Below are 288358 nucleotides of genomic sequence, written 5' to 3'. Positions count from 1 at the left end.
AACCCTGAGGATGGTCCCAGTATGATCCCCACTGGCGTCTATGGCCCCCCCCCTCAGGGATTCCTTTTTCTTATAATTGGCCGCGCCTCCTCCACCTTGGGTGACCTTATTGTCCACCCCTCTCTTGTAGACAATGATTATACAGGAGAAATTAGAATAATGGCATCCGCTCTTAATAACTCCATCACTATTCAGAAAGGACAAAGCCTTGCCCAAGCACTCCCGCTCCCCCTGCAAACCCAATATTCAACAGTTACACAAAGGAGGGGAGCTTCCAACTCAGGATCTTCAGATGTTTTTTGGGCTCAAACCATTTCACAGGAACGCCCTACACTTAAATTAACCATTCAGGGCCGGATCTTTTCTGGCATACTAGATACTGGGGCGGACTCCACAGTCCTCTCCAAAGAAAGTTGGCCGCCCTCCTGGCCTCTTCAGCCCTCTATGACCCACCTACAAGGAATAGGACAATCTCAAAATGCCCTACAAAGTTCTCAATGGCTCCCCTGGAAAGATGAGGAAGGAAATGTAGGTACTGTTCGACCCTATGTAGTCCCTGGCCTCCCTGTTAACCTCTGGGGAAGAGACATTCTCTCCCAAATGGGAGTCATTATGTTCAGCCCTAATTTTACAGTAACCAGCCAGATGCTTGCTCAAGGATTTCTCCCTGGACAAGGCCTTGGAAAAGAAAAGCAAGGTCAACCGCTCCCTTTGCAAATTACAGGAAAAACAGGGCGCTCAGGATTAGGGTTTGAAAACCATTTTTTATAAGGGCCACTGGTCCCCCTGCACTACAGGCGGAAAAAATATCATGGAAAGATGACCATCCCGTCTGGATTGACCAGTGGCCCCTTCCTAAGGCTAAATTGGATGCAGCCTTTAGATTAGTGCAGGAACAATTAGATGCAGGACACATCGAACCTTCTGTGTCCCCCTGGAACACCCCCATTTTTGTCATCCGAAAACGCTCAGGTAAATGGCGACTTTTACATGACCTCAGAGCGGTTAATAAAACTATGATCCCCATGGGGGCAATGCAACCTGGTCTTCCCTTGCCTGTAGCCATCCCTGAAGGTTTTACCAAGGTAGTTATTGACCTCAAAGATTGTTTTTTCTCAATCCCTCTCCATCCCGCTGACTGTAAACACTTTGCCTTTAGCCTGCCCATCACCAATTGCCGTGGCCCATTCCCACGCTTTCAATGGAAAGTCTTACCCCAGGGCATGACCAATAGCCCTACACTCTGCCAAAAGTACGTAGCCCAGACTATTGACCCCTTTAGGATACAATATCCCTCACTCTATATCATCCATTATATGGATGATATCCTCCTTGCGGGACCTACGGAAAAAGAATTGGTAACTATCTCTCAGAAACTTATAGAGGCACTAGAAAAAAGAGGACTCCGGATCTCCCTGGAAAAAGTTCAGACCTGACCCCCCCAGTTATTTCTTGGATTTGAACTTTTTACTAACAAAATCTTGACCCAGAAAGCCCATATTCATATTGATCATTTGAATTCCCTCAATGATTTTCAGAAATTACTAGGAGACATCAATTGGCTCCGACCCTATTTAAAACTAACAACAGGGGAATTAAAGCCATTATTTGACATCTTAAAGGGAGACCCAGAGCCCACCTCCCCACGCTCCTTGACACCAGAAGCCCACTCAGCCCTGATGCTAGTCGAGCAAGCCATAAAAAACCAACACATAGGATATTATAGCCCTGAAAAGCCTCTCTGGCTTTTGCTCTTTCCCACAAATCTCTCTCCCACTGGCCTGCTTTGGCAAAATCATCCACTTTTCTGGATACACATGCCAGCCACACCCACCAAAATTCTCCCATTATACCCACACCTCACCACTGACCTCCTTAAAGGAGGAAGCGAAGCTGCAGTAAGACTCTTTGGCAAATAACCTGATCGCATCATTTGCCCATACACAGCATCACAAATAAATTGGCTCCTATTAAACGATGATGACTGGGCTGTGAGCTGTATCTCATTCCCGGGGGTCATAGACAATCACTACCCCCCTGACAAACTTATTCAGTTCCTGCAAATAACACCTGTAGTCTTCCCCAAAATAACTAAAAGGACACCCCTCAAGGCGGCCCATCTCATCTTCACAGATGGCTCAGCATCTGGGAAAGCCGCAGTGAGCGTAAATGGGAAGATCACCTCCCTCACCTTCCCATACACCTCAGCACAACTTGTAGAGCTTGCTGCGATCATCTGGGCTTTTGAGGCAGTCCCTGATCCTTTAAATCTGTACACAGATAGTGCCTACGTTGCCCACTCGGTACCCCTTTTAGAAACTGTCCCTTATATACGACCATCTACCAATGCCTCCCCTCTCTTTGCCAAGTTACAGTTGCTCATACTTTCCAGAAGTCAACCCTTTTTCATTGGTCATATTCGTGCCCATTCTGACCTCCCAGGCCCCCTGACAGAAGGGAACGTACAAGTGGACTGGGCAACTCAAGACCCATTTTTAGGAAAAGGAACAGGTTTCTGTGGGGTAGCTTATGAGCCTGTGTTGCTGTGTCCCCTAGAGGCTGCCACGCGGGCCCACAAGCTGCACCACCTAAACTCACAGACACTCGGGCTTAAATTTGGCATAACCAGGGAACAAGCAAGACAAATTGTCAAACAGTGCCCAGGGTGTCTTGTCCTGCTCCCAGAGCCACACCTCGGCGTCAATCCCCGGGGGTTGGTTCCTGGTGAAGTCTGGCAGATGGATGTCACCCACTATGCAACTTTTGGAAAGCTTAAGTACATCCATGTTTCTATCGACACCTTCAGTGGGTTTATTTTTGCCACCCCCCAGAGTGGTGAAGCTACCCGCCATGTTATTAACCATGTTCTGGCCACCTTGGCTACACTCCCCAACCCTAAGATCATTAAAACAGACAATGGCCCCGGATATGCAAGCGTCTCCTTCCATAACTTCTGTCAGAGTTTAGGTATCAAACATATTACAGGAATTCCTTATAACCCTCAAGGACAGGGCATTGTAGAAAGAGCCCACCAAACGCTCAAAAACATGATTACTAAATTACAGAAAGGGTCAGAGACACTCTACCCCAAGATTAATAATGCTAAAACCATTCTTAACCATGCCCTCTTTGTCCTCAATTTCCTCTCCCTTGATGCTAATGCCAAATCTGCAGCAGATCGCCTTTGGCACCCCACTACTAAACACAACTATGCACAGGCTATGTGGAGAGATCCCATCTCCAACAAATGGCAAGGACCTGACCCCGTCCTTATCTGGGGTAAAGGACATGCCTGTATTTATGATTCATCAGCTCAAAATGCTAGATGGCTACCCGAGCGTCTAGTAAAATTACATAATCCACCCAGGGAACCCCCTGAGGAATCTCCCTCTGTGCTCTTTTATAGATAAAAGATCCAGCATGAAGGCACTCGTCCTATGCCTGCTCCTTCCGCTGTCCTGCTCATACCAACTGCTTAATTACACCTGGTCAGTCGAAGACGCTCAAGGATTCCGCATCTGGAGTACCTCGAAAGTTGACTCCATGACACCCTGGCTTCTCCTGTACCCAGATCTTTGTCGATTATCCGAATGGAACAGTGGATGGGACGCAGTATGGGGGTCCGATGATTGCATGACAGGCTGTGGCTCTCAAGATAGAAAGGAGAGGCTTGGGACCCTCTCCTTTTATGTTTGCCCGGGATACCATCGCTCATCAGCCCCACAATGCGGTAGAACGGGGGACTTCTATTGTAAAGAATGGGATTGTGAAACGACAGGAACTGGGTACTGGATCACGAACTCAAAATCAGATTTCATTTCCATAACTACCAACTATACTACCCGCATTTGTAACTCATATAGATGTGACCCCCTGTCCCTCCCCTCTTGCAAAAAGAATCAATGGTGTAACCCCCTAAAAATCCAGTTCACGACAGAAGGTAAAAGGGCGTCTGGATGGGGGAAAGGATACACCTGGGGACTCAGATTGTACAAGGAAGGATATGATGAGGGTCTAATATTTACCATAAAGCTCACTCAAACCATCCCCATACCCCCCCAACCGGTGGCCATTGGGCCTAATGCTAACATCTATAATACCAGACCCTTGGACCAACCTACTCCCAGCACCCCTGTCTCCCTCGACACCGTCCCTTATAGACCCACCCTCCCTGCTAGCGATCCCTCTACTGCCCATATCATACTTACTCTCATTAATGCCTCTGTGCAAGCTTTGACCCAGATACAGAATTCTTCATTGGAAGAATGCTGGATCTGCTATTCCTCTTCCCCGCCCTTCTATGAAGGTATTGCTCAATTCGGGAACATCACACACTCCAACAGAACAGATGATCTCAGATGGGGCACTGGGGAATCCCAAGGCCTCACTCTTGCAAAAATCTCCGGTCAGGGAAATTGTCTCCTTGGCCCACAAATGCTCCCCCCTCTTCAGCTAGACACAGTATGTAACCAAAGTACCCTTATTAATACTTCCTATAGATATGCTGTAGCCCCTCTTAATACTTATCTTGCCTGCTCGTCAGGACTAACCACCTTTGTGGACACCAAACAATTCCTTGATAAAAAGGACTATTGTGTCCTTGTCTCCCTTTTTCCTCACCTAACTGTCCACTACCCGGAGGAATTCCTCCAATTTTGGGAACATGGAAGGGGTACCCTTATCAGAGACAAAAGAGAACCCCTGACAGCAGTCACACTCGCGGTCCTGATTGGACTTGGGCTTGTTGGTTCTGGTACAGGTATTGCCTCCTTAGTCTCCTCCAATGCACAGTACACCCAGCTTAGCGCCGCTATTGATAAGGATCTCTCAGAACTTCAAGCAGGGTTAGAACACCTAAAAGATTCTGTTGCCTCTTTAGCTGAAGTAGCATTACAAAATAGACGTGGTCTTGATTTGTTATTTTTACAACAGTGGGGACTCTGCGTGGCACTAAAGGAAGAATGTTGTTTTTATAAGGATAAACTTGGCCTGGTAGAAGACAGTCTGCAAAGGGTTAAGGATAGCCTGGAAAAAAGAAAAAGGGAGAGAGAGAAAGGTGAGGCATGGTATAAAAATTGGTTTTCCACATCCCCCTGGCTCTCTACTCTGCTCCCAAGCCTTCTAGGCCCGTTAATTGGCTTCCTAATTCTAATTTCTTTTGGACCATGGGCCTTCAGGAGACTGACTAACTTTATCAAATCCCAAATTGACTCAGCCCTTGGAAAACCAGTTTCGGTCTTATACCACCAATTGAAAAGCCAAGGGTCCTGTGAGGACCTCCAAATGGAACCCTTGAGGTTCGCTGCTCTTACACCTTGCCCACCTTGGTATGCATGCATCTGCTCAAGGAAAGGCACCCCCTAAGGGCTGCAGTGATACCCAATGACAGGATTTAGTGCGACTCCACGACTTGGGAACATCAGATCCTACAGGAGATAACAACGACCTTGCTAAGGTCCCCTCCTGGTCATGGATACCAAGCATGAAAAACAAGTGGCACAGCCTAAGACAGGGATCCTGCCCATAAATTTAATACAAAAAAGGGGGGACATGCTAGGGGCCAAGAAGCCCCCACAAAAAGAGCAAACAAATTCCAGACATGCCAGGGGCCAAGAAGCCCCCATAAAAAGAGCAAACAAATCCCAGACATACCAGGAGCCAAGAAGCCCCATGTCAGATAAGATAAAACGAGCAAACAAAATTCCAGGTGTACCAAGGGCCAAGATAAAGGAAAGTCACCCTCCATTATCAAGAACAAACTGACCACAGACTATCCCTTCTCTCAGGCCAAGGCATAACAACTCCACCCCTAAGCTAATCCCCTTGTTCCTTCTCTACAAAATATAAGCATGTACCTTTTTCAAATAAACTCAGACCTTATCCACCATCCTTGGGTCTCACTCTCCTTATTCTCACCCATTCCATTTCAGGCTGGGTCCTCCTCGACACCCCACTTTTCTGTCCCGCGGGTTGGGGCAGAACTATGCCCAAAGAGCAATAAAATTGATCATGCCCTTTGACCCAGCAATACCAACACTAGGCCTTATTCTGAATAAATCATGAAAAATGGGGAAAATCGCATGTTCATGAGAAGTAGTCTGTTTTTGCAATGGCAAAGAACTGAAAATTGAGGGGATGCCTATTATTTGAAGAATGGTGAACAAGCTGCAATGATATGTAATATCGTTGTTCCATAAGAAACCATACATAGTTGGTGTGGAGAAGCATGGAAGGAATTACACAAACTGATGCTAAGTGAAAGGAGCAGAACCAAGTGAACCATGTGAACAACAATAATGTGTGTTGATCAACTATGATGGATGCAGCTCTTCCCAGCTGTTCAGAGATCTAGGACAACCCTGGGAAAGCTGTTATGGACAATGCCATCCAAAAAACAAAACAAAATAAAAGCAAAAAGTGACAGAATATAAATGAACACTATGTTCACTTTTTAAAAATGTCTCTTGTTTTCCTTCTTGTCCCATGGTTTTCTTTCTTTTCCATTAGTCCTAATTTCTCATACAAAAATGAATTGTACATGTACAATGCTCACTAAACTATTTGCTGCTGAGGGGAAAAGAACGAGAAGGGAGTGTGGAAGAAAACTGTAAGTTAAAAATATGCAAATGGATGACTGCTGATAAACTTTCATAATGCAATTGGGAAAATAAAATATGAATCAAAAATAATACTACTGGTACTGTACACAATAATTCGCTTGGTTCTGCTCATTTCATTCTTCATTATTTCTTGAAAGCCTTTCAATGCTTTTCTGAAATCACTGAGTTAATCATTTATTATATATCACCACTTCTTCAGTCATTCTTCAATTGATGGGCATCCCTTTTTTTCCAGTTCTTTGCCACCACAAATAAGATTCTTATAAACATTTTAGAACACAGACCTTCTATATTAAAGCTATCAATAAACATTCGAAAAGATGCTCTAAATCACTACTGATTAGAGAAATGCAAATTGAAACAATTCTGAGGTACTACCTTACACCAGTGAGATTGACAGAAAAGGAAAAAAACAATATAGAAAGATTAATGGATTGTTAGTGGAGTTGTGATCAGTTATGAACTAATCCAACCATCTAGAGAGCAATTTGGAACTATTCCCAAAGGGTTATAAAATATACATAAATATATATAAAATAATATACATAAATATATATATATATATATATATATATATATATATATATATATATATATACCCTTTGATCCAGCAATACCACAGATCATAAAAAGGGCAAAGGGCCCACATGTTTAAAAATATTTATAGCAGTTACTTTTGTGTGGTAAAGAATTGAAAACTGAGGGAATGTCTAATAATTGGGAAATGATTGCATAAGTTGTGGTATATGAATATAATGGAATATTATTGTTCTATAAGAAATGAAGAACATGTGGAAAAATCTGGAAAGACTTAAATGAACTGATGATGAGTAAAGTGAGGAGATCAAGAACATTACATATAGTAAAAACAATATTATGAGATGATCAACTATAATAGACTTACCTCTTCTCAGCAATACAACGAGCCAAGAGAATAGAAATCAAAACTCATATTGGAAAATGCTATCTGGAGCCTGAATGCAAATTGAAGTGTGCTTCAATTTTGGTTTTTTTTGTTTTGTATTTTTTTTATTGGGGGGGTTCTTTTTATTTTGATTCTTCTTTCAAAACATGACTAATGTGAAAAGTTGATATTCTATTTTTCCAATTATATGTTATGAAAATTTTTCAGCATTCATCTACCTGCATATTTATTACTTAACATCTTCCAAAAGTGAATGTTGAAAATTATGTCAATATGTAATTGAAAAAAAATAGTATTAAGTGGGAGGAAAAAAGAACATGGAGATTCTTTTCCTTTTGGAAATAAACCATGTAATGGTATTTCTGGGTCAAAGGGTATAGTTAGTTTAATAATTCTTTGTACATAATTGAGATTGCTCTTCAAAATGATCTGAGTATTTCACAATTCCACCAACAATAAATTAGTGTCCCTTTTTTATATCCCTTCCAACATTTATCACTTTCCCTGCTATCTCAAAGTTGTTTTATTTTGAATTTCTCTAATCAATAAAGATTTAGAGCAATTTTACATGACTATAAACACAATGCAATATTATTTTTGCTGTAAGAAATTAAAGGAATAGATTCAGAGATATCTGGGAATTGATTTGATTTTATGCAAAATGAAGTGAACAGAACCAGCAGAAAAAATTTATTCAATGACTTCAACATTATAAAAACAACTTAGGAATTCTTATCAGTGCAATGATCAACCATGATTCCAGAGAATTAATGATAAAAACATATTTACCCTTCTTGGTTGAGAGGTAATAAGATGTAAAAAAATGAGATATTTTTAGACATGGGAATACACATTTATTTTTCTTGACAATTTATTTGGTACAATTAACTTTTTAAATTTAGAGGGAGGAGGGGTGGAGTCAAGATGGCATCAGGAGTACAGCCTTTCTTAGGCACTCTCTCCAAATACTTCAGAAACCTTAAAATTATGACACTAACTAAATTTTTGAAAGACAGAACTCACAGAAAGATCCAGTAAGGCAATTCTCCAGCTCAAGGTAACCTGGAAAATATTGGGAAGGCTCTGCTCCATGGGTTTGGAGGGATAGCAGAGGTTGCTTGGGAGTGCCAGCTCTAGGCAGCAGAAGCAGTTTCCTGACCCACACCTCAGGGAACACCAAGCACAACTTGGAAGATCAGCAGGGAAACCTCTGCCAGAGTGAGCATGAAGCCCAGGCCCTCAGCAGGGCTGTGGCACTTAGCACAGCCCAGATTCCAGGAAACAGAAGCAGACCCATGGAGCCACCCAGCAGGAGCTTCCCAGCAGCTGTGCCCTGAGTGCTCAGCTCACAGAAGGTAAGGGAGTAGAGGGAGACTGCTGAGGTCTTTCCTCTGTCCCTGGGACAGGACTCTGGAGATTTAATCATATTCAGACCCTGGTCAAAGTCTGGGCCCCCCATAGGGCAGGGAACCCCCCCACACACAGCCCTGGAGCAGAGGGGTGTGCTAGTGGTCATTCAACAGACCAGGAGAGCAGTCAGAGACCCACATACTGAGGTCCTTGCAGGGATGTTCCAATAATACTCAAAAGCTCAGGAAGCATCCCAAAACCAGGCATAGCCTGGGCAAATGAGTAAACATTAAAAAAATGAACCTCACCATAGACAATTACTTTGGTCCCATGGAGGATCAAAATACTCAATCTGAAGATGAGAAAGTCCAAGTTTTTTCAGCTAAAGACTCCAAGAAACATAGAAGTTGGGCTCAGACTATGACAGAGCTCAAAAACAATTTTGAAAATCAAATAAGGGAGATAGAAGAAAAATTGGGAAAAGAAATGAGATGCAGGAAAAACATGAAAACACAGTCAGGAGCTTAATCAAGGAGATCCAAAAAAATGCTGAAGAAAATATGTTAAAAACCAGCTTAGGTCAAATGGATATAAGTTCAAAAAGTTATTTAAGATAAGAATGCTTTACCCTTTCATCCAGCAATACCACTACTGGGTCTATATCCTGAAGAGATGATGAAAAAGGATAAAAACATCACTTGTACAAAAATATTCAGAACAGCCCAGTTTGTAGTGGCAAAGAATTGGAAATCAAGTAAATGGTCTTCAATTGGGGAATGGCTTAGAAAACTGTGGTATATGTATGTCATAGAACACTATTATTCTATTAGAAAGCAGGAGGGATGGGAATTCAGGGAGGCCTGGAGGGATTTGCATAAACTGATGCTGAATGAGATGAGCAGAACCAAAAAAACTGTACACCCTAACAGCAACATGGGGGTGGTGTTCAACTTTGATGGACTTGCTCATTCCATCAGTGCAACAACCAGGGACAATTTGGGGCTGTCTGCAATGGAATACCATCTGTACCCAGATGAAAAACCATGGAGTTTGAACAAATTTCAAGGACTATTCCCTTTAATTTAGAAAAAAAACAGATAACTTATTGTCTGATATTGTTATCTCTTATACTTTTTGTTTCTTCCTTAAAGGTGTGATTTCTCTCTCATCACACTTAATTCAGATCAATGTACAACATGGAAACAAAATAAAGACTGACAGATTGCTTTCTGTGGTGGGGGGGGAGTAAAATTGGGAGAAAAATTTTAAAACTCAAAACTCAAATAAAATCTTTAAAATTTTTTTCAAAAGATAAAAATGCTTTACAAAAAGCAGAATTGGTCAGATGGGAAAGGAGATATGAAAGTTCTCTGAGGAAAACAAATCCTTCAGATGCAGAATGGAGCTAAAGGAAGCTGATGACTTTGCAAGAAATCAAGACACACCTCAGCACCAAAAGAATAAAAAAACTAGAAGAAAATGTGAAATATCCTACTGAAAAAACAACTGATCTGGAAAACAGATCCAGAAAAAGATAATTTTAAAATTATTGTGCTACCTGAAAGTCATGATCAGGAAAAGAGCCTTGACCTCATTATTAAAGAATTTCTACAGGAAAATTTCCCTGATATCCTAGAAGCAGAAGGTAAAACTAGAAATTGAGACAATCTACCGATCTCCCCTGGAAAGAAATTCCCCTCCCAAAACAACCCCTAAGAATATTATAATCAAGTTCCAGAACTCCCAAGTCAAAGATAAAATATTACAAGCAGCCAAAAGGACACAATTCAAATATCATGAAGCTGCAGTCAGGATTACCCAAGACTTAGTAGCATTTACATTAAGGGCTCATAGGGCTTGAAATATAATATTCCAGAAGGCAAAAGAGCTTAGAATGCAACCAAGAATCAATTACCCAGCTAAACTGAACATCCTCTTCCAAGGGAAAAGATGGACTTCAATGAAACAGGGGAATTTCAAATGTTCCTGTTGAAACAGCCAGAGCTGAACAGAAAGTTTAATCTCCAAGTACAGGACTCAGGTGGTTGAGAAGGGTAAATTATGAGAGACTTAATGATGATGAACTGCATATATTTCTATATGGAAGATGATATTGATAATACCCATATAAACCTTTTCATTTAATAGAGTAGGTAGAAGGAGTTTTATAGTTGAGACACAGGAGAGAGTTGAGTTTGAAGATATAATATATGATTAAAATGGAGTCAATGGGTGAAAGGGAAATGTACTGGGAGTAAGAGAAAGGAGAGGTAGAATAGGCTAAGATATTTCATATAAAAGATACTTCATGTAGCCTTTGCAATTGTATGGAGTGGGGCAAGAAAGGGGGGAATGAGGGACCCTTCATTCTCATTAGAAATGGCTCAGGGAAGAAACAGCATACACACTCAATAGGCTATAGACATCTAGAAGAAAAAGGAGAGAAGGGGGACAGGGGACGGGAGGGGGGATGTGGAGGAGAGGGTCGATCATAGGAGATGATATTCAGATATAATACATTTTCTTTTTGTTACTTTCTGTAAGGTAGTAGGATTGGGTGGCCTGTCCAGGCCCACAGGTCTGGGTGGTTGCTGGGTCTCTGGGGTGGAATATAGGCTTGGGGCCTCTTGGCTCCAGGGCTGGTGCTCTGTATGCTGCACCACTCGGCTGTCCTACAGCACATTTTTGAAGAGGGACAGAGTGAAAGGAGAGGGAAAATATAATTGATGGTAGTGGGGAGGAATGGATGAAGAAAATTACAATATGGAAGTAACTTCTATGATGGACTTATGATAAAGAATGTGATCTACCTGAGACAGAGCTGATGGTTGTGAAATGCAGAATGAAACACATTTTTTTCTCTTTCTTTTACTTTATTTCTCATGAGGGCTTATATTTTTTGGGGGGAGGTGGTATTATGTTTACTCTTAAACAAGAATATTTTAGTAATGTGTAAATAAATTAAAGAAAAATAAAGTAGTTTCAAAACTTGGGAAAAAATAAATTTAGAGGGAGGAGGGGGCAGAGGGAGAGAGAGGGAGAGAGAGGGAGAGAGAAAGGGAGAGAGGGGAGAGAGAGAAAGAGAGAGAGAGAGAGAGAGAGAGAGAGAGAGTTGACTTCTTAGGTCACTTTCAAGTATGAAAAACATATGAGTCTAGTTTGGAGATGTTTATCAACAGATGAATTATCTTGGTCACTGTAAATCATTAAACTTGCAGGTTGCACCATCTATATTGATGGACAAAATACCAACACCCATAAAATTATAAGTATTCTAAAGTTTGGAAGTATTAATGAATTTCCTTAATATATTGATAAGTAAAAAGATAGAAAAATAGAACAAGACAGATATATATATATATATATATATAGATAGATAGATAGATAGATAGATAGATAGATAGATAGATAGATGACACTTATAGATAGGTGATAGACAGAAATTGAGGAATAGAATAAAAACAAGGAAAAACAACTAACAGGAAGAAGAAAAAGAAGGAAAGACAAATAAATGCAAACTGTATTTGTAACTTTGGTAAGAAATAAAAGCTTTTCATAATTATCAAATTATCAGGCAAACTGAGATCCTGAAAATGAAGGTGGGGGGAGAAAAACAGTCACATTATACAACATATCTATATGTTTATACAACATATCTATCTGGGGGTGTATATACAGACATAGTGCAGCTAGATGGCTATTTTGAATAGAGCATTGGCCTTGGAGTCAGGAGGACGGGAGTTTGAATACAGTCTCAGACACTTGATACTCAGTAGCTGAGAGACCTTGGGCAAGTCACTTAATACCATTGCCTTGCAAAAACTAAAACTAAAAATAAAAAAGAAGTATATTGAAAAATGAGATTAAGATAAATGATTTTTCCATTTATTAAAAGGAAGTTAGAAAAATGATCATGTAAGACTTTTCCAACTTGACAGACTATATGGAGGAGGGGGACTTAATTGAACACTTGGAATTGGAATTCACGAATACCCTATCTTAAGACGTATTTAAGAGCATCTTTAAAATCAGTGTTACATATCTGTCATCTTTCATTTACACTGGAATGATATGATAAAGTTTTTCCACATATTCAAATAGCATCTTCTGATATGGAACCATAACATTTTTGCCCTCAGAAGCATTTTAAGAGCTGATTTAATGACTTCTCCAAAATTAAAATCACTCTAGAATCAAAGCCCATCTTTGGTGGTTTCCCAGGGCAAGCAATCAGACAAGCAGCAGGTATTTATTGAATACCTAAATGGGTGGCAAAATGCTTGATACTGGATACCTACTCCTCAAAAGCTTCAGTCTAATGCAATATATATATATATATATATATAATATGCATGTATTATATGTCATAAAACATAATTATTCCATAATTATCACTAATAAATTATAGGTATATATTTTATATATTACATATCAGGTAAATATCTAATAAAAATAATACATAGCATTTTGGGAGAAAAAGCAATAGCAGATGAGATCATTAATAGATTCACTTAATTGGTGCTTTTACTACATCTTATACAAAGAGGGGGACCTCTAAGTGGAATATAAGGAGAGTTTGCACTCCAGGCATGTAGGACAGCCAGTGCAACTGCAATGAGATGGCAGATAGAGTGTTCTATATGAGGAACAGAGAAATGACAAGTTAGACAAGATTACAGGATAGCATAAGGGAAGAAATGTCCAATGAAGCTGGAAAGAGTTGCAGTGACCAAGCCATTGGAAATTTTAAATTTCAAGTTTATTTTGTAGAAGTTAGAAGTATAATTGTATACCATAACAGCAACATGGGGTTGATGATCAATCTTAATGGACTTTCCCATTCCATCAGTGTAAAAATCAGAGAGAATTTTGGGGTATCTGTGATGGAGAATACCATCTGTATCCAGAGAAAGAATTACCTTTAATTTTTAAAAAAATCATTATCTTATTATGTCATTTTGCTACCTCTTATATTTTATTTTTTTCCTTAAGGATATGATTTCTCTCTCAACATATTCAACTTAGATCAATGTATAGCATAGAAACAATGTAAAGACTAACAGACTGCCTTCTGTTGGGGGTGAATGGAGGGAAGCAAGATTAGGGAAAAAATGTAAAATTCAAAAATAAATAAATTAATTAATAATTTTTAAAAAAGAAGTTTAGAATCATATTGAAGAATTTGTGTTTTCCATTTTAGCTTAGAACTCAAGTTCCTTAGTTCATCAATCCCATTTATCATGTAGATGTCTCAGAAGCAGAAAAAATTAAAAACAAAAAGATGTGAGGTAATGATATAAGTTAAGTGGGGAAGTCAAGAGTGAATTATCAAAAAATTTTTCATAGTGAATATATTTTCCATTCTCAAGAAGAACCTATTTTTCTTGGATTTTTTTGTTTTGCAGTATTGTCCTTCAAGTAGCATATTAAAGAAATAGATTTAATAGGATTTACAGTGTGTTTATTAGTAAAGAATCACATCCTGCAAATCTAATCTAAAAAAAATTGTGATCAAAATGTAAAACTTTACCTAATAAAAAATATGAAATTAATAAGAACTTTTTAAGTTAAAAATCAAGGATGGCATGTTACCTTACCTCTCAAAAAACAGTCTCTACAATTTTGTGACTTCTTAGAAAGTCCAAAATTCTCAAGTGGTTTGCAGTCATCTTTATTTTAAATCTAATGGATCTCTTGTTTGCTTAGGAGAGAAAGATAGGATTCAACCAATGAGTACTTATGCTTTCTGAGTCTAACCTATATTGTGAATTATAACTTCCTTTATATAAGGGAAAATTGCTAACATTGAGAGATACAAATTTTAGAGCATTTTATGGAATACCAAAAGTGACTTTTGATTAAGAATTAATAAGATCAGGGCAGCTAGATGGTGTAGTAGATAGAGCACTGGCCTTGGAGTCAGGAACATCTGAGTTCAAATCCGACCTCAGACACTTAGGAGTTACTTAGTTGTGTGACCTTGCGCAAATCACTTAAGCCTTAAATAAATAAAAATTTTAAAAAAGAATTAATAAGATCTTTTTAGAGGTGACTAATTTGCTCAATTGAATTCACTTAAAAGTAATCATCATGATTGATGTCCACTTTGACACCCCTCTATTAACAACTTGAGTCCTAGCCAGTTCTATCAGATAAGCTATAAATAAGAAAAGTCACATCATCTTAGACATAATAATATAATATAAAGATTAAACTACTACCAAATTTTTCTCTATGTCATCTCCTATCAGAGGAGAGGTGAAGAATTTGCCAGAATGGGTTCACTAAGAAAAAGTTATCCTAGACTAAGCTTATTTCATTTTTTTTTTTGACAAAGTTACAATGTCCTAGTGGATAAGATAGAGAAATGTGTTAGAGATATGTTTAGTGAATTCTAAATATGTTAACTAAGAAAAAATCTCTTCTCATCAGGAACAATAAATATAAGAACTTCACCATTATAAATTAATAGACCATTCAAAGGGAACTGTTCTCTGAATAATCATAATGATGAATCTTACACCCAGAGAACAGATATAGAAATGTAATTACCTCCTTTCAGAAGAGATGACAGAACATAGCTGCAGATGGTTTTGTAAAACAGTCAGATATGGTCACTCCCTCAGTTGGTTTTGTCTAATTATTCATCTTTGTTTTGCAAAATGATGTGGTATTGAATGGCATATAAAGAAATGACTATGGTGTAAGAACAAAAGAAATCAATAAAACTTATTTTTAAATTAAACTTAAAATGTATTGGGGTTTAAATGGACTTAAAGCTTAATATAAATCAATTGGAGATTGTTGTTACCAAAGTAAAATCTGATCTTAGGTAATATAAATAGTATTGTGTCTAGAACAAGGGGAGAATATATGCCATACAGTGGTACAAGTATATCAGATGAAATTTGTAGTATTGTGAGGAGCTCTGGATACCACATCTAAAGAGGGAGATCTAGTCCTTTCCTGTAATAGAGATGAGGAACTTGAAAGAAGATTATGCCTTACCTAAATATATGAAGGTTGGGTCAGACACAGTATTCAACTCCAAGTTCTTTAAACCAGAGTCAAAGAAAAAAGCCATTTTTTATATATCTGAAGGGCTATCATGTGGGGGGAAAAAGATTAGAATTATTTTGTATGATTAAAAAAACAGAACTAGTAAATAAAGAAATGTCAAAATATACAGGAAAAAAAACAAAAAAGGAAATCAGAAGACACAAGTTTAAATTCTTACTCTGCCCTTTATACCTATGTTACCTTGGGCAATTAAGTTTACCACTCTGAACTTCATTTCTTCAATTACAAAATTAAGGGTTAGATTAGTGAATCTTCATTGTCCCTCTCAACTTAAAATCCTATCACAAGATGGATGAGTTAGCCTTTAAAAGTCGTTAATTCCTCAGAACATGAGTAGGTGTTCTCTATCTCCCATTAGTCAATAATTAGGGAATTTAGGGTATGGCTTCCACAGGTGAATGAGTCATGACAGAACTCCCTTACTGAATACTGAACTAAAAGAAATGAAGAATTTAAATGAAGATATTTAAAAAGAAGAGACTCTTGATTTTGGCTGCAATGCTCAAGATGACAAGATGGGATATCAGTTGGTGCTGAAGTTTCTACTGTGGTCAAGGCAATCCCCTGGATGTAGTAAATATTGCTAACAGACTTAATCAGGCAAACTCCTGGTACTCCTGATTACCTTTACCTCTATCTTTGTGCTTCCCTTCATTTAACAGATTTGTGATAGCACTTATATCTATCAGAGCTATTGCAATTACAGTAGTGGCCAGAAGTGGCTGTTAGCAAGATGGCATCATCAGATGCTGGGGCAGGAGCAGGTAAGAAAATGCCAAAGGAAGGTGCAAGTAATTAATTAGCAGAGTTATGAAGATTGTTTATATTTTACTGCAGCTTAACTACCAATCTCCCAGCATATTTTAATGACAGTTTGATAGACTTATTACCTATAGCACAGTCAAAAAGACCCCTTGTTATTTCTTACATGAAATTCTATCTCCTATCTCCATGCCAGGGATGGATTTCCTTCTTAATTCTGTTTCTTAGAAACCATAGCTTCATTCAAAGTTCAGTCTAAGGGCCACTTCCTGATGAGGCCTTTTTTTATAATTCCCTAGGTGCCAGTGTATTTATGTATGCATGTAAACTCTGATTTTCTTTAAAAAACAATAACATTTTTGAAGGCAGGGAACTACTTCAGTGGGTACTTAATGGATATTTATTCTTTGATTTGTTGATTGGTTGATTCAAATTGGCAAGAGTCACTAAAATACTATATCTTAGTGTTCTGGGAGGATTTGACCCTCGATTAAGTCACTAAACTTTTCTGTGACCCAATTCTTAATCAAAAATCTACTACATACCACCTAGCTATTCACCAGAAACATTCTGCAAATTCATAAGCTGGTGCTCATAAAGTACATTGATGGTGAGGGACAGAGAATTCTATAAAACAGCATTTTTAATAACAAAGGTTTGTTATTATTTGACATAGTACTTATATCCAAAACAGTGAAAATTCTGCATAAAATTATAATTAGTTCCATGTGAGGGAATAATGAATTAGTTCTGCTCATAAATAAAAATATGCTGATAAATTGTACTCAATGTCAGCATTTTAGAGTAGCCGGACCTCTAATCAGCATTGTGATAAATTAGTCATGGGAATGGAGTCTGTTTTTTTTGTAATTTTGTAGTTATGCCATTTCTGACATACTTTGTCTCTGTCATCCAGGTAATATGATTTACTTCTTAACTACATTTCTGGGTGAAGTTAGAATAAACAGGAATTAAGTTGGCAAATTCATCTTTTCTCAAGTTAAAGTACTGCAGTCAATGTTACAAAGGTTGGGAGCAGGATAAGGGCAAACTTGGTAAAGTGTGTTTTCTCTTTTTTTCTTTCCTGTTCTAGTTTACAAAATGTTGTTTTGGGACTACTATCAATTAAATTCATTCATTCTCCATACATATATATTGTTCCCACTGTATTTTGAATACTTTGCTAAGTCCTGGAGGAGCTATGAAATTCAGATAAAATAATCCCTGCCATCATGGAGCTATCAGTCTTGTAAGGGAATAGCATACTAAAAGTAATAACAAATAGTATTACACGGTAAGTACAATAGAGAGATAGAAAACACAGTAATGTGTGGTAGCTTTACTGACTTTGGGATATGGGGAAACCCTCCTAGAGAAAGTGACATTTCACTTGGATTGTGAAAGATAAGGTGAATTGATTTAACAGACAAAATAAGCTTCTGGGTAAATGGAACAGCATAAACAAAGGCATAAAGGCATTACAGTAGTCAGTTAAAGGAACTGGGTTCAAATCTAGCCCTAGAGTAGGAAGAGACCTCAAAGGCCATTCAGTTTAAACCCCTGTTTTACAAATGAAGAAACTGAAGCCCAAGGAAGTTAAGAGATTTGTATGAGATTATGCTAATATAAGTGTGAAAAATGGGATTTAAACTTGTCCTTTAACTGTTGCCTCCTTCTAAAGTGATGAGTGGAAAAAACAAGAATCCTGTATATAAATTTTATAATCATCACCATTTTTCATAATCCTGACATATTCATGAAAGTTTACTTCTAAAAACTGAGTTCAAAGCAAGTTGGGATAGATTTAAGTTATGGAAATTCCATTTTTATAGGCATTTTAATTAAAGTTCCATTATATGACCCTTTGGGAGAGGCATAGTCACACCAAAAACATAAATTCTGGAAAAAGTGCTAATGAAGAACACCTGTGATTTACCAAAATAAGACTTATAGACAAGCATTAAAAAAAAATTTACTATATGAGGAAAAGGAAAGTACGATGAATTCTCAAATACCTTATTTCCGACTATGACTCTGTGCCAACTTTATGCTTCAGATACTATAATCACTACATAATTAGATACAGTAATGAGAATACACACAGTAAAAGTAAATACTATTTAAATGCTCTATTTAGGCAGCTGTGATAGAAGGTAGAACTGGGAGTCAGACTCTGAGGAAATCACTTAACCTCAGTCTTATGAAAAGTTTCCTTATCTGTAAAATGGGGATAATAATAGTCTTATTTCCCACAGCTGTCATGATCATCAAATGTGATAATATATGTAAAGTGTTTTGCAAACCTTAAAACTATATGTTTATTGTTATGATTTAATAGCATAACCATTATCTCAATGGTGTTTCAATGAAGATTGTAACCCATCCACCCTGAAATCCTATACAATTCTTGTTCTCATCTTTCCAAAACTCTTCTGTAAAGGATCCATTCACCACATTGTGAGGCTTTTCAACTAGGTCTCCTTAATATTTTTATGATTACGATATGGTCCTCCAAAACTTCATGAGTTTTATTCCTCACTTATCCTTTGGTTCCTTGGTTCTTGTCCTTTGTTATCAAAGAAGACCAAAATGGCATCACTATATCTGAGAAAAATTATAGTGTGTCTGATTGTGGTTGATCAGACAAATATGAGCTCAGAATACTCTACCACAGGTTGGGTACAAATAGTCTATTTGAACACCTGGGATCCTTACTCTAAACTTTCCTATGTTATGTTTCCTTAGAGCTACTTCAATTCTGCCTTGCTTATAGAGTGCAGCACTCTCACTGATGAGGGCATGCCATACTGGGAGGTCCTGTGCCAGTGTCTCCCATGCAGTACAATCAATTCTAAAGTTCTTAAGAAAGTGTCTTGGTATCCTTCTTCTGACCCCCTTGTGAATGCTTGCCCTGTGTGAGTTCTACATAAAATAGTCTTTTTGCCAAGTGCAGCTCTGAGTTTCCAACATTGTGTCCATCCCATTGTAGTTGCACTCTCTCAAAATAGAAGCAATTCAGTTTTCTGTCATGGCTAGGTTTTACAGGCATACAGCAATGAGGTCAGCAAAACAGCTCTGTAGACCTTCAGTTTGATAGTCTAATACCTCTTCTCTCCCATACTTTCTTTTGGAGCCTCCCAAATACTGAGCTAGCTCTGGCAATATGCCTCTCAATCTCATTGTCAATGTATATGCACTTCCTTGGAAAGGACACTGCCGAGTTAAGTGAACTTGTCCACAGTACTCAAAACTTCTCCATTTGCTGTAACTGATGGTTCCACATATGGATGGTGTGGTGTTGGCTGATGGAATATTTGTGTTTTCTTGGGGTTAATTGTTAAACCAAAATTAACTGAAGAATCTATCCATATTTACTGATCTCAGCTTCAGAGGCTGCACTGAATGCACAATCATCTGGAACACTCCCTCCACTTTGATCTTGGCTTGTAAGCTTTTATGCTATTGAAAAATTTATCATTACTGTAGTAGCTTCATCTTCAATTTTTAACATGACATCATGCTAAAAAGCATAGGAGCAAGGACATATCCTTGTTTCACTCTATTGGTGAATGGGAAAATTGGAGAGCATAGTCCACTATCCAGAGCTTCCCCACTAACCCAGGAAGGCAGGCTGTTATGAAATTGGTGTACAATATTGTGACAAACTTCTCTGGGCAAACAATTTTTGACATAATTTTTCATAAGCACTTATGACTGATCAAATGCCTTGGTCAAATGTACAAATGTTGTATACAGACCTCTGATCTGTTCCTGGTATTTTTCTTTCTTTCTTTCTTTCTTTCTTTCTTTCTTTCTTTCTTTCTTTCTTTCTTTCTTTCTTTCTTTCTTTCTTTTTTTCTTTCTTTCTGGTTATTTAGCAAGGCAAATGGGGTTAAGTGGCTTGCCCAAGGCCACACAGCTAGGTAATTATTAAGTGTCTGAGGCCGGATTTGAAGTCAGGTACTCCTGATTCTAGGGCTGGTGCTCTATCCACTGCACCATCTAGCCACCCCCCCTGTTCTCGCATTTTTCCTGGTGTTGTGGGGAAGCAAACACTATACCGATTGTTCTTTAACCCTTTCTGAAACCACACTGGCTCTCAGGAAGATGACCATCTTTCAGGTGAAGGATTAGCTATTGAGAAAGACTCTGGCAAGAATGACTAAAAAAGAAACACCACTGTGATTGACACAAGACAATCTATACCTTTGCCTTTATAAGGATGAACAATGGAGGCATCCTTAAATTCTTGGGGAATAACCTTTTCATGTCATAACCTGGAAAATTTCAATCAACTTTTGGATGAGCAAAGGACCCCCCACCTTATAGATCTAAGCTGTAATAGCATCAGCACCAGGTGTTTTGGCATTTGAAGGAGCCTAATGACATTCAAAAATCTCTTTCTTCAGTTGGAACTTCAAATAGGGACTGACTAGCTTCTGCATTGATTGATGATGGTCTCTTAAGAACACTATGGATGAATTCAGTTCATCTTTCTAGGATCATGGCTCTATTGTTAATCAATGTGGATCCATCAGCTCTGAGTAGTTTAGATGTACCATAGGTGTTTGGCCAATAAATAGCCTTTAGGCATCATGTTGTACTTCTGATGGGCAGATCATTGATGGTAGTTACATTAAATGATCTCCAAATTAATACTATTAAATACTTAAATACTGTTTTGTTTTTAAATCCCAATCACCTAGCTTAGTGCCTAGCATAAAGTATGCATTTAACTGATGCTTGTCAGTTAATTAGTTGACATTCTAAGTATGTTGTTACATATTTATACTTGCTATATGTCTTACCATTTTCCTTTTGATCATTACAATCAGTCAGTATCAAAGATATATATCAAAGATATATAGAAAATATTATATTACTCATTTGTAGCAAGTGACAGATTGGATCATCCAGATGATTTTGTTCAGCTACCTTACCTAGTGTCCACATCAAGTGAGACAAACAAAACAAATAGGTAAAAATGTATGCTTCCCAAACAGACCCTCAGAGTTAGAAAAGCATTAATTTAAATGAAAATCAATTATCCAACTCACTATCATTTAGACTCTTCTTAAAGATCTTTGATAAGATCTCTACTACCTCTCAAAATATCCCCATTCAACTTGTGCACAAATCTAAATGGCTAGTAAAATATTTCTTGTATCTAGACTAAAGCAACCTTTTTCATTTCAACATATAGGCTCTAGTTCTGTTTCTCAGACTAGACAGAACTCATCTAATCCCTCTTTAAGGTGTTTATAAATATATGAAGTCTACCATATTTCTTTAATGCCTTTTGATTTCCAGGTTCAACATCTCCAAATCCATCAATCAATTCTAATCTGGCATCAACTCCAGTTCTCTTATTATCCTAACAATCCTGGCACACTGCACATTTATCTAAATCTTTATCATGGGATAATAGCTTTAGAGCTAAAAAAATTTTTAGAGACTGCTGATTCCAACTTCTTTATTTTACAGATGAGGTAATTTAGAGATTATGGGACATTTTCAGTATATTACTGAAATCAAGTCTATCACTTGGCCATGCTGCCTTTCTTACCAAGATGCAATATGCCAAACTACATAGAGTACTCAAAATCTGGTCTTCCTAGAGCACAATAAAATAACACTAATACTACATTTATTTTGGACAAAATTTATATTTCTATTAAAGCAGCCTAGAAGAACATTCCCAGTATCTGACTACATCACTTTCCAAACTACCTTTTGTGTAGCCAATGATCAGTCCTCAAAATATAAAAAAAAGAAAATGTCAGGTTTTTGGGGTAGATCAAATAAAGAATATGCAAAAATGAACTAAAACCACACACAATTCCTCTGTAGTAGACTTCAGTGGACAGAATACCTATTGATGAGATCACAACACTAAGGGGCAGAAGGAACAATAACTCTTTTTTAAAAATATTACATTGTTATAAATTTAACTAGATAACTAGTTTAAAAAGTAAGTCAAAGAAATAAAATAAGATTCAGTATTTAAAAGAAAAAGAAAATCTAACTCAATTTGTGCTATCTTTAATAGATCAACAAATTCTGCCTCAGATTTTTTTTGAGCGGAAAAAAATTGTACTTCAGCTTGTGTTTAGATACCATCAGCTCTCTCTGGGATAGATCTCATTTTTTTATCATAAGTCCATCAGAGAAGTTGTGTCAATATTTTTTCCCTCAGTTGCTATTGCTAACTATATTTCCTTCCATTCTATTCCTCCCCACTTCCATTTATTCTATTCTCTCTCCCCTTTCCCTTTATCCCTCCTCAAAAGTGTGTTGAGGGGCAATCAGATGGTGTAGCAGACAGAGCACCAGTTTTGGAATCAAGAGAACCCAAGCCCTGGTCTCAGACATCCAAAATCACCCAGCTGTATGACCCCAGGCAACCTACCCAATGCCACACTCTTGCCAAAAAAAAAAGTTTGTTGTATCTGACTGCCCTCTCCTATGGTCCTCTCTTTCTTCTATCATCTACACCTCTCTCTCCCCTCCCCCTGACTCCTTCATTCCATCCCTTTCCTCTCCTTTTTCCTCTAAGGTAGGATAGATTCCTATATCCTATTGAGTGTTTATGTGGTTTCCTCTCTGAGCCATTTCCAATGAGAATGAAGGCTCACTCATTTCCCCCACCTTCACCCTTTCAGTCCATTTCAAAATTTTTTTGTTGACTCGTTAATGTGAAATATCTTAGCCCATTCTACCTTTCCTTTCTCTTTCTTCCAGGACATTCTTTTTTTGCTCTTTGCCTCCATCTTCATTTTCAGCTTTCTCCTGTGCCTTGTCTATATTATGCTCTTTCTGATTGCTCTAATAAATTAGAAGGTTCATATGAATTATTAGTGTAATCTTCCTAAGCAGGAACACAGGCAGCTTGACATCATAAAATCCATCATAAGTATAAATGTAAATTTGAAAAATGATAAAATACTAGCAAAAAAGTGAATGTTGAAAACTCTGTGTATAATTGGAAAAAATAAAATGTTATTAAGATAAAAATAAAACAAAACAACAAGAAATGATGAGCAGGCAGATTTCAGAAAATCCAGACAAACTTTACGTGAACTGATATTGTGTGAAGTAGCCAGAACCAGGAGAACACTGTATATAATAATAACAATAATGTGTGATGATCAACTATGATTGACTTAGCTCTTCTCAGAAATACAATCATCCAAGAAAATTCTGAAAGACTCATGATAGAAAATGCTATCCACATCCAGAGTCTGATTGTAGATTAAAGCATTCTATCCTCATCTTATCTTTGTTGTTTTGTCCTTTTGTTTTGCTTCCTTCACAACATGACTAATGAGAAGATATATTTTGTATTATTGCACAACTATAACCTTTATCAAGTTTCTTGCCGTCTTGGAGAGGGGTGAGGGGTAGGGGGAGAGAAGAAGAAAATTTTGGAACCTAAAATCTTAGAAAGAAATAAATGCTAGAAATTGTCTTTATATGTAATTTGAAAAATGCCAAATGAAATGTTTTAAAAGACTATTGTAAATAAAAGACTATTGTAATAGTCCAGATGAGTGACAGAATGGGACTTAGAATTGAAAGGGATTTTAGGAATCCGGCTCTAAATTTATAATCTTATGTCTCTAAATCACATAGTTCAAACTTCTTCATGATATATAAAGCAGAAAGTGTAAAGTTCTAACCATAGTATGTGAGAGACACAAAATAAATTAAGGTTCTTTGATGCCAAAGTGTTTCTTTCCACACTACTTGAGTAATTACAGTGAGGATAATATAATGAAGATGGAAGCTGATATAAGCTCATTAAAGAGCAGTGATTCAAATAGGAAAGACCATAAGTCTTTCATTTAGAAGACCTAAATTCAGATCCCAGTTCTAATTTGTATTTTTGAATAAATCATTTGTTTCCCCATCACAAAATTTATAAACTGTAAAGCATTATACAAATGAGAGTTGTTAAAATTCTCTTAAGACACCTAGATGGTACAGTGAATAGAGTACCAGTCCTGAAGTCAGGGAGACTTCAGTTCAAATGTGGATTCAGGCAATCACTTGCTGTATGACTCTGATTGAGTCAATTTGACCTCTGTTTGCCTCAGCTTCCTCACCTGTCAAATAAGGATAATAATAGTATATACTTCCTACAATTATCTGAGGATTAAATGAGATAGTTGTCAAAAACTTGGCATAATACTTGATACACTGTAAATGCTATATAAATGTTAGCTCTAGTAACAGTAGTAGTAGTAGTAGTAGTAGTAGTAGTAGTAGTAGTAGTAGTAGTATCTTTGACATCTCCCCCAAATAATTCAATTAAGTATAATTGAATAGAAATACTAATCTCATAGGTATTGCTTTTTAACAGGAAATAATGCCTAGTGGACTCAGACAAATGAATCTCTAAAATTTAATATTAGAGGCAAAAGAAACAATTTTGTAGGGTGTATATGAACACTGGAGTGGAATTCATTCAGGGTTATTAGACATATAATCTATTGGTTGCTGTTACTCTATTCTTACAGTCCTTACAAAGTTCATCAACCTCCTCCATATTGAGAACACAAACTACTTCATTCTGACTCTATACCTCTGGTTTCTCAGGTTTCTACCTAAGAGGCCCTCTATTACCCACAGATACATATATTTCAATGCTTTAGTCTGAAAATCTCAGGAGCAAAATATAATTAATAAAGTTTTAACTACCTTTTAAAGTAGGACAGTGGATCTGTGCTGGCTACTGCTGCTGGATTGCTTTGCAGTCTATTGCATTTTGTAATTTAATAGTCCTGAAGTTAAGCTTCAGTATGAATTAATCTGATGGGGAAAAAAATCAAGTACTCAAAAAAAGGATGGAAAAGAAATAACTCAGCAGCTTTTGTAACTTACCTGTTATATAAAGAATTCAAACCTTAGAGCTTATTGTGCCTCTGTTCCAGTCCAAGTTCAGTAAAATAACTCATTTTCAGTGCATTTTTAATGGATGGTTAGTGTAGGTGATCCCTAGGTACATATATCTTTATTTAAAATTTGCTCTAATGTATGTAAACAATAAAGAAACAAGATAGGTAAAGAGAAACAAGGAGATGTCATTGGTTAGTGTTAGCAGGATGAGAAAATTCTCTGAATTTAAGAATTATGGATTGCCTTTTAATAGAAATTCAAAAAGAAGTAATAGGGACAAAACTTAGTTTCACATGCAGTGTCAGTGCACCAAGATTGGTCTCAGGGGATTATATAATCTGAAATCTGAATTACTAGAAATTAGCACAAGGGATTATAGGACATGTTGTATAAATCCTTCATTTTATAGATGAGAACACAAGGATCATATAGGTTAGGGAATTTTCTCAATATCACTTAATATGAGACAGATTATACAGTCAAGTTGGTAGGTCAATTGTTCACCATTACCAGGAATTAAGGTAGCAATAGTGAATGAGTCTTTAAAATGCCCAGTAAGTCTACAAAAGCAATAACTATGGTCAAGCACAGACCTTTCTGGAACTCATGTTAGTATTTTCTAGGAGGGTTATGGCAGTTGCTATTTCAATAAGGGTCTGGAGACTTTTGCTGCCTCTTGAGACTACTAATTCAGGTCTGTAAGATCTATGCCAGTGTAGCCAGATTTAAAAGTCGCCTTGATAATTTCTGAACAGGTTTCTATTACAGTAGGGGAAGAACTGGAAAAGAGTATGAGAATTTATTATCCTTCTTTTTCTCTTCTCTAGTGTTTTATGCTATTTAAGTTCATGTCCAAGTAGGAAGATTAGAGAGGGGAGTCTGGGGTGGTTGAGGAGATGTTTGGAAAGCATCATATGGAAGGAACACTTTAGCTTTCAACATACAGTGAATTCACATCTTAATCAGTGATTGGGTTCCAAAGTTAGTGCATAAGGTAAAATATAATAGACAAAATTACCCTTGAAAATCCCTTGTCACCATAAAAGTAAAGTATCTTATCCTTAAATAATCAGAAAAAGGCTAGGATATCTTTAAATGGAAGTTCTTTATAACAGAAAGCTGATGGATCTGAGATGGCTGTTATGGAAATGACAGTTAAAATTTTATTTTCATTACCCTCAGTCTAAGCTGATCAATAGAGTAACTTGATTAGGGAAGAGGTGGAAACTAGGACTTCTAGTCAAAAGAAAACAAAAACAGGTGAAGTCTTAGCTTTACAAAAACTGAGGATTAGGGGGAAGATGTTTTTCGAAAATGTGGTTCCTGAAGATAATGTATTGTTTCATTTTATTATTGTTATTGTTATAGATATTTTCCCAGGACCTAATGCAATGGTTGACACATGGAAGATTCTTATGATTTTTAAAAAGAAAAATTTGGTTGATTGAGTCAAATCCTTATCATCCCTCCTTTAGACTTTGAAATAACCTCCTTAGCACATGTTTCTAGACTCTACCCTTTACTATTACCTATAGGATAAAACACAAACTCCTCAGTCTGGACTTTAAAAGCATTCATAATTTATCTGAAGGATATTTGAGGATGATCACCAAATAATTTATTTTTTATAACCATGAGATGATAGAGGACAAATGATTGTCAAATTCACATAACACAGCAGATATCAGGAATGCTAAGAAATCATTAACTAATTAAACAAAATAAAGGTGTAGACATGATGAAGAAGAGATTCTAAATTCTCACTCAAGGATGGGAAATATTCACTTTATGGAAAGGATCTGAGAATAGAAATTGAGTGAGAGTACAGCAGTTTGTTTTTCTATCTCCTTCTTAAGCAGAGAGGTGGCACAGTGACTAGAATTCTGAGTACAGAATCAGGAAGACCTGGGTTCAAATCCAACCTCACTCACTTACTAGCTGTGAGACCCCTCAGACAAAGCACTTAATCTCAGTTTCCTTAATTATAATTATATAATAATATAATATAATAAATAAAACAATATAATGTATAATATATATAATCTTATTATTTTTCCTTAATTATAAAGATGATTATAGAATCTACCTTGAAGACTTGTGAACCTAAAAGAAAATTTGTGAAAAGAACTAAGCACTATAAATATCTATTCCCTTTCCTAACTCTTGCACATACATTTATTGAATGGAATGGTCGATAAAATTGCCACAATTGAAATTGTGTTTATTCATTCTGTTTCTCTGTTTCTCTCTATCTTTTGTTTATGTCTCTTCATCTGTGTATGTATGTATCTTTTTTCCCCTCAAAGAGTTAAATTCAAGTAAATTAAACATCTTCATGATTCAACTAGAAGAGAGAACTTTAGAAACAGAGGAAAGAAAAGTTGCCTTTTCATCAATTAACACAGTTATGTCTCTTTATATGCAGAGATAAATAGAGAGACAGATAGACAGAGAGATTGTGATATTGTCTTACCTAAAGTACTAGGAGAAAAATACCCACAATTTTGTTATATGCTCATATATATATATGAAATATCTACATTTTTGTTCTAATACTTTATGTATATTATATACATGTATATACATATACACTATATATCTATATTTATATATATAAAACATATGCATTAAATACATATATATAACATATGCATTATATAATTATATATATATATATATATATATATATACACACACAGCAATATATAAAATAATACACCTGTTCACATATTCTTGTGGTACTTGAAATAAAAGAACACCAGCTACTAATACCCTAAAATGGATGCTTCAGTAGAGGTCTGAGGAAGTAATCTAGAATGCCATATAAATATCCTGAATTGTGACTTATTTTGGACATTATGACTACATGAGTCTGTGAAAATAAGAAGTTATAATTTCTTGTTTTTAAAAGGTGATGATTGAAAAAAAATTTTTGTTTATTTAAGGCAGTGGGGTTAAGAAACTTGCCCTAGGTCTCACACAACTAGGCAATTATTAAGTGTCTGAAACTGGATTTGAACACCCTGACTCCAGGGCTGGTGCTCTATCCAGTGTGCCACCTAGCCACCTCTCAAGAAGTGATGTTAATATAAGCTTGGAGTGACACTACACTTGATTTATACATTTATTCATTTATTTATTTTTTAATTTTTAGTTTTTGCAAGGCAATGGAGTTAAGTGGCTTGCCCAAGGCCACACAAGTGTCTGAGGCTGGATTTGAACTCAGATACTCTTGACTCCAGGGCTGGTGCTCTATCCACTGTGCAACCTAGCCACCCCTACACTTGATTTATAATGTGGACAAAGGATAATTTTCATTAAAACTAAAAAGTAATAATTATTAAATATTTAAGCTCTCCTCACCTTGTAATAATAATATGAAAATTACCCTCCTACAGAGAGCTTCATGAATTTCTAAATTTGCAATTTTACGAAGCTTAAAAATCAGTCAAATTGATATTTTCAATCATTATAAAAATGAAGTATCCTTCTGGGGATCAGAATGTCATTTTTAAAAAAAATTTTAAATCTCCATCAAGAAAATTTTAGTACAAACTCTCAAAACCAAAGCTTTAATACTGATTAGAGCCCAACTGTGTGTCCATGGAACTATCATTAAGGGTACAAAAGCAAAAACAAAGTCAAACAATTATATTTTTGCTTTATATCCTTCCCATGCATGTCAGAGATCCATCAGGGAGAATCTCAAAGGCACTCTGGTGTCTCAGTTTAATTCTTGTGGATTCATATTATAGCAATCACCCCACCCCTTCAAATCCTATGGCAACTCAAACGTCAGTGATTTCTTACTCAAGATAAAAAAGCAAAGGGAATAGGATAATTTTTCTCAAAAGTAGATGAAAGATATATAATGGATTGTATTCAACAAATGACAATGATGATTTAAAAATGGTTTCATATTTTTAAAATATTTTTTCCAAAGAACTCTGTAAGTTAATTAGCATAAATACGATTATCCTCATTTTATAAATGAGTAAATTATTAAAAGAGAAAATTAACTAACTAGCCTAAATACAAGAAATATTTATTGAGCCCCTATCATTTTTAAACATTACGTTAATCAATGGGGATACAAAAATGTCCTCAAGGAGGTTCCATTCTACTAAAAGGGATAGAATATTGATAGAGGATTAGATAGTTTGCTAGCTGGAGATAGACAGACAGACAGACAGACAGATAGATAGATAGATAGATAGATAGATAGATAGATAGATAGATAGATATAGATAGTAGATGGATAAATGGATGGATAATAGAAGGATGGATGGATGGAAGGTAGATAAATATGCAAGAAAATTTAATAAGAAGGAAAATCAAGAAAGGAAAGAACATTATTAACAGAGAGGAAAGTTGTGTATGTGCGTGTGTGTGTGTGTGTGTGTGTGTGTGTGTGTGTGTGTGTGGCCTATGTTTTGAGGCTTAAAGAATTTAGGAAGTCTAAGAAGCAAGTGAAGAGGAAGGAAATCTGATATATTGCAATATATTACAAGGAAATGGAAACAGAGTTCAGGAACCACTAGTATGACAATTAGAATGAAAGGACAATGAAATTAAAACAAAATCTGGAAAAGTAAGGGGTGCTAAATTATGAATGCTTTCAAATTCCAGGCCAAGGAGTCTGTATTTTATCCTAAAGGTAATAGAAAAGGGTAGAGTCTGGAAACACGTTCATTAATGAGGTTATTTTTCAAAGTCTAAATTAGTAGGGATGATGAAGACCCGAATAAATCAATTAAATTTTTCTTTTTAAAAATATGTAATAAGAATCTACCATGTGTCAACCAATTTATTAAGTCCTAGGAAATAACTTTAACAACAACAACAACAATAAAATGATACAATACATTATCTCCAGGAACTTACAGTCCATTGATGGAAACAACATGTACAACAATCACTTTGCAATTACTTATAAAATTACTGCAGACAGTGTAACTAAGGTGGGCTAGCCATGCAGTTAGAATAATAAATGCATGCATGCCAAAAAAGAGTATTCCATGCAGAACTCATACAGAGAAGTGCTCACAAAAAGTTCAGAAAAAGTGATATTGGACCCCAAAGATCTTTCTAGAACTCTAGAACTGATTGTGTAGCAATGTGAGACACTAGCCCAGCATGGAATGTCTTCAACAAAGAGGGCGTTGTACTCTTGGAACAAGACAAAATTGAAGCAACTCAGAGATACTTAAGTTCAAAGTAAGTATTCCAGGGGTTTACATGGACTATTTGTGCCTGACCCTGTGGTAGAGAATTCTAAGCTCCTATTGGTCTGATCAGTCACATTTGGACATGTAATTAGTCACAATATGACTAATATAGAAATACATTAAATATGTCATTTTCATCTTCTTCGATAACAAAGGACAAGAATCAACATATATAAAATACATACAGAACAAATATAAAATAAATACAAGGTAGTTAAATATAAGATGGCTAGAAATAGAGGAAAATGATAATGGAAGAAAGAAGAACATCTTCAAGTAGCAAGTGAGTCTTAAAGGAAATAAAGATTCTAAGAAGTGAGGAAGGAAAGGAAGAAATATATTCTAGGCTTGGAAGATGACCAGTAGATTGATAAATTGATAGATAGATGGTTGGATAGAAACAAGATAGAGAGATATAGTTAAGTTATGACAACAAATCTACTAGATTAGCAAAGCTTTCAAACATACACATACAAACACACATACACACAGTCTGTGGTAACTGACACAATTCTTTTTTCATGAAGCCATCATGGTTTTGTAAAATCAAAATTACTATAATTTCTTTATAAATCCTTCCTAGAATTTTTCCAGGAATTGGATCTATCTATCTATCTATCTATCTATCTATCTATCTATCTATCTATCTATCTATCTATTTCCACCCATAACTTAAAAGGTGGTTGGGATAGTAAGGTGCTCTTCCAAAAGAGTCCCTGGCTCTGGACTGAAACAGTTCAGATTTATATTGGAATGACATAACCCAAAGTGGAGGGAATTCAAGGCATTTTTCCTCATATTCTTTGGCTTAATGTCTCCCCCATGGATTTTCAGGGTATGACTCAGGTCTAGAATCTCTTCACAAGGCATGAGCAGAATTCCTTCAAAAAATTTTATTCAAGGGGCGGCTAGGTGGCATAGTGGATAAAGTACCAGCCCTGGAGTCAGGAGTACCTGGGTTCAAATCTGGTCTCAGACACTTAATAATTACCTAGCTGTGTGGCCTTGGGCAAGCCACTTAACCCCGTTTGCCTTGAAAAAAATCTTAAAATAATTTTTATTCAGTTTTAGATAACAGGCATAGGGCAATTGGGAAGCTAGGTGGCACAGTAGATAGAGCACTGTCCTTGGAGTCAGAAGGAAGAAAGTTTGAATTCAGCCTCAGACACTTGCCACTTAAGTAGCTGTGTGACCTTGGGTAAGTCACTGAACCCTGATTGCCTTGCATCCAAGGCCATTTCTATTGTCCTAATTTATTTCTGGCCACTGGATCCAGATGGCTCTGGAGGAAAAAAGTGAGACTGGGGCCTTAGCACAACCTCCCCTCACTCAAATCCAATTCATGTTCTTGTCATGATATCTCTTCCTTGATGTCATGATCTTTTTTGAGAATGAAGGACAAGAATCATCACCAATAGGGCAGTTATTTATTTTCTCTACCACACAAGAAATACTTTAAAAATAAAACACTCAAGCACTCATTAAAACATATATATATATATGTATATATATATATGTATATATTTCATTACCTGTATAAAATGAACTTAGGATATAGGAAAACAGTGGAAACTTGTGGAACAAGTAAAGGAACCCAAGTACAAAAATATTTATAGCAGTTTTTTTCATAGTGGCAAAGAACAGAAAGTAATGGAATGCCCATCATATGGGGATTGGCTGAACAAATTATAGTATATAAATGTGATACTTTAGGAAAAGATGATGGAAATCTGTCAGAGAAATATGAGAAAATTCATATGAACTGATGCAAAGGGATTTAAGAACAAATGAAAAACAAAGTGAAGAACAATTTCTACAATAACAATACTACTGCAAAAACAAATAGCTTTGAAAAACTTGGGAACTTCAAGCATGATGGATGCAGTTCCTTCCAATAGTTCAGTTACCAAGGACAGCCCTAAGAGACCTGTTATGAAAAATGTCATCCACATCTAAAGAAAAACCTTGGAATCTGAATGCAGAACAAAGCATACTATGCTCACTTTTTAAAAATTTCTTTTATGTTGTTTCTAGTTCTTTCATCCCCCCCTTAGATCTTATTCTGCTTTCACAATATGCCAAATATAGAAATACACTAAATATGATTGCACATATACAACCATATCAGATTGTTTGCTGCCATGAGGAGGGAGAAGGGAAAGTAGGGTGATAGAAAAATGTAGAAGTCAAAAGCTTACAAAAGGATGAATATTGAAAACTATCTTTGCATGTAATTGGAAAAAATAAAAAGCTTTGTGAAAAAAAAAATAACTTGGGAACTCAATACAATGACCAACCACTCATTCCTTTAAGGTTCTGCTCTATTGCCATCTCCTCCATGACATAGCCAATCACTTTTTGAATCACACATAGCATTTCATTTGTTCATTTCTTATGCACTTAGAATTATAGTCACAGCTTTGTAATAATAATAATAATAATAATCATGATAATGATAAAAATAGTTAATATAAATATGCACACACACATACATATTCAGTGCCTACTGTATACCTGACCTTTTGAAAATATTTTTGCATTTGATCTTAACAGCCAAAGTAGGAAATAAGTGCTATTGTTATCTCCCTTTTAACAGAAGACATTGAGACAAACAGGCTAAGTGACATGCCCAAGGTCATATAGCTAGTAAGTGTCTGGAGACTGGATTTGAACTCATGCCTTCCTGATTGTGTCCCTTAGCTGCTCCCTTTAAAAGCTGAGAGAGACCATTCAGTCCAAGAATTTCACAGATAGGATTCCTGCCCATGAAATAAGAAAGGTTAAGAACCCTTGATTCAGTACAACCCCTCATTTTACAGATTGGAAGGCTATTACAATAGTCCAAATGAGGTGATGGGGGCCAAAATTTAGATAGCAGTGTAGATTTTGGATTCAGAGATATGTAAATAAAACCAATAAAACTTCATACCTCAACAGAGATTATAAAACTTTCATGAGGGAGAAGGGGGAAAGAGATAAAGATGACAATTGAAGACAAAGGAGGTTATGTAACCTGCACAAATTGATACAGATGAGAGGCCCTGATTCTAGAGAGAGTGTTTTCTTAATCTTATTTCTCCATTCTCTGATATAATAGAAGCCTAGATACAGAAAACAGAAAAACAATGATCTTGTCCCTAACTGGGAATTTATTATTCTGTTCTTTACGACAGGTAGATGGCACCGTGGGTACAGCACCGGCCTAAAGTCAAGATCTGAGTTCAAATCTGACCTCAGACACTAGTTGTGGGATCTTGGGCAAGTCACTTTACCCTGATGACTTCACTTTCAGGGCTATTTCCAGTTGTTTTACTCACATCTGGTCACTGGACCCAGATGACTCTGGAGAAATAATTAAGCTGGTAACTTTGCACAGCACCCCTCACCTGAATGCAATTCACATGCATGTCATGATCTTCTTCACAAACAAAGGATGATGTTTCATTATTCTGTTCATATTTGGGTTTCTCAATAATGCAAAATCACTGGAAGTACAGTATATCCTCTATCAGACTGGATACCACCATGGAACTTCCAAGTGTGCTCATTTAACTCTGATGCTGATCACTCCACTTTCCATCCTGCTTTAGGAAAGAGATATTGGTAAATGAAGAACTAGACTTTCTGGGTAGTTTCCACTAGTCTCGACCACAGGAAGAGAAAGGAGAACATATTCTAATGTAAGGGTAAGAAATGATTGAATAAGTCTTTCATGCCCACCTCATTTAAAATAATAAAATGCCTTTTATACTTTTATCGAATCAATGTTTTAAAACTAGATGTGAAAAGACTATGATCAATTTGGAAGGATCAAAATGCTTCCAGTAATTATATAAAATATAATGATGATGCACAGGAAGACTATGAGGCTTAGCTGAAGTTAGTTAGGTCTTATAAATCTTTTTTTATAACAGTTTCTATCACCATGTATTTTAAATATAAATGAATAGGAGCAATATGAGAGGGTCTTGAATTTTTATTCATATTAAAAAGAAATCTTCATACTTGTAAAAGTAAAGCATCTCTGATTTGCAGTTTAGAATGTAATTTTTTAAAGAGTTTATTTATTTTGAGTTTTACAATTTTTGCCCCATTTTTGTTCCCCCCCACACACAGAAGGCATTCTGTTAGTGTTTACATTGGTTCCATGTTATACATTGATCTCAGTTGAATGTGATGACAGAGAAATAATATCTTTAAGGAAGAAAAATAAAGTATGAGATAGTAAAAATTACATAATAATATAATGGCTTTTTTTCTAATTTGATGGTAATAATCTTTGGTCTTTGTTCAAAGTCCATAATTCTTTCTCTGGAAATGGATGGTATTCTCCATTGCAGATAGCTCATAATTGTTCCTGCTTGTTGCACTGAAGGGATGAGCAACTCTATCAGGGTTATTCATCACCCCCATGTTGCTGTTAGGGTGTACAATGTTTTTCTAGTTCTACTCATCTGGCTCAGCATCAGTTCATGCAAATCATGCCAGGCTTCCCTGAATTCCCAGCCCTCCTGGTTTCTAATAGAACAATAGTGTTCCATGACATACATATACCACAGTTTGTTAAGCCATTCCCCAAATGAAGAACATTCACTTAATTTCCAATTTTTTTCCACCACAAACAGGGCTGCTATAAATATTTTTGTACAAGTGATGTTTTTACCCATTTTTTTTTAATCATCTCTTCAGGGTATAGACCCAGTAGTGGTATTGCTGGGCCAAAGGGTATGTACATTTTTGTTGCCCTTTGGGCATAATCCCAAATTTCTCTCCAGAAAGTTTGGATGAGTTCACAGCTCCACCAACAATGTATTAGTGTCCCAGACTTTCCACATCCCTTCCAACATTGATCATTGTCCTTTTTGGTCATATTGGCCAGTCTGAGAGGTGTAAGGTGGTATCTCAGAGATGCTTTAATTTGAATTTCTCTAGTAAGTAATGCTTTGGAGCAATTTTTCATATGACTATGGATTGCTTTGATTTCTTCAGCTGTAAATTGCTTTTGCATATCCTTTAGGTCTTATAAATCTTAAAACAAAAAAAAGTTAATTTGGAAATTGTGTATTCCAACACAAGTTGGACATGTGATAGAATAGTTCCAGCCAAGCTCCTGAGAAAGAAACATTTTGAGGAATAAAAAGAACAAGTCTTTGTATTCTTCAGTTTTAAAATCCTATAAGAGGCCCATAAGAGAACTTGATATTCAAGGAAAACTTCATGAGTATCTCTCAATTGGGAGAAAAGAACTCTTGGCAGTAAGTAGATATGAGTTATCATACACACACACACACACACACACACACACACACACACACACACACACACACAAACATGTAAGGTCAACTAGGAATGCTGATCCAGGAGATAGAAAGATCTGAGTTCAAGCTTGGCATTTACTAGCTGTGTGATCCTGGGTAAGTCACTTAACCCTGTTTGCCTCAGTTTTTCTCATCTGTAATATGAGCTGGAAAAGAAAATGACAAAATATTCCAGTATTTTTTCTAAGAAAACTTCAAAAGGGTCATGAATAGTTGGATATGAATGAAAAGACTAAACAATAAAAACTTACAAATATTGTGCAAACATATGTATATGCTAGCTATTTGAATTAATGGTATAGATGGTACAGTGGATTAAGTACTGGAATTGGATTCAGTTAAGATTGACAAATTCTTTCTCAGTTTCTTCATGTGTAAAATTGGGATGATATCTACTTCACAGAGTTGAGCTATTATATATATATGTGTATATATATATATACATATATATATATATATATGTTACTTTGCAAATCTTAAAGCACTAAATAATTGTTAGCTATTATTATAAAAGGGTTTCATTGAGTGTCTTAAATGAATTGGTGGTACAAAGGTAACATAATCCAGATTCACTTCATTTCAAGAGAAAAACTTTGTGCTCCTGAGGAAAAAAAGCCCAACACAGAAGTTAAATTAAAAAAAAACATTAAATGGAATGTTTTTTTTTAAGTTTTCCCACAATTTTTTGTTTGCCTTTTTCTTTTTGGGAAAGAGGTAGAGGGAAAGACAATTTGGGACTTATATAGAAATTCCTGAAATTCTTTATTCTTTTATCAGCTCTGTTGCTCAAGGGGAAATCTGAACAAAAGCATCATATGTCTTTAATAATGAAGCAAAAGACTGAAACTTAAATCTGTTGAGCAGCTAAGAAACCCAATTGCATGCACAAAATACCAAGAGAGTTTGTTTTAACCAGAGCTTCAGTATATTCAAGGGTTAGCTTCTTTTCAATTGAAGTCTGCAAAGAAAAATTGAAGAAACTTTTAAAGGAGCACTCTATATGGTCTGAATCTAAAAGAGAATTCTTAAAAAGTAAATACCCTCTTAAAATGCAGGTAATAGAACTCTAGCATTTTCCATTTTTGAAAATTTCAAACTCCAGAGAATTTATTTAAAAGAATCAAAATTATCTCCAATATCTCAAAAGGAAAACCAAAATTATTCACTAAAATATGACTGGTAAGGATTTCCTGCAGAACAGTCTTCCTTCTGTAATTTCAAATTATAAACCTGCATTACAAATGGAAAAATTACAAAGTAAAGAGTTAGTAAATTAGTTATTAAAGATTTTGCTGTTCTCCATGCTTTCTGTTATATTAGACAGCACATTATTTATCTTAGCAGATAGAACAATGATTAAGGACACTATTATAAAAATTACATGCATTAAGGATAACAACAACTATATTCATCACATCAAGTAAACATTTAAGGCTCCATCTTCATAAATTTTTCTGGAGTTTCAATACAATATTGCATTACCTTTAGGTTTGTCACACTTTAAGGTTTAAGATTAAAGTCTTAGGAGAGAATGCAAGGCCCAGCAATACAGATTTAGAACTCCTATGAACCAATTTAGACTGATGACCTTTTGACATTTAAAGAATTCCTGAGGAATATTATTGAGGAAGGGGTGAGGTAGAGAAAACATTTCCATAATAACAACTTCTATTTATATAAAACTTTAAGATTTACAAATCATTTTATGTACATTATCTTATTTGATCATTATTATTATCTACACTATACTAATAAGGAAACTGAATTTCCCTAATATTTCATAACATTAATAAGTGTTTGAGGTGCCTTATGAATTTTTTATGACAATTCCAACATTATATCCACTTTGCTATGCTTATCCTAGTATTTGCTCAAAGAAGGCAGAAAAAATTGTAATTAAAAACAAACAAACAAACAAACACATACTGGACTGTAAATCAAGTTACAATTTTCATTGCCAATTCCAGCATCAGCATCTGTGGGTTTGTCGGTCTTGATCATGAATCTGGATAATACAGTCATGGTCAAAACATCTCTCAAAATAATGATGTCAAGAAACTGATATCATATTAGGGAAGGCCTTAAGATTTCTAAGAACAAGGGCAGCTAGGTGATGCAGTGGACAGAGCACCGGCCCTGGATTCAGGATCAGATACTTAATAATTATCTAGCTGTGACCTTGAACAAGTCACTTAATCTCATTGCTTTGCAAAAAAAAAAGATTGCTAAAACCATGGCAGTTATTGATATTTATGATATGGCATTGGGAAGTACAAGGAAAGAAAAGAACATCAATAATAAGAAACTCCGGAGAAGAGAATAAAAGAGAAAACTACCTGATTCTCATTAATTAAATATAGCTCTGTTTTTTGTGAACCATGCACTTACTTTCAGGCAGAAAACTAGTTAAAATGAATATTTTCACCTACTTTATTTAAATAATGATAAAATGGATCTTATAAATATATAATAGAGTATTTTTTGAGAGAGAAAGTAAACCAAAAAGAAGAAAACTATTTAGCTATTGGGGTAGGATGATCAGAACCAAAAAAAAAAGATGACCTGTGTCATCCCAAATCAGTTAGAAATAGAGAACTACTATTTATTTTCTTCCTTAATTCACTGACAGGGTAACATATTTCAAGCTCTTTTCCCTTTCTTTAAACTGTTCCCCTGAAAGAGGGTAAATGTCTTTCCCCTTATTTGAGTACAAGCTGAAGGTATGCTCAGAAACTTTTTATATCTGAACTAAAGATTCAAAAGAATGCTTTGTCCATAATCCATTTCATTTTATTCTATGCATTGCAAAGTGCCATAACCAAGAAGTGATCATGTATAAGTGCTGAATAAAGAGAGATGAGTAAATTAACCTCAAAGGCCTGGTGACAAAAGCTAAAATATATTTTATAGACTCCAAATTTTAGTATTTTATCTTTATGAAAAGGGGAAGTGGTTGAGTATATCAATTCAGTCACCTCATCTCACAAAAGTAAGTGATGAGATTCCTTAATAAGTTGAAAATGAATCTCAACCAATCACATAAGATTGAGTGGGAAATGGCCTTGTATGAACTGGAGTGAAGTTGACAGGCAGACCAGTCCAATAGACTAAGGAATTGGTCTTGTGCATTTGCTATAAAGTAAAGTAAAGTAAAGTAAAGTAAAGTAAAGTAAAGTAAAGTAAAGTAAAGTAATATATTCCCAGGGGTTAATTCAAATATCTAGATGGTTGAGTTTTTTCCTCTTTGCCTATGTAGGAGCACATATTCCCCCCAAGAGAGTATCACATGTAATAAAAGAGACATTGGTAGTATTTTCACATAGCTCTATAAGAGAGTTTTAAGTTTGCATAGAATCACTAATCCTCAACAAATGAGGATTAATTTCAGAACAATCTTACAACACTATGCAGCAAAAATAGGAGATTAATCTCACTGGGAGATAGTAAAAAGGAATACTTAGAAAAAGTTATATGACTGTACTTATAAAATGGCAGGTTCCAAATTATTAAGCTGAGAGAAAAGCATACAGGAAGGAGGGGGGATTGATGAGTTGTGATGCCACAGAGCATAAATTTGGCTCAGATCTATAGCAGAATAGTGATAAGGAACATACTTGGATACACATTCTGTCTCTATCAAGATCAGAACACTATATAATTTCTTAAGTTGACTTAATTTTAATGTCTTGTTTCAAAGGTTGAAGAAACCAGTAAAGCAAATTTCTATTGCAGATCTAATCCTTTACAAAAAGAAGAAATGACTTTCTGAATAGAAATGATAGGAACTTTGGAAGCAAGTGGTATCTACACCTCAAAATTGGTGACTTCGAAAGGAGAGGAATGCCAGATAGAAAATAGATTTGAGGGATCAGACTCATATTCTTATTTTAAAAACAGATCTAGATATATGAGCTAGATAAAATAACAATTAGATGATTTCAGAACTGACTGAATGGCCAAATTCAAAGAATAACTATTAAAGGTTTAATAGCTATTTAATAGTTTATTTTGAGAAGATGTCTCCATGCAAAATACTCTGGACACCTTAGTTTTGTACTGTTTAACACTTTAATCAATGACTTGCTCATCACATTTGCAGATGACACAAAGTTGACAGGGCTAGTGAATACAGTAGATGACAGGGTCAGGATTTAAAAAAATTCTTGACAGGTTTGAACATTGGGTTGAATTTAATAAGCCAAAATTCAGTAGAGATAAAAGTAAGTTTTATATTTGGGTTTTTAAAATGTACAATTTGGAAGAAGAATATCTAAGATAACTTTTTTTTTCCTGAGAAACATCTGGGAGTTTTACTGGAATGCAAGCTCAATATGAACTGACAATTTGATGTGGCAATCCGAAAAGCTAATATGATTTCAGACTGCATTAAGAAAGGCAGTGATCCAATGGGGAATTGGCAGTCTCATAGTACATAAAGGATATCCATTGTTCTAGCATTGCTGCCTTGAAAAATATGGAAGTAGAGAGTGATAATATCTATTTATAGTAATTATAATCTTTTATTACAAGTTATCAAAGAGAGCCATGGCTTCTAGAAATAGGAAAGTATTGTGATAACTTCATAATCAGCCTTGGCCAGAAAGATCTAGAGTATTCTGTTCAATGATGACTGACTGACTGAATGAATGAATGAACAAATGAATTTTAAAAAATATATATTAAGCATGTGCCAAACACTGTTCTAAAGTACTAAAGGCCTAAAAGGATTTAGATTACATAGATAGGTAAGATAAGAGAGCCAAGGGACTGCACTGAATAAGAGCAGTTGATAAGGAGATCCTCTGGAGATCCTCAAGAAAGAGTAGTATGGCAGATGACAGAGTTTAACAGTCCTTCACCTCTTTGGAGAATCACAATTTAGGAAGGACATTGAAAATCTGCAGAGTATTCAGAGGTGGGAAACCAAATAAATAAAAAGCATTGAGTTTATGCTATCTTTGAATAAGTTTAAGAAAGTAGGAATGTTTAGACTCAAGAAGTTAGAAATAAGGGGTGACATTATAACTATTTTAAAATATTTGAATGTTGGTATGAGGGAATGGAATCAGATTTCTTCTATTAGTCACAGAGAGAGGAATCAATAACAATTAATGTTTGATGTCAGGAAAAACTTTCTAATAAGAAACAGAAATAGTTGTAGAATAAACTGTCTTAGTAAGAAGATGGAGAATTTTTATTCTCAAAAATAGAGGTTTCCCCCCATTAAATAAGGGTTAGATGATTACATATGGGTCACATGGTAATGGGAAACCCTTTTATGGGAAATGGGTTGAATTATACCAGCTGTGGCAATTCCAATTCACTTCTGTAATTCTGATTATGTGATTTTTAAAATGTGAGCACATTAACAGAAAAATTGTACCAAGAAAGATGCAGCTCCTCTCAGCAATTCAGAGCTAGGACAGTCCTGGGATACCTGTTATAGACAATGCTATAGACATCCAGTTGAAGAAAAACAAAACAAAATAGTATTAAAAAAATACAGACTCTGAATGAACACTATATTCCCATTTTAAAATTTTCTCATGTTTTTCCTTCTATCTCATCGCTTTCTTTCTTTTCCCTTAGTGCTAATTCCTCGTACAGAAAATGACTAATCTGTAATCATATTAAACATGAATGTATACTACCGTTTACCAGATTGTTTGCCCCTGAGAGGAGGGGAGTGGGAAGGGAGGGTGAAAGGAAACTATGTAATTTATAAATATGCATATGCATATGGATGAGTGTTGAAAAACTTTCACAGCACAAAACTGGAAAATAAAATAAAATATCTGAAAAAAATAAAATAAAATGTATGTGCAATGAAGAATAAAGGTTAAAACATACCTGCAAAAATGTATAATGCACTGAAATTCAGAACAAGATGAATTTGTAAAAGAAAACATTCACTATTCACCATGGATCAGCAAAAGAGAGACAAAGACTAAGACTAAACCATGTGTTCATAGACAAATGGCAACCATATTGGGAAAATAAGGAAAAGGCAACAGTATGATTCTGCTACTTCTATAATGCCTCAGCTCCAACCTATACACTTCAAGTATTTCTTCTTCCTCTTTTCTTCAATGACAGTGAGAGAGAGAGAGAAAAAGAGAGAGAGAAAGACAGAGAGAGAGAGGAAGGGGCAGGGTAGAGATTTAAAAAATATTCCTAGGGATTTATGTTTGATGCTGTACTTTTTGATATATAATATTTAAATAAATTTATTATTTGATATTTAAATAAATGACTTGGATCAGGGTACATGTACTAAATTTGCAGATATTGCAAATAAGGGATAAATAACATGGGTAACAGGATTCAAAGAGATTTCAACAGAATAGAACAATGAATTGAGAGTAGCAAAATTCACAATTTACTTTTACAAATACTGAATTCTTTGAACAAATTTATATATTAGATACGTGACAAAAAATTATTGTTTCTGCCTTCCAAGAGATTGTACTCTACTAAGAAAATATAACATGTACATATATAACTGAATGGGAAGTAAATACAAAGTCATTTCATTGAGGAGAGAGCAATAACAATTGAGAAAGATCAGAAAAGTCTTGTGTTTCAAGAATAACAAAGTAGTCAGTGTGATTACATTGCAAAGTACATAAAGGGGTAAAATGGAAGAAATTAGAAAGGTAGATTATAAAAAGCTTTGAAAGGATTTGAAGGGCTTTGAAAGTCAAACAGAGGATTTAAACTAGAGTTTATTGAATAGGTAAGGGGGTTATAGTCAACAAACATTTTTAGTGCCTACTATGTGCCAGGCATTTTGTCAGGTTCTATACAGGTCAAATCTGAGTCTTAGGAAGATCAGTTTGACAGCTGAGTGATTCGGAGTGGGGCAAAACTGTGGTAAGGGAGATCAAATAGCAATCTGGGTATACGGTAATTTATAGCCTACACTAGAGTGGTGGCAGGATTAGAGGAAAGAAAGGGGCGATAAAGAGGTGTTAAGGTAAAATTGACAGGATTTGACTAGTAACAAAAAGAAGGGGGACAGAGTAAGGAATCAAGCATAATATCTATCTTTAGTCCATTATCATAGAAAGATGGTGATACCCTCAACAGTAAAAATGAGGTGAGAAAGAGGGGAGTTTTGGGGGGAAAATGAGTTCCAATTTTAACATGATGAGGTTAAGATATCTATGGAACATACAGTATAAGATTTCTAAAAGGTAAGTAGAGATGCAAGTCTAAGGGTCAGGAAAAAGATTAGAACTGGAAAAGTTAAATAGACCTGATAGTAATATGACTAAAGATGATTTATGATGAGGTTACCAAGTGAAATAATATATATAGAGAAGGAATTGTACAGACACTTGGGATATCCCTCCATCCCCACCCTCCTTTCACTCCTCCTTCACACACACACACACACACACACACACACACACACACACACACACACACTCACACTCACAAACACATAAACACATGCTGACAAACACAAATGCACACCCATGAACCCACAGAGTTAGCATGTATGATCTGGTTGAAGATCCAGCAAAGAAGATAAAGGAGATAAATTTCTCAATCCTTCTGTATACTGGAGATGTTGTTAGCAACTGATGAAGTGATAACGCTGAAGATGGATGTCACTTCACTGAAGTATCATGTTAGAAGAAAAGAAGAAAGAGAAAAAAACTGTGATTGACAGCATGGTTAAAGTTATGTGCTGGATGTCCCTAGTACTTTTATCAAGATCCATATCTCTCTATATATCTATATATCCATCATCCATCCATCCATCCATCTATCCATCCATCCATCCATCCATCCACTCACAGCTATGTGAACTGACTTTTCTTAGAACTTCTATAACCCAAAACTTTTTTTCCCACTTACTAGTATTTTTACATGGAAACATTCACTTTTATAAGATTTTGGGTTTCAAATTTCTTCCCTTCCTCCTTTCCTCTCCTTATATCTTTCCAAGAAAGCAAGCAATCTGCTATAGGTTATAAATCATATATTTCCATAATATTTCCATATTAGTCATGTTGTGACTGAGGAACCAGAACAAAAGGATAACATTATGAGGAAGAAAAAAAAACCAAAAGAAGATAGAAATAGCATGCCTCAATCTGCATTCAGACTATAATTCTTTCTTTGGGTATTGACAGTATTTTCTATCAGAAGTTTTTTGTAATTGCATTATCATATTGCTGAGAAAAGCTAAGTCTATCATAGTTGATCATCTCATAATAATGCTGCTATTGTATACAATGTTCTCCTAGTTATGTTCACTTTTCTCAGTATCAATTCATGTAATCAATTCATGTTTTTCTGAAATCTGCCTGTTCATCGTTTCTTATGGAATAATAGTAGTCCATTAATTCATAAAACACATTATGTTCAGTCATTTCTAAATTAATGGCCAGTTGGGTGGCACAATCTAGCAATAGAGCACTGGCTCTGGAATCAAGAGGCTCTGAGGTTAAAGATGACCTCAGACTCAACAATTACTAGTTCTTTGACTGTGGGTCATTTAATGCTCTCATCTAGGCCACTGGGTTCAGATAGCTCTGGAGGAGAAAGTTGAGACTGGTGACTTAGCATATCTACTTCCTGAAATCTAATTATGTACACATTATAGCATCACCTCCCTGATGTTATGGTATTCTTTGAGAACAAAAGAAAAAACAGAACAATGGACAACCTTTAATTTCCAGTTTTCTGCCACCACAAAAAGAGCTATAAATATTTGTATACATGTTAGTCCTTTTGCATTTTATATGACCTTTTTGGAATACAGAACTAATAGTGAAATGTCTGGATAAAAGGGTATACACAATTTTCAAGTCCTTTGGGTATAGTTTCAAATTGTGTTCCCGAATGGTTAGTTTAGTTCACAATTCCATTAACAATTCATTTATCTTCCAATTTTTCTACATCTCATCCAATATTTATAATTTCCCTTTTTTCTGTTATATTAACCCTTCTAATAGATATGAGGTGATATCTCAGATTTATTTTATTTCCATTCCTCTAATCAATAGTGTTTTGGAGTATTTTTTTAATTGACTTTGGATAGTTTTAATTTGTCTGAAAACTAACCATTCATATCCTTTAACCATTTAGTAATTGGGGAATGATTTGTATTCTTATAAATCTGATTCAGTTCTCTATATATTTGAGAAATGAGGCCTTTATCAGATAATTCTGGTTGTAAAAAATGTTTCTCAGATTTTTGCTTTCCTTATAATCTTGCTTGCTTTGGCTTCATAAGTATAAAACCTTTTAAATATAATAATCAAAATTATTCAGTTTGTATTTCATAATGTTCTCTATCTCGTTTGGTCATAAATTCTTCACCATAGTTCTGATAGATATGCTTTCCTAATTTGCTTATGGGATCACCTTTTTTGTCTAAATCATATCCCCATTTTGACCTTTTGTTGATATAGGGTATAGCAGCTCTTTTTGTGGTAGCAAGAATTGGAACGTGATTGTTGCCCATCAATTGAAGAATGGCTGAAAAAGTTATAGCAAATGAATGAAATTCATGGTATACAGAATGTGAAATGCAATTAGGGAATACTAGAAGGGAATGCTTTCAAAAAATCTGGGAAGATTTTATTTCTGATACAAAGTCAAATGAGGAAAACCATGAGAACAATTTATACAATAAAAACAAAACTGTAAAGATAAACAGCTTTGAAAGATTGGGAATTTTGATTGACAAAATGAATAACCCCAGAAAACTCATGATGAAGCATGCCACTCATCTCTAGATAGAGTACAGATTCACATCCATCCATACACACACAAAAAACTATACATGTTGGTTAACAGGTTATGGGTTTTGTTTTGTTTTTTGTTTTCTCAGTGGTGGTGGTGGTGGAGGGATTTAGATAAAAAAGAAATCAGAGCTGAAAATAAAATAAAATTGACTAAAAACTGAAACTTATGTTACAGACTAGGCTCTAACACAAATTCATGTGTGATTTTTAAAAGGTCACCTTCTTTATACTTCATTTGCCTCATCTGTAATATTGCCAAAATTGCACAATTTTGTAAACTCTACAATTTAAAGGAAAAGTTGGAGTACTCAGCTCATATGGTTATTGTGAGGATCTGATTAAATAATCTGAGCAATGTACTTTTCAAACCTGAAAGTACTGTATATATGTCATTATTATTTTATTTTCAAATTTTATGTAACATTGATATCATAAATATCCATTTCAGTAAAAATATGATAATTAGCTATTGTTTCAATATTTCTTTGAAGAAATACCATTTCTTCAATTCATTTGGATATTGTCCATTGAAGGTCTTTGAATTCCTCTTGGGCTATATATGTTTCAGAGGTAAACCATTTAGGTAAACTACTTTACATTTGACAAAAATCATCTTTACAGAGAAATCCAATTCATCACCTCTTATTATAACTATTCTGCCATTCATCACATTAATAAATTAAATAAATTCATGTTTGACCCAGACTAGGTACTTAATAACAGTTTCTTGATTAAGCACATACAAAGCAGCTTTATAAGGTAGTAACAATTGTGGGGATAAAGATAAGTCACATGTCAACACTATGGTCCCAGAGATTGAGGTTAAGAGTGAATGCGTAACAAAGCCAAGATGCAGAGTAAAGACAGGAAATTACAGCTCTCCCACTAACCTCTCCTAATATCTTTAAATAATGACTCTAAACAAATTCTAGAGTGATAGAACCTACAAAAAGACAAAGTGAAAGAATTTTCCAGCCAGATTAAGAGAGGAGCAGAGTGCAGCCTGAGCCCTGCCAATACAAAAATGTTCCAGAATCCAGTAGCTGTCCTAGGGACCTAATGAATCAGCAATGGAAGCTGTTTCTGGAGCTCTCAGCTCACAGATGGTAAGGGAGTAAAAAAGAGATTTACAGGGTTCTCTCTGTGGATTCTATTGCTTTGCCCATACCCTGATCTTGTAGTCCTGGATTGGAGTGCCCAAAAGAAGAAGAGGAGGAAGAAAATAGAGTTTACTACCACAGGGAAGCAGAAGACTGCTCACAGTTGAAAGGCAATTCAGATCAGATCAGGGCACAGGTCAAGAGAGTAGCAAAAATCTCTGAACTGAAAATTGGCCTCTTCTGGCCAAAATAGCAGAAAGAAGACAGGAACAGTTCTAAATTCTCCTGATCTTTCCCCATCTATGATATGAAACAAACCTTTTAACAGAAATCTGATCCAAAAAACCCAGAAAGAAAAGCTAAGAGAAAGAACATCTATCTGAGGATTCATTTTCTTCTGTCTTGGGTGGGTCAGGGTGCAGAGGGAGGATCAGCAGTAGATGAGTGTGATTAGTGGCATGGTTGGAGCCCAGGAAGACTGAGGGCCTGAGAGCCAGACCTCCTTGATCAGCAGGGCTAGAGCCTGGTAGACCAGGGGAGCTTGGGTCAACTAGGGAGCAGAGGCATTGATATTGGAGATTACTGACAGGGTTGGGGGAAGAGTTCCAGTGCAGGAGAGCAGCAGACATCATTCCTGGGCTCCTCTGCTCTGAGGAAGTCCAAGTCCAAGCCTCAATTGCAGCTGAGGTGTCTTCCCAAAACAAACACAATTACAGACTACTGCCCCAGGCACAGGTCTGTGAGCAAAAGAACCAGCCCAGCTGACAATAGGGAGAGGGATAACTTCAACCCAGGATAAAGCCACCATTTATTGAAGACAAAAGTATTTAAAGGCTTCAATCACTACCTCCAGGCTAAGGGAGTAGGCCTCATTCAAGTTCAGACACTCCATAGGAAGCAACCAGAACCTCCTACTGGCCAGCAAGAGGTATTGCATTCAGTGAGTAAAGCCTCTAGGGATACCAACACCAAACCTCTGTGAAACAACCCTTCTCCAACTCAAGGTCTTAGTAAAATGAAGAAAGTTTAGTAGAAAAGTAGATCCATAGAAAAATTCTTGGAAGAAAAAGACCCTGATGCAGAGAGACCTAGAACCTCTGAGGAGACTATAATCTGGTCTCCAGCACAGAAAGACTTCCTTGAATAAATAAAGAAAGAGTTTAAAAATCAATTGGAAAATTTAGGAAAAGAAACCCAAGAGAAGATTAACACCTTGCAACAAGAAAACAAATCATTGGAAAATACAATTGGACAAATACCAAATGAGAATAATTCTATCAGATCCTCAATTGGACAAATGCAAAAAAAAAATAATTCTCTCAAAACCTCAATTGGTCAAATCAAAAACTCTTTCAAAAACAGAAATGACCAATTGGAAAAGGAGTTGCAAAAGGTAAATGAAGAAAACTCCTCTCTAAAAAAAGAATGAAGTCTGTGGAAATTAATGCCTTCATGAGACAGCAAGAGCCTGATAAACAAAACCAAAAGAAGAAATAGAAGAAAATCTAAAATACATTATCAGCCAAACCACTGACTTCAAAAATAGATCAAGGAGGGACAAACTGTGAATTATTGGACTTACTGAAAACACTGAAGAGAAAAAAAGGCTGGACTTAATATTACAGGATCTAGCGATGGAAAATTGCCCTGATATCATGGACACAGAGGGCAAGAAGTTATTGAAAGAATACATCGATCCCCTCCAGAAAGAGATCCTAAAATGAAAACACCAAGGAATATTGTGGCCAAATTCCAGAAGGATCAGATAAAATAAAAAATCCTGCAAGCAACTAGAAAGAAATAATTTAAATACCAAGGAGTCACAGTAAGGATTATGCAGGACTGGGCTGAATCAACATTAAAGTATCAAAGGGACTGGAAGGAGATATTCCAAAGAGCAAGGGAGCTTGGAATTCAGCCACAAATCCACTATCCCACAAAGCTGAGCCTTTTTTTCATGGGGAAAATGTGGACATTTAACTAAATGGAAGAATTCCAAAAATTCCTGATGAAAAGACCAGTGCTAAATAGAACATTTAGACATCAAATAGGAGGTTCAAGAGACACATGAAAAGGTTAAAAAAAAGTGGGGGGGGGTAAAGAAAAAACTGCTATACAATAAGTTGAAACTGGCTATATTCCAGCATGGGAAAAATAACTCTTGAGAATTGTAACTCTAACAGAGAGAATATACCTAGCCAGAAGTGATGGACACTCATGACGTTTTCCATGAAACTGCTATCCAATGTGATAAAACTGGCTATTACCCTACTTGGGAGAAAGACTCTAATAACTCTCAAGAATGGTAACTCTATTAGATATAATGTATTTAGCTAGAAGTGATGGATACTCAGAATTTTCTATGACTCAAATAGATTGATTTAAAAATACCTCTTCCTCAAAAAGGGGGACAGGAAGGAGATGGGAAGAGGGAGGGGATTGAATGGGGAAAATCTCATTATATTAAGAGGTACAAAATACCTATAGTAATAGAAGGGAGGAAGTGAGGAGATGAGAAACACCTGAACCTTCTTCTCATAAGACTTGTCTTAAAGTTAACTTACACATGTACTCAAGTTAAATTTTAAAAAATCTAACATTTCAAGGGGAGGGGGTGGAAAAAGGGAGGGGGACAAAAAAGGTGAATTAACAGAAAGAAGGGAAGGGAAAAGGGAAAAAGGGAAAGGGGAAAGAAAGGGGAGGGGTGGATACAGGAGGGCAAACACACTGAGGGCAGAGGTATTCAGAAACAAAATCTTTGGGAATATGGATAAAGTGGGGGGAAAGGGGGAAAACACAAACAGAGGGAAGATAGCATGGAGGGCAATAAAGAATTAGCTAACTTTGATTGTGAAAGGGACGAACTCTCCCTTAAAAATGTAAGCGAATAGCAGAGTGGATTGAAAACCAGAATCCTACTATATGTTGCTTAAAAGGAACTCATTTGAAGCAGAGAGAGAGATACATATAGAGTAAAGGTAAAAGTTTGGAGCAAAATATATTTTGCTTCAGCTGAAGTGAAAAAACCAGGGGTAGCAATCCTTATCTCAGACAAAGCAGGTGCAAAAATCGATAGCATTAAAAGAAATAAGGAAGGAAACTATATCCGCCTAAAAGGTACCATAGACAAAAAAGTGATTTCATTACTGAATACATATATATACACCCAATGGGATAGCATTCCAATTCTTAGAGGAGAAGCTGAAAGAACTACAGGAAGACATAGACAGCAAAACTCTACTAGAGGGAGACCTCAACCTCCTGTTCTCAGATCTAGATAAATCAAATCATACAATAAACAAGAAAGAAGTCCAGGAGGTAAATAGACTGTTAGAAAAACTAGATATGATAGACTTATGGAGGAAATTGAATGGGGATAGAAAGGAATATACTTTTTTATCTGCAGTACATGGAACTTATACAAAAATTGATCATACACTATGGCATAACAACCTAATGATCAACTACAGAAAGGCAAAAAAAATGAATACATCTTTCTCAAATCACAATGCAATAAAAGTCATATGCAATATTGGGGCACAGAGATATAGACCTAGAACCAAATGGAAACCGAATAACGTCATTTTAAAGAATGAGTGGATCAAACAACAAATAACAGAAAGAATTAATTATTTTATCATAGATGATGACAATAATGAAACAGCATACCAAAACCTATGGGATTCACTTAAAGCAGCTGTCAGGGGACATATATCTTTAAATGCTTACATGTATAAATTTGAGAAAGAGGAAATCAATGAACTAAATATGCAACTAAAAAATTAGAGAAAGAACAAATTAAAAATCCTCAACTAAATAATAAATTAGAAATTCTAAGAATTAAAGGAGAAATTAATAAAAAGCAAAAGCAAAAATACTATTGATTTAATAAATAAAGTCAAAAGTTGGTTTTATGAAAAAACAATAAAACTGATAAAACTAATTAATTCGATTAAGAAAGAAGAAAACCAAATTGCTAGTATCATAAATGAAAATGGTGAATGCACGACCAATGAGGAGGAAATTAAAGTAATAATTTGGAATTATTTTGTCCAACTCTAGGCAATAAATTTGACAATGTAAATGAAATGGATCAATATTTACAAAAATATAAATTTACCAGGTTAAATGAAGAGGAGATTAAATACCTAAACAACATTATCTCAGAAAAAGAAATTCAACAAGCCATGATTGGACTCCCTAAGAAAAAATCTCCAGGGCCTGATGGATTCACAAGTGAATTCTACCAAATATTTAAGGAACAATTGGTTCCAATTCTACATAAACTCTTTGGAAAACTAGGGGAAGACGGAACATTGCCTAACTCTTTCTATGAAACCAATATGGTGCTGATTCCTAAACCAGGAAGAGTTAAAACAGAGAAAGAAAATTATAGAACTATCTCCCTGATGAATATTGATTCAAAAATCTTAAATACAATCTAAGCAAAACGGTTACAACAAGTTATCACTAGGACAATACATTTTGACCACATAAGATTTATCCCAGGAATGCAGGATTGGTTCAATATTAGGAAAACTGTTAGTATAATCAATTATATCAACAACAAACCAAGCAGAAATTATGTGATCATATCAATAGATGCTGAAAATCTTTTGGCAAAATATAGCACCCATTCCTACTATAAACACTAGAGAATGTAGGAATAAATATGTAGGAATAAACGGACTGTTTCTTAGAATAATAAGCAGTATCTATCTGAAACCATCAACAAGCATTATATTCAATAGGGAGAAGCTAGAGGCATTCCCAATAAGATCAGGGGTGAAACAAGGATGCCCATTATCACCACTACTATTCAATATCATATTAGAAATGTTAGCTTCAGCAATTAGAGAAGAAAAAGAAATTGAAGGAATTAGAACTGGGAAGGAAGGAACAAAACTCTCGCTTGTTGCAGATGACATGATGGTATACCTAGAGAATACCAAGAAATCATTCAAAAACCTCCTGGAACCAATTAGCAATTTTAGCAAAGTTGCAGGATATAAAATAAACCCTCCCAAATCCTCAACTTTTCTATATTATGACTAAGAAGATACAGCAGGAAGAGCTAGAAAGAGAAATCTCATTCAAAGTAGCCTCAGACAATATAAAATACCTGGGAGTCTATTTGCCAAGGAAGACTCTGAAACTTTTTGAAAACAATTACAAAACACTTCTCACACAATGAAAAAAAGTACAAAAGAAGGGGGCTTAGCCCTACTTGATCTAAAATTATAATATAAAGCATAAGTCAGCAAAACTGTCTGGTATTGGCTAAGAAATAGAGTGGTGGACCAATGGAATAGACTAGGTGCAATAGCAGGAAGCAATTATAGTAATCTGCTGTTTGATAACCACAAAGAGTCCAGCTATTGGGATTAAAAACTCTCTCTTTGATAAAAACTGCTGGGAAAATTGGAAGTTAGTATGGAAGAAACTTAGATTTGACCAACACCTCATACCCTATACAAAGATAAGATCCAAATGGATACAGGATTTAGACATAAAAAACAAAACTATAAGTAAATTAAAAGATAAAGGACTAGTTTACTTGTCAGATCTATGGAAAGGGGAGCAGTTTATGACCAAGGAAGAGATAAAGAATATCACTAAAAACAAGCTACATGATTTTGATTAAATTAAATTAAAAAGCATTTGCACAGACAAAACCACTATAACCAAGGTCAAAAGAAATGTAGTAAACTGGGAAACAACACTTACAACTAATGTTTCTGACAAAGGACTTGTCTCTAAAATATTCAGAGGATTGAGTCATATTTTTTAAAAAACAGCCATTCCCAAATTGACAAATGGTCAAAGGATATGCAAAGGCAATTGACAAATGAGGAGATCAAAGCAATCCATAGTCATATGAAAAGTTGCTCTAAATCATACTTATTAGAGAAATACAAATAAAAGCTTCTCTGAGGTACCACCTCATATTTCTCAGACTGGCCAATATGACCAGAAAGGATAATGATCATTGTTGGAAAGGTTGTGGGAAATGTGGGACACTATTACATTGTTGGTGGAGCTGTGAACTCATCAAACCTTTCTGGAGAGAAATTTAGAACTACACCCAATGGGCAACAAAAATGTGAATACCCTTTGATGCAGCAATACTACTATTGGGTCTATACCCTGAAGAGATAATGAAAAAGGGTAAAAATATCACTTGTACAAAAATATTCATAGCAGCCCTGCTTGTGGTGGCAAAGAACTGGAAATCAAGTAAATATCCTTCAACTGGGGGATGGTTTAGCAAACTTTAGTATATGTATGTCATGGAACACTATTGTTCTATTAGAAACCAGGAGGGCTGGGAATTCAGGGAAGCCTGGCATGATTTGCATGAACTGATGCAGAGTGAGAAGAGCAGAACCAGAAAAACACTGTACATCCTAACAGCAACATGAGTCAATGATCAACCTTGATGGACTCGCTCATTCCATCAGTGCAACAATTGGACAATTTGGGGCTCTCTGCAATGGAGAATACCATCTGTATCCAGAGAAACAACTGTGGAGTTTGAACAAAGACCAAGGACTGTTACCTTAAATTTAGGGAAAAAACCTGATATCTTATTGTCTCATCTTGCTATCTCTTATACTTTATGCTTCTTCCTTATGGATATTATTTCTATCTCATCACACTCAATTTGGATCAATGTATACCATGGAAATAATGTAAAGACTGGCAAATTGCCTTCTGTGTAGGGTGGGGGGAGGTAATTAAAATTAGGGGAAAATTTGTAAAACTCAAAATAAAATCTTTAATTTATAATGAAAAGAAAATTTGCATATACCTAAAAGCATCTCTGAAAACAACTGCAAAAAAGCCCAGATGCCTGTGAAAGAACATCTCCCTGCCTACACCCCCCCCCAAGCAGAATTCCACATTAACAAAAAGATAAATGCAACTGATAGGAGGCTGTGAAAGTGAGCAAATAGCAGAAGAAAAAGTATTTGATCATAGAAGTTGTTATGGTGATAGGGGAGATTAAAACACAAACTCAGAAGAAGATAATGAAGTCAAAGCTTCTATATCCAAAGCCTCCAAGAAAAATATGAATTGATTTTGGAGCATGGAAGAGCTGAAAAGGAATTTGAAAATCAAGTATGATAAAAATAAATAAATAAAAATAAATAGAAAAAAATGAGAATGATGTGGGAAAATCATGAAAAACAAGTCAGCAGTTTGATGAAGGAGGCAAAAAAATTTTGAAGAAAATAACTTCTTAAAATCCAGACTGGGTCAAGTGGAAAAAGTGGTATAAAAAGTTGATGAAGAGAAGAAGGTCTTAAATGTGAGAATAGACCAAATGGAAAAGGAAGCATAAAAATTCATTGAAGAAAATACGTCCTTAGACTATAGAATGGAGCAAATGAGAAGTCAAGAAACAATTAAAACAAAACAAAAAGAATGAAAAACCAGACGACAATGTTAAATGTCTCATTGGAAAGACAATTGACCTGGGAAATAGATCCAGGCAAGATAATTTAAAAATTGTACTACCTGAAAGACATTGGTCAAAAAAAAGAGTCTGAATATCATCTTGAAAGAAATCATCAAGGAAAACTGTCCTTATATTCCAGTACCAGTGGGTCAAAATAAAAATTGAAAGAAACCACAGATCCTGAAAGAAATCCCCAAAAGGAAACTGTCAGAAATATTGTAGTCAAATTTCAGAGGACCCAGATAAAGAAAATATTTTAAGCAACTAGAAAGAAACAATTAAATTATCATGGGGTCATAATTAGCATCCCACAGGATTTAGCTGTTTCTATAGTAAAGAATTGTAGAATTTAGAATATGCTATTCCTGAAGACAAAGGAGCCTGGATTACCTACCACCAACTATAAAGCAAAATTGAGCATGCGCCTTCAAGGGAAAAGATGGATTTTTAATGAATTATCATTTTAATTGTATTACCTCAGCCTACTCATTAGCAATTGTCCAGTTATTTAGATCTGATTTTATTTGGGTGAAAAAATGTTTTATAATTGTTTATATAGTTTCTGAGTTTGTTTTGGCAGGAAGACCCACAAGTTGCCTACAGTTAAATGGAATTTCTCTTTCAATCTCTTACTGCTGTATCTTATTAGTAATATATAGAAATGCTGAGGATTTATGTGGGTTTATTTTATATCCTGTGATTTTGCCAAATTTGCTAATTACATCCAGTAGTTTTTAAAATAATTTTCTAGAATTCTCTACAATCCTGATTTATTCAATTTCTTTGTTTTCTCTTATTGCTAAATTGTATTTCAATAGATATGCTATTAGAAATTCAATAACATTGTAATACAATATTAAATAAAAGTGGGGATAATGGGCATCCTTGTCTTACCCCCTTATCTTAAAGGAATGTTTCTAGTTTATCCTCATTACATATAATGCTTGTTGATGATTTTAGATAAGATGTAACTTTTCACTTCAATAAACATTCCATTTATTCCTATGCTTTCTAGTGTATAGGAATGTATTTCGTCAAAACCTTTTTCAGCATCTAAGGCAATAATCATGATTTGTTAGGTTTGTTATTAATATGGTCAATTATGCTGATGTTTTCCTAATACTGAACCAACCCTGTATTCTTGATAGAAATCTTGCTTCACCAGTGCATTATCCTAGTGATATCTTGCTGTAATTGCTTTGCTAATATTTTTATTTAAAATTTTTGCATTCATATACATTTGGAAAATTGGTCTATAATTTTCTTTCTGTTTTGACTCTTCCTGATTTAGATATCAGCACTATGTTGGTGACATAGAAGGAATTTGGCAGAATTCTTTCCTCACTTTTTTGCAAAGTTTATTTAGAATTGGAACTAATTATTCCTTGAATGTTTGGAACAATTCAGTTGTGAATTCATCTGGCCCTGGAGATTTTTTTCCCCCTTTCTTTTTTTTGAGATGGGGTTATTTAAGTATTTAATTTTTCTCAATTAACCTGGGCAGTTTATAGTTTTGTAGCTATTCAACCATTTCACTTAGATTGTCAAATTTACTGGCATAGTGTTGGGCAAAATAGATCTGAATTATTGCTTTAATTTCCTCTTTATTGGTAGTGTATTCATCTTTTTCACATTTGATACTGCTAATTTGGATTTCTTCTTTTCATTAATTAAATTAACTAAAACTTTATCTATTTTAATGGCTTTTTTCATAAAACCAACTCTGTTTCATCCATCAGTTCATTTTCTTACTTTTGATCTTATTAATTTTACCATTAATTTTCAGAATTTCTAATTAAATAAAATTTAATTGGGGATTTTTTTCTCTCTTTTTAGTTGCATGTCAAGTTCATTGACCTTCTCTTTCTCAATTTTATTTATGTAAGCATTTAGAGATATAGCTCCTCTGATAATTGCTTTGACTTCATTCAAAAATTTTTGGTATGTTGTCCATTGTCATCATCTTGGATGAAGATACTAATTATTCCTATGATTTGTTGTTTGATCCACTCATTCTTTAAAATTAGGCTATTTAATTTTCAATTAATTTTGAATCAATCTCAACATGGTCCTTTATTGCTGATGATTTTTATTGCATCATGACCTAAAAAGGACCTTTTTAAGATTTCTGCCTTTCTGCATTTGACTATGAGATTAGGTATCATGTACTACTGAAAAAAAAAGGTATATTCCTTTCTAAACCCATTCAATTTTCCCTAGAAGTCTATAATATCTAAGTTTTCTAACATTCTATTCATCTCCTTAACTTCCTTCTTATCTTTTATGGTTAAATTTACCTAATATTTTTATTATTATATTTTTCTAATTCTGAGAGGGAGGTTGAGTTCCGCCACCTGTAAAAGTAGAGTTTTGCCATCTATAACTTCCTGTTACTCATTTGGTTGCTCTTCTAAGAATTTGGATTTTGTACTGTTTGGTGTATACATGTTTAATGTTGAAATTACTTTGTTGTCTATGGTACCTTTCAGAAGGAGGCAGTTTCCTCTTTTAATGAAATCTACTTTTGCAATTGCCTTTCTGATAAGGATTTCTGGGGTGGCTAGGTGGCGCAGTAGAGAAAGCACGGGCCCTGGAGCTCAGAGTACCTGGGTTCAAATCTGGTCTCAGACACTTAATAATTTACCTGTGTGGCTTTGGGCAAGCCACTTAACCCCATTTGCCTTGCAAAAAAAAAAAAAACTAATAAAAAAACAAAAAAAGGATTTCTAACCCTGCTTTTTTCACTTCTGCTGAAGCATAGTATATTTCACTCTAGCTACTTACTTTTACCCTGCTTCAAATTTTCCTATAAGTAGCATATTGTAGGATTCGGGTTTTTAATCCACTTTGCTATCCGCTTGTTTTATGGGAGAGTTCATCCCATTCACATTCAGTTATAATTACTCTATTTTATCCCCATGCGGTCATATCCCCTCTTTGTATTCCCCCCTTCATATTATTCCTCCTCCCCAGTGTTTCGTTTCTGAATATCAATATCTCCCCTTCTATCAGTCACCCTCCCTTTTCTTTCCCCTTTCTTCCTTCCCTTCCTTCTATCAGTTCCTCCTTTCCTTTCTCCCCTCTCCCTCCATACTTGAAAGGTAAATTTCTATATCCAACTGAGTGTGTATTAATCCCTCTAATAAAATCTGATGAGAGTAAGATTCAGGTAGTTCTCACCACTCCTTTATTTCCCTGTATTACAATAGGTTCTTCCTACTTTGTCATGTGATGTAATTAATTCTATTCTTCTTCCTGTCTCTTTACATCCCCCTCTCCTCTTTTTAATGCCGTAATTTTTTTTTTAAATCATCCCATCAATGTCATGGGCATACTGTGAATACCTTCAGCCAAAGTTTATCTTCTCTAATAAGAGCTACAATTCTGAAGAGTTATGAGAATCTTTTTCCCAGGTAGGGATGTATTCAGTTTAATCTTCTTGGATAGCAGTATTTTTCTTTTCCTGTTTACTTTTTCAGGTATCTCTTGAGTCTCCTGTTTGATTATCAAATTTTCTGTTTAGTTCTTATCTTTTCATCAGGAAAGTTTAAAAGTTATCTAATTTGTTAAATGTCCATCTTTTCCCCTGAAAGAGATGCTTCAGTTTTGCTGGATAGTTGATTCTCCATTGTAAACCAAGGCTCTCTTGATCTTCAGAATTCAAATTCCAGGCCCTTTGATCCCTTAATGTTGATGCAGCCAGGTCCTGTGTAATCCTGGCTATATTAACTCTATATTTGAATTGCTTCTTTCTTACTGCTTCCAGGATTTTCTCCATCTGATAATTTTGGAATTTGGTAACAATATTCCTTGGCATTTTTATTTTGGAATCCCTTTCAGGAATGGATTTCTTCAATGACTATTTTGTCTTTTGGTTCCAGGATATCAGGGCAATTTTCCTTGACTATTTCCAGAAGAATGCTATCCAGGCTTTTTTTCCCCTTAGTCATGGCTTTTGGGTAATTGATATCATTCTTAAATTTCCTCCTAGATCTATTTTCTAGGTCAGTTGTTTTACAAATGAGGTATTTTACATTTTATTCTATTTTCTTTTTCAAAATTTTAAGTTTCTTGGTGTCTTAAGAAGTCATTAGCTCCCATTAGTCCCAATCTAGCTTTCAGGGAGGTATTTTCTTAATTTAGCATTTGCACCTCCTTTTCCAGTTGGTCAATTCTATTTTAAAAGGAATTGTTATCTTTTCTCCATTTGTCCAATTGTGCTTTTGAGGGATCTATTTTTTTTTGCATTAGTTCAATTGCATTTTTAAAGGATTTGCTTTCTTGTCATTTTTTGTCACAAGATGCTAATTTTTTCTTATATTCCTTTTCCCAATTTTTCCATTACATTTTTAAACTCTCAGTTCTTCTAAGAAGTCCTTTGGATTGAGACAAATTCATATCCTACTCTGAAGCTTCACATACAGCAACCCTTCTATTGCTTTTTCTGAGCTAGTATACTTATCTCCAAGGTATCTTTCAAGAGACCATTTTTTTCTCTGATTTTTCTTATTCATTTTGGGATTTTTACATATCCCAAGGGGAAGGGACTAGTTCAAAGACCTTAGGTGTTGAGAAACCCAGAGGCAAGCCTGGGGCTGCTTGAGGCTAGGTCTGAGTTATCTGCACTGGCAAACCACTCTGGAAGGGCTGGAAAACCAGATCTGGATAGTCATCACTGGGGAAGTTAGCAATCCACAGCATGTCCCTTTGGGAAAGGTATGAACACCTGGGGCAGATTTCTGTACTAAGGAATGCCACGCCCCCCCCCCCCCAAGTTTGAATGTTGTTTCATGACTCAAATCGTCCAGACCAGACATGCTGACTGAATGGATGTCCTGAGCAGAGGCTGGAGTTGCCACAGGTTGCCTAATGCAAAGGCTTCTGCTCCCTTAGCAGAGGTTCTCAGGTGAGTCCCCTACCTCATCTGGCTACTGACACACTGGGACTCTAATATTTGCCCTGGGCACACCCACACTCCTTCATGACAGACCTTATTGGAAAATGTTCCACTCTGTTCTGTTGTGTAATTGGTCAATTCAAAATCTGTTTAAGAGGCTTGATTCATGTTGGTTCTGAAGGAAAGCTAGGAGAGTTTAAAACAGTGCCATCTTGGTTAGAAGTGCATTACTTCAGTATCTTTAACAAGAAAACCCATGGTCAGATATGACTGGTAAATGACTCAACAGCACTAAATATTTGTGAATTGATAAAGTTTTAGAGTTGCCCAGGAGCTTACTCATGGACACAAGGAGTATGTATATACACACACATACACACACACAAGTTATAGGTGTGACTATATATGTACATATACATTGACAATGTTGATATACTTTTTAAAAGTTCATATGTTAATTACCCTCTGTAAAGGAAAAATCTCTTCAGACATAATTTTCTTTTATCACTGGCACCTTGGCTGCATTCTTTCAGGAACTCTATTTACTCAATGACTCACAGATGCTGACAACAAATTTATTTGAATATTTATTGGGTAGAAGAATGGCAACATAGAGGATAAATTCAAACTGTTAAATAGCTTTAATGCTATAGTAAGAGGAAATGGCTTTAAGATGGCTTGTAATGTGTATTATGTGTGATAATGCTTTTTAAACAATCCCACATTAGCAACACAAGAGCGAAAAGCTGGTAAGGTTTTGATCTCTTAATAAATGGCAAATAAGGTATGATTAAAGGTTAATAGGTTAGAACACAGGAGTTATGTTTCTGCAGTCTACAGAAAAACAAATATGCCCTGGGAATAGAAACCTCTATTTAAATGTTGACTTTTGTGATTGTTTGGAAACAATTTGATGAGAAATCTTCAAGAATACATATTCAGAGTCAGAAGTAGTCAGAGGGTTGGATATTTTTGCTGAATAAACACCAAGATGGAGTGCATGACCATAATGGCTTCAAATTTATACAAAAACAAACTTAGTATGCTTCCAACATAAACATCCTTTCTATTATAAAGAATATGCATATTTGTAATCTAATTGAACAATAACTTTCTCTTATGATGCCGTTAAGAGAATTTTTAATGTAAATTCCTTGCAACATCATTGGAGGTTCTCATGTTCCCAGAAATGAGAATATCTACACATATTATGAATCTCTTCTGTATGTTTACAGATGAGCAAATAGCCATTTGCTACTTTATAATTCAATAAAAATTATATTAAACTGATATCCTAAGTGTGACAAAATAATCTGACAAGATGGAAATTTTTTTTTCATTTGTCAGGAAGATCACATTCAATTTGAATATGAATGGTCTAGAAAAATATTAATTCAAAGGTTAATTTCATGAAGTGAGAATTCTGGTGAAAGGTGGACTCGAGTTTATAATTATCTTCCTAAGTCTGAATTTCCTTCTATTGTAATATCCTCTTTGTCAGTAAGATATTAGGAACTGAGTAGAAGGTAATAAAAGCCTAAGGAAGCGAGGATGGTAAAAGAGACAGCATTTGGTCAGAGATATGAAATAGGCCAACTTTGATATAATCAGATATGCTGAATGGATAATTAAAATAGCATTTATTAATCATTTACTATGCCAAGCACTGGGGTTATGAATACAAAAGATGATCTGTCCTTGGCCTTAAGGAGTTTTCATTCCAAAAGTTGGACTGATAAATAGAAAGAGGTTTTTTTTTAGTCTGAGAAGTCAAAGGGATGGAGAATTGAGATTTAGAAGAGTTAATGAATCCACATAACCTTTTTTGGCATGAAAGGTATCAATTTTATGTTGAAAGTGGGAGAATGGCAAAAGGAAAGCTGCAGGGGGGAGCCTTTCATATCTTAATATGAAGCATAGTTAGGGTTGGCTAGCCCTAGTGGGATATGTGGCACACTCAATATTTTTATTATACATTTTAAAGAATACATTTGCTTTAAAATAATTATATATGCAATGACAATTATGGAAATATATCTAACCTATACATGTATAACTTAGATTGCTCTCTGTTAGGGAGAGGGGAGAGGGAAAGTAAGGAGGGAGAAAAATGTGAAATTCAAAACTTTAAAAAAAAGGTTGCTGAAAACTATCTTTTTGTAGATGGTTGGAAAAATAAATTTAAAAAATAATTGTGCAAGTTTTGCATTACTACACATTTAAAGTTTACATCAAATTACTTCCTTTCTAAATGACAGGGATTGAGGAGGGGGGAAAGGAAGAGAATTTGGAACTCAAAAGTTTTTTTTTTTCAGATGTTTTGCAAGGCAAATGGGGCTAAGTGGCTTGCCGAAGGCCACACAGCTAGGTAGTTATTAAGTGTCTGAGGCTGGATTTGAACTCAGGTACTCCTGACTCCAGGGCCAGTGCACTGCACCACCTAGCTGCCCCAGAACTCAAAAGTTTTCAAAGCAAATGTTAAAAATTGTTTCTACATGTAATTGGGGAAAAATAAAAAAAAATGATTAATAAAAATATATAAATTATCTGCCAACACTTTCCTTGGTATTATTTAAAAAAATAGACTCTCTGGTCTATCTAGAGTATCACACAACACTAGGTACACTTCTGATGTGTGACATATGTTGCTTTTGATTGCAAAAGGAGTCTGATGGAATCAGAAAAACATATATATGAACAAATGTTCCCTCATTCTTACTGAAAGTTGAGCTGACTATGGGTTAAGAGTTATTTCTAAGAACTTGAGAAGAGGTTATATTATATCAATTTATGCTAGAATAAAGATAGATATATTAATTTTATTGGAAAACAATAGAGGAAAATTTTTAAAAATCTAAAACTTTTAATATTTGAGATGTATGGGAAAGAAATCTAGACTGCCAAAATTTTTTAAGTGTCATGAAAAGGTATTCTTGAAAAAAAAATTTACATTTAATTCAATGTTAAATAATAATTGTTATAAATTACCAGGTTTTCTGAATAGCGGTAACAACTTGGTTTTCTGAACAAATATAGTTGATCAAACATATATTATTCATTTTTAAATAAGCAATCTTTTTGGAGGTGTAATCTCTAGCATTAACATGCTCATGAGCATTCTTTTATTTCATAAAAACAAAGGATAATGAATTGTCTTTTGGACCATTGACCTTTTCTATAAGAATATAAAACAAAGAAACTCCAGTTTTGAAAGCATGAATTGGAATAAGATGTTATTTTTGATAAAGGCAATGCTACCAAGGCTATTTATTACAAATGGCTATTTGTGGCAAAATAAGCAAAAGAAAAGCATTATTAAAGGCTGAAAAAGTAAGAGTATGCCATTATCTCTTGTCCTTTTTGGAATGAAGAGCTTTTTACCAGATGATTTTAGATGCAAAAAACATTCAGAAAAAAAGTATATGGATATCTAACATCACAATGTTTTGTAAAGGTTTTTAGCAGAGAAAGATAATCACAGCATTCTTATTTTAAAGCCTTAATATTTTGTTTATTTGCATAAATTTTTGTTGTTCCTATTTAGCAGTATACAATTATTTTACATTACTTTGTGGCACCCTATAATGTAAACCAGTAAAATTTAAAGATTATGTTCCCCAAATTAATCAATGTAATGGAAATATAGCATGAAAATACACCGACAATTTTGACCTTGACATAAAAGATCATATTTCTCAAACTAAGAATTTCATCATAATAACAATTCAAAATAACAATTCTATATTCCATATTAAAATGCTACTATGACATGAGGATGGCCTGGCAATACAAAACTAGATAATAGAAACTGGAATACTTAACAATGTAATGGTGTGATGTGTCTTCATCTTTAACATAGCCTGAAGATTAGGACAGTGCTAGAATATTCATAAAGCCCTTTTAATGGGAAATGTAGCACAAAAGTCTTTCCATCTCATGTTTCCCAACATGCAAAATTATCACCCAGTTATCATTTCCTCCTTCAAATACATTCAAATTATTATTCTAGTAAGGGTTAAAAAGAAATTAGAGTTAGAAATCCAAAATAAAGCTTATATTTTCATATATAATCATTTACTTTCAATAGGAAAGTCTATTATATAGAAGATAATTAATGTAAAAGTTTTTGTTAGTAGAAAACAAATTATACTATGCATCTTTTCCATTTAAAAATAAGAATTGCAATAGAGCTGCTATAAATTCTATGTGATTCAGGTCAAAAGAAAAACCCAAAACAAATGTGATTAAAATGTGATATGTAAGAAAACTATAGACACACAGAAGATGGCATAGAAGGATTGAAATCTGCACCATAGGTCACGCGGGCCATTTCTGAAATACTGAATTTGGAATTCCAATTCTGAGGTACTAAAGAGGCAGTGATCTTTTTTTTTAATGAAGTATGAATTAAACATTTTTAAAGGAGTATTATTTGCTATCAGAAAATTAATCCAATGAATCACCCTAAATACTATTATATAAAGCAGAAAAAGTTAAAGTCATTTTCAAAGATTATTGATTTTATAACAGTCTGATTATATTGGGTACAAGAGCTAGTTAACAAAATTCTATTTGCTAGGAGCTTATGCAACTGGTGGAAATAAATTATGTGATCATTCCCTGCAATGAATAAATTTAGATATCGAGTATGTTAAAATGTGTTATAAATTAATTCCCCAAATAAAAAAGACAAATCTGATTGAAATTACTTGGATTTACTAAGGGTAAAATATATCTTTTGAAATATAATTATTATAAGGGGCCTGGGAAAAGTGAGAAGATAAAAGAATGAATTAGAGTAAATAAAATAAAAATGTTATGCTACAATCAAGAGACTATACAAATAAAGTCTATATGTAATCATTTGAAAAATTCCTTAACTTATAAAATCACCATGAAACTTTTCATTCACTGCATTCTTTGCCAAATATAAAAGAAACCTAAAGAAGACTGCTATTTGTTCAATTATTTTAGGTCATTTGTTCAATTTAAAAAAAAATTCTGCTTATTCATTACATTAAGAAAAGATAATGGCAGGTAATGATTAAATCAAATCTCAAATAAAAAGGATGGAAGTATATTTTACTTTGATAAAATGTAAAATATAAAGAGAATACTAGCCACTTCGAGATATGAAATAATAACATTAGAAATGGAAAGATAATTTTTCTCTATATTTGTCATTTATATGGCCCTGAAAAAGTACCATAAAAGAAAATGTGATATTCATGTGCATATTAAAAAAAATCAATTCTCAATATTTTTTTAAACCCTACAAAATAAAATCTCTCTGATGCTAAATACAGCAACCAAAAACAAGGATCTGCATCCTCTTCAGGAAAATTCTTTCTTCTTCAGGTCTGTATATCCATATTTTGAAGCACAAGACCCACTCTGTTTGGAATGTATACCTAGTTTTTTAAAGAAGAGAAAAAAAGTCATTATATTCTTGTCAGTACATTTCATAAAAACCATTAAATGTGTGGGATTTATACTACAGACTTCAAGAAAAAAGTTTGATGGCATGATTGAAATGCCTTTTTTCCCCTATGGCAATTAAGCCTTATGAATCATATTTAAAATCTTAGAATCAGTACTATACTGTATATAGTATCTTTCAAGTCTTTGTCCTAATCTTAATGACAGCATTTTAAAACTATGACCACTAGAGGGCTCTATATGATTTATAACTGTCATAGTTAAGAGTTCTGAGAACATGAAGTTCTGTTAAGTCAGTAAAGCACTGACTTAACAGTGATTCAAGTAGGAGCTTTTACTGTTACTTTTGAACACTATTGTATTACAATTATACTGTGATTTAAAGCTTGCCTACAGCATATGATGGCATTTTGTTCCAGTAAACAGAATTAATGTGTCAAAGCAACGTTTTGCAAACCACTTTTGCACCTAGAGAGCATTCCTTATGAAAATGTTTGTTATTTAGCACGTTTCTCCCCCTATGAAGAGTAGAGCTTAATGAACACAACCAAAGGAATCCTAAGAGAAATACATATTTAATTCCAGGTGGTATGCCTTAAATCATTTTTCTAATTAGTCAAAAAACATCTATTGCATGGGATTCACCTTATAAACAGGAAATTTTAGTCAGCATTTCATATGAAATTCTCTAGCAATCTTTGCTAAAATAATATTCATGCAATACGTGATTTTGTTGTTGTTCAGGTGTGTCTCCATTTGGTGTTTTTTTAAGTTTTTGTAAGGCAATGGCGTTTAGTGGCTTGCCCAAGGCCACTAGGTAATTATTAAGTGTCTGAGGCCGGATTTGAACTCAGGTACTCCTGACTCCAGGGCTGGTGCTCTATCCACTGCACAACCCAGCCACCCCCTTTGGTATTTTCTTGAAAGATACTAGAGTGGTTTGTCACTTCCTTTTCCAGATCAATTTACAGATGGAGAAACTGAGGCAAATGGGGTAAATTGGCTTGCCCAGGGACACAGAACTAGTAGATATGTGAAGCTGCATTTGAATTTAGGTGATCCTGATTTATGGTTCAGCACTCAATCTGGTGAATTACTTAGCTAACAAGTGCTTAATGGACCTTTACACTAATTCTTTATTCCTATTATTTTTTGTTGAACCTGTGTTTTCATTGGTTTTCTCAGTCTGTCAATGCAGATTAGCAACAGTTCAGCAATTTGAAGACTCTCAGAGAATTGCCTGGGGGCACTAAGAGACTATGTTCAACCTAGAATCATAGTAGCCAGTATGTCTCAAGAGGCAGGACATAAGCAAAGGTCTTCCAGAGGTAAATTCTATCCAATCAATGCACTATTCTCTATTTATCTATTGAAAATATTGTATATAAAAATACAAACTCCAAAGCTTACTAAGGACTAGCAGAAAGCTGACTTCACTATTATAAATGTTAAAACATTGTCTTGCCCTAATATTTTTTATTTTCTTAATATTCTCCTAATTTCAGCATATGAGAGCTAGACTGAAGGCATAAAAGTCCTTCAACATCTGGAATCAGAAGGTAAGATAAAAAGCATACACAGAATTAGAAAAAAAAATAAAAAGGAAAATAAGAGCTACTAAAATGACCAATTGATTCCAAAGAATTGATGATGAAGAATGCTAACCATTCTGGATAGAGGTGATAGAATCAAGATGCAGAAAAGGGAACATATAGGCAATAATGAAATTTGTTCTGTTTGACTAGATGTACTTCTTTGCTTTTAATTTTTTCAGGAGAGGCAATGTGAGTGAGGCAAATAGGGATAAATTATCAGCAACAAAATTAGAAAGTTAAAAGAATGAAGAGTTATTGAGACATCTTTCTTTAAAAATAGAAATAAAAGAATATTAGAAAAGGCAGAAAGCAGTACTTACAAGCAAGCCAGATGAATTTATTCTATATTTTTAAAAATTGCAAGGTGTATATAATAAAGACTACACCTTAATGCATAATCTTCTTTTCTGCCATGAATTTAGAAATACTTATTTTATCTGATGTTCTTTTAAGTTTGGAAAATGCATTTAAAAAAAGAAAAGGTCCATTAATTGATGTTTTAAGAAAAGAGAAGAAAATAGCTAATTTTCACTCAATGACACTGTGACATATAGTCGCATAACTGAATCATTTCCCTTAAAGTTTTTGCCATACAGATCTCCCAACTAACTCAGAAATGGGCAATAGAAAATGTAGCTGATTTCAATACCTTGTATTATTAGTACTAAAATAAAGAGGTTCCAAACTTGTACATTTGAGGAATATATATATATATATATATATATATATATATATATATATATATATATATATATATATATATTGCATTTTAAATTGTTATATAACAATTGTTACCAAACTTTTAATTCAAGTCAAACATCCAAAAAAAGTTATCAAAATTTGAAAACTTTTTTAAAAACACCAGTGGCAACTATCTGGAGCCATGACAAAGTTGAAAATGAGTCATTCAAGAAAGCTAGAAATTATAATCTGGTTTTTAGTAAATCAAATTTAATGAAACTCTCTACATTTCTGCCAAATTTTATTCTGGTAATTATTTTGGAAGAAAAAAAGGATTAGGATTTTCTATGTGAACTGTTCTAATTTTTACTGTTTCTAATTTTATGCCATAAATATATATATATATATATATATATATATATATACACATATATATTAGAATATTAAAGGATTAAGAACAAGAAACAATCTGAATATATTTTATAGTATTTGATTAATTATTTTTTATTTTTAAAGGATCTTAAAATTATTCTTCCATGACAGGCTGGGTTTTTAAAAAAGCAGATTTTTTAAAAAATTTTATTTATTTAAGGCAATGGGATTAAGAGTGATTTGCCCAAGGTCACCCAGTTAGGAAATTATTAAGTGTCTGTTGCCAAAATTGAACTCAGTTTCTCCTGACTCCAGAGATGATCTATCTATTCTGCCACCTAGTTGCCCCCTAAACATGTAGAACTTTTAACATTAAATTACAAAAATTAGACAACAAAGCCAAGCAGCTTATCAACAAGATAATAGTACTGTAGCCTCCTTGAATCTTTAAATGTAAAATGCAAAATTGTAAAATTTTATGTAAATGTAAAAATGCAAAATTAACTGACCAAGTGATTACTGGCAATTGTTTCAAATAGGAAAGCAATTAATGATAATCCCATTTTTTGACCATATTTTGATTATACAGTACTTACCTTATTCACTACAGCAATGCAGAAATTATCTATACTTAGGGAAATTTTGTACTCATTTATCTATGTTTCCATTTTCATAAGGGATTTTACATTTCTAAATTGTAATTTTGCTCTTATGTATGCTAGGTTCAATTCAAGCAGGAAAGGAGAATTCTCCCTAGTACACTGATTGCCAATATAATACTGTTACTGCATTTCAGCTACTGAAACTCAAATGAGTATGCTAGAAAGTACTGCCACATTTTGTCCAAGATTAAGAAGCAGTTCTGCATCACCTCTTCTAACTTTCTGTAGGACATTCTGATCACAGCTAATATGATCTCTCAGTGAGAGTATATAACATAAATTAGATCCTCTGGCTTAATATTTTTTACCAATGAATAAAAACAATATAGAGCTTTTATCTACTCATGCTGCAGCATGGGAGGATATTTTAAGAATTCTGTATTTTAAGAAATCTGTAAGCTTTGTTTGTTGCTATCTTTAAAAGTACAGATTTGAAACTCACCCAGCAGATCTTATGGGTTATTGAACTTGCAAACTTAGCAAATATATATTAGTTAGAATGGCCATAAATATCACAGAAGTAGAAAGATATATTTGGTCTTTTTCACTGCTGTTTCATTCACACAGTAGAATTATTTTAAAAAAGGCTTGGCTTCAGGAGGGAAAAGTCCTTGCTTAAGTCTGATAAAAAGTGTGAAGTTGTTATGTTCAAGCAACATAATTGGGTCCATAGCATAGCTAAAACTGTATAATGATGAATTTCATCATTACAGGTTCATATATAGGATTCAGCTATCTTGTATCTGAGAGGAAATGTTATTTCTGAGTCATATTGCTCTTTCTAGCTGTTCCTTGAGAAAATCTGGCAAGAAGTAATTGTACTTAATTGAACTTGAGTATTTTCTTGGTTTGTTTGTACTCTCTTATTTAAACCCTATTACCTGTGATCTTCCCATCTGCAATATGAATAATTAAATGAATAATTTCCTACATAACACATATTCACAAATGGAGCAATGCTTTGTCCTATGAAGTAGTATCCCTCTTACTACAACACAATCCAGTTCCATATATATGTATATACTTTCTGATTATGAATATATGCTTTAAGATCACACAATTATCCAAAATTGCTGGACTGGTATAATAAAATTCTCATTGTTTCTAATGCCTGTGAATAGCCTTTCCCACCTGACAAAACAGTTGTAATATGCTACTATAGTGTGTGTATGTGTGTGTATAATACATATATTTATAGTATATAGATACTATGTATACATATACATGTATATATGTACACACATGTATGTATGTATATATATGTATATATGTGTGTGTGTGTGTGTGTGTGTGTGTGTGTATGTACATGTGGAATTGCTTCTGTGAGTAATTCTAACCTACTCACTAATCTTATCTACTTGTGAAGTGACCAATCTTTTCTTCCTAGCTCTGTCTCCTGGCCACTGGACCTAGATGGTTCTGGAGGAGAAACTGAGGAGGTGACTTTGAATAGCATACTCTCTCACTCAAATACAATTCATGTGCCTCTCATCTCCCTGATTCCAGGATCTTATTTGAGAACAGTACCTCCATCTCTAAATTCGGATGGTAATTTGGTCCCAGTTTTACTGAACAACATATACCTAATAAATTCTTATTGAATGAATGATTTTATCATTTGATTTTCATCCAGTGCTGTCACAACTAATATCTGCCTCTGATTCCAAAAGATACACTCCAAGATCTGGACCTCTGTTTTAGGAGTCTTGGAAAAGTATACTCTCCAGATCATTAGCCTAGTTTTCAATCAGAGAATGACAGTCATCATCAAGGAAATCAACACTTGTAGAAACTATCAGCAGCTGTAGTTTCTTAAGATCCAGAAAACAACGTTCTGATTACCAGTCTTCAGCACTGTCAGATGGTTAAATATCAGAAATGAATTAACATTAATGAAATATTACCATCTGTTTTGTCATTGAACCTTAAGTTGAGACTTTTACATTTTACTGGCAACTGAATCCTCCTATAATTTGTCTTCCCCATTAGAGTGTGAGTTCCTTGAGAGGTTTTTTCTTGCTTTTCCATGTATCCCTAGCACATAAAATATTTTAAACATAGTAAGTGTTTAATAAATACATTTTTGTTTATTAATTCAATGAATTTGCTATTCTTCTTGTTAAATTCGAACACAGTTAAAGTATTTTATAAGATTTCATAAGATTTAAATCTAAAAGGGAAAAGAATTAGGTTATTTAAAAAGAAAAAAGTTCAAAGCACTCTAATTTGGCTGTCAACTTAAGAAACCTAGGGTCTTAATCAGAAGTCAACAGATCCCAAAAGGTCTTTGTATAAATTTTAAGGGGGGGGGTGGTCTCCAAACTTGGATTTTTCTAAGTCTGTAAATGTAAAGACTTTACGTGAGAGTTCCAATTACTAGTAGTTATTCATATGTTGTATATTTTTTTTTACCTTTAGTGGGAATCCTGTGCTTTTATTTTATAGCATCAACTGTAATTATAGGCTATCTGGTTCAAAATTTCTTTCTTTTGAGGTTTGAGGATTGAAGAAGTTTCAGGAAAATGACTATTTTGTCATCTTACAGGACATATTCTATTTTTACTTTTCTAGAATGCAATTTCCAAAAGTTTCTGTCATGTCAGGATCTGACAATGAGAAATGGAAATACAGGTTGTTTCATTTTTGTTTTTGTTCTTTTGGTCCCTATCAGAGCTTTTTAAATTCTTTTGATTGCTATAACACAAATACATTCCCCTGAATTCAATTTTATTCATAATTAATAATCTTGGTTTTGTTACTGCCTATGCAGGATTACTTTTCTCTGAAATATAAAAAGAAACAAATTTGAAGGAGCTGTCAGATACTATGAGATAGCATTACTAATGCTAGGGAGTAAGGTGACTTAGAGAATGGAGTGGAGGAGTTGGGAGAGTATCAGAATGACACAAATTTTCATAATTATTTCAATTAATTCCTGATGAGAATCCTTAGTCCCATGTCCTTCAGTAAGGTGAATTAGATTTAAGAAACTGTAAGGGCTCATGTAAATTAAATTCTTACCAATTGTAAGACTGATACACTATTATTAACTATGGAAGTGAAATAACTCCATAAACCAAGACTTGTCATAAAGACAAGCAGATACTTTCTCACTAAGTATCTGTGCTCTTCTTGATTCAAATAAAGATGGATCATATCAATTAAAAGGAGCAGAAAATCCTGAGATATGGATTTGAGTAAATGAAACTGAAAATTATAGCAAATGCAGAAATTTCCTAAATGTCTAATTTTATCACATATGTTTATTATAGTTGTCAAAGTGGTTTCCAAATCACAAAACATTTGAGATACTTACCCCATGGAAAAAGGCGATTCTGGGAAATTATGGAGCAACATAGAAGACAAAACGTCTATGCAGACACTTAAAAATTTGTTTATACAACTAAACATTTTGAACAATTACACCTTTTACAAAGAATATTAGTAGTAGAATAAACATTTTCATAGGGGATTACTATTTTTATTACATGAAACATAATTCAAATATGTTTAAAGCAAGATCACAAGAAATGATTTATGATTGAGTGACAAGGACAGCCACACAAAATAGAACTTACTCACATATTATTTTCTAGGTCCTTCATATTAAAGAAATATCATGCCAAAACTGGACTAAATTTTTAATTTGTTTATTATTTGAGGCAATGGGGTTAAGTGACTTGCCCAAGGTCACACAACTAGTCAATTATTAAGTGTCTGAGGTCGGATTTGAATTCATGTTCTCCTGACTCCAGGGCCAGTGCTCTACACACTGCTCCACCTAGCTGCCCCCTAAAATTTTAGTTTGCTAAATGTAAAATATATAGTTTTGGATTGTTAACCAATATCACCATCGCCTTAAAGATTCAAGAACCTTCAAAAGACAAGAAGAATTTTTAAAAAAATGATACTTACCAAAAGGGAACAGGGACAACCATTATGTTCAAAAGACTCAGAAATGAAATCTATATTATGGTCAAGTCTCTGATGTCCTCCAAATTTCTTTTCATCAGTATCCAGAACAATTTTGAATTTATAATGTATTAAGGAATTTAAATTAATTTTATCTTAATAAAATTTCAAAAACATTACTAAAATACATACTTTAGTGGGTATTTTCTCCTTTCTTTGGAGGCAGTATGCCATTAGTGGATATTGAATTGAAAGCAAGAATTTAACTCAAAACCACTTCTGAAATTAGTTAAGTAACCATGTACAAGTATCAGTCTCATTTTTCATACACACACACACACACACACACACACAGAAAAGGTAAAATATCAATGATAGATTTCTTACAAGGCTGATATAAATGACATAATGAATAAAATAAAATAATATACATAAAGTATTTTGTAAATTTTTTATCAGTCCACTTTTATTGTTTTTTTTTAAAGTTTTTGCAAGGCAAATGTGATTAAGTGGCTTGCCCAAGGCCATATAGCTAGGTAATTATTAAGTGTCTGAGGCTGAATTTGAACTCAGGTACTCCTGACTCCGGGGTCACTGCTCTATCCACTTCGCCACCTAGCTACCCCCAACTATTATTCTTAATAATAATAATCTGAATTGTACTGAGTTGGAAGATAAAAACAAAACATTCTCTTGACCTCAAGGAGTTTATATTCTTTCACCTTCTGGTATTACTATTTCAGAATCTGTTATAATGTGATTTCCCAAAAAAATCATTATCTATATTTTCCATACACACTTTTGGTAACAGGTACTACTGGTACTCATTTATCATATTCAAAATTGCTAAGAATAGTACTCAAACATAAGAATAACAAATTAAAACGGCTATTTCCTGCATCTTATTTTTCAAAGTATCTATAAGAAAAATGTTTTTATTTTTTCAATACAAATGAAAATAACTAAACAGTGTAGAAAGAGGTAGATTTGAAGTTAGGGAACAAGTCTGCATCTTGGTTTTTCTGTGCAACCATATCCACGTAATAAATGTTCTGGATCTCAGTTTCTTAATTTGTAAAATGAGGGATTGTTTAAGATGATTTATGAGGCCCTCTCTGGCTCTAAATATATAAACATGACATCAGGGAGATGATGTCATGACAAGCATGTGAATTGGATGAGTGAGGGAGTACTGAGGTAAGCCACCAGCCTCACTTCCTCCTTCAGAGCCATCTGGGTCCAGTAGTCAGATATGAATCTAGAGATAGCCATGAATAATGAGGCAATCAGGATTAAGTGACTTGCCCAAGGTCACACAGCTAGTAAATGAATTTGGATTTGTCAACTTCTCCTGTCTTCAGGGCCATTGGTCTACCCAGACAGTGACCTAAAAAAAGCCTCTCCCTTTTATATCTACCTCTCACTCAAATCATCATGTCATTTCTATCTCCATAATACCTCTCTCAGAACTTTTTCTTTGTTGTGTCTCAACAAATAAAATAACCTCATTATCTGATCTCTCTCTTAATCCAATCCATCCTCCATAGAGTTACCAAAGTAATTTGTCCTAAAGACCATGTCATCCATGTCATCTTTCCCTCTTCCTCCATGACATGAAACAAAAAAGATTAAGAATCACGGCTGTGTATAAAAAGGGACAAAAAGTATTAGGAATAATTTTTTGGGGGAAAGTAAGATAAATAAGAGTAAAAAAGGAAAGAAATGGAAGAAAGATGAGGCAATCAAAAGAAGAGCTGGCTAGATTGGACAAACAAGCACAAGAAAATAAATTTATTTTATACCCACTCCCCACCCAATCCACTTTCTTCTGGAAGGATATGAATCTCTATTACTGTGAAATGCCGTCTATTGCTCCAATAAATCAATCAACACATTTATTAAGAAAATACTTTGGATAAGGAACCCAGAAATACAAAGATAAAAATCAGATGGTTCCTGATATCAAACAACATGAATGTATGTTTATTCAAAACAGATTTATATAGACCCTCTAGTGCTAAGTTAGCAGAGTAAGGAAGGAACCCTGTTGGAGAACTTCCAAATTCCCCTGCAATTTGAAAACTGTCTCAAAACTGATATAGGAATTGGAAAGTAGCAGCAGCAAAGGTCTTTCTCATTAGAGTAACATCTAAAAAAAACAAAATCTGGGAAGAGCAAAATCTGAGAGCAGCAGTAGCCAACCTCAAAGCAGAGGAGCAGTAGTAAGGTTCCAAGTCTGAGGTAATCTGTGAGTGTGGCCCAGCCTTCTAGACACTGCAAGTTCCCATTCTAGGGGTACAAGCCCAGCACAGTCCACCAGCCTTGCCTTCCCCCATTTTTAACCAGTAGTGAGGTCCCACCCCTAGGGACAGTCAGCAGTGAGACCAAGGCCCTAAGTCCAACTAAAAGCAAGATCACTCACCCCCAAGTCTGTCATCTGTTTCTATAGAAATACAGCAGCAAAGTCCCACCCCAGAGCCAAGGCAGCAGCTAGGCACAGAAGCTCAACTGAAGCAAGGGTCAGTGCTTAAACTGGAGTTTAAATAAATAAAAATACCAAATTACAAAACAATAAGCAAAAAACAAATAATAACGACCACAGAAAGTTACTACAGTGACAGAGAGGCACAAACTTAGAAGAGTGTGTGTCAAAATGGCATCATGTTAAATCTCAAAAATATACTTTGTTTTCAGGTCCAAAAGAAATACAGAAAGAGATTAGAAAGGATTTTACAAGGTCAATTAGAGAAATAGAAGAAAAATTGAGAAAAGAAAAAGGAGTAATACGAGAGAGACATAAGAGTACAAGGAATAGTTTATCTGTAGAACTACAGATGAGAAGAATTTAGGACCAAAGAATATATATAAAGCCTTACAAAATATAAAATTGCAAGTATGTAAAATTTAAAAGTTTTTGCAGAAACAAAATCAATGTGACCAAAATTATAAGGCAAAATTTTGTAATAATTATCTCTGATGAAGGCCGTACTTAGCAAATACGCGCGCGCGCGCGCACACACACACACACATGCAGAGAACTGAATAAAATTTATAAAAATACAAGTCATTTTCCAATTAAGAAATGGTCAAAGGATAAAAGAAGAAATAAGAGATATTGATAGTCATGGGAGAAAATTCTATAAATTACTATTGATTAGAGAAATGCAAATTAAAACAATTCTAAGATAACACCTCACAATTATCAGATTGATTAATATAACAAAAAAGGAAAATAATAAGTGTTGGAAGGAATTATGGAAAAAATGGGATACTAGTGAACTGTTTATGAACTTGTGAGCTGATCCAAACATTCTGGAGAGCAATTTGGAACTATGCCTAAAGGACTGTTAGACTGTGATAACCTTTAATCTAGCAATACTGCTGATCTGTATCCCAAAGACATTCTGCAAAAGAAAGGAAAGGAAGGAAAGGACTTATTTGTACAAAAATATTTATAATAGATCTTGTAGTAACTAAGAATTGAAGGTGCCTGTTAATTGAGCAATGGGTAAACAAACTGTGGGATATGATTGAAATGGAATGTTATTGTGCTATATGAAATAAAAATCAGAATGACTTCAGTAAAATCCTACATATTCGAAAATATTTGTGGTAGCTCTTTTTTGTAGTGGTAAAGAATTGGAAATTGAGGAGATGCCCATCAATTTGGTAAAGGCTGGATAAGATGTGGTATTTGAATGTTATGGAGTACTATTCTTGTATAAGAAACCATCAGACTCTAGAGAAGCATGGAAAGAATTACATGAACTTGCTGAGTGAAGGGAACAGAACCAAGAGAACACTTTACATTAACAACAACATGGTGAGTTGATCAACTATGATGGCTGCAGCTCCTCTAAAAAATTTAGAAGGCTAGGACAACCCTGAAAGACCTGTCATGGATAACATTTCATACAAATTCAGCTGGAAAAAAAAAATCACAGAATCTGAATGAAACACTATACTATGTTCACTTTTTCAAAATTTCTCTTACATTTTTCCTTCCTATTTCCTGGTTTTCTTTCTTTTCCCTTAGTCCTAATTCCTCATACACTAAATGTATATGTACATTGTTCACTAGACTGTTTCCTGCTTGGGGGGGGGTGAGAAGAGAGGGTGGAAGAAAGCTGTGTAATTTATAAATAGGGAAGTGGATGAATCTTGTAAAACTTTCATGACTAGTAATTAGAAAAATAAAATATCAATAAAAATGATATGATATGAATTGATGCTACATATAGTGAGAACTACAATATTGTATAATAAAGAATTGTGAATGTCTTATTTGATCTCAACAACATAAAATAATCCCAAAGGGTTCATGATGAAGCATACCATCTGCTTTCAAAGAAAAAATATTTCTGTCTGACACAGACTAAAGCATGATATTTTTCTCCTTCCTTTCTTTTATATTTGAGTCTTCTTGAACAAAATTACTAATATGGAAATATTTCACATGATTTGCACATCTATAATCTATATCAGATTATTTACCATTTCAGGCAGGGGGGAGGAGAAGGAAGGAGGGAATATAATCTGGAACTCAAAAAACTTAAGCTTAAAATTACTTTAACATGTAATTGAGGGAAAACATAAAGTAAAAAACCGTATGTATATATAAGAAATAGAAAGTAAATTAGAGAAACTGGGATATCAGCAAAAGTATCATGTGAGAGGTGATACTTGTGGAGAACTGGATAGTGATGAAAAAATATTGGTCTTAAATTTTAACTTGTTTATTTTAGGTAAAACAGGAAAAGGGAAAATTAGAGATGTTTCTTAATATTTATTTACAAAGAAAAGAGATTAAATTAAGTGACATCAACTTGGATATATTTTTTTAAGTGCTATGATTTACATTTTTTAAAATTTAGAAGACTTCAAAGCATTCATTACATCTATTAGCAGGTTTGTAGCAGTATTCAATGATATATGTCCTTAAATAGGAATGATGAAAATGTCATATTCTGCAAGAGGCTTGAACAAATAAGATTAAAGGGAAGAGAAGACAAGAAGGCTCTTAAATTCAGTAAAACCTGGATTTCAAAGCAAGCAATAATAATATTTTTGAATGTTATTTTTTAAAACTATATGCAGACAAATTTTCAATATTCATCATTTTGTAAGCTTTTGAGTTCCACATTTTTCTACCTCCCTTCCTTCCCTCCCCTTCCCCCTCCCCATAACAGTGAACAATGAGCAATCTGATATAAATTATACATGTACAATCATATTTAACATATTAGTCAATAAAAATGTTGGTTAAAACAAAATGTCTCTTAATAAATCTTAAAAATGACTTCTGTTATTGGGTTCTGTTCTGATTTTTGAGGTGATGAAAGCAATTTACTCTTTTCCTACTTCTTTGGAGGGATATTAGATAGAAAATTAGATAGAAAACCAGTTCTATGGTGGTAAATTTTCCTTCTTTTTTTTTTTTTAAAAGAACAGCACTACTGCATTCTCCTTTAACACCACCATCATTTCAAGAAGAATCAATGGGGGGGGGGTATCTGAATGTATCCATCATTAAATTCCAGAGGGAGGATCATGTGCTTGGTTCTTTTGTGTCTTATGCCTTTTACATGTAGTCAACCAAAATCAATCAAGAAAATGATTGGCTGAAAAGTAAGCTTGGTCAGCATTTTAAGATGATTAAATACCTAACAAGAGAAGTCAGATTAACTGACACCATTTTAATGACAGGAGAATGGGACATGATGAATTTCTTAGGATGAGATGTTCTTTCCTATATGGTCAGAAGGAAATGGATACTCTAAGTTAACAGAATATCATGACAGCCTAGGAAAAATATCTAGATTTAAGTTATCCCATTATCATGTAAGTAAAAGGACAGGGAAGAAAGGCATTTGGATCTGTTTGTATTTAAATCTAAGAGAGCCAAGAAGACTCAGCAACTCAGAAGATCTTAGAGGATGGATACTTTGAGCTTAAATTCAAGTATCAAGGAAATAAAGAACTCAACCAATCAAAAAGCATTTATTAAGTGCTTATTATTAAGTGGTAATAACTCTGCCAAGATTAGGAATATAAAGAAAAGAATAAAAATAGAAACTGACTTCAAGGTAACATACTTATAAACAGGGTAATTCCACATGTAGACAGAGTAGATGGGAAAATAGAGGGGATGGCATGAGAAGCTAAGAGGACCAGAAAAGTTCTCTTACATGGCAATCAGGAATTATTAGAGACAAAGGTGAGGACATGAAGCATTGGAAAGAGGAAGGACAAAGAAAAGTCATGGAAATGAGAGATAGAATGGTATGTTTGAGGGAAAGTAAGTAGGTCAATAAAAAAAAACAGGGTAGTTAATTTATGAAGAAAGTTTCAAATAGATTAAATTACATTTGATCCCAGAAGGAACATGGAGTCTTTTGAAAAATACACTAAATTAACTCATTACAGTTGGGGATATATGTGGTAGGAAAATCACTTTGGCATTGACTTGTAAGATGATTTGGAATGGGAAATACAGGAAGACTAATTAGAAGGTGATTAAAATAACACAGGAAATAAATGATGAGGGCCCATGCTAGGATGAATGGAAAGAAGGAGATGAATATGAGAGATGATGTGGCAGTAGATAGAATTTGCAAACTGATGAGATAGATGTGGTAAGGGAGAGTGAAGAATCCAGGATGTCACTGAAGGGAAAGGGATTCTGAATCCAACAGTGATATGGACATATGAAGGAGGATTTTTTGGGAAGGACAATGATTCTGTTTTGAATCTGCTAAGGTTGAGGTGCCTATGAGCACTTAATTCAAAATGTCTACAGTATTGGAGTTAAGGAAAGAAACTATAGGTAGACATAAAAATCAGGAAGCCATTATCATACAGAATAACTGAACCCATAGAAATTGCTGAGAATATCAAGTGAGATAATATAAAGGAAAAAAGAGGGAGATTCAGAACAGAGTCTAATTAAACATTCATTCAGTTCCAAGACATGGATGAGCATCCAGCAATTGTGACTCAGGGTGGTCAGAGGTAGGAGTTGAATCAAGTGAGCAGTGTCATAAAAAAACTAGAGAAGGTATTCATTTTTCTTCCATCTTTAAAATCCCTCAGCAGATCCTAGCACTTAACTTTTTTTGGAAAAATTCCAATGAAACTATTCTCAAGTTGCAAATTGTTTCTTAATTGTTTTAGCTAATGACTGTCAATAGTAATCCTTTTTGATCATTTCTCAACCATATAACACTATTGACCACCTTCTCCTCCTGGTTCTCTTTTCTGCTGGAAACAGGGAAAGAATGTATAGATAGGAAAGAGACTGAAAATTAGAGAAGGGAAGGGAGATGATACTGAGGGCAATTTTATGGAAAAGACTGGGAAGATAAGGATTAAGGGTATTCATAGGAAGAGTTAGCCAACTCTTCATCAGCAATTAGATTAAAAAAAGGAAATGTGAAATGAAAAAAGAACTTTTAAGCAAATGACCTTATTATGTGAGTTAAAGGCAAGACTCCTAAGTTGAGAGAATGTGGGAAGACTTAAAGAGTAAAGAGACTAGCAGGTAACTTTAAAAAATTAGTGAAAGGTGAAAAACCTGGGTATTGAAAGATAGAATCCCTGGACTTCTTTCAAGATGGAGAGTGTGCACAAGGAAACTGATAGAATTCAGGATATACAGTAAAGGCTGAATCCTTCTTGCATTTTGTTTGCTGTTCATGACAATAAACAAGGGTAATTCAGACATATAAAATGAAGTGACAGATTTTCTTGAGGTGGTGTATAGCTATAACCTATGGTTTTGTGGATTCTCAATGGTAATAAATAAAATTTAAGTTAGATAACTCTAACAGCGTTGCACAGACTTTTACTTTGATCAGCTCAAATCTGTCCAACAATGACATGCGCTCTCTCTCTTAAGTCTTTAAATGAGAATTTAATGATTAAAATACTTACAACTCAAGATTAATATACTTTGGATGAAAGTAAACTTTTTGGGGAAAAGATAAAAACAGAATAATGCAAAAAAATTGTTAAGTAAAAGATTCAGTGATTTCACTATTTATTTTTTGTGTTACTATCTTTAAAGGTAAGAAAAGAAGAGATCTTTTTGGTGGTGACAAAGTATTGGAAATTGAGAGTGCCCATTAATTAGGAAATAGGTAAACAAGTTAGAGTGCATGAATGTGATAGAATACTATAGTGCTATGAAAAATAATGAAGGGGATAGTTTCAAAGAAACCTGGGAAGACTTGTATGAACTGATGCAAAGTGAAGTGAGAGGAACCAGAAGAGGAATTTCTATAGTATTGTAAAGACAATTTTGAAAGACTTAAAAATTCTGATCAATACACTGATCTACCACAATTCAAGAGTACTCATGATGAAACATTCTACCCACTTCCAAATGGGGACATGATGAACTTAAGAGATCAATGGATAAGACCAATGTGGGAATTTGTTTTGATTGATTATACATATTTGTAACTGCTTTTGCTGCTTTCTCAATGTTTCAGGAAAAGGAAGAAATAGGAGAAAGAAAGTATGTACGTGAAATTTTTTAAAAAAACAGAATTTTTTAAAAAAGAAAAGGAAATGTTCAAAAACTTGGGAGTATTATATATGTAATATATAAGTGAAATTCAGGCAAGGAATCTTTGGAGAGAATATGGTTCAATAAAATCCTTTCTTTTTTATGCTGTTGAAGGATGAAGGATTAAATTGAGAACTTCTTTATCAGCCAACATGGTCAAAGCAGAAGGAACTTCCCAAACTCACTGAATTGAAGCATGATTGATCAAGGCATGTCCAGGGCAGGGACTGCTGGGGAACCTTCCTAGTAAACATGTTTTGGGGTCCATACCTGGAACTTGGCCCATCCCTGGATATCTCAAGTAACCCCAAGTATCTCTACTTGGAGAAAGTGACTGAAAGTGTTTTGGCCAAAACTCCCCAGGATCACAGAGTTCAGTCTTATAACCCCCTGAATCTGTGGGAACACTTACTTGCGAAGGTGGGCTTGGGATGTTAACGGTTTAGGAGAAGACACTCTGCTGAATGGACTTACCCAATTAAGACCCTGGAGACTGTGTTGTGACTCAATTTCCTCTAGTTGCTGGAGTCTCCTCAGTTTGGTAATGCTTTCTCTTTTATCTCTTATCTTTCCTTTTTCCATATTTATGCTGATGTTTTTCTGTCATGTATGCAGATATGTAATTGCATATTTTTTGTATTATAAGTATATTAATGTTGAGTTATAAGTATTTTAATCATTAAATTCTCATTTAAAGACTTAAGAGAGAGAGCATGTCATTGTTGGGCAGATTTGAGCTGATCAAAGTAAAAGTCTGTGCAGCGCTGTTAGAGTTATCTAACTTAAATTTTATTTATTACCATTGAGAATCCACAAAGCTGTAGGTTATAGCTATACACCACCTCAAGAAAAGCTGTCACTTCATTTTATATGTCTAAATTACCCTTGTTTATTGTCATGAACAACAAACAGAACTATAAGCAATGACTTAACTTCTGATAAATTGCTGTATATTTTATGAATGTTAGGGGAATGTCTCCCTTAGGCACAAAAGTATTCTTTCATTATAGTCAAGAAAGACCTTGTTTCATTTACAAAGGATTAAAATACAAGTCCTGATTCAGACTGCAATAAACTCAGATTCCTGTTGACTTCATGTCATGGCAACACATTTTTAGAACAGGTATAATAAAGGAAAGTCAAAGAACCAATGACAGCTAAAAACTGATAACAGCAAATGAAGATGATGTAAGTATATACTACAGAAACTAATGAATTAAATTGTTTGTATGCATGCATACATGAGTGTAAATGAGTAGCTATTTGGTATGTTAAAGGTTACATGCCACTAAAGGAGAACAAATCACAAATGATAAGAGATTTGTAATGGAATTTTGTTTTGAAAAATGAGGAAACCAAGCTTTAATTTCTGATTATCTGATTCAGGGGTTTTAGTTTGGATCAGATGGTTACAAAATTTTAACTGTTCAATATAAACCACTTCATTTATGTTCCTCAATTATCAGAGAAACAAAGAAATCTTTACTGATTCAAATTTTACTGAATCTGTACACACATTCAAAAGAATTTTCAGATCCTCGATTCAAACAATTATATTGTTAACTTGATGACAGTACTAAATTTCAAAAACAATAATTTATATGAGGCTATTTATAATGTCTCATTTTCTGGCTATTCCTTAAAGAAGATAAGAATAACTCCAATAATTAACAAAACAGAGCATTATACAATTGTTCTACAATGAGTATCTTCCTTTTCCACAACCTTGCTATAAACACTATACATTCTTTGTGAATTCAGATTAGATTTATCTGACCTTGTTTCATACAAATAACAGATACACAGCATTCATCTAAGTCAAAGAAAAAGTAAAACAGAGGAAAAAAGATGGAATAAATAAATAAACGGAATACTGGAATACTATTACTATCAGAAAATCATTGCCTATTCCAGGATATCACAACAAAGCAGAATCAGAAAAATCTTAGGTTTATAGAATCTATTTGGTTTCTTTCCCATTATATTTTTTAATATATTTACTTTAATCATCTCCTCCTTTGGTGGCCTTGTTTCCTTTTCCTTTCTGGTTATCTTAGTTGCCAAAGAAATTCTCATCACTGTTGATAAAATATTTTATCATTATTTAATAGTCAGTTGGATAGCAACTATAGATTTTTCAAGGGAAAATGCTATATGAATCTAGGAAAAAAAAAAACCAGTGTAACCAGGCATTTCTCAATGCTCTGGGTGAGATAAAATATCTTTAATATTTTTCTACTTAAGGTTTTTGGTTTTAATTTCATTTGTGCTTAAAACTTTTTTTTTATTTAAATAATAGTATCAGGTGCCAGATTTGGAATTTTCTTCTTTTTATTAGAAGAGTGTTCTTGCTGTTATATAACAAGAATAACTTCTTACTAATGAAATATTCAAACATTTTCATGCTGCCTATCTAAGCTTGTCACTAGAGCTTAGCTGGATGATTATAAACTCAGGAAAAAGTATTTTAAATAAATCTCAAATGAAGAGAATTAAAAACTGACACAAACCAAAGAAGGAATTTCACTGCATCATAAATTCAAAGAATTTTTCTTGTTAATTCCAGTCTGTTACTTATCTATCATCTCTTAAACAGTATTTAGTAATGAAAGACTACCTAGGAAGATTGTGTTTGCCAGTGGCTTTTGCTCAGATTTATTAATGACTATATAAAGTATGCTTGTTAATCTTCTCAAAACGTTGGAAGGTTAATTTTTAAGCAGACAAATTTAAATTTGATCTACTGTAACTCACAGTGGGTATAATATAGTACCCTCATTTCTTTCCTCTGGGCACCACCTGATTGACTTTTTTACCTTTTTCTTTCCCCATATATATATTAAATCTTTGGAGTTAAAATTCAGATAATTTTGAGATTACTAACTTAAAACTTTTGTCCACAGTTAACTTCTAGTCAGATTCATGAAGTGGAACTCTCAAAATTTTCTAAATTTATCTCCAAAGATTTAAAATAATTAAATCAGAATTTGAGAACTTTTACATATAAGATGATGGCATATTTGATAGATGCATAAACATCTTTCAGAGGCATCCAAGACAGAATTATTATGGAAATAGATGATTAATCTTGAAATTGTAATTGTTTCAAAATTTATGTAACTTAGATCTCCTAAAACTAGTGCTTTAAAATTGGAAAAATGAAATTGGGAAAAAATAAAACCATGACTTACTAATATCAAAACTTTTGTTGAAATCATTCAATGTCGATTTCCAGCCAAGATGGCGGAGAGAAGACAGGCACAGTTCTAAAGTCTCCTGATCTTTCTCCATCTATCAAATGAAACAAACCTCTGAACCACAAAACCCAAAAAGAAAAGCCAGGAGAAAGAACATCTACCTCAGGATTTGTCTCCAGCAACAGCATTGGATGAATTCAGGAGGTTGAGTTTGGGCTCACAGGGTGGATCAGCCCCGATCAACCAGATTAACAGCTGAATTGGAGCCAGGAGTCTAAGGGCCCAAGAGTGGACCTGTTGGATCAGCAGTGGGGCTAGAAGGCAGGGGCTTGAGTCATCTAGGGAGTAGAGGTGCTGGCACTGGTGCTGTCCCTTGGGAACTTGTGGATAGGGCTGGGGCGAGAGTTCTGGCGCAGGAGAGTTGCGGACACTATCCCTGGGCTACTCTGGTCTGAGGAACTCAAAGTCCACACCTCCATTACAGCTCAGACCTCTTCCTGGAACAAATGCAGACTACTTTTGCCTGGGGCCCAGGTGTGTGAGCAGAAGATCCAGCCCAGCTGAGGAATGACCTCAGGCCAGGGTAAAGCCCACCATTGATTGAAGGCAAAAGAATTCAATAGCTCCAACACCTCCCCTTCAAGCAAAGGGAAAAGGCCTCAATCACAGTCACAGACAATCCAGAGAAAGCAACCAGCACCTCCTATTGGCCAGCCAGAGAAATTGCATTCAGTGAGTAAATATTTTAGCAATCTGAAGCCCCTGTGAACCAGCCCCTCTCGAACTCAAGGTCTTAGCAAAATGAAGAAGGGTCAGCGGAAAAGTGGATGCATAGAAAAATTCTTGGAAGGGAAAAATCCTAACTCAGAAAGACCTAGAACCTCTGAGGAGAATACGATCTGGTCCTCTGCACAAAAAGACTTCCTTGAAGAAATAAAGAAGGAACATAAAAATTTGGGAGCGATAATTAATATCTTGCAAAAAGAAAAAAAAAACCTTAGAAAATACAATTGGACAAATACAAAAGGAGAATAAATCTCTCAGATCCTCAATTGGACAAATACAAAATGAGAATAAATCTCTCATATCATGAACTGGACAAATACAAAAAAGAAAATAATTCTCTCAAAACCTCAATTGGTCAAATGGAAAGCTCTTTCAAAAGTAGAATTGACCAATTTGAAAAGGAGTTGCAAAAGGTTAATGAAGAAAACTACTCCCCGCCAAAAAAAGAATGGAGTCTACAGAAACTAATGACTCCAAGAGACAGCAAGAGTCAGTTAAACAAAATAAAAAAATAGAAAAAACAGAAGAAAATGTAAAAAACCTCATCAACAAAACCACTCGAGGAGGGGCAACCTGAAAATTATAGGACTTCCTGAAAACACTGAAGAGACAAAACGCCTGTACTTAATATTACAGGATCTAGAACTGGAGGGCAAAGTAGTTATTGAAAGAGTACAACCCTATCTCAGAAAAAGAAATTCAACAAGCCATCAATGAACTCCCTAAAAAAAATCTTCAGGGCCTGATGGTTTCACAAGTAAATTCTATCAAACATTTAAGGAACAATTGGTTCCAATTGTATATAAACTCTTTGGAAAAATAGGGAAAGATGGAGCTCTGCCTAACTCTTTCTATAAAACCAATATGGTGCAGTTACCTAAACCAGGAAGAGTTAAAACAGAGAAAGAAAATTATAGATCTATTTCCCTGATGAATATAGATGCAAAAATCTTAAATAAAAGCTTAGCAAAATGATTACAACAAGTTATTACTAGGATAATACATTATGATCAAGTAGGATTTATTCCAGGAATGCAGGGTTGGTTCAATATTAGGAAAGCTGTTAGTATACTCAATTATATCAACAACAAACCTATCAGAAATCACATGATCATATCAATACATGCTGAAAAAGCTTTTGACAAAATATACCATCCATTCCTATTATAAACACTAGAGAGTATAGGAATAAATGGAGTGTTCCTTAAAATAATTAGCAGTATCTGTCTGAAATCATCAACAAGCATTATATTCAATGGGGAGAGGCTAGAGGCATTCCCAATAAGATCAGGGTGAAACAAGGGTGCCCATTATCACCACTGCTATTCAATCTTGTATTACAAATGTTAGCGTCAGCAGTTGGAGAAGAAAAAGAAATTGAAGGAATTAGAATTGGGAAGGAAGAGACAAAACTCTCACTCTTTGCAGATGACATGATGGTCTACCTAGAGAATCCAATGAAATCATTGAAAAAACTACTGGAAACAATTAGCAATTTTAGCAAAGTTGCAGGTTATAAAATAAACCTTCATAAATCCTCAACTTTTTTTTTATATATGTCTAGGAAGATACAGCAGGAAGAGCTAGAAAGAAAAATCCCATTCAAAGTAACCTCAGACAATATAAAATACCTGGGAGTCTATTTGCCAAGACAGACAGAATCTTTTTGAAAACAATTATAAAGCACTTGTCACACAAATTAAATCAGATTTAAATAACTGGGCAAATATAAACTGCTCATGGATAGGTAGAACTAATATAATAAAAATGACAATTCTACCAAAACTAAACTGTTTAGTGCCCTACCAATCAAAATTCCAAAAAATTACTTTAACGAGTTAGAAAAAATTGTAAGTAAATTCATATGGAGAAATAAAAAGTTAAGAATTGCCAGTAGCTTAATGAAAAAAAGTGCAAAAGAAGGTGGCTTAGCCCTACCTGATCTAAAATTATATTATAAAGCATCAGTCATCAAAACTGTTTGGTACTGGCCAAGAAATTGAATGGTGGACCAGTGGAATAGACTAGGTGTAAAAGTAGGAGAGGATTATAGTAATCTGCTGTTTGATAAACCCAAAGGGTCCAGCCATTGGGACAAAAACTCCCTCTTTGATAAAAACTGCTGGATAATTGGAAGTTAGTATTTAAGAAACTTAGATTAGACCAACACCTAACACCCTTTACCAAGATAAGATCCAAATGGTTAAAGGACTTAGACATAAAAAACAATACTATAAGCAAATTAGAGGATCAAAGACTAGTTTACCTGTCAGATCTAGGGAAAGGGGAGCAGTTTATGAATAAGAAAGAGTTGCAGAACAATCACCAAAAATCACTTAGATGATTTCGATTACATTAATTTAAAAAGCTTTTGCACAGATAAAACCACTGTAACCAAGATCAAAAGAAATGTAGTAAATTGGGAATCTTTACAACTAATGTTTCTGACAAAGGACTTATTTCTAAAATATACAGTCATGTTTTTAAAACAAAAAGCCATTCCCCAATTGAAAAAATGGTCAAAGGATATGCAAAGGCAATTTACAGAGGAGGAGATCAAAGCAATTCATAGCCATATGAAAAAATGCTCTAAATCATTAATTATTAGGGAAATACAAATTAAAGCTTCTCTGAGGTACCACCTCACACCTCTCAGACTGGCCAATATGGACAAGAAAGGACAATGATCATTGTTGGAAGGGTTGTGGGAAATCTGGGACACTATTACACTGTTGCTGGAGCTGTGAACTCCTCCAACCCTTCTGGAGAGCTATTTAGAACTACACCCAAAGGGCAACAAAAATGTGCATACTCTTTGACCCAGCAATACCACTCCTGGGTCTATATTCTGAAGAGATGATGAAAAAAGGTAAAAACATTATTTGTACAAAAATATTTATAGCAGCCCTGTTTGTGGTGGCAAAGAATTGGAAATCAAATAAATGTCCTTCAACTGGGGAATGGCTTAGCAAACTGTGGTATATGTATGTCATGGAACACTATTGTTCTATTAGAAACCAGGAGGGATGGGATTTCTGGGAAGCCTGGAGGGATTTGCATAAACTGATGCTGAGTGAAATGAGCAGAACCAGAAAAACACTGTACACCCTAACAGCAACATGGGAGTGATGATCAACTCTGAAGGACTTGCTCATTCCATCAGTGCAACAATCGGGAACAATTTTGGGCTGTCTGCAAAGGAGAGTGCCATCTGTATCCAGGTAAGTAGCTGTGGAGTTTGAACACAGTTCAAGGACTATTCCCTTTAATTTAGAAAAAAAACAGATATCCTATTGTCTGATCTTGTTACCTCTTAGACTTCTTGTCTCTTCTCTAAGGATATAATTTCTCTCTCATCACACCCAATTTGGATCAAGGTACAACATGGAAACAAAGTAAAGACTGACAGATTGCTTTCTGTTGGGGGGGGTAGGGGGAGGGAAGTAATATTTGGGGGAAAATTGTAAAACTCAATATATTTAATAAAAATTAATTTAAAAAAGAAATCATTCAATGTAAAGCACCTAAGATGACTCGATTTTTTGAATGAAATTTTTACATATTTTGATACCATGTGAATATCATCATATAATACATTTCTACTTAATTGTAACCAGCAACCATATAAGAGCTGATGAGGTCACTGAGAATGTGTAGAGAGAAAGGCACAGAGCCTTAGAAAATACAATCATCAGATTTAGCTATGAAAATGAGTCACCAAAAGACTCATGAACATGAACTCATGGAATCTAAGACTAGGGACATGTTTATTCATTTAATAGGCAGTTGCAGTGGGTAAGAGAACAGAGCCTTGGGTCAAAAACACCAGAGTTCAAATTTGACCAGAGACCCTTACCAGTTATATGATCCCAAGCAAGTTATTTAATTTGTACCTGAATAAAATTGGAGAAGGAAATGGCAAATCATGCCAATATCCTTGCCATGAAAATCCCATAAACAGTGAATCCATGGGGTCATGAATAGTTATATCTGAACAACAGTGAAAATTCACTTAATTGTTTAAGATAAACCCTCAGAGACAGCGGCCCAGGTCCCAGCTCAGCTAGCCAGCATGAAGGGTGCAAGCCTGAGTTCCATAGACCATTGGGACAACAGAAAGGACTGAGTTGGGAACAAATCACTGCATAGGCAGAGCCTATAAAGAAGGATACAAACCTCTGTGTAGGCAATGTCTTGGGCTGTATAAGTGAAAAGTGAAGGAACAGATGCCAGCCCCAGACCAAAAAGTTCATAGACTTCAAGGAGGATTTTCAGTGAAGGTCTGCTTCTCTTGGGAGAGTAAAATCCAGCTAGGAGAGAGAAAAGTCAGTGGGAGGTTTATAGCCACAGTGCAGTCCAAGTCCCATTGGCTAGACAACTCAGGACTATAGACCCCCAGGATCAGAATTCAACTAGCAAATGAGAAAAATAAAAGTGCATTATTCATAGAAAGCTATTACTCAGACAGAGATGATCAAACTGCCATCTAGGAAAAAGAAAGCAGTGACAAATTACATATGTGGAAAGTCTCAATAGAGTTTATGAATTGGACACAAATCCAAAACCTCATGGAAAAGCTAAAGAAAGATTTTAAAAAACAAAGAAGAGTGGAAGAAGAAAAATGGAAGAAAAATGAAAGCTATGCTGGAAAATTATGAAAAATTAAACAAAGAAATCATCTACTCTAAAAGTAAATACAAACAATTGGAAAAAGAATGTAACTCATCAAAAAAGCAAACTGACCAAATGGAAAAGGAATGCAATTCATCTGAAAAATCAAATAGACCATCTGGAAACGGAAAAAAACTTATGAAAAATTAACCAATTGGAAAAAGAAAACAATTAATTTAAAAGTAAAATTAACCAATTGGAAAAGGAACACAAAAACTAATTGAAGAAAATGGGACCATAAAAAATTCCACATGTTCCAAATTATTCATAGAAGTTACAATACTGTATACATTAACAACAACATTGTGAGTTGATCAACTAGGACGGATGCAGCTCCTCTCAGCAGTTCAAAGAGCTACAACGCTTGGATACTGGCTATGAAGAATGTTATCCCCAACCAGATAAACAAAACAAAACAAAATTTTAAAAAAGCTACAGAATCTGAATGAATAAATACTACATTCACTTTTAAAAAATTTATCTTAAGTAATTCTTTGCTATCTCATGGTTTTTTCCCCCCTTCAATCCTAATTCCTCATACCAAAAATGACTAATCTGTAAATTTCTTAAATACAAATGTGTATGTACAATATTCATCTGACTGCTACTGAGGGGACAGGAGTGGGAAGGGAGGATGGAAGGAAATTATATAACTCTAAAATGTGCATATGTATGTAAGATGAATTTTGAAAATAGTTATCGAGAATTCTGCATATAGAAGAATTATATTTAGCAATCAGAGAGATAGATGATTATCAACAATACTTAGACTCACAGAATCACTCATTTTATAGTTTGAAAGTTTCCTAATCTTCTTATTTTATAAATGAAAAAATTAAGTACCAGAGAAGTTAACTGCTTGCTCAAGATAGCACATTCAGAAATATAACTAGAACTCAGGGAGTCTGACTTTCCATCAAGGAACTTTTCTTACCTTAGAAGTAGTCATATTTATTATAAATAATTATATGATGAACATATTTTTTGTAAGAAAAAGGATATCTCCCTGGTGATGTTGTTCCCACTCTATAATCAGAAAAACTCTTTTGTGGATGGAAATTAAAGAGAAAAAGGAGATTTGCTCGCTCAAAAACAATGATCTTATTTTCTTCATTTTTTTCACTCACAAAGGCCTAAAAAATTAAAAACATATATTACATTTCAATAATATCTAAATGCCCCTATAATTGAAATATTTAGAAATAAAAGGAAAAGTTATTATAATTGTCTTACTTCAACAAACTTTTAGATTTTACTAGAATACTATTATCTACAGTATTTTTTAGTGCTCTTACAATTTTGACATAAAAAAATCCCCAAAATAAACGTGAAAGCATGTTTAAAAAAAAGGTTCAGAAATGATTCACTTGTCTTTTTTGTGACAAAAATGGCAATAAGAAGGAAATAAACTTTACACAATTGTCTTGTTTATATTTTATTCATTTTAAAAAATATGTGCTATACATCCATATCAAGAGAGGAAAGAATGTCTTTATATTTCCCACTGAAGGCTTTTAATGGTGGATTTTGTTTTTTATTCAGATGCTCAGAATGAGTATTCTTTTTTTATCTTTATGTCACACCAAGACTTTGCCTTCCTCAATAATTATTTGTTATATATAAATTGAAACCTGAATCCATTATATTCATTTAGATTTGCAAATTTTAAAAGTTATAAAAAACTCAAATTCAAGATAAATGTTCATACTTTAAGTTTCCAAATGGTATTTTTACATTTTGATTTTATCAGGGGATTTTTCTCTTTCCTGCCTTATGGATCAAATTGCCAGTTTTTTCATAATTTAGAATGAATAAGGATTTAAAGTAACTTCTAATAAGGTTTTTGGTGTTCAGCAATGCTTCTGTAGAAAAGAAGCTTTATATTTCCAAGGAAAAATGCATTTCTAATTCGCATATTGAGACAATGTTGTTGGATATAGAAAATTTTTAGTCTATATTTGAAAGACACAAACTAAAGTAAAAGTAACAAAACAACAGTCTCAATTTTGCCTTAATAAAGATAATGACTATTTTCACCATTTACAAGTATTGATTATATATGTTCAATTTTTAACTGAAAATTGGCAATCTAGTTCCAATCTAAGTCATGAAAAACACAAACTAGGGATCAGGAATGATGACTACTATTGAAGTAACAATTTGGCAAGCAGGCAAAACGAAAGGCAAATAGAACATTTGTTTAATGATCATAATTCTATAGAGAAATAGTTTTAAAAAATTAAGGTATTTTCACAACAATTTCAACCATGGCTTTTATTTGAGGTTTCTGTTTCTTATTTTAAACAATTTTTAAGAAAATTACTACTTTGGGGGCAGCTATGTGACACACTGGATAGAGCACCAGCCCTGGGATCAGAAAATTTGAGTTCAAATCCTAGCACAGACACTTAACAATTCCCTAGGTATTTGACCTTGGGAAAAAGTCACTTAACCCTACTGCTTAAATCAATAAAAAAGGAAAATTATTAAAAAATCATGTAACAATAGAGACAAAAATGTCTACGATTCACAATATTCTCAGGAAAGAATTTAGTGATATGTTTCGACAACCAGATTCATGCTTCTGACACTATACAATGCATACAGTTCTATTTAAATTTAAAATTAATACTTTTCTTAAAAAAATCCATTGGTGAAGGGGCAACTAGGTGGCACAGTGGATACAGCACCAGTACTGGAGTCAGGAGGAACTGAGTCTAAATCCGGCTTCAGACACTTAATAATTACCTATGTGACCTTGAGTATGTCACTTAACACCATTGTCTTACAAAAAACAAAAACAAAATTCATTGGTGACTAAAGCATAGTATTCTCTATACAGAACTTACCTGAGGTGCTGAAAGCCAACCAAATCTTTCTTCCAATTTATTCATATCTTTGTCAAAATTATTGAGGAATTTATAGCGAAGTAGTTCATCATCAGTCAAATGAAACTGCCTCCGAGCATAATGATAGCTCTCATTATTTCCTTTTCTTGGGAAGTCCAACCATTCTGGATGGCCAAATTCATTACCTGTAAAAAAAACAAGCATTAGCAAAACTAAGCTAGAAAGGCAAATGCTATAAGGTAAATAGCTCTATGAGGATATTAAGTTCAACTATATAAAAAGATTTTAAAATTTCAGTAAATGCTATAATTAAGCTTAGATATATGAATTTTACAAAATTGGCTGCAATAATTGGCTAACAGTTATTCTGCATAAAGTAAATCAAAAATATAATTTTAAAAGCATTTCGCCCCCATTATCTCCCTCAGATCTATTTCATTCCTTCACTTTTTGATTTCAGATTTGGTACTTAGGAATTTTTGGAAGTAGGAACTAGACAAATTGCATTTCTTATATCAACAAAAACTCCCATTTATTGAAAAAAAATTCTTGTTCCATTCTAAGACTCAAACTTAAGCCTTGTTAACTTTGCTCTAACTTTTCCATTTATCTTTCTTTTATTACCTCAATAATCAAAGCACCTCTTCAAAAATCAACTTCCATCACTTGCTTCAGTTATATGAATCAATTATGTAACTTTATAAAGATATAAAATGATATTATATAAAAGTTTCCCACTAAAGAATTCCAAAGTATAAAAATTCTAAAGAATGAAACAAATAAATGAGAAACCTCTGTCAATACATAGCTTTTAGGAATATATTTACTTCTCAAAATGTCCACACTTTAAGCAAACACTGCTCTAACAATTAGAGAAAAAAAAATCAAACCTGTTATTATACTAAGAGTATAAATTGTTTAAATTGAAGATAGGCTTATTGAAAAAGCAGTAGGATGAAAAATAGTTTCCTTAGATCCTATAGCTGTGGTTACAATGCAGTGATTTCAAGAACAGAAACCGTTTTCTTAATACAATTTAGCAAAAGAACTATCCTTTCTCACCACAGAGGACCCACAGCTGACTCTGGTGGTACAGCAGGGGATGCTGAAGTGGTTGCATATCCCAACTCCAGAAGTCAATTTAAGCTAAATAAATATTCCTACCAATTTAACTCAAAGTGTATAACTACTACTGGCACACTGACTTACTTATGGACACATTGATAAACCTTGAGAATTGTAGCATCTCTACTTAGAGAGAATTCTTTTAAATTCACTCTTGCTAAAAATTCTTTTCTATGCATGAAGGAGTTAATTAATATCTAGGGCTACAAAAAAAGTACATTTTCAAAAAGGTTTAGCAAAGACATGCCCTTTTGGTTCTGGAAGGACATAATTGGGCTTAGTATAATATACTTCCTGAGACATCTCTGGTAGAAATTTGCAGAAATCTGTCATTAATTATTATTACATTGCAGTACACTGCTTTTTATATAAATGGGCAACTAGGTGGTATAGTGGATGGGGCACTGACCTTGGAGACAGGAGGACCAGAGTTCAAATCCAGTCTCAGACTTTTGATTCTTACTAGCTGTGCGACCCTGGGAAAGTCACTTAACCCTGACTGTCTCACATCCAGGGCCATCTACAGTTGTCCTGATTGATATCTGGTCACTGGACCCAGATGGCTTTGGAGGAGGAAGGGAGGCTGGTGTCTTTGCACAGCCCTATACTCACTCAAATACACTCAAATACCTCCCTGATATCATGGTCTTCTTCAAAAATGAAGGACTAACATTATATAAATGGGCAAATAATAAACTTAATGTCTATTCAATTTTGAATAAAAATTCAGTGATCTGTCTTAAATACTTCTCAAAGCTAGATAAGCCATTTTAGTGAGAATCAGGGGATACAGGGAATATGAGAAAAAATGCAACTCCAAAATATATCAGAACAAAATATGAAAGGAAATGATATGCAATAGGTTCATATCTCCAGGAGAACAAATCACCACATTATTAGTTTATATGATCTATTATTAATTTATATGATCCATAAATTCTTCACATTTACATTTTAAATATAAATTTCATTTCATTATTTTAAAGTTATGTTCTAAATCACTCATAAATATCTACTAAAATATTCTGTGAGGCAGCTAGGTGGTGCAGTAGATAGAACACTTGCCCTGGAGTCAGGAGGACCTGAGTTCAAATCTGACCTCAGACCATTAATAACTACTTAGCTGTATGACCCTGGGCAAGTCATTTAAACCCACTGCCAAAAAAAAAAAGAATTAAAAAAATATTCTGTGTAGGGGCAACTAGGTGGTACAGTAGATGGAGCACCAGTCAAGTAGTTAGGAGGTCCTGAGTTCAAGTCTAATCTAGGACACTTCATAATTGCCTAATTGTGTAACCCTTGAGCAAGTCACTTTAACACCATAGCTTTAAACAAATAAAATTTCTAAGAAAAAGAATACTCTGTGTGTACGCATGGCCTATATGTAATAAATACACTATCAAGAAACTAATACATTTCCAAAATCCATGCAATCTTTAAAAATGGTTTAACATTTTAGAGGATCAAGAATTTTGTTAAACATGAAGCTATTTGCTTCTGGCCAAGATGGCAGAGGGAAGACAGGCAGAGTTCTATAGTCTCATGATTTTTCCCCATCTATGATATGAAACAAACATGAAGCTATTTTGGGTTATTACTTAATTTTTAGCTGACTGCTTTTCTTTCCAACAGATTATATGACTACTTTCCTACAGATAGAGTTAAAAAGTATTGCAAAAATAAAGCAAACAATGGGAAAAGCCTATGTTATTTTATGCCCTGAAGTTTCTCTGCTGATTCTATCTTAATGAAAATGAAATGAAAACAAGTCTTTAAAATAATAATTCTTTTTTCAATCTTGAATTAAGTGAGGAATAGTTTCCTGGAAAGAGGTAACAGTTCGCTGCACTCGGCTCTTGTTAGACCTTATCTGTATTATGAGGTACAGTTCTGGGTACCTGGCAAAAGAAGGACACTGAAAAATTAGAGTAGGACAAGGGGAGGAGCCTTGCTTCCATGTCATATGAAAAATCAACGGAAAGGGTTGGGAGTGTTTAGCATGGACAAGAGAAGCTGACATCACAATAGTTGAGTTCAAATTACTTGGAGATCTGTAAGGAGGAAAAAGGATAAGGCTGCTTCTTTTTGGCTGAAAGGCAGAAATGTTAGCAAAGGATGGAAATTTCAAAGAAGCAAGATTTGATGTCAGGAAAAATTTCCTAATGATTAGAATTATCTAAAATTATAATAGAGTTACTTTAAGAAATGATAAATTATGTTACACTTTATAGTTATGTCTTCATAGTATTTCCTCCTAACATAACCTAATAAAACAACTGGTACTGTCAGTTCATTTTACAGATACTGAAAAGGAAGTCCATAAGTAACTACTTACACAAAATCATGGCTAATCCTGTGTTATCAGAAATTAAACCCATTGTTCACTTCTCTTTCCATTTAGCATAAAAGGACAGGCTGAATCTGAAACATATATACATTGAAAAGCACCTTTTTTTTAAGGTGGTCCCAATCATGTGACTTCGGTCTTTTTTTAATTCTAATTCTCTTAAAAAAATGAATTGATAGCTTGTTACTAAACTTTAGTATCCTTTAGTATTCTTACAAGAAGGGGAGGGAAGAAGGAGGAAGCATATTTTAATAAAATCACAGAAAATTTTGAAATGAGAATAATTTTAGATATTGAACAAACAGCATTGAGTTAGAGACAAATAAGAACTACATTATACATATAAATAACTATGGAAAAAATGATTTCCAGAAAACAAAGTAAAATACATATTCATACGTGTACATATGCATGCATGTGCATACATATACTTGTATATGTATGTGCATACATACACATACATATATAAGTATTGTAACCACTGAGTCTCAAGCCAAAATTGGAGAGAAGTCTTTTGGTGAGAAGAGTGTATTCTAGCAATAAAATAGGATAAAAATTATATTAAGTACAAAGAAAAAAAATCATAAATTTGAATGTGAATAGGATGAACTCTCCCATAAAATGGGACCAGATAGCAGAGTGGAATAAAAAAACAGAATCTTACAATGTGCTGCTTACAAGAAATGCATTTGAATCAGAGAGTAAAGGTAAAGGGGTGAAGAAGAATATGTTATGCTTCTGCTGAAGTGAATACTCAAAACCTTGCAAAATAAATGATTGATAGAAACTACTCTTGTATATAATTGGAAAAAATAAAATAGTTATAGAATGGAAAATAAATGAACAAATATTTTCTAAAACATTAGAATAAAGTAAAAAAATCATAACAATCAATGGAAAATGTAATAATGACAAAATAAATGAACAACATGGGATTGAAAAGTTGTTCTTGGTTCCTAGGTTGGAAGTTTTCAAGACAGTATGTAGATTTCTTGCTTAGATTGTCTATGTAAAGCTCTATTAGAAGTTAAACAATTTTTGAAATGAAATATTTATTCAGGAAGAAAAGGAAGGAAGGAAACAACATAAACTGTTAGGGACTGTTGTGTGTGGGAGTGCTGTGAACCTTCATCACCAGGTGCCTTTGAACAACAGAGCTTTGTTTTACAAAGTGCCATGGGAATGGGAGTGTATTAAGGGCTTGAGAAGGATATTTAAGCCCTGGTATTTGGTTCATAAACAGAGATCTTGGAGACCTTGGTGCACAAAGGGAGAACTTGTCTTCCTTGTCTTCTGCCCCTCCAGCAGTGCTCACCTGGGGAAAAGATAAGGGAGTCCAAAAAGGGACTCAACAATAAATGATAATTCAATGTATAAAACTGAAAGAATTGAAAATGGTATCATTAGATATAGTAGTATAGGATTCTACTTAAATGTCACTATGAATAATATTAAATTAAAAAAATTATGTTCCTTTAAGCAAGTTTTAAACATTTATTTCCTCTATGCAAATATATATTGTGATCTTCAACTTAAAAAAAGGATAGAATTTTTACATGAACACTTGAAATAAATCTGAGAGGCATTTCAAGGAAAACAAAAAGGATGTGAATTCTGAAATTAAAAGAAAAGATGGGCTTACTAATACTAGCTTATATTATCATAATATTAAGGAGTCACACAGAGGGGATATCTACAATAAATAAACATTCATTAGCAACTATTTGCCTTTTCTTCTACATATAAAAAACAGCAACATGTAAATAACATGTGCTTTCCTATATCTAAGTCTTTTCCAAACCTGTGAAACCAAGAAAACTGACATTTTTTATTAAGTGCCTATCAGTGCTAGGCACTGTGTTTAATTCAGTTGATACAAAAAAACCCTCATTAAACAGTCCCTGCCCTCAGGAGCTCACAAGTTAATGGGAGATATTACATAAAAAAGAAACTAAAAAGAGAAGGGGAGGGGTACAGTTTAGTGGGGCAGAATGAAGGTCTGTAACCAGGAAGGGCAATTACCTTAGGAATTGAGAGTTTCAGAGTTGATTTCATCTTTAATAGATGCAAATAGAAAGAATTCAGTTTATTAATATAAAATAAGCATTTATAAAGTACAACTATGTGCCAGACACTGTACTAGCAATTGGGAATGCAAAAAAAGAAGCAAAAAGGTAGTCTTGGCCCTCAAGGTGCTTACAATTTAATGGGAGGGAGAATATGGGAACAAATATATCTATATCTCTCTATCTCTCTATCTCTCTATCTATATATATTCATAATATATACATACACACACACACACACACACACACACACACACACACACATATATATATATATATATGTAATAGATATATATCTCAAGTTATACATAGGATAAATAATTTCACAATGATTTCAAATGCCAAACAGAACATTTTATATTTGCTTCTGGAGGCAACAGGAAGTCACTCAAATTTCTTGAGTAGGAGGGTAGTGCTGGCATGAACTGACTGACAACTTAAGAAAATCACTTTAGTAGTAGATGAAAGGAGGATAGATTGAAGTGGGGAAAGACTTGAGACCAACTCAAAAAAAGGCGAAAGCAATAGTACATACAGGGATGAGGGATCTTTAAGGACAGAAGGATCAAGTGAAAGTCTTTTCAGGGGAATATCTGTAGGCAGTAGGAAGTCAGTAGATAAGGAGAGATTAAGTGGTGATGATGAGGGGGAGGGTGGAGATGGGATGGAGTGGGATCACTTCAACAAGTTGAGGGGTTAGCATTAGTAAAGTTACCTTGGGGGTAAAGAAAGAGAAAGTGGAAGAAGGCATCCAAATTATATGAGATGAGAAAGAGGGAAGAAGAAGAAGCTTAAGACAAATGGTCTCATTTTTTTTTTCTGTAAAATATGAGGCAAGGTTCTCAGATGAGAGAGTGGGGAGAGGGGGAGCCTTGGGAGGTTTGGGAAGGATGAAAAGATTTGGAAGTCTTTGTGGAGAGTGAGATAGTGATTGATGAGGAAAGTATAATACCTTTGCCTAAGAACAGTGAAGGCCAAATTAAGGTTATATATCATTTATAATAAATCCAGACAGAATAGTTACATGATTTTTTCCTCCTCTGTTTACAGCATATATATGTGCACATAGAGGTAATGAAGAATGGGAGTCATTCAATATTGAAAGTTGGCTGCCTGGTGATATTAGGGGGCAAGAGATTCAAGAGAGACTGATAGGATAAAGTTGAGTTTGTTGAACAAGAAGTCAAGATGGGGAGAATAGGACAATGGGGAAGAATAGGCTAGTGTATGGAGATAGCTTAGGAGAAAACTGAGAGGTCAAGCAATTTGATCTTATGATATAGGTAAGGATAATTCAGAATTCTAGATCATGGATGTAACATATTTGTGGATGATGGCAAGATCATAAGTATGGTAATTTTTATGTGTGCCTGAGATAGCTCATGCAAGGAGAGGACAATGAGGAATTGAATAATTAGGGTATTTGAGACAGAATCAACAGTATGCTGAATTCACTTAGTTTGAGGGCAGAAATTAGCTATATTAAAAAAGGGCTGAAGGGAGGGTTGAGGAGGGTGTAGCTACTAGGATTTTGTTTCATTGGTACATATTAATAAAATGGAACTCAATGGAAGAGAGGTTAGAGGAAAGCAGAGAACTTGAAAGTGTCAATGGGAAGCAAAGAATAAATTCCAACTCTCCATGCTTGGCCAGCTAGCCAGGAAGAATGAGTGTAAGGGCAGACCTTATAAGAAAGGGTAGTCAAGGAAGTTATGTTATCAGAAGAAAGTCAAATTTTAGTAAGACCTTGTAGACTGCTGAATGATTGGCTTCTGGAGATCATTTAATAAGGGAAAGCTGATCAGATCAAAATGATTAGATAAATTACCTAAAAGTCCCAGTAGTAGAGCATTAGGGAGACTATTTCCAATAGTTATTGTGAGTAACTTATGGTGTTGGTCTTCACAGGGTGTGGAGGGGAGCCCTTAGGTAATCCATTACAAAGGGGGGAATGACCCCAGTCAATCACAAAACTGGGAGGGTTCTCCTAATCTCATTCCAAAAATGACAAACTAGATTAGAAGAAACTAGTCCTCAGGAGCAACCTAGTCTTGACCTTCTCCTTTGCATGTGCTCAAAGAGATCTATCTGTTCTTGCTCATTAATATAATGAGCAGGGTTGGGAAATATATAGGAACCAATGTATTAATTAGATTTGTGACCCCAGCCTATGGATAGCAATGAAGGGGCAGGAACAAAGTCTTTCAAAGTGCATAAAAGAGCTTGTATGTTGAGATCCACCCCCCCATGAGAGAGGTGTGCCATTTTGTTAAGAAATCTTAATAAAAACCATTTTAATTATTCTTGAGTCATTTATAACACTTATATTCCACACACCATAATTTTCAAACACTCTTAGATATAGGGAAATAATTAGGTATGGATGGAGAAGGTCACTGGTTAGGCTTTAAAGCTACATAATATTAAAATAAAACAACAAAAGTATAGCAGCATTCTTATACCTTCATTTGGTAAATAAGGAAACTAAGACTTCAATGATTAGCATAGTGCTTGGCATAAAATAGCCACTTAATTACTGTTGCTGTTGTTCATTCTAAAAGAGGATAGTGACACCCTGAACTTGGATTTCTCTTCTAGAGCCTAGGTTCAGTGGCCAAATATGGATCAGGACAATTCTAGAAGGACTTGAAGGCAAGATAATCAAGATCAAATGATTTACTCAGGGTCATACAGTTAATAAGTATTAAGTATCTGAAGTCAAATTCTAACTCAGGTCCTCCTGACTCCAGTAGATTAAGTAACCTAGTGAAAGAGCATTTGACCCTGAAGAGGTTTTTTTTACATGAGAATATAGTGAAATGAATTATTCATGGTAAGCCTTCATCTTCCTCTACCCTTTCTCTAGGTAATCTCAATAACTCCCATGGGTTTAACTATCATTTCAATGCAAATGACTCATTGCTCTATTCTGAGCTTATCCAAAAGCATCAGTTGCCTATGTAATCTTTCTTTTTTTACTGTATAAGTATTTTATTTGTTTTCCAATTGAATACAATAGTAGTTTCTACCTAATATTTTTAATAAGGCTTTGAATTTTACAATTCCCATTCCCCCTCCCCCTCCAGGACATATTTTAAACTTAGCATGAGTAACTTGTCCAAAGAGATTGTTATTTTTCAAAATCAAATTGTCCTAGTTATGAACTGTGTTCTTTACAGAAGTAAAGTTCTCTGGGATTGTCACCAACGTTTGGGCAGTTTCACAGGATGGTGAAATTTTGCCTGCTTTTTGGTTTCCAGTTAAAGTGGATATCAGGGATTATTTTTAGATCTAAGGGAGATATCTTGTTGGTAAGAGAGTTCAGTAGTTAGATCTTTAGTGTTTTTTCTTTGATAAAAATGTAAAGGAATATTTTCCTGGCATCTTTTCTCATGTCCAGTGTCTGTTATATGTTATTTGTTTAGTGCTTTTTTTTTTTTTTGGTGTATGGCTTTTGTGTAAAGTTATAGCTGATAATGTTGAAATTTTGGGACAATCTAAATCTAAATTTAAATCTAAGATCAGAGATCTAGTAGAGAGATTTTTCAGCTTTTTTTTTACATGACCAAACATTACAATTCTAGTCAAAGGTGGCAAAAACTGACAAGTGACAATCCTCAGTTGAGTTGGCCTAGGTGGGATTATTTGAAAGGACTAAAGTAAATTATCTTAAAATGAAATTAACTGTAAAAAGTAACAAAATATCTAAGAAGGAATGGGAACTGGTTTGGCAAAATGGTAGAGAGAGAATATACATCTGAAGTGGCCTCACTCAGAGCTCTTTCAGGAAAATTTCTCCTTTAAACACAGACCCTCTGATAAGACAGCAGATGCAAAATGCTTATTTTCTGCTCCAGTTTCCAATTCTCCTCTAGTCTTGGTTTCAGCCTCTCCCCCTAGAGCCAGGAGAGCAGGGAGACCTAAATCTCTTTCTTTCCTCAAAGCTTGTAATACAGTTTCCCTGGCTCCAGAAAAAAAACAAAACAAAACCTGAAACCTGAACTTGTTGAGATCCATCCTTTCAAGGTAGTAAAACAACCATGTCCTCAAGTCATTCAATCTATGGACGGAGAAGGAAATATGGTAGTTCTGAGGGAAAGCCAGAAGAGCTTAAAACAGTGCCTGACTTCTCTGGATCATCTTGGATAGAAGTCAGAAAACCACTCCTAACCCTTCAAGGTTGATCTTAGAGAGTCCTAAGGGGATAGTTTACAGGCAACCATTTTGTTTCTAGAACAAAAGGGGTTGCTATGAATATTTGTTTCATATATATATATATATATATATATATATATATATACATATATATATATGTGTGTGTATGTATATATCTATATATATATATATATATATATCATATATATATAAAACAAGATTATTTTAATTTACTTATAACATATTTGTTGGGAACATGTTAAATAATTTTTGATAACTTGCACTTTTTTATTTTGAAAAACTACTTTTTTTCCTTAGAAATCCTAGATGATAATTTGTTAGGACCTAGGAAACCCCATATTCCTCAAAAAAAACTCTCTAAAGATGCAACATAGGAAACATGACATAGAAAACAAGAATAGCTATAAATTCCTCCATTCAAATGAGGGCTACACAAAAGACTGCAAAGTCTAGGGAAGAAATGAATAGAGACAAGTAGAAAGCAAAATAATAATAAACTTTGTCCTATACCAGGCAATAAGGCCAGAGCATCCATTGTGAGGCCACTAAGAGCCCCAGTAGGAGCAAGAGGCTGTAATTCCTGTAAAAGCTGGGATCTGGTTTTCTCCATTGAAGATAAATTTCAGAAGTTTGCCCTAAACACAATTCCCTAATCCAAAACTGAACTTGGACATATGAGTAAACAAATAAAAAAACAAAAAAGTACTAAACAAAATGAAGAAAATAACTTGGACAGAGATAAGCCCAAGGGGTAATGTCTCTGAAAAAAAAATCTTGGCTACAAGTACCTTAAAAGTAACTAGAGGAAATGAAACAAGATGTACAAAGGAGAACAGCTATCTAGAAATGAACAGTAAGGAGAATTAATACCTTAAGAAAAATGGAAGTAAACATAAATTATACAGTATAGGCCCTGGAGTCAGGAAGACCTGAGTTCAAATCTAGTCTTATAAACTTAATAATTACCTAGCTGTGTGACCTTGGGCAAGTAACTTAACCCCATTACCTTGCAAAACCCTAAAAAAATTATAATGAATCAAAAGGAAGTTAATGAATCCATTAGAATCCAAAATAAAATTAAAAAATTCAGAAAATTAAAAAAAGAAAGAAAAGAGAATGTAAAAACTTATTAACATATTATCTCAAGAAATTATGAATTAAAATCATTCAAAATGCTGAGATACAAAGGGGAAAGTGATTTTTTTTTGGGGGGGAGACATGAAGGAGGAGAAAGGAGAAACTATCAAAAAAAACAGAAAATGAAAAAATACCAAGCTGCTATTGTTAGACAAATCTCACAAGATTTGATAGCTGATTCAGTTGAAGAAATTTTGGGAAAAATCCAAATCAACCCCCCCCCAATTAAAAAACAAAATAGAAATTCTGAAAATCTAAGAAAAGCAATCTGGGAAGACTTATATGAAATGATACAGGGTGAAGGGAGTAGAAGTAGACAAATAATTTATATAACATTATAGAGATAAGAAACTCAACAAACTCAAACACAAATTTCACAAGACTAATGAAAAATGTTATTGACCTCTAGATAAAGAGGTGAAATGAATCAGTACTCATTGATTTCCTTCATTAAACCAGTTGCAAATCATTCTATATAATTACAATGCTCTCTCAACTGAATTGCTTTCTTTTCTACAACAAATATGAGACTTTTTATAGTTTATTGCAGAAACTATTTTATAGTTTCAAGTATTTTGATAAAGCTTAATTATATAATTTTTTTCTAATCTATCTATGAAGTAATTTAAAAAAAAGAATTAGGGTTATTTTGGCCATCTATTCTTGAATAGGCTTCTTTTTCAAGATTTTAATTAAAGATCTACTCACTTAGCCTAAGTTTGTAGACTAGTCTCTTCCTTTTTTGAAAATCATGGTATTATTTGGTCTTCTCTACCAAGAATTTTCCACTATTACTAAGAGTGACAGCACAGTAATCATCACAGGATTCTTTCACTCTTCGCAGAACAGGTTATTTGAATTTGAGTCAGGCTACTTGAATTTATCAAAGACTCTTGAATTTATCAAGTTTTTTCACTCTACTCAAAACACTGTCAGTCATTTTTGTTCTCTCCTTTTCATGGAAACTCTTATTTACTTTGCATGCACCAAAAAAAAATTGATTTGAAATGTTTTAAGTTTTCATTGCCTTATTTTCCTAAAGCATCTGTATTATAATACAATGTGGATCTTGTTTTCCTTGCCACCCTCAATTTTATCAGCTTTAAAATTTCTCATACTGTTGGAGAAATATTTGTCTAGCCTCTCATATTAAGGAAGTATTAGCTTGTCTCATATTTTCTGAGGACCTCTGACTCCCTCTCCATAGTTCAATTTAACCCATTTCTCAATTGTAAATTCACCAAGAAAACAGAAGGCAATTTCAGCCCTTCCTTCCTACCCCTACTTCCTGACTCCAATCATGGACTCCCTCCTCAGGGTCTAAGCCCAAGGCATAAAACATTTAGCCTTAAGAAACTCAGATTTCTTTGATGCTGTAATGATTTTTTTAATCAATCTGTTTTCTTTTTTTAACTCCACTCCAGGTTCTGAATCTTGAGTTCTTTATAGGAAACAAGTGAATCCTCCTAGTAGGAGATCAAATGATTCCATCCCAAGTTTCCACCATATCCATCCTCAAAAACCTGTTTTTCCTTGTTAGTGATATGAACCCTAAAACTGTAAACCTTAAAGATTAAGAGTTAAAATAAAATGACAAAAAATACAGGTTAGAAATGAAATTTTGTTCTCTGAGATTTACCAGAAACATATAGGTAGCGACCATTATGGTAATGACCTCCAGAAGTTGAGAGAGATCTTATAAAGCAACAAGAATAGACAAAAGGGAGCAACCAGGTGGCACAGTGAATAGAGCACCAGTCTTGGAGTCAGGAAAATACAGTCTCAGACACTTAATAATTGCTTAGCTGGATGACTGCAAGTCACTTACCCCATTCCCTAGCAAAAAAAAAAAAATAGACAAAAGATTAAACCACCCTGGAGGCCATGCTATTAAGCTGCTCATCCTTATACAGTGCTATCTTCTCTAAGGGAGGAGGTTTTCTTTCCTGAATTGAAGTTCAAGAAGAGCTGACAAGTTGTCCAGCATCCTAATCATTGTCTTCCAAAGTTTGTACTGACTTACCAGCAAAGATGACTGACTATAACATGAACATTAACAGTTAAAAAAAAGTTGATTTCCATACTACTGGAGATAGAAGTTCAGCAGAGATGTGGATAACTGAATTACCTTATTAATACTGCCTCTATGCAAGGATTTATATCTGTTTCTAAAAATCATTAGTCAATTTTTCTTTCTATCTATATGACCTGAATTACCTTAAAAGCAAAACATTTCCTTTTCTGCTACCAATGATCCTCATTCACATGCTATTATATTTTTAATCTACTGGATTCCATATTTAATTTTTAAGAATGTATTCTAAATATACAGTGCTTATCTTTCCCCTTACCATTTAATCTATTTTTAATATAAAGGCATACTTATTCAAAACCATATTCTATTTATGCATTTCATTCTACTAAATTTCAACAAAATTGATTTCCTTTCTTGAATTAGAAACTTTCATCTTGTTCACTGCCTAGTTTCTGTGAAATTTTGTAAAGTTCACTATGTTGTTTTCCCATATTTCCTCCAAACATAACAAAGTTATATTTTTGAAGTACAAATCATATCACTTCAAATAAACTCTAGTAGTTCTCTATTATCTTTGTTATGAAAAACAAGGACTTTTGTTTGATATTTAAAATTCTTTATAACCTACTTTGCAGCTAGATAGTGAATTTCTTAAAAGGAGATGGTAGTTACTTAATGTTTTGTAATGTTTTGTTTTGTAAAAACAAAAGAGGGTTGTCATGAAGTTAAAAGGAAAGAAGGGAAGGAAAGGAAACTTAGGCTAATACAGATCCAGTTGTATGAAGTTAGAACCGTGTTAGTGCAGCAGCATGGAGCTGGATAACATGGCTCCAGCTTGGATAGAAGGAAAAGAGAAGATCCAAGGAGATCATCTGAGCATGAAGCTGGAAAAAAGAGCAAGCCTGGGCAGCATTGTGCTCAAATACATTTCTGTGGTGGATAGGACAAGAGTGGTGCTTGAGGAGTGGTTTAAATCCTGGATCTAGGTATTCTCCAATGTGCATGGCACAGAGAGGGTCTCCAAGAAGTGACTAAAACAGCATTCACTGAGCTTGAGGAGCTTTCATTAGTAAAAGGCATACTCCTGCCCTAAATTTCAAAGGGTGTGACCAAAGGATTACAACATTTCTCTGTGCCCTGAGTTCCCCTGCATGAGGTCTTTTCTGATCCATCCCAAGCTACTAGTGCCTGTCCTGCAAAAGTGTATTTATTTTGTCTATATTTATATTTGTACATGTCTCTGACTACACAATACAAAATCATTGAAAGCAAGGGACTATTTTTCTTTTGTCTTTTCTTTGTCTTACTTTTTCGTAATACTTATATGATTGATAAAAGTGATATCTTGGAAACATATGTGAGGAAAACAAGACAGGAAATTATGGCCATCAGGTCAACAAAAATCTGCGTATGTCCCATGAGAATCACCAACTTCTATAATTGTCCTCCTCTTCCTATGTATGGCATGCATAAATCTGTGAAGGATCACAGAGAGAAAACATGCAAGGGCAAAATGCAGATCTTTCTTTTTTCAGTCTTCTGGTTAATAGTACTAACAAGGGATGGTCAGACCAAATGCTGATATCACAGGTGAAAAGGCAGCTTTCTCATTGCTGAGATTCTTTTTTAGCAGAACTGTAAGTAATCCTTAATAATTTTTAGACTTAATTTTGTAGGCGTTTAAAGTAATTTTTATATTTTTCCATAAAGTAGCAAAAAAAAAAGATTTCAAGTATTATACTTTAGTCATTGCAACTGCATTATTTAAGCTTTTAAATTATATAGCCATAACTACTGCTGAACCTAGGTTAATACTCAGAACAGAATCAATGTGAATCTAGATTTACAAAAGAAAAATTAAAATAAAATCCTCATTAAAAAATATTCACCAAAGGATTTCCTTTAAATAACATATTCTCTTGCTACTAATAAAATGACTCAATATTTAAAAACATACATACATACATACATATATATGAATGGTCAAAGAATATGAACATATAGTTTTCAGTTGAACAGAAACTACTTATAACCATGCAAAAAGTGTTCTAAATCACCAGAGAAATACAAATTAAAATAACTCAAAGGTACCACCTCAAACCTGATACAGCTGATATGACAGAAAAGGAAAATGATAAATGTTGGAGTGTGTGAAAACCATGCCCAAAGGACAAATCAAACTGCGCATAGCTTCTGATACAGCAATACCTCTAACTACATCTGTATTCTAAAGATATTACAAAAAAGGGAAAAGGATCCACAAGAACAAAATTATTTATAGCAATTTTTTTGTGGGGGGGCAAAACCTGGAAATTGAGGGGTTACCTGCCAATTGGGGAATAGTTGAACAAACTGTATATTAACTAATGGAATATTAAAGTTTGAAAAGAAATGATGAGTAGTCAGATTCCAGATACCTTGGGAAGACTTACATGAACTGATGATTAGCGCAGTCAACAGAACAAGAAGAACATTGTACACAGTAACAGGAACATTGTATTATGATTAACTATGAGCAAGAGCTCTTCTCAGCAATACTTTGATGAAAGATTTGTGATTCTAAAACATTTGTGATAGAAAATGTCAACCATATACAGAGAAAGAACTATGGAGTCTGAAAGCAGGTCAAAATAAACTACTTTCACTTTTTAAAAAATTTGTTTCCCCAGGGCGGTTAGGTGGCACAGTGGATAGAGTACCGGCCCTGGCGTCAGGAGTACCTGGGTTCAAATCTGACCTTAGACACTTAATAATTACCTAGCTGTGTGGCCTTGGGCAAGCCACTTAAGCCCATTGCCTTGCAAAAAAAACTAAAAAATTTTGTTTCCCTTTCTTGTGGTGTGCTCCTTTTGTTCTAGTTCTTCTTTAACAACATGACTAAGGGGGCAGAACCAAGATGGCGACAGGAGAGGACCATCTCTTAGTTGCTCTGGAGCAAAACTTATAAACCTCTAACTACTCTAACTACATTTTCGAGAGACAGAACCCACAGAGGGATCCAATGAGGCAATTCTCCAACCCAAGGTAACCTGGAAAAGAGCGGAAAGGCTCGGCTCCATGGGGTTGGAGGGGAGGCAGAAAAGTGGGGTGACCCGCCAGAGCGAAAGAACTTCAGCCTCCCAGAGGCAGCCCCAGGGCGCTGGGAGCCGAGGCTCACAGCAGCGGGTGAGTTTCCTGAACTACGCCCCAGGGAGTACCAACCAAAACTTGGGGGAACAGCGGAGGACCTCTGCCAGAGCGAGCCCGTGAAGCCCAGCCCTCAGGGCACACAGCCAGCAGTGTGGCCAGGGCAGCCCAGTTCCAGGAACCAGAAGCAGGCAGAGCTGGTAAGCAGGAGCCCCCAGGACATGAACCCTGAGCCTAGGGAGGGACTGGAGAGAGACTACCAAGAGCTCTGTCCTCTGTCCCTGGAACAGGACTCTGGGGCTCTGACCACATTCACATCCTGATCGCAGTCTAGGCCCCCCCACAGAAGAGCAGGGCCCCCCCAAAAACCTCAGCCCCCTAGCAAAGGGGTATGCTTGTGGTCATTCACATACCAGGAGGGAAGAGAGAGCCTCACACATAGAGATCCTTGTGGGGGTGTCCCGCTAATACTCAGAAGCCCAAGAAGCACCCCCAAACCAGGCATAGGCTGGGGAAATGAGTAAGCAGAGAAAAAAGAGGACCACCATTGAGAAATACTTTGCCTGTGATCCTAAGAATGATCAAAACACTCAATCTGATATGAGGAAATACAAGCACCCGCATCTAAAGACTCCAAGAAAAACAGAAATTGGGCTCACGCCATGACTAAGCTACAAAAAGACTTTGAAAATCAAGTGAGGGAGATAGAGGAAAAATTGGGGAAAGAGAAAGATGCAGGAAAAACATGAAAATGAAGTCAGTAGCTTAGTAAAGGAGATCCAAAAAAAGGCTGAAGAAAATAACATGTTAAAAACCAGCATAGGTCAAATGGATAAAACAGTTCAAAAAGTTATCGAGGAGAATACTTTAAAAAGCAGAATTGGCCAGATGGAAAAGGAGATAAGAAAGAGCTCTGAGGAAAACAAATCCTTCAGACAAAGAATAGAACTCAGGGAGATTACTGATTTTACAAGAAATCAGGACTCAAAACTTCAAAACCAAAAGAATGAAAAATTAGAAGAAAATGTGAAACATCTTAGTGGAAAAAAACAACAGATATGGAAAACAGATTTAGGAAAGATAATTTAAAAATTATTGGAATACCTGAAAGTCAGGAACAGGAAAAGAGCCTTGACATCATTTTCAAAGAATTATTACAGGAAAAATTGCCCTGATATCCTAGAAGCTGAGGGCAAAATAGAAATGGAGAGAATCCACTGATCTCACCTGGAAAGAGATCCAAAAAAAACAACCCCCAGGAATATTATAGCCAAGTTCCAGAACTCCCAAGTCAAAGAGAAAATATTACAAGCAGCCAGAAGGACACAATTCTAATATTGTGGAGCTGCAGTCAGGATCACACAGGACTTAGCAGCAACTACATTAAAGGCTCTTAGAGCTTGGAATATAATATTCTAGAAGGCAAAAGAGCTTAGAATGCAACCGAGAATCAACTACCCAGCAAAACTGAACATCCTCTTCCAGGGAAAAAAAGATGGACTTTCAATGAACCAAAGGAATTTCAAATGTTCCTGTTGGAATGGCCAGAGCTGAACAGAAGGTTTGATCTTCAAGTACAGGACTCATGTGAAGCATAGAGTGGAGGAGAAGAGGAAAATATGAGGGACTTAATGATGATGAACTACATGTATTCCTGTATAGAAAAATGATACTGATAATACTGATATGAACCTTCTCATTTAATAGAGCAGGTAGAAGGAGCTTTTATAGATGAAGCACAGGAGAAAACTGAATTTGAAGATATATTGTGGTGTAAAAATGGAGTCAATAGATAAAAGGGAAATGTAATGAGAGAAAGAAAAAGGAGAGGAGGAATAGGCTATGATATTTCATATAATAAGATTTTTTTATTACAATGAGCTATTGCAATGATATAGAAGGGGGGGAAGGCAAGGGGAAATGAGGAAATCTTTGCTGTCATCAGAAGTGGCTGGGAGAGGAAACAGCATATATACTCATTGGGGTATAGACATCTGTAGTAAGAAGGAGAGAAAGGGGACGGGGGAAGGGGGGGAATGTGAGTGATGGAGGAGAGAATGAACCATGGGGGGAAAGTGGTCAGATATAAAACATCTTTTTCACTGCTTGCAAGGGGCTGGGATTGGATGGCCCGCCCAGGACCATAGGGCTAGGTAGATGCTGTATAAGGGGTGGTATGTGGGCTTGGGGCCGCTTGGCCCCAGGGCTGGGGATCTGTCTGCTGCGCCAGTCAACTACCCTACAGCAGAGACAGAGTGAAAGGAGAGAGAAAATATAGTTCATGGCAGCAGAGAAATATGAATGGAGGGAGTTGTATCAACAATGGCAATGGTGGAAAAATACAGATGCAATTTTATGATGGACTTATCCTAAAGAATGTGATCCACCCATGACAGAGCTGGTGGTGTTGGAACACAGACTGAAGCATATTATTATTATTATTATTATCATTATTATTATTATTTTCTGGGGGGTGTTTCAGGGCAAATGGGACTGGGTGACCTGCCTGGGGTCTCATGGCTGGGTGATTGTTGGGTGTTTGAGGGTGGATTTGGACCTGGGTGCTCCTGGCTTAAGGGCCAGTGATCTGTCTGCCACCCAGCCGCCCCTACCATTATTATTGTTATTATTATTATTATTATTACTACTACTACTATTTTATTTTGGGTCTTTTTATTTTTTGGTTTTTGTAGGGCAATGGGGTTGGGTTGGCTTGCATGCAGTCACACAGCTTGGTGATTGTTGGGAGTCTAGGGATGGATTTGGGCTTAGGTGCTCCTGGCTCCACTGTCCACTGAGCCACCTGGCCATACCTACAATTATTATTAGTATTATTATTTTTTATTTTAATTTTAATTTTTTCTCTACCCTTTATTTTATCGTTTATGCGGGTCTATATTTTCTTGGGTGGAGGGGTTATTATGGTTACTCTTAAACAAGAATATTTTAGTAATGCATAAAAAAGCATTATTTGTACAAAATAAGAATAAATAAATAAAAAAGAAAAAACCCAAAATGACTAATAAGGAAATATCCTTATGTATGTATAATCCGTATTAGACTCCTTGTTGTCTTAAAGGGGGGGGGGAAGGAAAGTGGGGAAGAGAAAATTTTATAAAAATGAATGCTGAAAACTATCTCTACATATAATTAGAAAAAAGAATAAAATAGGGGCCAAGCCAAAATGGCCTCTCTTAGGTACTCTCTATAATATTTCAAAAATCATAAAATAAGGGCTCTAACTAAATTTTCAAGAGATACATAATATGGAAAATAGTGGAAAGACTCCACTCTATGGGGTTAGAGGGGTGGCTGCCAGAGGGAAGGAACTTCAGACTCCTAAAGAGGCAGCCCCAGGGTGCCTGTGAGCCATGGCTCACCACAGCAGGGGCAGTTTCCTGACCTATACCCCAGGAATCACCAGGCACAATTTGGAAGATCAGCTGGGGGGGGGGTGTCCTGGGCCCCACCCCTCAGGGCACTCAGCATGGCCATGCTCAGATCAAGGAATAGGTAGCAGGTGGAGCCATAGGCAGGAGCCTCCAGGCAACTGAGCCCTGAGTACTTAGCATACCCAAGTTAGGAGAGTAAAGAGAGACTGCTGAGGTCTATCCTCTATACCTGGAAGAGGACTCTGGGGCTCTGACCACATTCAGATCCTGTCTACAGTCTAGACCCCCCATAGAACAGCAGCCCCCCCCACCTCAGCCCCATGGCAGAGGGGTGCACTTGTGGTCATTCATAGACCAGCAGGGAAGTCAGAGCTTCACATACAGAGATCCTGGTCGGGGGGAGGTTCCCAATGATACTCAAAACCTCAGAAAGCACCCCAAAACCAGGCACAGGCTAGGGAAATGAAAAAACAGAGAAAAAGGAGAACACCATTGAGAAATACTTTGCCTGTGATCCCAAGGATAAAAATATTCAATCTGAAGATGTGGAAGTACAAAATCCCCCATCTAAAGACTGCAAGAAAAAAAGGAAATTGGGCTCAGGCTATGAAAAAGCTCAAAAAAGATTTTGAAAGTCAAGTGAGGGAGATACAAGAAAAATTGGGAAAAGAAATGAGAGAGATGCAGGAAAAACATGAAAAACAAGTCAGCAGCTTAGTTAAGGAGATACAAAAAAAAATGCTGATGAAAATAACATGTTAAAAACAAACATAGGTAAAATGGATAAAACAGTTCAAAAAGTTATTGAAGAGAAGAATGCTTTAAAAAGCAGAACTGGCCAGAAGGAAAAAGAGATAAGAAAGCTCTCTGAGGAATACAAATCCTTCAGACGTAGAATGGAACTGAAGGAAGCTGCTTACTTTAGGAGAAGTCAAGATATAATACTTCAACATCAAAAGAATGAACAAATAGAAGAAAACCTGAAACATCTCATTGAAAAAACAACTGATCTGGAAAACAGTTTCAGGAAAGATAATTTAAAAATTATTGGGATACCTGAAAGTCACAATCAGGAAAAGACACTTGACATAATTTTTAAAGAATTTCTACAGAAAAATTGCCCAGATATCCTAGAAACAGAGGACAGAATAGAAACAGAGAGAATCTATGGATCTTCCCCAGAAAGAAATCCAAAAAAAAACCCCAACCCCCAGGAATATTATAGTCAAGTTTCATAACTCCCAAGTCAAAGAGAAAATATTACAAGCAGCCAGAAGGACACAATTCAAATATCATTGTAGTAACTACATTAAAGGCTCTTAGGGCTTGGAATATAATATTCCAGAAGGCAAAAGAGCTTGGAATACAACCGAGAATCAACTACCCAGCCAACCTGAACATCCTCTTCCAGGGAAAAAGATGGACTTTCAATGAACTAAGGGAATTTCAAATGTTCCTGTTGGAATGGCTAGAACTGAACAGGAAGTTTTACCGTCAAATACAGGACTCAGGTGAAACATAGAGAGTGGAAGAGAAGGGTAAAATATGAGGGACTTAATGTGAATGAACTGCCTGTATTCTGCATCGAAAAATGATATTGATAATAATCATAAGAAACTTCTCTTTTAATACAGCAGGTAGAAGGAGCTTTTATAGATGAAGCACAGGAGAGAACAGAATCTGAAGATATATTGTAAAAATAGAGTTAATGGCTAAAAGGGAAATATAATGGGAGTAAGAGAAAGGAGAGGTGGAACAGGCTAAGATATTTCATATAATAATGTTTTTTTTTATTACAATGAGCTATTGCAATGATATGGAAGGGGGGAATGTGAGAGGTAGCTCAGAGAGGAAACAGCATATATATTTAATGGGGTATAGACATCTAGAGTAAGAAGGAGAGAAGGGGGACAGGGGAAGGAGGGGGATGTGAGTGATGGAGGAGAAGGTGGACCATGGGGGAGAGCAGTCACATATAACACATTTTCTTTTTGACTTCTTGTAAGGGGCTGAGATTGATTGGCCTGTCTGGGACCACAGGGTTGGGTAGTTGCTAGGCCTAAGGGGTGGTTTGTGGGCTCTGGGCCTTTTGGCCCCAGGGCTGGTGATCAATCTGCTATGCCACTCAGCTACCCCACAGCACATTTAAGAAGAGGAACAGAGTGAAAGGAGAGAGAAAATAAAGTGTATGATAGTGGGGAAGTATGAATGCAGGGAGTTGGAATCAGCAATGGCAATGGTGGAAAAATGTGGAAGTAGCTTTTGTGATGCATTTATCATAAAGAATGTGATCCATCTGTGACACAGCTGGTGGTGTTGGAACACAGACTGGAAGTACATTTATTATTATTATTATTATTATTATTATTATTATTGTTATTATTTTGGGGGTGTACAAGGCAGATGGGGTTGGGTGGCTTGCCCAGGGCCATACAGCTGGGTGATTGTTGGGTGTCTGAGGTTGGATTTGTATCTGGTTGCTCCTGACTCCAGGGACAGTGCTCTGTTCACTGTGCCAACCAGCTACCTCTACTATATTTGGGGGGGGGGTATTGTTTACTCTTAAAAAGAATACTTTAGTAATGGATAAAAAACATCATTGTACAAAAATAAAAATAAATAAAATATCTTAAAAAAATACAATACTATTAAGATAAAAAAAATATTTTTATATGGTCCTCAGAACAACCCTGCAAGTTAGGTGCTATTTTTAGCATCTCTATTTTATAGTTGAGGACACTGAAGCAAAGAGAAGTTGAGCAATTTGTTGAAGGTCACACAACTAGTAAGTACCTTAATTCAGAAGTTAACTCAAATTGTCTTGACTGTAAGCCCATCAGTCTTAGCTTTATGTTGCCTAGTTGCCTTTTATGATATTATATACTATTTCTGAAATGTTTACAATAGCTCTGTGTACAAAAATACAGTCAGTTTTAGTAAAAGTTCCAGGCATTGCTAAGACACATTTATATTCTTTTACTTTCTGACAAATTATCTGATGCCCTTATGGTCTGTGAACTTAGAGCTCTCACAGTCACTTGTTCCTAAGTTCTACACTCACTGGCATGACCTTAACTGTTCCATGTATTGTCCAAATTATCTAATTTGCAAAAGAAGCTTGAATTTCCTAAACAGGGATCTTAGACACAGACCCAGGTCAGAGTCTCAGGGTAATGAGGGGCAGCACAGTTCAGAAGAATAATACTCAGACCTTTCTTTAGATCATAACTACCTTGGAAAAACTTAAAATTGTAAGTACCTAAAATTAGCTCTGAAAATAGCGGAATGAAAAACCTGAAGCTTGGTTCATTAAACCCTCTATTGCAGGAGCAGAGTTTAATTTTAACATAAAATTAAAAATCAAGAGGTAGGCTGACAAATGAGCAAACAATAACAACAACAACAACAAAAAGAATGAGTACAGAAAATGTCAAACTTCAAACTCAAGAGAGGACAATAATGTCAAAAAGTTTTCATGAAGGGGCGGCTAAGTAGCATAGTGGATAGAGCACTGGCCCTGGAGCCAGGGGTACCTGAGTTCAAATCTGACTTCAGACACTTAATAATTACCTAGCTGTGTGGCCTTGGGCAAGCCACTTAAACCCCATTGCCTTGCAAAAAAAAAAAGTTTACATGAGAATCCTCAAATGAAAATGTGAATTGATGTCAGTTTCAAAGAATACCTGGAAGACCACAATAAGAATTTTAAAAATCAAATAAGTTATCAATTGCTCATAATTGATAGGTGAAACCAATATAATAAAATTGACAATTCTAAGTTCATTTCCTTAGGCAGTGTCAAACCAATTAAACTACCAAAAATATTTTATATTGCTAGAAAACTAATAATTCACCTAAAAGAATAAAGATCAAGAGGATTAAGGGAATTAGTAGGGGGGAATGTAATGGAAGTTGACCTAGACACACCAGATCTCACATTGTATTATAAAGCATTATCCACCAAAACAACCTAATACTGGTTTTGAAGATCAATGGAATAGATTATCTACACCATATACAGATGTAAAAAACAAAACAAAACAAAAAATCCCAAAACATCATAGCAATCAAGAGTTTGTCAAACCCAAAGATTCAAGATTTGGAGACAATAATTCATTATTTGATAAAACTGCTGGAAAAACTGGGTAGAAAATTGAATATGGATTAGTATCTTATACCATATATCAAGATGAGTTCAATTAGACATAAACAGTAATATCATAAGCAAATTTATAACTAACAAAACCAATGCAATCAAGATTAGAAGGAAAACAGAAAGCCACCCAAATTTATTTAATATCAAGTATTTCTAGTAAAGATCTCATTTCTTAAATATATACCAAAATGAGTCAAACTTTCAAAAATACAAATCATTCCCTAATTCACAAATATAAAAAGGACATAAACAGGCAGTTTCAAAGAAAGAAATCAAATCTTTTTATAAAAAAAATGTTCTAAATCCCTTTTTTTCTTTTTCAGGTTTTTGCAAGGGAATGGGGTTAAGTACTTTCCCCAAGGTCACACAGCTAGGTAATTATTAAATGTCTGAGACTGGATTTGAACTCAGGTACTCCTGACTCCACGGCCAGTGCTCTATCCACTGTGGTACCAAGATGCCCCCTCTAACTCACTTTTGAATAGAGAAATACAAATTACTAACTCTGAGGAACTACTTCATAGCTATCAGATTGGTTAAAATGACAGAAAAAGAAAATAATAAACATTAAAGGGAATATTGGAAAATTGAAGTTGTATACAGATTCAACCATTTAAAAGAGCAATTTGGAACTATGGCCAAAGGGCAATCCAACTGGGTATACACATTTATCCAACAAACCACTGCTGGGACGATATTCCAAAGAGATTAAAAGAAAAAAGGGAGGAGGGGGGAATGTGTTAAAAATATTTGTAGTGGTTCTTTTTCTAATAGGAAAGAATTGTAAATTGAGAGCATGTCCATCAATTAGGAAATGACTGAACAAATCATATTATATGATTGTCATGAAATATCATTGTGCTTTAAAAAATAACAAGTAGGATGGTTTCAGAAAAAAACCTGAAAAGATTTACATAAACTGATGCAAAGTGAAAGGAGCAGAAACAGGAGAACATTCATACATAATAGCAATATTATAAGATGATCAACAGTGAATGACTTACTATTCTCAGGAATATAGTAATCTAAAATCATTTCAAAGAACTCATGATGAACTCACCAGAGAATTAAAGCATACTGTTTTTCTCTCTTCATTTTTGTCATAATTTTTTTGTTTTATTTCTTTCACACTATGACTAATATAGAAATATGTATAACATGACAGAACATTACTTCCTGTAGAAGAGAGGGAGGGAATTTGGAATTCTAATTTTTTTAAGTGTTAAAATTGTTTTTACATTTAATTCTGGAAAAAAGCAAATAAAAAATAAATTGAGTTAAAATTTATGTTTGCCTCTATCAACTTTTTCTGTTTTCAAGTTATATTTTTTTCTTTCTTCTCTTGCAACTACAGAACTATGATTCTTCAGCCTTAAAGGTGGATCTATGTCCACCAGATCTCTTTCCCTCATACCTTTAATGAGTTACCTCATTAAATAAGTTCCTACTGTGTTCCTAGAACCATAATCCCATTCAATGAATGAATGAATGAGTGAAAAAGTATGCTGATACTTCATTTAGACTTAAGACAAAGTAATAACTGAAAAATGAGGAAATATAACAAATAGTTAATGGTAAGGTCAGAGTAACTGGAAATAAAACACATAATTCACATTATTGGGCAAATATATTCTAACAAGCTTCTTAAAAATCAATCCTTAAACATAGCACCATATCATTATTGAAAGAGCAGAAGCCCAGGTAAATGAGGTCACATTAGAGTACCCTGACTTCTAGGTATTGTTCCTTATATGGATATATGGAGTTTCTTTACTAAGGACTTCTGGAGGGGCATTTGAGTAGAGATTAGAAAGAAAATAGGTGTTCTAAGTAACAGAGATGAATAGAAGTGTCCCTAATCTCTGTAAAGCATTTGACATCATATAACAACCTTTCCTTCTGGATATTTTCTCCTCTACAGCTTTTCATTACACTTCACTCCCTTTGTTTTCTTTTTACATGTCTAACATGTTTTACAATCTCTTGCTACACTGTCATCTGTGATCCTACTCCCCTTTCCCATCTACCATACCCCAAAGCTTTGGGCCTCTCTTCTCTTTTCACTCTACTTTTTCTTAGACAAATGCTGAGAGGAATCAAGAAAGGGAATGAATACTCCTACTGATTAAAAACATTGAGATGTTTGAGGTATTAATTGCTATTATTTCCCAAGGAATAAGGCAGAATTCACAACCTGACTCTAAAACCTGATAGGATGGTATTTATTAAGATATAATTTGACAGTAACTTTAGATAAGATCAGAAAATTTTGATGATATTCAATTAGGTCAGGGAAAAAAATTGGATAATTTGTTTTGCCTATACACTGAAATTTTGAGAACATCAAAAGCTTTAGATAACAAAGAATTGCTTGATTAGTAGAAAGCAGAAAACATGGCAGAAATCTTGAATTCTTTAGAGGAAATACACCATAAAAATAAGAATAAGAAAACATTATCTTGTCAACAGGGAGGGGGAGAAACTTGACTGTGTAATGCTTTTCCAGATCTTTCAATTTACGTTTCTTTTTTTTTTTTTCATTTTAAGAACTCTGAAGGGCGGCTAGGTGGTGCAGTGGATAAAGCACTAGCCTTGGAGTCAGGAGTATCTGGGTTCAAATCTGGTCTCAGACACTTAATAATTACCTAGCTGTGTGGCCTTGGGCAAGCCACTTAACCCCGTTTGCCTTGAAAAAACCTAAAAGAAAAAAAAAAGACCTGAAGCCTACAAAATACATCTTTGGCTAAACCACTTAACTAGTTTAATTCCATTTTTCATCTGTAAAATGGAGATAATAATAGCACTGATCTCCTAGGGAGACTGTGAGGATCAAGAGGAATAATAACTAGAAAGAATTTAGCACAAAGTCTAGAACTTAGCATGAGTTACATTAAAAGTTAGCTACCATAATTTATTATTGTTATTGTTATTATTACATTGTTGGCCTCAATGAAAATCTATCTCTTTCTGGCTCTTAATATTCTTGTTCTGCAATGCAATCTTCTTATTTTTTTTTTAAAAACTAAACTACAAAAAGACAAAGCAAACTTAAGCTGCTTTGAAAAACACAGGGAAGATGACAGAGGATATAATCCTGTTGTAATTTGCACATCTAGACAGTTGTGTTCAATTATTGGGAGTCATATGTATAGAATGCTATAGATAAATGAAAGCATGTCAAGAAGACAATAAGCATAGTAAACAACTTATAATCATGCCATATGAAGCAGATATGGAGAAGTTGCTATGTTTAGTCTGGAGGTGAGGACATGATAGGTGTCTTCAAATATTTGAGGGATTATTTCCTCAAAGAGGCTTCTTATTTGTTCTGTATGGCCTCTGAAGGTAGAACTAGAAGTATGGTATACATTTCAGTAAGAAGATTTACAAGGAGGTTTAGAGTGATATAACATTTTCTTTTCTTTTTTTTTTTCTTTTGGTCATTTTATTTCTACTTTCCGTGGCATGAAGATACAATAAATAAAATTCTTTTATGGCAATATTGAAAAGTTACATTGCTTATTTATGAATTCTTTTTTTTTAAAGATTTTAATTATTTTGAGTTTTACAATTCTTACCCCAATCTTACTTCCCTCCTCCCAGCCCCCCACAGAAAGCAATTTATCAGTCTCTACATTGTTTCCATGCTGTACATTGATCCAAATTGAGTGTGATGAGAGAGAAATTATATCCTTAAGGAAGAAACATGTTGCCATTAGGGTATACAGTGTTTTTCTGGTTCTGCTCATCTCGCTCACCATCAGTTCATGCAAATCCCTCCAGGCTTCCCGGAATTCCCATCGCTTCTGGTTTCTATAGCACAATAGTGTTCTATGACATACATATACCAGTTTGCTAAGCCATTCCCCAATTGAAGGACATTTATTTGATTTCCAATTCTTTGCCACCACAAACAGGGCTGCTATGAATATTTTTGTACAAGTGATGTTTTTACCCTTTTTCATCATCTCTTCGGGGTACAGACCCAGTAGAGGTATTGCTGGATCAAAGGGTATGGCACATTTTTGTTGCCCTTTGGGCAAAGTGCAAGAAAGGTTGGATGAGTTCACAGCTCCACCAACAATGTAATAGTGTCCCAGATTTCCTACAACGCTTTCCTACAACACTGATCATTATCCTTTCTGGTCATATTAGCCAGTCTGAGAGGTGTGAGGTGGTACCTCAGAGAACCTTTAATTTGCATTTCTTTAATAAGTAATGATTTAGAGAAATTTTTCATATGACTATGGATTGCTTTGAACTCCTCATCTGTAAATTGCCTTTGCATATCCTTTGACCATTTGTCAACTGGGGAATGGCTTTTTTTTAAAAAAATATGACTCAGTTCTCTGTATAATTTAGAAATAAGTCCTTTGTCAGACACATTAGTTGTAAAGATTGTTTCCCAGTCTACTAGATTTCTTTTGATATTGGTTACAGTGGTTTTGTCTGTGCAAAAGCTTTTTAATTTAATGTAATCAAAATCATCTAGTTTGTTTTTAGTGATGTTCTCCAACTCTTCCTTAGTCATAAACTGCTCCTCTTTCCATAGATCTGACAGGTAAACTAGTCCTTGATCTTCTAATTTCCTTATAGTATTGTTTTTTTATGTCTAAATCCTGTATCCATTTGGATCTTATTTTGGTATATGGTGTGAGGTATTGGTCTAATCTAAGTTTCTTCCATACTAAATTCGAATTTTCCCAGCAGGTTTTATCAAAGAGAGAGTTTTATCCCAATAGCTGATTACTATAATCATTTCCTGCTATTGCACCTAGTCTATTCCACTGGTCCACTACTTTATTTCTTAGCCAATATCAGACAGTTTTGATGACTGATGTTTTAAAATATAATTTTAGATTGGGTAGGGCTAAGCCCCCTTCTTTTGCACTTTTTTTTCATTAAGTCCCTGGAAATTCTTGACTTTTTATTTCTCCAAATGAATTTACTTACAACTTTTTCTAACTCATTAAAGTGATTTTTTGGAATTTTGTTTGGTAGGACACTAAACAAGTAGTTTAGTTTTGGTAGAACTGTCATTTTTATTATATTAGCTCTACCTTTTCATGAGCAGTTGATATTTGCCCAGTTATTTAAATCTGACTCAATTTGAGTGAGAAGTGTTTTATAGTTGTTTTCAAAAAGTTTCTGAGTCTGCATTGGTAAATAGACTCCCAGGTATTTTATATTGCCTGAAGTTATTTTGAATGAGATTTTGATATATCATTTTCTAACTGTTCAATTTCAACCTACCTATCTGTAGAAATCAAAACACCTAGAATATTTTCACTTGACATTTTTAATACATGTTCAATGATATAAATAAATGACAGAAATCGATAAATAAAAATTCCTTTTGGTCACTCTAAAATGAGTCATTTATTGTACTTCTCAACTCCATCACCCTCACAATAAGCTAGCAGGTAGGTTGGTTCTTGCTAGTTTAACCGACTATTTGTTGGAATGGAAGTGGGAAAATGACTCAGGGCTTCATATATGAAATTCTTACATAAAAATCTCTTAGTTTCAAAGTACATTAAAAATTTAGAAAAGTTCTGAATTGATATTAGTTTTACCTTTTAATTTAATTTATGCACAGTATATATGAAGAGACTCACTTCTACTTTTTATTTATTAATCGAGGAAATACTTAATGTTTATTTTTGCATGCTCAATTTTGTACATAGCTGGAATTTCATGGAACTTGAATTACAACTATAGTTCTTAACACTCACTTAATGTTAGTGAACTATATTGAACCTCAAGTGAAACAAAAAAGATAAACTTGGAGTTTGCTTGAAAAATGCTACAATAAGGCCATTTGCTTTTTATTGAACACCAAAGATACATGTTTTCTACCACATATGCTTAGTTCATACAAATCATTTTTATCACTACTTAGGGGTATGAACATTTGTTCTCTTACCAAACTTAAATTAAAAACATGCCCAGGAGACATTGCTTACCTCTGGGTTTTCCTGGGAAGAAACAAAAAGCTTTTCACTCCATCATTCATTCATTAATTTTAAAAAGTATTTATCAATTGCCTATTATGTGTAGGGCACCGTACCAGAGAACTATAAGAATAAAAACAAGACTCTTCTTTCAAAGTCTTCTTTGACAATCTCAATAAATACTAATCCTTTTCATTTATGAGCAAACATTACACAATTGAACAGTTTCTTTCCCTCAGGGAACTAATGCTAATGAAATTACTGGAAGTTCAAATAAAATATATTTAATTTTATTGTGGAAGGTCATTCTGACAAGAGTCACTTTATCAGATGTGTTTCTGAAAAATTTTTTACACTTTTTTTAAAAGTAAATTACTTAATACCATGTAAACCCTGAATAAACACTCAACTACTCTGGACCAATTTAATTATCTCAATGAAGGCACTGAAGTAAATGAACTTGTTTCAATTTTATCCTTTTCCCAAATGAAGGCAAAGTATTTTGTGAAAGATCTACTTTTTGTCAAATTACATCATACACTTGGTCTACAACAAATTCTCCAAATTAAGAGGACTGAGAAACATTAATTTTAGAATACTTATTTCAATATATTTTTCATTGGCTTCTCCTGTAATGAATATTATTAGGACAATCACAAAAGTATTTTTTCCAAATTGGCAACCTACCTTCCTTAAAAAACAACAACAAAAATCAAGGACAACAAAATAATGCAAACAGAATTTCTTTAAATACTTTATAATGACAATAATGCTTTTTATATTATTTCTTTCATAAACTATGTCATATATAATTATAAAATGAACTTTAAATTTCATCCAACCTGATACTATGAAAATGGTATATATGCATACTTTTATTTAGGTTATTGAAAAGTTTCAATATATTCACCTGGAATTCATATTTAAGATAAGACACACTTACCCATAAAATTCAGATAGCCTTCTCCTCCAAGTGCATGAGTAATGAGACGAATCATTTTGTGAAGCTGTATTCCACGATCAATAACTAGAGTAAGAGGGGATAGTACACTCATATTCGTATACATTTCTGCATCCATCAGCCAGAAAGCCAGGGTTTTATCACCAACCAGAGCCTACAGCAATAAAAAATGGGGGTATAAATAAAATATAAAATGTATCACAAACAATTATGCATTGAACCAAATTTATAAATAGATATTGCCTTCCTTAGGGTGAATAGGTTAGTTGAGGAAAAATGAATTTCTTACTCTGCAAATATTTTCTTGGAAGAATGTGCACTAAATGAACCACTTTTGTAATATTTATTTTCAAGGCAATGATTAATGTCATAAAAAGCCTGAAGAATATTAAATGATGAATCATTCTATCTAAAATGAATCTATCAAAAAAATTAAAAAAAAATAAAATGAATCTATCATTCCTACAAAATGTGTGCAGATAATTAGAAAAATGGGGGCAAGTTAGGTGGTGCAGTGGATAAAGCACCAGCCCTGGAGTCGGGAGTACCTGGGTTCAAATCCGGCCTCAGACACTTAATAATTACCTAGCTGTGTGGCCTTGGGCAAGCCACTTAACCCCAATGCCTTGCAAAAAAAAAAAAAAAACTAAAAAAAAAAAGGAAAAAGGCCAAGCTTTCTGAAATCACAATTCAGAGTTAAGAACAACTTTATATTATCTGTTAATATGGTGGAAAAGTGATTTATATGATTAAAATTATTTTAACTGTTTTAGAATGCATCATGACTTTTTTGTGGGGGGGGGAGTAAGTTTGCTTTCTAATTATGTTGTTTATGAACAATGAATAAGTTCTAAAAGTTCAGATTTATATACTGTTTTATAGTCTACAAAATGTTTTGTTCACAATGATAGTGTGAATCAAGTAACCTTAGAATTCTCTATCAATTCCATTTTACAGGAGAGGAAATAAACTCATAGCAAGAAAAGTGACCAATACAGTTTAAAGAGAACTGCATTTGGAATTCCAAGATCTAACACTGATACTTCCAAGATACACAACTTTGGATAAACTAATTAATTCTTCTGGACCTGAGCTTATTTATTTGCAAAAGTCAGGAGTTGGACTAGATTATTTCTAAAGTTCTTTCCAACTCTAACATTCTGTGATCCTTTGCCTCAAGGTTACATTACTTGTAAGCCTTTGAACACAGAATACCAGAGTTAAAGTCCTTAATGATATGACAGAGGAAATCCAGAAGTATCCCCAGAAGCAGAGAAAAAAAATGGTAATATTCCATATTTATCATAGTAACTATTTAAATAAAACACATGAATATTATTAAAAATAAACACAGTGAGTAAACACTGAAGCTTGGTGTTAGGAAGGTCTGAGTTAAATTCTGGTCTCAGATATTTAGTAGCCATATGGCAAGACACTTCTCTTAACTTCACTGTCCTCATCTATAAAAATACAAATACCTCCCTTCCATCAATCTAATGAAATAATAATTGTAAAGTATTTATCACTTCTTCTCACACATAGCAAGCATTATATCAAGTGAGTTACCATTGTTGTTGTTGTTACTACTATTGAGGAAGCAAGCAAAATAGCTACTGTAATTCTAAGGTTGGGCAAAATATTGATCAAATAGACTGATATTAGACAGGATACACACACACACACACACACACACACACACACATATGTATTTGAGTTAGCAGGGAATTTTCTATAAAATATCAAGTCAGTTTGGGTTCCAGATTAGGGAATGAGTATGAATCAGGAAATAATGTTTCAGTAACATCCTAACCTATTTCCTGTGCAACATCAATTTACTTGACCATTTCTCTATGTTCTGGGGATAGTATGCCAGAGTTTGGGGGTTAATTTTTATACCAATTATTCTTACTTTAGTAAATATACCACATACCATAGTAAAAGGTTATTAAGTGTGGCTGACTAATTGACAATCAACTGAAAATCATGAGGAGAACATAATTGAATAGAGGACCAAGTCAAAAGCATTAGAACAATAGTCTCAATATCTCAATCTCATCAGGGAACCTATAGAAAATGGGGGGGGGGGGGACCTTTAACAGCCTAGATCTGGCAGTGCAACTTGTCAGTCAGAGTTGAATAAGAGAGAAACCCTCTCCCCTTGAATTTATATTAAGCATATACTCTTAGATTACATCATGTTCAAATCAAGAGAGGTAACAGTACCTTGGTACTCATTCTTGGCCATAGTATTTCTGTAGAATGATGGGCTTCATATAAAGTATTCAGAGGAGGTTTACAGGAGAATGAAGTAATTGGAGCAGGCCAGTACAGCCACATTCCAACAAATCAGCAGGATTCCTTGGGGGTAACCTAGTCAGTAGACTTAACTGAACAAATAGAAGTGACACCCAAAGCTCCCAGATGATAAAAGGGATCAGACAACTGGCAGAACAAAGAACACTTCACTGGCACTGATGCAGGAGCTATCTGGGTCATAGACTCATATCAGAGCTCCAGGGTGAGAAGGATCACTAGCACAGTAGAGTGTGTGGCCAAGGGGAGAGGGTATACTGGTTATAGAACCAGTTGATTGTGGTCAATCAAAGACCAGAGCAGAGACTTAGTCAGTGAACACAACTCTTCTTGGAAAACTTACAGTTTTGGCCCAGAATTAGCTCTGATAATAACATCATCAAAACATGAAGTTTGTAGAATCGAGCTAGTGGTGCAGTGGATAGAGAACCAGCCCTGGAGTCAGGAGGACCTGATCGTGTATCTAGTCTCAGGAACATAATAATTATCTAACTGTGTGACCTTGGGCATGTCACATAACCCCACTGCTATACAAAAAAAAAACCCAAACAAACAAACAAACCTAAAATTGCCTCCAACAAAACCTGAAGTTTGGGATGGTGCCCCTCTCCATAGGGAAGAGACCAACTATAACATAAAATCAAAAATCAAGAAATAGCCTGAAAAAAAAAATGAGCAACAACCAAAATAAATGAAAAAAAAACCAAACCTGACCACAGAAAGTCACTATGGTGACAGTAAATACCAAACACAAACTGAGAAGAAGGCAAAAAAATCAAAACTGCTATAGTCAAAGTGTCAAAGAAAAATATTAATTGGTGAATAGAGCACCGGCCTTGGAGTCAGGAGTATCTGGAGTCAGGAGCATCCAGCCTCAGACACTTAAAAATTACCTAGCTGTGTGGCCTTGGGTAAGCCACTTAACCCCATTGTCTTGAAAAAAATCTAAAAAAAATATTAATTGGTCTCAGACCCCAAAAGAATGGCCGGAAGAAGTAAAAATGCATTTAAAAATTCAAATAAGAGAAGAAAATAAAAACTGGGAAAAGAAATTAAAGTGATTCAAGAAAATAATGAAAAAGAACTAACAGTCACATAAAGGAAGTACAAAAATACATTTAAAATATAACGTATTTTAAAAAATTGAATGGGTCAAAGGGAAAAAGATATACAAAAATTCACTGAAGAAAAGATTTCCTTAGAAAAAATAATTGGGTAAGTAGAAGTTAATGGCTAAATGACATATTAAAAAATAAATATAAAATCTAAAGAATGAAAAATAAAGCAGAGACTGAATTATTTCATTGGAAGTATTTCAAGTAATCATATGGAAGATGATTAGAATTCTTAGAAACAGTGGTCTGAGGTTGCAGAGAGAAAAACTTGGTTTAAAAATCTTTCTCTGAACATATATATGCGTGTGTGTGTGTGTGTGTGTGTGTATATACACACACACACTTAACTATCTAGCTAGCAACAATCATTAATTCCTTTGAGATATATATATATATATATTTATATATATATATATATATATATATATATATATATATATAGGCAAGGCAATGAGGTTAAATTACCTGCCAAAGGTCACACAACTAGGTAATTATTAAGTGTCTGAGGCCACATTTGAATTCAGGTTCCCAAGACTCTAGGGCCAGTGCTCTATACACTGCACCAAATAGCTACCCCTTCTTTTGAGATTCTTGGCCTTTTGTGTTTCAGATGAATTTTGCTACTTTCTTATTCTAGTTCCTTAATCCATCCGCAGCTTGATTGATACAGAAGAAATAAGTTAACTTAAATAGTATGGGCAATATCAGAGGAGAGAAAGGTGAATATGGGAGAGAGTTTTAAATCTTAGAAGGCTGACTCCAATTATAATTTCTTAAAAACATTCTGAATTTATTTTGAATTTTTTTAATCTTTCTGGTTGGATTTGCTATATAATATACAGAAAGACTAATGATTTCTCTAATGATTAATGAACATATTTTATATTTTGATGTTTCACTGAAGCTATTATTGTAATTATTTTAATTAACTCCTTAAAATTATCTAAATAGATCAACAGATCATCTGTGAAAAGTTGGAATTTTGCATAATTTTATTTCCTATTTATGATTATTCATTGGATTTATTTTTCCTCTTTTCCAGATATAATTTGAACTTCTAGCACTACAATTAAAAAATAGTGATAACAGTGAGGGTATATATTTATTTAAATAATTAATTTAATTTATAATTTTTATAATTCATTTTTATAATTATTATATAATATACTATGAAATGATACAACACAATATAATATGTAATATAACACAATATAACAATATAATAACATAATATATTCATAACATAATTTATAGTATAATGTATTTTTATAATTAATAGTTAATTTAATTTAAATTATTATTTAAATTATTTTAATTTAATTACATTATTTAAATTTATTTTATTTATTTGGTTTATTTAAATCTTTTCATGACCCCTGAACCTATTGGAAAGAGCTGTACTTTAATCTTATTACACACAATGTTGGCTCTTGGTTTTAAATACATATTATTAATCATAATAACAAAAACAGCCACTTTATTCCTATTATTTTTACCAAAAATATTTTTAGGGTTTCGCTGTATTTATTGATGTAATTTTTAAAAAGCATTTTAATATTAATAAAGTCTATTGTGTTTTATTAACTAATTCTATCAGTTCTGATAAAATTAACCAAACTTGACATTCCTATATAATTCTAATTTGATTACAGTACACAGGTTTTTGACTGTGCTGTAGGTAAATAATATTTTTAATTAATTAAGGATACAAATTGCTGCTATTGTAGAAGAAGCTATTATTGTAATTATTTTTAATTAATTGTAATTATTTAGTGTAATTAATTAAGTGTAATTATTATTGTAATTAATTAATTGTAATCATTTTTAATTAACTCCTTAAAATTCTCTAAATAGATCAACATATCATCTGTAAAAAGTTGGAATTTTACATAATTTTATTTCCTATTTATGATTACTCATTGGATTTATTTTTCTTCTTTTCCTGATGTAATTTGCACTTCTAGCACAATTAAAAAAATAGTTATGACAGTGAGGGTATTTTAAAAATTTATTTAATTTAAAATTTTTATAATTAATTTTTATAATCAATTTAATAATATAATACATGACAACAATATTATGTTTATAACATAATATATAATTTAATCATTTATAATATAATATTTATAAATAATAATTAGATCATATTATTTAAATAGTTTTAATTTAATTATTTAAATTTAGTTTATTTAAAACTTTTCATGACCCCTGAACCTATTGGAAAGATCTGTACTTTAATCTTATTACACAAAATGTTGGCTCTTGGTTTTAAATACATATTATTTATCACATTAAGTAAAAAAGGCCACTTTATTCCTATATTTTTACCCAAAATATTTTTTAGGGTTTTGCTGTATTTATTGATGTAATCTTTTAAAAGCATTTTATTATTAATAAAGTCTATTGTGTTTTATTAATTAATTCTATCAGTTCTGATAAAATTAACCAAACTTGACATTCCTATATAATTCTAATTTGATTACAGTACACACTTTTTTGAATGTGCTGTAGGTAAATAATATTTTTAATTAATTAAGGACAAAAGTTGCTGTTTTCACAATGTTGTCTTTCTATGGTTTAAACATTAAAATTATATTCGAATCAAAGAAAGAATTTGGTAAGATCTCTACTATTCTTATTTTTGAACAAGTTAACATAATATTGAAATTAATTATTTTTTTAATATCTGAATTTATTTGTAACTATAATTGCTCCTGTGTCTATTTCCTTGGGGGCTCATTTATGGCTTGGGTACTTAATTTCTCTCTTTTTATTTATATGGGGATTCGCTACTTAGGGAGATAGTCATCGATTTCATGTAATAGGCTGCAATAGAATTGAAAGAAATAATTTCTAAAGTTTTAAAATTTCTTATTCATTTGTTTTGAATTCTTCATTTCTAATCATGGATATTTACACTTCAGTTTTAACTTTTTTGGGGGGTAAAAATCAGACCAGATAATGGGATATATTAATTTTTAAGCTAGTACTTCTGTTATGCAATTTTTAAAAAATGATAATTTCTTCTTTGATATTAACAATTTCTATTAGTGCCATTTTATTGCTTTCTGTGTTTTTTCATTAAATTATATATCCATTTTATTGATCTGTTCTTTCTCTTTTGTTGAACAAAGAGTTTAGTATTTCCTAATGATTTCTTTGGCTGCATTCCCCAAATTTTGGTGTGTAGTCTTAGTTTGAATTCATTGTTTCTTTTACCTTTTTTTTTTAATTGGCAAACTCTTTTTAACTGAAAAACAACATCACATTTTAAGACAGTATTAATAGATTTTTAAAATAAATGATTATAGGATATTAAGTCAGGCATAAAAAGTCTCACTTTGATCAGTAAATATCTTTGAATTGCTACAACATAGTTCCTGCTGTTTGGCACTGAAATATCATTGCAATTTCTATAAATCTATCACATATGATTCCTAAATTTTCCAACTGAATGACACCTTAGCAGGGAATTATGCACAACGAAGTGGTAATGTTATTTTATTTTTAAATTTTATTATTTTTTAAATTATACAAATATTTTATTTGTTTTCCAATTATATACAAAATAGTAGTTTCTTCCAATTATTTTTTGCAAGGTTTTGGATTTTACAATTTTCCTCCTTCCCTTCCCCCCTACCCAACAGAAGGCAATCTGATATAATCTTTACATTAGTTTCCATGATATGCATAGAACAAAATTGAATGTGTTGAGAGAAAAAACATGCCTAAGGAAGAAGGAAAATATTAGAGATAGTCAAATTATTATAAGACAACTTTTTCCAAATTGAAGATAATAACCTTCGGTAATCATTTAAACTCTATAGTTCCTTCCTGGATATAGATAATATTCTCTAACACAGATTCCCTAAAATTGTCCCTGATCACTGCACTGATGGAGTGAGCATGTCCACCAAGGTTGATCAACATCCCATGTTGTTAAGGTGTACAATATTCTTCTGGTTCTCTTCATTTCTTCAGCATTAATTCATGCAAGTTTTTCCTGGTTTCTCTTAAATCCCATCTTTCCAATTTGTTCAGTCATTCCCCAACTGATGGATTTTCCCTCAATTTCCAATTCTTTGCCATCACAAACACAGTTGCTATGAATATGAATATTTTTGTACATATGGGGTTTTTATCCTTTTTCATAATCTCTTCAGGATACAGACCAGTAATGGTATTGCTGGATCAAAGGGTATGCACATTTTTTATTGCCCTTTGGGCACAATTCCTAATTTCTCTCCAGAGAGATTGGACCATTTCACAGCTCCACCAAAAATTTATTAGTGGATTTGCAAACTCTTTAGTCTGTTACTTAATTTGATTTTTACTTCTTTCTTTATTGGTCCTTTATTGAATATGATTACTGTCATTTTTCATTTGGTAAAGGATGTACTCACTATTTCTGCTATTCTACATTTGCTTGAGAAATTTTCATGATGGTCGATTTTTATAAAGGTGTCATATAAATTCTTAGATTTATTTATACATAGGTATCTCAATACTTATTAACTTCAGAACTTGTCAAAGCCAATACTCATCACATTTTGACAAGAAAAAACGTTTTAGCACTCACCCCTTGCTCAGGACTCCTGCCACTTAATACTTACATGAGTTACAAGGCTACCCCACAAGAGAAACTGCTTCATCATGTGTCATTTGGCCACCCCACAAGAAAAACTGCTTCATCATGTGTCATTTGATCACCACTACTCAGCACCCTTCTCTCAGAATTAAACAAGCAGTCAACCCATTGGTCTCAAGGTAGTTCATGCAAGTGCAGAACCCCAGACTAAGCCCACTTGCTTATTTTTTGGGACTAGATTGGTTCAGAGTGAATAGTAACTGCTTCTGTTTTTGCCAGAAACCCTGAGGGACTCCTCTCAGATGTTTTTTTTAAATTATGAAAGAGAAATTATTCTTTGCTTCCTTTCTTATTTACCTGCCTTAATCACTAAGCACCTACAAGATACTGCTCTCCTAGTTAAAGTTTTTTGACTATAAAAAGGCCAGTCTTTATTTCATTTTTTAACTTACCCTTCCTGTCATTCCTCACACTATTCTGAGTTTTCTCCTGTTTTGTCTGCCTTAGATGAAAGTGTGGTTCAAATACCTGCTCCTTCAGTCCTACTTATATAATCTTGTTGAACATCTTAATAATCTAAGATAACATATGCCATATCCTTATTCCTCCACTATTCTCCAAATGTATCCATTTTTCCTTACCTCTTCTTTCTTCTCTTAAGTTAATCAAAACATAATAAACTATTTCCAGACCACCTAGTTTTATTTAAATCTTTTCATGACCCCTATTACCATTAGGTTTCTTTTTTCCCCCTTTTTTTCCCCCACAAGGCAATGGGGTTAAGTGCCTTGCCCAAGGCCACAATTATTGTCTGAGGCTGTATGAACTCAGGTACTCCTGACTCCAGGGCTGGTGCTCTATCCACTGTGCCACCTAGCTGACCCTACCATTAGGTTTCTGAGGGACATCCGTTTCTTCTCTCATTATTAGAATGTGAACACTTTCTCTTTGTATTTTGTAAATAATTTGTAAATAATTCTAAGAGTTTCTATAGTAGTTTAGTTCTCATTTTTGATAGTCTAAGTTGTTGTTTCAGTATTAATTCCTTCATCTGGAGATTTTTCCTTGCTTTCTTTCAGACCATGGTATTTCCTGTTTTAATAGTTCAATTCTGATCACTCATGTCCTCAGTACCTCTACATGGTTTTTAAGATTTCATTCATGAATACTTCTATCCTTACCCTACTTTTTTCACCTTTTTCTTTATTTTTTTAAAGAAAAAGGGACTCTTGAACTGAGGAATGTTGGCTAGGAAATAAACCAATCACAAGGTTATTTTGAGAACAGAATTCTATGACTGGAACTTGTTACACAAATCCCAGTGAATGAAAGCTAAACTGACTTAATCTAGGACTATGTAATTTAGAGTTGGAAAAGTTCTTAGAGATCAATTAGTCCAAATGGATCACTTTAAAAAGAAATGAAAATAACAAAAATCAAAATTGCATTTTAGTATGTTTGGTAAATGAGACTACTAAGAATGCTAGTTAATTTTAATACTATGCTAATCAAGAAGGATCTTTTGAGACAAAATTGTGAAGTCAAATTCCGACTAAAAGAGTTTTAATAATTAATAAATAATAGTTTAACCATGTAACATTGGAATATATATACCAGTACAACTTTTGTCAAAACTTAAGTATACCATACCGCAGGATTGTTGGTAAGGAAATAGAATACATAAATGAGAAAGGAGATAAGTTCTAAAAACTACAAAAAACAAAGTAATCTTATACCTTCACATTTAGGTAATTAAACTGCATAAACATAGTTCAATCATAGCTAAATTTCTTAAAGAAGAATACAGTTGAATAATGGATTTATATGCATCATTAACAAATATTTGTTTTACCTGATCATGACTCTCTGCATATGCAATACACTTTTCAAGATAACGTCTGTTTATGAGGGTATGCACAATGTTTCCCATATTCCAGTCTTCATCTTTAAATTCTTTTAGTATCTAGTTAAATCAAAATAAAAAATATTTTAACTAAAGTGAATGTCTTATGATACATCTTTCTGTACCACTATTATCGTTAACTTCATTTAAGAAAAAAAGTTAAGTATTTAAGTATGGATCAGGCACTATATTTTGAGGAATACAAAAAGAAAAATAAAAGTCTCTGTACTTAAAAGCCATCCTAATATGTACTTAAATATAAATATGAGGTAAATTATACAGAGAACATTTATTTGTGAAGATTTCACTCAGTTCAGCAGATAAGTGAACTGAAACTTGAAGGAAAATATAAATATAAACCAAGAATTATAAGAGTAAAGATAAAGAGTGAGGGTACTGTTGCAAAGAATGTACAGGAGGAGATAGTCTATTTAGAACTCTGATTAATCAGAAGATCTGGAAGTCTGATTTGGCTAGAATGTGGAACAGATGGAGAAAAGGAACATGAGGAAAAATTGAAGATACATTGAGAAGGGTCATAAATACCGGGCTCTTTTTTTATTTTATTCTGGATACAACAGGAAACATCTGAATGCATTTAATTGAGGAAATGATCGCTATGCAATAATGTTCCAATCTATGCCTTAGAAAGATTGCATTTTCTGGTGTGTAAGGACTATTTGGAGTTAGTCAAGAACAGAGAGAGATCAATTTAGAGTGAATTACAATGCCTCATTCAGAGGGTGATGAAGACATGAATAAGGATAGTTACTTAGAGAAAAGGAGAGGAATGATATGAAACAAAATCAAATTGACAAGATTTGACATTTCATTGTAATATGGGGAAGAGAAGAACTGAAGATAATTGTGAATATATGAAAGCAAATGATTGAGAAGATGGTTGTCAACAAAGACAATTATTTGCAGACAGATTTAAAATGAAAGATAAGCTGCCCTTTGGACATGTTGAGCTTGATAGATTTATAAAGAGATCTAACTGGTGGCAGAGAAAAGGAATACAGGAGAGAGAAAAGGACTAGATACATAATTTGTGACTCATTTACAGATAAGATGATTGAATATTAAAGGGTCAATGAAATCACCCAGCTTACTGAGAAGAGAGTCTAGGATTGAGGACATGAAAACAATCATGGTATAGCATAAGAACATAAATGGTGATATACTTACCAAAAGAGTCTACAAGGGAGTTAAGGAGGATGAGAGCTGGTAAAAACATCCTTTTACCTATTAACAGCTCTTTACTATTAACAGATTACAGGTAACTTTGAAGAGAGAAGTTTCAGTTGAGTGTTAGGGAGACAAAGTCATGTTTCAAGGACATAAGAAATGAGGAGGTTAGAAAGTTAAGTCAATGGATGATCTTAAATCATTTCTTTCTAGGGAAAGAAGATAATTCCTTTAGGGGGTTGTAGGGTTAAATGAAGAATTTTTAAGGATTGATGACTACTGATCAAGTTGTATAAAGCAAGGAAGTGACCAATAAAAATGAATTATCAACTATGAAAGAAGAAGTGCATTATTATTGGGTCACCCTCTTAGCAGAGATGATATTGGGGGATATTCAAAAGGGTTAGCCATGAAAAGGAACAGAGACATTCCTTGTTTTGATACTAGACCAAAGGAGGAGAGGATGAAAGGAAGATATTTAAGGGTTGTGAAGGATGTAGAACAGGAACATAAGGGAACTTTTAACCCAAATCCATTGATTTTCTCAGTGAAACAGGAGGCAGCATGATCATCTAAGACAGTTGGCGAGGGTGTAAGAAGGAAAGCATCATAAGGAACTTGAGAAGAGAGAACAGAGTTTGGAATAGTGGCTGGGGGAAGTATGAGAGAGCTGGTTAAGGAAAAATAAAAAGATTGCCTTGTTACAGTGAACAGATAAAAATAAATATATCACTCTGCAGTGAATTCAGTTAAGAGTTGTAAGATTGTTTCTATAGACAAACATCTATTAAAAGCTTAATTTTTGTGAGGTGCTGTGATAAGTGTTAACACAAATATAAGCAAAATGACAGATCCTTTCCTCCAGAAAGTTACATTCTATTGGGGGAGGAAAATATATAAAAGAAAGAAAGAAACTGATAAATGAAGGAGAGGAGCAATAGAAGAAAAAGTGCTGAGTAAAGTCAGTAGAGTAAATGAGATATGGATGGCCATGATGCCTCCTTTAAAATATGTTCTGAGAGGAGTCATTCAGAGAAAGAAGCTATAGGGGTAGAAGGTTATTCCTACCTGTGAATTTGAAGCTTTTGGGATAAAGAGTTTGCTGGGAAATGGAAGACAAAATCTGGAGGAGGAACATTCATTAGTGCCAGAAGATGGAATGAATGAAATGATGGGACTAAGGTTGAATGGCATTGATGAACAATATAATGAGTGTTCTGGAGCATAAAATGTAACTGAATGACATATCAGCATAAATACTATGAAGGAACAATCAAACAATCAATCAATATTTATAAAATATGTAAGTCATTTTACTAAGTGATGGTTATATAGTTAGAACCAAAAGGAGGCAAAAGATAGTCCTTGTCTATCAAAAATGGAAAGGGTGAACTAAACACCAATGAGAAGAAAGATAAAGAGATAATTTAGAGCTATTTTGTTGAACTGTATGCCAATAAACTTGATAACCTGAGTGAAATGGAGAATATTTACAAAACTACAAACTGGTCAGATTGACAGAAGTGGAAATAAAATACTTAAATAACATGATTTCAGAAAAAGGATTTGAATCAAAAAAAGATTAAAAAAAATTGAATCAATAAACTCCCTAAGAAGAAGTCTCCAGGTCCAGATGGATATATAAGTGAATTCTACCCATTTATATATAGATAGTTTTAAAAAATTGGAAAAGAAGGATTCTGCCAAATTTCTTTTCTGACACCATATGGTGTTGATATCTAAACCAGGAAGAAGAAAAAAAGACAAAGAAAATTATAAACCAATATCCCTGTTGAACACTGATACAAAAATCTTAAATAAAATTTGAACAAAGAGATTACAGCAAGTCAAGAGGAGGATAATATATCATGATCGGGTAAGATTTATACCAGGTGGCAGAGATACTTCGATATTAGGAAAACACTCAACATAACTGAACATATCGATAGCACAATCAACAGAAATCCTATGATTATCTCCATAGATGTTGGAAAAATCCTTTGATAAATCACAATGAAACAGGGGAATTTCAAATGTTCCTGTTGGAATGGCCAGAGCTGAACAGAAGGTTTGATATTCAAATACTGGACTCAGGTGAAGCATAGAGAGTGGAGGAGAAGGGGAAAATATGAGGGACTTAATGATGATGAACTACATGTATTCCTACATAGAAAAATGATACTGAAAATATTCATATGAACCTTCTCATTTAATAGAGCAGGTAGAAGGAGCTTTTATCAATGAAGCACAGGAGAGAGCTGAATTTGAAGATATAATATATTGTAAAAATGGAGTCAATGGCTAAAAGGGACATGTAATGGGAGAAAGAAAAAAGAGAGGCGGAATAGGCTAAGATATTGCATATGAGACTTTTTTTAATTATAATGAGCTATTGCAATGATATGGAAGGGGAGAAAGCAAGGGAGAATAAGGGAATCTTTACTCTCATCAGAGGTGACTAAGGAGAGGAACAGCATATATACTCAATGGGGTAAAGACATCTAGAGTAAGAAGGAGAGAAGGAGGACAGGGGGAAGGGAGGGATGTGAGTGATGGAGGAGAGGATGGACCATGGGGGGAGAGTGGTCAGATATAACACATTTTCTTTTTCCACTGCTTGCAAGGGGCTGGGATTGGATGGCCTGTCCAGTACCATAGGGCCGGGTGGATGCTGGGCCTAAGGGGTGGTATGTGGACTTGGGGCCTCTTGACCCCAGGGCCAGATATCTGTCTGCTGAACTAAGCTATCCTACAGCACATTTAAGAAGAGAGACAGAGTGAAACGAGAGAGAAAATATAGTATATGGTAGTGGGGAAGTATGAATGCAGGGAGTTGCAATCAGCAATGACAAGGGTGGAAAAATATGGAAGCAGTTTTTGTGATGGATTTATCATAAAGAATGTAATCCACCCGTGACAGAGCTGGAGGTGTTGGAACACAGACTGTAGCACATTTATTATCATTATTATTATGTTGGAACACAGACTGTAGCACATTTATTATCATTGTTGTTGTTGTTGTTATTATTATTATTATTAATATTATTAATATTACTGGGGGGGGGGGGGGTTGCAGGGCAAATGAAGCTGGGTGGCTTGCCTGGGACCAAACAGCTGGGTCTGAGGCTGGATTTGGACCTGGGTGCTCCTGGCTCCAGGGTCGGTGCTCTGTCCACTGCACCACCTGTCCACCCCTACTAACATTATTATTATTATTATTATTATTATTACCATTTTATTTTATTTTGGGTATTTTTGTTTTTGTTTTTGCAGGGCAATGGAGTTGGGATGGCTTGCCCAGGGTCACACAACTGGGTGATTGTTGGATGTCTGGGGCCAGATTTGGCTTTGGGTGCACCTGGCTCCAGGGCTGGTGCTCTATCCACTGCGCCACCTGGCTGCACCTATCAATATTATTATTATTATTGTTATTATTATTAATTTTAATTTCTTTCTCTATTTTATTGCTCAGGTCTATATTTTTGGGGGTAGGGGGTGTTATGTTTACACTTAAACAACAATATTTTAGTAATGTATAAAAAACATCATTTGCACAAAAATAAGAATAAACAAATAAATAAACACACAAACAAATAAATAAATAAATGAAGGGGAAAAAGAAAAATAATTATAAGGTTATAGGTCATTCCCCAATTGACAAATGATCAAAGGACATGAACAGATAATTTTCAAATGAAGAAATTAAAGCTATATATAATCATATGAAAAAATGCTTCAAATCATTATTAATTAGAGAAATGCAAATTAAAACAACTATGAGGTATCACTACCCACCAATCAGATTGGCTAAGATGAGAAAAAGTAAAAATGGTCAGTGTTGGAGAGGTTGTGGGAGGATTGGGACATTGATGGAGTTGTGAAAGTATCCAACTATTCTGGAGAGCAATATGCAACCATGCCCAAAGAGCAATAAAACTGATTATACCCTTTGACGCAGCAATTCCAAAACTAGGCCTATATCCAGAAGAAATCATTAAAAATGGGGAAAGTATCACATTTCCAAAGTATTCATAGCAATTCTTTTTTTTTAAATTTTATTTATTTAAGGCAACAGACTTAAGTGGCTTGCCCAAGGTCACACAGCCAGGCAATTATTAAGAAGTGAGGCTGTATCTGAAATCAAGTCCTCCAGGCTCCAGGATTAGTGCTCTATCCACTGTGCCACATAGCTGCACCTCATAGCAGTTCTTTTACTAGTGGCAAGTAATTGGAAATTGAGGGGATGCCCACCAATTGGGGAATGGTTAAACAAGTTATGGTATATGAATGTTATGAAATGCTATTGTTCTGACCATAAATGATCAAATTCTAGAGAAGCATGGAATGAATTAAGAGGATCTGATGCTGAGTGAAGAGAGCAGAAACAAAAGAACATTCTACACATTAACAATAACCTTGTGAGTTGATCAACATGGAAGGATGCAGCTTACTCAGCAGTTCAGAGAGCTAGGACTATCCTATTAGACCGACTACTGATGATACTATTCAATCCAAAGAAAGAAAAACAAAACAAAACAAAAAACCTTTCATTTACTTGGTAACACTACATTCACTTTGTAAAAATTTCTCCTATTTCTTTCTTTCCTTTAATCCTAATTCCCTCATGCCAAAACTGACTAATCTGTAAGCATATTTAACACAAATGTGTATGTACAATATTCACCTGACTGCCACTGAGGGCAGGGGATAGTGAAAGAAACTTATTTAACTTAAAAATATACATATGCATATAGATGAATGTTAAAAAATGTTTGTAACACTTATCTGGAAAAAATATCAATTAAAAAAAAGAGTCTTTGTCCTCAAGGATCTCCCAATCTAATGAAGAAGATAACAAGTAAACAAATATATACAAAGCAAGCTATGTACCAGGACAAATAGGAAATAATTAAAAGAGGTAATATATTAAAAAAAGAGAGGCAGGAAAAGATATCTTAGTAAAGAAAATCATAGAAGACAGTAAATAGAGCTGAGGAGAGTGTATATTCATATCTTGGGGAAGAGGCAGAGAAAATACTCAGAGATGAGAGACAGTTTTCAATAATTGGGTCATCCAGAAGACCAGAGTCACGGGATAAAAAAAGTAGAGGGTAGAGAATAAGTGCAAGAAGAATGGAAAGGAAGGAAGGTGACAGATTGTGAAGGGCTTATACAAGTTTTAAGAATGCTAGACAGAATTTTTTATTTGATTGAGGAGGTGAGAGTCTATGGAATGTATTGAGTAGAGGGTATCAAATTTGGACCCGTACTTTTGGAAATCACTTTAGTGATTTGAAGAGGTGAAAGATTTGGAGAGGTGAAAGATTTGGAGAGGCTGATAGCTTTACCAAAAGACTGTTACAATGGATCTGGTATGAGTTTGGGTGAGGGCCTGCACTACAATGATGGCAAAATCAGAAGAGAGAAGGGGGCATATTGAAGAGATGCTGCAATGGTAAAATATATAGGCCTTGACAATAGATTTCATGGGGTTGGATGAGAGGAATAAAGGGTTAGGGAAGAGGTAAGAAGATGGGGCTCACAACAAATGGCCTTACTTTTTTTTTGGAAAATATGAGGCAAGAATCTAAGACTAAAAATGAAAGTTAGCAATGGGAAATAATTTTCACAGGGATTTGTATTAGATAAGAAAAAAAGAAAGTGGGAGTTTGTTCATTATACTTTAAGATTAGTGAGCACCAAAACTCCATTTAACAATGGGGGGAGGGGGTGGAGACCACAGGGTGATATGGAGGCATGAATTCCCAGAAACTCTTCCCCAAATATGCCAAAAGTCACAAAATTATAACTCTAACCAAATTCAAGAGGGGGTATAACCCACAGAAAGACTGAGTGAAGCAATTTCCCACAAGAAAACTTCTTAGATCCATGGGAAAGGTCTATTCTACAAAGACCAGGTTTTGGAAAAAGTTGACTGTGCTGTGCTGTAGCTCCAGCCTTCCAGGAACAACCCACAAGGCACCTGGGTCCCTGACAGAGGGAGTGGTTTCCAGACTTCTTGGCCCAGAGATCACCAAGTTGTCTTGAAGAGTCAGCAGGAGAATCCTGCTGCAACAGGGGAAATAAGTATTTTTGTTTCCTCATTGCTTGTTCTAATTCCTTCAAACTCTTTATCATTTCTTACTGCCAAAGCTAAAATTACAAGTACAGTACTGAACAACAGTATTGATAATGGGCTTTCTTGTTTAACCCCAATCTTATATGAGAAAGCTTCTAGGTTATACTCTATAAAGCTTCTGATGGTTTTAGACCAATTCTACTTTCCCTTTTAAGGAAAATTCCATGTACTCCAATGCTCTCTATTGTTTCTAATAGAAATTAGTGCTTTATTTTATCACAAGCTTTCTCTGCATATATTGAGATAATCATATGATTTGTTACATCTGTTGCTGATAAGGTCTGATATGGTATAAATTTCACTTGGCTATAGTGTATTATCCTTGCAATAGATAACTATAATCACTGCTAATAATTCATTTAAAATTTCTGCATCAATAGTCAATAGGGAAATTGGACTGTAATTTTCTTTCTCTGCTTTAGCTCTTCTTGGTTTTGGTATCAGCACCATATTGAGTACTAGAAGGAATTTGGCAGGATTCCTTTAACAATCTGATCAAATAGGTTAAATAGCATTGGAATTAATCGTTCTTTAAATATTTGATAGATTATACTTATAAATCCATCTGCTTTGGAGATCTTATCCTTAGGGAGTTCACTTTTTCTAAACTGAGTTATTTAAGTATTTTCTTTTCTATTAATTTGGACAATTTATCTTTTGTAAATATTCATCCATTTCACTTAGAATTTCAGATTTATTGGCATACATTTAGGCAAAATAGCTCTGAATTTTCTTCTTTCTTTTTTTTAATTCAAATTAACCAGTTTTATCAATTTTATTATTTTTTCATAAAAACCCAGAGTTTTTATTCACTAGATTAGTTCAATGGTTCTCTTTAATTTCAATTAATATCTTCTTTGATTTTTCTGATTTGTTATTTAATTGGATAATTATAATTTTTAATCCTAGCTTTTTTAGTTGTATGCCCAATTCACCAATCCATTCTTTACTGTATTCACGTAAGCATTTAGATATATAAAATTTCATCTAAGAACTTCTTTGGTTGTATCCCATCAGTTTTGGTATCTTGTCTCATTATGATCATTCTCTTGGTGAAGATTATTGATTTGTAATTTGACTCATTCATTCTTTGGGTTTAATTTCCAATTAAATTTTATCTCTTTCCAAGGTTCTTTATTACAATTAATTTTTATTGCACCATAATTGGAAAATAATCCATTTAAATATTTCTGCCTTTCTTCATTTGAGTGTGAAGTTTTTAGGCACTAATATGTGGTCAGTTTTTATTCAAGTACCATGTATTACTGAGAAAAAAAGGTACATTCTTTTATATCATCATTCAATATTGAACTTTTCTAAAATTCTATTCACCTCCTTAACTTTTTTGTTTACTTTGTGTCTAGAATTATCTAATTCTAATACAAAGTCAAGTACCCCCATTATTGTAGATTTACTGTCTATGTTTCCTGTCACTTAACTTCCTCTCTAAGAAGTTGGATATTGTCTATAATAGCTTTTAGTAGGATTGCAGTTTCCTTTCTTAGCTCTTTTAATTAGATCTATTTTTGCATGAGTTTTGACTGAGATAAGGATTGGTATCTCTGCTTTTTAAAATTTCAGTTGAAGCATAATATATTCTGCTCCAGTCTTTTACCTTTATCCTTTGTGCATCTGCTTCAAATTCGTTTCCCCATAAGCAATGTATTGTAGGATTGTGATTTCAATCCATTCAGCTTTTCACTTTGGTTTTATGGGAAAGTTTATCTCATTCACAATGACAGGATTACTAGCTGTGTATTTCACTACATCCTATTTTCCCTGTCTTTATACTTCTTTCAACATTCACTCTGCCCTACCTCAATCTGTCCTCCCTTCTATCAGTCCTGCCCCCTCTTTCTTCTTTCCCTTTTCCCCTTTTACTTTCCAATAAAATAAGACAAATTTTGCTATCTAAATGATTATGTATGTTATTCCTTGGAATTTTTATTTTGCAATCTCTTTCAGGAGGTGATCAGTAGATTCTTTCTTTTTAAAAAAAAATTTATTATAATTTATTTCCATTTTTTTTTCTGTAAACATACTCCCCCACCATCTCCAGAAAGATGAGACACCTCAAGAATAGTGAAAAAAGATAAAAAGTATACTTCAGTCTGTGTTCAGATTCCAACAACTGTTTCTGAGATGAATTGCCTTCTTTATCGTAAGTCCACCAGAGAAAATGCTTCAATATTTTTCCCACAGTTGCTATTACTAGCTATATTTCCTCCTACTCTATTCCTCCCTACTCTCATTCCATTCTCTTTCTCCTTTCATCCTGTCCCTGTTCAGAGAACTGTGCTGTATCTTGAGTACCCTCTCTTCTATCACCTATTCCCACCCCATCCCTCCTCTCCATTCCTTCTTATCCCATCCCTTTCCTCTGATTTTTCACTAGAGTAAGATAGATTTCTATATACTATTAACTGTGTATATGTGTGTTATTTCCTCTCTGAGCCAATTCTGATGAGACTCATTCCCCTTCACTTTCCCCCATTCTAACACTGGTCAGTTACTATGATTTTACATGTGAGGATCGGACTTCTGTGACCAAAGAGCAGATAAAATGTCCTCACTGTAACCTTTGTTTAATAATTTGACTATAAAATGCCAGAAAGTGAGTTTCTTGACTATTAATCAAATCTCTCCTTAAAATATAGATACAAATCTTAGTAATCATGGTATGTTCAACAATTTCAATAAACAAAAATGACAGCTGATTAGACACTGATCATACTAGAAAAATTTATAGATATTCTTACCTGGATCCATTTATCTGGAATTGCCATGGCTAATCGATAATCAAAACCACCTCCACCCTGTGTAATAGGACAGCACAAAGCCGGCATTCCAGAAACATCCTAAATGAAGTTAAAATAAAAACCACAGATTTTACATACCATGAAACATTTGGACCTAATACTCTACTTAATTAACACTGATTAAAGAAAATGATATTTAATAAATACAATTCAGTTTTTCTGGAAAATATTTCTCAGATTTGACGAATCGCTAGTCTAGAGAACTGAAAATTGATGTGACTATGTTCCTATAGCAAATCGTTGGAATTTCTTTTTCTTTACCACTTTAGACTTTTAAGACAGATAATCAAAATGCTTTCCAAAACAAATTAGAAGTGTAAAGTAATATTATTAAACCAATTCATTTTAAAATGTAAAAACATTTTGTTAAGTGCCTGCTATGTTGAGAAAAGTGTTGCAGTTAGGGATAGCAAAGAAACAAATGTTATAGATTCTGTACTTTAAAGCATGTTTACATCTCCAAGGAACTTATAGTTGTTAAAAGGGTCTCCTTGAATTTATCTCTGAATTGTCCTATTTTCTAGAAACACTGTAGCCAGAGCACGCAAGAGGTCCTAAAGACGTCAAGGACAAAGTCACTTCTCTGTTGCCGGGAGTGGCCAAATTCAATTTATGTCTTTTGGAGTTAAGACAGGTGTCGGTCTGAAGCATATTGAGAAACTCTGCATCTGGGACTCTCATGCATAACCAGAACTTCTTATCTTCATAGTTCCCAAAGGAAAAGACTGTTGCTTTTGCCAACTTAGTTATTCATGATTTCTCTTCCCTTATGGGAGAAAACTATCTTTTCCCTACTGTACTGCTATTTTCCTTTTGCCATACCATTCCCATTTAGTAGGGATTACTATCTCTCTTCCCTTTTTTGTTATAAATGTATAAATATACAAACTTCTGAGGAGATTGTGAACTCTTTGCATTAGGTTCCATATGCATGATCATTTCTCTGGAAATAAACTCTCATATGTTTCATGAAGTTGTGATTTCCTATTGACAAAATCTAATAAGGGAGAAAAACAAAGACACAAATATCCATAATACATAAGAAAGTGAGAGGCATGCAAAAGATATTTCCGAGAAAAGTACAGTGAGAATAATGACCAAAGAAGGGTTATATCAGGTAGAGAATGCTCTGATGAATCAAGAGACATTTTAAAAAATAAATGAGGCTTAAAAGGTAAAGTGCTCAAAGCAAGGGGAAACAAAGAATAAAATCATAGAAATAAGATGAAATGATGGAAACGGAAAGGCAGGGGGTAAAAAAAGAATAACTGGAAAACAGAATGCCTTAAGGAGAATTAAACTTTCCAAAAAAAGAGGTTGGAGATAAATGGTGAAAGGTAATGCTGGTAATCATAATTAATACTTTACTTGACAGATATAAGAAAGTGAAAGATTTTGTGTAAAATAGTGATATAAATATATGAATTAGAAGTATTAAGAGAGTTGGGGGGGGGGGGGGGCTAGGTGGTGCAGTACATAGAACACCAGCCCAGGAGTCAGAGAAACCAGAGTTCAAATCTAATCTCAGATCTTAATACTTAATTAGTTGAGTGACCTTGGGCAAACCACTTAACCTGATTGTCTTGAAATCTGGTAAGTTGAAACTGGCTACATTCCAACATGGGGAAAAATATTCTCATAAATTTTGAGAATTGTAACTCTAACAGAGAGAATATACCTAGCCAGAAATGATGGACATTCATGATCTATCCATGAGACTCCTATCAAATAGGATGTAACTGGCTTTAACCCCACTTGGGAGAAATACTCTAATAATTTTCAATAATTTTAACTCTAATAGATTATACTTTATTAGAAGTGACAGTTACTCAGAATTTTCTATGACTCAGAATGATCTAAAAAAAACTACCTCCTTAAAGGGGGGACAGCAGGAAACAGACGGAAGGAGGAAGGGGATTGAATGGGGTAATTCTCATTACACTAAGAGGTACAAAATACTTATGGTAATAGAGGGGAAGAAGGGAGCAGATGAGAAACACTTGAATCTTCTTATCATCAGACTTGGCTTAAAGTCAACCTACACAAACTCATTTAACTTATAAAACACTTAATCTTTCAAGTATTAAAAGGGGAAAAGGGGAGGGGGGACAGAGAAAGGGAAGGGGAGTGGGGGAAATAAGTCGAAATAACTTAAGGAAGGGAAGGGAAAAGGAAAAAGGGAAAGGGGAAAAAGGGGAGGGGTGATATAGGAGGGCAAACACACTGAAGGGGGTGGTATTCAGAAACTAAATACTGGGGAATATGGATAAATGGGGGGAAAGGGGGAAAATACAAACAGAGGGAAGGTAGCACAGAGGGCAATAAAGAATTAGTAATCATAACTTTGAATGTGAATGGGATGAATTCTCCCTTCAAATGTAAGCAAATAGCAGAGTAAATTAAAAACCAGAATCCTACAATATGCTGCTTAGAAGAAACTCATTTGTGGCAGAGAGATACATATAGAATAAAGGTAAAAGGTTGGAGCAAAATATATTTTGCTTCAGCTGAAGTAAAAAAAAAGCAGGGGTAGCAATCCTTATCTCAGACAAAACAGCAGCAAAAATAGATAGCTTTAAAAGAGATAAGGAAGGAAACTTTATCCTCCTAAAAGGTACCATAGACAATAAAGTTATTTGAATACTGAATATACATGAACCCAGTGGGATAGCATCCAAATTCCGAGAGGAGAAGCTGAAAGAACTATAGAAAGACATAGCCAGCAAAACTCTCCTAGTGGGAGACCTCAACCTCCTGTTCTCAGATCTAGATAAATCAAATCACAAAATAAACATGAAGGAAGGTAAGGAGGTAAATAGATGGTTAGAAAAATCAGACTTATGGAAAAAACTGAATGGGGATAGAAAGGAATATACCTTTTTCTCTACAGTAAATGGAACTTATACAAAAACTGACCATGTACTAGGACATAAAAACCTAATGATCAACTGCAGAAAGGCAAAAATAGTGAATACATCTTTCTCAGATCACAAAGCGATAAAAATCATTATGCAATATTGCGCCAAGGAGATATAGACCCAGAAGAAATTGGAAACTGAATAACCTCATTTTAAGAAATGAGTGGACCAAAAAACAAATTATAGAAAGCATTAACCATTTTATACTAGATAATGAAAATAATGAAACATACCAAAACCTATCGGATTCAGTCAAAGTGACTCTCAAGGGATATATTATAGCTTTAAATGTGTACATGAATAAATTGGAGAAAGAGGAAACCAAGGAACTAAACATGCAACTAAAAAAATTAGAGAAAGAACAAATCAAAAATCCCCAATACCAAAGTAAAATTTCTAAAAATTAAAGGAGAAATTAATAAAATTAAAAGCAAAAAGAACTATTGAATTAATAAATAAAATCAAAAGTTGGTATTATGAAAAACCAATTAAACTGATAAACCTCTGGTCAATTTGATTAAAAAAAAAGAAAGAAGAAAACCAAATTGCTAGTATCATGAATGAAAAAGGAGGAAATTAAAGTAATAAATCAAAATTATTTTGCCCAACTCTATACCAATAAATTTGATAATCTAAGGGAAATGGATGAATGTTTACAAAAATAAGTTGCCCAGGTAAAATGAAGAAGAGATTAAATACCTAAACAACCCTAACTCAGAAAAAGAAATTCAACAAGCCATCATTGAACTCCCTAAGAAAAAATTTCCAGGGCCTGATGGATTCACAAGTGAATTCTACAAAACATTTAAGGAACAATTGGTTCTAATTCTACATAAATTCTTTGGAAAAATAGGGAAGGATGGAACTCTGCCTAACTCTTTCTATGAAACCAATATGGTGCTGTTACCTAAACCAGGAAGAGTTAAAACAGTGAAAGAAAATTTATAGACCTATCTCCCTGATGAATACAGATGCAAAAATCTTAAATTAAATCTAAGCAAAACAATTACAAGTTATCACTAGAATAATACATTATGATCAAGTAGGATTTATTCTAGCAATGCAGGGTTGGTTCAATATTAGGAAAACTTAGTATACTCAATTATATAAACAACAAACCTATCAGAAATTATATGATCATATCAATAGATGCTGAAAAAGATTCTGACAAAATACAGCATCCATTTCTACTAAAAACTCTAGAGAGTATAGGAATAAATGGACTATTCCTTAGAATAATTAGCAGTATCTGTCTGAAACCATTAACAAGCATTATATTCAATGGGGAGAGGCTAGAGGCATTCCCAATAAGATCAGGGTTGAAACAAGGGTACCCATTATCACCACTACTATTCAATATTGTATTAGAAATATTAGCTTCAGCAATTGGAGAAGAAAAAGAAATTGAAGGAATTAGAACTGAGAAGGGAGAGGCAAAACTCTCATGCTTTGCAGATGACGTGATGGTCTACCTAGAGAATCCCAAGAAATCATCCAAAAAACTACTGGAAACAATTCTCAATTTTAGCAAAGCTTCAGGTTAAAAAATAAACCCTCATAAATTCTCAACTTTTCTATATATGTCTAGCAAAATCAGCAGGAAGAGCTAGAAAGAGAAATCCCATTCAAAGTAACCTCAGACAATATGAAATACTTGAGAATCTATTTGCCAAGACAGACTCAGAATCTTTTTGAAAACAATTATAAAACACTTCTAACACAAATCACATCAGGTTTAAATAACTGGGCAAATATCAACTGCTCGTGGATACGTAGAGCTAATATAATAAAAATGATAACTCTACCAAAACTAAACTATCTGTTTAGTGCCCTACCAATCAAAATTCCAAAAAATTATTTTAATGAGTTAGAAAAAAATTGTAAGTAAATTCATATGGAGCAATAAAAAGTCAAGAATTTCCAGGAGCTTAATGAAAAAAAGTGCAAAAGAAGGTGGCTTAGCCCTACCTGATCTAAAATTATATTATAAAGCAACAGTCATCAAACTGTTTGGTATTGGCTAAGAAACAGAGTGGTGGACCAGTGGAATAGACTAGGTGTAAAAGCAGGAGATGATTATAGTAATCTGCTGTTTGATAAACCCAAAGTGTCCAGCTATTCGGGATAAAAACTCCCTCTTTGATAAAAATTGTTGGGATAATTGGAAGTTAGCATGGAAGAAACTTAGATTGGCCCAACACCTAACACCCTTTACCAAGATAAGGTCCAAATGGTTACAGGACTTAGATGTAAAAAAACAATACTATAAGCAAATTAGAAGATCAAGAACTATGGAAAGGGGAGTAGTTTATAACTAAGGAAGAGTTGGAGAACATCACCAAAAACCAATTAGATGATTCCGATTACATTAATTTAAAAAGCTTTTGCACAGATAAAACCACTGTAACCAAGATCAAAAGAAATGTAGTAAATTGGGAAACAATCTTTACGACTAATGATTCCGACAAAGGACTCATTTCTAAAATATATAGAGAACAGAGTCATATTTTTAAAACAAAAAGCCATTCCCCAATTGACAAATAGTCAAAGGATATGCAAAGGCAATTTAAAGATGAGGAGATCAAAGCAATTCATAGCCATATGAAAAATTGTCCTAAATCATTATTAGAGAAATGCAAATTAAAGCTTCTCTGTAGTACCACCTCACACCTCTCAGATTGGCCAGTATGAGCAGGAAGGATAATGATCATTGTTGGAAGGGATATGGGAAATCTGGGGCAATATTACAATGTTGGTGGTGCTGTGAACTCATCCAACCTTTCTGGAAAGCTATTTGGAACTACACCCAAAGGGCAACAAAAATGTGCATACCCTTTGACCCAGCAATAGCTCTACTGGGTCTGTACCCCGAAGAGATGATGAAAAAGGGTAAAAACATCACTTGTACAAAAATATTTATAGCAGTCCTATTTGTGGTGGCAAAGAATTGGAAATCAAGTAAATGTCCTTCAATTGGGGAATGGCTTAGTAAACTGTGGTATATGTATGTCATGGAACACTATTGTTCTATTAGAAACCAGGAGGGACGGGATTTCAGGGAAGTTTGGAGGGATTGGCATAAGCTGATGCTGACTGAGATGAGCAGAACCAGAAAAACACTCTATACCCTAATAGCAACATGGGAGTGGTGATCAACCTTGAAGGACTCACTTATTCCATCAGTGCAACAATCAGGAGCAATTTTGGGGTGTCTGCAAAGGAGAGTGCCATCTGTATCCAGATAAGGAGATGTGGAGTTTGAACAAAGTTCAAGGACTATTCCCTCTAATTTAGAAAAAAACAGATATCTTATTGTCTGATCTTGTTACCTCTTAGACTTCTTGTCTCTTCTCTAAGGATATGATTTCTCTCTCATCACACTCAATTTGGATCCAGGTACAACACGGAAACGAAGTAAAGACTGACAGACTGCTGTCTGTGGCGGGGGGGGGGGGGGAGATTGTAAAACTCAAATAATATCTTTAATAAAAATAAATTTAAAAAACTACAAGGGCTCCTCATAGGTCCAATTCTACTCTGACAGGCAAGAGCTCTGATGATCTCTAAGTGTTTGAACTGCTACCATTTTTGATCAATAGCAATTCTCTCCTCCTTAGGCAGCCTGGCAGTCTCTCCCTACATTCATTATATTACTTCCATATTAATTCCGAATTTGATGCATACACACCCAAATGGCTTAGGCTCTCCAAATTGCAACATTCAAGCAATCTGCCTTCAGCCTCCCTAGTAACTAGAGTAAGTTTATGCTAGCTACCACCCTCCCCCCAAGATTTTCTCTACTATTACTAGATGTGTGAGAATGTCTTTGAAGCATGGTCAGTCAGGGAATGTGGTCTAAAAGGGTATGTGGGGGGTAGCCAGGTGGTGCAGTGGATAGGACATCAGCCCTGGAGTCAGGAGGACTTGAGATCAAATCTCACCTTTGACACTTAAAAATTACCTGGCTGTTTGACCTTAGGCAAGTCATTTAATCCCTTTCCCTAGCAAAAATATAAGAGTATATGGGTCAGTTTGACTATAATATACTATGGAGATCATGGTATGAGGGGTAGAGGAGAATATGTGTAATCAGGTTAGAAAAATAGCTTGGAGTCAAACAGTGAGGGTGTCAGGAAGTTTCTTTTTTAAATATTTTATCCTAGAGGCAACAGGAACTATAGAAGGGAAGTAATAGGATTGGACATAAGCTCTAGGAACATTAGTTTGGTAACTGGGTATAGGATGAAGTGGAGAAAGGATATGTAGGATACTAGGAGATCAACTGGAAGACTTTACAAGAATTCTAGATGAGAAATGATAAGGTAAGGAATAGGTAAGTATAAGGCTGACCAATTCCATGGGAAACCAATACAGACCAGAAACCCACAGATTCTTGTCCACAAGTTATCAATGATAAGATATAAGTCTCCTTCTAGTCACCATAAAGCTCTCCAATACCTGTCAGGATACTAATAATGTTGCTTTCTCAGATATTGTGGGGTTTCATGACCTGAAACCTTGTCTCTTGAGAAATATTAGTGTGTAAAAGATAAACCATTTTGTCAGGGAGCAGTTGGAGATAGTTAAAAATCATTAAACAATTTTCTAAAATGTAACCAAAATCATCCTCTACTTACTATTCAATTCTAAGTCTTACTAAAAATTAATTATTTAAAATTAAAATAAAATTCAATTTACTAGTTAAAAAAAGAAGTTCCAATGAACAGAAATATAAATTTGGTAATCATCTGCATAAAAGTAACAAATGAATACAAGGAGGTACTTAACATTAGTAAGGTTAAAATAAAGAGGAAAAGAGGATCCAGTTTAGCACTCTATGAACATCCACATTTAAGGGAGAGAAAGAAGATGAACAGCTAGAAAAGGGAAAGAAAAGTACCAGAGAGGTAAGAGGAAAAGCACAATATAGTATTTCATGCATACGTGCTCTGATGTATGCGTGTATACACGTGCACACACATGTCTATACACTCTAAAGAGAGTGCATAAAAAAGGAGGAAATATTACTTCATAGTGAAAAATACTTGAGAGAAATGGATTTGAGTAAAGTACTTTGCAATATTAAAGTAAATAAATACAAGGCCAATATGAGACAATTTGTGGGAAAGGGTGGCACTAAGTATTGAAAAAGTAAATACTGATTTTGTATTTAATTTCATTCTATAAATAATTTCATCTTCTAACTGTCTAAGTCATGATTCTTTGTCTCTAAACTTAACTGAAAAACTCAGCTGGCCTGTGATGAGTTATGTTTCAAAACCCAGTTCTTTTGTCAATCACTGTTCTACTCTTGCCTCAAGGAAATCTACTGTACTGGAGGGATTCAGGTAGACATGGGTTGGGGGAATGGGGGGTGGGGGTCTGGGTCTAGTATCTTTACACCATCAAGTTCTCCTTCAAGGATGTCTGGTTTGCTATCCAAAAAAAGTCTAGTCTTCACTAAATTTATACAGTTGGAATTCAGTATTGAACATTAATCACAGGAGGGAAGGAAGGGGCAAATTGGCAGTCCCTCATTCCCAACTTAAGATTAATCATGGTAAAACTCAAAATTCAAAATCTTTAAAGAAAAAAGATTAATCATAGAAAAATATGATTGTTTTATATATAAATATATATATACACACATACACATATGTATATATATATATACACAAACATACATAGCCTCAGCTATGTTACTAATCATGTGGTCCTTAACCCCATGATGTCACCAATACAATTGTATTATTTTCTCAACTATTCAATTCTGTTCTTTGTTTTATATATCCCAAACTATAAAAGGGGAATTATCCTTCTACTCAGGGTCTTTTGTTTTATCAGGTCCCTATCCAGTTAGTAAAATGTTATTTTGCTCATAGAACATAGGTCTCAGTCTACCTTTATGGATTTTTTTTTTTTTTAGTTTTTGATAGGCAATGGGGTTAAGTGGTTTGCCCAAGGCCACACAGCTAGGTAATTATTAAGTGTCTGAGGCCGAATTTGAACTCAGGTACTCCTGACTCCAGGGTTGGTGCTCTATCCACTGTGCCACCTAGGCGCCCTAACTTTGTGGAATTTCACTCAAAGCAGATACAAGTCTTGAAAGAACCAAGGATATTAAGAGGTGGAGTTGGAAAGGAAAATACAGCCAAGTACAAAAACATGGGAAATGAATGAAGAACAGTGAAAAGGGTTTTACAGCTACAGCATGGTTTCTTTGAGAGTCATTCATAATAAAACTACAAAGGTTAAGTTGGAATTAAACTGTGAAGAACTTTAAGTTCTGAAAATAAGTTTATATTTGATTGAAGATGTGACAAAGAACTCTAAGATTTTATTGAGTAAAGGAATAATATGGTCAGACCTGTATTTATGAAAATTACTTTGGCAGTTATATGGAGGATGATTAAAAATAAGGAAAGAATTGAGATGCAGATATGAAAGAGGGGACCATTGCAATAACCCAAAGAAGAAGTGATAAAGGTCTGAAACAGTGTCAAGAAGAATCTTAATTCAAGAGATGAAGAAATGATATTAAAAATACTTGGTTAATTGATGAAACCATATGGATTGAGAATGAGGCAAGAAGAATTGGGAAATAGATTTGTAATCTAAATCTTTGTAACAGGGAGTTCAAATGAGATACAATACACTCAACAAAATAGAAATTCATTATCTCAAGTGTCTGAGTGCTACTCAAAATATCAGTTAAGACAATCATAATAATATTAGAAGTGTTACAATACACATGAACCAAGAAAGCTGTATTTAGTTTTTTCCTGATCCTACTTTAAATATCACTTTTTTTTTAGTTTTTTGCAAGGCAAATGGGGTTAAGTGGCTTGCCCAGGGCCACACGCTAAGGTAATTATTAAGTGTCTGAGGCCAGAATTTGAACTCAGGTACTCCTGACTCCAGGGCCGGTGCTCATACACTGTGCCACCTAGCCTCCCCTGAATACCACTTTTAAATTTTTTCCTCCATTCTGGATCTATGATTACATTGGTTTACAGAACGCCCGCTGAGAAAACACCTTATTGCTAAGAAGCCTGCAAACTATTCTGTAATTTTCAGCCTCATAGAAGCTGCGCAGGGTACCATCAATATGTATGAGGCAAAAGCTAAAGCATAAATGCAAGGACATACTCTTCATCTAATACTCCATGATGCCTCATCATTTTCAGTTTTTTGAGAAACAAACTTTGTATTTTAGAAAACAAAATCCTTTAAATTAAACTGGATGCTTGGGGCGGCTAGGTGGCACAGTGCATAGAGCACCGGCCCTGGAGTCAGGAGTACCTGAGTTCAAATTCTGGCCTCAGACACTTAATAATTACCTAGCTGTGTGGCCCTGGGCAAGCCACTTAACCCCATTTGCCTTCCAAAAAAAATAAAAATAAAACCTAAATTAAAAAGTAACTATTTCACACCAAGAAAGGTTGAAGATTTAATAGAAAGACTTCTATTAACCAACTACTGTCTTCCAGTCAAGTTTTATTACTTTTTTTGTGATTCAGTTTCTCTTACTGCCAAATGGAACATTCCTTCATTTCTTTAATCATCTCATAACTTTACTTTAGAGCAAAATTAGAAATAACCATGAAAAGGCTGAATGATTGTAAAAGAATAATTTTGCTACTGGCTGAGAAAAATTCAACAAAATAAAAGTTTATATTACTGAAACTCAAAATGTCTACTGTGTTTGATAGCACTACTAAGTTTTGGGAGCTAATATAAAATTAATGTAAAAAAGTCTACCCTCATGGATCACACAGTTCAGGAAAAGAAGAACACACATAAATACTAACAGAACATGAGATAATAAAACAAAGGAAATCAGAAAACAAATAGAATAACAATGAACATGGACATTATTTTTATTATGCTTTATAACCATAATATGCAAACCTCATTTCGTTGAAATCTGCTAATTTTCTTCTAAATTTCTAATTTTCTTAAGCATAAGTAAACAATTCTGAAATAAATTTCTTTCCTTATAGTTCCTTTTCTGTATGATCCTGAGACTAGAGCAGAAAAGTAAAACTTTGTAACAAAAACTAGTCACAAGTAGGGATAGGCCTCTAACATTAAATCTAATAATTGTGAAAGTAAAAATGTTCTTCATTCTAGAAATATACATATTCCATTCTGAAACTGCCCAGTTTAAAGTAAAATAGGAATTACATTAAAAAGACATGTAAGAGGTCCTAGTAGTTTGGGATGAAAGCTACTGGAAAAAGATCATTCAAAATGAATTAACTTAAAAGCAGACCGATATTTCACAGTAAATAATGACAGAGAGGTGTAACTTGACAAAATATCAGTTGCAATTTTAACTATGCAATAATTTTGAGGATACACAAAGAATGAATCAAGTCAGGGATAAGTGGGGAGATATACTTAAGAGTAGGAACAAAAATTGAATGATAAAATGATATGACATCATTCACTTTATGCCTGCCTTTCACAACAGAAAAAAAAACAAGAAAGTCACTGCTGTAAAAATGTTAGTTCTTCAAAAATTTTACCCAGGACCTTGCTTAATCTTTTGATGGTTAAATCATTCTCTCCAAAAAAGACCACAGACCATCAGGGAGAGCCTATTGATAAGGAATACAAAGACGGGGCACAGATATTAAGGCAACAGCCTAATGGAGAGAATGTTTTAGTGGGAACTAATTTTATAAAAAGTCAATTCTTTAGTGAATATTTTCAAATTGAGAACAATTTTTGATTCCTTACGCAATCTCATAAGGAGGCTGAGATATATAGTGACTAGAGATTCAGATTGATAACCTGAATAATAGGTGTGTATAAGTCCCTATTCCCATTTAAACTGCAACTTTCATAAGACTAAATTGCAGAACAGATGCTGATATTCATTGGGAAAGGGTTAGGGTTAGCAGCAGCAATTAGAGAAGAAAAAGAAATTGAAGGAATTAGAATTGGGAAGGAAGAGACAAAACTCTCACTCTTTGCAGATGACATGATGGTCTACCTATAGAATCCCAAGAAATCATACAAAAAACTACTGGAAACAATTAGCAATTTTAGCAAAGTTGCAGGTTATAAAATAAACCCTCATAAATCCTCAACTTGTCTATATATGTCTAGCAAGAAACAGCAGGAAGAGCTATCAATTATCTGTATGAAGGAATTCTCAGGCCCAGAATAAACTCATAACTTAATACTTATATTGTAATGGCCCCCTGAACAAAGGAGCTGCATATGAAACAGGGGTGAGGTAATAAAGTTGGCATGAGAATCAAAAATTTTGTAAGATCAAAATTATTCTTGAATACACCTTTACAAACTTGCTTATAAATCAAACAATTAAAACTGGAAAGTGAATAGGGTCTTTTTTTCAAAAAAGATAGAGATAGGTCTGAGATGCTTTCTATGGGAAAAACTGAATATCATTTTTTTTTGTTTTGCACAAGACTGCATAAGATTCAGGAAAGCTATTGTTCAGGAATCAACCCAATATAATGTATTAACCAAGAAAATGATAATGCAATCTGGGTTGAATTAGGATATGTCTATATCTAGAGTATTATATTTCATTCTAAATCCTCTGGTGACTGTATAAAGCAACTGGGGTGGAGGCAAGATGGCAGCAGGAGAAGAGCATCTCCAAAATATTTCAAAAACCTTAAAATTATGATTCTAACTAAATTTTGAAGAGGGAAAACCTACAGAAAGATCCCGTGAGGCAATTCTAGAGCCGAAGGTAACCTGGAAAATAGTGGAAAAACTGTTCCACAGGGTTGGAAGGGTGACTGCGTCAGAGCGAAGGAATTTCAGTCTCCTGGGAACAGTCCCAGCTGTTTGCTGCCAGCTCCTGGCAGCAGAAGCAGTTTCCTGATCTGCACACCAGGGAGCACCAAGCACAATTTGGAAAATCAGAAGGGAGACCTCTGCCAAAACAAATATGAAGCCCAGGCCCTCAGTGTGGCCACTGCACCTCAGCATGGTAGGTGCACTCATAGTAACCAGGGCAGCCCAGATCCAGAAAACCAAAGCAGGACAGTTGAGTCTCCCAACAGGAACTTCCAGGCAGTTAAACTGAGTGCTCAGCCCACTGAAGGTAAGGGACTGGAGGGAGGGTGCCAAGGTCTGTCCTCTGTCTCTGTTATAGGACTTTGGGGCTCTGACCACATTCAGACCCTGGTCGCAGTCCAGGGCCCCCCACAGTGCAGGGATCACCCCCACCCCTCACAGCCCCTGATAGAGGGGTGAGCTTCTGGTCATTCACAGACCAGGAGAGTAGTCAGAGCCTCACACACTGAAGTCCTTGTGGGGGTGTCCCAATAATATTCAAAAGCTCAGGAAGCACCTGAAAACCAAGCACAGGCTGGGGAAATGAGTAAACAGAAAAAAAAAAAAAAAAAAAAAAGAAAGGAACCTGACCATAGATGATTACTTTGGTCCCATGGAGGACCAAAATACTCAATCTGAAGATGAGAAAGTACAAGCCTTGGTATTATGAAAAAACCAATAAAATTGATAAACCTCTGGTCAATTTGATTGAAAAAAAAAAGGAAACCAAATTGCTAGTATCATAAATGAAAAAAGGTGAACTCACCACCAGTGAGGAGGAAATTAAAGTAATAATTCGAAATTATTTTGCACAACTTTATGACAATAAATTTGATAATCTACGTGAAATGGATGAATATTTACAGAAATATAAGTTGCCCAGGTTAAATAAAGATGAGATTAAATACCTAAACAACCCTATCTCAGAAAAGGAAATTCAACAAGCCATTATTGAACTCCCTAAAAAAAAATCTCCAGGGCCTGATGGATTCACAAGTGAATTCTACCAAACATTTAAGGAACAATTGGTTCCAATCCTATATAAACTCTTTGGAAAAATAGGGAAAGATGGAACGTTGCCTAACTCTTTCTATGAAACAAATTTGGTACTGTTACCTAAACCAGGAAGAGTTAAAAGAGAGAAAGAAAATTATAGACCTATTTCCCTGATGAATATATATGAAAAAATACTAAATAAAATCTTAGCAAAATGATTACAACAAGTCATCACTAGGATAATACATTATGATCAAGTAGGATTTATTCTAGCAATGCAGGGTTGGTTCAATATTAGGAAAACTTAGTATACTCAATTATATCAACAACAAACCTATCAGAAACCATATGATCATATCAATAGATGCTGAAAAAGCTTTTGACAAAATACAGCATCCATTCCTATTAAAAACACTAGAGAGTGTAGGAATAAATGGACTGTTCCTTAAAATAATTAGCAGTATCTATCTGAAACCATCAACAAGTATTATATTCAATGGGGAGAGGCTAGAGGCATTCCCAATAACATCAGGGGAGAAATAAGGGTGCCCATTATCACCACTATTATTCAATATTGTATTAGAAATGTTATCATCAGCAATTACAAAAGAAAAAGAAATTGAAGGAATTAGAATTGGGAAGGAAGAGACAAAAACTCTCACTCTTTGCAGATGACATGATGGTCTACCTACAGAATCCCAAGAAATCATCCAAAAAACTACTGGAAACAATTAGCAATTTTAGCAAAGTTGCAGGTTATAAAATAAACGCTCATAAATCCTCAACTTGTCTATACATGTCTAGCATGAAACAGCAGGAAGAGCTAGAAAGAAAAATCCCATTCAAAGTAACCTCAGACAATATAAAATACCTGGGAGTCTATTTACCAAGACAGACTCAGAATCTTTTTGAAAACAATTATAAAGCACTTCTCACACAAATTAAATCAGATTTAAATAACTGGGCAAATATCAACTGCTCGTGGATAGGTAGAGCTAATATAATAAAAATGACAATTCTACCAAAACTAAACTATCTGTTTAGTGCCCTACCAATCAAAATTCCAAAAAATTACTTTAACAAGTTAGAAAAAATTGTAAGCAAATTCATATGGAAAAATAAAAAGCCAATAATTTCCAGGAGCTTAATGAAAATAAAGTGCAAAAGAAGGTGGCTTAGCCCTACCTGATCTAAAATTATATTATAAAGCATCAGTCATCAAAACTGTTTCATATTGGCTATGAAATAGAGTGGTGGACAAGTGGAATAGACTAGGTGAAAAAGCAGGAGATGATTATAGTAATCTGCTGTTTGATAAACCCAAAGAGTCTGGCCATTGGGATAAAAACTCCTTCTTTGATAAAAATTGCTGGGATAATTGGAAGTTAGCATGGAAGAAACTTAGATTAGACCAACACCTCACACTCTTTACCAAGATCCAAATGGTTACAGGACATAGACATAAAAAAAACAATACTCTAAGCAAATTAGAAGATCAAGGACTAATCTACCTGTCAGATCTATGGAAAGGGGAGCAGTTTATGACTAAAGAATTGGAGAACATCACCAAAAACCAATTAGATGATTTAGATTACATTAAATTAAAAAGCTTTTGCACAGATAAAACCAATATATCCAAGATCAAAAGAAATGTAGTAAATTGGGAAACAATCTTTACAATTAATGATTCTGACAAAGGACTCATTTCTAAAATATACAGAGAACTGAGTCATATTTTTAAAACAAAAGCGATTCCCCAATTGACAAATGGTCAAAGGATATGCAAAGGCAATTTAAAGATGAGGAGATCAAAGCAATCCATAGCCATATGAAAAATTGCTCTAAATCATTAATTATTAGAGAAATGCAAATTAAAGCTTCTCTGAGGTACCACGTCACAGCTCTCAAATTGGCCAATATGACCAGGAAGGATAATGATCATTGTTGGAAGGGTTGTGGGAAATTCCGGACACTACTACACTGTTGGTGGAGCTGTGAACAAATCCAACCCTTCTGGAGAGCTATTTGGAACTATGCCCAAAGGGCAACAAAAATGTGCATACCCTTTGACCCAGCAATATCACTACTGGGTCTATACCCTGAAGAGATGATGAAAAAGGGTAAAAACATTACTTGTACAAAAATATTTATAGCATCCTATTTGTGGTGGCAAAGAATTGGAAATCAAGTAAATGTCCTTCAATTGGGGAATGACTTAGCAAACTGTGGTAGATGTATGTCATGGAACACTATTGTTCTATTAGAAACCAGGAGGGATGGGATTTCAGGGAAGCCTGGAGGGGTTTGCATGAACTGATGCTGAGTAAGATGAGCAGATCCAGAAAAACACTGTACACCCTAACAGCAACATGGGAGTGATGTTCAACCTTGAAGGACTTGCTCATTCCATCAGTGCAACAATCGGGAACAATATTGGGCTGTCTGCAAAGGAGAGTGCCATCTCTGTCCAGATAAGGAGATGTGGTATTCAAACAAAGTGCAAGGACTATTCCCTTTAATTTAGGGAAAAAACCCAGATATCTTATTGTCTGATCTTGTTACCTCTGAGACTTCATTTCTCTTCTTTAAGTATATGACTTCTCTCTCATCACACCCAATTTGGAACAAGGTACAGCATGGAAACAAAGTAAAGACTGACAGAGTTGTCGGGGGTCAGCCCTGACCGCCTGAGTGGACCTCCCCGAGAGTGAGGTCAGGCCAATCTAAAGAAGACACGGCTCCTTAAGGGGAGCAGTGGCTTCACCTGGTTGGCCTGTGTCGCTTGCTCCAATTGGGTGGTAGGTTCTGCCCTCGGGGCGGATCGGGGTGGCAGCCCAGAACGAACTCCCTATATTAGCCATCACCCTGAGCTATTCGGGGGATCCCTCTGCACCTAATAAAACATATGCCTCCTGAAGACGTGTCTGCCTGAGTCCCTCCTCGCTGATCCCCGGGGGAGGGAAATACCAGGGACGCCTGAAGCAGTGCCCACTGAGGAGCTCACTCGGGAGTCCGGGGAAGAAGACCCCGGACACAGAGTGCTTTCCGTAGGGGGGGGGGGAAGCAAGATTGGGGGGAAAATTGTAAACCTCAAATAATATCTTTAATAAAAATAAATTTAAAAAAAAGAAAATAAAAGAGAAAGTCCAAGGCTCTGTATCTAAAGACTCCAAGAATATAGAAGTTGGGCCCACGCTATGACAGAGCTCAAAAAAGATTTTAAAAATCAAGTAAGGGAGATAGAAGAAAATTTGTGAAAAGAAATGAGATGCAGGAAAAATATAAAAATGAAGTCAGCAGCTTAGTCAAGGAATTCCAAAAAAATGCTGAAAAAATAACATGTAAAAAAACCATCTTAGGTCAAATGGATAAAATATTTCAAAAAGTTATTGAGGAGAAAAAGAATGCTTTAAAAAGCAGAATTGGCCAGATGGAAAAGGAGATAAGAAAGGTCTTTGAGGAAAAACAAATCCTTCAGATGTAGGATGGAGCTGATGACTTAGTGAGAAATCAAGACACAATAGTTCAACACCAAAAGAATGAAAAATTAGATAAAAATATGAAATATCTCATTGAAAAAACAACTAATTTGCAAAACAGATCCAGGAAAGATAACTTTAAAATTATTGGGATACTTGAAAGTCATAATCATGAGCTCATTTTTACAGAATTTCTATAGGAAAATTGCCCTGATATCCTAGAAGCAGAAAGTAAAATAGAAATTGAGAAAATCCACCAATCTACCCATAAAGAGATTAAAAAAACAAACAAACCAGGAATATTATAGCCAAGTTCCAGAACTCCCAAGTCAAAGAGTAAATATTACAAGCAGCCAGAAGGACATAATTCAAATACCATGGAACTACAGTCAGGATCACACAGCAGCAACTACATTAAGGGCTCATAGAGTTTGGAATATAATATTCCAGAATGCAAAAGAGCTTGGAATACAACTAAAAATCAACTACTCAACAAACTTCAACATCCCCTTCCAGGGGAAAAGATGGACTTTCAATGAAACAGAGGAATGTAAAATGTTCCTGGTAAAATGACCAGAGTTAAACAGAAAGTTTGACCTTCAAGTACAGGACTCAGGTGAAGCAGAGAGAGGATAGAGAAGAAGGGTAAACTATGAGGGACTTGATGATGAACTTCGTGTATTCCTGCATGGAAAGATGATATTGAAAATACTCACAGGAACCTTCTCATTTAATAAAGTAGGTAGAAGGAACTTTTATAGATGAAGCACAGGAGAGAGCTGAATTTGAAGATATAATATATTGTAAAAATGGAGTCAATGAGTGAAAGGGAAATGTACTGGAAGAAAGAGAAAGGAGAAGTAGAATAGGTTAAGATATTTCATATAAAAGACATTTCATGTAGCTTTTGCAATGATATGGAAAGAGGGAAGTTAAAGGGAAATAAGGGAACCTTCATTCTCCTTGGAAATGGTTTAGAGAAGAAACAACATATACACTCAATAGGGTATAGACATCTAAAAGAAAAAGGAGAGAAGGGGAATGGGGGAGGAATGTGGGTGATAGAGGAAAGGGTAGATCATGGGAGAGGATAGTTAGATATAACACATTTTCTTTTTTATTTTTTTGCAAAGTGGTGGAATTGGGTCGCCTGTCCAGTACCACAGGGCCATGTAGTTGCTAGGTCTCTGGGATGGGATGTAGGCTTGGGGTGTCCTAGCCTGAGGGCTAGTGCTCTGTCGCTGCACCACTCGGCTGCCCCACAGCACATTTTTGAAGAGGGACAGAGTAAAAGGAGAGATAAAATATAATAGATGATAGTGGGGAGGAATGGATGGAGAGAATTACAATCAGGAACAGCAACTATGGAAAAATATGGAAGTAATGACTATTATGGACTTATGATAAAGAAAGTGATCCACCCAAGACAGAGCTGATGCTATCAGAACACAGACTGAAACACATGTTTTCTCTTTCTTTTACTTTATTTCTCATGAGGTATTATAATTTTGTGAGGGAGGAGGTATTATGTTTACTCAAACAAGAATATTTTAGTAATGTGTAAATAAATTAAAGAAAAAACAATTAAACAACAACAAAACAAGTAGAGGAAATTTCTCCTTCAGAGTCTGTTAATACTGCTGAAATAATGAAAAAAAAAGACTAGGTACTAATAAAGTCTAGAATCCATGTCATATGAGAGTCAGCAAAAGGAACTGGGAAAGCTAGCTTGGAAAACTGAAGCTAGAGGAAATTTGACAGCTGTGTTTGAGCATGTGGAGAGCTATCCTGTAGAAGTGGGATGAAATTGTTCTTGACCCCAGTATAAAGACTCAGGACCAAGGGTGGAACCTGTACAAGCAAACTTAGGCTAATAAATATCTAGAAAAATTTTCTAACCATTAGGAATGTTCAAATGTATAATGAGAGGTGGTAAGTTGTCCCCCTTCTTGGAGATCTTCAAAAAGTTTGAATGAACACTTCTCAGATCAAATACTAGGCTAAGGAACACAGTTATGGGAGTTTGGGTCTAGAGTCAGGAAGACCTGAGTTCATATCCTCACTAGCAGTTGTCTGTTATGAAGGAATTCACAAAGCTGAACTCAGGTACTTATTAGTTGTATAACCTTGGGCAATCACTTAATCCCTTAATCTTGTCTGTCTCAGTTTCTTCATCTGAAAAATGGAGAAAATACCGTAATAACACCTGTTTCCCAGGAATGTTGTAATGATCATATGAGATAAGAAAGCACTTAGTACAGTGCCTGGCACATAGTAAAGGATATATGAATGCTAATATTAGTGTAATTACTAGTTCACAATATACACAAATGTTTCTGAAGCAAATAAAAATGTAATTTGGAAATATTTAACAAAATTAATATTATTGGGGCTGCTAGGTCATGCAGTGGATAGAGCACCAGCCCTGGAGTCAGGAGTACCTGAGTTCAAATCTGACCTCAAATACTTAAAAATTACCTAGCTATATGGCCTTGGGCAAGCCACTTAGCCCCATTTGCCTTGCAAAAAAAAAAAAAACCCTAAAAATAAAGATAATATAATATTATTAAACAGATTAATGAACCCTTTCTATTTGAGATTAGCATTGTTGCTTTACTCTTTGGGCTGGTTTAGACGTCTACAAAGATCCCTTCCAGTTTTCAAACTTTATGATTCTGTGAATCCATGAATAAACATTTATTGTGTACTGATATGTCAGGAACTATGTTATGTACTGAATACAGTAGAGAAAATTCCCTGACCCTGAGAAAAATACAATCAGTCCCTGTGCAGGAGAAAGAATATGTGTGTGTGTGTGTGTGTGTGTGTGTGTGTGTGTATAAAAAGAGAAACAAGATAATATTATTGAAAAAAGGAATCGCCCCTAAGTTGGTTAGGAAAGGCTTCATGCAGAATGTGATGCTTGAACAGTCATGATAAAAAAAATTAAGAGGCTGAAGTGAGAAGCAAATTTCACATATAGAGGACAGTCAGTACAAGGAGTATTATTACTCCCTCCTTACGGAATGTGAGGTATGTGAAAGAGTAATTAGATCACTTGTAGAAAAGAGAGAAATGAGAAGTTATATAGGAAAAATTAAATTGGGAAGGCATTATATGCCAAACACAGGACTTAATATTTGTTTATAGAAGTAACAGAAAGCCACTGAAGTTTTTATTGAGTTTGACATGGTCAAGAAGAGTAATGAATTTGAATCAATACAGTACTGATATGCCATAAAAGAGTACACGTGGAATAAATTTATTGCTATGGTCTAAGTTTCAAAGTCACTAACACATGCAATTTAACTTCTCAAAACTGTATGCATTTTCTAAAAATATTAGTTGTAAAGAAGATGTCAAACTGCATCAGTAGAGGATTTTTCTACATTTGGGAGTACCCAGAACCAAAGAAATCACAGACCCAGTTTCCATTCTAATCCTACAGAAACCATATATCAGTCCAGCAATATATAATAATGGGAAAGCCTAATTTCATTAATATATATTTTGATAAACTAATACTATTCTAATATTCAATAATTTAAAAAGTAACACCCAGGGGCAGCTAGGTGGCAGGTTGCGGTGGCTAGGTGGCGTAGTGGATAAAGCACCAGTCTTGGAATAAGGAGTACCTGGGTTCAAATCTGGTCTCAGACACTTAATAATTACCTAGCTGTGTGGCCTTGGGCAAGCCACTTAACCCCATTTGCCTTGCAAAAACCTTAAAAAAAAAAAAAGTAACACCCAAATTACTTATACTAACTTTGATAAGGAGAGCAAAAACTATTTTGTTTTACCTCAGCTATTGTTATACAATCTGGATATACTGTGTGAAGCAAGTGGTTTGCCAACATAAGATAAACCAGGGAATCTTCATCTACTTGAAGTCCAAAATATTCACTGTAATCACCTGAAAAGACTTGACCTAGCAAAAGAAAAACAATTTAAGAGACTGGTATGTCAAAATTTGATGGCTTTTTAAATCAAGATTAAACTATCTTTAAAATCATTTAATTGACAACCCCCATCAATAGTGTAGCATGTAAAAATGATACTGCTATCCTACTAAAAACACTAAATATATTTGTTTTTAAAAAGCTCTAGTTCAGAGAGTTGATCAGAACAATAATATAGGAAATCAATCAATATAACTGTGAGCTGATACCAAGCAGTTATAATAGTTCCTTTTACTGATGTTTAATAAACATTGGAACATCTTTATATTTGGCATTGAATGTTAGAAAAATATTTTCATAATTTTGCACCTGTGTTTTATTTTAACTGCTATTATGACTTAAAAAGGGGAATTTTTCCAGTTAATTTATATTTTGAAATAGTTTCAATGAGCAATGACAATTAAAAAAAAACTCAGATCATAAATTACATTTCTGGGATTAATGTTATTTAAAAAACAAAGTTTTTTTAAATGATTAAAGTTATAGGATTATAGATGAGATTTATTTACCTACCCATTCCATGGTGATGATAAAGCATAGATGTTACACCATCAAAACGGAATCCATCAAAGCCATATTCTTCTAGCCACCATCTCATGTTAGAAAGAAGGAATCTTAAAACTTCCCAGCTGAAATATTAATAAGAAAAATTGGTTACTTCAATTAAAGTAAAACAATTTCAATCAAAACAAAACAATTTTGTGGCTTTTAAGAATAAATGTTTTGAAAAGGATTTTTAAAAACAAGATTTCAAGTTTTCATCAATCTACAAACAAATATCTGGAGAAAAAAATAGTTAAATTTGGTCAATCATATTGCCCAGGTTTGTTTTTGTTTTTTACTTTTTAGGTTTTTGCAAGGCAATGGAGTTCGGTGACTTGCCCAAGGTCACACTGCTAGGTAGTTATTAAGTGTCTGAGGTCATGTTCAAATTCAGGTCCTCTTGACTCCAAGACCAGTGCTCTATTCACTGTGTCACCAAGTTGCCCCCACAGTTTATTTTTTAAGAAAAAGAAAACTTGGAAAATTTGAGCTCAATTTGTAGGACACGATAAAAATGGGAAAAAATTATTCAAAAAAGATTCTGGTGGTATACATTTTTGTTCATTCACAATCAGTTTTTTTGATGTAATAGTCATCACAATTTTCTGAGATTGTACTAATAATAATACTACTTTGCCTTAATATAAAAAAATCTCGAATAGATAATAGTCATGTTACAAAAAAATCATAAAATTTCAGATTTCAAAAAGAAAAATATTAAAATACTTAAAATCAACTACACAATAAAATTCTATTAACTAGCTAAAACTGTAAGGGAAATTAAAATGATGTACAAATCTAATTATCAAGAAATCTGTGTTTAGTAAAGAAAAAAGTTCTGAAAATTAAATAGTTTTTACATCTTTTTTTTTAAATACCAAAAGGGAACAAAGAACAGTACAATTCAATTAGAAATACTACATTCAAACATCTGAAAGGAGGGTACTATGAATTAGCATTTTATTTAGTTATACAGTTATGGTTGATTTCTCTCTTATATATTATTATATATGATATATAATATATTATGTTACATATTATTACATATGTCTCTTATTGAGGTTTTAAGGCTTTAATACCTTATTTAGCTTAATAACAAAGCTATAATAAAGCATACAAATCTTCACTGAGTTGAAATATATGTATCTTTAAAACTGTTTACATATTAACATGTAATCTGATGTGAGTTGATATTCACTTATCATAGTCAATTTAGAACATGTAAATATGAACTTTTTTAATGGGGGAAGGGGAGGATCTTAATTTAGTATCTAACGTAAGTTGTTTTGGAATCTGAAAACTTATTAAAAGTGAAAAAGGAGGAAATTTAAGAAGTCATTTTTAAGTGTGTACTACCTTTCTGGATCATTATAGCAAAAACTGATAAGATAAATATTTTACTTTGCTATTATAGTTCACTCTATTTTAAAAAAAGTAATTCATCAGTCGTTTTATTCAGGAATGAATACCATAAATTTATAACATTTAAATCGTGAAAGGAACTTAGAGGTTTTTTCTAGTCTAATGCCTTCATTTTACAAATGAGAAAACTTAAGTCAGGCAGGGAAAGTGACTTGCCCAATCCAGGTCCTAAAACTCCAGTGGAAGCTCCCTTTGCACTTTGCCATGGATTCATCATCATGAATGAGTACTAAAGAGTACTAAAAGTTTTTCAACCAATGCATGCATTTCTACTGTTTGTGAAAATCTATCAGAAATCATGTAAACTGACTATCTCAAGGAAGGTGAGAAATGCCAAAAGGTAAACAATAAAGTGAAGACAGAAATATACTCTGGATCATAGGGTATCTTTATTTTTGGGGGATGGGGGTAAGGCAATGAAGTTAAGTGACTTGCCCAAGGTCACAGATCTAGGTAATTCTTAAGCATCAGAAGCTGGATTTGAACTCAGATCCTCCTAACTCCAGGGCCAGTGCTCTATCCACTTTACCACCTAGCTGTCCCTGGAGGGTATCTTTATTATGTTTTGAAATTGGTAATAAAACTTGATTTGTTTGTTCTACACTGAGAATCCATTTTTAGAAACCTTGGCATTAAAAACAGTAATTACATTTTTGGAAAAATTGTAGCTTAGATGTTTTCAGTTTAAATCAATCACAGGAGATTTTAAAAATTCTACATCTAGTTTAAAGAAAGTTTGGGATATAGAGAATTATCCCATATACTACAATTTGGATTAGCCTTTAATTCATGTTGCTATTTTAAAATTTCTATTTTCATCTATATGTAACATTAACATTTCAAAGTGACAAAATTTCACTCCAACCTCCTTTCCCACCCCACCCCCCTCAGCAAAGAACAGTCAGGTTAGCATTTTACATATATATTTTGTTAAACATGTTTACAAATTATTAATTTTTGGCATGAAGAATCAGAATTAGGAGAAAGATTCATAAGAGATAATTTTTTTAAGTGTTCATCAGATACTGAAGGGTTGTTTTTATTCTGTGTGTTTTTTTTTATTTTGTTTTTCTTCCTCTAGTTGGGGATAATATAGTCTATAATCAGTTAAGTGCAGTTGTCCTAGCTCTTAACTCTCTGAACTGCCAAAAGAAGTTGCTTCTATCCAGGTTGTTCATCTCATAATGTTGTTGATGTGTATACTGTTCTCTTGGTTCTACTCCCTTTGCTCAGCATCAGATCCCATAAGTTATTCCATTCTTCTCTACAGTCCAACCCTTCATGACTCCTTACAGAACAACAATATTCCATAATATTCATGAACCATAACTTGGTTAGCCATTCCCCAATTGATGAGCATCACCTCAATTTCCAATTCTTTGCCACTACAAAAAGAGCTGCTATGAATATTTTGGAACATGTAGGATTTGTCCCATTTAAAAAAAAAATTCTTCAGGATATAGACCTAGAATTGGAACTGCTAGGTCAAAGAGAATGAACAAACAGTTTTACTGCTTTTTGGGCATAGTTCCATATTGCTCTCCAGAAAGGCTGGCTTTCTTCACAACTCCACCAGCAATGCATCAATGTCCCAATCCTCCCACAACCTCTCCTACATTGATCATCTTCCCTTTTTCTCATCTGGGCTAATCTAATAGGTGTGAAATGATACTTCATTTTTTTACTTGCATTTCTCTAATCAATAGTGATTTGGAGCACTTTTTCATATGATTATATATATAGCTTTAATTTCTTCATCTGAAAACTGTCTGTTCTTTGTCCTTTGACCATTTATCAATTGGGATCATAAAGTTAATGAAATTCTCTATATATTTTAGAAATGAGTCCTCTATCAGAACTCCTGGTTGCGAAGGTTATTTCCCAGCTTCCTGTTTTCCTTCTAATTTTGGCAGGATTAATTTATTAGTGCAAAAACTTCTTAATTTAATATAATAAAAATCATTCATTTTGCAGTTTATAATGTATGCTAATTCTTGTTTGTCATAAATATATCCCTTTTTCACAGATCAGATAGATAATTTTTTGTTCTATTAATATCTATGAAATTGCTCTTTATGTCTAAATCCTGTATCCATTTTGGCCTTATTTAAGTATAAGGCATGAGATGTGGATTTATCAGTAGTTTATCATACTATATTCCAGTTTTCCCAACAATTTCAGTCAGTGAGTTCTTATCCCAGAGGTTGTCTTTGGGTTTGTCAAATAGTAAATTGCAGTAGTCATTTACTACAGTTTCTTTTGAACCTATCCTAATCTACTGATCCATTAGACTAAGATGACTGCTGCTTTATATAGTTTTGTTTTAATTATTTATGGCAATTGGGTTAAAAGTGATTTGCCCAAGATCACACAACTAGGCAATTATTAAGTGTTTGAGGCCAGATTGGAGCTCAGGTCCTCCTGACTCCAGGCTGATGCTCTATCCACTGTGCCACCTAGCTGCATCCCTACAGTATAGTTTTAGATCTGGTAGAGCTAGGCCACCTTCCTTTATATTTTTTGTCAGCAGTTCACTTGCTATTCTTAGCCTTTCGTTGCTCCAGATGAATTATGTTACTATATGTTCTAGCTTGGTAAAGTAGTTAGTTGATAGTTTGCTTGGTATGGCACTGAATAAGTAATTTAGGGTATAATTGTCATTTATATTTTATTAGCTTGAGCTAATCATGAGTATTTGACATTTTTCCAATTATTGAGAGCTCACTTTATTTGGGTGAGGAGTGCTTTATAATTGTATTCAAATAGTTTCTGCGCTAGTCTTGGGAGGTGGATTCTCAAGTATTTAATGAGGTCTAAAGTTATTCTAGTAGCAATTATATACAATAGTAGTACCTAAGTATCATCTTTTGTAAGGTTTTGAATTTTACAATTCCCCCCCTCCAGAGTAGGCAGTCTGTTAATTTTTACATTGTTTCCATGCAATACACTGATCAAAATTGAATGTTATAAGAGTAAACATAACCCCCCCCCCACAAGAAGATGAGAAAACTCAAGAATAGAAAAAAAAATGTACTTCACTCAGTGTTCAGATTCTAATGGCTGTCTCAGGGGTCAGCTGCTTTCTTTGTCATAAGTCCACCAGAGAAGTTGCTTCATTTTCTCCATTTGCTATTACTAGATGTACCTCCACTCTATTCCTCCCCATTCTCATTTATTGTATTATCTCTCTCCTTTCATTTTGTCCCTGTCCAAAAGTGTGTTGCACCTGAGTACCCTCTCCTACTATATTCCCACTCTTGTATCACATATTACCCCTTGCCATCCCCCATTGGCCCTTGTCCCATCCCTTTCTTCTCATTTTTCTATAGATTTCCCCACCCTATTAAGTGTGTATGTTATTTCCTTTCTGAGCCATTTCTGATGAGAATGAAGACTCACTCATCCCCCCTTGCCTTCCCCCTATCCACTCCATTGAAAGCTTTATTACTCTATATGAAATTTCTTATCTTCTTCATCTCCTTTCCCTTCTTCCCAGTACTTTCCTTTATAATGCATTGACTCCATCTTTGTACTATATTATATCATTATATTCCACTCCTTCCTATATCCTGTCTATATATGCTCCTACTAACAGCATTTATTAATGAGAAAGTTCGTATGAGTTTTCATTATCTTCTTCCCATGCAGGAATACAAACAGTTCAATATCATTAAGATCTTAATAGTTAATCCTTCTCTTCCACCCCCTCTATGGCTCACCAGTATGTGGAGATCAAACATTCTGTTCAGCTCTGGTTGCTTCAATAGGAATGTTTGAAAGTCCCCTGTTTCATTTTCCCCTGAAAGAGGTTGTTCAGTTTTGCTGAGTAGTTGATTCTCAGTTGTAACCCAAGATCTGAGATAAGGATTGCTACCCCTGCTTTTTTCACTTCAGCTGAAGCAAACTATATTTTACTCTAACCATTTACCTTTAATCTATATGTATCTCTCTGCTTCAAATGAGTTTCTTGTAACCAGAATATGGAAGGATTCTTGCTTTTAATCCACTTTGCTATTCATTTCTGTTTTAAGGGAGAGTGCATCCCATTCACATTCAAATGTAAAAAAAAATAATAATAATTCTCTCAAAACCTCAACTGATCAAATGGAAAGCTCTTTCAAAAATATAATTGACCAATTGGAAAAGGAATTGCAAAAGGTAAATGAAGAAAATTCTTCTCTACAAAAAAGAATGGAGTCTGTGGAAACTAATGACTTCATGAGAAAGCAAGTGCCTGTTAAACAAAACTAAAAAAAAAACATTGACCTCAAGAATAGATTGGAGGGCCAACCTGAGAATTACTGGTCTTCCTGAAAACATTGAAAAGAAAAAAAGCCTGGACTTAATATTGCAGGTTTTAGTGATGGAAAATTGCCCTGATAACATGGAACCAGAGGGCAAAGTAGTTGCTGAAAGAATACATTGCTCCCCTCTGGAAAGAGATCCTAAAATTAAAACACCAAGGAATGTTTTGTACAAATTCTATCAGATAAAAGAGAAAATCCTGAAAGAAGCCAGAAACAATTTACCAAGGAGCCACAATAAGGATAACCCAGAAGCTGACTGCATCAACCTTAAGGAACTGAAGAACCTGGAATAAGATATTTCGAAGAGCAAGGGAGTTTGAAATGCAGTCAAGAGTCCACTATCCAGCAAAGCTGAACCTTCTCTTTCAGGGGAAAAGATGGGCATTTAATGAAATGAAAGATTACTAACAATTCCTGATGAAAAAACTAGAGCTAAAAATTCAGACATCAAATAAGAGGTTCTAGAGACACATGAAAAGGTTAAAAACGGGGGGGGGGGGGCACTTAAAAAAACTGCTACCTAGTAAGATGAAACTGGCTATATCCCAGCAGGGGGGAAAGATTCTCATAACTCTTTAAGACTTATAACTCTATCAGAGAGAATATACTTAGCCTGAAGTGATGTATACTGGTGATTTTCTATGACTCAGATAGAATGACTGAAAAAAATTCCTCCTTAAAAAGGGGGGCAGGAAGGAGACAGCAGGAGGGAGGGGACTGAATTGGGTAAATCTCATTACCTTAAGAGGTATAAAAGACCTATGGTAATAGAGGGGATGAAGGGAGATGAGAAACACCTGAATTTTCCTCTCATCAGACTTGGCTTCAAGTTAAATCAGTTAACATAAAAAACACCTTACCACCTTTCAGGGGAAAAGGGGGGGGGGCAGAGACAGGGAGGCGGAGAAAAAGGGGAACAGAAGGAAGGAAAAGGAAAACTAAAAAGATTTTTTTTTAAGAATTTTTGTATGCATTGATAAGTCACTTAACGTTTCTAAAACTCAGTTTCCTCATGTATAAAATAGGGATAATATCTATAACTCTACAGGTGTTATGTGGATAAAATGGATTAATGCCCACAGAGTCTTTGGCAAACCTTTAAGCAATATAAAGCCAGGTTCTGTTTTTGACTTTTTGTTTTGACTCTTTTGTTTATTGACTTGGACTGATTTTATTGGGAAAGAGAATTTATCAAAGAAGAAAAATCTCCCTATCAAAGCAATTCAACAAATGGAATGCAACTTAAGAGATTGGTTATTATATTGTCATTCTTCTTGTAGTTATTCTTCTTCTTATCATGGTATTAAAATAACAAGGTGTTGGAGTAAAAAAAGAAAGAAAAAGAATGAAAAGTAAATATTTGCTTTTAATAAAAAAAAGAATTTTTTGTACCTATAAAAATTCTGCAATTTGATTTAATAGTTAATTTAAAGAAAAAATAAAATGGAGAACATAAGCAAAAAGTTGTTATGGACTCCTTATGGGATCGTGGAATTGTGATTTGAAGTAAATTAAGTTGTGTTCAAACATGACAATTGGAGTAAAATTCAATGAACTGGCTGGGAAAACGAACCCCCAAAATATTAAATACTTGGAAAGACTTTAACTCAGAATGCTAAATAACTGGAATTATACTGTTGAGAACAAAAAGAATGAATGAGTTAAAAAATTTAAGGATTATAAACTTTTAAGTTTCGAAAGGAAATTCATTTAAAGTTATTTTGGTTATGACTAAAGGGAAATAGAATTATAAATATAAACCTGCAATATATAAGGATGAGTTCATGTATGAATTAATGCAGAATTATTTCTAGTAATAGAGGTAAAGACAAAAAATATATTAGATAAAGCCTTGGTAAACTTTGTTATTTGTGATAAGGGTAATTTTAAACAGTTATGCTCTCCCCATGTTAGAGAAACAGACTCCTTCCTACTGTAAACAACTTCTCGGGAAGGTAGTACATAAAAACTTTGTTGTTAATTTAGGAATTAATTTGACTTTCAAGATCTTACTGGGATTCATTTATGATACTTCTATCATTTTACAAGTTCCCAAACAATTTAAAAATCTTTTATGTGATCTGGAGAAAGGTCAATGATTATTCTCTGGGAATTTTTACCTGGCAGAGCTGGCCACATCCTGCCAGCAGTAGAGTAAACCTTATTTTAATTGCCCAAATCATCTATGAAAAATATATGAAGACTCTATCTGCATTCAGAGAAAGAACAGATAAACATAAATATGTAGAGAATGATTTTTAAACATATATATTTGTGATTAATGATAGCCATCTCTATGGAGGGGAAGAGATTTGCAGGGAAGAAAAAAAGAGGAAAAATAAAGAAAAAGAGGTACATGATAACTTTATTATAAATTTCAAACAAATAGCAAGTTGTGCACAGTAGAGGGTTCATGTAAAATCAACATTTTTATTAATCTTTGGTGTGAAAATGGTTGCTTTATTCCATAATTTTAAAATAAAATAAATAAATTATTGAAAGAAAGTCTATTCTCGCAATGTTTTAGTTCACAGGTTCTACCAAACAAAAAAGACAGGTACCATATTTTCAAAAGACAATCTGATTTCATTCAGACTCAACATGCTATTTCATGATAAATTCTTTGGTCATGGTAAAAGAAAGCACAAAACAAAGTAACTCTCAGATAATTCTGTTTCAATAGTCATGCTAGCAGAATAGTGGGAAAAGGTGGAGAAAGTGAAATCACCACAATTTTTAAATCATCTAAAACTTTTTCCTTAGCTACTAATATTCTAAATGTAAAAGATTTGTCCAAATGTCAATAAGTGATCAAACTACAAAAGAAAATGAATCATGTAAATCTTAACCTTTTTACTATAATGACAAAAAGAAGGTTTGGTTAACTGAAGGAAAGCTGTCAGATTCTCCTTAGAGAGACAAATAAAACAGTTGTCAGAGTAGATATTATAATGTCTCTAAAGTATAAAAACTAGTATTATTACATGGGACATTTGGTCATTCTGTATTTTAACATTCATGATAAGTACTTAGAAGAAAGACCACAAATTAAAGTATTGTTGTCAAGGATATTGACTTAAGCACAAAATTATGAGACAGAGAAATTGTATAAGGGACTCATTAAGTTAAATACATAATTTCTGGTGCATTTATTGGTGCCTTTAATATATAGGTGGCAATAAGGGAGCAATGCATATAACATGTATGCATGTATATGTATGCATACTAAAAAGTGTTTGTGTGTGTGAGAGTGTATTTAAATGTATAAAATATGTCTTTAGAAAAGAATCAAAGAACAATGGAAAACATATATATCAAGTAACATCACAAAAAGAAATATATTTGCCTTCCCTGTCCCATTCCTCTTACAAATGTAGAATCATAATCAAATCAATGTTGAAGTTGCTATGGAAAAGGGAATTATCAGACTACTTTGTTATGGCTTCCCGAATAATTTCTGTGATTTTTTTCACAGGAAAATATTTCTCTTTGGCTACTATTCCCCAACATATATTATCTTTCATATTGGATACTTGCTACTTGAAGATAGGAATTATCTCCATTCCCAGACTCAAAAGGCTCAGTGCTGGGCACTTGTAAGAACTTAATAAATATTTCCCCTCTATAGATGGCATTAATCCAGTCACTCATTCATTCATTGAAGGTAAAAAAAAAAATCCAATACACACAAAGTATCTAAGTAAGATACATTTGACTTTACTTGCTAAAGTAGATAGAAGTAGAGACTTTACTTGCTAAAGAAGAGAAATAGAAGCAGCTAGGTTGTGCAGCAGATGGTGTTGGACCTGAAGTCAAAAACAACCAATTTCAAATACTGATGCAAGTTCAAATCCTACCTAAGACACTTCTAGTTGTGTGACCTTGGGCAAGTTATCAATTTTTGATTGCCTTTCATCATCTGTAAAATGGAAAAAACAATAACACCCACCCCCAAGGGTTGCCGAGGATTAAAAAAAAAAAGATAAGCTTTCATCCAAGCTTAAGGTGCTAGTTGGTAGAGATGGTATAATGTAGCCACCAAAGGCAATATGTGTTTCAAGTCTAACAGAGGATGATGAAAGATTATGAGAAGCACTGCCTCATTAAAGAAAAACAATTCATGAAAAAAACAGTTTAAAGAAAGTAAGGCAAGAAATTCAAATAAGCAAAATGATGCAAAGGATGAAACTATGACTGATAGAGGGTTGGACAAGGAACCTACTTGATGATCCCATTTTATAAGTATCTCCGTTTAGCAAAAAATTTACTAATTCTAGGCAATTCAAGAAATAATCCTCATTCCAAAACTAAACACTCAGCCACAAGTATAATAATATGTGTGTGTGTGTGTGTGTGTGTGTGTGTGTGTGTGTGTGGGGTTAGGCATGGCTCAAGAAAAAATAAACCTAATAGAAAACTTTTGTTTTATGAGTCACCATGGCTTTCCAAATTTGATGAAACCACTGGGTTCTTGGTCATGTACATTGATGTGGTACTCAGAGATCTAGAAAGCATGAGTTAAAGTTCAAACACTGTTTAGAAGCCTATTTGAAAATGGAAAGAGATATACAGGATAAAAATTTCATAGGTACAAGTAAGGATTTTGTAATTTTGTTTAAATGATGGCAGACTTATTTGAAGGCAGCAAACAGGCAGTTAGTAGAACAGAAGAAATTAAACAAATAAAGGGGATGATTGTGGGATCCATATACAAAAGAAAATGAGAGGAACTGAGATTAAAAACACAAGTAGAGGGGTTGTCCTTGGCTAAGAGAAAAACCTTCACTTTAATAAAGACTGGAATATAGGAGAACTAAATAGTTCAGTGATGGTATCAAGGGATTTAGAGATAAAGAATAGAGGAGAAGTCAGTGGTCTTTTTTTCCTTTAAGATGAAGTTTTCTCCTTAATGAGATGGGAGATGGTATGACATGGGAAACCTGAGGTGAAAGGTTTTCAATGAGCTGCTCTATGGAAGGTATAAGGTAGTTATTAAAAAAAAGAGGAAGACCAGTTTTAAGAGTTATGGTCCTATATAAAAAGATAGGGGAAAATAAAGGGTAAGCTAAATTAACACATAAACTAAATCTGACTTGCATTGTTGCATAGGCATAGCTCCAATCTTTGCAATGAAGGAATTTGAGAAACACTTTCCTTTTTGATTGAATGACTGAATTAAAATATAACATTTAATTATAATGAGTAAAAAGATAGTTTTAATTACCTAGCATTAATCAAATTAAAGCAAATCTGATACATATGAAAAAAAAATTTAAATGCTTTCACCCAGAGGGGCAGAGGAAAGATGGAGGAACTCCCTGGAGCTCACCCCACAGACCACTCCAAATATCTTTAAATAGTGACTCTAAACCAATTCTAGAGTGGCAGAACCACAAGACTGAGTGAAACAATTTTCCAGTCCAAGACAACTTGGAAGATATACAGGAAGGGTCTGCTACACCAGGGTCAGAAAAAGCGGCAGTACAGCCCAGGCTGTGCTGGAGTGAACTGATTCCAGCCATCTAGGAACAGCCTGCAGGGTGCCTGGTTCCTATAAGCTGGTGGCAGTTTTCAAATCTCTCAGTCCAAGGTCAGTTTGGAAGTTCATAAAGGAAAACTGACACACACTAGAGTGAGAGCAGAGCCCGGTTCAGTTCAGACTTGACCCTGGGTACTACCAGCAGAAGGGGAGACACCCAGTTGATAGTCACCTGGCAGCTGATTCCAGAGTGCTCAGCCCATGGATGATAAGGGAGTTGGGGAGATTGCAGAGGTCTTCTTCTATCCCCAAGGCAGCATTCTGCTGCTTCGTCCAAATTAAGATCCAGGTTGTAGTCAGAGACCCCCGGTTTCAGAAAAAGGAGCTTTAATGCCATAACAGAGCAAAGATCTTCCTCACAGTTCCAGGGCAGAAAAGAATATTTGTGGTCATTCACAGACTAGAGCACAGGCTAGGAGAGCAGTCAGATTCTCATAAGAACATGGAGAAATTGAAGTCGGGGTGGGGGTGGGGTAATCACTGAAAACAGTTGCAAAAATTCTTAAAAGCTTGGGACAGTGCATCTCCACCTTGGAAGCATAGCCCCCACCTTAACCAAGTCTTAAAATCAAGTCATAGACAGGGAAATGAGCAAACAACAGAAGAAAATAAAAGCCGATCATAGACAATTACTTTGGTCCTATGGAAGATAAAAATACAAAACCAAAATATGAGAAAATCAGATTTTGTATCCAAAGTCTCCAAGAAAAGTAGCAATTGGTCTCAGGCTATGGAAGGGCTCAAAAAAAAAAAAAACGATTCTGAAAATCAAGTAAGGGAGGTGGAGAAAAACTGGGAAGAGAAATGAGAACGACACAGGAAAATCATGAAAACCCAGACAGCAGCTTGGTGAAGAAGATACAAAAGACATGGAAGAAAATAACATCTTAAAAACATCAAAAAAAGTTTGAGTCAAATGGAGGAAGTAGACAAAAGGTCAATGAGGAGAAGAATGTCTCAAGAAGCAGAATTGCCCAGAAAACTCTCTGAAGAAAATAATTCCTTCAAATGTAGAATGGAGTTAAGGGTAGCTGATGACTTTGTGAGAAATCAAGAAACAATAAAAGAAAATCAAAAGAATGAAAAACTAAAAAGAAAATGTGAATAATCTCAAAATGGAAACACAACTAACCTGAAAAACAGATACAGAAGAGATAATTTTAAAATTATTGGACTACCTGAATGTAGTCCCTAGTCCCATTTTTCAAGAAATAATCCAGGAAAATTGCCCTGATATCCAAGAAGCAGAGGTTACAATGAAAATTTAAAGAATTCACCAATCACATCCTGAAAGAGAACCCAAAATGAAAACTGTCAAATTATATTATATATTATAGCCAAATTTCAGAACTTCCAAGTCAAGTAGAAAACATTACAAGCAGCCAGAAAGAAACAATTCAAATATCATGGAGCTACAGTCAGGATTACACATGATTTAGTAGCCAGCTACATTAAGGACTCATAGAGTTCCAAAAAGGTAAAAGAGCTTGGATTACAACTGAGAATCAATTACCCAACAAAGCAATATATTCTTTCAGAGGACAAGATGAACATTCAATGAAATAGGGGACTTTCAAACTTTCCTGATGAAATGACCAGAGCGAAACCTGCTCTTCAAGTACAGGAGTCAGCTGAAGCATAGAGAAGGGTAGACTATAAGGACAAATCATGAGGGACTTAATGATGTTGAACTGCTTGAACTTCTGCATGGGAAGATGTTACTAATAACACATAGAATCCTCTCATTTATTAGGGTAGTTAGAAGGAGCACATATAGAGAAGGCATGGGAGGGAGTTATACATTAAAAAGATGGAGTTAATGGGCAAGAAAGGAATGAACTGGAAGAAAGGGAAAGGCGAGGTGTAATGGATAAGTTTTTCACATTAAAGCTGCAAAAAAATGTTTTTGCAGTGGAGTAGAAGAGGGGGAAGGTGAGGGGAGTGAGTGAGCCTTTATTCTCATTGGAAATGGCTCTACACTCAATTGAGTATAGAAATCTATTTTACCCTAGGGAAAAATAGGAAAGGGATGGGTGAAAGGGGACAGGGGGAGGGAAAGGGGCAGTGTAGATAAAAGAAGAGAGGGAAGATCATAGAAGAGTGTATTCAGATACAACACACTTTTGAGAAGGGACAGAGTGTAAGGAATAATAGCATAGAATAAATAGGGATGGGAGGAATAAGATGGAAGGAAATACAGCTAGCAATAAAAACTGTGAGGAAAAAGTATTGAAGCAATCCCTCTGATGTACTTCTGATAAAGAATGCTATCCATTCCAAAGAAATAGCTCATGGTCTCTATGAGGAATGTAGGGCATTGTTGGTTTTCAAAGGGTGGATAGGGGTCCCCTTTGAAATCCATTACCAAAGGGGGAATAGCCCCAGTCAATCACAAAACTGGAAGGGTTCTCCTATTCCCATTCCAAAGATGACAAACCCAAGATTAGAATAAACTAGTACTAAGCCAGTCAAGAGTGACCTAGAGTTCTTGATCTAATGCAACTGAGTTTGCACAATTAGGTAACTGAATATTATCCCAAAACCCCATGTGATGACTGGGGTTCATCAGTGTATCATGTGTTGTATGATGAGGGAGAAATCATATTAGGAACTTATCATGGAATGTGAAGACCTCTTAGATTGTAACTCAAACTCTGAGAGCCTATGAAAATCCAAGAAGGAGGGGAAAGAGTTTCTGAAGACTAAATTACCTGATATTTCAATGCTTTCTCATGCCTCACACTAGGTGAGGTACCCATATCCTGTGGGATTCGTGAATAAAATCTACAGTTTTCTCTCACTCTAGCAGGTTTTTCTTTCATCTATGGATAACAGTGTCTGATTACATAATGAAGCACACTCCGTTTATTTCTTACTTTATTTTTCTTGAAGTTTCTCTTTCTTTGTGGGGGAGGGAGAATTATGTTTACTTTTATTTGACTACTGAAGTAATGTGTTTAGTCACTACACAAAATAACTTGCTTTTGCATGTAACTGGGGTATAAAAAATTTAAATAAGATTTTTAAAAAATAATTATACCTAGTTTTTTTAATAAAGGTTTCATCATCATCTATATGTCATATTGAAAAAATATTCTAATTCACTATAGAATAAAGAAATGCAAATTAAAATAACTGAGGTACCACTTCACTCCTATCAGATTGGCTAATAAGACAAAAAAGGAAAATGATAAATGTTGGAAGAGACATGGGAAAACTGGAACACTAATATAATGGAGTTGTAAAATTATTCTGCAGACCAATTTGGAACTATAAAACTGTGCATACCCTTTTGACCACCCAGAAATACCACTTCTATGTGTATATCCAAGACATCCAAAAAAATGTGTGTGGGGGGAGGAACCAGAAAGATCTACTTGTATAAAAATCTTTATAGCAGTTCTTTTTGTGGAAGGTAAGACTTGGAAATTAGGGGGATGCCCGACAACTAGGGAATGTATGGTAACTAGCTATGGTAATTATAAGTAAGATGATTTCAAAAAACCTGGGAAAAATATATACAAATTGAAGTGAGCAGACACCAGGATAATATTCTGTTACATAACAGCAAATATACTATGAAGAACTGTGAATGACTTAGGAATTCTCACCAATACAAGACAACTGATCTCCAAAGAAAGGATATTGTCTGAATACAAACTGAAGCATGTCATTTCACTTTTTTCATTCTTTCTTATTTGAATTTTCTTGTACAAAAGGACTAATATGGAATTTTTTCACTTAAATGCTCATATTGTATAAGCTATATCGGATTGCCTACCAACTCAGGGAGGAGAGAGTAGAGGGAAGAAGAAATAGAATTTGGAACTCAAAGCTTTAAAAAATGTTTAAAAAATTATTTTATAAAGTAATTTGAGTAAAAAATAAAATAATATATATTTTTAAAAGGCTCTAGCTTGAGATTATTTTAAATAGCAAGTTTCTGTAGTTTTATATCATTTAACTTACAGATACTTTAAAGAAAATAGTTATTATAGAAGGCAAGATATTTCTGTTCTATAGATTAGAAATACCTTCTTTATATGTATAGAAGAAAATGAAAATACTCTGTATAATTCTGTAAAATCATTTCAAAGTAACCTTAATTAAATAAAAGATTTCATCAAAGATGATACATACCTGGAATAGGCAAACAGCCTGCTGTCCCACAGATTATGATTTCCTCTGGGACCAGAATGAAAATAACAGGAATCTGTTCCATCAAAATTATTTAAGCCGTCTTCTGAATTCTTTGATGCATGACTATGAACCACATCCAAGAAAACTGTAATTCCCATTGAGTGAGCAGTGTCAACTAGTTCTTTCAATTCATCAGGGGTACCAAAGCGGCTAAAAAAATTATACAAATTAAAACATATTTTAAGAAGTTAGCCTCGGAGTCATAAAGGCTAAGGATCAAATCCCATCAATAACATATAAAGACAGGATGACTCGGGAATATATCATTCAATAAACCCTAGGCAAGTCATTAAGACAAGCTGCAGAGAAAGTACATTGGTAGAAGTTCCACACCTAGAAGTTCTTTGCCCACACTGATCTCATCAAAAGAAATATTTATTATATAACATAAGAAGATGCAGTATCTGTAATAAATTTATAATCTTATTTTTACAGTCAAAATAGATTTAAATTATTTCAAAGTAAATTTGAGTTCTGAAATCATGGATTATAAAATGTACGCAATAAGAATATATATATATATATATACATATATATATAAATTTGTATATATATATATATATATATATATATATATATATATATAGTAATAAGACTTAGCTATATAAAGGGTTACTCTGCCACCAATGGGAAGATGTAGCAAAAGAATACACTTACATAAGGAAACTTACACTTGGGTCTCAACTATATCACTAACTGTTACTAACATGAGCAATAACATAATCTGGAGTATATTACTTGACTTTCTGTTGGAACAAAGCACTTTGTCCTATAAAATAAAGGAGTTGAATTTAGTGATTTTAAAAATGCCTTAATTATCTTACATTTTACATATTATACCACAATGTCCCAGAAATTTCAATACAAATAATGTCTTCTAGATTTATTACTAACATATTAAGAAAAATTATACATGTACTAAATTTTTAAAAAATTACATCCCTCTATAAAGATTCCACTACAAATTCCCCATTGTAAATTAAATTTAACATTTCAAATTTCTACTTCAGTAATTGTGTAAAAGAGAAATCTAGTATTGTGCTTAAGTACCTGATTTAACTTTAATGTGCTGACTTTCCAATTATGTTACCTTAACATTTTATTTTCTTTATTCAGGAAAAAGTTACAACTTGTTTTGGGGGAGTAAATCTACCTTTAATTTATCATTATTTAAAAAACAAAGATAAGCAGTGATACACTGGAGGCAGAATGTTTCAAAATGATTCTAGCTTTAGGGTCAGATGACCAGTGTTCAAATCCTAATTTTGATGCTTACTTCCATTAAAACCCTATGAAATTCTTGTAATTTTCCTGAGTCTCAGTTTTGCCATGTGTAAAATAAAGTGAATGAACTAGATGGGCTCTCAGGTTCCTTTTAGCTCAAGATTTATTATTCTATGTGTAGGACAGTCCTGGCAAGACTCTGGATTGATTCTATGTGGTTAACCTAGTTGAGTAATGGCATATTGTGTGTGTGTGTGTGAGACAAATTCAGAGGCAGACAGACAGAATCAGAGAAAATGTGACAAAACATGAAGAAAATAAATATTGTATTTGTTTGCCAGACTTTTGATTTTATTGATATATGATTCCAAATAAGAAAACTTTCTCTACTAACACCAACATCCACCTTTTCTGCAACTTATTGCTTTTTTATTTTTTTAATTTATTTATTTTGAATTTCACAATTTTCCCCCCTTATCTTGCTTCCCCCACCCCCACCCCTCACAGAAGGCAGTCTAGTCTGTTAGTCTTTACATTGTTTCCATGGTATACATTGATCTGATGCAAGTTAAATGGGAAGACAGAGAAATCATATCCTTAATGGAAAAAATTAAAATATAAGAGACAGCACAATTACATAATAAGATAACGGTTTTTTAAAAAAATTAAAGGTCTTTGTTCAAACTTCACAATTCTTTCTCTGGATACAGATGGTATTCTCCATAGCAGATACAGCAAAATTGTCTGCAATTTGTTCTTTTTTTTTTTTTCATTTTTATTAAAAATATTATTTGAGTTTTACAGTTTTCCCTCAATCTTGCTTCCCTCCAACCATGCCCACCCCACAGATAGCACTCCGTCATGCTTTACTTTGTTTCCATGTTGTACCTTGATCCAAATTGAGTGTGATGAGAGAGAAATCATATCCTTAAAGATAACAGAATTCTCAGAGGTAACCAGATCAAACAATAAGACATCTGGGTTGTCTTTTTTTTTTTTTTTTTTCTGAATTAAAGGGAATAGTCCTTGTAGCTCCTTATCTGGATACAGATGGTACTATCCATTGCAGACAGCCTAAAATTGTTCCCAATTGTTGCGCTGATGGAATGAGCAAGTCCTTCAAGGTTGAGCATCACTCCCATGTTGCAGTGTTTTTCTAGTTCTGCTCATCTCACTCAGCATCAGTTCATACAAATCCCTCCAGGTTTCCCTGAAATTCTGTCCCTCCTGATTTCTAATGGAACAATAGTGTTCCATGACATACATATACCACAGTTTGCTAAACCATTCCCCAATTGAAGGACATTTACTGGATTTCCAAATCTTTGCTACCACAAACAGGGCTGCTATAAATACTTTTGTACAAGTAATGTTTTTACCCCTTTTCCTCATCCCTTCAGGGTATAGACCCAGTAGTGGTATTGCTGGGTCAAAGGGTATGCACATTTTTGTTGCCCTTTGGGCATAGTTCCAAATAGTTCTCCAGAAGGGTTGGATGAGTTCACAACTCCACCAACAGTGTAGTAGTGTCCCAGATTTCCCACATCCCTTCCAACAATGATCATTATCCTTCCTGCTCATACTGGTCAATCTGAGAGGTGTGAGGTGGTACCTCAGAGAAGCTTTAATTTGCATTTCTCTAATAATTAATGATTTAGAGCATTCATTCATATGGATATGGATTGCTTTGATCTCATCTGTAAATTGCCTTTGCATATCCTTTGACCATTTGTCAATTGGGGAATGGTTTTTTGTTTTAAAAATATGACTGAGTTCTCTGTATATTTTAGAAATGAATCCTTTGTCAGAATCATTAGTTGTAAAGATTGTTTCCAAATTTACTACTTTTCTTTTGATCTTGATTACATTGGTTTTAGCTGTGCAAAAACTTTTTAATTTAATGTAATCGAAATCATCTAATTGGTTTTTAGTAATGTTCTCCAACTCTTCCTTAGTCATAAACTGTTCCCCTTTCCATAGATCTGACAGGTAGACTAGTCCTTGATCTTCTAATTTGCTTATAGTATTGTTTTTTTATGTCTGTATCCTGTAACCATTTGGATCTTATCTTGGTAAAGGGTGTGAGGTGTTGATCTAATCGAAGTTTCTTCCATACTAACTTCCAATTATCCCAGCAGTTTTTATCAAAGAGGGAATTTTTATCCCAATGGCTGGACTCTTTGGGTTTATCAAACAGCAGATTACTATAATCCTCTCCTGCTTTTACACCTAGTCTATTCCACTGGTCCACCACTCTATTTCTTAGCCAATACCAAACAGTTTTGATGACTGATGCTTTATAATATAATTTTAGATCAGATAGGGCTAAGCCACCTTCATTTGCAATTTTTTTCATTAAGCTCCTGGCAATTCTTGACTTTTTATTTCTCCATATGAATTTACTTACAATTTTTTCTAACTCATTAAAGTAATTTTTTGGAATTTTGATTGGTAGGGCACTAAACAAGTAGTTTAGTTTTGGTAGAATTGTCATTTTTATTATATTAGCTCTACCTATCCATGAGCAGTTGATATTTGCCCAGTTATTTAAATCTGATTTAATTTGTGTGAGAAGTGTTTTATAATTGTTTTAAAAAAGATTCTGAGTCTGTCTTGGCAAATAGATTCCCAAGTATTTTATACTGTCTAAGGTTCCTTTGAATGGGATTTCTCTTTCTAGCTCTTCCTGCTGTTTCTTGCTAGTCATATATAGGAAAGTTGAGGATTTATGGGGGTTTATTTTATAACCTGCAACTTTGCTAAAATTGCTAATTGTTTCCAGTAGTTTTTTAGATGATTTCTTGGGATTATCTAGGTAGACCATCATGTCATCTGCAAAGAGTGAGAGTTTTGTCTCTTCCTTCCCAATTCTACTTCCTTTAATTTCTTTTTCTTCTCTAATTGCTGATGCTAACATTTCTAATACAATATTGAATAGTAGTGGTGATAATGGGCACCCTTGTTTAGCCCCTGATCTTATTGAGAATGCCTCTAGCCTCTCCCTATTGAGTATAATGCTTGTTGATGGATTCAGATAGATACTGCTAATTATTTTAAGGAACAGTCCATTTATTCCTACACTCTCTAGTGTTTTGGATGCTGTATCTTGTCAAAAGCTTTTTCAGCATCTATTGATATGATCATATGGTTTCTGATAGATTTGTTATTGATATAATTGAGTATACTAACAGTTTTCCTAATATTGGACCAACCCTGCATTCCTGGAATAAATCCTACTTGATCAAAATGTATTATCCTAGTGATGACTTGTTGTAGTCGTTTTGCTAAGATTTTATTTAGGATTTTTGCATCTATATTTATCAGGGAAATAGGTCTATAATTTTCTTTCTCTCTTTTAACTCTTCCTGGTTTAGGTTAACAGTACCATATTGGCTTCATAGAAAGAGTTAGGCGGAGTTCCATCTTTCCCTATTTTTTTAAAGAGTTTATATAGGATTGTAACCAATTGTTCCTTAAATGTTTGGTAGAATTCACTTGTGAATCCATCAGGCCCTGGAGATTTTTTTTTAGAGAGTTCAATAATGGATTGTTGAATTTCTTTTTCTGAGATACGGTTGTTCAGGTATTTAATCTCTTCTTCATTTAACCTGGGCAACTTATATTTTTGCAAATATTCATCCATTTCACTTGGATTATCAAATTTATTGGCATAAAGTTGGGCAAAATAATTTCTAATTATTACTTTAATTTCATCCTCATTGGTGGTGAGTTCACCTTTTTCATTTATAATACTAGCAATTTGGTTGTCTTCTTTCTTTTTTTTAATCAAATTGACGAGAGGTTTATCAATTTTATTGGTTTTTTCCTAATACCAACTTTTGTTTTTATATATTAATTCAAATTTTTTTTGCTTTCAATTTTATTAATTTCTCCTTTAATTTTTAAAATTTCTAATTTGGTATTTGATTGGGGATTTTTGATTTGTTCTTTCTCGAATTTTTTTAGTTGCATGTTTAGTTCATTGATTTCCTCTTTCTCCAATTTATTCATATAAGCATTTAGAGCTATAATATATCCCCTGAGAGTTGCTTTGAATGAATCCCATAAGTTTTGGTATGTTGTTTCATTATTATCATTACCTAGGATAAAATGGTTAATTCTTTCTATAATTTGTTTTTTGCTCCACTCATTTTTTAAGATGAGGTTATTCAGTTTCCAATTTGCGCTGGGTCTATATCTCCTTGATCCAGTATTGCATATGACTTTTATTGCATTGTGTTCTGAGAAAGAAGTATTCACTATTTCCGCCTTTCTGCAGTTGATCATTAGGTTTTTATGTCCTAGTACATGGTCAATTTTTTTATAAGTTCCATGTACTTCAGAGAAAAAGGTATATTCCTTCCTATCCCCATTCAGTTTCCTCCAGAAGTCTACCATATCTAATTTTTCTAACAATCTATTTACCTCCCTAATTTCTTTCTTCTTTGTTTTATGATTTGATTTATCTAGATCTGATATCGGGAGGTTGAGGTCTCCTACTAGTTGAGTTTTGCTGTCTATGTCTTCCTGTAATTCTTTCAGCTTCTCCTCTAAGAATTTGGATGCTGTCCCACTGGGTGCATATATATTCAATATTGAAATGACTTTATTGTCTATAGTACCTTTTAGGAGGATAAAGTTTCCTTCCTCATCTCTTTTAAAGCTATCTATTTTTGCTGCTGCTTTGTCTGAGATAAGGATTCCTACCCCTGCTTTTTTTTACTTCAGCTGAAGCAAAATATATTTTGCTCCAACCTTTTACCTTTACCCTATATGTATCTCTCTGCTTCAAATGAGTTTCATGTAAGCAGCATATTGTAGGACTCTGGTTTTTAATCCACTCTGCTATTTGCTTATGTTTTAAGGGAGAGTTCATCCCATTCACATTCGAAGTTATGATTACTAATTCTTTATTGCCCTCTGTGCTATCTTCCCTCTGTTTGTATTTTTCCCCCTTTCCTCCCCTTATATCCATATTCCCCAGTATTTTGTTTTTGAAAACCACCCCCTTCAGTGTGTTTGCCCTCCTATATCACACCCTCCCCTTTCTTTCCCCTTTCCCTGTTCCCTTCCCTTCCTTTTGTTATTCCTCCACTCCCCTTCCCTTTCTCTGTCCCCCCTCCCCTTTTAATTCTTGAAAGGTTAGATGTTTTATAAGTTAACTGAGTATGTGTAGGTTGACTTTAAGCCAAGTCTGATGAGAAGAAGATTCAGGTGTTTCTCCTCTACTCCCTTCTTCCCCTCTATTACCATAGGTTTTTTGTACCTCTTAGTGTAATGAGATTTGTCCCATTCAATCCCCTCCCTCCTCCCGTCTCTTTCCTGTCCCCCTTTTTAGGGAGGTAGTGTATTTTTTTTAGATCATTCTATCTAAGTCATAGAAAATTCTGAGTGTCTGTCCCTTCTAGTTCAGTATATTCTGTTGAATAGAGTCAAAATTCCTGAGAGTTATTAGAGTCTTTTTCCCCAGTGGAGTTAAAGCCAGTTACATCCCATTAGATATCAGTCTCACGGATAGGTCATGGATGTCCATCATTTCTGGCTAGGTATATTCTCTCTGTTAGAGTTAATTTTCTCAGGATTATGAGAGTCTCTACCCCCCCCCCCCATGCTGGAATATAGCCAGTTTCAACTTGCTGGATTGCATTTTTTTCCTTTTACTGCCCCCCCCCCTTTTTTATCTTTTCATGTGTCTCTTGAACCTCCTCTTTGATATCCAAACTTTCTGTTTAGCTCTGGTCTTTTCATCAGAAATTTTTGGAATTCTTCCATTTCATTAAATGTCCATCTTTTTCCCTGAAAGAGAAGGCTCAGCTTTGCAGGAAAGTAGATTCTTGGCTGCATTCCAAGCTCCCGTGACCTTCGAAATATCTCGTTACAGGCCCTTCGATCCCTTAAAGTTGATGCAGCCAGGTCCTGCGTGATCCTTACTGTGGCTCCTTGATATTTAAATTGTTTCTGGTTGTTTGCAGGATTTTCTCTTTTATCTGATAGTTCTGGAGTTTGGCCACAACATTCCTTGGTGTTTTCATTTTAGGATCTTTTTCTGGTGGGGATGGATGTACTCTTTCAATAACTACTTTGCCCTCCAATTCGATGATGTCAGGGCAGTTTTCCATCACTAGATCCTGTAATATTAAGTCCAGGCATTTTTTTCTCTTCAATGTTTTTAGGAAGTCCTATAATTTTCAGGTTGCCCCTCCTTGATCGATTCTCGATGTCAGTGGTTGTGTTGATGAGGTATTTCACATTTGCTTCTATTTTTTCTATTTTTTGATTTTGTTTAACTGACTCTTGCTGTCTCATGGAGTCATTAGTTTCTGTAGACTCCATTACTTTTTTTGGGGGAGGAGATTTCTTCATTAACCTTTTCCAATTGGTCAATTCTACTTTTGAAAGAGCTTTCCATTTGACCAACTGAGGTTTTGAGAGAATTAATTTCTTTTTGCATTTGCTCATTTGAGAATCTGAGAGAACTGTTCTCATTTTCTAATTGTCCAGTTCAACTTTCTAAGGTTTTGTTTTCTTGTTGCAAGGTATTAATTGTCTCCCCAAAATTTTCCAGTTGATTTTTAAACTCCTTCCTTATTTCTTCAAGGAAGTGCTGGAGACCAGAATGTATTCTCCTCAGATGTTCCAGGTCTCTCTGGGTTGGGGGTCTTTCCCTTCCAGGAATTTTTCTATGGATCCACCTTTCCGCTGACCCTTCTTCATTATGCTAAGACCTTGAGTTGGGTGGGACTTGTTCACCTGGGCTTGGGATCTCTAAAGCCTTTACTGAGTGCAGTTTCTCCTACTGGACGTGCTGGTTGCCCTCTCTGGAGTGTCTGTGACCTTGGTTGAGAGGCCTTCTCCCTTTGCTTGAGGGAGGGAATTGGAGCTATTGAATTCTTTTGCCTTCAGTCAAAGGTGGGCTTTACCCCGGCCTGAGGTGATTCCTCAGCTGGGCTGGTTCTTTTGCTCACACACCTGGGCCTGAGGCAGTAGTAATTTGCATTTGTTTGGGAGGAGGCCTCAGTGCAATGGAGGCATGGACTCAGAGTTTCTCAGACCCCAGGAGCCTAGGAATGGTGTCAGCAGCTCTCCTGCACCAGACCTCTCCCCGCAGCCCCTTCCCCAAGCTCCAGGAGGACAGCACCAACACCAGCGCCTCTGCTTCCCCACAGACCTAAGCCCCCTTCATCCAGCCCCACTGCTGATCCAGCAGGTCCGGCTCTCCAGCCCTCAGACCCCTGGTTCTGATTCAGCTGTTAATCTGGCTGATCCTGGGCTGAACTTCCCTCGGAGCTCAGACTCACCTGCTGGTACTCAGCCAAGGCTGCTGTGGGAGACAAATCCTGAGGTAAATTTTCCTCTCCTGGCTTTTCTTTCTGGGTTTCCTGGTTCGGATTTCTTTTACAATGTTTGTTTCATGTGATAGATGGGGAAGAGATCAGGAGACTTTAGAACTGTGCCTGTCTTCTCTCCACCATCTTGGCCGGCAGTTGTAATTTATTCTTAATCTGTTGTCTGAGCACTCAAAGGCAAACAGGACAATCATGGAAGCTTCATACTACTGATGTAGAGGGCAAAAAATCTTGTACTTATAAATACACTAAACAGAAATTATCCAGGTAAAACATTGGTTAGTATAAACTCATCCATTACTGTGAAGTATTCCTACCCCATCCATAATCTCTTTCCCAAGTTCAACAGACCTAGTTAAACTATCATACTTACCTATCTATATATCTAAATCTTCCTAGGTGACTATTCAATCAAGATCCCCCCTTTTTTTTTTGCAAGGCAATGGGGTTATAAGTGGCTTGCTCAAGGCCACACAGCTCCTGACACCACAGCCAGTGTACCACCTAGCCACCCATGATCACTTTTTAAAAAGGTATTGCAAGAATTATCTGCTTCATATAAATGTTCTTTAGCCAGTGATCATTACTTCTCTCCATACTATCCTGTTTTTTTCCAAAGATTTATTTTACTGTAAATCACAGTTCCTGAACTGTTTGTTTGGCAAGGCAATGGGCTTAAATGACATGCTCAAGGTCACAGAGTTAAGTAATTATTAAGTATCAGACTGTGGATTTGAATTCAGGTTCCTCCTGACTCCAGGGGCCCATGATCTATTCATTACAGTTGCCTAGCTCTAGCTCCTGATTAAATACTTAATAGCATCCCTTCATATTAATTTATCTTGAGGCAATCAAAATTGACTTCAAGACTTCACTAATGGCAATTAATAGTGAATTTGATGCCACTTGTGATAATTAGCTTGAATTTTTACTAAGCAGAACTGAAATTGTCAGTTTCTCAGTACTTCCTAAGGAAAAGTTGCTACTTTATTCTAAAAAAGAAACAGGTAACTTCTTGTAGACTGAAGAATTTCAAAAAAATAAAGAAAAATTTCAAAGGGGTAATGACAGCCTTCATAGAATCCAAACTCCTAATCTTATATAATGGGATTGCATTTTGCAGGGCATGAGTAAGGAGAGGCCTAAGGAAGCCGACTCACTAAAACAAAGTCTGTGTTTTTCCTGGCCATTTCCTGGGAAATGGGCTCACCCTGGATAAATATGTTTCTTTGGGATGAATGGTAATAGCATAAACTAGGTGTTTCCTTGATCTCTCACCCCAACCTGAATGAAGGAAAAAAGGATTATGGCTATATCAGAAAGGACTGACTACTAAGCCAAGAATAGACCCAATCAATACAACTAAAAAAATCTATTCAACTCAAATCTCTTTTCCTCTGACTCTTTCAGGTAGTCACATAACTCTGGAAGACTTTTAGGAGTGAGCATAGAGTAGACATCACCCTGGTGCCGTGTGGCAACTGATTTTACATGAGACCTAGAGCATGGGTTTCATTAGGAAAGTTTGGCTTTATAATATTTGCTTCAGGACTCCATTTCAGCTTTTTGTTTCTTTGCCTACAGGTGATCAAATAGGTATCCAGACATGGACATATCTAGGACTGAGGCAGACTGACATGGTCAAGAATTTCAGATCTTCAAGATGTTGGCAAATAAACTGTAGTAAAAAGCACTTCTTCATCTACTACAATACATCTTGGAAAACTGTAAGATGAATGCAAACCCTGCTAAGACTTACTGGAAGACATTAACCTCAAGGGAATTTTTGGACAAAGTAAAGCCAAGTTAATATGTAATATGTCTATTCAGTATCCTGACCATGTCTGGAAGGTATTTTGAGTCATCAGGCAATAAGCATTTACCAGGTACTTAATATGAAGGAGGCATTGTGCTAAATGCTAGTAGTACTAAAAATAAACTTTTCCCTCGAGGAGCACACATCTGATTGGGAAGGAAAACATGCAAACATCTGTGTGCTTGCATTGCACACATGTGAATGTGTGCACATATACTGTTGTGTGAATATGTATGTTATATAGACATTTTTGTTTATTTTATAAGTATATTACAAATACAGAATAGATTGAAGGCAATTCCAGAAGGTATGGGAGACTAGAAAAAGTATCTTAAAAATGGTATTTAGGTAAGACTTGAAAGAGATCAGGAAAGGCAGAAATAAGGAGAGAGAGCATTTCTGTACATGAGACAGCAAATGAAAATTCAGAGTAAGGAGATGAACTGTGTGTGGAAAAATATTAAGTTTTGAAAATGATGACTTTAAGTATCAGATACCCAAGAAAATATAATAGTAATAATAGCTATATTGCTGCACCTTACAATTTCATTTGTATGAAAGAAATAATTATCCTGTATCATCTGATCTACATTATTTTTTTTTCCTTACCTCTCTTTAGGAAGTATGTAGACTTGGGCTGATTATAATCTTTAAATGTTTTTTTTCATTGCTCCCACACATCCTGATATGGGATTGTGCATGTAAAGAGCCAAAATGTATCAGAAAAAGAAACTCATTCTCTTTTCAAGTAAGTAATCTGCAACAAGACTGACCCTATTCTATAAGAGCCTTGATGGGCCACAGTGGAAAGAGAGACAATGCAGCTCCCAGTTCCCTAGACATAACAGTCTTTAGTTGTTACAAACATATATATGTGTATATATTTATATATATATAATATATATACACACACACACACACACACACACACGCCCAAAAGGGCATAATACCATAGATTGTTAGTCGTGGAACCATGTCTTTTGAAACTTATTCCATTATATATTTTTTATTAAATACTAAGCAAATGCATAGATTTCAAGAAGTGACTACCAATCTTTCTATTACTTTTATCCTGGTTAAAAACAAGAAATGACCAGATAGTAAAATGAAGTATGTATTCATTTGTTGAAGCAAACATAAATTTTCTTCAAATAATCAAAAGGTTAAATTCATGTAAGTGAATTGCAATATAGAAATATACCAAATAAGAAATAATATAAATAAATGAATATTTATAAATGTAAAATATTCTATTTACTTTGACTACTGAAATTATTTAATAGTGGTATGAGTATACTTTCAGTTTACCTTGATGCTGCAAAAAAACTTGTCACTTGATAACCGAAACTGGCATAATAGGCATGTTCCATAATAGCCATCAACTGAATACAATTGTATCCTGTTTAAACAAAGCATGATTAAAATTAATTTATTCTGTTAAAAAATAAAATAGTATGACATGGCATTTTCTCAATCTTAAGAGAATTTAATTTTAATGTTTTGTTTAAGAATACATACAAAACTAGTTTAGTTTTCATTTAAAAAAATACCACTGATTACATATTTTAGGTTTGTCTGCCCTTCTTATCAATAGCCAGAAAATCAGTTTCTCAAGAGATCTACATTTGACTAGCTGTATCAAATGTCTCCATTTTAAGAAGCAATATAGATTACATGCAAATATAATCTTAGTTTAACTTTACAATATTAACTATGCCAATCTGCATATCCTAAACTTCAATTTCACTTTAATATTCAATCTATAGATCAGGAAAACTAAATAAGAGTAATGATTATATGCCATATATCTTGGTGCTTTACCAAAATTATTCGTATTTTGATAATAAAAATATAGTTTCTCAACAAATTAATTTCTCCTTAAGGTGGTTATTATAAAGAACAATCATTAAAGTATTTATTTCTGCTCTGAGCCTAAAAAGCTAAAGAAAAAAAGGTGGGGGGGGGAGATTGGAGGGGGGAAATTGGGCTTCTTCTTTATCCTAAATTGTTTCTTTGTGATTTTAAGTGAATAAAATCCAAAAAGCAAAAATATTTTAATAGGAGATCTAGAATTCTTTTTTAAAAATAAAACCTTTCCTTTAAATAATTTTGATGTGAAAAATAAACGGAACCATCAACCAAAAAGGGAAAAAAAGAAATTTCAGGTCTATTTAATGCAAAAGAGAAACCACCAGTTTTACTTTCAAATAATGAGTACTAAAGAACAAAAATCCCCCCCCAAATCTCTTATTTTAGATACAATTAAAATTTTGTTTAATTTACCAAGTTATTATCTTATTCAGTTCACAGTCAAATTAAAAAGTCACAGTGTCAGCACAATATTCTTAAAAATCAAATGTGATCATTTTTGCAAAATACTTAGTAATATTAGAGAAGTAGTTGGTACCATATTTAGGCTCTTTTACTTCTCCCCCCCCTTAAACTAGTTTAATTAGTATAAAGTTTTATTATTATTATTTTTGTCTTAGTAGCATTTTACTTTTTTCCAGTCAATTTCTGATATACACAATTCAATGATATTAACATTTTATTAGTTATAAATTCACATTAGGAATTAATGATCTATGAGCATTAAATAAAATTTAAATTCTTTCAAGATTTCATCTGCTAAGGGGTGAATTTTTTCTATTTTTAAAAATGATTAAGTACAATAATCTCCAATTCTAAAAGTTACATAAATTATATATTTAGAAACTAATTCATTGGTTACATACTCAAACAGATTTAATTGCAGGTTCTAATATTATTCATCACCCAAGTCTCAACCAAATTTTACTTTGTTGTATTTTTCCTATATTTTTCCAGAATAAAACTTTCCATATAACAAGATGTACAATGTTTCCATTCAGATGCATTTGTAAAACACCTTATAATGAGGTAATTCTTAAAACCTAATGGGAATTTACTCAGACTAGAATTCACATATAGAAGTATATGCATTATTCAAAAGTAGTAGTCTAGTTTAAAAGATTATCTTTGAAAGACAAGAAAATAAGACTCATTTGAGGAAATCCATGAATCAGAGGAGTAAAGTGCAGTAAACAACTTTTTAGTAAAATTCAAGGGAGTAAGAAAATGTAAGCAATATTGAAGAAGTGTACTATAGAATACTTGGCAAGAAGGAAATGGATAGGGAATTTTAGAAAAAGCTTTATCTAGAAATAGAGCATAATATGGTAGTGATGGGGAACTTGGTCAGAATTTATCTGACTACCATTCTAGCTATCTGACTACCATTTATTGGACTTGTCTCTGTTAAAAGAACAATAGTTAAATTTTTAGAATTACCTTAAGTATAATTTCATTCTCCAAAGGAAAAAAAAAACAGATGAGGAAAATTTTGGATCTTACTCTGATACACACATTCACCTATGTTTGTGTGTGTGTGTGTGTGTGTGTGTGTGTGTGTATGTGAGTGTGTGTTGTTTGCTTCAGTCAAAATGATGAGAAATTTGGTAACCAGCTCATTACAGAGTTTAAGATGAGTACTTCATTTGGTTCAGAAATGTTTTTTTTCCCTCTTTCCTCCCAGTACTGAATATTTTGTGCCAAATTTAAGCCAAAATACAAATTTCAAAAGGAATCAATTATAATTGGCTTATGTTCATTTCTTTCTAACTAAATGAACCTTAAGTACTCAATGGCAAATAAAATTTGCAGAAAATATATATTTTTTCAATATAACATCAATAATAGAAAAAATTCCAAATAATTTTTTTCTGGTTACAACTTACAATAGTGCAGTGTATGTACTTACTCAAAGTAAGTATATGCAGATTGGTAAATTGTTTTTATTTACTCTTAGACATAATCCCAGATAACTACTATCCCTGATAAACTATTGTCAGTAAAAATTATCTCAACAAAACAGCATACCTGCACCTGGTATTCCAACTCACCACACCAAAAAAAGCCTAAAAGTGTCCCAAAGGGCTGCCATAAGCTTAACCTGTTGAACACAATTGAGGCAATTACCCATGTCACTGATTTCTGTCAGCTTGTAAGCATGGCTATACACCAGACCCCCAGAGGTCCTTACTCACCTCCTGCACACAGCCTCTGCAGTTAATTAAAATCTATCTCCTGCACAAAGAAGCTAGTATAGTCTAACATACATTTTACATTGTAGAAGGATATATTTCAAAATTTCAAAGAAAATGGAACTTATAGTCTAAAATGCTATAAACTTGGATGGCCAATCTTTTAGCTCTTCCATTGTCCAACAAAAACTTGATATGGGCTGCATACATATTTATGACCTCAATGTAATCCACATTACCAATAAGTAAAATAATACCACCTGAATGGGCTTGGAGGGCTGCATCCATCCCATAGGCTTGGACACTTCTGCTACAGGTGAACAACCCAAGAAGGATGCTCTCAAAAAAAGTTCTCATAACAAAAAAAAAAAAACAATTATTCAAGAAAGGATGGTGGAGAGGTCTAAAGATATGAATATGTATACCTAAAGTAATCCATTAAATAAATTGCCCAGGTTTGGTGTTGTCAATCTGAGATTGAGAGTTTTTTTTAAATGGTCAAAGAATTCACATATGGCCCTGGGATTTAAAACTGCTCAGAATTTATTTCAGAAATCTACAAAGCCTAAAAGATTAAAATCTTTTCTTCTCCTGGAGAAGTAAGAAGCACTTTGAAGACAGTAGTGAATAACAGAAGGCTATGTCTATGTGAGGTTTGTTTAGGAGACAGAGAGAGAGAGAGAGAAAGAGAGAGAGAGAGACAGAGAGAGAGAGAGAGAGAGAGAGAGAGAGAGAGAGAAACAGACAGACAGACAGACAGACAGACAGAGAGAACAAGCCAGGGAGAGCCAATTAGTTTAAGACTTTGGAGTTTGCACAGCACAAAGTGAGTTTAGGTCAGGTTTTTATAGTCTTACCCATTCTCTGCAATGAATGGTCTGGAGACTGAGGGCAAAGAAGAAATCCTTCCCTCCCCTTAATTGTCTAAAACCAGGTAAAAGGTTGAAAGTTGGGGGGGAGTGAGAATAAGGAGAAGCTACAAATTTTACATTTAACAATGGAATAATAGTAGTCAATTTACATCACAGGAGCAGATAACATTTTTTACAAAATTTAACAGTATAAAGGACTATAAAATGTTTAAATTACAAATATCCTACATTCATAACTTCCTGCATCATGTTATCATAATTCCCTGAATCAATTCTATAAGAATAATCAAGAATGAAAAATTTCAGAATGTGCTATCCTGATGAAATATAACAAAAAAGATAACAAAAGTGCTTGCTACAGCTATGGAAAGAAAAGGTAAGAAAAATATCTATCTAGTTTTCTAATATTAAGATAATGTTATTTGTATCTGTCTAATGTTACTAAGCAGTCACATGGGCCCCAATTGGATGCAAATTCCCTTCAATTGTTCTATGTAACTTCATTGTTAAAGGTAAATTCACGAAGAACAGCTTCAGTTCATCTCTCTACTCCTCCAGCTTCCTGCCTTTTGGTCTTTCAAAGTAGGTCCCTCTAGTATGCACTTTTCCCTGATTCTTCTCCCTACAAGGAGTGGACAAGTCAATAAAAGTTTGGCCCACATTTCCCTCCACAATGAACTCACTCACTGGAGTACAGAAGTACTTTTTATAGCTGTTTTCATTTCTCTCTTTCCCTTAGATAATCTTGCCAAGACTTGTTTTTCAGACTGTCCTCAAGAACTTACTGTCTCTCTAGGAAAATGTTAATCTGTGAAATTTGCAGACTTGTGAAATAAAAATTCCAAGTTTTCCCCTCAAGGGTCAGTAATGAGTGAACCCTCCCCTCTTTTTTTTCCCCTTTGGCTGATGTTTTTGGCAGCACTATGAAGGGCAGCACCCTTCAACATACTGGAAACCTATGGAAGGACTTGAATCTGGTTCTGGACTCCCTCGGACTTTTAGAAAGTAAGGGACCTCTTAAACATGTCCGTCTCTTCCAGATCAGACTCTAAGCCAGCTTTCTCATTTTATCTTTCTCTTGTTTCTTGGTAAACGTGAGAGAAGTGACATTTTGTAAATTTGTGGGAAGTAACCAGAGGCAATAGAGAGGATGTTGATATTGTAGCACCCCAGATTTCTCTGTGATTGAGGCACCCTTCTTTCTAGATGGAGCAGTTTCTAGTGTTTTCCATGTGGCTCTAAGGCTAATAATGATGTGAGGCTAGCACTGAGAAGGCTCATTTAAGCTTCTGGCTTGCGCTCACAAGTTGGTTGAAGTAAGTTAATGTGTGTATGCATATATGTATGTATGTATGTGTGTATTTATACTTTGGTCTCAGAAGAGGGCCTTGTTAGAATTGGCACCATATGTTAAAATTCAGTCAATAATCAGAGTTTAAGAAATATATTTTCCCCCCAGTTGTCCAATCCAGCAGTTTATCCTTGCCTAAAGTGAAATGATATCCTGGTTGCACTTCTCCAGTAAATTCTTCAAGTCCACCCTAACCCCCATGGACCCACCCTCTCTTAATCACCCCTGGTTGAAAAATGGTGACCTTTTCCCTGGTTTAGAAGTCTACCCACTTGGTTGCTCAATTCTACCTCCCATCACTGGGACCTTTACAATGAACCCCCTTCCTTGTCTGGAAGTTCAAGTTAAGGGGAGAGTCCTGCCCTTGGGAGAAGGGGAGGTAGTCAGCCTAGCCTAAAACCTGTGACTGTCAGAAAGGTTTTCTATAAGTTAACAGCTTGTCATTAATTGACTGAAAGGGTAAATTCTATTTTGAAAATTTTCTAACTTTATTTTCTAAAATGAATAAAAAGAAGTATATGGGAACTGATAATCCAGAGTTAACATATGGGCTCTTTCTCAGACTGGGGAATCCAGATTTGAGTTCAATTAAGCTGTGCTCTAATAAGAAATGGGGTAAAGCTAAATCCTAACACAACATGCTATATTTGTAAATCCTAGCAGTGAATTAGCAAAATGAAATAAATGTTTTGCATTTACTCTATGAATACTGAAATTTTTATTATTATCTCTGCAATTGGATAACCAGGTTTGATCAGTGCCAGATAACTTAAGAATCCATTTAACTATCAAGGATTTTTAATTACTAATTGGCTGTTTTAAGATTTTTAATATTTAATGAGGTTCATTAAGAAATTATAATGATGCTAAAATTACTTTTTGACTGGTATAAATTAGCATGATTCAAAAATAATAACAAATATATATGTATAAAGGAATGTGAATATATAAATAAATATATTAAAGAGAGGTCTCTGTGTGTCTTCCAGCAGCCCTTCTCTCCTCTCCACTGACCTGGAATAGTTAAGAAGAGGCCACTGGGCTTTCTTGGGATTTAGTGGACACAAGTAAGCTGTGAGGAATATGGGGGTATTTGGGTTCCACAAGAATGTGAAGGGAGAATTGTTAGCTTACCTTACAAAGACTGGGGTCTGCCTATATATCTATGGGTAGATATTGAATTAAGATAAAAGACAGCTTCTATCTGATCAAAAACTGAGATAAGGCCAAGTCTGCCCCACCTGGTTCTAAATTAACCCAGGGTCTTAGAATTTCTCTTTTGCCTATACTCAAGGAGGTAACTGTTCTTGCTCTTTAATATAATGAGCAGGGAAGAGAAAACATATGGGGACCAATGTATTGTTGAGAGCTACTCCAGAGAATTTGGGTTGAAAGTCAGTGATGACTAAAAGACCCAGACTTTGGTGACCCTCAAGCTGAACTCTCTCCACAGAACTCTGCTGTGATAACACAACTGCATCATCCATGGCCTCGCTTATGTGATAGCCCTGTACACAGAATGTTTTGACCTGGGTTACATACTGCTAGGTTATTTAGTTTTTTAGAAACATCATTGTTTTCCTGTATGCTAATTTTGTGGTTTTCTGCTATAAAGAACTGTTTGATACTATCAATAAAGAGCTCTATTAGTTGTCCTGCTAGCATCCCCACCTAAGTGTACACATTTCTTTTCTCTCCTGAGCCAAATTAATACCCTGGTGAACAGAACTCAATAATGTATCAATTAGCTTCTGACCCCAGTCAGTGATTGGCACAAAGGGGCGAAAACAACGCCTTTCAAAGACCATAAAACCTAAAATTTCCTGGATTCCTTGCCTGTCTTTCACCTTGAGACAGGTGTGCCTTTTTATTAAGATGTCTTAAAAAAAATTTAATCACTCTGGATTAAGTATTCACAAGCCATTTATAACAATCTGGGGACCCTCCTGGGATAATATAATGTGAACCTTTTTCTGGTATTTTCCCAGAAGAACACAAGAAAATAATGCACACAAATGACTTGATTTCAAGTTCACTTTCTTGGTTTTTTCTCTGCAGAGAAAATATCTCAGAGATTCCTGGGAAGATTGACCTGGGGTTTAAAGCTGAGAGTGACTAAACTGTACACTTCCTGTGCAGAGAAGAATCAGGGAAAAGTGGGTATAAGAGGGACCCCCATTGGAAAACCAAAAGGCAGGAAGCTGGAGGAGGAGTAGAGGGATGAGGGGGCATCTCCAGGGTGGTGGGGTGGTGGACACAACCACACTGGCTGGCTGAGAAGTCCTTCAGGTGGGAGATCTATCCTGAAGGAGAGGCCAGATGATATTAGGGTGCCCCAGAGGAAGTGAGATTTGGGTTTCCCTCTCCAGAAATTTCCCCAAAATCTTAAAGCCCACCAAGGGGAAAGTTGTCAGTGGACATAGGAGCCTCATGACTGGTAGCTGGAAGCCAAGGAAGCCAGAAGGAAGGAAGCTGATTGGATCCAGTCTGATATATGAGTGAGTTTGAATGTTCCCACAAAGGCATGTGTGTTTTGTGTTTGTCCTGCCTTGTATAAGGGGTCTGTGTTAGTTATTTCTGTGTCTGGGGACCCAAATCTAAGTATTAAACTGAGGGAGCTGGGAATTGAGCTGAGGAGTTTCAGAAGGTAAGGGAGGAGGAAGTAGGTCTACAGTGTCCTCCTCATGGAACTCAGCCCCTCCCTCACTAAGCCAGCAGTACTAAGGTGGTCAGAGGTGCACTGTGGCACAGTATTCTGATCCAAAGGAGAGAAACACCAATGGCATTTGCCTGAGTTCAGAGTGACTATGTTTATATCAGTCTATGTTTATAACAGGATATTTCCCTGTGAAGTAGCAAATGACTGTGGACTTATGTCCAGAAGCCGGGTATACATTCTGAACTGTATAATTTACAGAAACAGGTGGACTGAGACTCATGTGAGATGAAATGATGGTACCTAGACCCCTTGTCGGGATCCATTATGGAAGAGAAAATTATAACCACTGCATAAGTCAGAAAGTTGTTATCTAGACTTAAGGATCTGTTACCTGGGCATAGGATGAAAGTTGGGGCTATGTAACCCCAATTTTATCCTAATTAGATTCTAAGCTGTAGTGGAAACAATTACCAGTTAGACAGGTAGGACCCAGGACTTGCTGGCTGGCTAAGCCATGCAAACAAGAGAGAGAGAATTATTAAACATAGAATTGTATTAGACAATCTGTTGGTTGGAGAAGGAGGATTTTGTGGTGAATTGAATCTATCAAGTTGCTTCCTAAAGACAGATAATAATAGATAGGCAAAAGAAATCAGAAGTTGTCATGTGCATAAACCTGGAAAATAGAACCAGTAAATGTCTCTGATAATGAGGAAGTTAAAATTTTGACAGAAGAAAAAGTCAATAGTCATGTCAATAACAAGGATTGTGATTTAAGGAAGAAATCACTAATAAGTTGTGGAACCCAAATTCTTATTATAAAAGAAAAGGGGAAATTGTGAGGAATATGGGAGCATTTGGGTCCCACAAGAATGTGAAGGGAGATTGTTAGTTTACATTTGAAAAGTTATCGAAAACTGAGTTTAGGTCAGGTCTGCCCCACCTGGCTCTAAATTAACCCAGGGTCTTAGACCTTCTCCTTTGCTCAAGGAGGTAGCTGTTCTTGCTCATTAAAATAATGAGCAGGGCAGGGAAAACATAGTGAAGAATGTATCAATTAGACTGTGACCCCAGCCAATGACTGGCATAAAGGGGCAGAAACAAAGACTTTCGAAGTGCTTTAAAAGCTAACATTTCCTGGATTCCTCCTCCCCCTCCTACCTTGAGAGAAGTGAGTCTTTTTGTTTTTTTTAAATGTTTATTTATTTAAGGCAATGGGGTTAAGTGACTTGCCCAAGGTTACACAGCTAGATAATTATTAAGTGTCAGAAGGCCACATTTGAACTCAGGTCCTCCTGACTCCAGGGCCACCTAGTTGCCCCCTATACGTACCACCTAGCTGACCCCAGTGTGCCTTTTTATTAAGATGTCTTAATAAAAAATCATTTTAATCACTCTGGACTAAGTATTCACAAGCCATTTTTAACATAAACCAATCTGCAATCTCTACTGAAAATTGTGTGTGTGTGTGTGTGTGTGTGTGTGTGTGTGTGTCTGTGTCTGTGTGTGTGTATACATGTATATAAATCTAAAGACAAGTAATGAAACCTTTCTGAAAGTATGCAACCCAGATCTGAAATGGTTTAGGATGTGTTCCTGTTTGGGGTAAACTAAGTTCCTAGCATCACAAAAGTGAGGACAATAACTTAGAATGTTAAAGTATATAAAGCTGGCAATTTGACAATATTTGCGAAAAATTAGATCCTTGAGCAACTGATTTTATTTCTAGCCTAGTATACATGAAATGAAAGTTCTGAAATGTTTAATACTCTTTTTTATTTGGGTTTCGAATATAATTGTATTAAAAAGAGCAATTTAAAATTAACAGATTAGCATCTGAGTTAGGATGTAATCATTTTAAGATCTCAGAGTCTAGCTCCATGCTAGGAAATTTTAATAGTAAACAATTTAGCTTCAGCTAGAAACTGCAAAGACAATATTTCCCTTTATAAATCAATCTGGCAAATAAGATTTAAACTAAAGGAGAGGATTTGAGATAAATATTTGTAGGAAGCTTTTTAAAGCAAAGTTAACACCTTGCTAGAAGCAAAACAATAAGACAGGATACTATCTTTTTATTTATTCCTTTAATTAAATGTAACTACTTCAAAATTCAAACCACATTGGTAAATTTTATTTTAAATTAATGGGTTCAGCTCAGTTCAATCATCAGATGATCTGCTCCTGGTTCTCTCTGGCTTAGAATAGCTGAGCACATTTTGTCTCTGAAGTATGGTGGTTTACTTTTGAAAGTACATGTTTGTATATAAAATCTTACTTTAACCAAGAGAAAGTGGCATTTGTCAGCTCTGTGATAAATATTTTTGAACAACATCTTCATCTGTGAGCTATTATACTGTAATGTTAATCTAATATTGATGGCAGTTGCGTTCAAACTATTTTAATTAATGGGACTCTAGAACTTTGAGTATTCTCTTAGAAGACTATGATTTGAGGTTTGGGGATTTGAGTGTTATGTTATAATGTCTGAATTGTCTGTATAAGATAATCTAAAGTTTTTGTTATAGACGGATTCTCTCAAACTAAACTTTTGGGAATTTCAAAGGTTTCATCTAATAATTCAAAAGGCTTGCTATGTGAACTAAAGAAGGCCAGAGAATATGACATCAACAATTTCTCTGGGTCTTTTCAGCCCAGAAAGTTCATCAAACTTTTGTCTTCCACTTATGTTTACAAAAGAGAATATATGTATATTTATATCTCTATCTCTATCTTCATATCTCAATAGATAACTATCTCTATAGATATATACATGTATATGTGTGTATACATGTTCATGTGTATAGATATTATACATGTGTATGTGATACACATGTAGAGCAACTTAATAATGTGATACACATGTAGAGCAACTTAATAATTTGTTATCTGAAAATAAGAAAATTGGGGGAAATGTATCCATCTGAAATTTTTGTTAACTGAACTGGTGACTTATTGTTTCATCTCTATGTGATTGTAAAGTGTTTGGCATAAGCTTGTTAGTTGTTATTGCTCTTATTTCAAGAAATATTAATTTTTCTTGGTGTCTGGTAATAAGGGCTGATTTCTTTAACAGATCAATTTTGCCTGGGTTAAGAAGTTCCCCTATTTTAACTGCAAACTCAGAAAGACAATGGTAAGGATTCAAGACTGTCCTCAAGATGCTTTTAGAAGATCAAGAAGAGATAACAACTAATCAGATTGTACTGTATAAGTGTGATGGGTTTTGAAGAGTAGTTGCAAGGTTACTTACTGTTGAGTATGATGGTTATCAACTTTTGTTTCTGTCTTAATTTCCCTTTATTTAAGGTTTAAAGGTATTGTGCCTCTAAATCTGATTATCTTTTGTGAAATTATCTGGTTATCTTTTGCAAAAATATAGGCTATTTGGCATTAATGCAATAATGTTGAAGCCTGAAATTAGTAATTGATTATTCTGTAGGGCTATTGAGGAGAAGTAGGAAAGGTCATGGACCTTGAAATTTCTAAACAACATTCTGAATTAGCCATAGATCTGTACGCTTATGTACAATATAATGAAAACATTGTGTTTAGTAAAATCTAATAATTCAGGTATCATTCTAAAAATCTGGTTGCTCCTAATGTTTTGTTTCAATTGAAATTAATAACATATGTTGAAAATTTAAAATGACCTAAAATTTCTAATGGTTTAAAAAAATTCTAAAAGCAATGATTTGCATTTCTATTTTAAGCATAATTAATTACAGGTTGATGTAAAGGATTGTTTTTATATAAAATCCAGTTCTAAATGTGATTTGGGATTATTGAATTTTTACATCCAAAGTTTTTGTTTATTATACTTCAATTAGAGCTCATGTGCAATAATTAGGTGCATGTGCAATGATTGAGAAAATTAGAATTTTTCTCTAGATCTCTTTGCTCATAATCACTAGATGGCACACATTTCTTTAGAGATGAAACCACGTGAAGCACTGATTAAAGGAAATCATTGTATTTCAAAATATCATGTGTGTGTGTGTGTGTGTGTGTGTGTATATATCTATATATATCTATATCTATATCTATATCTCTATATATTGATACTAATTGGTCTGTGTGACATCAGATATGTTAAACAAAAATACACCAATGTGCCAATGATGCGAGTAGCCCTATGGGGAATGATGTTTATTATTGCAGCTGGATGTCCTTTAAGGCCATCAACATTAGATGAGACAGGACTCCCTTAAAAATGCCTCAGTGGCTGACCTGGAGCAAAGGATTGTGACCTCTGCCTGGAACAGACATAAGGGAACATGTTCTTTTATGTCCCTGTATTTTCTTTATAACAAATTACTATAATCATGTCAGGTGCTCATTAACCAAACATAAGAGTTTGAGCCATTTGATCTACCATCTTCTAAATACTTAATAGCCAGCAAGTATTTAGTCTTGGTCTTTTTTTTAAGATTTGTGACAACAGGATATGACTTCCTTAAAAAAAAAAACAAGAATTTTTTTGTCTATTTTTTTACAAGGAAATAGGGTTAAGTGACTTACTTAAGGTCACATACCTAGGTAATTATTAAGTGTCTGAGGCTAGATCTGAACTCAGGTACTCCTGTTTCCAAGATCAGTTATCTATCCACTGCGCCACCTAGCTGCCCCAACAGGTTTTTTTAAAGAAAAGAAATACAAGCATGATAGCTAATATGATGGTCTACAAACTGTTTTAAAAAGAGATTTTAAAAAGAGGCTTTTGTTCATTCTAAACATGTCCCAAGTCAAAATAGGAAAAAATATTGCAAATCACTTACTGGACACGTCCAATGATTATGCAATATATTTGCTTATACCATTCTTGAACTTTTGATTACAATTCAGTTCAATGTGGCAACCATTTATGAATCTATATTGCTTTAGAATCAACATTCTTATGAAAATATTCTGATACTGGATTAGTATCATGGAGTACTTTTGTTCTCTAAAGGTCTCCTGGCTTTTTCTAACAGAGGTCTACTAGACCTCTATTAAATGGCCCTCTTTGGTTTTGTTTGCTTAATCTTTTTCTGAGGCTTGTCTCTCCCAGATTATAGGCTTTACTTCACTGACTATAGGAAAATGTGTAAGAATCGGACTAAGTGCTAGAGAATAATCTAGCTTTGGAGAAAGTGTTAATAGAATTACAGAACAAATTTTTAATGTTGCAGTGTCAGAATTTCATCTTAGGGGATCATGCTAGGAATTCTCGGGAGTGACTGAAAAAGTCACAGTCTGAGTTACCCAGTATAAGCACATAAAATGAAAGGGAAAGGTGAATAAACAGAAAGTTTAAACAATTATATTATCAGCCACACCAGAATGGGACCCTGACAAATGGGATAGAGATGTCTGGGACAAATTCAATGAGGATAAGGTGTGGGAGAATCCCAATAAGAAAGTCCCTGCTGCAGAAAAAGAGGTACAGCCTAATGGGAGAAAGAAAGAGGAAGATCAGGGAGGGAACAGAGTTTTTAAAACTATTACTGAGGATTTTATTCAACAGAAATTATTGATTATTTTTAACATATTTTCACAGAAGCCAGGGGAATTTCTGCTATCCTGGGTGATTAGAACTAGTAGCAGAGGGAGGGCTGGTATATGGGTTGATTCCTCTGATTGCATGAAATTTGGGGGAATAAGCAGTATTTCATTTGTGCAGCAAGCCATCTGAAAACATGGCTGCTAGCTAACCACCGGGCAGATTCTACAAATACTAATTTGTTAGCTTTGGCAGCTGAGAGTTATAACAAAAAAAAAAACTAGACAGGACCACCTCTTCAGAAATTCAGAGGAAGTAATGAAAATGGCAGTAATGTTGGAGGAAGCAGACTACCATCTACCATCAGTGGGCCCCCCATCAAAATACATTGGTAAAATCAACCTCTCAAACTTACAAGCATCTAATGATGACTTTGCTGTTAGGAGAAGCTGGGAAATCTCTGAATGAAGCACTAGAGAAAATTTCGCTGTTAGGAGACTTGAGAAGAAGGGAGGTGCTGTGCTTTAGGGATAAGACAGTAAATTAAGAAAGAAAAAGAAATGGAAAAGGATGTCCTGAGATAGAAAACATGTTCCAAAAAGATTTGTTTATTGCCTAAACAGCTAAAAATGGAGCAACCTACTAGTGAATTAAGAAACATATATAGGGGGAGCTAGGTGGCATTAGTGGATAAAGCACTGGCTTTGGAGTCAGGAGTACCTGGGTTCAAATCCGGTCTCAGACACCTAATAATTGCCTAGCTGTGTGGCCTTGGGCAAGCCACTTAACCCCATTTGCCTTGCCAAAAAAAAAGATATATAAAGAAAAGAAGTTGGGAAATTCCCAAGTGAGAGAGTTGAGGCAAATGCCCACAGCACCACCTCTTGAAGGGTTTTATCACCTGAAAGGAGATTAGGAAAAACACTGCCAATTGAAATTGGACAGCTATTCCATAAGGAATATACAGTATTGATTGTACTCATTCCTGAGTATATAATTAGGATTGATATATTAAGAGGAATGACTTTGCAACTGGCTGATGGATTTTATCAGTCCATGCTTTGATCATGAGGGATGTAAAAATATCTCCAGTGACATTGCTGACCCCCTTCCCCCAGAATCATAATTTTAAAACAATACAGAATGCCTGGAGGACAAGAGGAGATTACTACCATTATTAAAGACTATGTGGAGGCAAGTGTTAACCCCTACCACCCCTGTGTGGCCTATAAGAAAATCTGATGGAACTTGGAGGATGATGATGGATTAAAGATAAATAAGATGACTCCTCCCTTATTTGCTGCCTGGGACAAAAGTATGCAGTGATAGATTTAGCTTTTTCTTTCTTTTTTTTAAAAACATTCCTCATAGACCCCTCCCAGTGGGATCAATTACCTGGCAGGAAAGATTTTGTCTCAACCTACTGCCTACAACTCTTCACTCTACTGCCACAGGGCTCTATAAACAGTCCTACAATTTGCCAAAGGAAATTAACCCAAACAAGATATTGTCCAAGCAGTAAAATTTTCAGGAATATACTGGAGTAAAGGACATAGAGAAATACTCCCCAAAACTAAGCAGAAAATCCTTGAATTCTTACTCTCCACTAATAAGACTGAGGCACAAAAAATGTATAAGGATTATTTGGGTACTGGAGAACTCATATCTAGGACTCATATCATCTAGGACAAATATCACAACAATTATATCGGGTTTCTAAGAAGAAATATGAGCTTAATTGGGAGCAAGAGGAAGAAAAGATTTTTGAAGAAGCCAAAGCAGCTATACAAACTACCCTTGATTTATGGCCTATGGGGGATGGTCCCATGGAATTGTAGGTCTCTTGGGTACACAAACTGGAGCTTGTGGCAAAAAGAGAAAAATGTGCCCCTTGGCTTCTGGTCAAGAAAGTTACTGCCGGCTGGAGGAAAACTATTTTCCCTTATTCTCTGAGCTGCCTATTGGGCACTGGTTGAGACAAAACAACTGACCATAGGACATGAAGTGATTTTTGTGGCCAAAAATGCCTATTATGACAACCGGTATATCTACCTCACATAAAATTGGAGGTGGTATATTCAAAACAGGTAAAACAGGAATTTCTACACTACATGTGAAGATTTCAGAAATGGGAGTGCTCAAAAAGAGATGCCACCAGCCAAAACAACAGTAAAATGGGGAGAAGGCTATAAATGCTTGAGTAAAGAAGGAAAAAAAACAGGCCTAGTTTACATGGGTCAGCTAAGTATATAGGTCAAGTGAGATAATGCTAGCACTTTAGTAACTTTGGAAAATACTGGAATTTGCCTAAAACTGAACATGGGCAGTGACTAATGGTTTGACTATGTGGATGCCTATATGGAAGAGAAATAATTGTCAAATTCATGAGAAAGAAGTATGGAGAAAACTGTGGCAAGATATATGGGGATGTTACTAACATCTGTTTTTCATGCAGATGCTAAATAACCACTGTGGACATACTGGAGTGTCAGTATGACGCCCATGTAGGTCAATTAACGAAAATAGCTATACTTCAACAACTGTTAAAGGTGAACTGACCCAAGGAAGATTACCTGCTCAGATTTGGCAAAAAGATTTTTCTAGGTCCTCTCACAGAGGATGTAGATATACATGCACCTGTGTGGACACTTACTCTGAAGTCCTAGTGGGCTGTCCATTTAAGAATGCTACACAAAAGAATACTTGTAGAACTATAGATACCTTGTACCAAGATCCCCCTTTACAAGTAAGTGAAAAAGATATAGAATGGATATATCACATCCCTTATTATCCTGAGGTTTCAGGATTAATAGAAAGAATGAATGGGAAATAAATAAAAGAGAAATTTAGGTAATAATTCATATGGTCATTGGAAAGACAATTTATTTGAGACCCTATAACAACTCAATAACCGACCTCTTAAATATGGATTGACCCCATTAGCAAGAGTGATGACACCACTATTCAGATTGCAGAGATCAAAGAGCACAATATTACAATGGTGGGCTTACAACACACCCCTTTCTTAGGGACTGCAGGTACACAAGCCATGGCCCCTGTGGAAAAATAGTCATTGTTCCTAAAGGGAATGGAATAAAAATTCCACCTAGTCATTTTGGACACATGTTTGGATACATGTGGATACATGTTTAGAGGAATAATAGATTCAGATTATGTAGATCCAGATTAATAGTAGATTCAGGTTAAAGTCATTTTACAAAACAGTAGTGGACACCTAAATAGTTCAGTTGGTAATTTCCACCTACCATAAAGAATAATAGAAACAGATGATCAGTATCGCCTTTGGTCAGAACCCAAAGTAGTGGTTTTGCAGGACTGGTTTTTACTTGTTTGTTTCTTTTTGCAAGGTGATGAGGTTAAGTAACTTGCCCAGTGTCACACAGCTAGGCAATTAGGTATCTGAGGTCACATTTGAACTCAGGTTCTCCAGGGCCAGTGCTCTATCCACTGCGCAACCTAGTCACCCCTGGAAGTACTGTTTTAAAAGTAGGATTTAAAAGTAGCATGGGTCGGGGACTTCTGGCCAAGATAGCAGGGAGAAGACAGGAACTGTGATAGTTCTCTCTCTTTCCCCTCAGAAATAACATGAGAGAAACCTCTTAATAGAAATTCAATCAAAAAATCCAAAAGGAGAAGCTAGGAGAAGAACATGTACCAAGGTTTGTCTCAGGGGACCATGGGTGAACCCGTTGACAAGAGCAGAGGATCAGCATGGGAACAGATGCTGGGGGAAGCCAGAGGGTCAGCCTCAGAAGGTGGAGACTTTGGTGAGTGGCGGGTATGAGATCCAGTATTAGCAGCAAGAGTCATTGGCCGGGGGGAGAAGAGCTCCAGGTGAGTGAGTTCCAGCACACAGTCTCAGAGAACACCTGGAAAACAACCAGCTGAACCAGGAGCTCAGGATCCTGGTTCAGCTGGTTGTTTTCCAGGTGTTCTCTGAGACTCTGTGCTGGAACATACTTTCAGCAGAACCCTTAGCCCAGAACAAACAATAAATAACCCCCCCACCCCCTCAGGGCAGCAGAGCTCTCTACACAGAAAAGAGATTAACTTCCTCCCCCAGGGCCCAGCACAGTGTTCCTGTGTAAACTGACACCCTGCTGCTAAGGACCTCCAACACTCCAGAGAGAATAGCCAGCACCCCCTTAATGGCTGACCCTTGGAATTACTAAGCCAAGTGAACAAAGCCTCTAGGATCCTCAAAAGCAAACCATTAACAGCCAGTCCCAACAGCCAGTCCCCGCCCCAACACAAGATGAAAAAAGGCCAGAGGAAAGGATGGCCAAGGAGAAATACTTATAAGTGACAGATCCTAACCCAGAGAGATCTAGCACTGCTGAGGAGAATATTAATTGGTCTCCAGCCCAGGAAGACTTCCTTGAATTTATCAGGAAGGAGTTTAAAATTCAGTTGGAAAAACTGGGAAAAGAAACTCAAGAGAAAATTAACATTTCAAAACAAGAAACCAAATCCTTGGAAAAAACAAATGGACAAATACAAAATCCTCAAATTGGCAAATGCAAAAAAGAAAATGATTCTCTCAAAACTGCATTTTCACAAATAAAAAAGTCCTTCAAAAAGGCAATGGACCAACTGGAAAAGTACTTGCAAAAGATAAAGGAAGAAAAATCATATCCTCTAAAGAAAAGAATGGAATTGGTGGGAACTAATGAATTCATGAGAAAACAAGATTGTGTTAAACAAAAGCAAAAGATGGAAAAAATAGAAAAAAGGTAAAATACCTATCAGCAAAACCACTGACCTCGAGAATCGATGGAGAAGGGAGAATCTGAGAATTATTGACCTTTTTTGAGAACACTGAAGAGAAAAAAGCCTGGATTTAATATTACAGGATTTCGTGATAGAAAACTGTCCTGATATCATGGAACCAAAGGGGAAAATAGTTATTGAAAGAATACATAGATCCTCTCGGGAAAGAGATCCTGAAATGAAAACACCAAGGAATGATGTGGCCAAACTATCAGATAAAAGAAAAAATCCTGCAAGCAGCCAGAAAAAAAACTGAATACCCAGCAGCTACAATAAGAATTATGCAGGACCTGGCCACAGCAACATTAAGGGATCAAAGAGCTGGAATGAGATACTCCAAAGGACAGGGGAGCCTGGAACACAGTCAAGAATCCACTACCTGGTAAAGCTGAGCCTTCTCTTCCAGGGAAAAAGATGGACATTTAATGAAATGGGAGACATCCAAGATTTCATAAGGAAAAGACCAGAGCTAAATAGAAAATGTGGACATTAAACAGGAGGCTCAAGAGACACATGAAAAGGTTAAAAAATAATTACTATACAGTAAGATTAAACTGGCTAAATACCCACTTGGGAGAAAGAGTCTCATAACTTTTGAGTGTTGAAACTCTTATTAGAGAGAATATACATAGCCAGAAGTGATGAACACTCATAACTTTTCTTGACTCAGAATGATTTAAAAACAACAGATCCTTAAAAGGGGGGGTAAGAAAAAGGGAGGTAGGAAGGAGACTCAATAGGGTAAATCTCATTACATCAAGAAGTACAAAAAACCTATTGTAATTGAGGGGAGGAAAGGAAGAGGTTAGAACCACCTAAATCTTCATCTCATCAGACTTGGCTTAAAATTAACTTAGACACACTTAATCAAGTCAAGTTAAGAAACTTATCTTACCTTTCAAGAATTAAAAGGGGAAAAGGAGGGGGGGATGGGGGGAAGGGGAACTAACAGTAGGAAGGAAAGAAGGGGAAAAGGGAAAGGGGGGGAAAAGGGAAGGGGGTCAATTTAAGAGAGCAAACAGTGAAGGTGGCATCATTCAGAAACAAAACACTGGGGAATATGGATAAAGGGGGAAAAGGGGAAAAATACAAACGGAAGGAAGATAGTATGGAGGGCAATAAAGAGTTAGTAATTATAACTTAGAATGTGAATGGGATGAAATCTCCCTTAAAATGAAAGCAAATAGTAGAGTAGATTAAAAACCAGAATCCTACAATATGCTGCTTGCAAGAAACTCATATGAAGTACAGACACATATAGAGTAAAGGTAAAAGGTTGGAGCTAAATATATTTTCCTTCAGCTGAAGGGAAAAAAGCAGAGGTATCAATGCTTATCTTAGACAAAGGAACTGCAAAAATAGATAGCTTTAAAAGAGATAAGGAAGGAAACTATAATCTTCCTAAAAGACACCATAGACAATAAAGTAATTTCAACACTAAATACATATGTACCAATGGGACAGCATCCAAATTCTTAGAGAAGTTGAAAGAGCTACAGAAAGACATAGGCAATAAAACTCTACTAGTGGGAGACTTCAAACTCTGGCTATCGGATTTAGATCAATGGAATCATAAACAAGAAGGAAGTTAAGGAGGTAAATAAGATTCTTAGAAAACCTAGATATGATAGGCCAATGGAGGAAATTGAATGGGGATAGAAAGGAATATACTTTTTTTTTCAGCAGTACATGGCACTTACACAAAAATTGACCATGTACAAGGACATAAAAACCTAACGATCAATTGCAGAAAAGCAGAAATAGTGAATACATCTTTCTCAGATCACAATGCAATAAAAATCATATGCAATACTGGGCCAGGGAGATATAAGCCCAGAACTAACTGGAAACTAAATAACCTCATTTTAAAGAATGAGTGGATCAAGCAACAAATTATAGAAAGAGTTAATTATTTCATCCTGGAAAATGACAATAATGACACAAGTTACCAAAACTTATGGGATACACTCAAGGTGGTTGTCAGGGGATATATTATATCTTTAAATGCATAGATGAATAAATTAGAGAAAGAAGAAATCAATTAAATAAATATGCAACTAAAAAAATTAGAGAAAGAACAAATTAAAAATCCCCAATTAAATACCAAATTAGAAATTCTAAAACTTAAAGGAGAAATTAATAAAAATCATAAGCAAGAAAACTATTGAACTAATAAATAAAACCAAGAGCTGGTTTTATGAAAAAAAAAACAGTAAAATTGCTAAACCACAGGTCAATTTGATTAAAAAAAGAAAGAAAACCAAATTGCTAGTATCATAAAGGAAAAAGGTGAACTCTACCAATGAGGAAGAAATTAAAGAAATAATTCAAAGTTATTTTGCCCAACTCTATGCCAATAAATTTGACAATCTAAGTGAAATGGACTGATATTTACAAAAATATAACTTGCCCAGACTAAATGAAGATGAAATTAAAAACTTAAATAACCCTATCTTAGAAAAAGAAATTCAACAATGCATTACTGAATTCCCTAAGAAAAAAATCTCCAAGGCCTGATGGATTCACAAGTGAATTCTATCAAATATTTAAAGAACAATTAGTTCCAATTCCATATAAACTCTTTGGAAAAATAGGGGAAGACGGAACTCTGCCTGACTCTTTCTATGACACCAATATGGTGCTGATACCTAAATCAGGAAGAGTTAAAACAGAGAAAGAAAGTTATACACCTAGCTCCTTTATGAATATAGATGCAAAAATCTTAAATAAAATCTTAGCAAAAAGGATAACAACAAGTTATCACTAGGATAATACATTATGATCAAGTAGGATTTATCCCAGAAATGCAGGGTTGGTTCAATATTGGGAAAACTGTTAGTATAATTAATTATATCAATAACATACCTATCAGAAATCATATGATCATACCAATAGATGCTGAAAAAGCTTTTGACAAAATATAGCACCCATTCCCACTAAAAACACTAGAGAGTGTAGGAATAAATGGACTGTTCCTTAGAATAATAAGCAGTATCTATCTGAAACCATCAACAAGCATTATATGCAATGAGGATAGGCTTGGCATTCCCAATAAAATCAGGGGTAAAATAAGGATGCCCATTATCACCACTACTATTCAATACTGTATTAGAAATGTTAGCCTCAGCAATAAGAGAAGAAAAAGAAAGTGAAGGAATTAGAATAGGCAAGGAGACAAAACTTTCACTCTTTGCAGATGACATGATGTATACCTACAGAATCTCAAAATGTCATCTAAAAAACTACTAGAAATAATATGTAACTTTAGCAAAGTATCAGGATATAAAATAAACCGTCATAAATCTTCAACATTTCTATATATGACTAGCAAGATACAGCAGAAAGAGCTAGAAAGAGAAATCCCATTCAAAGTAACCTCAGACAAAAGAAAATACCTGGGAGTCTACCTGCCAAGGCAGATTCAAAAACTTTTTCAAAACAATTACAAAACTCTTCTCATGCAAATAAAATCAGATTTAAATACCTGGGCAAACATCAACTGTTCGTGGATAGGTCGAACTAATATAATAAAAATGACAATTCTACCAAAACTAAACTACTTGTTTAGTGCCCTAACAATCAAAATTCCAAAAAATTACTTTAATGAGTTAGAAAAAGTTGTAAGTAAATTCAAATGGAGAAATAAAAAGTCAAGAATTTCGAGGGATTCAATGAAAAAAAAAGTGCAAAAGAACATGGCTTAGCCTTACCAGATCTAAAGTTATATTATAAAGCATCAGGTCCTCAAAACTGTCTGGTATTGGCTAAGAAACAGAGTCATGGATCAGTGGAATAGACTAGGTGAAATACCAGGAAATGATTATAGTAATCTGATGTTTGTTAAACCCAAAGAGTTCAGCTATTGGAATTAAAAACTCTCTCTTCAATAAAAACTGTTGGGAAAATTGGAAGTTAGTATGGAAGAAACTTAGGTTAGACCAACACCTCACACCTTATACCCAGATAAGATCCAAATGGATACAAGAAGTAGACATAAAAAACAATATTATAAGCAAACTAGAAGATCAAGGACTAGTTTACCAGGCAGATCTATAGAAAGGGAAACAGTTTATGACCAAGGAAGAGATAGAGAATATCATTCAAAACAAACTAGATAATTTTGACTACATTTAATTAAAAAGATTTTTGCAAACAGAAAACCACTGCCAACCTTTCTGGAGAGCAACTTGGGATTATGCCCAAAGGGCAACAAAAATTTGCATACCCTTTTACCCAGCAATATCACTACTGGGTCTATACCCTGAAGAGATGATAAAAAAGGGTAAAAACATCACTTCTACAAAAATATTTATAGCAGCCCTGCTTGTGGTGGCAAAAAATTAGAAATTAAGCGAATGTTCTTCAATTGGGGAATGGCTTAACCAACTGTGGTATATGTAAGCTTAGAACACTACTGTTCTATTAGATGGGATGGGAATTCAGGGAAGCCTAGAAAGATTTGCAAATCTTCACCTGAGATCACTGTATAACATGGAACCAATGTAAACACTAACAGAATGCCTTCTGTTGGGGCAGGGGGAAGGAAGCAAGAATGGGGGAAAATTGGAAAACTCAAAATAAATAAACTCTTTCTTTAAAAAAATATTAAAAAATAAAAAAAACATAAAAGTAGTTTTTACAGTGGATGACAAAATACATCAGTACACTCTATAACCCAACTGTTCTTGTGTTTATAGTGTCTTGAAGTCTATTTAATACTTTTGGAAGGAAAGTATGCACAGTGGGAAAAGAACTCATTGGTGCAACTGGGAGAGACAGTGGCAAATAATGAAACTCATAGATGCTGGATCTGCCAAGAACATCCTCAGATATGGAGACCCCCAACTGGACATGGACTTATCAAGACTGTGGACCAGATGCTTCAACCCTACCCTTCTCCTCCACTGACTGTTTCCCTGAATACTCTTTCTAAAATTCCTTGTTTCTCACTGGCTTGCCTTTCTATAACGAGACATATACTAAGACACGGTATGTGTATATACAGGAGACTACATGGAAGGAAAAGTCTCACCCAATTTTACTCATAAACCCTGTTGTGTGTCTTATGGTGATGGAGTGCTTGTTTAGCCAATCTGAAGATGGTTCAGTGAAGGGTTGAGATCTTCCCTATCAGCTGTCATGGTCCATGGAGAAGGAACTTCCTGAGCACACTGAATCGAGGCACAAAGACATGTTCTGGGGCAGGGAGTGCTGGAGAACTTTCCTAGAAAACATGTTTTAGGGTCCACACCAGGGACTTGGCCCATCCCTAGGTGTTCGCCAGCAGATACCTGGAGAAAGTGATTGTACTCAGGATCTGAGGGTGTTCTGTCTGAAATTTGCAGATCACTGAGTTTGGTCAAGAGCACATGGATTGTTGAGTTCAGTCCTGTAAATCCTTGGATCTATGCCACTTTTGTGTGAATCTTATAAATGTGGGAAAGTGGACTTTGGAAATCCATCCCTTTCCAAGAGGACACTCAAGGGAACTTTCCTAATCAAGACACCACACCTGAGGCTGTATAGTGACATCTCGGGACTGCCCCAGTCAGATTTCCAGGTTTGTTGCAGTCTCCTTAGTTGTGTGACTACTCTTTCTCTCTTATTTCTTATGTCTCCTTTACCTTTGCTGATGTTTTACATATATATTTAAGTGTACAAAAATCTTGGGTTATAAGGATATTAATCATTAAAATTCTCATTTAAAGATATGTGAGACAGATTCAGACCCTTTTCGTGACAGCATCTCAAATAGTGACCTTTGGAAAATGCTGTCCCAGTCAAGTTGACAGGAAAAGGTAGATGGATGCCCCCCTTTCAGTTCGAAAGAAGTTCCAGAAAAAAGAAAGTCATGCCCAAAAATAATCAAGGCCCAAAAATTCTCTGAGTGGTGATATGATGAATTATTTATGTCCAATTTTTAAATATTAAGAAAATGTTATTTGTGCCTGTCTGATGTTGGCAGAGGGCTCCCTAGGCAGCAATAGTCCCAATCAGATGCAAATTGCCTTTAATTATTCAATGTAACTTCATTGTTAAACATAAATTCACCAAGGTAACAGCAATCTCAGCCCATCCCTCTACCCCTTCTTCAGCTTCTTGTCTTTCCATCTTCCAAAATGTGTACCTGATTCTAGGAACATACACCCTTTTGACATGCTTTTCCCTAAAGCTACCCTGCACAGAGAGTGGGCAAGACTATAAAAGTTTGGTCCACATTCCCCTCTACACTGGACTAACTTGAGTATAGGCTCAGCCACTTCTTTATGGCTGTTTTCCTTTTGCTTACTCTCAGGCATTCTCACGTGAATCTTTGTTCTCAAGAAACTTATTGTCCCTCCAGGAAAATGTTGACTCTATGAACTCTGCATGCTTGTGAAATAAAAATTCTGAGCTTTTCTACCTCCAGGGTTAGTTGTGAGTTTTTTCTCTTCCAAAAACCCTGATCTTTGTGACAGCACCACAATTATCCCATCAACACTGCTATTGCTTGGAGGCTAAATAGAGAAAATAGGAAAAGGCAAAGTTACTCTTATTTTTAGTCTGTTCTTCCAAGACTCGGAATATAAGTTAAAATAATTAACAGAAAAATAAAACCACATGGTGAGTGAGAAGTTACAAGGATTCCTAGGGTGTGTTCAATGGCATCAAATAAATAGACCTAGATAAAAAACAAAGAACTGATAGGTTGTAGAGTTAATCTTGGTGATCTTTGAAAAACTGTAGCAAAAGAAACAGCAATTACAAAATTAAAGAATTTAAATTATGACTCTATAACCAAATTCTAGAGAGGTGGAAGGCAGAGAAAGACTAAATGAAACAATTTTCTAGTCCAAGACAACTTGGAAGATTAGCAGGAAAGGTTTATTCCACCAGGGTTAGAAAAGGCTAGAGTACAGAGTGGCTACCAAAGCAAAGAGGCTCCAGTCATCGAGGAACAGCCCATGGGGAGCCTGGGTTCATTTTTGAGACCTCTCAGCTCAGAAATTGCCAAGGACAACTTGGAAGATCAGCAAGAAAATTTTGCCATACTGAGTGAGCATGAAGCCCAAGGCCTGTGAACCAAAAGCAGGCCCAGGGAGACACCTGGCAGCTTCTTCTAGAACCCTCAACACAGGGATAGCAAAGGGGTAGAGGGAAATGGCAGATGTTTCTCTGCTATCCCTGGGGTAGTACTGTGTTTTGCCATACTAAGATCCAGGTTGTAGTCTGGGGTCCCAAACTGCTATAGTGGGTGGTAGGGACCTTCCTCACAGTTTAAAGTAAAAGGGGAGTGCTTGTGGTCATCCACAGACCAGAGTACAAGTCAAGAGAGCAGCCAGACCCTCTCATAAAATCTTAAAGGAATTGAGGTCCCTGGGGTGTGTGTGTGTGTGGGGGGGGGGGGTTGATGTGCCTGAAAGCAACTGCAAAAACCCTCAAAGTTTGAGTAAAGTACATTCTTGGGGAAAGCAGAGTCCCACCTTAACAAAGAGTTAAAATCAAGCCAAGGCTGGGGAAATGAGCAAAAAAAAAAAAGAAAAAGAATCTGACATAAACAATTACTTTGGTCCCATGAAAGAACAAAACCACTCAGAGGATCACAAAGTCAAAGCTTTTGTATCCAAAACCTCCAAGAAAAATAGGAATTGGTCTCAGGCTATGGGAGAGCTCAAAAAAATTTTTGAAAATCAGGTAAGGGAGGTAGAATAAAAATTGGGAAGAAACGTGAGATAAAAATAATGAAAACTAAGCCAGCAGCTTGGTGAAGTATATACAAAAAAAAAAAAATACTGAAGCAAATATAAATTTAAACTACTTAAAAGTAGTTTAGGATAAATGGGAAAAAAGCAGTTCAAAAGGTCAATGAGAAGAAGAATGCCTTAAAAAAGTAGAATTAGCCAAATTGAAATGGAGATACAAAAGCTCTCTGAAGAAAATAATTCTTCAAACATAGAATGGAATGAAGGAAAGCTGATGACTTTGTGAGAAATAAATAAAACAAAACTAAAAGAATGAAAAACTTGAAGGAAATGAGAAAAAATTCATTGGAAAAACAACTGACCTAGAAAACAGATCTAGTCATGAACAGTAAAAGAACCTAGACTTCATTTTTAAAGAAATAATCCAACAAAATTTGCCCTGAAATCCTGGCAGCAGAGGGTAAAATGGAAATTGACAGAATCCACCAATCACCTCCTGAAAGAGATCCTTTCCCCCAAAAATTCCAGGAATATTATAGCCAAATTCCAGAAGTTAAGGAGAAAATATTACAAGCAACCAGAAAGAAAAAATTCAACTGTGAAGCCACAGTCAGGATTACACAGGATTTTGCAGGATCGACACTAGGGGCTCGTAGGGCTTAGGAATATAATATTCCAAAAGGCAAAAGAGCTAAGATTAGACCGAGAATCAACTACCCAACAAAATTGAACATCCTCTTTCTGCGGAAAAAGATGGATAGTCAATGAAATAGGGAACCTTCAAACTTTCCTGATGAAATAATCAGAGCTGATCTGAAAGTTTGATCTTCAAGTACAGGACTAAGGTGAAGCATAGAGAGGGTAGATGGGAAGAGCAAATGATGAGGGATTTAATGTACTGTACTCCTGCATAGGAGGAAGACACTTATAACTCATGAACCTTCTCATTTATTAGGGCAGTTAGAATGAGAATATATAGACAAGACATAGGAAAGAGCCAAATGTAAAGGTATAATATAAAGATGGAGTTAATAGATGAATAAGGAATGTACTGAGAAAAAGGGAAAGAAGTGGTAGAATTTGCAAAGATATTTCACATAAAAGAGGCAAGAAAAAGTTTTTGCAATGGAGTAGAAGGGGGAAAGATGAGGGGGAATGAGTGAGCATCATTCCCATTGGAAGCGGCTCAGAAAGGAAATAATATATATATATATATATATATATATATATATATATATATATATATATATATACACATATATGTATGTATATCTACTCCATAGGGTATAGAGATCTATGTTACCCTAGAGGGGAAAAAAGAGGAAAGGGATGGTAGAAAGCAGATGGGAGAGGGAAGGGGGGGCTGTACATGAGAGAGGATAGGAAGAGGGTAGTCAGATACAACACACTTTTGAGAAGGACAGGGTGAAAGGAGAGAGAATAAAATAAATGGGGATGGGGAGGAATAGAATAGAGGGAAATACAGCTAGCAATAGCAACTGTGGGAAAAAACTGAAGTAACTTCTTTGATGGACTTATGATATAGACTGAAGCACACTTGTTTTCTCTCACTTTATTTTTTCTTGAGATTTCTCTATTTTGGTAGGGAGAGGGGGGATTATGTCTACTTTTCAAGAAGACTATTGCAACAATTAAAGAAAAAAGAAAAATAATTCTTTTTTGACAGAATTATTCAACTAGCAGATTAGAAAAATTTTGTCTATGAACTTTTCTGGATTTTAGCAAAGCATAACTTGAGATTTAGGATCTCAAGCTACTCTTGTGAAGAAGATGAAAAGATATGGAAAGGACAAGAATATTATATGGATCATGTCAGATGTCTACATTAGCTTGTTCATAGATCAGTGCAATCAGGGTAGGAGATTTCCAATGAAGAACTCCAGGGATTTGTTTTTTACCCTGTGCTGCTTAAGATTTTTAAAGCTAAACTAGTTATTACACTGAATAACAGAGTCAGGATCCAAATGAATTTTGAGAGGCTACAGTATCAAGTAAAAACTAACAAAAACTAGCAGTATCAGGTAAAAACTAATCTTGACCAAAAGACTTTACAAGTATAAAATGGGGGAGATTCCATCAATAGCAGTTAGTTGTTTGAAAGCTAAATAAAAGTCAACAGTGTGATCTATCAACTCTAAATCATAAACTGTCATTCAGAAATATAAATCCCATTCTCTGATATCACTGGGGTTATTTTTGTTTCTTTTTTTTGGGGGGGGGGTTGCAAGACAGTGGGGTTAAGTGGCTTGCCCAAGGCCACACAGCTAGGTAATTATTAAGTGTCTGAGGCAGGATTTGAACTCAGGTACTCCTTACTCCAGAGCCAGCATTCTACCCACTGCTCCAACCTAGTTGTCCTGATATCACTGTTTTATATAACAATTCACTTATCTCTCTCCCTATTCTAAACCACACTCCCCTTCTCCTACAAAAAACAAGTTAACTAAGGCAATCTTGAACTGTATTAAAGGAGTCAGAACTTCAAAAATAGTTCATTCTATTCCACTTCATTTGATTTCATTTGCATCTGTGGCTTGAGGAATACTGATAATCTCACAAATATCCAGGATGGTAAACAAGAAGGTAAAATGCTCTGCATTCATATCATATGAGGAATTGGGGATCAACAACCTTGAGAAGAAAAGTGCCTTTAAGTACATGATGTGTACTTTAAGTACATGAAAGTCTGTCATATACAAGAGGGATTAGACTCATCCATTTGGTTCCAGTAGGTTGAATCAAAAACGATGAGTAGAAGTTACAAGGAGACAAATTTAGAAATGTTTTCAGGAAAAAAACTTTCTAACCAAAAGTAGAATAGGCTGACTTGAGAAGTAATATGCTCCCCTTTCTTGGAGGTCATCAAGCATAGTTCAACAATCACTTCTAAAGTATAGGGGGGAATCTTTTTTGTTACTGTATTGGGACTAAATGGAAGCTGGGTTCCCTTTCAATTCTTAAATTCTGTGATTAGTCCAACTTCATTGAGGTCAAGACAATATTCAACCCAAGACAACTGACCTCAAATTCAATGCTCTTTCCACCACAATAAACTCAGTTCAAAAGGCAACTAGAAAAATAAAGGAAAAAACAAAACGTGGTCTAACAATTTTAATCTGAAATATTTAGAGCACTTAGAAAAATTTAACTCCAATGTGAATCAACACTCACAATCACAATACTGAAAGGTAAAGTATTAGTTTTTATATTAAGAGAAATTAAATAAAAAGAGAAGTTAGTCAAATGAGGAAAGTAACAGTCTTGTTTTATACTTTCCAATCAGATCTCATCTAGAGACTTGTGCTTACATCAGTGAAATACCTTTTTAGAAAGAAGTGAAACACTTTTTAGAAAGAAATATTAGAGCACTGTAGAGTTGTCAGTGGTCCCTGATGATAGAGCTCATAAATGCAGATTATTCTAATATATGAAGTACTGCACAAAAGTGAATTTAACCTTAGGTGAAGGAATGCTAATCTGTTTGCTGCACCTGAATGATGCTTTAGACTAGAATTTAGAATCTGGTTAAGAGAAGGTAGGTCAGAAATTCAACCCATGAAATCTTCATTTTTCATCTTTGTAGCCAATAATGGGTACCTATGTAGAGAAATGAATCACTGAACTCTAAGGAATTTACACATAAATAACTCTATTACAATTCTCCTTGTCAGTCACAGATTCTCCTTTTTCTTTCATTCCTCTCAACCTACTCCCCTCAATCATTATAATGGTCTAAGCACCATAAGTAACAAATCTAGCACCATAAGTAACAAAAAAAGTGTTAAATCTGTTTTAGAGGAAATTTTCATTTAGAAATGTGATATCTTAGATGACTTATGAGTTCTGAAAAAAAATGTCACCTATGTTTATTCAAACAGGGTTTTAATTATCATCTAAATTACATAATCAATCTTTAGATCATATAAGTTTAGTAAAGTTCACTCACCTTTGAATATTATAGCCAATTTCCTATCTACTGCAAGGACAGAACAAAATGACTACTTCTAAATAATAACTAATTCAAAATTACATTCTAGCTATTCAACTTTTCCTTTAGACAAAATTTTACAAGGTGCCAAAACAAAATAGCTTTATCTATATTTATGCCTCCTACCTAAACAATGGAAATATTGTTAATGGATACTGTGAAATTGTCCTAGGCATCTTTTAGAAGTAGGAGGGGCAACAAAGCTTGTCAATACACTATCAATAATTAAGCACTAAATTAGTCAAATAGTTGGAAATAGGACATATTCATTTTCATAGATCACATTCATTCTCAAAGATAGTAATAATTACACTAATTTTTTCTATATTTTTTAAAGAATCACATCACACAACTTAAAATGGAAAAGAAAACAATAACATTTTCATAAACTAATTTTAGTTTATTCATTTTTTCTGTACTATCCTTAATACAAGGCAATTTTAGAAGAGTAAAATAAAGTGTGTTTCTAATGCACATTTAATCTCAACTCAAGAAATATTTTTGTAAATAGCTTCTCAAATAACAACAGTCTCAGTAAAATTTTATCTGGATCAAAATCAATAATTATTACTTACCAAGGTCCTTAATTCTTGGTAGAATATTGCATGTAAAGTGCTTATATGAAGCTACTTTTCCTTCATGAGAAGAAATTCCTACATGAGATTCATAGATTCGTAGGCTCTTTGGCTTTGTGGGTCGAGAATGCTTGAACTATAAATATAAACAAGAATACATTAGAAATGAACATGAGAATAAAGATAGACTAATTTGACTACTTATTAAAATTAAATTACTTCATTCAAAAAATCTAAACTGCTTTTACTTTTGTAAATCATTAGATATGATTGAAGCTTGCAACAACTATGAGAAAAGAACCATTTTAACAATCTTTATCAACAATCTTTAGTAGTTTATGCCTTAATTGGATTGCAAAATAGATTCAGGATTGCATTAATATGGCCTGTGTCTACCTTGGGCAGATAAGAAACAAGAAACAAACAAGAGAGCAGCATAAAAGGCTACAAAGATAAAGGTGATAATGAAGATTCTCTGATTCTAAGAAAATTAACTCTATAACCATACTCATGTTTATAGAAAAACCTATATTCTTAAGCTATCAAAGGGTGAATCACAGTACTTGCACTATACTATTTATCATCCCTAACTATAGACTTTTTTCTTAAGAACTAAATCACCTCTCAGCAATTCAGAGATCAAAGGCTACCCTAGGAGACCTATTATGGGCAATGCCATTCACATCCAGAGGAGAAAACAACAAAAACATCTCTTATGTTTTTCCTTCCTATATTATGGTGTTCATTCTTTCCCCTCAGGCTTAAATTCCTCTTACACAAAAGGACCATTATGCAAATATGTATGTTAAATACAAGTGTACATGTAAAATTTTTACCAGAATGCTCATTGCCAAGGGGAGGGGGGGGAGTGAAGTGAGGGTGATAGAAAAATGTAATGTATAAATTTGTAAAAGGATGAATGTTGAAAATCTACCATAGCATAAAATTAGAAAAGTAAATAAAATATCAATTAAAAAAAGAACTAAATTAACTGCAGGCTCACTTATAGAAGTCAGGAAAAGAAATATTCTTAAAGCTATACACATTAATTTCAAGTTAAAAGTATAATTTTGAGTATCTGTCACTAATAACAAAAACCATCCATCAAACATTTATCAATAAAAGACTAGTTTTTATAATACAACAGGTGTTAACAAAAACTCCAGATAACTTCAATCAATAAGGTCAAATTCAAAGACAAATTATTTGACTTCCTTAGTTGTCTTTTTATCTGCGAATGTTTAACTAGGTCCGAGAACTTTTACTTTTTTCTGAGAAACTCCTCTGTCTCCTTAATCCAAATCAAAAGCCTCACTTCAAGGTCCAATATATATTCACATAGAACGATTCCTAGAGCAAGAATTAATTTTAGTAAGAAAGTGCTGGAATTTAAATACCTAGAGTTTAAAATTTTTCTAGGCCCTAGTAATTTTCCACAACTAAACTACTGGAAAGAGACTGTAAACTCAAATATGTTCCCTTTAGAGAATGATAGAAATAATTTGCATTAACAATATTTTTATTGAGGCATTACAACTACAATTAAAAAACACAACTCAAAAACACTTAAGCATGAGATGAAGACAAATTTCAAGATTCCAAGTGCCCAAAAGGACCTCTCAAGGAGACTATGGATTCTATCACACTAGACTTCGAGAAAAATTTGGCTATCATTAATTCATTAAGTTTTAGATAGTATGCTTGTATTAGATATAGGCTGGAGTAGGTGGCCTTGTGAAAATTCCCTAACTACATACAAATAAAGACAGAAATCAATTCAACTTGTACACAACTTGTAGAATGGCATAATACAATACAATTAGGAGAATATAAACAATTTTTTCTATATGTAAAAGTGAAAGTAGACTAAGCAGTAAAGATAATGGAAGACATATTAAAAGAATAACTGGTTGAAAAAAATCAATGGAAAATAACCTTCAGTTGAATAAAGATATTCTTACCTGATAAGGATGTTCTGGGTCCCAATGTATCCAATCATAATTAACATTATCACCTTCACGAACTACATATTTTGCCCATGGGGAAATACGATATAGTATTTTTCCACTTTTACTAGTTATAACCACCTGAAAAATAGAACAATTATTACATTTTTTGAAAGCTGAGGCAGAATCAAGATAGCAGAGTAAGGCAATAACTTGCCTAAACTTTTCCAAACTCATCTGAGATCAATTATAAAATAGTATCTCAAAGTCAATCTAGAGGGGCTTATCAGAAAAAAAGGAAAGGGTGAAACAATTTTTTCAGGCTAAGATAACTTTAGGTCAGCAAGAAAGGCAGAAGTCAGTAGCAAGTCATTCCACAGCAAGCCACACTGAGGCTCCAAAGCACCAGAGCATTAGGTCAGTGTCCAGATCCCAGGACCTTGGCAAAGCACAGCAGAAGGCCTCCAAATCTCAGGGCAGCAGATCAGGGACCATAGTAAGTGGTCCAGCATAGTAAGTTAGCAACTATGTCCCATTGCTATCAGCACAGCAGGCCCTGGAGGCAGGGCACAAGGCTCTAGAAGTTCAGAGAAACTACAAGGACCTATGAACCCAGAGAAGATCAGTAGTTGTGTCCTGCACCCCCCCCTCCAACAGAATATGTCAGTAAAAAAGATCCATGACCCGTTACAGCAAGACTCTTGAAGAAATCTGTCTTGTGAGGGTGGGCCAGAGCAGGGAGAAGAGCACTGCACCAGCAAGGTGTGGCATTGACAACTAGAAACTCTCAGGCACAGCAGAGACCTACAGCAGAGGGTCACAACTCAGCAGACCAAGGAAACAATGGGCCAGCTGGAAGAGCTCAGTTAGTGGGAATGGGATAGAAGGTTCCAGCCCAGTGAGCAAGTTGCTAGCATTCCCAACTCAGAAGGTCTGCAAGCCAGATTCTCCCCCTATATAATGGGTTTGGAACAGCACCCATGTGGCCCAGGAGCAGAGCTCAAAATGACTAAGAAAAATCAGAGAAAAGTCCTAAACCAAGAAAGTTACTAAGGAGAACACAACACCATATAAGAAGAAAACATCAGAAAAAAGTACTAAATGTGAAGCCCCAGAAGGAAGATGAATTGGTCTCCACCTAAAAAAACCCTCTTGGAAGAACTAAAGAAGGATTTTTAAAATCAAAAAGAAAAATTGGGAAGAAAAATTCAACATCTTAAAAAAGAAAGCACAAAAACTGACTAAAACAAAAAACTCCTTTAAAAATACAATTGGGCAAACAAAGAAAACAACTTTTTAAAAGAAGGGGCAGTTAGGTGGTGCAGTAGATAGAGCACCAGCCTTGGAGTCAGGAGGACCTGAGTTCAAATACGGCTTCAGACTCTTAAAAATTACTTAGCTATGTGACCTTGGCTAAGTCATTTAACTCCATTGCCTTAAATTAAAAAAAATTAAAAGATAAAATTGAGAAAATGGAAAAAGAAAATGCTTCAAAAACTAAAATTGGGTAAATGGAAAAAGAAATTAACTCTTTCAAAAATATAATTGGGCAAACAAAAATAAAACAACTACTTTAAACAATGGAATTGGGGACTTTCTGGGGCAGAGCCAAGATGATGACATAAAGCTAGCATGTTTACAGTGCTTTTCTCTCTACAATGCTAAACAAAGCCTCCACACAGACCCTACAAAGCTATAAATTCTACCAAAAAAAGACAAAATCAAAACAAGTTTTCAACTGTAGACATCATGAAGGAGCTTCAGTGAAGATCTGTCTATTTGAGGGAATCGGGAAGTAAAGCCCAGCTAGGCGAACAGCAGGAAAGCCAGGAGGCTTTTAGTCACAGTGCAGTCCAAGTCCCAACAGTTTGACAATAGCATAGGTCTCATTAGCTATAGAGCAAGTCAGCAGGGAGGGTCTCAACCCCAAATAAAGTAGGAACCCTGGGAACACAAGGGCAAAAAAGGACTCAGTTGGGAACAAACCACTGCATAGGCAGAACCTGGATATAAAGAAAGAAACAAATCTCTGCAAAGGCAACATAGTAATAAGCCAGGGATCAGATCCCAGCTCCAGAACAAAAAAATTTGGTCTATACTGCAGGAACAGAGTTCAACAATCAAAATGGGCAAAAAAGCTAAAAGTGAAACATTTCCCCACATGGAAAGTCTCAAAAGAGTCTATGAATTGAACTCAAATCCAAAAGCAGAAGACTTGAAAAAGGATTTAAAAATCAAAGGAGAAAGAAGAAAAAGGGAAAAATTAACCAAAGAAATCAACTCATTTAAAAGAAAAAAGAATGAACTGGAAAAAGAATGTAATTCTTTTTTTTTTTAGGTTTTTGCAAGGCAAATGGGGTTAAGTGACTTGCCCAAGGCCACATAGCCAGGTAATTATTACATGTCTGAGGCTGGATTTGAACTCAGGTACTCCTGACTCCAGGGCCAGTGCTCTATCTACTGCACCACCTAGCCGCCCCTAAGAATGTAATTCTTCAAGTAAAATCGACCAACTGGAAAAGAGATTAATTTATCTAAAACTTAAATCAAACAACAGAAAGGAATATAAATCATCTAAAACTCAAATCAACCAACTGGAAAGGGAATGCAACTCAGCCAAAAAGTAAAAATAACCAACTGAAAAAGGAAACAAAAGTTAACTGAAGAAAATAAAACCCTAAGGATTAATATATTATCCTAAATCATATTCCTTGAAATCCTTATCATGGATTTGATCACACTCCAGGTCCAATGTGCAAAGGCTATTTGCACGATATATTTTTACCAAGTTTCATTCTTCCTTCAAATCTCTGGTCTGGCTGATATAACTTAGCTATTCTTTTTTTAAACAATATATTTTTAAAATAGATATTCTTCTATGTATTTAGGACTATACAAATAAGATCTAGTGACCTTAGTAACCTGATACAGTGGGTAGAGGGCCAGCCTCAAATTTAATTTTTGTTCTACCTCTTGTCATCTGTTACTTCAGCAAGACTTAGTCTCAGAGACAGGATGTCCAGGATTACTTCCAGCAATAACAGGCTGTGTGACTCTAGGCAAATCACTTAACTTCTAAACCCCACCCCAATTCCCTTTACAGATTTCTAAGACTTTATGTTGAAGAACAGTGTTAAATAAGCACATTCAAAGAGAGTATTTTCACTGAAAGATGAAATCATAGCTGCAGACCAAAACACAAACGCATAAACAGGCACACCCAGAATCTTTATTAATTCAAAGAGAAATTAGACCCTCCAGTCACCTAGTATGTTCCATGCTATAGAAATATATTAAAAATAATTGAATTTCTTGTTATCACTTTGCTTTACTTCTCACCACTCTGGATTCTTAGTCAAGAAGCCCCACTAAATCACTACATAGCTTGTTTTTGATGTGTCTTTGTACTTACCCCCTCCTTCCTGTCACCCATCCCCCCCAAAATGGGATCTTCTGATTTCCTACTTTCCCATTTAATAACTCAGAAGGTTCATCCATTCTTAGTTCTGCATTGATCAGTACCCAAATTTTCTGTCCCTAAAACATTGTTCAAGTACTATATTTCAGCAACATCTTTCCAAGTAGATGTCCTGGGGTCATTGTAGTATGGGATTATTCATTAAAGGAAATCTTAAATTTCAATCAGAGGCTAATGAAAATAATGTCATAATTTTTTTCACATCCAAATTCTCAGACCCCGAATGTTCAACTATGGAAATCTGGAAAGTCCAGGAACACAAACTCTTGAAGAATATAAATACCTTAAATCCAACCTAACACCTTATTTTCTTTTCCTTCATCATTTTACCTTGTCTTCAGCACTTTTCTACAGTAGGAATATTTTGTTTAGTATTTGCCTATTCTTGTCTCAGCAATGATTAGTACAATGTCAAAAATGATTCTGCCCCTGGTCTTTTTTATTCATTATTTTTATCAATGAATATGAGGAAAGCAGCAATGCAATGCTTATCAAATCTATTAATCAATAATATTTGGATCTGTTCTCTCAGTTGTTTGATTCAATAAAATTAAAAGGGCTATATCTTAAGTGAAGAATTGAATATAATAAGAATATAACCAATTTAATTTGTTAGAATAAGTCTCAGAGATGTGAAAGAGGGATGATTTCTTTTTATTATGATTTGTTAAAGAAAATATATATTCATGTATTTTTTGAAATGCTTTCTGAACCTGTCACAATTATATATGTACATATATATAAACATAAATATAATTGTAATTTATTTTATTTTCCACATTATATACTTAATAAATGTTGGTAAAATTGCTGAATGTTAAAAAAGAAAAGAAAAAAGAAAACTAAAAGTTCGAACTAGACAAATGGAAACCAATAAATCTATGAGACTACAAGATTCCATCAAACAAAATGAATGGATAAAAAAAATTAAAGAAAATGTAATGTATCTTTAAGAAAAAAACAAATGACCTGGAAAACAGATCCAGAAGAGATAATTTACGAATTACTGGACTATCAGAAAGACTAAATTAAAAAAAAAAACAGCCTGGAATATATCTTTCAGGAAATCATAAAAGAAAACTGCCCAAATCTGCTAGATCAGGGCTATCTAAAATGTGACTCTCAGTGAGATTTTATGCGACCGACTGTGGGTTTACTAAACACTTTAGTAAATGAAGCCTGGCAGCTAGATGGCACAATGGATACAGCACTGGCCCTGGAGTCAGGAGGACCTAAGTTTAAATTCAGCCTCAGACACTTAATAATTGCCTAGCTATATGACCTTAGGAAAGTCACTTAACCTAATTGTCTTAAATAAAATAAAAATTTTTAAAAAAAGTAAACAAAGCCAAGCTACTGCACAGCTCTCACTAAAAAGGAAAATCAAAATATACTGTCCATTGTTTCAATAAAAATTTTTATAAGTAAGGTTGGCTACCTCTGTGCTAGATCAAGAAGACAAAATAGGCACTGAAAGAATATAAGAACTCCTCCAAAAACAGAACCCAGGAACAAACTCCCAAGGACTATCATAACCAAATTTCAGAATTCTCAAATAAAAGAAAAAATGCTGCAAGCAGCAAAAAAATTAAATTAATTAATTAAATACAAAAGAAACACTATCAAACTTACACTAGACTTAGCAGCTTCAACAATGAAGGACCAGAGGACCTGGAATACCATATTTCCAGGGCAAAGAATTCACCACCCTGCAAAATTCAGCATATTCTGTCAAGGGAAAAGATGGACGTTCAACAAAACAGAGGACTTCCAAAATACCCTAATTAAAAAAAAAAATCAGAACAAGGGGCAGCTAGGTGGCACAGTATATAGGAGCATTGATCCTGAAAGAAAGGAGGACCTGAATTCAAAGTCAGTTTAAGACAACTTAGACAAGTCACTTAATCCCATTGCCTTGCAAAAATACCAAAAAATGGTTCAAGAAATGATTTGGCTTTGCATGATGTGACTCATGAGGATTGTGTGTCCATGGAAGGTACTTGTAAAGGGGGTAACATACAAAGTGATTATAATTTGATGTGATTCACTCTTGAGAAGTAACAGAAGAAGGGAGGAGACTTAGTGCCCAAGGGGAATGCTACTTATGAATCAATGAATCAACCTTTGAGTGAGAATACTTCTATCAAGTCAGATGAAAGGAGTATAATTTGATATAAGGGATATAAGTTCAAGACAAGGTAAAAACAATAAAAACATAAAAGAGAAGGAGAAGACTAGACATTAATGGATAAATAACATGAGGTGAAGAGAAACAAAGACATATTATAGGGAAAAAAGGGAGGGTGTGAATACTGAATAAATCCTATTCAATAGGTTTGGCCTAGAGAGAGAGTAAGATACATTCTCACTTGAGTTTAAAAATTTATCCTACTCTACAAAGAAGTGGGGGAGGGGAGGAAGAGAAAGTAAAAGGAATAAGGGACTAATAAAAGGTTCGGCAAAGGTATAAGTGAAAATAAACTGAAAGATAAAATTTAAAAGAAAAGTTAAAGGGGAAAGGGAGCAAAACACTGGTGAAGAGGAGTTAGAGAAAACTATGAATGGAGAAAGATAGAATGATATAGAGATTAGTTATAGAGAATTAGTAATCTTAACTGAAATGTAAATGGGATGAATTCTCTCAGAAAATGGAAGCAAATAACAAAATAGATTAAAAATCAAAATCTTACAGTATGTTGCTTAAAAGAAACACATTTGAAGCAGGAAAATACACACAGGGTAAAGATAAAAGAGTGGAACAAAAAAAAATTATGCTCTAACCAAAGTAAAAAAATCATAGGTAGCAATCAATCTCAGTCAAAGCAAGAGCAAAAACAGACCTCATTAAATGAGATAAGATAGGAAACTATATCTTGTTAAAAAGCACCTGAGGGAATGAAGTTATATCATTATTAAATATGTATGTAACTAATAGTATAGCATCCAAATTTTTAGAAGTTGAGTGAATCACAAGGAGACACAGACAGCAAAACTATAATAGTGGGGGACCTCAACCACCTACTCTCAGAACTAGATAAATTTAACAAATAATAAACAAGAAGGAAGTTAAGAAAGTGACTAAAATCTTAGAAAATTTAGATATGATGGAACTCTGGAAAAAATTAAATGGAGATAGAAAAGAATATTCCTTCTTCTCTGCAGTTCATGGCAAATATACCAAAACAATATTAACCTGATTGTTTGCCACTCAGGGCAGGGGGAAGGAAGGGTGGAAAGAAATTATGTAACTTAAAAAAATAACAAATGCATAGGGATGATCATAGCAGGAAAATAGAAAAATAAAATACCAATTAAAAAAAAATTTAATGAAACAATTTTCCAGCCCAAGACAACTTGTAAGGCTCTGTTACACCTGTTTTAGAAAGGGTCCACATTCTAGAGAACATTCTGGAGTCCAAAGACTACAAGAAGATGAATTAGTCTCAGGCTATGAAAGAGCTCAAAAAATATTTTAAAAATCAAGTAAAGGAAGTAAAGAAAAATTAGGAAGAGAAATGAGAGCAATACAGGAAAATCATGAAAACCAAGTCAGCAGTTTGGTGAAAAAGATATTAAAAAATATTGAAGAAAATAACAACTTAAAAAACAATTTGGATCAAATGAAAAATCAGTAAAAAAAAAAAAGAAAAGACAAATGCCTATGATATCATTTTAACTCTTTGTTAAGGTGGGGTTCTGTTTCCAGGATGTGGAATGTACTATCCCAAGCTTTTGAGAGATTTTTTTTTTAGGTTTTTTTTGCAAGGCTAATGGGGTTAAGTGGCTTGCCCAAGCCACACAGCTAGGTAATTATTAAGTGTCTGATACCGGATTTGAACCCAGGTACTCCTGACTCCAAAGCTGGTGCTTTAACCACTACACCACCTAGCTGCCCCTTGCTTTTGAGAGATTTTGTAGCTGTTTGCAGGGACACCCCACAGGACTTATCTGGGAATTTCTACTAGAAACTGCCACTGCTGCCATGGACCCAGGTGCCCCGCAGTCAGTTCCTGGGTGGTTGGAGTTGATTCATTGAAGATCCTTTCTAACCTGGCATAACAGACACTTCTCATGAATCTTCCAAGTTGGGCTGGAAAATTGTTTCACTTAGTCTTTCTATGGGTCTGCCACTCTAGAATTTAAATAGGTAATTAAAGGTATTTGGAGTGGTTTGAGGAAAAGCCTGCAGCATCTTGGTTCCCCCTCCAAAAATATGGACTTCCAATGAAATGGAGGACTTACAAAATTTACTGATAAAATGATCATAATTGAACAGAAAATTCAATCTTCAAAATCAAGAAACAAGAAATGACTGAAAAGGAATAAATGGAAAGGGGGAAAAAAGTTGGTCAAAAATAAGGAGGGGAAAGAGGGGCAGGAAAAGATCTTGAAATGATTTTGCTTTGCTTATTGCTTTGGCCACAATTGGAAGAAGTATGGTTGGGGGTGTGGGGGTGTGGATGGGCCAATGGGGAGTGTAAATGGTCCATGAAATGATTTGGCTATGTATGATGCTTTGGTTCCTGAGGATTGTGTGTACATGGAGGGTACCTGGAAGGAGGGGGTGATATAAATGTGAGTCAATGTGATTTATTACTCTTGAAAAGTATTTCTAATGAGACAGACTAGAGGACAGTACTTAGAAACTATGAAGCAATCCTGCTCTTCCATCAAGCAAGCAATCAATCAATCAGTCTTTGAGATTTGATCCTTCTATCAGTGCAAATAAAAGGAGCATATTGTGGCAAAGGGGTTGTAGGTATAAGACTGTGTTAAAACAATAAAGACATTAAAAAAAGGACTATACTAGGAGAGGCTAGACATAAGTGGAAATTAACATCAGGTTATGAGGCATAAAGAATAATATATAGTAGAGGGAAATAAATCCTACTCTTGATAGATTTGGCCCAGAGAGGAAATAACATACATTCTCAATTAGGTTTAAAAATCTATCCTATCCTACAGGGAAGTAAGCGGGGCAGGAGGGAAAGAAGGAAGTGATAAGAGGAAAGGCAAAGATAAAAGTAAAAATTTAAAAGAAAAGTTAAAGGGAGTAAAACATTGGTGAAGAGGAATGAGAAAAAGTATAAACAGGGTAAGACAGAATGGAGGAAAATACAGAACTAGTCATCTTAACTGTAAATGAGAATGGGATGAACTCTCCAGAAGCAGATAGCAGAATGGATTAAAATTAAATAAGAAACACATTTGAAGCAGAGATTATAGCTGGAGAATAGCTTCACTGGGTCTCTGGGTTCTGCCTCTCTAAAATTTGATTTGAATCATAATATTAAAGTTTTGGAGTGCTTCTAAAAATTCCTACCTTCACACTGCCACCTTAGTTCCACCCCCCCAAGACATTTGTAAATGTAATCTTCCTTCATTACTTAGTAATCTCTCAATCCTCTCACTAGTCTCCAATCTTTTGTAAATTGATTTCATTATTATTCAGCTAGCAGAATCACTTCTAATTTTCCAGCATTCCATTAAAGAGCCTCCATCATTTTTACCCTAAAATGATAAACAGTTAAATACCATCTGGAAAAAAAGCTATTAACTTCACTCCTTAAAACTTAAAACTGTCTGTCAAACTATCTTTTGTTCCACTAATATACAATGTTCAAAAGTCAACAAACTATCAAATATCATATCTTTTCTTTAGGTGACAATTCATACTCTATGTCTTTAGATATTCAGTATCTGATATATAACATGCATTTAATAAAAACTTGATAGATTGATATCAATTATAGGAAGTTATCACAGTAGCTCAGGGGAATCACAACCAGAAACAAAGATTAACAGAATATCTCTTAATTAAAAATAAGTCATTTAAAAACTACATCTGAATTCTAGTCCTTTTACAAGATACCTATAATGATACCTAAAATGACAGTTAATAATTTTCAAAATTTGGCACAGCTAGGTGGTGCCACGGATAGAGCACCAGCCCTGAAGTCAAGATTTGACTTCATATCTGACCTCAGACACTTAATAATTGCCTAGCTGTGTGTCCTTGAGCAAGTCATTTAACCTCACTGCCATAAATGAATTTAAAAAAATGACAGAATTTCCAAAATTTTCTCAAAGTCAAGGAAAGAAAAAGGAATAAGCATTGATAGTAATGATGATGACCATGTTCCTAATATAAGCCTTAAGACATATATACTATTATTTTTCCACTTTACAATTGAGAAAAACTGAGGCAAACAGAAACTGACTATCTTGCTCAAGGTCAATAGTGACAAAATCTGCTATGAGGTTTGAACTTACTCCTGACTGCAGGCCTAAAACTCTATCCACTGCATCTCCTAGCTGCCTAGGTTAAAAGAAAAATGAATTTGAACCTAAACAGAACTAAGTAAGAAAGGAAAGCTATCATTTCACTACCTGGAACAAATCTCTCTTTATTGTATGAATATAGTTGGCAAGAAATAGTCAAAACCAAGAATTATTCAACTATAAAAATAAATATGTTGACTTGATAAATGGGGCATTACTGAAAATCAGCAATTATTGAAATAAAGGTAGTCTTTAAGGAGTAAAAATTCAAAGTTTTTTTTTTCGAAATTTTCAGACTATGGTTGTGTGTGTGTGTGTGTGTGTGTGTGTGTGTGTGTAATTTTCTGTTTTTGTAGATGTGTTTATATAGATATATTATAAGGTAGAAATGAGCTTTGGTGGAATGCTGGTATGACAAAGATGATTTTACTACCAAAATAAAGATAAAATTAATAAGAAAAGAGACTGATACAAGAAAGCGGTGTCTTTGGAAGATATAATCATACAAAAAAATATAATAATCTAATAATTTGATTGACCTGGAGAAATAGGCTACAGATGCTATTTGTTGTAAGGGAGCATTGAATTGGTGGTGGGCAAGAAAAGTCCTTGAGAATTATCAATAATACCAATAAAACTGTTAAATTCTTTTAAAAAAATAATTAAATAACCTAAATAGAAAGGACAGAGTCTAATGTAACATACTTTTGTCCTTGTATAAAGTAAGTGGCAATTTTTCCATGGTTATTTGGAATGGACATATGCAGAAAATCAAGTTAAAAGGGAATAATACTTCATAATTATAGTGACAATTAATAAACAACATACACTCTTTAATATAGTGACACTGATCTAGCCTTTCCAAGGAGAAGGTGCTTCTATATACGTGTTCCTCCCTGGCTTCATTATAACAAAATCCTACTTCTTGCAGGCTTCCCCAGTTCCTCTTAATTCCAATGCTTTTTATCTGCTAATTATTTATTTATTCTATATATAGCTTTCTTTGTATATATATTGGTTTTCATGATTCTCCTCTCCCACATTAGAACATAAGACCCTTATGGAAAGACAGGCAATATTTTTTTGTCTCTTGTATCCATAATGCTTAGAGTATTGTCTGGTGTTTAATAAATGTTATAGAATTTAATTAACTTGTAGTTACAGTTACAATTATGAAAACATTACCTTTAACTTTGATCCATGAGGGACCACTGCAGCTTTATTATGCTTAGGTGGGATGTAGAGTTCCCATTTCCCATATTCAAGTTTTTTATATGGATAAGAAAATGGATTCCAACCATCTATAAATAAAGGAGAAAAAATCAGTAACCATAGATCATTAATACTAATATTCAGTAAGTTTAAAATAAAATAATTATAGAATATTTATAAGATTTGTATACTATGAAATAACGAAATATATGAAGATGCACAGAAATAAGTAATTATTCAGTAACAGTATAGGAAATATTTAGGAGTCAATTAAAAAAATATTTTTAAGCATTTTCTATATGCCAGCCATTGTGTTATGCACTGAGATTACATAGCATCCTGTCCTCAGGGTTCACAATCTAATAAAGGAAATAGAAAGTACACACACACACACACACACACACACACACACACACACACACACACACAGACAAGATAGAGGTAGTGTTTTGCCCAGAAATTCCTCTGTAGAGGGATTTTCAAAGCTCCCCCAAACAAGGGATACACACTCAAATTCTGAAGAAAGAGTTCCCAGGAGCTCCAGATCCATTCTATAAGTAGTTTAACAATCAAAGTGGGATACTCAAATAGGGGCAAGTCTAGGGCAGCAGTTAGACAATATATAGAAATTATTGCAAAGACCCCATAAAATTTTCCTGGTAATTATAGAAACCAGAAAAAGGAAGAAATTATAGAGAACTTTAGTGCACATTGGGGGATTTACTCTGCTCATCACTAGTCTCAAGTCCAAGTCACCTAGGGGTCATATCAGTGCTGTTTTGGTTAGGGTACTGGATTTGCAAGTCTTGTCTGGGTCATGCTCAGGTCAGAATGTTTTATTTTGGTTCATATTACTCATAGCTTTCATTTCTAGTGACTCCATATTGTTGTTGTTGTTATCATCATCATCATCATCATCATCATCATCATCATCATCACTATGGTTTTCAACAACAGAAACTTTTGCTGGGAAATCCACAGCATTAATGACCTTTACTGCTAAAAGTATTTTGCTGGAAAACTCATACTAACTACTTAAGAAGTCCACATTTAATTTGGATTTCACAATAGGGAAGAAATAGCTCCATGAGGGAGAGCAATCACTGGTGATCATTGATGTTTGTACTTTGTTCTTGAAGAGGACTTGACATCAAAGAGATGATGGCATGACAAATTGTACAAAAGATTGCACTAAGTGAAGATTACTAAGAAAGAAATAGGTCTGTTCCAGGTATGAATCAAAGTTAAACAGTAAGATGAAATTGAGGATCAATAATAATTCAGTGACACTGAAATTCTTTAGGAACAATAATATGAACTAAGTCTATAAAGGCAGGCTTAAATCAGGTTTACTTGAGGCAATAATTAGAATCATGAGGTATTAAAAGGTATGTGACAAAGAAAAAAAACTGAGTCCTTACTTTAACAACTATTAACTATGCCACCATGTGCCACACAATTTCTCTGAGTCTCAGTTTCTTTATATATTCAATGGGGAAAAAAATTTGCTTAGATAGCTTACAAGACTGCAAAGAAAGATGTATAAGGTGAAAAAGTATTATTTAAATATGAACTACTTTTATTAACTAGAAGTTGCCCTGCTACAAAGCACACTTAACTTATACTTAACCTGTTATGTAGTATAAATATTTAAAAAAAACTTTTTTCTTAGATAAAATCTTCATCATTTGAAGTGACATAACTAAATACAGAAATACTACTAAAGCACAATTTTTCTTAATTTCAGATATCAATATACTGGTTAAATCTCATGTAAATTGCACAAATCTCATGTAAATTGCACACTGACTCATTCTTAAAATTTAGTGGATTATAAGGTCATTCAGGGCATAAAGCAATGTTTATATGCAATTTCTGTATTTTCTCTGTGCCTCTCACAATACATTTAAGATTAAATTAATTCAGTCAATGGATATTTAAAAAGAAACTGCAATATGGGAGCTATGCTAGGGCTTAGGAGGATAAAATGATGAAAATATAGTAAACTTAGGTATTTGTTCTCTCTATGCCCACTGTCCACATCAATTAAATTGAATAAATGTCTATTAATGAAAGGAAATAATGCAGTAGAAACAAGGAAAACAAGAAAATGTAACGTTTCTTGCTTTTAAACAGTTTATGTTCTGCTGGGAGGAGGGGTACAAACAGAACAATTGCATAAGTAACTAAAAACACATGCAAAATAAAAACACTATAATATTAAAAGAATGGGCTATGAAATACAAAGGTCTAAGAACATTAAAAAAAAGAACCTCCTGAGGAAATGAGTTAGGAAGAAAGCTAAGGATTCAAGATGTCTGAAGGAAAACCGACTTCAGATTTAAAAAAAAAAGATATAATGAAAGAATGAGAGCCAAAGATATTTTACTCTGGATAAATTTTAGTTGTCAAAATAAAACCTACATGTAAGAGTACTTTCTGAAAAATACAGAAAACAATAATTTCATCATCATATGAATGTTCTATAGCCAGGCATCACAATTTGGATAAAACAATTTCCTTAAGATTAGATTTTTTTTTCACATTAATCTTTTGTGCTTTATTTCTGGTCACATCTCAACAGATGATAAACCAATTTCAACTAAATCAAATATTTTATATCCACATAAAGAGTTCCAGTGCACCACCTAATATAACATCACAAATTGTGATCTCATAATTCCTCTTGTCTTTAAAAAGCACAATTACTGCGGTAGAGCCAAGATGGAGACAGGAGAAAAGTCTCTCTTAGGTGCTCTCTCCAAAACATTTCAAAAATCATAAAATTATGACTCTAAATTTTCAAGAGACAGAACCCACAGAGGGATCCAGTGAGGCAATTCGCCAGACCAAGGTAACCTGGAAAATAGTGGAAAGGCTCCACTCCATGGGGTTAGAGGGGCGGCCTGCCAGAGTGAAGGAACTTCAATCTCCCGGAGGTAGCCCCAGAGTGCCTAGGAACCCCAGCTCATGGCAGAGAGGACAGTTTCCTGACCTACACCCCAGGGAGCACCTAGCACAACTTTGAAGAATAACAGGAGGACCTCTACCAGAGGGATCACACAAAGCCTACTAGCCAGAGCAGAGCAGGTAAGCAGGAGCCCCTAGGCAACTGAGGCTAGAGTACTCAGCCTACCAAATGTCCTTTGTAACTGGAACAGGACTCTGGGGCTCTGACCACATTCAGATCCTGAACACAGTCTAGGCCCCCCCATAGAACAGCAGCCCCCCCCAGCCCCAAGGCAGAGGAGGGAAAACAGAGTTTCACACACTGAGATCCTTGTGGGGGGGGGTCCCCAATAATACTCAAAAGCTCAGGAAGCCCAAAACCAGGCACAGGCTGGGGAAATGAGTAAACAAAGAAAAAAGAAGAACATCATTTGAGAAATACATTGTCTATGATCCCAAGAAGGATCAAAATACTCAATCTGAAGATGAAGAAGTACAAGCTACTGCATCTAAAGACTCCAAGAAAAACAGAAATAGGATTCAGGCTATGACAGTTCAAAAAAGATTTTGAAAATCAAGTAAGGGAGATAGAAGAAAAATTGGGATAGAAATGAGAGAGATGCAAGGAAAACATGAAAAAGGAGTCAGCAGCTTAGTCAAGGAGATCCAAAAAAAAAAAATGCTAAAGAAAATAACATGTTAAACATCAGCATAAGTCAAATGGATAAAAGCGTTCAAAAAGTTATTGAGGAGAAGAATGCTTTAAAAAGCAGAATTGGCCAGATGGAAAAAGAGATAAGGAAGCTCGCTGAGGAAAACAAATCCTTCAGATACAGAATGGAGCTAAATGAAGCTGTTGACTTACGAGAAGTCAAGACAAAATATTTCAACACAAAAAAAGAATGAAAAATTAGAAGAAAATGTGAAACATCTCATTGAAAAACAACTGATCTGGAACACAGATTCAGGAAAGATAATTTAAAAATTATTGGGATACCTGAAAGTTATGATCAGGAAAAGAACCTTGACCTCATTTTTAAAGAATTTCTACAGGAAAATTGCAGAGGGCAAAACAGAAATTGAGAGAATCCACTGATCTCCCCCAGAAAGAGATCCAAAAAACCCAACCCCCAAGAATATTATAGCCAAGTTCCAGAACTCCCAAGTCAAAGAGAAAATATTACAAGCAGCCAGAAGGACACAATTCAGATATCGTGGGGCTGCACTCAGGATCACACAGGACTTAGCAGCAACTACATTAAAAGCTCATAGAGCTTGGAATATAATATTCCAGAAGGCAAAGGAGCTCAGAATGCAACCGAGAAACAACTACCCAGCAAAACTGAATGTCTTATTCCAGGGAAAAAAATGGACTTTCAATGAACCAGAGGAATTTCAAATGTTCCCGTTGGAATGGCCAGAGCTGAGCACAAGGTTTGATCTTCAAATACAGACTCAGGTGAAGCACAGAGAGTGGAGAAGGAGAAAATGAGGGACTTCATGATGATGAACTACATGTATTCCTGCATAGAAAAATGATACTGATAATACTCATGTGAACCTTCTCAGACAGAAGCGTTTATAGATGAAGCACAGGAGAGAGCTGAATCTGAAGATATAACATAGTGTAAAAATGGAGTCACTGACTAAAAGGGAAATGTAATGGGAGTAAGAGAAAGAAGAGCTGGAATAAGCTAAGATATTTCATATAGTAAGTTTTTACTGCAAAGATATGGAAGGGGGGAAGGCTAGGGGGAATGAGTGAACCATCACTCTCATCAGAGGTGGCTCAGAGAGTAAACAGTATATACACTCAATGGGGTACAATCATCTAGAGTAAAAAGGAGAGAAGGGGGACAGGGGGAAGGGGGAGGGAGGTGAGTAATGGAGGAGAGGTTGGACCATGGGGGAGAGTGATCAGATACAACACATTTTCTTTTTTACTTCTTGCAAGGGGCTGGGATTGGATGGATGGCCTGTCCAGGACAGGTGGTGTCTGGGCCTTAGTGGTGGTATGTGGGCTCAGGACCTCTTGGCCTCAGGGCCAGTGATCAGTCTTCTATGCCACTCAGTTACCATACAGCACATTTAAGAAGAGGGGCAGAGTGAAAGGAGAGAGAAAATATAGTATATGGTAGTGGGGAGGTATGAATGGAGGGAGTTGCAATCAGCAATGGCAATGGGGGAAAAATATGGAAGTAGTTTTTGTGATAGATTTATCATAAAGAATGTGATCAACCTGTGACAGAGCTGGTGGTATTGGAACACAGACTGAAGCACATTTTTACAATTTTTTTATTTTTATTTTTTGTCTTTACTTTATTGCATGAAGGTCCATATTTTTTGAGGGGAGGGGGTATTATGTTTACTCTTAAACACGAATATTTTAGTAGTGTATAAAAATCATTTGTACAAAAATATAAAAAATAAAAATAAAAAAGATAAAGCAGAGTGAAAAAAAATCTAAACCAAAAAGAAAAAAAAAAGGGTCATACAATTTATCTGAAAATATCAGACAGCCCCCTGATCTTTTGTAAAGTCAATCACTCTACTCTTTTAAGAATCTAAAACATCACACGTGCTGTTTATCTTGGCTGCTTACTGTACAACTATTTCCCAGACCTACATCTCCTTCCTGGGAGAGAGGATACACACTCCAGAGATCTCTTGCACAAAATGAACCTGTGTTCATTTTGAAGTCAGGAGGAGAAAAAAAAGTCAGTAGAAAAAGAACCTTGTGGCAGGTAGGAGAAGATGCCATTTGAGATAACAATTCATTAGAGAACTTTTTTGTAAGTTAAGAAAATATATTGTGTGCTCTTATGAATCATCAAGTCAACTATACTTTGCTGTGGTTTTTGAACCAATGAGCTACAACAGTACCAATAGCAGAAATTTTGCTTTCAAAGAGTTCTGGTTCTAAAAACCATTTAAAGACCCAATCTCTGCTTTCTCAGATGCAGCAGTAAATATTTCACATATATGCATTGCCTTCAATGTTTGTTCTTTGGCGGGAGGGGGGGGGGGGGGTTAATATCTGCAAGCTTGCAACTTTTCTTTACCTGCACATCTTTTTTTATTTCCCCCTCCCCGGAATACAGAGCCAGCTGAGGAGTAGCTGTGCCCAAAGTGGTATGGCTAATAAAATTCCAAAAAAAAAAAAGCACAATTACCCCCACAGTAAGAACTACATTAAAAAATGAAGTAGTCACCTCAACTCTTTCTTGCTATATAAGCAAATTGTACTGCTAAGGAATGAATTAAATACGTAAACACACACACACACACACACACACACACACACACACACACAAACACACACACAACTGTAAAAAAATGCTTACAAAGTCATTTTTTTTGTTGTATCTAGATAGGAAAAAAAAAGAGATGATAACCAGAAAGAAAAGCTAGTTGGGGCAGCTAGGTGGAGCAGTGGATAGAGCACTGGCCTTGGAGTCAGGAGGACCTGAGTTCAACTCCAGCCTCAGCCACTTAATAATTGCCTAGCTGTGTGACTTTGAGCAAATCACTTAAGCCAATTGCTGTAAAAAAAATTTTTTTAAAAGGCTAGTGATATAGACATGATAAAAGTTTAGATGAGATAATGAAGAATTTACTATGAAGTTAAAGTAAAGTAAAAGCAAGACATGATGAAAATTTATACTTGTGGAAATAAAAATAAAAGTTATTATATAAAAAGCTTTTCTCTATATACATAACTGGAAATGTTTCTCATAATATGCATAATTTTTCCATCTAAAAGAATATCAGATTCTGACTGCTTTAACAAACTTTTTAATAAAGCATAAACAGATTTACTAAAATATAAGCTTGAAAATTAGCACATGAAAACAAGTTTTAACAGTTCTTATATGGAAACCAACAATGTTAAAAGTTTAAAGATTAACAAATCCAAACCTCGTGTGATATCTCAACAATTCTCACAGTAAATTAGTAATCTTACCAAGTCCATAAAAGTCAAAATTAACAAACTAAGCCCAAAACTATTATGATAATTTAGCATTAGCAAGAATGTGGACAATACATTTGTGTATCTTGTGCCCTTCTGAAATTTGATCTCTCATGAATTAAAAATTAAAACCTTCTTTATAAAAAATAATCATCTGGAGGATTTAAATCTTTACTATAATATCACAAACAGGTCATGTTATAAGGAATGAAATTTTTTGATAACAAAACAAGAATTTATAAAAAGTAATATTTTAAATGTTCCACTCCATGTGAACTCTATTGCACTCTAGGCACCTGCTTGCCTTGTCTTCCCATAACTCTCAACTTTAACATCAAAACTAACAAAAAAGGAAGGAAACTATAATCCTCCTCAAAGATATCATAGACAATGAAGTAATTTCAATCCTAAACATGCATGTACTAAGCAATACTGGCTGAGATTCCACTGTCAGGATTGCATCTGACATTTATCCCAAATATTGTGGGATATTGGTAGATTTACAGAGATTTAAAAACTTTAGAGTGCTTCTGAAACTAACTTTTTGCTCTAGCTCCTTGAATCAGAAATTCTGCCTGGATTTATAGTTTTTCTGCCCATGAGTAATGCCAAGCAAATTGCTTCCATTGTATAAGTCTACCCATCAACGCACTATGTGAACCTACCATAAGAGGGGAATGAGGAAGCTTGGATGCTATGAAGTAAAAGTAGCACTGCTACCTGCTAATAAGTGTTCATGATTGTGGGACTCCACTGCCAAAATTCACTTAGGTCCAGGTGCCTGAAAAGTCTAGCAATAGGGCCAATAGTTTGTAATCCACCTAGAGGAGACAAGAGTCTTTAATCCTATTTTCAGAAACCAAAAATTAACAACAGGAAAGCAGTATAGGATCAAGATTCAGAGGAGCCAAATAGAACCAGGGCACAAAGAAGCAAATCTAGAGATCCAAAACAGCTTATGAAAATTTCAGCGACAAGTCTGACACCCCTCCATGGAATATTATTGATTTCTAATGTTTATTTATAAACTCTATTTCTGAAAGAGATCCCAGACTTTCCATTTCTTCATAAATCTCTTCAAGTGATAAGATAATGTTCTTCAGGAATCCCAAAGAAATGGAAAAAAGTTTGCAGACAATAGGAAAGAAATTCACAAGAATGGTGCTGATGATTTCTTTGTAAGTTTATTGTATCTTGATAAACCATGCCACCACAGAAAACTCATTTGCCTACAAATCATAATGCATTGTTGGAGGAGTTGTAAAGTGATTAAACAATTGGAATTATTCCCAAATGGTTATAAAACCATACTTATGATTTGATCTAGTAGTGCTATTACTAGGTCTATATTCCAGAAGAAATGAAAAGCAGGAAAGGAAAAGAACCACTATATATAAAGATATTTACAGCAGCACTTTTTCCAGTGTCAAGGAACTGGAGATGCCCATCATTTGGGGAGTGGCTGGAAAAGTTGGAAAATGTGATTAAGATATAAGAAATGTTGAACAGTAAATCACTGAGGAATCAGTAAAAAAGGAAGGAAACTAAAATCCTCCTAAAAGATATAGACAATGAAGTGATTTCAATCCTAAACGTGTATGCACAAAGCAATATTGGGAGACCTCAATCTTTCTCTTTAAGAATTAGATAAATCAAATCATAATAAACAAGAAAGAAGCTGACAAGGTGAACAGAATGTTAGAAAACTTAGAAATAATAGACCTCTGGAGAATATTCAATGGGGATAGAAAGAAATATTTTTTTTTCTGAGGTACATGGCACCTACATAAAAACTGATCACCATTTATTAGGGCACAAAAACCTCATAATCAAAATCAAAAAGCAGAAAGCTTGAATGAATCCTTTTCAGACCATAATGCAATTTAAAAAAAAGTACAATAGGGGCAGCTAGGTGGCGCAATGGATAGAGCACTGGCCTTGGAGTCAAGAGTACCTGAGTTCAAATCCGGTCTCAAACACTTAATAATTACCTAGCTGTGTGGCCTTGGGCAAGCCACTTAACACTTAACCCCACTGCCTTGAAAATTCTAAAAAAAACAAACCAAAAAAAAAAGCAGTCATGGAGAGATAAACCTAAAACTAAAGGAAATTCAAACCTAATTTTAAAGAATGACTGGTGGGGGGCGGCTACGTGGTGCAATGGATAGAGCACCGGCCCTGGAGTCAGGAGCACCTGAGTTCAAATCCGGGCTCAGACACATAATAATTACCTAGCTGTATGGCCTTGGGCAAGCCACTTAACCCCCCACCGCCTTGCAAAAACTAAAAAAAAAAAAAAAAAAAAAAAAAAAAAATGACTGGAACACACAAATCACAGAAAGAATTAACTATTTCATCTAAGATAATGGTAATAAGGAGACATATCAGAACTTACTGAATGCAGTCAAAGCAATTATTAGGTGAAACATTTTATCTCTAAATGCTTACATGCATAAAATAAAGGGATCAATGAACTATGTATATAGCTAAAAAAGATAAAGAACAAATTAAAAATCCCCAATTAGAAAATCTGAAAATTAAAGGTGCAATTAATAAAATCAAAAGCAAGAAAACTATTGAACTAATAAATAAAACCAAGAGTTGGTTTTATAAAAAAAAAGTAATTGATTACTAAAAAGGAAAAGGAAAACCAAATTACTAGTATCAAAAATAAAAAAGATGAATTAGGAAATTAAAGTAATACGTTGGAACTATATTGCCCAACTGTATACAAATAAATTTGAAAATGTGAGTGAAATGAATATATTATTATATTATATATATGCATACATACATACACACACACACACACACACACATATATATATATATATATATATATATATATATATGTATGTATGTATGTATGTATGTATGTATGTATAACTGTCCAGGTTAAAAAAGAGGAAATTAAATACTGAATTTAAACCCTCTCAGGAAAAAAATATTGAACAAGCTATAAATGAACTCCTATAGGAAAATCTATAGCCAGATGAATTCCCAAATTAATTACATCAAATATTCAAGAAATAATTTGTTCCAATACTATATAAACTATTTAAAAACATAGGTGAAGGTGATCTGTCAAATTCCCTCTATGACATCAATATGGTGCTAATACCTAAACCAGGAAGAGTCAAAGCTGAGAATGAAAACAATATGGATACAAAAATTTCAAATTAAATATTAGCAAAGCAATTACATTAAGTTATCACTTGAATAATACACTATGATAAAGCAGGATTTATACAAGGAATGCAGGCAGAGTTGGTTCAATATTAGGAAAACTATCACATTAGGAAAACATATCAATAACAAATCTAACAGAAATCATGACCATCTTGAAAGATGCTGAAAAAGCTTTTGACAAAATAAAACACCTATTCCTATTAAAAACGCTAGAGAGAATGGGATTAAATGGAATGTTTCTTGAAAATGATAAACAGTATCTATCTAAAACCATGAACAAGAATTATATGTAATAGGGATAAGATAGAAGCATTCCCAATAAGATCAGGGGTGAAACAAGGATACTCATTATCAACAACACACTATTATTCAATATTATATTAGGTAGGTTAGTTTTAGCAATAAGAGAAAAAGATCCTATTTTGGGGGGTAGATCCAGGCCTGAAGAAGAGCCTCTCTTAGGTGCTCTCTCCAAAATATTTCAAAAAATCTTAAAATTATGACTCTAAATTTTCAAGAGACAAAACCCACAGGAAGAACCAGTGAGGCAATTCTCCAGCCAAAGGTAATCTGGAAAATAGTGGAAAAGCTCTGTTCTACAAGGTTAGAGGGGTGGCCACTTCAGAGCAAAGGAACTTCAACCTTATGGGAACAGCCCCAGCTGTCCGTTGCCAGCTCCTAGCAGCAGATGCAGTTTCCTGACCTGCACCCCAGGGAGCACCAAGCACAACTTGGAAGATCAGAAGGGAGACCTCTGCCAGAGCGAGCGCAAAGCCCAAGCCCTCAGCACAGCCCATCAGCATGGTTGGCACACTCAGCTCGGCTAGTAGGCCAGATCCAGGAAATGAAAGCAGACCCTGGAGCCACCCAGCAGGAACTTCCAGGCAGCTGAACCCTGAGTGCTCAGCCCACCAAGGGTAAGGGAGTGGAGGGAGATTGTGGAGGTCTGCTCTCTGTCCCTGGGGCAAGAGTCTGGGGATCTGACCACATTCAGACCCTGGTCACAGTCTAGGGCCCCCCATAGAGCAGTGACTCCACCCCCCCACAAAAGCCCCATGGCAGAGAAGTGAGTTTGTGATCATTCACAGACCAGGAGAACAGTCAGTCTCACACAATGAGGTCCTTGTGAGAGTGTCCTAATAATACTCAAAAGCTCAGGAAGCACCTGAAAACCAGGCACACTCTTGGGAAATGAGTAAATATATTTAACAAAAAAAAGGAACCTGACTTTGGTCCCATGGAGGACTAAAATACTCAATCTGAAGATGAGAAAAGTCCAAGTCTCTGCATCTAAAGACTCCAAGAAAAACAGAAGCTGGGCTCAGGCTATGACAAAGCGCTAAAAAGATTTTGAAAATCAAGTAAGGGAGATAAAAATTCGGGAAAAGAAATGAAAGAGATGCAGGAAAAGCATGGAATCAAAGTCAGCGGCTTAGTGAAGGAGTTTCAAAAAAATGCTGAAGAAAATAACATGTTAAAAACCAGCTTGATGGGGCAACTAGGTGGTGAAGAGGACCTGAGTTCAAATCTAGCCTCAGACATTTAATTACCTAGCTGTGTGATCTTCAACAATTCACTTAACCCCATTGTCTTGCAAAAAGAAAAACTAAAAAAAAAAAAAAAACAACTTAATTCAAATGGATAAAACAGTTCAAAAAGTCATTAAAGAGAAGAATGCTTTAAAAAGCAGAACTGACCAGATGGAAAAGGAAATAAGAAAGCTCTCTCAGGAAAACAAATCCTTCAGATGTAGAATGGAGCTAAAGGAAGCTGATGACTTTGTGAGAAGTCAGGACACAATAGTTCAACACAAAAAGAATGAAAAAATTAGAAGAAAATGTGAAATATCTCATTGAAAAAGCAACTGATCTGGAAAACAGATTCAGGAAAGATAATTTAAAAATTATTGGGTTACCTGAAAGTCATGATAAGGAAAAGAACCTTGACCTCATTTTTAAAGAAAACCTAAAGGCAAATTGCCCTGATATCCTAGAAGCAGAGGGCAAAATAGAAATTGAGAGAATCCACTGATCTCCCCCAGAAAGAGACCAAAAAATCATCCCCCAGGAATATTATAGCCAAGTTCCAGAACTCCAAAGTCAAAGAGAAAATATTACAAGCAGGCAGAAGGACGCAATTCAAATATCATGGAACTGCACTCAGGATCACAGAAGACTTAGCAACAACTACATTAAGGGCTCATAGGGCTTGAAATATAATATTCCAGAAAGTAAAAGAGCTTGGAATGCAACTGAGAACTGAACATCCTCTTCCAGGGGAAAAGATAGACTTTCAATGAAACAGGGGAATTTCAAATGTTCCTGTTGAGAGCTGAACAGAAAGCCTAACCTTCAAGTATAGGACTCAGGTGAAGGATAGAGAGTGGAAGAGAAGGGTAAGTTATGAGGGATTTAATGATGAAGTACTGTATGGATTCCTGCATGGAAAGATGATAGTGATAATACTCATATCAACCTTCTCATTTAATAGAGTAGGTAGAAGGGGCTTTTATAGATGAAGCACAGGAGAGAGTTGAATTTGAAGACATAATATATTGTAAAAATGGGTCAATGGGTGAAAGGGAAATGTACTGGGAGTAAGAGAAAGGAGAGGTAGAATAGGCTAAGATATTTCATGTAGCTTTTGCAATGGTACAGAAGGGGGCAGAACCTTCATTCTCATCAGAAGTGACTCAGAGAGGAAACAGCAATAGGGTATTGACTTAATAGGGTACTGACATGTAGAAGAAAAAGGAGAGAAGGAGGATGGTGGAAGGGAGGGGGATGCAGTTGATAGAGGAGAGGGTAGATTATGGGAGAGGAAAGTCAGATATAATGTTTTCTTTTTTTACTTTTTGCAAGGTGCTGGGATTGCATGGCCTATCCAGGATCACATGGCCAGTCATTGCTGGGTCTCTGGGGTGGGATGTGGGCTTGTAGCCTCTTGGCCCCAGGGTTGGTGCTCTGTCTGCTCTGCCACTCAGCTGCCCCATAGCACATTTTTGAAGAGAGACAGAGTGAAAGGAGAGAGAAAATATAATAGATGGTAGTGGGGAAGAATGTATGGAGGGAATTACAATCAGCAACAGCAACTGTGGAAAAATATGGAAGTAACTACTATGATGAACTTATGATAAAGAATGTGATCCACCCGAGACAGAGCTGATGGTATCAGAACACAGACTGAAATACATTGTTTTTCTTTCTTTTACTTTATTTCTCATGAGGTTTTATATTTTTGTGGGGGAGGGGGTATTATGTTTACTCTTAAACAAGAATATTTTAATAATGTGTAAATAAAAATAAATAATAAAAGAAAAAGAAATTGAAGGAATCAGAATCTATAACAAAGAAATTAAACTCACTTTTTACAGATGGTATAACTAGAGAATCATAGAAAATTATCTTAAAAACCTCCTGGAAACAATTAGCATCTTCAGCAAAATCACAAATATAAAATAAATCCACACAAATCTTTAGCATTTCTATATATTACTAACTAGATAAAGTAGCAAGAGATGGAAAGCAAAATGTCATTTAAAATAACTTCAGATAACATAAAATATTTGGGAATCTACCTGCCAAGGCAAACTCAGAAACTCTAGGAAAACAACTATAAAACACTTCACACAAATAAAATTAGATCTAAATAACTGGGCCAATATCAATTGCCTTTGGGGAAAGCTGAGCAAATATAATAAAAATGGGAATTTTACCTAAATTAAATCATTTATTAGTGCCATACCAATCAAACTTCCACAAAATTGCATTAGTGGGCTAGAAAAAATAGCAACTAAATTCATATGGAGGAAAAAATATCAAGAAAATCAAGGGATTTGATGAAAACCTGCAAAGGAAGGTGATCTTAGCCATACCAGATCGAAAATTATATCAACAATGAATCAGTCATCAAAATTATTTGGTATTGGCTAAGAAAAAGAGTGATGGATCTAAGTGCAAAAGAGCTAGAAGTAAATGACTACAGTAATCAACTGTTTCATAAACCTAAAAATTCCAGTTTTCTTGGGGAAAAAAAAATCACTCAGATAAAAACTGCAGGAAAAACTGGAAGACAGTATGGCACAAATTAGACGTTAGAGCAACATCTCATACCAAGATTAGGTTAAAATGAATGCTGACATTAGACATAAAATTTAATATTATAAGCCAAGAGAATAAGAATAGGTATGGAAAAAGCAGCAGTTTGTGTCCAAAGAATAGAGAATATTATAAAAAAAAACTATAATTTTGATTTTATTACTAAAAGCTAGAAAAATTTGTAACTAAATTCATATGAGAAAGAAAAAGTCAAGAATATCAATGAATTTAATGAAAAAAAAGCACAAAAGAAGATAGCTTAGTCTTACCAGATCTAAAATTATATGAAAAAGCATCAGTAATCAAAACTGCCTGGTACTGGCTAAAAAATAGAGTGGTTGATCAATGGAATAGACTAGATGCAAAAGAGAGAGCAGGAACTGATTACAGTAATATGCTGTTTGATAAACCCAAAGAGTCCAATTTCTGGGATAAAATACTGTTGGGGAAAATTGGAATATAGTATGGCAGAAACTTGGATTAGACCAACATCTCACAACCTATACCAATATAAGATCAAAATGGGAGCAGGATTTAGACATAAAAGACAGAATTATAAGCAAACTAGGAAATCAAGGAATAGTTTACCTGATAGATCTATGGAAAGGGAAGAAATTTATGACCAAGGTAGAAATGGAGAACATCATTAAAAACAAACTAGATAATTTTGATTACATTTAATTAAAAAGTTTTTTGCACAAACAAATCCATGGTAACCACGACAAAAAAAAAATGAAGTAATTTGGGAAATAAGTTTTGCAACAGTGTTTCTAACAACGTACTTGCTTCCAAAATATAGAGAACTGAGTCGAATTTATAAAAAAACAAGCCATTCACCAATTAACAAATGGTCAAAGGATAGGCAAAGGCACTTTTACAGATGAGGAAATCAAAACCATCCACAGTCATATGAAAAATTACTCTAAATCATAACTGATTAGAGAAATGCAAATTAAAGCATCTCTGAGAAACCTCATCACACCACTCAGATTGGCCAGTATAACTAGAAAGGACAATGATCAATGTTGGAAGGAATGTGGAAAATATGGGATGTTATTGCATTGTTGGTGGAGCTGTGCACCTTTCTGGAGACCAATTTGGAATAACTCAAAGGGCAATAAAAATATGCATGCCCTTTGATCTAGCAACACCACTACTGTGCCTATATCCTGAAAGGATCATGAAAAAGGGTAAAAATATTCAAAGAAGCCCTGTTAGTGGTAGCGAAGAATTAGAAATCAAGTAAATGTCCATCAATTGGGAAATGGCTGAACAAATTGTGGTTTATGTACATTATTGAACACTATTGTTCTATTAGAAACCAGGAGGGATAGGAATTCAGAGAAGCCTGCCTGGAAAGACTTGCATGAACTAATACTGAGCGAGATGAGCAGAAGAACATTGTTACACAGTAACAGCAACATGGGGGTGATGATCAACTTTAATGGACTTGCTCATTTCATCAATGCAATAATCAGGGACAATTTTAAGGTATCTGTGATGGAGAATACCAACTGTATCCAAAGAAAGAACTGTGGAGTTTAAACAAAGACCAAAGATTATTACCTTCAATTAAAAAAAAATGCTGTCTTTTGTACTATGTAATTTTGCTATTTCTTATATTTTTTTCCTCAAGGATATGATTTTTCTCTCAACACAGCCAAGTTTGATCAATGGTAAACAATGGAAAAGCATGGAAACAATGTAAAAATTATCAGACTGCTTTCTGTGGGGGATGGGGAGAGCTAAGGGAGGCTGGGGGCAAAACTGTAAAATTCAAAACATTATAAAAAAATAGTAGAAATTACTATTGTATATAATTGGCAAACAAAAAAAAATACATTAAAAAATATAATCTACCTCTCACAGAAAAAAAAAATACAATGATCCAAGACAATTGCATGGAATTCATGATGGAAAATGCTATCCACAACCAGAGAAAGAACTGAGGGACTATGGATGTACATTGAGACATAGTATTTTCACATTTTTTTTTGCTTTTGGCCTATTTCTTTTTTCACAACCTGACTAATATGGAAATATATTTTACATTACTTATATATAAAATCAATAGCAAATTGCATATCATTTTAAGAAGAGAAGAGTGGAGGGAGAGAGGGGGGAAAAATTTCCAACTCAAAATTTTGAAAAATAAATCCTAAAAATTGTTTTTACATATAATTAGAATATATATATATATATACTATTTTTTTCAAAAAAAAAAGAACACTAGTTGCAGGTTCATATTCTGACTCAGTACCAGGGCTACACTGGACAAGATACCTCTAAATCTAAATATGAGTTTCCTTATCTGAAATATCAAGAAAGAAAGATGGGTTAGAAAGCTACTAAAAACTCTTTAAGACCTGAGGCATGAGGGAAAAAATAAGTCTGAGAAATGTCTTTGAAAATGCCTTTAAAAATTTCATCTGAGGAAACAAGGAAAATTATGTCAAATGTCTTAGAGAGAGAAGAGATTGAGAGCTTAATTTATAAAATAAAATGAAATGTAATTTTAATTTTTCATACAAAACATGGTTTACAAACTTAATGTAGCAACATCTTTTACTCAAAATTTTTGAGGTGGAGCCATGCATGGCCTGAGTTCAAATCCAGTCACTAGCTGTGTGACATTGGGCAAGCCCCTCTAATAGTTGCTTCAGTTTCTTCATCTGTAGAAAGAGTTGGAGAAGAAATGGCAAACCATTCCAGCATCCTTTCCAAGAAAAGACTAAATTGGGGCATGAGAATTGGAAATGATTGAAAAACAGCAGCTACCAATGATGTGTGGAATGTACAAACATGGTTTCTGTGTGGGACCTAGAAGGTCTTCTGTTCTGCTAGGAAAGGGCTGGTATCTGACTTCAGATCCTGATTATCATATCTCAAAATGACTTGCAAACTACTCCTACCCTCTCACCCCAAGCACCTTTATTTGGAATGCTTAATAGATGAAAGTAAACTAAAAGTCAATTTAAAAGTAACATTAAAGGAAAAAGGGAGAAAAACATTAGTGAGGAAGAATAAGAGGAAAGGAAAAAGAAAAAAGTATAAATGAGGAAAGTACGGAAGGAAATAAAGAATTAGTCACCTAAAACTATAAATGTGAGTGGGATGAACTCTCCCATAAAATGAAAGCAGATAGCAGAATAGATTAAAAAAACAGAGTCCTGCAATATGGTGTTTACAAGAAACATATATAAAGCACAGAGATACACACAGGGTAAAGGTAAAAGGCTGCAGTATACTTCAGCAGTAGTAAAAAAAAATCAGGGGTAGCAATCCTGATCTCAGACAAGGCAAAAGCAAAAAAGAGATCTCATTAAAAAGGATAAGGAAGAAAACTACATCTTCTTAAAAGGTAACATAGGCAACGAAGTTACATCATTATTAAACATATATGCATCAAGCATTATAGCATCCAAATTCTTTGTGGGGGGGGGGGCTTTTGCAAAGCAATGGGCTTAAGTACCTTGTCCAAGGTCACACAGTTAGGTCAAATTTGAATTCAGGTCTTCCTGACTCCAAGACTGTTGCTCTATCCACTGAGCCACTTAGCTCCCCCAAAGCATACAAATTCTTAAAGGAGAAGCTGAATGAATTACAAGAAGACATAGGGAACAAAATTCTAATAATGAGAGAACCTCAACTTCCCTCTCTCAAAATTAGATTTATCTAGTTAGATTTATCTAAATGACAAAATAATCAAGATGAAAGTTAAGAAGGTGAATAAAATTATAAAAAACTTAGATATGACTTCTGTAGAAAAATGAATGGGGATAGAAAAGAATATACCTTTTTCCTCTGCAGTACTTGGTACCTATACCAAAAATGATGGACTAGGGCATAAAAACCTTAATCCAATGCAGAAATAATAAATGCATGCTTTTTAGATCATGATACAATAAAAATTATATTTAATAAAAGGTCATGGAAAAATAAACCAAAAATCAATTAGAAACTAAATAACTTAATTTTAAAGAATAACAAATCATAGAAAGAATTAATGACTTCATCCAAGTAAATGACAATAATGAAAAATCATACCAAAATTTATCATTTATGGGATGCAACCAAAGAAGTTTTTAGGGTAGATTTTACATCACTAAATGTTTATATGAATAAAATAGAGAAAAACACAATAAATGAATTGGGTATGCAACTAAAAAAGCTAGAAAAACAAAAAAATTAAAGATCCACAATTAAAAACCTGATTAGAAATTCTGAAAATCAAAGCAAGAAAACAATGTAATAAATAAAACAAAAAGTTTGTTTTGTGAAAAAACTAATAAAATAGATAAATTTTTGGTTAATCTGTCTTAAAAAAAAGAAAGAATACTAAATTGCTAGTATCAAAATTGAAAAGGGGGAACTCACCACCAATGAGGAGGAGGAAATTAAAGAGATAATTTGGAGCAATTTTGCCCAATTCTATGCCAAAAGTTTGACAATCTGAGTGAAATGGATATTTACAAAAATACACACTACCCAGATTAACACAGAAGAGGAAATAGTTAAATAACCCCATTTCAGACAAAGAAATTGAAGAAATCTTCAACAAACTCCCTAAGAAAAAGTCTCTAGGCTCAGGAGTGAAGTCTATAATTACAAGTGAATTCTACTTAAAGAACAATTTATTCCAATTCTACATAAACTATTTATTTTTTTTTTTTTTGGTTTTTGCAAGGCAGATGGGGTTAAGTGGCTTGCCCAAGGCCACACATCTAGGTAATTAAGTGTCGAAGACCGGATTTGAACCCAGGTACTTCTGATGCCAAGGCCAGTGCTTTATCCACTACGCCACCTAGCCACCCCCTACATAAACTATTTAAAAAAAAAAAAACAGAAAAGAGTTCTGCCAAATTCCTTTTATAACAATATGGTGCCAAGACCTAAACCAGGAAGAGTCAAAAAAACAGATAAAGGCAATTATAAACCAATCACCACAATGAACACTGATGCAAAAATCTAAAATAAAATTTTAACAAAAGTTACTTAACGAAGTTATTACTAAGATAATATACCATGATCAGATAGGATTTATACCAGGTAGGCAGAGATGGTTCAACCTTAGGTAAACACTCAAGAAAATTGAACATATTTATAATAAAAACAGCAGAAATCATATGATTATTTCATAGATGCTAAAAAATCTTTGCCAAAATACAATATCTGTTACTATTAAAATAATAAGAAATATCTATCTAAAATATTATATGTAATGTGGATAAACTAGAAGCATTTCCAACAAAGGATGAAACAAGGATGCACTATTACTATTCAAGATAAGATTCAAAAATGTTGACTCTAGCTGTAAGAGAAGAAAAAGAAATAGACGGAATTAGAATTGGCAAGGAGAAAGCAAAACTTTCACTTTTTGCAGATGATATGATGGTAATACTTAAAGAACCACAGAAAATCATCTAAAAAATTTCTGGAATGCTTAATGGCATCAAGGTTCTTTTACTGAGTTTTCTCTGTTTACTCTGGCACAAATTTTCACCCATCCTTCTCCTGGTTCTGAACTTGATTTTTCACAGTTCAAGACTATTTCTTCTTGACAACTAAATCATGCTGGAACTTCCCTCAGGTCTTAGCACCTCCTTGTCCCAGAACAAGCTACAACTCTAGAATAGTCTTCTGCAAGGACTTAGACCAGCCTTCATTCTCCTCCTTACCCTATTTCTGACTTTCTGGATTCCAAAATCATCCCCATTCTTCATTCTTCTTTTCTCCCCCTTCTTTAACTTCTCAGCTGCTTTTCAGCTATCTTGTGGGATGTTATCCTCCAATGGAAGATAAGCTCCTTAGGGGAATGTATTTGTATTCCCAGCACTTAGCAAAAAATCTAGCACATTGTTTATTTTTTTTTCCTTCCTATTACCTATAAACTTTAGTCTCAATCTATTGGATTTTATTCTGTCTTCTATGGCTCAAACTATCTCCCAGCTACAATCAGCTACTTGCCATTTCTTTGTTTAGTTCTAAGCAGGACAGGCTTTTACTTCTGCTTTTCTTTGGTTTTCTTTATCTTGACTCAGTCTGATGCCAGTGAGCTTCATATATGAAATCTGGGCCCCCTTAAAACTCTTCCCATTGCCATAGTCTCTCTACTACATATTTCTTAAGGGGAATACTTTCCTCCCCTCACAGCAGGTCGCCACTTTGGAAGTAGAGGCTTTGTCAGTATCATCTTTGTAAATCTCTTTGACTACCAGAATCTGATACATGTTGGGAGCTTAATGTGTTCTTATTGACTGGCAGATACCTCCATGATTAGTACTAATGTTTATAAGTCAAGTAGTCTTGTGTACCACAGGTTCTATAGATAGAAAAATACTGTTGTGATCTGTTTTTGAACATAAGGGCAAAGAATGTTAAATTAAGTTTATATAGATCATCATAGTAAAATACACAGGTCTTTATTTACATTCTTCTAACTTGTGTTCCCAATCCCTAGTTCATAATTGTCAATCATCTGGTAAATAAACACATAGATAAATAAACAGTTAGATAAATGGATGGATAAAGGAACAGAAATAATCTGGCAAATAAAAAAATTGAAAAGAACATTAGATTTAGAAGCAAAATTCATGAGTTCAAATCCTGATTCTGCTTTGTTGGGGGTTCCACCATAAGGCCTGTAGGGTCTCTTACAGTTCTAAATGTACACTCTTCATGATGCTCCAAATTAATCTTAAAATAATTAAGTATTTCAAACACATAAATACTACTTTTGTAAAAGAAGTAAAAAAAGCATTACTTTTAAAATCACTTAAATGAACAGTACTTACTAAAATCTCCAGTAAGAAAAACTCCTTCTGCTCCTGGAGCCCACTCCTTACAATACAAACCACCATCAACACATGTATGGATTCCAAATGATTCGTAACTTTTGGAGAATTTATCAATACCACCTTCACATTCTTCAATTTTTTTCAAGGTCTGGGTAAAGAGCTTATACCTTAAAATAAAGGTAAAAAAATATGTCAGAGGAATATTATTAAACCTTCAGAAAAAAAGTATCAAATAAAGGAATAATAAATCATTATTTTCTCGAGGGATACTTCATTGGTACACCTACTTTCTTCTAATTCAGATCAAGAAATAACTAGACTTCAATCATATTAACTTTAACTTCAGTGGGTAGAATTAACCATAGTTGAAAGCTTAAATTTCAATTTAAACTGCATTAAAATATATAGGATATTAAAGTGATCAGGTGTTTTAATTTATCAAAGTTTTCCCGTTTTCCTGAATTCTACCTGCACATTGTTTCTTTTAGAGAAATATAATTCCATCATATTCCTATGCCACAACTTGTTCAGCAATTCTCCAATGAATGGGCACATTCCCTAAATTTCCAGTTCTTTGCCACCATAAAAAAAGCTGGTAAGAATATTCTTGTATATAAAGGTTTGTTTCCCTTTTTGGGGGTGATCTCTGGAATACAGATCTAGTAGTGGATAAGGATATGGTATACATTTTTATTGTCTTTTGGGCACAGTTCCAAATTGCTCTCCAGAATGGTTGGATCAGCTCACAATTCCACCAAGGATGTATTAGTGTCCCAGTTTTCTCACATATCTTCCAACATTTATCATTTCCATTTTCAGTCATATTAGTCAATATGATAGGAGTGGGGTAGTACCTCAGAGTTGTTTTAATTTGCATTTCTCTAATTAATAGTAGTGGGCCATCTCCACTAATTCTAATACCTGGACCTAGATGTCTCCTGATAAGAAAGCTAGGTTAGTGACATTGCACAGCAACCCTTGTCTTCTTGGAGAATGAAAAACAAACATAAACCTCTGTGAGAAATAGGAACATTCCCACTGCTGGAAAGTTAGGTTACACATGTTCTCATCTCTCCCTCCTTTTTTCCCCTCTTCCCTCCCTACATCCTTCCTTTTCTCCCTTCTCCTTCCCTCCATCCTCTTCTTTCATTCCTTTCTCCACATACATGTGGGTGCTCTGCCCAAAGGCTAGGTAAAATTTCTTGGGGTTTGCAGATCCCAAATCAGCCTGACTCTCCAGGATTAGTCAACAAAGGGTCTCAGGTTATATCAACCTAGTCACTGTTTGGGCCTAGATTGGTTTCAGAAGGAATGTAAAACAGCAATTGTTTCTGTTTTGGCCTAAAACCAGAAGGATCTCAAGACTATGCAAAAGAAGCTCTTAGCATCAATGAGAAACCCTGAGGCAAATCTTACCCCACCTAGCTTATAATTTTTTGTTCTTTTTTGGAAGTAGTCATTCTTGGTCTCTTATCTTTTCTCTCTTTCCCAACTTTAACCACTTAATGAATGTTGCCTCAGTCAAGATATAAACTGGAAAAGCCCTAGCTTTAAAAGGGCCCTTTTCACTGCATCCAGGGTCATCTCCAGGCATCTTCATTGATATCTGGTCACTGGACCCAGATATTTCCTGAGGAGAAAGTGACTTTACTCAGTAGCCCCATCACTTAAATCCAATTCACATGGTCCTCTTAGAGCACAAAAGAACAAACATCATCAATTAATAGTAACAATATTTTTATATGACTAAAAATAGCTTTAATTTATTCATCTGAAAATTTACATTCTGTTCACATCTTTGACAATTTTGCTATTGGGGAATGACTTGTAGTCTTATAGATTTGACTCAGTTCTCTATATATTTAAGAAATGAGGACTTTTCGGATACAGTGACTATAAAACTTGTTTCCCAGCTTTCTGCTTTCCTTCTAATCTGGACTGCATTGGTTTTATTTGTGCAAAAGCTTTTCAATGTAATACAAAAGAAATTATCCATCTTGCTATTTCATAATAGTCTTTTATCTCTTCTTTGATCGTAAATTCTCCTCTCCATGAATGTGATTTTTTTTAAATTTTGATTTAAGGAAATGGGGTTTGAGTGACTTGCCCAAGGTCACACAGCTAGGCAATTATTAAGTGTCTGAGGTTGAACTCAGGTCCTCCTGACTCCTGGTTCTCTATCCACTGCTGCCCCAGAATCCTTGCTCTTCTAACTGGCTTATGGCTATCACTTTGTGTCTAAATCATGTGCCTATTTTGACCTTATCTTTAGGTATAGAGTGAAATATGTTGGTTTATGTCTAGTTTTTACTATACTATTTTGCAATTGGTTTCCCCCCCCCAATTTTCCTGGCAGATTTTGCCAAATACTGTGGTCTTATCCCAAAAGCTGGAGTCTTTGGGTTTATCAAACAGCAGAGTAGTTTAGTTATTTACCATTGTTATCTGGTGAACATAACCTTATTCCACTCATCTACCACATTTTATTAACCATTACAAATAGTTTTGATAACTGCTGCTTTATAAGGTAGTTTTAAAGATGGTATGGCATTTTATTTTTCATTAAGTTCCTTATAATTTTGATATTTTGTATTTTCTTATTTTTTTCTAGCTCTATAAAAGAATATTTTTAGTAATTTGATTGATATGGCACTAAATAAGATTAATTTAAAGCAAACTAATTTTTGTCTTGCTCTCTTCCAATCATAAATATCTTTAATATTTGTTCATAAATGGAATAGTAAACTTCTAAACCAATCCAAAATCTCTACTATCTAGAATTGCATAATAATTAATTCAAAACTAAGGTTTTATTTTGCACTCAGAGTTTAATTATTTCTCTATTTCTTCACTTTTTTGTACAATATGTATATAATTGTACATTTAATAAATAAAACAAATTTGGGATTAATTTCTTTTTTAAAAGTAGAGTCAGATAAAAACATTATATGGAGTGATCTCCATAGAACCAAAGATGAAATACATTTCCTGATGTTAGAGAAAAGGTGCAGAATATTTCACAAACTGTAAGAGATTGTTCCTGTGGTGGCTTATTTTGATTATTTTGTTTTCTGATTACATAGTAGGATTCTATGGGAGGAAAGGAGAAATTTCAGTGGCATAAAACAAAAGAATTAATAAAATAAAAATGAATGTGTTAACTTAGAATTAAAGCAGTAAATTTTTTCAGGGATTATTATTTTCTTTAGAAGTAAATTCTGGGTCAGCTAGGTGGCACAGTGGATAGAACACAGGCCCGGGATTCAGGAGGACCTGAGTTCAAATCGGCCTCAGATTCTTAATAATTGCCTAGCTGTGTGACCTTGGGCAAGTCATTCTTAACCTCATTGCTTTAAATAAGTAAATTAAAAATTAAAAAAAGAAATAAATTCTATCATTTTCATCATCTAATTTAAAAGTAATTTAAATCAAGTTAGTTTTATAAGACTTAAAATAATCACAAGGAAACAACCTAATCACTTTATGTGACTACACACAATAGCATTTTGACTGGCAGACATCTGTGCTTGAGTTTTCTTCAAATTTCTACTCCTAGAATTTCTAAATCTAAATCAGACTTAATCTAATAAAAAGACTAAATCAAAATAATAAAAATGTTAGCAGATAACAAAAATGACCCCATTAGATGTTTTGTTAAAAAATATATATACTTGGATTCAGGAATTGAGTACTAGATTTTTAAAAACCTCTGAATGAAAGATGTCATATATATATATATATATATATATATATATATATATATATATGAAAAACAATGATATTAAGTGACTTTGAAGGCCTGAGGCCAGTCTTAGGAATTACTATTAGAATTTGCAATTGTTATTTGGTCTTTTTAAATTCTGATTATTTGATAGAATAATGATCTTTAAATTAAAATGTGATCTCCTTATTCTTTACCAGAAACCCATAAACATACACAGGGTTGATCCATTCATAAGAAATGTTCACAGGAGCCTGTCCTCCCCTTAAGCTATTATCTTATTTGTCCCTTTCATGGAAATCTAGTTGGTCACTGTACAGATAAGAGTTCTAAATACAGCAAAGGCATGATTTCCTAGGATGTTCTCTTATTGCAACTCTAAATAAATAGAGCTCTCATTTAAATAACAATAAGTTTCATAAGTTTTTTAAAAATATCTTATGCTCACAAGTCTGTTACACAGACATTATTATCATTCTCATTTTATACTTTACAAAGGAAGAAACTAAAGAAGTTAAAATGACACAGTTGCTAAAAGCAGGCTAGAATTCAACTCATCTTCTTATCCCTAGGTCAAGCATTCTATCAACTGAGCAATCATGCCACAATTTGTTCATCCATTTCCTAATTTATAGACACATCTATTTCCTTAATTTCTAGTTTTCTGCTACAAGAAAACATACTGCTATAAATATTTTATTCATGTGTGGCATCTCTATCACTGACCTCTTTGGAAGATTTGTGGGTGTGTGAATGCAAGCATATTATATATTTAAGAGTAAATATATAATAGGAATACCACTAGGTCAAAAGGCAAAAGTTTCAAATTGCTTTCTTGGATAAGACAAATTCACAAAGTTAACAGTAAATCTGTCTGTCTTCCAAAAGTTTTTACAACTATTATTTTCCATTTTTATCATTTTTGTTAATCTGTTATAACGTTTAACAATGAATGTGTTCAACTTGTATTTCTCGAACTGTTAGTAATGAAGCATTTTTTTCTTATACTTTCACTTAAGATTTCTTTGAGACTTCCGGTGAAGATGGGGACAGAGAAGACAGGCACAGTGCTAAAATCCTGATCTTCCCTCATAAATAATATGAAACAAATCTCTTAACAGAAATCCAATCCACAAAATCCAAAAAGAGAAGCTAGGAGAAGATCTACCTCAAGGCTTGTCCTCTGAGATAGTGGGTAAACTGGGCATACGAGGGCTGGCTCTGCCCAGAGCACAGGATGGGGTCAGAGTCCGAGAACTCAACTAGCCTTATCAATGGGGTAGGCAAGATCCCGAGACCCTGAGACCCTGAGACCTTGAAATTGCAACCAATCTGATCGGAGACAGGATGGATGACAGTTTAAGAGCTTCACTAGCCTGATAAGCAGGGTGCAAAAGAGCCTGAAAGCCTACAAGTAGGGCAAGCCTGATTGCCAAATAGGGAGTAGAGGAATTGATTAAAGACTTCAGTTTTGGGGGAGGCTTGGTGACGCAGTGGATAGAGCACCAGCCTTGGAGTCAGGAGTACCTGGGTTCAAATCCGACCTCAGACACTTAATAATTACCTAGCTGTGTGGCCTTGGGCAAATCACTTAACCCCACTGCCTTGTAAAATCTAAAAAAAAAAGACTTCAGTTTTTAATGTTTTCCTGATTTAGAGGATGTTAGAAGAAAATAAATGGTTTCTGAAATTAGTTATCAAAAATTCATGGAAATTAAAGAGAAACCCAAAAGAATCCTTATTAAATAATTTTCTTCCATTTTAAAATAATATGATTATTCAGATATTCATGTTTTTTGATACTTGCTCCTTCCTTATCACCATAATTATCTAATAAGCACATTAAAGATGCTCTAATGTGTTCTAAATTACTTTAAGGATGCCAACCTCATTAAAAAAGGGAATTTACTGAAATAGGGTAAATTTGCAGACCCTTGATTTAGTACCAAAAAACATGACATTTCTACAAGTAATAAGTTTTACTCACTGAATTTCAAGAAAATAATTGCTTCTATTAGGAGAGCAATCTGTTTTGAATGGTTATTATATCAGAGTAACTTTTCTAATATTATCTTAAGAATTTTCACAAATATAAAGGATCAAATGCTTCACAGAAACGTATTCTGAGTAAAAATTTTTTCCATCCACATTGCTGCCCAAAGTTTACTCATTTTATATTAATACACTTAATAAATCTCTTTCCTGATTATTTATATATAATAATTTTACTTACATATATATATATATATATATATATATATATACACATAAGCATCAAAGAACTGGACTTCCTGAGTAAGAGAGAGATAACATAAAATAGAATCAGTAAAGATTTCGCTAACTTCCAGAGAAGACAGTAGCCTTCTAAGGAGCTTCAAGCGCCCAACCCACCTCCCACATACTAACCATAATATGACTCCTAACCGAAAACCATACTAAAAATCAGCCATGGGCAAGAAAAAAGTAAAGGGTACTGCCAACAACAGCATATAGGCAATCAATCTAGTAGCCTTCCTACTGCAAACAACACATATCACTAAGAGAGGCAACTAAGCCTGGAGCCTCAAAGCATCAAAAATGAACCAGAAACACATGTATATCAATACTCTATGTCTTGAAGTGGAGTAGAGGGCTCCTCCCTCCAAATAAGCCTCAGTGTATTCAGAAAATCCATTATAATCAAAAGTCCCAGGATGAGGGCCTTGAAATATTCAGAATAAGGCAGCAACCCAGGTAATGAGGAAGGCAATACCCAAAGAAAACATCATATGCAATAGGGATACAAATAGCACCTTTTCCAATAAGTCCTGGAGTGAAACTCACTCTCCCCAATTACTGGATAAAGTTCTGGAAATGTCAACAGTAAACAATAAGAAAAGAAAAAGTTAAAAGGTTTAAAGACAGGTAAAGACAACAAAAAAAGTCCCATAAAATTTATCCCTCATTTACGGATATAATGGTATGTATACTTGGAAATCCTAGGAAATCAGTGAAGAAAGAGACATTTAGCTTCAGCAAAGTTGAAACAAAATGAAACACCCCCAAATCAACTTCATTTTTATAAAATAATGAAGTCTAGGAAGCAATAAAAACAATCCCATTTCAAACAACAATATGCATAAAATATGTGTGGATCAAAATACAAAGTGAATAAAAAAACAACATAAGCAGCCAAAGGAATATTCAGTGTTCTTGACTATGCTATGTCAATATAAAGCTGACAACATTAACAGAAATGTACACTTTTCATATTCTACCAATATATCACAAAGAGGATACTTTTTGTATGTGATAAAATAACAAAATTAGCCAACAGTTCTCAAAAGAATTGCAAAATATTCACACCTGCATGAAAGAATGCTCTAATGATAAAAGAAAATCAAAATAATACTAAGATTTCATCTCAAATCCTGTAAATTGGCAAAAATGACCAAAAGATGACAATAGTCAATGCTGGGACTGTAGAGTAATAAAAACCCTAATACACTGCTGATGGAGATGCAAGGTGGTACAACCATTTTGGAAAGCAATTTGAAATTCTGTAAATAAAGTGAATAAAATGCCATTTTAACCAGAGATTGCCTTATTGGACTTATAATCCTAAGGAAGACCTTAAGAAGAAAGTCCTAATATACACCAAAACATTTATAGATGCATTTTTTTGTGATAGAAAAGAATTGTAAACAAAGTAGATGACCATTAAATGACTAAATAAACTATATATAGGATACATACATATATATATATATATATACATATATATATATAACTATTTATAGCAAAATAAATATAATGGGATATCTTTGTGTTTTAAAGAAATAATGTGATGAATACATGAAGCATGGAAAGATCTACTTAAACTGATGCTGAGTGAGCCGAGTCAAGAAAACATTATATACAATAACTATAGCAATGTAAAATGTAAAATGTAAAAAATGTAAAAAAATAGCAATGTAAAAGAACAACCACACACAAAAAAATCAAACGAGAAAGCAGAAAAATTAGCAAAATTAAGGATGACTCAAATGAAGAAATGAGATAATATCTACAACCCAATCTCTTCAGGAAGGTGGTAAGTCTAAGTGCTTAAATAATGTAATCAGTTGTGCTGATTTTTTTTTCTTTTTAAATAAATACTATTATATAGGATGGCTTCCTGATAAAGCTAGGTGGCCTAACCATGATAATATAATATATATGATATATATGATAATATAATATATACTATATATAAACATAATACATAAATATAATATATATTACATTATATAATATAAATGATAAATTAATCATTATAAATTATATATGAGTTATTCATTCATGTTTATATTTATATCATATTATCTATCTTGTATTATATATTATATATTTATATATAATATAAAAACAGAAGAATAGATAAAAATCTTATATTTAAAAATGGTTTCAGAGTACAGAGTACAGATAATGAAACTACCTCTCTACACAGAATACCATTTAAACATTGTTGGATAAAATAAAATGTACCAGATGTTTAATTTAGTTATTTTTCTTTTGTCAGAAGAGTATGTTCAGTCTTGGGGAAGAGAGGGAAGAGTGTTGAAATGACCAAGATGTAAATAAGATATTAATTATATAATTATATATATATAAAACACTATATAAATTATTATAAGTTAATAAAAAGAAAGTCAAATGGAAATACACTAAGCTATACACTACTCTGTATGAAATCATGGGAAAATATAGATGCTAAATAGATATAATCATACAATAATTTGAAAATAATTCTACAAAGAAAACTCCAAGAAAAACAAATTATTTAAGGAGGTTCTACAATGCTATCAGAGCTATGAAGAAAGACTTGAATTTAAATCCTGCCTCAAACACTTGCTAGCTATATATGTTAAAAAAAAAAAAAAAGGCTGGGGTAAAATGGGTACAAATATCAGCACCTAATTTATAAGGTGGTGGTGAATAACAGATGAAATAAAAGGCAGCATTCAAAACTAAACTTTTGAGCCCATAGAAGCTGAATTCCAGTGCCAATGCATCTGGGTTCTGCCACTTACTATCAATATAACTTTAGGTAAGATCACTTAGGATTGTCATTTGGAGGACTGGATGACTTTTCTGGCTTTCTCAGTTTTAAATTCTTCAATTTTAAGTGAAGCAGATACAAACCTTAAATGCTATAGAAATGTTGACTGTTTTGTCACTACTATCTTATACTATTAGAGGTACAGAAGAAGAAAGCTAAGAAAGGTAAGTCTATGACTATATTACTACTACACTGGAGATCATTAAATAGTTAAAGACAGAACTCAAATAGAATAATTACTTGTGATTTTTACTTAGTACTTCTGAATCCACTCAGTTAATATTTTCCCTCAAAATATATAAATAGCTTCTCTAAAGAATCAAGTCTGAACTCAAGGAGATTATCACTGGGAAGTTGTAAATCCAAAGTACATAAAAATTTAAGTTTCTGAAAAATTATGAAAATTAAATATATATCAAACATCTGCTGTCTGGATTTTTCCAAATCAGTGAAGCACAAACCTTAGACAGTTTCTTTATCAATCAACAAATATTAACTGATTGTTAACCTAATACTAAGATACTAAGAAAGAGGCTAACAGAAAAAGTAGAAAAGGAAACAAACTACATGAGACAAGGGTCCTAGTAAAGAAATTCCATCCTGTCAAATCACTGTTAAAGGCAGTTAAAACCAAGTCAACCAAAAAGTCATAATAATCATTGCTATATTTATTGGAAATAATATTCAACCATCAGAAAGAATTGAATTTTAGTCATCATAAAGACACATATCCAATACAAATCTATATATATATATATATGTGTGTGTATTGTACACATAAATTTTTGTTTCCTACAACATATGTCATCCTGCCTCCAAACTCTTAGAAAAGACTGATTCACAAAGCTTATTCAAGTAATACAAGTGGGATAGCACCAGCTTTTTTCAACATTTAGAACTGACCAGACTGACTAGGAAGGCCGTAAAAGTCAGAAGGGATAAACCCGGAGCAGAGAGAAACTGAAGATCAAATCAAGGACAAGCTCAGTAAGAACATTATAAAGGTGCTAGGACAGAAGATTAGAGTCAGCCAATTAACAAAAATTTCTTAAAGTGGGCTCAAATCTCAGAAATAAAATGGGAAATAAGAGTTTCCCTACCACATATGCCATCCTGCCTCCAAACTCTAGGAAAAAACTGACTCAGAAAGCTTATTCAAGTTATACAAATGGGATAGCACCAGTACCTATTTGCACCACAGTTTAATTTTGCTGAAGGGACTATGTTCAACATTAAGCCAGAAGTCAATGTGGGAAAATCTGTCTGGACAAAGATGAGATATATATATGAGATACTTAATAAAATACATATGAGATACTTTAGTAAAAATAAAAACTATTATTTATATAATACTTTTAACATTTGTACTTTATGATGTTTCCTCTGACTCTCTCAGAGGAAAGTGGTATTTTACAGATGAAGTAACAGAATAAGATCAGGAAAGGGACTTGCCCAGTTACATAATATGTATCTGAGGAAAAGAATCAAGTCTTCCTGACTCTAATTTAGCACTCTTAGGCACTGCACTCAGGAATTGGGCTCAAAGTTTGACATTTCAGGTCTAGAAACTAGGATACTCAAGCTCCTATGTATCAGCACATTTTAATATATAATCACCCTAATCTATCACTTTTCATCCTCTAGCTCCTCATGGAAATATTCAGGTCTCAATGCAAGAATTCTTTGACTTTTGTGGTCTTATTTCTTATTTCTATAACAATAAACTGATTTTTTTCTTCTTTCATATTGTCCTATTTTCAGTTGTTCCTGCCTACTTACAGACTTTTTAAGGGAAAGAATTTATACATATAAAACTATAAGCACTTGAGGAGAAAAAAGAAATCCTGACAGCTGTTTGAGAATCAATCAGACGAAAGAGAAAAGACAGAAAAAAAAGATCAAGAGAAAGCTGATTTTTGAATTACTGCAGGCTAGTATTTATGTTTGGCAATACTGGAAGTTTCATGCTTATTATGGTCCAAGATCTATACTACTAACAACTACTTTATCATTTCCTCTCCAGTGTTAAGGTTTAAACACATTCTTCCTTTTTCTATTAAGTTATTATTTAAATCACCTTCACTTCATTCAATTTCATGGAGGATGGGAAAGGAAAGAGAAGGAAGTTAGGCAGGCAAAGATAGAATAAAAAAATTTAAAATAAAAAATGTGTCTAATATGAAATTAAAGACCATTAATAGGTTTGAAGTTCCAATAGTTTTCAAATAACAGCTTTCAAGATATAGATTGCATCACAGGGCAGCTAGGTGACACAATAGATAGAACACTGGCCCTGTAGTCAGGAGTACGTAAGTTCAAATCAGGTCTCAGACACTTAATGATTACCTAGCTGTGTGGCCTTGGGCAAGCCACTTAACCCCACCGCCTCGCAAAAACAAAAAAAAAATTTAAAAAAAAATAATGCATCACAGAATTAAAAATTTTCTGAAAATAATCAGTAAAATGTTTCCCTCCAATGATTCATTGGCCACTAACATAGCAATAAATTTGGGCTTATGAATATATCAAGCATAGTAAATGAATTGAGATGAAATCACTCCAATATAGACTTATTTCTAACTTAAAATGTTAAAGGATTATGCACAATAATTAAAATATTTATTTTAAGACATGATAATATGTATATATATATATACATATATATATATATATATATATATATATATTTTTTTTTTTTTTTTTAGGTTTTTGCAAGGCTAATGGGGTTAAGTGGCTTGCCCAAGGCCACACTGCTAGGCAATCACTAAGTGTGTGAGACCAGATTTGAACCCAGGTACTCCAGACTCCAGGGCTGGTCCACCTAGCCACCCCTGATAATATATTTTCACAAAGATTTATTTTGCAATGAGACAGGTAGGTTTCTACAACCAGGGCAATTACAAAGTAACATTTCTGCTAGGGATCAAGCACAAGGAACCCAAAGCAGTGGTGTGAGTACAGTGATTAAGAGACACCACTAGGTAGAAAAGTATGTTATATTTTAGAAAAAATACAAGACTACTTGAGCAAATGACCTGGCAGTAGAATCCAACTTCCCAAAATCTTTTATCTTTGTAAGATGGGAGAATTTTCTTTAAATTCTGTTTGTACACTTAAATAAAGAATACTGTCAAATAACATAAAGACAACATACATTAATAATCTTTAACCTTTGGCACTTGGTCTGGTAATTTTATCATAAGCTAACTAAAGAAAATCATTGTGAGCACTTGAACTATACTACTCTAAGAAGTACTCCACAGATTCATTTCTCAGCAACATGCTACAAAACTAAATATCGAAGTCAATGATTTTTAAGTCACTTTGATTTAAAGGTCATATTGTTTTTATTTATTTATTTGTTTGTTTGTTTGTTTATTTTATTTAAATTGAGATTCAAGACCAGATTGAATATAAATGAATGCTTCAAGTCCAATAGCTTTTGAAGAACACTACCAATTTGTAGAGAAATTGAGAACTCCATCACTGAACCAAATACCAATGAAATCAAAGATGATTGAAGATGTAGCTAAGAGTGAACAAGACTAAAAAGTCTCTGGGATGTAAGGGAATTTGGAAAAAATCTTTCATGAAACAATGCAGAGAAAAAAAGGCAGAACCAAAAGGAAACATTATGACAAATATAATGATCAAAGTCAAAGAAAAGAACTTGTCAAAATAACAATAATAATGAAATGCAGAGGAAGTGACCAAAAAGCATAATATTTTGAGAAATGAAATTTATAACTACCTCCAAACAAGTTTAATTAGCTGCCTTGATAGTAAATCACTAAAGGAAATATTTTACCTGAACAACAACAGCAGCAAATGTAGCCATTTGCTACTATTGCCCTAAAATATTCCACTACTTTTCTAAGAAAGATATTAAGTTGGTAAGAGAAAGTAGAGTTAGTCAATGAGCATTTATTTATTAAGTGTTTACCATCTGATAGGTATGGTGCTAGCTGCTCTGCATAAGGAGAAAAAAAAAAGAAAAATAGCATGCTTGCCCTCAAAGAGCTCAAATTCTTCTGAGTAACAAAATATGTACCAGGGTAAATAAAAGGTAATCCTTATAAGGGAAGGCAGTAACAAAGTGCAGGAAAAGGTCTAAGCCCAGGAAAGACCTCTAGCAGAAGGTAGGAATTCAAGTTCCTCTTGGATATAAGGAAATATTTCGGGAATAAGGGTCAGTCATAGAAAATGCAGAAGGGGGGGGGGGGGGATGAGTCAGGCACTCACCTGAGCTCTCCCCCAAATCCATCTGAGTATCTTTAAATAATGCCTCAAAACAAATTCTGGTACAGTAAAGCCTACAAAAGGATAAGGTGAAACAGTTTTCAGTCAAAGACAACTTAGAAGGGTAGCAGGAAAGGACTGTCTCATAGACCCAGCCCAAACAAACCTGTAAAGTGATGGAATAAGCAGCAATGGAGGCTACTTTGGAGGCTACTTCCAGAACTCTCAGTCAAACACACAGTAATGGGGTCAAGCAAGGGGTCAGAGGAGCAGGACTCTTGTTGCTTTGCCCATAGACAGATCTGGGTCGAAATAATGGGTGACAGTCCCAGGGCAAGGAGGAGCACTGGCATACCACAGCTTGCAGATGAAGTGAAACAAGAACCCTCATCATACTTTAGGGCAGAAAAGAGTCTTTATGGTCACTCACATACCACAGTACAGGCCAGGAGAATAGTAAATCCATCTCATCTACCTTAGAACTGAAAACTTACAAGAAGTATCTCTGAAGACAGCAAGTCAAAAACCCTGAAGCTTGGGATAGTGTATACACCTATCTGGAAGCAGTGCCCAGCTTTAGCCAACAGTTAAAAGTCAAGAAGAAACAGGCAGGAAAAAAGGAGAAAACAGCAGGAAAAAAAGCATGACTAAGGAAATTTACAATAGTGACAAGATCAAAATATGCTCAGAATAAAATAACAGAGTCAAAAATCCTACATCCAAAGTCTCAAATTAAAATATGAACTGATTGGGGACAGCTAGGTGGCATAGTGGATAAAGCACTGGCACTGGAGTCAGGAGTACCTGAATTCAAATCCGGTCTCAGACACTTAATAATTACCGAGCTATGTGGCCTTGGGCAAGCCACTGAACCCCATTGCCTTACAAAAAAAAAAAATCTAAAAAAATATATATATATGAACTGATCAATCAAATCAAAGGGATTTTAAAAATCAAGTAAGAAAGAGGGAAGATTAACCAACGTTTAAGTTTGATTCATGCTACTGCCACAATTTCCATCATATCTATTACCTTTTCTTTTTTCTTTAATATTTATTTATTCTCACTTTGTACAAATGATGTTTTTATACATTAATAAAATACTTGTTTAAGAGTTAAACAAAATACCCCCTCCCCCCCAAAAAATTAGACTCATCTGAGAGATAAAGTAAAGGGGAGAGAAAAAATTAAAATAAATAATAGTAATAATTGTAGGTATGGCCATGTGGCACAGTGGACGGAGCACCAGCCCTGGAGCCAGGAGCACCCGAGCCCATATCTGGCCCCCTACACCCAACAATCAGCCAGCTGTGTGACATTCAATCCACTCCAACCACACTGCCCTGCAAAAAACAAAAAAAGACCCAAAATAAAGTAAAATATTATTAATAGTAGGGGCAGCTGGGTGGCAGACAAAGCACTGGCCCTTGAGCCAGGAGCACCCAGGTCCAAATCCAGCCTCAGACACTCAACGATCATCCTGCTATGCAGCCCCAGGGCAGGCCACCCAGGCCCATTTGCCCTACACCCCCCAAAAAAATAGTAATAAAAAATGTGCTTCAGCCTGTGTTCCAACACCGGCAACTCTGATGCGGGTAACCACATTCAGCAATGGTGTAAAATAAAGATGTATCCTTGCTCCCATACTTTTTGGCATGATGTTTTCAGTCATGTTATCAAATGCCTTTACTGAGGATGAATATGATCTCAAAGTCAGCTACAGCATGGCATCAATGGCAAATTCTTCATAATGAAAAGGGTACAAGCCAAGACCAAAGTGGAGTACCTGTTTACAAATAATTATGCACTCAATGGCCTCTTAAGCTCAGCTGCAACAAAATATAGATAGATTCTCTGCTTCTTGTGCTAACTGTGGTCTAACAATTAACCCCAAGAAAAAAATGGTGCTCCATCAGTCAGAACCACACCATCCATATGTGGAATCATTGATTTCAGTAAATGGAAAAGTTTTGAGTACCATAGTCACATTCATTTACCTTGGCAGTGTCCTTTCAAAGGAGGTACACACTGACAAGAGGTTGACATTCGCATTGCCAGAGCTAGCTCAGTATTTGGGAGGTTCCAAAAGAAAGTGTGGGAGAAGATAGGAAGGCAGAACTGAAGCAGCTCAAAGGAACATGACATCCAGAAGTTTAGAGTACCCATCCCAGGTATTCACATGGACTATTTGTACCCAAACTGTGGTAGAGCATTCTGAACTCATATTGGTCTGATCAGCTTTTGTTTTTAAAATATTTTTATTTATTTTATTAAATATTTCCCAATTACATGTAAAACATTTTTAACAATACTTTTTTTAAAAAAATTGAGTTCTAATTGGATCCAATTCTATATAAACTCTTTGGAAAAATAGGGAAAGATGGAACTCTGCCTAACTCTTTCTATGAAACCAATATGGTGCTGTTACCTAAACCAGGAAGAGTTAAAACAGAGAAAGAAAATTATAGACCTATCTCCCTGATGAATATAGATGCAAAAATCTTAAATAAAAGCTTAGCAAAATGATTACAACAAGTTATCATTAGGATAATACATTATGATCAAATAGGATTTATTCTAGGAATGCAGGGTTGGTTCACTATTAGGAAAACTGTTAGAATACTCAATTATATCAACAACAAACCTATCAGAAATCATATATATCAATAGATGCTGAAAAAGCTTTTGACAAAATGCAGTATCCATTCCTAATAAAAATACTAGAGAGTGTAGGAATAAATGGACTGTTCCTTAAAATAATTAGCAGTATCTATCTCAAACCATCAACAAGCATTATATTCAATGGGGAGAGGCTAGAGGCATTCCCAATAAGAACAGGGGTGAAACAAGGGTGCCCATTATCACCACTATTATTCAATATTGTATTAGAAATGCTAACATCAGAAATTAGAGAAGAAAAAGAAACTGAAGGAATTAGAATGGGAAGAAAGAGATAAAACTCTCACTCTTTGCAGATGACATGATGGTCTACCTAGAGAATCCCAAGAAATCATCCAAAAAAACTACTGGAAACAATTAGCAATTTTAACAAAGTTGAAGATTATAAAATAAACCCTCAAAAATCCTCAACTTTTCTATATATGACTAGCAAGATACAGCAGGAAGAGCTAGAAAGAGAAATCCCATTCAAAGGAACCTCAGACAATATAAAATACTTGGGAGTCTATTTGCCAACACAGACTCAGAATCTTTTTGAAAACAATTATAAAACACTTCTCACACAAATTAAATCAGATTTAAATAACTGGGCAAATATCAACTGCTCATGGATAGGTAGAGCTAATATAATAAAAATGACAATTCTACCAAAACTAAGCTATCTGTTTAGTGCCCTACCAAAACAAAATTCTAAAAAATTATTTTAATGAGTTAGAAAAAATTGTAAGTAAATTCATATGGAGAAATAAAAAGTCAAGAATTGCCAGGAGCTTAATGAAAAAAAAATGCAAATGAAGGTGGCTTAGCCCTACCTGATCTAAAATTATATTATAAAGCATCAGTAATCAAACTGTTTGGTATTGGCTAAGAAACAGAGTGGTAGACCAGTGGAATAGACTAAATGTAAAAGCAGGAGATGATTATAATAATCTTCTGTTTGATAAACCCAAAGAGTCCAGCCATTGGGATAAAAACTCCCTCTTTGATAAAAACTGCTGGGATAATTGGAAGTTAGTATGGAAGAAACTTAGATTAGACCAACACCTAACACCCTTTACCAAGATAAGATCCAAATGTTTACAGGACTTAGACATAAAAAACAATACTATAAGCAAATTAGAATATCAAGAACTAGTTTACCTGTCAGATCTATGGAAAGGGGAGCAGTTTATGACTAAGGAAGAGTTGGAGAACATCACCAAAAACCACTTAGATGATTTAAATTACATTAAAAAGCTTTTGCACAGATTAAACCACTGTAACCAAGATCAAAAGAAATGTAGTAAATTGGGAAACAATCTTAACTAATGATTCTGAGAAAGGACTCATTTCTAAAATATACAGAGAACTGAGTCATATTTTTTTTTAAGACAAAAAGCCATTCCCCAACTGACAAATGGTCAAAGGATATGCAAAGGCAATTTACAGAGGAGGAGATCAAAGCAATCCATAGCCATATGAAAAAATGCTCTAAATCATTAATTATTAGAGAAATGCAAATTAAAGCTTCTCTGAGGTACCACCTCACACCTCTCAGATTGGTCAATGTGACCAGAATGGATAATGATCATTGTTGGAAGGGTTGTGGGAAATCTGGGACACTATTACACTGTTGCTGGAGCTGTGAACTCATCCAAAACTTCTGGAGAGCTATTTGGAACTAAGCCCAAAGGGCAACAAAAATATGCATACCCTTTGACCCAGCAATACCATTACTGGGTCTATATCCTGAAGAGATGATGGAAAAAGGGTAAAAACATCACTTGTACAAAAATATTTATAGCAGCCCTGTTTGTGGTGGCAAAGAATTGGAAATCAATTAAATGTCCTTCAATTGGGGAATGACTAAGAAAACTGTGGTATATGTATGTCATGGAACACTACTGTTCTATCAGAAACCAGGAGGGACAGGATTTCAGGGAAGCTTGGAGGGATTTGCATGAACCCATGCTGAGTGAGATGAGCAGAACCAGAAAAACACTGTATACCCTAACAGCAACATGGGAGTGATGATCAACTCTGAAGGACTTGCTCACTCCATCAGTGCAACAATCGGGAACAATTTACGGCTGTCTGCAAAGGAGACTGCCATCTGTATCCAGATAAGGAGATGTGGAGTTTGAACAAAGTTCAAAGACTATTCCCTTTAATTTAGAAAAAAATAGGTATCTTATTGTCTGATCTTGTTACCTCTTAGACTTCTTGTCTCTTCTTTAAGGATATGATTTCTCTCTCTTCACACCCAATTTGGATCAAGGTACAACATGGAAACAAAGTAAAGACTGACAGATTGCTTTCCATGGTGGGGGGGGGGGGAAGGAAGTAAGATTGGGGGAAAATTGTAAAACTCAAATATTTTTAATAAAAATAAATTTTAAAAAAATTTTGAGTTCTGAAGTGGCTAGGTGGCGCAGTGAATAGAGCATGGGCCCTGATCTCAGAAGTACCCGAGTTCAAATCAGGACTCAGACAAAAACCTAAAAAAAAAAAAAAATTTGAGTTTTAAATTCTCTCCCTCTCTCCCCTCTTTCCCTCCCATTTTCCTTGGAGGCTTTGCTTCCAGATGTTTTGATTTCATTGTCTTCTAAGTTTGTGACCTGATCTTCCCTGTCACCATGGTAGCTTTTTATGGTCAGGTTCTTTTTGCTGTTGTTCACTTTTCCACCTTATTTCTTGATTTGGAATTTTATGTTAATGTTGGGCTCTCTCTCAACCTTCAGACATTTCTTGCACTGCTATTTCCAGATGTAGTTCTGAGGGTTTGGAAATTTTTTGTGCTTCCAAAATGATGGGAGAAGTGTGGTCATTGCTCTCTTGGTCTGCATTCTGTTCCACACCCAGGAAGGGTCCCCGGTCCCTTGAGATTATAATCAATATAGTTCCTCAGGGTCACTGATCCCTTGGAAACAAAAGTCTTACTGTCCATTTGGATTTCCATTTCAATTTGAGCAAAAGTGCTCCTTTCCACTCTTGAACCAAATAATGTTTGCTCTTGCTTCTCAGGCTAGTACCTGGCAATGTCTTTCTAACAAATTGCCTTTCTCCTTTCTTTTTCTGGTTGAGAGCTCCCAAAGTTGCTGATTTCCAACCAAGATGGCGGAGAGAAGACAGGCACTGTACTCCTCTTTCCCCTCAAGAATAACATGTGAAAGAAACCTCTTAACAGAAATTCAATCAACAAAACCCAGAAAGAGAAGCTAGGAGAACACCTACCAACAAGGTCTATCTCAGGGGATTGTGGATAAACCAGGAGACAAAAACAGAGGGTCAGTGCAGGGCCAGCAGCTGGGGTAAGCCAAAGGACTAGCCTCAGCCACAGAAACACTGGTGAATGGCAGGTGCGAGATCCAACTTTAGCTGCAGAATCTTTGGCCAGGGGGAAGAGGGGCTACAGGAGGATGGGTTCCAGCACAGAGAGTTTCAGAACATGCCTGAAGAACAACCACCTGGGCAAGAGACCTGAGCTTCATACTTTCAGTTGAGCCCTTTTCCCCAGAAAAACAATGAACAACCCCCCAAGCACTCAGACTTGGGTATGGGCAACAGAGTTCACTCAACTGAGAGAGAGACTGACTCCTTCACCCAGGGCTCAGCACATTGTTCAAGAACAACTAAGACCCTGCTACTGAGGGCCATAAACACTCCAAAACGGATTACAAGTTATCACTAGGATAATACATTACAGTCAAGTGAGATTTATCCCAGGAATGCAGGGTTGGTTGAATATTAGGAAAACTGTTAATATAATTAATTATATAAACAACAAATCTATCAGAAATCACATGATCATATAAATAGATGCTGGAAAAGCTTTTGACAAAATACAGCACCCATTCCTAAGAAAAACCCTAGAGAGTGTAGGAATAAATAGTTTGTTCCTCAGAATAATAATCAGTATCTACCTGAAACCATCAACAAGAATTATATGCATTGGGATTAGGCTAGAGGCATTCCTAATAAGATCAAGCATAAAACAAGGATACCCATTACAATACAGTACTGTATTAGAAATGTTAGCTTCAGCAATAAGAGAAGAAAAAGAAATCAAAGAAATGACAATTCAGAAGGAATTCATTCTTTGCAGATGACATGATGGTATGCATAGAGAATCCCAAAAAATCATCTAAAAAACTACTAGAAATAATTAGCAACTTTAGCAAAGTCGCAGGATATAAAATTAATCCTCATAAATCCTCAACATTTCGATATGACTAGCAAGATGCAGCAGAAAGAGCTAGAAAGAGAAATCCCATTCAAAATAACCTCAGACAATATTAAATACCTGGGAGTCTACCTGCCAAGGCATACTCAAAAACTTTTAGAAAACAATTACAAAACACTTCTCACACAAATTAAATCAGATTTAAATAACATCAACTGCTCATGGATAGGTCAAGCTAATATAATAAAAATGACAATTCTACAAAAACTAAACTACTTGTTTAGTGCGCTACCAATCAAAATTCCAAAAAATTAATTTAATGAGTAAAAAAAAGTTGTTAAGTAAATTTATATGGAGAAATAAAGTAAAGAATTTCCAGGGATTCAATGAAAAAAGTGCAAAAGAAGATGACTTAGGCCTATCAGATTTCAAATTATATTATAAAGCATCAGTCATCAAAACTGGCTAAGAAATAGAGTGGTGGACCAGTGGAATAGACTAGGTGCAATAGCAGGAAATGATTACAGTAATATGCTGTTTCATAACCCAGAGTTCAGCTATTAGGACAAAAACTCTCCATTCAATAAAAACTGTTGGGAAAATTGGAAGTTAGATGGAAGAAATCTAGATTAGACCAACACCTCACACCCTATACCAGGATAAGATCCAAATGGAGACAGGATTTAGACATAAAAAACAGTATTATATGCAAACTAGAAGATCAAGGAGTAGTTTACCTGTCAGATCTATGGAAAGGGAAGCAGTTTATGACTAAGGAAGAGATAGAGAACATCATTCAAAACAAATTAGATAATTTTGATTACATTAAATTAAAAAGTTTTTGCACAAACAAAACCACTTTAACCAAGATCAAAAGAAATGTAGTAAATTGTGAAAAAATTTTTGCAACTAGTATATTTGACGAAGGACTCATTTCTAAAACATACAGGAAACTGAGTGAAATTTTCAAAAAACAAGCCATTCCCCAATTGACAAATGATCAAAGGATACACAAAGACAATTTACAGCTGAAGAAATCAAAGTATTCCACCAACATATGAAAAATTGCTCTAAATAATTACTTATTAGAGAAATGAAAATTAAAGCAACTCTGAAATGCCACCTCACACCTGTCAGGCTGACCAATATGACCAGAAAGGACAATGAGCAATGTTGGAAGGGATGGGGGAAATCTGGGATACTAATACATTGTTGGTGGAGCTGTGAACTCATCCAACCTTTCTGGAGAGCAATTTGGAATTACGCCCAAAGGGCAACAAAAATGTGCATACCCTTTGATCCAGCAATACCATTACTGGGTCTATACCCCAAAGAGATGATGGAAAAAGGTAAAAACATCATTTGTACAAAAAGATTCATAGAAGCCCTATTTGTGGTTGCAAAGAATTGGATATTAAGTAAATGTCCCTTAATTGGGAAATGGCTTAACAAACTATGGTTTGTGATGGAACAGTATTGTTCTATTAGGAACCAGGAAGGATGGGAATTCAGGGAAGCCTGATGCTGAGTGAGATAAGCAGAACCAGAAAAACATTATATACCCTAACAACAACATGGGAGTGATAATCAACCTTGATGGACTTGCTCATTCCATCAGTGCAATGATCAGGGACAATAAAACCATTAGCTTATGTAATTTTGCTATCTCTTATACTTTATTTTTCGTCCTTAAGGATATAAACTCTCTTCACATTCAACTGAGATCAAAGTATGCTATGGAAACAATGTAAAGACTAACAGAATCCCTTCTGTAGGGGGGTGGGGGGGGGAGAAGCAAGAATGGGGGTAAAATTGTAAAACTCAAAATAAATAAAATCTTTCTAAAAATACAATGTTCCAAAAGAAGCCAAAGACTCAGGCTATCTTCACGTTTAGACATTTATCTCAATCAATAGTGGGCTAGTCAAAAAAGGCCCCTAAATTCACACATTGGTCATTAGAATCTAATCTAATCTGCAATAGTTGGAGACTATTAAAAAAAACACCCCCCCAAAAAAAAATTATATAGGCAGCAGAGAGGGACAAAATAGTTCATGTAATGAATAGCAGGGTCAGTTTAGCTGGGTCGATAAAGTATATGAAGGTGAAATATATATATATATATATATATATATATATATATATATATATATATATATATATTCAGCCTAGAAATGGTAGGTGGGAGCCAGATTGTGGTAAACTGATTTAAATTTCAAATAGAGAAGTTTTATATTTTATCCTAGTAATAATGCAGAGCCACTGCAGTTCAGTGAAATGTTCAGATCTCTAGCTGAGTAATATCACTTGAGCAGCTGCATGGAGGATAGATTGGAAAAGTCTCAAGTCAAGTAGACTTGAAGCAGAGATCAATCAAGACACTATTTTGAGAGTACAGACAAAATGTACCAGAGCTAGTGGATATTTTTGTGTGAATATAGGAATAAAAGGGGATTAATATCAGAGGTATTATGCAAAAAGACTTAGCAAATAATTGAGTATGTAGAGTGAGGTAAAAATTAGGAAATAAGTATAAATGGAAGGATGGACATTCACTAAACAGACAAAGAATTTAATTTTGTTGGTGGATTTTGTCAGGATGTTTTGGACCATGGTTGGTCTGAGATGCCATAAGATAGTCTGGCTGAAATGTTCAACAGGCCATTTGTTATGTAGGATGAAACATCAGCAATGAGACAAAAGTTAGATTTATAGAACTGAGAATTATTTGCATAGATACAATAATTAAACCTATGGGAACTGAATGGGTTACTGAGTTAGATGGCAAGTATAAGTTTCTAAAAGCAGTTCCAACAAATCAAAGCAAAAATTTAAGGGAACATTTTATTCACCAGGTTTGGTGAATCCAATCTAAAATAGTAAATTTTGCAACCAATGAGATTATCTATCTTGAGCCCTTCCTAGCTAAATCCATCTATAATAGGTAGGTTTACTTTTCTCTCATCTCAAATTCTTAACCCCTTACAATATGGCTCCCAACCAAGTCATTCCACTAAGATTGCCCTTTCCAAAGTCATTTCATAATCTTAGTTTCCAAATTAAATGATCTTTTCTCTATCTTTCTTCTCTTTGACTTCTCTACAGTCTTTGCCATTTGATCACTCTCCCCCCTTGAAATTTCCTTCTCTCTTTTTTCAGGACATTGCTCTCTCCTGCTCTCCTCCTGACCATTTCCCTTCTGTTTCCTTAACTGCATCATCTTCCAGTTCATGCCCTCTGACTGTTAAGTGTTCAGAGGGGTTTGTTGTTGGGTCCTCTTATCTTCTCCCCAAACACAACTTCCCTTGGTAACTTCATCAGTTTCCATGGATTTGATTAAATTATCTAAGCTAAAAATTCTCCAATCTTCCTGTGTGGGATAAGAATCCACTTAAAAAAAAATATAAAGACTCCTCTGAGCAAAGAGGAAAGTTTATTTTGGCTTTTCTTGAGAAAAGGTAGTGAAGATCAAGATGACAGTCAAGCAAGATTATACGGCCTAGCATGATTCTCCCCTCCCTAACACCCTCTCTTCCAATCTGATTGGTTAAGGTTTTCAGAGTTACAATTTTTATGTGAAAAATCTACCCAGCAAAAAAAAAAAAAAGAATAAAAGGTTTTCATAAAATATTACCTCACCATTCCAGATAGTGAGGGTATCAGAAGATTTCTAATGACCTTCTGTTAAATGAATTAATGTCTGAGTATGCAAGGTCCTTTAAGGAACTCTACTATCTTCTTAGTTTAATACTTATCAAACAAGAGAAGCCAGGCTACTGTTCTCACAGTCTATTATCAAATATGTGGCCAACTAAGACTGCAAGGTCTCTTCTCTGAAAGTATTCCACTATTTCCCTCCCTAACAAGGTCTTTCTGGAAATAGTCCACTGTTTCACTCCCTAGCAGAATCCGGAGGGTGTCTGAATGAGAATGCCAGGCCTCTCTCCCTCTTCTAAGAATAGTCTAAGAGTAATAGTCTGTCTTTGTTTTAATGGTTATTTTAAACCCTGATAGGACTTTACTAGGAATGTTAACTCTTAATAGGGAATATTCCACTCATTCCCAATCTGACTCAGATTCTCTACAGACTTCTAATCTCACATTTCCAACTGCTTTCAGGCATTTCAAAGTGAAAACCCAGTAGACATTTTGAACTCTGTATGTCCAAAAAGAGATTCATTATCTTCTTCTAAACTGCCCCTTCCTCTCTTTCCCTGCAACTGTAGAATGTAACACCATCCTCCCAGTTGCTCAGGTTCACAACCTAGGAGTCATCCCTATACTCATTAGTCTCTCTCTCACCCTCCATATCCAATCTATTGGTAAGACTTTTGCAACATCTCTTCTATATACATCCCTTTCTCTCCTGACACTGCCACCACTCTAGTACAGGCCCTCATATCTTAATTACTGCAATAGCCTGCTTCAAGTATCTCCCCACTTTCCATTCAACCACTAAAGTGACTTTTCTAACACATATCTGATCATCTCATTCACTCCACACCCCCTTCAATAAACTCCAATGACTCCCTTTTTACCTCTATGATCAAATACAAAATTCTCTATTTGGCATTCAGAGTTTATCCTAATCTAGACCCCCCTCCCTACCCTTATTTCTCTGGTCTTCTTATACTTTACTCCCTGACACACAACTCTTTCTTTGAGTCCCATAGTTGTTCACAAACAAGACACTCCATCTTTTCTCTGGCTGTCTCCCATTGGTTGAAACACTATCTCCTTCATTCCTGACTTTTAAAAGTCCAAAGTAAAATTCCATCTTTTATTGGAAACCTTCCCTAATCCAGTTTAATAATTCCATGCTTTCACTTACTAATTATTTCTATCATAAATATAGGATGCTCCTTAGGTATTTGTATATGGTCTTACCCTTCACACCCAAAGCTCTTGGAGGGTAGAGCCTTTATTTTGCCCTTTTTTATCTCCAGAACTGGGTCTGGAATGTAATAGGAATATAAATACTTATTGACAGACTCCTAGGAATCATAAAATTGTATTAGAATCCATCAAGTTCAACTCCCTCATTTTTATAGATGAAGTTGAAGCATATCAAGAGCAAGTGACTGATTCAGGGTCACACAATTAATGTCTGATGCAGAATGTGAATCCACATTCTTCCTGAGGACTCCAAGCCCAATGCCCTGTCCAAAAAATCATGTCCCCTACTCAAAACTAGAAATATTCCAATGGAATACTTAGCTTGAGTCAAATTCCAGTAGTCTGCTGGATCAAAGCCCTTGTAGCTTTTATATCTGTGATTCTATGATCTCACCATCAATCCTTCAACACATGCAAACCTAAGGAAATTTAGGGGGAAAAAAACCAAAAGTCTCACCATTAACATAAAATAGATGTCCCATGAATCAGTCCCATCTAAGTTCAACTAAAACTTAAATTTTAGATTCACAAGTTTAGCTTTCCTGCAGGACTTTGCACCCAGAGTTAACTTTAGAACCCTAAGGTAAATTAGCCAAGAGCATTTTTGTTGAGCAATAGGGATATTTGCTCAATGACAATGCTTTGCTTAATGATTTTTTCACTTGTTCCAAACTGGAGAAAAATCTTTAAAAGAGTTTACCTTGGGCAATAAAGAGAAGGGGAGTCATGGTGGCGAAAATAGCAAAAAAATATTTGTAGGGGCTCTGACATAATGTGGATTCAAACGGGCAAAAACATAAAAATTACCTATTAAAACAAGAAATGAAAACTAACAAGAACGGTATTCCTGCTTGTCAGCCCAATTCAAGCGGCATTTACTTTAACCCTAAAAATGCTGCGGAAAATATTCCCAAGCAGAAGTGGAAAGAGGAAAGAAAACTGTATTTTTAAGTCACTCAGTTCCTCTCTCTCGAAATGGGCCGAACTGGGTAACAATGAGGAAAAGTTTTCAAAATACAAAGCTCCAGGCGGCAGCGGCAGCAGCAGTGGTAGCGGGATACTGCAAACCTGCATTCTGGGAAGCCAAGTCAGCTTGAGTGAGACGCGGCCGCTAGTCACCACGCGGAAGCGAGGGTCCCGCACACGCACCGCACGCACCGCGCGCCCCCGCCGCGCCCCCGCCCACCCCGAGGGCGGACTCCGTCTCGCTGGGCTGGAACCAGCCCGCGCTAACCACCACCCTCCCAGTCCCGACGCTCCCCGCCCCTCAGCCCAGGGCCGGAAGGCCGGATACTCTCTCCTCCACCTCCCTCTGCCCCAATCAGAAATGTCGCCCGCCCTGAGGTTACAGCGCGGAGGATGAAGTAAACCTTAAAATGGGGAGGGGGGTGGGGGGAGCCCTCGGGTGCGGTCTTGATGTTGTACCTCCGCTGGAAGTCCCCGGCGTAGGGCTTCAGATAGGGATCAATCTCCAGGAGACGAGAGAGCTCGGGTACATCCGCCAAAGCGGCCGCCAACACCGCTTCCTCGCTGGCCGCCGCGGCCGCCATCTTCCCGTCGCGGCCCTAGGCGGATGAGGAGCTGAGCCGTGAGAAGGCGGAGCCAGAATAGGAAGCAGTGCGCGGCCCGAGGCACTGCCCGGGCTCTTTATACCGGTGCTACCAGCCACCGACCCACCCCTTTCCCCCCTTCCTCTCCCCCTCCCCCGGGGAGACGTAGGGAGGGGCGAGACCCTGATTGACCCGCGGGCCCCGGACACGCCCTCTCGGGCTGGCAGCTGCCTCCGCCGGCTCTCCCAGCATCTCCTTGTGCGTGTTGCGGGACCAGGACCAGAACCTGCCCGGGGGAGCCCACCGCGCCGACCCACTAACCGGCACAACCAGAGCAAACTAGCTTGACCTGTGCTCAGACAGCATCCCTTTGGTGGCACAAACCTGGAAAAGTCTTTGGAGATCACCTAGTGAATTTTATAAGATTTTAAACCTGAAAAAAATCTTAAGAGATATCCTTAACAAAAGACCTAAAGGTACTGTAACTTAAAATGGGATTAGAGAAAAGTAATTGACCACAGTCCATCAGAGGGAAATGTTTTCGGGTTGTTTTTTTTTTTTTTACAGATCACTCTTTTCTCATAGTTTCAGGGGGAGTTAAGATGATTTGCTTAGATTACCTATGTAGAAAAACATCGGATTTGTAATGCCATTGTCTGCCAAGTAAAGTCACATTTTGTACATAATTATATTTTTTTAACCTGCTCCTCAGAAATCTTAGTGCCTTCTCTCTGAGATACATCCCCAATTTATCTTGTGTGTCCATTTTGAGCATGTTCTTTTCCCAACACTGAACCTTGAGACCAAGGGTTATATATCCTCCCCTTTCTTTGTATCCCAGTTTTCTAGCACATTATATGTACTTAATAAATACTTGACTTAATATTCCTACTCCTTCAGATTCACTCAGAATGACTTAGGGAATATTTTCTGATGCTCAGAATTTGAGAATATAGGTAGTGTTCTCTAATTCTAAGAACCAAATGGAAATCAGGCTTGAAAATCACATTATTTCTTTTAATTGCTGTATCAATCATTTTATTTTATGGTTTCTTTGTGACTTCCACTATTTGACTTCAAACAAAGCACTTTACCGCTTCAGTTTCCTTTATCTGTAGTAAAATGTAGTCTGGGTTGGAATCTTACTTGTGCCATCTAGCTACAGATAGTAGAAAGAATATTTAACTTGCAAAAAGAAATGCATCAGTTTGATTCACCCCTGATACATGGTAACTGTATGATCCTGAGCAGTTTCCTCAGCTGTAAATAAGAATTATAATAAAGGCATTAACTGCCTCACTGGGTTGTTGTGAGAGTCTAATGAGGTAAACTATATAAATTGTAAATGGTCTGTTTATTTAATAAATGTCAGCTAGTACACCTGCAGCACTTTGACCAACTCATTTCATCTCTCTAGACCTCAGATTCTTTGCCTATAAAATAGACAAACTGATACCTTACACATCTAAAATATAATGACCTTAAAAATTAGATGACTAGATTGAGTGACTACCTATGTCTTTATTAGTCATAATAAATTATAAAAGTGATATGATAAATTCAGGGACCTTTCATTAAAATTTTACCCTATAAAAAATGGAAGTCATAATAAGCTGTATTGTGAAAGTTTATCATTTGATTATCCTTAGACATCAAAATCACAAAATCAGTGACTAATATTTATATAGCACTTTACATAAATTCTTTCATTTGATCCTCAAAATACACCTTTGAAGTAAGTGCCATTATTATTCTCATCTTGCAGGTAAGAAAATGACTTAGAAAAGTCAGATGATTAGCCCAAAGTCATACAATAAATGCCTGAGACAAAAATTAAGTTCTGGACTTTCTAATGGCATATCTAGCATTCTGCTGTGCTGGCTACTTGAGAAAAAGTAGAGAACAAAGTTGCCATTAAGTTTGTTCAGGGTCTAAATTTCTGAGACAATATCCAAACTATGAAATATACAAAAATAGATTAAGCATGTTATTGAGTGCTGGAATAATCCACAAGAGAAATATTAAATGGAAAACCTTAATATTAAGTGAACTGAAGACTAAAATGGCCTACATGAAAAGCACAAATGCATAGATGACCGAACAAACAACAGCAAACAGCATCACCCTACAAAATAATAGAATAAACCTTGGAATAGCAATATGAAAACTATTAATCTTCACAAAAATACAAAGAAACATATTTCATGATACTAAACAAGAATATTACATGGAAGAAATGTAAATTAAGTTAATAGAGATAGGTCAATAGAATATACAGCATGCCATCAAAGAGGAGGTCTCAATTTTAATTTTTTCAAAATAGTTACTAAACTTTGAAACTTCGTAGTTAATTGTGAGAAATTTGGTGTTCAACTTCCATAGAGTGAGACAAAAGAATTGACCCCAACCTGATCAAACCTGAGATTACACCAAGTCCAAGACTGGATCAGATCAGCTCTATCTGGATCTGAGTTTACCTAGGGTCTCTGTACTTTACAAGTGATTTATTACTATACACTCTCCTGTGCTCAGTAGTATAATATCCAGGACTGGGAAAACATAAGAGAGAGTGGTATTGATTACATTGTAATCCTGACCAATGGCTGGCATAAAAGGGGAAGAACAAGCTTTCAAACTGTATTTAAGACTGGATGAACATTGTAATTTGCTGCCTTTCTCACTAGGAGAAATGGCCCTCCTGTGCAGAGAATTTTATTAATAAAAGCCACTTTGAAAGGATCTTACAGGGTGGCTAGGTGGTGCAGTGGATAGAGCACTGGCTCTGGAGTCAAGAGTGCCTGAGTTCAAATCCGGCCTCAGATACTAAATTTACCTTGCAAAAAAAAAAAAGGATCTTACAACCAGTTAAGAGATTGCAGTTCAACTATCAAAATAAATCAAGCAGGACTTCTCAATGGTGGTAAGAAATGGAAAAATTAGAAAAACATGCCCAAAATCAAATTGACTTCTCCCAAACTGTCTTATACAACTGAAAATGGGGTGAGGGTTATTTCCTTAATACTATCCAAGACTTTTTTTTAGAATAAAAAACTAAAGTCTTTAATATGTAAATTAATCTTATAGAAAAACACTGAAATAGTAAATAAGACTTTAAAACCAAAAGTCTACATACTCTAAGGTCAGAGAAAGACTCCTGATTCTGAAAGTCATTGAGAAAGCAAAAACCAGAAACTTAAGAGGAAATTTTCATTTGAGAGAAACAAACAAACAGTCCTCAGAAAAGTAGAATTGCTACTTCTTTTGGAATTTGGGTGACCTGTAATAGTTGAAGATCAAATGAATTGAAGTAGAATAGAGGATAAAGTCTTATTTTAAAAACTACTACCCTGAGCTAGATGAGAAGTGGGAAAAAACTATCAGTGACAGTAGAATCCAGGATCTGTTGAATGTCAGCAGAAAAGTAATGGATATATCCTTATCTAAGTTTCAAAAAATGAAAAAGATCAAATTGTTACAAAGACAAAAATTTCCTACTTTGCACAATTATTTTAAATAATAGAATTTAAAGAAGGAAAAACAAAATAATCATAAACTTGAGTGTAAATGGATTGAGTTTGCCACTAAAGAAAGGAGTTGCTGCACTGATTTGGAAATTAGTCCCACAATATGATGTCTGCAAGAAGCATACCAAAAAGCATAGGAACTCAATAAAAAACTGGAATAAAATGTATTATACTTCATTCTAAGAGGGGGAAAAAATCAAGAATTGAGCTCAATATTTCAGATTAGACAACAGTAAAAATAGATAAAATCACATAAAAGAATAGAGACAACTGACTTTTATTCAAAGTACTTATATAATATATCTAATATATCATGAAACTAACAATTTTTAGTATTCTGTCACACATAAAGGCTGGGTAACCTTGAGTAAGCTAGTACACCCACAATTGTATTGCTAAAGTTATTTTCCTTATGTAGGAGTTTTCAGTATTATAGAAATCAAGGATCCAGTTCTGATACTTCTTTGTTTGCTGTTTGTGTGTGTGTGTGTGTGTGTGTGTGTGTGTGTGTGTGTGTGTGTGTGTGTGTGTGTGTGTGTGTAAACACTAAATGCCATGGAAACTGATTAAAAGAAAGATTAAAACAAAAACACTGAAACAACAGAGCAACAGTTATAAGGCAGTTAGATATGCTGCTTTTATAACCTGCTAAATTTAAAAGAGATAAACAAGGAGAAATTAAAATAAAATAATGTAGAAAAAGCTATATTTGATAGAACTTCTGGAAACTACTAACTGGAAGTATTAGGTAATATTCTTGTTGTTCAGACATACAGAAGCAACAGAAAGATAAGAAAAAGAATGATGCAGTCTGGTAGCAGAAAAGGATATGGGGAGAGCAGAACATAGCACTTATGTAGCAATCACTTATGAAATAGAGTTGGGAGTACTTGACAGCTGAGAGAGAGAGAGAGAGAGAGAGAGAGAGAGAGAGAGAGAGAGAGAGAGTTTGAGGCAGGGTTAAGGAGTGAAGGGTAGGAGGTTAGTGTTATTTAATACAGTTTTATAAGGGAAAACAGACCAAATTCTATCTGTGTCGAATTAGGATTAGGTCAATTAACATCCAAAACAACAAATTTTTTCACACCTTTTTGATGTTCTGGTCTGGAACTGTGGAGGTCTGGGATTTTGTCTGGAATTTACCTATCACAGGACTAGAGCTTTGACAAGCAATAAGTACATGTTTTCCTCTGATTTGGTACATATTACCAGTATGTGAGTTTTAATTGCTATATGATACAATCTATAAATTTATGTTTTGGAAGCAAGGAAAATCTGGGCACAGAGAAATATTGTAATTTTTGTTTTGTAAACAAATCTTCTAATTTTTCCATACTGTTAAAGAGTTCTCCATTTTGTACTGACATTTGTAAACCCCATTAATCAGGAAGTTTGGCAACAAACGTCCCCTATATTTTCCTATGTCTTTAATTCTAAACCATTCTGGACTTAACAGTAGATGGCCAAATGCCTGACCTTGATCATATATACTCTCCTTTGGAAAAGGTGCAATAGATGCTACTCACTCCAGTTGACTCAACTTCACATAGGTGCTAACCACTCCCACCACAGAAGTGTTTTTTAAAAGGGTCTCACCCCCTGCTCAGCTCTTTTTTTTCCCCCTCTTTATGTGACTTGACCAGACTGCCCTGATTACTACTGTGAAGTCTTTTCCACGTGGCTACATCTCTTAAAGAATTCTCAACTTTCTATAAGATGTTTAATTTACTAACCTCTATTATTATTATTTTTTTGTTGCAACTTTTAATAATTTTTTTCTCTTTTTTACTCTGCACTCCAGGGTCAGACAGTTCTGTGAATTCCTGACCAAACAAACCCAACTCCAGTCTAGGAATCCACAACATTTTTATCTTCGGTATGATTTAGATTTTATTACAAGGTTCCTATATGTAATCTCATTTTCTGTTAATAACTCTTTTGCTGGCTAATTAAACTTATACACTAAAATGTTTGGAGGCAGGGGATGTTCAGGAGGAACAAAACAAGATGCACTTTTAACATAGTTCTCTTCTTCATTCCAAAGAAAGGATAAATGAAAATTGGTTCTATAAAATTTGAGCTCTAAGAGGTATAGACCTTCAGCTAGAATGTGAAAACTTGTGGGTACACAGGCTATTCTAACAGCCATGACACAAATCATTTCCAAGTAAACTGCCACCTGGACAGTCTCAGGAGCTGGCATGCCACCCTGAGAGATAAGGTGTGCCGGAGTCCTTGGGAGCTAGACATTCCGCCCCACAGACCAAGGGCACTAGACACAGCTGTGTTTTACCACCTCCCCCCCAACGTACCCCCCCATCCTGTAATGCAAGACACTGAACGTGCACACCGCTTGTGCATCTTCCCCCGATTACCTCATTTTCTTTGTTTTTACCCCGGAAGACCTAACAATATATATGTAATAGCTAAGCAGTAATAAAATTGAGCTGGAGGCATAAGGCAGTAGTGGCTTGACTCCTTATTCTCAGTTCCCCTCCAGGAGGGAGGTCACCGCTGTGGGCCCCAAGGAAGCAAGCCACAACAAAAACTGTTCTGCATGGTTTCATGGAATCATCTCATTATGTGCTGTCCTCAAATTAAAAGCAATCAGAGCCATTTTCTAAAACTGTTTCCCTGGCATTCGTTCATTTCTTCATTTTATGAGTTGTAATGACATTATCTCAAGCTCTAGCTCTATGTGACTCTTCCGTCATTTTTCTGAACTTTTCTGAGCTAAAATTTCCTGACTACAACTTATAAAGAAAATGGTGACTGCATTGAAAAGACTTTCCTCACCTTGTAGATACCTATACCAAAGATACTGCATGCTCAGTGTTTAGCTCTGTGCTACTTTAAA

The 288358-nt window shown here is 34.8% G+C and overlaps 1 protein-coding gene across 3 annotated transcripts; it reads right to left on the bottom strand.

The window, feature by feature from the left end:
- Window positions 1-59978: 59978 nt before the first annotated feature.
- Window positions 59979-282029, bottom strand: GBE1 (1,4-alpha-glucan branching enzyme 1). Of its 3 annotated transcripts, none has more exons than XM_074192294.1 (16): window positions 281853-282029; window positions 255648-255817; window positions 234622-234737; window positions 223692-223817; window positions 221731-221866; window positions 191557-191647; window positions 179803-180012; window positions 164365-164480; window positions 163693-163820; window positions 142618-142716; window positions 132481-132591; window positions 122595-122766; window positions 92138-92322; window positions 90291-90421; window positions 72069-72186; window positions 59979-64815 (listed from the first exon to the last, which is right to left on the bottom strand). In XM_074192294.1, exons 1-16 carry the CDS (start codon window positions 281975-281977, stop codon window positions 64759-64761), a joined length of 2091 nt encoding a protein of 696 aa, XP_074048395.1. In that variant the 5' UTR covers window positions 281978-282029; the 3' UTR covers window positions 59979-64758. The 3 variants fall into 3 exon arrangements, with proteins under 3 accessions (XP_074048395.1, XP_074048396.1, XP_074048398.1); XM_074192295.1 differs by lacking the exon at window positions 281853-282029 and adding an exon at window positions 281128-281433; XM_074192297.1 differs by lacking the exons at window positions 72069-72186; window positions 90291-90421 and having other exon boundaries at window positions 281853-282028.
- Window positions 282030-288358: the final 6329 nt, after the last annotated feature.

This window comes from Macrotis lagotis, chromosome 6, assembly GCF_037893015.1.
Source record: "Macrotis lagotis isolate mMagLag1 chromosome 6, bilby.v1.9.chrom.fasta, whole genome shotgun sequence".
Taxonomy (NCBI): Eukaryota; Metazoa; Chordata; class Mammalia; order Peramelemorphia; family Peramelidae; genus Macrotis; species Macrotis lagotis.
This window is presented reverse-complemented; position numbering and strand designations above follow the sequence as displayed.

Coding starts and splice junctions, on each gene's coding strand:
- GBE1 (XM_074192294.1), bottom strand. CDS start 281,977: ATGGCGGCCGCGGCGGCCAGCGAGGAAGCGGTGTTGGCGGCCGCTTTG. Junction 221,867..223,691: donor ACCCAGAACATCCTTATCAG/GTAAGAATATCT, acceptor TTATATTTATAG/TTCAAGCATTCTCGACCCAC. Junction 164,481..179,802: donor AGGCTGTTTGCCTATTCCAG/GTATGTATCATC, acceptor TTAATATTTCAG/CTGGGAAGTTTTAAGATTCC.